Consider the following 288,358-nt stretch of genomic DNA (forward strand, 5'->3'; position numbering starts at 1 on the left):
TGGCATGAGCTGTATACTTGTCCTGGGCAGGAATAAACCAAAACAAAAAACTGGTGCTTTCCAACAGATAGTTTGAGAAACATTTGCTCTAAATCAGGAGTTGGCAGACTATGGCCTGTGAGTCAAATCCTACACGTCATCCACCTGTTTCTGTGTATAAAGTTTTATTGGAACAAGCCAGATCCATTCATTTTCTTAATATCTATGCTGCTTTCACCCTACAGAGGCAGAGTTGAGTAGTTGTAGCAGAGACCACGTGGTCTTCAAAGTGTAACAAATTTCCTATCTGACCCTTTAGAGTAAAGGTTTGCTAATCCTTGCTCTAAAAGCTATGTGTTTTTTTTAAAAAAACTTTGACTGTAATCAACAGTAAGAAATGCATTTCACTTTGCAAACATATATAGACATATATGTATCTATCTGAGATGAAAGTTTTACAAACAATATTTACTCATATTACATGTGATGCATTCTGATATTTCTGTTCTATTCTGCTTTGTTCAGTTTTATTAAAAAATAACATTGGATACAACATAATAGATTAATAATATAACTTTTTATAAATTTTTACCCATAGTTTAAAAATTACTGCTTGAAATCCCCTAGTACAGTGAATGGCACATAGGAAATATTTATTGAATAGTTTATTGGTATTTACTAATATCAGAGTTATTTTCCTTCCATGTCATATAGGGTTTACTGATATTCAGTATCATCTCCACCTTTGAAGCCTGGATACTATACTTTCTAGATTCCTTCATCATCAAGGTTCCAGTTAGATTTTGCTATGAGAGAAATTAAAGACGGAATGAAGGAAGAGGCAGTAAGCATAGGATTTTGCCACACACCTCTGGTCATCCACCTAAGAATTATTTTCTCCAGGGCTACAGTTAGCTGAGGTAATTGGTGACAGCTTCACTGTGATTCCTGTACTTCAACAAAAGGAATTTAAGGGGAAAATTACAGAAATGAAGCGTTATAGTCAGTGGTGTGCTGGTAAATGTTTAACAACCGGCTCTTTCATTCGTAGGATTCACCAATTTCCATGTGTAAATTTCAAGCTATTGATGTGGCATCAGTGAATGTGGAGTTAGGAAGAGATGCACAGGGTCAGCTCTGCAAGCTAGTGGGGGCTGGCCGCAACACACTATAGTATTATGAGTCCCGATTTTCACCTGTTGTCTAGGCATTCCATCTTTCTTTTTTATTATTATTTTTATTGAGGTATAGTTGATTTACAGTGTTAATTTCTGCTGTACAGCAGTGATTCAGATATATATATATATATATATATATATACACATTCTCTTTCATATTCTTTTCCATTATGGTTTATCCCAGGAGATTGAATATAGTTTCCTGTGCTATACAGTAGGACCTTGTTGTTTATCTATCCTATATACACTAGTTTGCATCTGCTAATCCCAAACTCCCAACCCATCCTTTCCCCACCCTCCACCCCCTTGGAAACAAGTCTGTTCTCTATAGGCATTCCATCTTCCACTTCCTAAAGTATTTTATTTAATACAGTTCTATTCTTGCTATTCATAGTAGTTACGTTCTATAAAGTCAGTGCAAACACTGAATTACCAAATATTGAACCGGTGCTCTCAGCGAAAATACAGGATTAGGTTCCTGCAAACTTCTAGTCATAGCATTTTCATAAATCTATCAATATACAACTTTGTTTTATCTGTGTTTCTGTTTCAAGATACCTGATTTCATATACACTGTTGGTTCATTAACATTAAACTGATGGCCCAAAGCATTATAATTCATGCCTGAATGAAGCTTACCTAACACAGGTGTTTTCTCCATGTAGCACATCACAGCCTTCATGTGCTTAGGAATGCTAGGCAGCACTCCAGTGCTACATGTTTGGGGGCCATTTTAAACAGAAAAACCACCAACAAAAAGCACAAAAGTTGGGAAAATGTGGCACTAAATAGACCACAGAAAGGACACTTGTTTACAGTATGAGAGCTGAAGCAAGAAGGCAGAGCATTGCCACGTTCAGCCTCAGGTGGGAACATGCACATGCATGAGTAACTCAAGTCTTTTTTTTACCACTCTGCACATGTATGTGTATGACAGCAAAAGCACCACGAGTATTGATTTTCGTGTTACAAATAAATTTTAGTGAGTAGGCAAATTCACAAATATGGTATCTGTGAACCATGACATCAACTGTATATTATGGTCACCCTAGTTACTAAGTGACAAAAATCATTAGGTCTTTTCATGGATAGAAAGAGTAGGAGCTCTGGAAGAATTAGTGGGAGAGGAAGGAAGATTTGGAGTTTTGACAAGACTTTGTTGAAGCAAATTAATGTGTAAAATCAACTTCAAGAAACTGCAAGCGGCCAGAGAGACTGGATTTGTTGCAGATTTTTTCTTTCTCTAGAGTCGCTGGAGCCCAAACCAAATCTTGAATCTCACTATGGATGTTTTAGTCTGCCAGCTGGCAAATGGGATGAACAAATAGGGTCACCGCAGCCTCCATCCTGAGGACTCTGTTGAAACATCAGCCTGCTTCTCATTGGTTTTCAACATCAGGGAGAAACTGAGAAATTCTGAATGCTGGGCGCATCCTTATGAAGTCTGGTCTTTTGTTCAGGTCTGTTAAAAGAATTAGACTGGTGCTGAAAGGATCTATTACTTGTGTGTCAGATATTCCCTATTTGTCTCCCCAGTTCTATCTCCACTCTTCTCTGTCCTGCTCTCTGCTCCAGGAGCTGACTTTTATAGACTCCATCAACAGACTTCTTTGTCCTCTGGCTCCTGGTTTTCCAATGATAGCCACCCATAGATCATAGGATGGGTAGAGAATAAAGTTGAGGTATATATCCCCGTGGTTGCTTCCCCGCTGAGTTGTCACAGGTTGGCAGTGGTTACGCTTCTTTAACAGAGGCCACAGATCCCATTGCGTGACCTTCTTTTAAAGCTACAGTTCTCTTTTAAGGTTATGGTAACTGCTCCTTCTCTTTCCCCCTTCAGGCCTAGAGTTAATGCCCCCGGCTCATGTGAGTCCTAGGGTGCTTCATCATTCCATGTTGGTTTTCCTTAACCATGTCCACACTTTGGTAAATAGTCTTTTAATTAAACTGTCCTAAATTATCTTATTTGGCTTATATGACAACAAGGTCATACTGTTTCCTTTTGTGGCTTGACTGATGACATGGGTTTCAGGTGTCGTCAGAGTGGTCCTTCCATTATAAAGGTCCCCATTGACATCCACCTAATGATTTTGACAACTAATGATGATTTCCGCTAGAAATGCTGTGCATCAACTATGTAGTTACCTGAAAATATACTTTGTACAAGAAACAATAAATATTGGATTCTTTCTCTTTAGTCAATTTTTAGAATAATGAATTGACGTTCTAGTAACTTCCAAAGAAGCTCACTTTTTTTCAAATATTGTAAAATCATGGATATTTATATATTTGGTGTGCTGCATTTTTCTTTTTGATGCTCAAATTGTCCCATCTTTCACCAGCAGGAACCTTTCTGTCATGACCCCAACAGACTTTGATAGCTTCCTTGTTTTCTAGAATAACATGATGTCTCAGATTTCTTTTATATACTCCCTGCTCCAACTTGGAACTAAACATTACTCTAAGGACTTCTGATTCCTTTTTTAGCAAATACTATTTAGAAACCATAATTGGGATGTTACGGTCCTCACTCTTACTGGGCTTTCATCGATTCTATAGTTTTTCAGTGAACAGAATTAGGAAATATGTATATTTTTATTGATTTTTTTATAAAAATATTTATTTATTTATTTAGGCTGCACCAGGTCTTAGTTGTGGCACACAGGACCTTCTTTGCCACGTGTGGGATCTTCATTGTGGCACGCAGGATCTTCTTTTTTTAATTTTTGTTTGCAACATGAGGGATCTTTTTTTTTTTACCTGCGGCACGCAGGATCTTCGTTGCCACATGGGGGATCTTTAGTTGCGGCATGCAGGATCTTTTAGTTGTGGCATGCGAGCTCTCAGTTGTGGCATGCGGGATCTATTTCCCTGACCAGGGATTGAATCCAGGCCCTGTGCAGTGGGAGCGTGGAGTCTTAAACACTGGACCACCCGGGAAGTCCCAGAAATATGTATATTTTTAGAAAGTACAAAAGAAATCATGCGTTTATACTGAGATTCCCAAGGCAAATTTAAGTTTATAGAGCTCTTAACTTACTTGACTTTATATTTGTATCCCTTTCCTCTTACAGTGAAAAAATTTATTATTATATTAACATAATTAATAATTTGATTTATCCTACTTCGCATACCATAGTCTCAAAAATAACAATATTATTATTAAGAATAAGACTATTAAGTTAGTCATTGAGTTCCAATAGCTCTGTAATGAGGGTGCCTGTTTCCCCACAGCCTCACCAATGGAGTATGTTGTTAAACCTTGAAAATTTTTGCCCCTCTGATAGGTGAGAAGTAGTATCTCAGTGTAGTTTTAATTTTCATTTCTCTTATCATAACCAAGGTAGAGCATCTGTGCATATGCTTAAGAGCCATTTGCATGTCTATTTGTATAAACCTCTGTCTTTATGAGACAGGAGGGATTTAGATGTTCTTCAAATTATGTAACATTGAGTGTCTTAGGTTAGGTTGCCCAGAGGCAGATCTTGAGACAAGGATTCATGTGAAAGTGAATTATTAGGAGGTAATTCTAGGAAAAAGCAGTAGGCAAAAGAAGAAATGGGACAAGAAAGAAAGGAGGCCAAGCCAGGGTGCGACAGAAAGCAAAGTTCCAAGGAATATTGCTTTGATTCAATCTCAAAGGGGAGTTATGGAGACAGTGGAAAACACATCTAAGAATTGTCCCCATCGGGGGGCAAGGGAGCTGGAATATTAATTCTCTTCACTGTCAATCACTGGTTAAGGGCTGCTCTCAGGGGATATAGACTCCCAAGCACTTCCAGCTTTCCATGTCTCTAGGCAAATCAGGCTCCAACTGCCTGAGGGTAGTCAGCGGACTAAGAGATGTAGGTGCTGGCTGTTGGGAATGAAAACCCACATAGAGCCAAGACGCATGGAAATGGTAAAGGGAAGGGGGGTGTGGTTTGGGGAAGAACACTGGCAGCATCGACTTCAATGAGTGACTATCCATCCCATACTCATGGGGGGTGAGTGGTAAGCACTGTACAAATGGGACGTTTATCAGGCATGATTTCAAAAGCAACACTGGTGTCTATGATAAATGAGAGAGCATCACTGGCATTTTATTTACTTGATTTGACTTCATAAATATTTTCTAATCACACATGGTAAAAGAAAATTACGGTGTATTCTGTACACCCAGTTTTCCCTAGTCACACTGTGTTGAGTCAGATGGCTCCTAGGAGACTGCCTTAGAACTTTCACAGGCGCCTAAGCTAATCCCTTTATGTGAAATCAACGCCTAGACCTGTGCTGGAATTAAACCAGGATCCCCTTGACACTAGCATGAGGAATAAACAGAGGGTTGTTTTCCCAATTAATGAGAGCAAACAGCTCTATCCCAGGTGGCTTTCCTTAGAGGTTTTGCAACTGTAGGATAATCACATGCAGGCCAGAGGTGCAGTTCAACAATCCTGAATGAGAAACCAGGAAAGGAATAGAAAATGCCTTGCTTGAGACTATCAAATGTATTAACCCTGTGGCAAGCAGTTTACAGACAAAGCAAAAAGATTTTACCTCTTAGACCTTTCACTCTGGACTCCATGTCTTGAGTCACAGGAGGACCTAAAGAGATGTAAGATTTCAACATCTCACAGAACAGAGAGCTGTTCCACATTTCATTTGTTTTCTTAATGCTTAAAATTAGTGAGTGGAAGCACAGACTATAAAAGAAGTGCTAACATTAACAGACATCTAACCAGAGTATAATTTCATCATACTCTTATTTTTTTTCTCTTCAATTCTAAAGTTGAAGTTTGGTCAATTTTAGAGTGACCAATTCATCTTGATTTGCCTGGGACTTTTTTGGCTTTAGCACTGAATGTCCTAAATCCAGGGTAATCTCTCGGTCCAGGGAAAATTTGGAGAGTTGGCCACCTTAGCAATATCTTGAATAATTCTAGCAACATTGATGGCTTAGGATAGGGCTTCTCAAACTAAAGTGCAGCCAAATTCCCTGACATCTTGTTAACATGTTAATTCTGATTCAAGAGGTCTGGGGTGGAACCTGCAAGTCTGCATTTCTAGTTCACAGGTGATACTGATGCTGCTGGTCTACCCATATAACACACTTTGAGGGTCAAGGGTCAAGGGCAGGCATAATACTGATGTCATAGTTTTACTGCAGATCTCCAACACTTGAAACTTAATTGTAGTTCATCTCTTCTTTTAACTTAAGGAAGGAAAAGTATTTGTTTAATAATATTATTCCTTTATGAGTGTTCATAATGAAGAGAAAGAGATTACTTGCCAATAGTTCAATTGTGTTTATGAAAAACAGTTTAAAGGAAGGGTGCTCAACTTACAACAGAGCAAATTTTTAAAAAAATATTTATTTATTTATTTGGTTGCACCAGGTCTTAGTTGCGACTCACTGGCTCCTTAGTTGTGGCACGTGGGCTCCTTAGTTGTGGCATGTGAACCCTTAGTTGCGGCATGCATGTGGGATCTAGTTCCCTGACCAGGGATCGAACTTGGGTCCCCTGCATTGGGAGCGTGGAGTCTTATCCACTGCACCACCAGGGAAGTTCCACAACAAAGCAAATTTTAATTGATACAAAAATTACAGATGATGGTTGTTGCTCTACTTTTTATACTGTACTATTCACCTTTTATTTAGCTTTGCTTTTTGGATTTTGAACAAATTTTAAACTTGATATTTTTAGATAATTTAAAAGTCATTAACATATCTGCATCGTCCATTCCTATCACAATCACATACAGGTACCATCTGTACCTACACATGGAGTTATGTGTTTTTTAGCCTGATTTCCTTATTCTTACTTTATAGGAACATATTTCTTTATAAATCTTGTATATTCCATATATAAGACATGAAAGTGCTGAATAAGGCTTCTTTGTAGATTTATTTCATCAATTCCTTATCTAAAGCTTCATTTATTTACTTTTCTTTGGGCACATTTCCCAACGGCAAACCTCCTTTGAACAACACGCTTCATCCATGCCATGAGACAGCTTTGATTTTAGGAAAGAAAATCTGATTTTGAGTATTACAAAATACCACAGCAAGGCTATTAATCTCCATTGCCACCATTAACATGATAAACAATATCTAAATCCACACCACACTTTTCCAATGGATTGTCTAGAATTATTTCTTGCCAACTTTCTCAACTACAGGGTGTCCACTATTAGTCATATTTGGTCAAGGTTCTATCTATTTTAGGAGAGGATTCATAGAAACAACAAACATTTCATTTATTAGTCCTAACACAGTTAAGGACTATCCTCTCAAATCCACCAACTTTATTGATTTCTAAATCTATTAATGGTTAGTAATTGTGTGCATGTGTGTTTGTGTATACTAGTAAGTGTATAAGTATAGTGAGGAGAAAACATACATTATTTTTGTCTATAATAAAAGAAACCCAAATACATTTATTTTATTTTAAAAAAAATTATATTCTACCTTGTACTAGAAAGGATTTCACATAACTTGCATGGGTGCATCTCAACATAAAAAAAATAGCAAGCATTAAAAATGGGGTGAAGAAATAAATCAGAGGATAAAGTGGAACTAGGAGAAAAAAATAGAAGTAGATACAACAATAATATTTATATCTAGAGTTTAAGCTTCTAGTATTCCATATAATGTCCAAGAGATAAAAGCATGTCAACTGATCTATATCTTGAACGGGACTAGTTCAATGTAATATTTCATCTTGTTCCACCAGCATCAGTGCCAAGAACAAACTGTTTGTCCTAAGAAAATGAAACTTTTAAAATAAACTAAATTGACATGTTGTTTACCTACACTAAAATTAATCTATTTTAAGTGTATATTTTGATGAGTTTTGATGAATTTATAAACCTGTGTAACCACCACCACCACAATCAAGATGCAAAACATTTCCAAAACCTCAAAATGTGCCCTTGAACATGGTTCTAGTCAATCCTCCCTACCTCCAGCCCCAGGCAACTGCTGATCTGCTTTCTGTTACTATAGATTAGATTTGTCTTTTCTGAAAGCCACAGAGTATATGATCTTTTGTGTCGGGCTCCTTTACTTGAATGTGATGTTGAGATTCAGCCATGTTTTTGTGTGTATCAAAAGTCCATCTCTTTTTATTACTGAATAATATTCCACTGTGTGGATATACCACAATTTGCCTCTCCATACACCAATTGATGGACAAATGGTTGTAAAAGAAGGAAATCTGAAACCAACAGAATTGTAGACCTGCCACTTTGACTTTATGAATAACAGAAGATATAAAGAGAGTGGGATTCTTGCAAAAATATTCTTTACCTCGACAACTAAATTTCTGCCTCCTTTTTTCTCTCTGGGCCTGTTGCTTTTAAAATAATTAGTAATAATTTTATTATACAAACCTAAAATACTTTAGATTTATGTAAATTGTCATTGGCAGAAATCAAAGCATGTCATATTTATCACCTTTGGCTCACATATCATTCCTGAGTGGCAGGCAGATGGCAGAATCAATTATCCTCCCTCAAATGTAAAGGAAACGTCTGGAAGTAAACTAATATCTTGAGCTGTAGCAGAAATCCGGGACTGAAATTGGGAACACAATATAGATTTCCCAAGCCCGAAGTTCCTCCTCTATTCTCTTGTTGCTCCCTTATCCTGAAAGGGTGGGGATGAGGGGTGTGGACTGAACAGGCAAACACAGGCCCTGTGCCCTCACCCTCACCCCAATCACCTCTCCTCATCTCAACCAAAGCAGCTGGTCTTTTGCTTGTTTTATCTATTGAATTTCCACATAAGATTTCATTTGCTAAAATTGTTCTGAGGTTAAAAAAGAAAATTGAAAACTCATTGAATCAAATCATCCCAGGAAAATGGGGATTCCCTCTGTTTTATTTATTTATTATTATTATTTTTTGGCTGCGTTGGGTCTTCATTGCTGCGCGCGGGCTTTTCTCTGGTTGCGGCGAGTGGGGGCTACTCTTCATTGCCGTGCGCGGGCTTCTCATTGCGGTGGCTTCTCTTGTTGCGGAGCGCGGGCTCTAGGTGTGCAGGCTTCAGTAGCTGTGGCACGCGGGCTCAGTAGTTGTGGCTCACGGGCTCTAGAGCGCAGGCTCAGTAGTTGTGGCGCACCGGCTTAGTTGCTCCACGGCATGTGGTATCTTCCCAGGCCAGGGCTGGAACCCATGTCCCCTGCATTGGCAGGAGGATTCTTAACCACTGCACCACCAGGGAAGCCCCCCCTCCCCGTTTTAAAATACAAACTTTCCGTGATAAAATAATGTCTTCCTCTTACAAGACACTTCTTTTGTTGTTGTTGTTGTTTTTTGTGGTATGCGGGCCTCTCACTGTTGCGGCCTCTCCCGTTGCGGAGCACAGGCTCCGGACGCGCAGGTTCAGCGGCCATGGCTCACAGGCCCAGCCGCTCTGCGGCATGTGGGATCTTCCCGGACCGGGGCACGAACCCGTGTCCCCTGCATCGGCAGGCGGACTCTCAACCACTGTGCCACCAGGGAAGCCCGACACTTCTTTATAGAGCTTTCATAGACATTTCATTTGGCCAGAAGAACAAACTTAATCAATAAAGGCAATTAATTAAGACTATGCGTTCACAAATGTGTTAAATTCAGTTAATATTTAATTATCCTTGTTAATGGGAAATGGACCCAGTATGTGTGTGCAAAATCCACACACAACTAAAAACTTAATTAGAACAAGTAGTTTCTAACTTCTTGTTCATTAAACTTTGGTGGAGGCCCTAAAAAGTATCCACAATGGGGGAAATAAATGCAATGTATGTGGGTTTCCTTTCGTGCCTCATCGTGCAAGAGAGTGGTGGTGAAGAAGTGATATAAGAATCTTGGGAAAGTAGACTTTTTTAACCGCCCCCCCAAAAAAATGACCTTCCAAAAACCAGTTGCCAAAATTTCACATGATAAAAGCACATTTTGAAAAAGTGACTTAAAAGTCTTCCAATGGGCAAATATTAACACATTAGCAACAGCATAGCTTAACTTTGGGCCATTACTGAGACCAAGAGGAGAGGCAGGCCACAGTTACAAGCAGAGTGGCAACTGGTCCCAGTTTGCCTGGACAGTTACAGTTAACAACTGTTGTCCTGGCATAATTGTGAATAGCTCCATCTTTCACTTTCACAAGTGTCCTGATTTCGATGATAAACTATATGGTTATCCTAGCTATAAGGAAACAGCATTAAAGCACAAATGACCAAAATGGGAAAATTTCCTACCTTTTTTTCCATTTTTCCTTCTCCCAAAGATGCTCAAACTGACATCTTGCAGAATCTAAACTGTACATATAATGAGACTTCCATTCTCTTCTATTCATTTCGACCAGTGCTTTGCAACCCTGTGTGCTCATTAGAATCCCTGAAAAGCCTAAAAATACTGATGCCTGAGAAACACTTTGGAACAATTAAATCAGTGTCTCGGGAAGTGGCGCCTAGTCATCAGTACTGTCTCAAAGCCTCTAGGGTAGTTCTAATGCGCAGTCAGGGTTGAGAATCACTGATTCTGACAGTAATCAAGTAATTATTTCTATTATAAGGCACCTGATATTCTGAGTGGTAAACGAAACTTAAAATCTCCTTGGGGAAGAATGATACCCCTGCCCCCTACCCTGAACCAAGGACCATGGCATTATCCCTTTTGCTCCATCCTCTGGGTGGTCAAAGGTCCTGCCCATTCTTGTTATCCTCTGTTCACACAAGGATAAATCATCCTACTCTTTCCTCTGAAAACTTCAATGCCTGCAGTGATAATATAACAAAGCTTGAACTATAATAGTCCAAATGAAGAGCTCCTTTGTCCTGGGATAAAGGCACTTGAAGTGATAAGTGATAAAGGCATTTGAAGGGAACTTCAAGTTGGCCGCTCATTATTTGATGGAAGCTCTGACATTCTGAAAGCTTAGCAACTGAAGCTAGGTGGCAGTCCTGCTTAGGCAATTAAAGGAGACACCAGAGAGACAATTCTAAAGAAGAACCACACAGAAGAAAACCAAAAAGACATTACCATTGATTTAACACCAGCATGGGATCAACAGGGCAAAACTAACTTGTTAATGTCATGCCTTTAAATACAGTCTTCCTTATCAAAGTTGGGGCATTTCTCTAAAATTATGGGCAACTTCTGAATTTTTGGATGCTTCTCAATATTTTCTATAGTTTCTTCACATTCCCGGCTTCTGGAGATTGCCCCTATTACCACCCTTCAGGAGTGTCTATAAATGGACACTGGCTAGTCATTTATCTTACTTCTATAAAATGAAAGAAGGTCAAGGGGTTATGGAGACTACTGAGAAGCATCTGAAATAGTAATGTGTGTTATAGTTACCCAAAACACTGACAATGTGATTCCTTCAAAAGGCAAGCATCTATATGTCTATAAGGTTGTTTACCAAAATATTAATAGCGTTTATCTCTAAGTCAGGGCATTTGTAGAGATTTTTATCTCTTCTGTTTTATTTAACTTGTTTTACAATAAGCATATGTCCTTTTATTTTAAAATTCCACTGTTTTTATGAGAGTCATAATGTCCTTCAATTCACTAATGTCCATTAGTGATTAGACAATTAGCAGATCATGCGTGTTTTCTGTCATGTTTATTCTCAGCCCAAGGCCTGCTTTACTTTAATTGATGGCTCCCCTAATTAGAGCTGTTAATGGATGATGCCAGTGTGTCTTCATCCCAGACAATCAATAGACTGTGCTTGTACATAGTCTAATTTGGAAAGCTAATCAGAAGTTGATGTTTTGGTTTGCTATTGTTTAGGGGAAAACCCAAGATGAGGCTAGGGTGTACTGAATTGTGTAAACTTCATGCATTCTGAAGTGTTTGACAAACTATTCCTTAGAGCAGATGCAATTTTAGAAATTACAAGTAAATTACTGTATCAAAACTAAGAGTGCAGAAAGATATTGTGATTCTTCTAAACACATATTCATTTAGTTATCTGAGTTAAACACAGTAAATTAAGAAGTACAGTTGGAAATACAACTGACAGTAACAGGTGAGTAGCCTAATGATTGATCAACCTTTGTCAACAATAATGCTTTGATGTACAACCAGATATTGAGTGGGTTTTTCTGTTACCCTGGAGTTACAGTAAGGCCCAAAGTTGATAACAAAAGACTAATTACTCTAAATCTAAGTTCATCAAGCATTTAGAGTTGGGGCTAGCCAACCCCCTGCAAGGAGTATGAAGTGGAGAGCAAAAAAACAGACACTACCACATCCACCCTATGCCATCCTTCTCCTAGTTAATACAGAGGGAGAACTAAGGGAGAGCCCACTGCCCTTTAGTATCTGTGAAGTGAGCAGTTTTAACCCGTCACCATTACCATACAACCTTTCTCTGATTGGGTTGAGGAAGGATGCTCCCCTTTTTCAAAGCCAAGATGGGGGTTTCAAGAGAATTACTCATAAAGTTATGGATGCCTACTAGAAAAGGTGACTGGAATTCCACTCTCTCATTGGCTGTCTCCTTAGCCAGAGACTTCCTGGACTGTCCCTGTACTACTGGAGGAGGAGAACAGAAATTGGGAACAGATGGCAAGGTGAGGGACTACCAACCAGAGACGGTTCCAGGAACAAACCCCAATTAAGTTCGTTTCCTGAGAGGGACAGAAGATGAATCCCACGTGAACAGAGAGAAGATGGAACTGGGAGTTCCAGTCCTGCTGCACCACTGCAGCATGGGAGGAAACAGGCTTAGCCATCAGAAGAATATGTTGTAGCAGCAACAGGCGGGAGACCTAAAGGAACTCCCTAGAATGTAGCCCAGAAACAGGAGATAAAAACTATAAAAGAAAGATGAAATGACATGGAGGAAAGGAACTATTTAAAGAGATCACAGATGAGATTTTTCCAGAATAGGTGACAGACACTAAATCTCATTATGAAGTCTTAATGAATCCCAGACAGGATAACTAAAAAGAAATCCACACCTTCATATATCCTAGTGAAACTGTGGATTAACAAAGAGAAAATATCAAAATTAGCCATAGAGAAAAGACTAATAGTCACTTACAAGGAACGGCTATTAGATGAATAGCCACAAGTGGAGCCAGAAAGCAGTGGAATAATATCTTTAATATTCTGAGATTCAATGACTGTGAGATTAGAATTCTGTACCCACAGAAACTACATTTCAAGCATGAAAATGAAATAAAAAACTTTTTCAGAAAAACAAAAATTAAAACAGCTGGATCAACAGATCCTCAGTAAAGTCAAGTCTAAAGGACTGTCATTCAAGTAGGAGAAAATAAACTCAGATGTAAGGTCTGAAATGCAAGAAGGAAAGATAATGGATAAAATCCAAATTGGGTATATAAAACAGTAAAACAAGTGAATATATAGAGAGTAATGTCTAATATTTAAAATGAAAAATAAGATAGAACTAAAGTACTGGATAGGGACTTCCCTGGTGGTACAGTGGTTAAGAATCTGCCTGCCAGAAGACCTAAATAGACATTTCTCCAAAGAAGATATCCAGATTGCCAACAAACACATGAAACGATGCTCAACATCACTAATCATTAGACAAATGCAAATCAAAACTACAATGAGGTCTCACCTCACACCGGTCAGAATGGCTATCATCAAAAAATCTACAAATAGTAAATGTTGGAGAGGGTGTGGAGAAAAGCGAACCCTCTTGCACTGCTGGTGGGAATATAAATTGATACAGCCACTATGGAGGACAGTATAGAGGTTCCTTAAAAAACTAAAAATAGGGCTTCCCTGGCGGCGCAGTGGTTGAGAGTCCGCCTGCCGATGTGCGGGACGCGGGTTCGTGCCCCGGTCCAGGGGGATCCCGCGAGCCGCGGAGTGGCTGGGCCCGTGAGCCGTGGCCGCTGAGCCTGCGCGTCCGGAGCCTGTGCTCCGCAATGGGAGAGGCCACAGCGGTGGGAGGCCCACGTACCGCAAAAAAAAAAAAAAAAAAAAAAGATAAAAACTAAAAACAGAACTACCCTATGACCCAGCAATCCCACTACAGGGCATATATCCTGAGAAAACCATAATTCAAAAAGAGTCATGTACCACAATGTTCATTGCAGCTCTATTTACAATAGCCAGGACATGGAAGCAACCTAAGTGTCCATCGACAGATGAATGGATAAAGAAGATGTGGCACACATATACAATGGAATATTACTCAGCCTTAAAAGGAAACGAAATTGAGTTATTTGTAGTGAGGTGGATGGACCCACAGTCTGTCATACAGAGTGAAGTAAGTCAGAAAGAGAAAAACAAATACCGTATGCTAACACATATATTAACACATATATATGGAATCTAAGAAAAAAAAAGTTCATGAAGAACCTAGGGGCAAGACGGGAATAAAGATGCAGACGTAGAGAATGGACTTGAGGACATGGGGAGGGGGAAGGGTAAGCTGTGATGAAGTGAGAGAGTAGCACTGACATATATACACTACCAAATGTAAAACAGATAGCTAGTGGGAAGCAGCCGCACGGCACAGGGAGGTCAGCTCGGTGCTTTATGTCCACCTAGAGGGGTGGGATAGGGAGGGTGGGAGGGAGACACAAGAGGGAGGAGATATGGGGATATATGTATACGTATAGCTGATTCACTTTGTTATAAAGCAGCAACTAACACACCATTGTAAAGCAATTATACTCCAATAAAGATGTTAAAAAAAAAAAAAGAATCCACCTGCCAATGCAGGGGACATGGGTTCAAGCCCTGGTCCAGGAAGATCCCACATGCCACAGAGCAACTAAGCCCATGTGCCACAACTACTGAGCCTGTGCTCTAGAGCCCGCAAGCCACAACTACTGAAGCCCACACACCTAGAGCCCGTGCTCCACGAGAAGCCACCGCAATGAGAAGCCTGCACACCGCAATGAAGAGTAGCCCTCCCTCGCCACAACTAGAGAAAGCCTGCGTACAGCAACAAAGACCCAACGCAGCCAAAAATAAATAAATAAATTTTAAAAATACTGGACAAATATGTAAGCATGAAGAGTGGCAATCAGAGATAATATTAAGGTCCTTGTGTTGTTCAGGAGGAGGGTATCATCAAGGTAGTATAAACCTTCTAAATTTATATGTGCCTAATATACGTAAGAATATGAAACAAGGTGAAATAAAGAAATCCACTACATTGATGGGGAAATTTTAACACATCTTTCTCAGGAATTGACAAATTAAGCAGAAAAATCAGTACTGATATGGAAGATTTTAATGTGACAATCAGGAAGCTTGGTCCAGTGGACATTCATGGAACACTGCAGGCCCAAACTGGAGAAAGCACATTTTTTTCATGCACATAGAGAACACTTATAAAAACTTATTATATGGTAGACCATAAGATAAGCAGAGCAAGAGGGGATGCGCCTCAACTCGTTTGATGAGGCTAGCACAACCTTGACTCCAAACACAAATCAAGGATAGTACAAGAAAGGAAAATTACAGGCTGTTCTCAATGAAGAATATAGACATAGGAACTCCAAACACTATATTAACAAACTGAATTTAGTAAGGTTTAAAAAGATGACCATGTTTAGTTTACTTCGTAAATGCAAGATTAATTTAATATTAGAAAATTAATCAATGTAATTCACCACATTGACAATTTAAAGGTGAAAAACCACATGGATACAGAAAATCGGTCTGAAAATAAAGTTAATACGTACTCATGATCATAACAGTCAGCAAATGAGAAATAAAAGGGACCTTCTCTTACCCGATAAAAGACATCTATCAATATTGATAGCAATTATTGCACTTAATGGTGACAAAATGAAAGGGTTACCATTAAGATCCGAAAAAAAAAAAAAGACAAAGGGGCCTTCTATCACCACGTCTATTCAATTGTACTGGACATCCTAGCCGGTGCAACCAAACAAGAAAAAAATTTTAATGTATAAGTATTGAAAAAAGGAAAAGCTGTCATTATAGCAGATGATGTGATTATGTAGAAAATCTGACAGAATTTATAATTTACAAGAGTTAAAAGTTTGGCAGGTTCCCTGAATTTAAAAAAATGTATAAAAGTCTACTGCATTTCTACAAACAGTTGGCAATTTGTTAGAAAATGTATCTCCTCTGCTTCTTGAGTTTCGTTAGTAAATTTTCGGCTTATTGTCATATTTTACATTTGTAGTTTACATATATATATATTTTTAACATGTTTATTGGAGTACAATTGCTTTACAATGGTGTGTTTCTGAGGGATATATTTAAGAGAAGTTAATGCCTGTTGCCAGTTCATTTGTCATAGACTCTCCATCTTTTGTTTGAGAAAATTCCTTATTTTAGTTTCATCAAGAATATTTTAAAGGAATATATTTCCTGAATTCTCACATGTCTGAAAATATTTATCTGTTGGCTCTACACTTGAACAACATTTTTGATGGTTATAATCTTCTTAGGGCTCTTTTTTCCCTTAGAAGCTTATAGGCATTGCTGTATTTACTATCTTCTAGGGTTCAATATTACTGAGCAGAAGTCAAAAGTCAACCTTGTTTTTTTTTCCCTTGTAGGTGGTTTTATGTTTTACTGCCCACAGGACACTTTGTTTTTGAAGTCTAGGAAATTTACTGGGATATGCTTTGTTCTTGCTCATTCTATCAGTCAGGGTACAGTCATTAAAACAGACATCATGCTAGGTATTTCAACAGAGGGTATTTAATATAGGGAACTTTGCATGGGTGTAAGAGGGCTGAAAGAACAAAAGGAGAACACTGAGGGAACCCAGAGGTTATACCTGTGGAAAATAGTGATCACTTCTAAGACTTGGAAAATAAAGGGAGGAGGTGATCAGAACGCAGAAGCTTGGAGGAGGGGACTCCAGTCCCCAAGAATGGGGTGCTGCCTGGCTGGTTGGCTGGTGTTGTTACTTCAGGAGCTTGAAGAGACCCTGCAGAGTTGAACCTCAGACCTCTGAAGAGTGTACACTTCTGGCTGCTGCTGTTATCTTAAAGGGGCAAGACCAGTCAGTAATGGAAATACCAAAAGAAGCTGGAGACAGGAACCAATAAAGTACCTTTGCTGGTTCTACGCTGATGGGGAGTATCATACAAAGAGAAGGAAGGATGCTCCCTCCTCCTGCCTTCCAATATTGGTAGAGCCTAACAAGAAACCATCGGGCAAATGAAAAATGTAATTTCCAGAGTGTCAGCCACAGCATCACCAAGTGGAATATAAAAGAAGGGTATATTTGGAGCTGAGAGATTAGTAACTAGCATGCTCATTCAGTATCCAATTTTCCTGGGATATATCATGCCATTCCCATCTGTATATTCAAAGGCTTTTTAATTTCAGCAATGTTTTCTCAATTTATGTGTGTGAATTTTTTTTCCTGTTGCATTGTTTGGTCCTTAGGTTATTTTCCTTATAGGCTACAGATTGGTGAAAAGAAACTACCTCACGCACATACGATATGACTAAATTAATTCCAAGTTTTTAACCATGGCACATATAAATTTAGCAGCAGGAAAGTGACTACACAGTGCAGCATGGCTCTGCACAGCTTTCAGAGGTCACTATCACCACCACCACTACTAATCCCTTAACAGGGGAAGACAGCTGCCACTGTCACTGTATGCACGAGGCAGAGCCTTGCTTCATCTTAGAAGCTTAATTTCATGTTTGTAATTCAGGATGATACTCTGGGAAAACTGTAATAATGTCACAGAGGCAGCTTTACTTTCTTCATTCCCAGGCTCACTTTAGAACCCCAAATCCCTTCTCCTAGTATCTGAGAAAAGAAACACAAACAACAACAACAAAAATATATTGAAGATCATATAGTGACTGCTTTTAAGATTCTTTTCAGTTTTGATTCTATTTAGAGCCTCTGACTAATAAACTTGTCCCCAGATCTTTACCTTTAGAATTATCTCGAGTGACTGGGCATATGAAGTTCAACTGAAGGATATTTTATCTGTGTGCTGGTGTAACCTTTAGTTAACACAGAAACCAAAAATTAGATGTGGAAATTGCATTTTGTTCTAGGGTAATTGCTCTCCTCCATAATGATGAGTGTGGTGGGTGGATCTGTGAGCTTTCAGTGCTAGTCACGCATCCGCTATTCCTCACCCTGCTATAGTCATCTTTTGCAAATTACTCTCTCAAATGGCAAACTTCATCTGAAATTAGACACTTTACTAGAGACACTACTTGAGTAAAAATTTGAAAGATTCGAAGTTTAAAGGGAATGAGATGGGGGCAGGGGATGACAACTACGTCAACCACAGGAAGCTGTAATGGGTTATTTACCTGACCAGCGCTGGCAAGGACAGCAAGAACACATATATTCTCTTGACCTCAGTCTCTTCTGGTGACACTTTAGATCTGGCTCCATCAATCTATATTTTAATTACTCCTGTTTTATTGTCCCTTCCCCTTGCTTACATTTTTAGGTTTATCCTGTATGAAAAATATTTACACCCTACCTCTCACAAGCTGCCAAACTCACTGCCATCAGACTCCTTGAAAACATTCTCATAACCTGCTCATTGCTTATCCCTTTGAAGTGTGGATTCCATTTTTGCTGCCCCACTGAAACCACTCACCAAATGTCATAGATGAACTGCTAATTGTCAATCCTACTGCTGTCTCCTTCTCCCTATTCCTCTCCGTCTCTCCATTTTTTTTTCATGTTGTTCTCTTTGAGGCCATCTCTTCTCCTGACTTTTTTTTTTTTTTGGTAGTATGCGGGCCTCTCACTGTTGTGGCCTCTCCCGTTGCGGAGCACAGGCTCCGGACGTGCAGGCTCAGCGGCCATGGCTCACGGGCCCAGCCGCTCCACGGCATGTGGAATCTTCCCGGACTGGGGCACGAACCCGCGTCCCTTGCATCGGCAGGAGGACTCTCAACCACTGCGCCACCAGCAAGCCCATCTTCTCCTGACTGTTACAACACTGAAGCCTCTTCACTCTACTTCTGCATATGCTCCTTCTCTGTGTTCTGCACTGATTTTCTTCCTCCTCTTGCTCCTACATGCTTCCCAAGACTGCCACTGGTCGTTATTTTTTTCTCACTTTTGAACCTTGAGCTCATCAATGTCCATGCTTTCATCTGCCAAACCTCTATCTCTTAATTCAATTATTTCCTCAAGCTCTATCCCTGTGTTCACAGCTTCCTGATGGACATTGCTCCCTGCATAATCCAACAACATCTCAAACTCAACAGGCCCCAAGATAAATTCATTATGTTCTCCCACAAATTATCTCCTTTCCCAAAGGCTGGAAGCCTGTTCTTTGTTCCTCACTTTATCCAATTGCCAAATCTGTAAGCTCTCTGCCTTTGTAACATCTGCGTCTGCCTCCCGTTTCCATTCTCACTACCCTACCCCCAATCCTCACAATCACTCATATTGCTTTTGTAATAAGCTTCTAATTTCTCTCTTCCTATCTTTCCTGTCTTACTCTAAGCCATCACATTCAGCAAAGTCAAATTAATTTCCTAAAGTAGAGCAATGATAGCTTCCTTGTTCAAAAACCTTGAATGGCTTCTCAGTTGAGTGCAAATTTATCATCCCCACATTCAAGCTTCTTTGTGATCTATCCCCAACCCGTCTATGCTTGGCTTTCCCCCCCTACTCCCCCTCTATACCCTACAAGAAAACTGAATTACTTGTTCCCTAAATCTGTTCCCATATTCCCTATCTCCATGCCTTTGTTCATACCACTACCCTCATCTCTGCTTGTTAAAATTTTGATCAATATTCAATATCATTTTGGATGCCTTCTCTATCTTCTCTTGTAAAAATCTGGCTGAAACTTCTGCCAAGACCCCATCTGAAACTTCAATTACAGCAATGATTACATTTTGCATCTAATTACAGTTTTCTGTAAACTTGTTTTATCCCCCTGCTCAGCTTGGAACCTCGTTTTTTAAATTGGGTAACATATTGGACAATATCAGCGCTCCACCCAGATCCCTTTTTGCCATTTTCCTATTCTGTGGCCTCCCTCCACCAATGTCGGCGTTCTTTGAATTGCCAGGCCAGCACCTGTGGCAGCTCTTCTTCAGAGAGCTGCCCTCAGGCTACCGGAGCTGCTTTGCCAGTAGAGAGTCAGAGGGCTAGTGCTGGGAGTTTTCATCCCCCCACTCTACCTTGGGGTGGGTGATTGTTGACCAGTTGTTGATATTGAGCATGGGAGTATGAAAGCCCAACTGCCTGACCTCAAGATGATACAACTCAGAGGGCAAACTCACACTGAGAGTTCCTCTGCAGGGTCAGGCTGAAGTTAACCCTTGCAGGATTTTTGCTGAGATATCACCCTGGCTTGACTTCCTCTTCTGCCCTGCTCCCTAACCCATCTGCCTGTCTCTCAGGGTGCTGCTAGGAAACCCTGGCTAAGACAAGGAGCATTTCTGAGTACCTACCGCATGCCAGGCACCATGCTAAACATGTACATAAGTAATTTCATTTAAATTGAACCCTCACAATCACTCCGAGAGCTAAGTACTGTTATTATTCTGAATTAACAGATGGGGAAACTGAAGCTTAGAGAGGTTAAGTAACTTTTTCAAGGCCATACAGCTAGGAGGTTGCAATGCCAGGGATCCAAACAAGGCTTCAGAGGCAGTTCAGTCAACCACTTTGCTATGCTGCTTCCAAAATTGCTAAATGGAAGCAACTACATCTAAGATGCCCCTCACCCCATGATCACTGTTTCTTAGTATTCACACCCGAATGTAATCCTCTCTCCTTGAGTGTGAACTGGACCTACTGACTTGCCTCTAACAAATAGAATATGGTGATGAGATGATACTTCCATGATAGTTCCAAGACTGTGAATTCCTTCTTGCTAGCAGACCCTCTTGCTGGCTTTGATGAAGCAGGCTGCCATGCTGGGGAGGCCGATGTGACAAGAAATTCCTGGTGGCCTCCAGTCAAGAGCCAGCAAACAATTGAGGCCCTCAGTCCAAACACTTGCAAGAAACTGAATCCTGCCAACAACCACCTGAGTGAGCTTGGAAGTGAATCCTTCCCCAGTGAGACTACAGCCACAGTCCACATCTTGACTGCAGCCTACGAGAGTTCCTGAGCCAGAGGGCTCAGTTAACCTGTGCCTGAATTCCTGACTCACAGAAACTGGGAGAAAATAAATGTGTGGTATTTTTAAAAAAAACCTAAACCCAACCTAACCCAAACCAAAACAACAACAAAAAAACAACTGCTACCTGGAAAGCAGAGGCAGGCTTGTTATTCTGTGTAACACTTAACTACTTCTGGCTCAGTGACTTACCAATAGAAATTCTAACCAATACCTATCACCTCTGGTGCTTTTATAGTCCAATAAACTTAGCTAGGATGGTGGCAATAAACCGCTAGAAAAGCATTAACTTTCCAGTGTGATTGGTACTTGGTGCCCTTAGAACCAAGTAAACAACAAATAAATTAGGAGTGAGGACTGGGTAAGGAATTTTTGTAATGCATCCGAAATAAGCTTTTGGCTTTCTGCTTGTTTCAATCAATTAATCAATAAGGGACAATGCAAATTGGGCACCAGCTGGCTTACTGCGCAGTGATAAGTAAAGTTATGTTCGGTGACTCCCAGTTAACATCATGTTTTCCAGTGTGTGCCTCTCCCTGCCCCTGCATCCCCACCCACATATAGCACAGTTGTCATGTAAATGGACATCAGCCAAGCATGCTTTCTCCAGCTCTCTAAGCCTCTTGTTGCCATGGGACGACAGATTAAAACTCAGAGAAGATAGAAGTAAAACTGAAAAACATGCAGCCCTTCAACTCCCACAGCAAGAAAAGGTAATGATGGAATGAACGACACTGAGCCACAGTCAGCCACTATAATGGTAGGAGTAGAAAAAGTCCAGAAGATAAAAGCAATTGCGTAATGAACCACGGGGAAAAGTGCACACCTTCTCCATCCTTTTCAAACAGCAGTTGGCAACAACTGTCCTGATTTGTCTGAGGTTCTTGTTTTAGCACTGAAAGTCCTGCATCCAGGGAAACAGCTCGGTCCCTGGCAAACCAGAATGGTTGGTCACCCCAGCAACAACCATTAATTCCCAAAGGCCTCTGCTCCCATTGATGTTTGCTTTTTAATTGGAGGGGTCAATAAAAAGCTACTTTCTTAAACTTTTGTTTTTGAAAGCTATAAACACCCTATTGGCAGAGTTTACTTTTCAAGGTAGTGCCATAAATTCTATTTCTTCCACTAAAAAGTGAGAATGACATTGGAAAGACTTTACTAATCTTACTCGGATGACATATTTAAGCTGAAAGGTAGGGGATGAAATAGGGGAGCAAGTTTGGAAGACACAAAGCTATCAAAAATACGGACTAAAAGTACATCTAAATTCATCAGTATATTATTGATTGGGGGAATCATTTGGCTGAATATAAAGGTACAAGTTAATTATGTTGGTAGTTACTTTTCACCCCTAGAGATCTGGGCCTTACAATTGGCAAATTTTATAGCTAGAAGATACCTTGGAGGTAATCTAATCCAAGCTCCTACTATTTACATAGCATTCAAGGAAGCTTGAGCTTGTGTTTTACTGCCTGTTACCACTGGTTTGGGGAGATCTTAATAAGTGTTATACGATAAAAGGGTTCCTTGGTAACATAAATTTTGGAAATATCAAGGTAAGTAATATCATACAAGTTTCTTGACTGCAGGAATTTTCTAGGTATTTTATATGCTCATAGTGACTCCCACTCAAAAATGTACATTCGAGTCACCTGGGGAACTTTAAAAAACTACAGATGACTGGGCCCCACCCAGATCTACGGAATAAGAGAAAAAAAATATCACTCTCTGGATAGTTCTGATAGTCACCTGATTAAGAATCACTGATTAATGTGCACTGTGAATCTATAAGAGTAAGAAAATATCTGAGGGGCTTTCCTGGTGGCACAGTGGTTGAGAGTCCGCCTGCCGATGTGGGGGACACGGGTTCGTGCCCCAGTCCGGGAAGATCCCACATGCCATGGAGCGGCTGGGCCCGTGAGCCATGGCCGCTGAGCCTGCGTGTCCGGAGCCTGTGCTCCACAACGGGAGAGGCCACAGCAGTGAGAGGCCCGCGTACCACAAAAAAAGAAAACATCTGAAATATATTCCAACCTTACTTGATCATATAAATGTTTTTTCTTCCCTCTCTCCCTCCCTCCCCCTCTTCATCCCTTCCTTCCTTCTTTACTCCTCCTTCCTTCCTTACCCTTCCTTCCTTTCCTTCCCTTTCTTTCCTTTTTGCTTCCTTTCCTTTCCTTTTGGTTTTGGGAAATACTGATTTATATGTTTCAGGTTTTGTTTGTCTGGTCAACCACTGTAAGAAGGGAAAATAGAAAATTATAATGATAACTGTAAATAGAATTTGATTTATTTAAAAACAGACTACTTACACTTTTTTATCTAACTATTTGATGTGAAAATGGTCATCTTGTTTCATCTATACCTTCAGCCACTTCTCCCCTCTCCCCACCGCTGGAGTTTTTTGAAGCAAAACCCAGACAATCATATTATTTTATTCATAAATATTTCAAAGTGTATTGCTAAAAGATAAGGATTCTTTTGCAATACCATTATCACATCCAAAAGTTGACAATAATTCTTCAATACTATTAAATATTCAGTTAGTATGTGAACTAAGAAATTAACCTAAGGTGAATTGACATCTTAGTGATATACATTTTCCTAACCAGAATATGGTACGTCTTTTTATTTGTTCCTGTGTATTTTTGTGTATTTCATAAGTGTGTTCTAGTTTTTCTCATATAGGTTTTGGAGTTTTTAAAAACAAGTTTCCAACTAGATATTATATTTTATTTATTTTGGTTTATTATCTGCTGTTTTAAATGGGGTCTTCTCTTCCATTATATTTTCTAACTTGTTATTGCTTCTATATATAAAGTGTATTAATTTTAATCAACTTTATGAAGGTATAATTTACATGTAACAACAAGCACAGATTTTATGTGTACAGTTCAATGAATTTTAATAAAAGTATATACCCACTTAACCACCATCCCCATTACTGATTTTTATATTTATATATTGATTTTATAAATAAATAAATGGAATTTAGTAAATTCCATTTTTATTACATACTTTCACAGTTCTTACCAGCACTTAGTTAGTCATTTGAAAAGGCATCACATTCCAATTTCTTGTTTTGGTCTTAGTTCTCACTCTATCTGACCATGCCAAAAAGATTTTCCAGTCAATGCTGTTATAGAAATAGATTCAATGTCAAAGTCTGACTGCTCCTAGAGATTTAAATTGTTGTTACGGGCATAAAGAAACATGAGCCTCTTTGCAACAGGTGTCATGCTAAATACAACTCTACTGATGCAAGCCGCTAATAATAATTGGAATGTGAGCTGACTCAAGAATAGACATCCAGCTCATTAATATTTGCTTCAGAGAAACAGGCTCAAATGTTCTTCTTGAGTCTCAGTGGGTCCATGACCTTGATGTTTAGATGAATAAATTTATTAGCTGATCCCAGTACTAAGGTTGTCATTACTCAGAGAATTCCGAACGACCACTGTCTGGAAAAATGTGTTTACCAAGCCCCAGCTGTTATACTTATGAATATTTAGGAAGCTACAGTGACTGGCAATGGTCTCAGTGCCCCCAAAATGTGACGATTTTATCTGAAAGTTGAAAGGTAGCCAAATCACTCGCCTAGCGGATACCAGAATAAAAGCAGCTTTGCATGGGAGTGGGAGCTTTTCAGGCTGACTCTCCCCAGGACCATCAACACGGTGAAGACAGACTGTTACCTACCTAGGGGCAAAGTCATGAGCAATGTATGGCACAAGGTTGTAGGGGCAGAAGGGTGAGGCACACTGTTTGGAGGATAAAGGGAGAACAGAATGGGTTCTTCCAGAATTTCCTAGAGTCAATAGAGACTGTAACACATAATTTATGACTTCATCTTTGCCTTAGGCTGGGGTTTTGAAAAAGTGGACCCTCAGCAAGGATTTGGGCACAAGCAGTTTATTGGGAGAGGAGGTATGATCTCCAGAAACATGCTGAAGGAGGGAAGGAAGGAAAACCGATAAAATGTGTATAAATGAAAGTGTTAACAGCTGTGGGAATCCCAGGGCTCCATCTCACTGGGCACTTTCTGAAACATTGTGTAAAACATGTCTCAGAATTGCCCTACCGAGAGCTGAGGACACTGAGATATTTATACACTAATTCCCACCCCTTACCAGTTCAAGGTCACTATGAGGAAAGGGCGAAAGTTAACATGGCACTTCTGAAATCTCCCACATGCAGACCAAGCAAGCTCCTCCGCCCAGAGAGTGCCCTCTGGCAAAGAGTTGTATGGGAACTATTTACAAGCAATTTCCAGGGTAGACAAAGAGGATGGGAGTGTTATAATTCTATATTGATTGTGTTACTCTCTGGTTGTTTTTTTATGTGTGAGTTTCATTTCACCAACAGGAATGTAAACTCGTTGAATGCATGGGCCACAGCTTATAGTATTTGTATTGCTTCCCCCCATAAATTCTGGAGATCTCCTTGCTACTGGGAGATTAAATCCACTAAGCCCACCATGACCTGGGCCTTCCCCAGACTCCCTCTCCAGACTTCTCTTTGCAGTCCACTCTCTCAATCCAAGCGTTCCAGTCACTCGATTTACCTCACGTGCCTCCTCCCTGTCTAGAATACCTCTTCTTCCCCTGTGCAATTGGTCAACACTGATCGTCTTTCGAGATCAGCTAAACAACTTTTCTTTCATATAAGTGCTTCATGTTCCACCCAAGTAGAGTAATCCTGCCCTTTTTGCAAACCACTACCTGGCTCTTACTTCCACCATACAATTTACATACTGTACTGAAGTTTATGTTTTTCTGTGTTAGTCTTGCCTACCAGAGTGTGAGCTCATTGAGAAAGTAAACTATGTCTTAAATATTTCTTTATCTGCAGCACTTAGCTCAGTGCCTGGTATAGAGTAAATGCTTAATAAATATTTTTGAATGAACAAATGAACATGACCAATAACTACTTCCTGATTAGATGAAACAAGAGGCTGAACGTACCTGCTTTGGGCACTTCTAATACAACTATCAAGTATTTGTAGATTGAATGGAGAATATTCCCCAGAACAGCATGTCCTTGCCCTTCAGTCAAAGACAACCAAGAACACACCCGTAGTTTAAAAAGTTGGAATTTTACTCACTGCAGACAAAGAACACACATCATGAGGGACTGTGGGGTGTCTCAGTAAGAGTATGGAGAAAGAAATTATTATAGGATTTGGGCTTCGGATAGATGATTTGGGAGAGGGACCAAGGAAGCAGAGATCTGCTCTAGATGAGATGCTGTCAGAAAGTGGGGGCAATCCTATGATTGGGCATTTTGTAAGAGGCACAGTGACTTTGATTTTGTCTGTACTTAGACAATATTATGAAGTAACCTTGTTTTGTTTCATTTTATTACGGTCTCAGAGTAACTTTATCTGAGTTTGGTATTCTGTGAGATTGTTTATGTCCAACAGAACAAAATGGCCTGGCTGTAAATGTCTGACCAGCTTGTAATAATACCGAGGTCTAGTTGTGAACATCAGGTACGTTTTGAACATCAGGGAATGCATTTTTTGACATGAGGAGCAAAGAGAAAGGCCCCAAAGAAAGGTTATAGTATGTATATGTGCTGATAGCGTTCACAAGTGTGGAATGAGAGCTGAAAAGAAGGGGAATAAAAGTGAAAATCCTGCTCTATAACCTTTTCAGGTTGACAGGAGTTTTAAATTCTGAAGCGCTGCATAGTATTAACGGCATATAATGGCTGAAAGAATTTTTTCACCAGAAAAGCAAGTAGCACAGATTCTTCTTTGAAGATATAAAACCATAAGGTCTGGAAAATTAGAATACTTAATCCAGCAGCAATATCACTTGCGTAGTGATAAAGTAATAGGATTTCCTTTTCCTTGCCTCCCTGTTTTGGCTACTCTCTTTTTGAAAAAAAAAAATTGTTGACATCCTTTATGGGGATGAGGGTTAGATAAGAAACCTGAAAGTATATAATTTATGTTCAGGGAGAAAAAAAGAATTTGGAATTTTCTGGTAGTTAAATTGGTTATGAAGTCCTGTGACTATAAAGCTAGGTCCACAGGGTCATTTGAAAGCCAATACGATATTCATTCAATAAATTATTTTTGAGCACTTAGTATAACTTAGGTACTATGTTAAATGTAGTAATTACAGGTCTAAATGATCTGGATTGACTTTTAGGGAAAACTTTTTATTTAGATATAAATTCAAACTTACAGGAAAGTTGCAGCAATAGTTTACCCTTCATACAGATTCACCAATTGTTTTTCCTAACCATTTTTGAATAAGTTAGAGAAATTGTGCTCAGCTATACCCCTAAATACTTTGGTGTATGTTTTCTGAAAGCAAGGACATTCTCCTACCGAACTATCATGAAATTATCCAAATCAGGAAATTTAACATTGATACTATTATCTAATCCATGGTCCATATTAAAATTTTCTACATTGTCTCAATGTCCTTTATAGATTTTTACCCCTACACAGGACCCATCCAAGATCATGAATTTAGTTGTCATGCTTTTTAGTCTTCTTTAACCTGGGACAATTCCTTAGTCTTTCTCTGCTTTTCTTTCTTTTTTTATTAAAGCATAGTTGATTTATAATGTTGTGTTAGTTTCAGGTGTACATCAAAGTGGTTCAGTTATATATATATATATATATATATATATATATATATATATATATATATATTCTTTTTCCAAATCTTTTCCATTATAGATTATTACAAGGTTATTACAAGATATTGAACATAGTTCCCTGTACTATACAGTAGGTCCTTGCTGTTTCTTATTATCTGTTTTATATACAGTAGTGTGTACCAGTTAATCCCAAACTCCTAATCTCTTGACCTTCACACTTTTGAGAATTATAGGCTAGATATTTTGTAGCATGTCATTCAATTTGGCTCTGATGTTTTCTCATTATTAGATTCAGGGTGTGAATTTTTAGCAGGGATATGTACTTGATTTTAAATCCCAGAATAGCTGCCTCTACCCACGTCTCCCACACTTTGACCTGATACCTCGTGCAGGAGAGGGCCCTTTGAGGTCTCCTGATGAAATCCAGACTTTTCTCTGCTTCCTCTTATGATCCCTAATTTAGCCATCAGAACTGATAAAATCTTGAAGAGTATATATGCTTCTTGGGGACTTTATACTCAGCTGAAAACTCATATTAATTCAAAACTGTTTCCTAATGTGTGTCTCCTCCCACTCCCATGAATTAGTGCCTGCTTCATTATTATTATGAAGAATAAATTATTCATCAAGGTGGATAAATGGCTTATGGGGATAAATAACATGACATAAATGTAGTAAAAATGTGGTCTTTTTCTAAATAAGTAGCATTTTTAACCTAACCCTTTAAGACTGTATATCTCTTTGGAGAGAGTCAACCACATAGTACTCCAAAAGTAAGAGCTTCAAACAGCCCCGACGGTAAGGAAGTTCAAGGCCTCAGTGACACCTGGAGTTTTGACTGTGCCTATTCAGTCCCTGCTCCCTCAAGCTAACATATCCAAGGCTACCACGAAGTGTTAAGGAGGAGGATGTGTGGGCAAAAAGAATGGGCAGAGAAGACTCCCAAGAATTGGAAACTATGCAAAGAGTAGCAGCCAGCAGCAGCTAATTAGTTTCTGAAATGACCCCTTTGTGTGGCTTGTCCTTCCTGAGAGAGAGGTTAAGATGCTGTCATGCCCGCTTTTAGCAGGATGGTAATTAAAACATTTAATCCCAGGTCCTATATAAGGTGGCTCCACTTATTTGGCTAAAGAGAGAGTGGTCCTTCTTCATTTTTATTTTCCCCTCCTGCATACTGAATGTCACATCCAAGAAATGAGCAAATTCCTACATTTCACTTCTACACATAGGGCCAGTTTAGAGGGAGGAATGATCATTAAGGAGGATTATACAATCTAAAGGTATCTATTTTCCTGAAACTGAGAAGCAAGCTTATTTTGAGATGTTACTATCATAGCTCTTTACTAAGCTCTACTGGGATATAAAATCAGCTGATAAAAAAAGCTAACAGGGTTTCCCTGGTGGCGCAGTGGTTGAGAGTCAGCCTGCCGATGCAGGGGATACGAATTCGTGCCCCGGTCCGGGAAGATCCCACATGCCGTGGAGCGGCTGGGCCCGTGAGCCATGGCCGCTGAGCCTGCGCGTCCGGAGCCTGTGTTCCGCAACGGGAGAGGCCACAACAGTGAAAGGCCCGCGTACCGCAAAAAAAAAAAAAAAAGTTAACAATTATTGTGCATTTAGCATGTGCTGGGCCATGACTTAGGTATCTTACATGGCTCATCCCATTTAATCCTCCCTAAAAGCTATGAGTTGTATAGTATCGCCTTTATTATGATCATGTCCACTTTTTCAGAGGAGGAAGCTGGGACCAAGAAAGGTGAAGAGACTAGACCAAATGAATTAGAGGCAGGATCTGAACACAAGCCCATTGCTCAACCACCATGCTTTCTGCCTTTCAGACTCCAACTAAGAGAAGGAGATGAATCCACGTCAGGTGACTGGTTTGGGTTGGTCAGGGAAGATTTCACAGAAGAAGGCTGATTGGAACTAGGCTGAAAAGTAGACTGAGTCTGATGTGGTGAAGAGGAGTATGAAGGGCTTTCCAGGCGAAGGGAACCCCGTGAAAATTGCTGGTACTGGGACAGCAAACTGAGCACTCTGGCTATGGCAGAGCTGCTGCAGTTGTCTGCAGGATTCCTAGGCCTCACACTTCTATAAAAGAGAGGAAACTTCCACTCTGGTCCCTAACAGGGGGTTACTGGAGTGAATGTGGAGAACTGTGAGAGCCTGATGGGTTTTTTTTTTGGTGCACACTAGCCACAGTACAGGGTCACTGTAATAACAAAGCAATGGGGCCTGCCATGCCCTCCCCACTTCCCTTGGGCCACCAGCATTGTTCTAGATTCCAGTCTCCATGGGGTTAGCAGAAAAGGCTAGCCAGTCCAGCCTGGCTTCTGCTCTGTTTCAACTTCTGTTCCTGAAACTGGGTGGTTGAGTTTAATTCAGAACGTGGCAATAGGAAGCCCTAACACATTCTCCAATTTGGTTTTACCACCAATAAAGCTATCTTCATTTCCATCTGGCTTCCTGTGTCCGTTCTAATTGATTTGAACTCTAATTGATTTGAACTTGGATGAAAGGAAAGCAATGGGTATTCCCCAAACTTCCAACAATAGGGAAGTAGTGGAAAATTCGATTTAAAAAGTAGATTAGACATGGCAGACCAAGGAGAGCCTTCAAGGCTGGTATAAGGAATTTAGTCATAGCCTAAAGGAATCAGTTATTATAATTCTGTGCGAGTGCACTAACACACACACACACACACACACACTCACATATATGTACAGTGGTTAGCAACAGAGAAAATCACTGTGGTATTTGTTTCCAAACTAATCTGTAGAAGTTTAATGTCATCAAATCCCCATTTTCCACAAATATATTTGCCAAGAAACTTAGTCATTTTTAAAAGCTAAACTAATATTTTATCCATATGTCTTTGAATCGTTTATTGTCTGCCCAGCCAGTTGCTTTTTTCAATAATTATTTGATTGCCAAAGAATATTTCAGCCTATTTGGGAGACTTTAATAAAGCTTTCTCCTACAGCCCCATTCTTGATATTAAAAGACACTCGTAAGTAAATATGAGTAACATTACTCATAAGTAAATATGGTCTGATAAATATGTCATTGTTTGGAAACAAATGTTTGTATCCTTCTTCCCAAATAATCTACCAAATATAGTCTTTCAATTAGTCTCATAGTTATTAGGTGGTTTTTTTTCTCATTCAGGTTTATGTGTCTATATGAGTGCTAATTTGAAAATAATTTTGGTTTTAAGTTTTAATCCAAAGCTGAAAATTGTTTACTGCTTCCTTATATCTCTTACTGCCAACTATCAGCAAATGCGCAAAAAAACTCTTTTCCATAGGAGTAATTTTTCCAGTATATTCTTTTTTATTATCAAAGGACTTTGCATGAAAACAGGAAGATAAGGTTTTCTCCTTAACTGAGCAAAACAGGTGTCGCAATCTCTGTAAAATACTCTTCTATGCCTCTGACCCTGGTAAGATAAAAGAAATGATAGTATGCCTTTGGTCTTCCTGCTCCAGGAAGGAAAGTTGCTGTAGGAAACGAATTGATTTTTTTCCACTTCTGTGGTTTGAGAACAAGTTATAACTCCAGCTTTTCCAAGTGCAAGAAAAATAATGCACAATTATTAGATTGCTATTTGTGAGACACAAATGCACGGATTTAGCAGGAAAACAACTCACCAGAAAAATGAAACACTTTTTTTTTAAGAGAATGCTATATTTTACTGCTGCTTCTCCTTCTCTTGGCTTCTGGAATGTAACCTCCATCTGACCTACCTCCATTCTAATCATTTTGGCTCTGTTAGTACTTCCTTAAAGTTATCTTCTCTTTTCTCTAAAATGAATACAGAGGCATTTTAAAATCTGCATTTTAAAAGTTTATGTATCTGTTTATACACAACCTTGTTCCAGAAGGGGTTTAAGGTGGCTTGAAAGAATCCGTAAATTACAATAAGCACTTAGAAGAACCAGGAATGAAGCGTATGCAAAATGCTTATACAATCTTACTCGTTTACTCTGGGTGGACCACAAATTTGGCTCTAAGCTTTTTAGCAGGCAGTCAAATAAGGAAACTTAATTAGTTACATCATTTACAGTGCCCATAAAACAAAAACAAACCAATGACCTAAGCGAAGCACCGTTATTCCTAATATTAAGACCAGAAAGAAATTGCTTTTGAGAGGCTTCATAAAGAGGTCAGTGTATGATGTTAATAAAGTGTTCTCAGTAGCAACCTAACGGGAGACACAAAGGTGAATTTCACTGGGCTCTCTCTTCAATACAGGCAGATGGCATCACGCCAATGTGAAAATCAGGAAAAGCAAGTTTATCACGAGTTTGGAGGGTTGAGGGGGGGACACAATGTGATACGGTCAAGATACTCAGCTCTCTGCTCTGCTCGGAGAAACCAAAGATACATTTTAGAACAACAGAGTTGAATCCAGTACCCAGAATGACTCCAGAGAAGTCATGAAACCCCTAAAATTCTACGCAACCTTTTCTGAACAGGTGTGTTTCTTTTCCTTGACAGAGAAAACATAATTTACCAGATACTCAACGTACCCAGGTGATACGCAAAAGTTAGGAACCGTTTCTTTATAAACAATCTAGAGAATTAAACAGACTACAAATCTTTCATGCTATTAAGATACTTTTATTTTTCTCACAACCTAGCTTTTTTTTCCCCCTCTACAAAGAGAGGGGAGTTTCTATCTGGTGCCTCGGCTCGGGTGAAGGTTTTACAGGTGGTTAAAGCGTTGCCTCCTGGTGGAAGAGGAGGCTGGGGCGGAGATCTCACTGGAGGAGGCAAAGGCGTCTCTCCGGGGCTGCCGCGAGGCTCCTAGTCGCGCTGGCAGAAGAGCCTTTCGAAGGGATGCCCTGCTCAGCCAGGGGCCCGGCCTGCGGCCCGGCCAGCTTGCGCAGGTTGGTCAGGTGGTCGCCCATCTTCTTGAGGATCTTCCTCTCCACCTCCAGGAAGTGGCTCTCCAGGAACTCGCAGAGCTGGGCGTCCGCGCTCGCAGAACCCAGGGCATGGAGATCCAAGAAGGCCTGGTTCAGGCTCTTCTCCAGGGCCATGGCAGCCTCCACGGCTTCCACTATGGTGCTCCACTCGTCCGGCGACAGCTTCTGCCCGTCCTGGGCCGGGGCGCGGCTGCCCCACTGCCGCTGCATCTTCCAGAGGAGCTGGGAGCCCTCGCGCTTCTCCTCAGCCAGCTCCCGGAAGAAGCGGCCCACGCCCCCCAGAGCCACCTTGTCGCCTTCGAAGTAATAGCTCAGGGAGAGGTAGGTGCACGAGGCCTGCAAGTTTAGGTTGATCAGGCGGCTGATGGCAGCCTCCGCCTCGGCGGAGGAACTCCGCTTGCTCTGGGCGCTCATGGCTAGTCAGCAGTGAGGAAGACTTCTCCAGAAAGTGTCCGTTAGGCGGGTCCCGGAAGTGGAGGATAAGCCTCAACGATTCTGCCGGAAGTTGCGACTAAAGTGGCGACGCTAGAGGGTGGTGAGCGGCATGAGGAGGGGGAGGGAGAGGGGGAGGCAAGGCCGGGGTGGGAGCACCCCGTTTGTTCCATCCAAAGGCTGGTGAAGCAAGAGAGAGAGCTGGGGGGCTGCTGGGCACACTCTCAGTCTAGCTTTTGGTAAGAGTCTCTTTCTTTCCTAATTATTGGAAGGGAGTCTTTATCATTTTGCCCTATTTCTTACCGTAATTCCAAGATGAGACAAGAATGTCCAAGGTGAGAAAGCCAGAAGTATTGATAGTGAACGTCCTCCAATCTTCAATTGTGACTTAACACCCCGTTGTTTCTTATTTTAGAGCCTGTATGAATAGATTTTTCCTCTGCCCCTGATCCCTTATGGAGAGGGTGACTATTGGTTCCACTTTGCCCAGAGCAGTCTTGTCCTGGTGCAATTATTAATAGTGTCCCCTAAATTAATTAATTAATTTAAAAAATAACACCCCCTTTCACACCCAAAAGGGTCCTCGTTTGGAATATACATTACATAGTCACCTTACTGATTGAGAAGGATAAAATCCACACTATGTAATGTGAAATGGTACAGTTTGCAAGACATTGAACTTGGGCTAATTCCTTTCTATTTTATTAATTAATCAGACCAGTAATAGTCCCATCATAAATTTTCTACTATTCAGCCTTCATTTTTTCATTTGTTGATGCATTTATTCCTTCTACTAAAAGTTCTCCTAAATACTGTTTATGTGCCAGGTGTTTTCTTAGGTACTGGTGGCTTCCCGTGATTACCCAGATATTCCACCATTAACTGAAACACGTCATGTGAATGGGCACTAAAGATGACAATGTACATTTATAAATCCTACCAAAATAGAAAAAACCCATACAGGATGAGCTAGTCATTCTCAGTTAGAAGATGAGGGCAGAACTAGATGTTCTCATAGGGGTTTTTCCAGCTTCGTGATTCCATGCTTAGCATTTTATTTTCCTAAATACCACTTGCCTGGGGCTGTTTCACAATTAGAATGCTTTCATGTGTTTTCTATCAAACAGGAAGGCATATTCTATCGGGGTAAACAATATTTGAACCCCAGAGAAGAGAATTTTGCTCTAAACTCTGGATCTAGTTCTAAATAAAGATAAAGACCCACTGTTTTGCAACCACTTTCAAATTTTACTTTCTGTGTTGTTGAAAAATAACACCTTAAAATTTCAAGAAGAGCTGCAGTCTCCCTTCACTGCTTAAGCTAAAATATGAACACATATCCTGTATCTAAATACAGGATATACTGTTCGTTTTTTTTTTTTTTTTCATTAAAGGCTGTTGTCCCAAAGTGTTCTCATATTGCATTTGAGGTTTGCAAAAACTGTTAGTATTCAGGAATAGCACCTTTTTCAGTCCTGGAGGGAATTAACTGGGTAAAACAGGAGTAGTTCTGCAGCCTTTCTGGCCTTGGTGCTAGGGCCAAAAAGAGGCTGGGAGTGGAGAGGAGGGGGAAAAACAAAAGTCCAAATCCAAGGACAATCCTAGTATTCCCCCAAATAGGAGAGAAATTATACCAGATGCAATACCCTCTAAATAACTGCAAAGAAAATAATAATTTTCTACCTTGTGCATACACCATTAATCATCATATTGACCTTGTAACAAGAAAATGCAAAGCTTAGAGAAAACCTCACCATATAACATACTCTCTGTATTGCAGCATGTCAGGCTCATTTAATATATTTCAATTTCCTATGCATTTACTTATTCTTGGAAAAGAAAACTGTCTATATAAACTTTCTCAGATGAGATAGTTTTCTGCCTTGTGCAAATGTTGATAAATCTTTCCATGATCACTTTAGAGAGAAGAGAGCCAGTGTGGGACCTGTACTCTGGTGGGTGGTTAAGCACATAGTTGTCTGAATCAGAATAACGTGGGCTCAAATCCCAGCTTTGCCATTTGTTACAAGTGTAACCCTTAGGCAAGGAGCATAACCTCTCTGAGCCTCAGCTTTCTTGCCTGTAAAATGGCAATGTTAATATCTCACAAGCAGACCACAAGGATTCAATGATATATAATACATGAGAAAACACTGCCAAACAAGTAGAAAGCACCCAAAAAAATAGTGCTGGGGCTTCCCTGGTGGCGCAGTGGTTGAGAGTCCGCCTGCCGATGCAGGGGACACGGGTTCGTGCCTGGGTCTGGGAGGATCCCACATGCCGCGGAGGGGCTGGGCCCATGAGCCATGGCCGCTGAGCCTGCGCGTCCGGAGCCTGTGCTCCACAACGGGAGAGGCCACAGCAGTGAGAGGCCCGCGTACCAAAAAAAAAAAAAAAAAAAAAAAAATAGTGCTGTATCATCAATCAGTTTTGCAATAAAATTGTAGAGACACTGTCAAACCCTATTAAGTATCAGAAGCATACCCCAATATATTTTTGATCCACGTTTCCTCACTGCAGACCTGTTTTGCTGAATCACTATCTTCTGTGGCAATGTCCTTTCAAGTACGAAAGCACCCAGATACAGCTTTGGGTGTCCAAGATCTAATTCATTTAGGGCTTCCCTGGTGGCGCAGTGGTTGAGAGTCCGCCTGCCGATGCAGGGGACACGGGTTTGTGCCCCGGTCCGGGAAGATCCCACGTGCCGCGGAGCGGCTGGGCCCGTGAGCCATGGCCACTGAGCCTGCGCGTCCGGAGTCTGTGCTCTGCAACGGGAGAGGCCACAGCAGTGAGAGGCCCGCACACCTCAAAAAAAAAAAAAAAAAAAAAAGATCTAATTCATTTAAAGCATGAGCAAAGCCAGCTTCTCTTACTTCCCTTGGCTAAGTGAGATTCATCAACACCTCCTAAGGTCCTCTGTGGCCCTGTCAGCTGCGGAGGGAGGGGAGCAGTGCATAGGTGGCAGAGGTCTGTTTCTTTTCTCAGTTCTCCAGCTTGAGATCATCACTACAGCAAGAAACATCTAATGAACGCCTACCTTATAGGAGAGGATAAGATTACAGAACGTCTCATGTGAATGGTAGAATTCACCTCCTCTCCCACTCAAATGTAGACTTTGGAATGCTTCTGTCTTGGGTCAGATTCCCCAGAAGCAGACCTTGAGATGAGGATTCCTATGCAAGTGATTTTTTGGGAAAGTGCTCCCAGAGAGACCAAAAGAGAGTGGTGAAAGCAGGACAGAGAAAGAAAGGAAGTCAAGAAGCAAGGTTGCAATTTTAGGAAGTCTCAGCTTCATAATCATCCCAGGGTGTAGCTTTGGAGTGTAAACTACACCTAAAGTTTACTTCAACACGAGGCAAGGGAACTGGACTTTTATATTCCTGTCCATTAGCTATGGGCGGCTCTGGGTGGATATAGATTCCCAGGGTCTGTGTACAGGTTAGGCAACTCGAGTAGCCCAAAGGAAAGCTGAAAAAGGTCACAGATGCTGGTCATTAAGAGAAGAGCACGCTAAAGCTTGGTGCGGAGCACATCCAATAGGATTTGGGCAGGGCACATACAGTCTCCACCATCAGCTTGCTTCCCTACTTGACCCTGGAAGGTACTGGAGTACAGTGGAAATGAGAAACCCCAATTAGTACCTTTAACCAGGAATCCAGTGGATAAAATGAAGACTTTATCATAGTTTTTAACCTATATTTATACCTCTTTGCTACTTCTGTTTACAGGGAATACAGGGGTTTTGGAACCTATATCTGCAATCTCCTTTTACCAGATCTGAAAATCTGTAACTCTCTTCAGGGATCTCCTTTGCACATATACCAGGCCAAATCAGACCCAAAGCTCCAACTATGAAAGCATTTGCATCTTTTTTTTTTCTTTTTTCTTTTATTTATTTTTGGCTGCGTTGGGTCTTCATTGCTGTGTAAAGGCTTTCTCTCGTTGCAGGGAGTGGGGGCTACTCTTCATTGCAGTGCACGGGCTTCTCATTGCAGCGGCTTCCCTTGTTGTGGAGCACAGGCTCTACGCACATGGGCTTCGGTAGTTGTGGCACGTGGGCTCAGTAGTTGTGGCTCGTGGGCTCTAGAGAGCAGGCTCAGTAGTTGTGGCGCACGAGCTTAGTTGCTCCGCGGCATGTGGGATCTTCCCGGACCAGGGCTTGAACCCGCGTCCCCTGCATTGGCAGGCGTATTCTTAACCACTGCGCCAGCAGGGAAGCCCCAGCATTTGCGTCTTTATCGAACCCTCTACTCTCACTGACATCATTCTCCATGTTGGAACCGCACATTGCTTGTTTTAATAGCTGCATAAAAGTACTTAAAAGTCAAAACATTCCTAGCAACCCAGACACTGCCAGGCTGTGAAATGGTTGCTTAAGGACCTGTCATCCAAACTGAACTCACCTGAAAACTGATGGTACACAAACAGCGAAATTGTCTCCGTGTGCTTGTCATTTTTCTAAAAGGAACTGTGAAGGGCTACAACTTAGTTCTGAGCTGTTCATCTACTTTGGACAAGGGACACCCGGCACCAGGCACAGTTATGAAACAGAAAGATTTAGTTCATCATTTTCCTCTTCCGAAAGACACACACACGCACGCACACACGCACCCACGCACGCACACACACACGCTCGCACTTGCACACACACACATCCTCTTCATCCCACCTGTACTGTCCACTAAGCTCCAGGGCTCACCAAGCAGCCTGTCCAACAGCGCAGCCCAACAGCTCTGCCTTGCACAGCCTCCCCTCCTTGTGCTTCCTGTGGGCACCTCAGACAAGCAGCGGTTCCCAACTGGACCTGAGTTGGTCCCCCAGATGACATTTGGCAATGTCTGGTGACATTTTTGGTTGTCATAGCTAGGGGGAGGACACTACCGGCATTTAGTGGGTGATGGCCAAGGATGCCGCTGAACACGCCACAGTGCACAGGAAGTGCCGCTCTTCTCCGCAACAAAGAATTTTCTAGCCCAAAATGTCAACAGTGCTGAGGCTGAGAAACCCCGTGCTAATGGGTAAAATAACATTGGTATCTTCGTTTGGGTTCCCTCAAAAGCAGGCCCTGAGATAAGGATTTGAGTACAACTAGTTCATTTGAGACGATTCCCGAAAGCACCAGTAAGCGAGAGGGTAAATGAGACAAGAAGGGGAAGCAAATCAATCAAGATGGCCGCTGAGCCTGCGCGTCCGGAGCCTGTTGCTCCGCAACGGGAGAGGCCACAGCAGTGAGAGGCTCGCGTACCAGAAAAAAAAAAAAAAAAAGAGTGTGTTAAAGAGCACGTCACTCCTATGGGCAACTAGGACTCAATCCTACTGGGGAACTCTGGGAGACTCTATGAAGCATACCTTGGAGTTATCTCAGACAAGGACAAGGAAACCAGAATATTTCTCTTCCAAATCCCATCTGTTATTAGCTGAAGACTACTCCCAAGGATGTTAACTTTCTGGCACTTCTGGCCTACCCTTAAAGAACCAAAAGAAAGCCCCCTCAGGTAGAGAGTTTTGGGTGCTTGTTGCATGGGTATGCATGGAAATGGTCAGTGCTGAGCAGAAATGGGTAGGGTACCAATCATGTGTGCTGGAGTTGGTCCTCCAAGCAAACATTCGTGGGACTATATCTTCAGGTACTTTCTCTGAGGATGATACCTTAGCCACAAAAAGTAATTCTAATCATGACCATAGTAGATGTCCTAGAAGACAAGCAACAGTGACACGTTTTAGTTAGAGAGACCTTGTTAGAACACGCAACTGGAAAGATTCTTAGAAACCACGTGCTCCAGGTCTGTACCAATGCATGAATCGCTTCTTAAGAATGGCTCTGACAAATGATCATCTAGTTTTTGCTTAAATCCACCCAGGTTACCAGGAACACATTAGCTCATGAGGGATACCCATTCCACTTTCAGAGAGTGTGATGTGGGAAAATAGAGCCCACTTCTTGGAGCCAAGCAGATATGAGTTTGAACCTGACTCACTTTGCAACTTTAGGCAAATATCTTAACCTTTCTGAGTCTTACTCTCTTTAGCTATAAAATACCAGAAGTAGTATTATCTACCTCTTAAGATTACTATGAAGATTAAATAAGCTAATACAAGGAATTCACCACAACTTCTGACAGATAGTAGGTGCTAAATTAATATCAACTGCCTTCACTCCTTTTTCTTTTCCATCTTCTCAAATCTCGTGTGTCAGCTCCCTGCCTCACAATAAGTTTGGTCCTCCCATTCTGATTCCAACTTCCAGAAGAATATAAAATAAGTGCAGCCCACCTTCCCACGGATCTAAGACTTCCCTTCTCCACCGAAACAGGCCTGGCTGGCTTCCTTCACCACTCCTCCCCCACAGGCCTGGCTCTGTGGGCCTCTATTCTCTAGTCACTCTCCAGAAGGGAGTCGAGTTCCCCCACGGAGACAGCTTCAACCACATCCTTACCTGGGACAAAATACAGTTGGAGATTACATCCTTTTAATTTTGATGCATGTAGATCAAAATGGGCTCTGTATGGAATACTGTTCTCTTTTAACATAAAGAAAAAAATCTGTGCAGTCAGGAAAGGAAGGCACAAAATGAATTTTTCTTTCCTTACCATGCTCCATTTTAACTCTTGCAAACTGGTTTCTTCCGACCTGCACTTGCCCCTTAGCCCTCCATGATGAAAAGTGCTTTCTGTTACTTTTTAAAGGGAAAAAATGTGATGCTTCTTAGAAAGAAACAAGATTCACGTTCTGAATAGAGGTGGCCTCACATTTCAGAAGGGCTGGCAAGTCAGCCCTTGGTGGTTGCCAAGAGGTGGGTTGGACAGACACAGCTTGAGCTGGAAGGAGCATCCAGCCTTGAAATCTGAAGTGGCAACTCTTGCAATGCCGCTCTCCCTTTCCCTGCTTGACGCCCCTGAATGTTCCTTCTGGTCATGCTGACGTCTGGCTGGAGAAGAGAATCACCCAGCAAGAGATTGTGCTTTTCATTATCTATAACATGATCCCATTTGTGTGTGTGTGTGTGTGTGTGTGAAGACATAAAGACATATCCCAAAATGTTAACAGTGGTTCTGTATCTGTCTGTGACCAACTTGTTACTTTCTACTTTTCTATATTATCTGAATTATTTTGGCAATGGGCATGTGTTTAAAATTGCTGCTGACATGAAAAGATGCTCAACATCACTAATTATTAGAGAAATGCAAATCAAAACTACAATGAGGTATCACCTCACACCAGTCAGAATGGCCATCATTTAAAAGTCTACAAATTACAGATGCTGGAGAGGGTGTGGAGAAAAGGGAACCTTCCTACACTGTTGGTGGGAATGTAAATTGGTGCAGCCACTATGGAAAACTGTATGGAGGTTCCTCAAAAAACTAAAAATAGAGTTCCATATGATCCTGCAATCCCACTCCTGGGCATATAACCAGACAAAACTATAATTCGAAAAGATACATGCACCGCTATGTTCATAGCAGCACTATTTACAATAGCCAAGACATGGAAAAGACCTAAAAGTCCATCAAGAGACGAATGGATAAAGAAGATGTGGTACACACACACACACACACACACACACTGGAATATTACTCAGCCATAAAAAAGAGTGAAATAATGCCATTTGCAGCAACATGGATGGACCTAGACATTATCATACTAAGTGAAGTAAGTCAGAAAAAGAAAGACAAATACCATGTGATATCACTTATACATGGAATCTAAAATACAAATCAACATATCTATGAAACAAAAACAGACTCACAGATATAGAGAACAGACTTGTGGTTGCCAAGGGGGAGGGGACGTAGGGAAGGGAAGGATTGGGAGTTTGGAATTAGCAGACGCAAACTATTATATACAGGATGGATAAACAACAAGGTCCTACTGTATAGTACAGGGAACTATATTCAATATCCTGTGATAAACCATAATGGAAAAGAATATGAAAAAGAATGTATATATACGTATAACTGAGTCACTTGGCTGTACAGAAAAAATTAATACAACATTGTAAATCAACCATACTTCAATAAAATTTTAAAAATTAAAAAAATTAAAAAGTAAACAAAATTACTTGCGAAAACTCAGGAAAAAAAGGCCTGCTTCTATTTTCAGAGAAACGGGGAAAACTTGCTCCTCCTCTTTCAAGTGGGTCATGTGATCCTGGTCCACAAAGCCATGAACAGGGCTCAGTATTTGTCTCCTGAAGCCTGAGCTGGCTTCCTCCAGCCTTGTGGGTACTGAGGTACCTTGCATTTGAGAAATTAAGCTCAGGATAATGAGGGAGGTCTCTCTCCATGCCCCCTCTCCTACTCCCTTGGGACTTCACTGGCAGTCCTTTACCCCCACTAGCCACCAATAACCTGAGGCTCAGTCTGGGGACTGGGAAGAAAGGGGAATCCCTCCTGGGACTGAGGTGACTTGTAGGGCAGGGGTGCTGCCTTATACTTCTTCCTTATTCCCTGCTGGGCTTGGCACTGTGATTGACACAAAGAGTCACAGATTCTCAAGGGTGATGAAAACTCAAACGTCGGCTGATCCCAGTCCCTTATCCCTATTGTCAGTGCTTAGTAATTACTTCATGAACAGCTTAAATGTGGCTCCTGGTCACTTTAGCTGCTCAAGAGGTTTGAGCCACAGCGTCAGATGCCCCAGTTCACCCAGACACCATCCCCAGCCAGTCCCTTTTGCCAATGTCCAGGAGTTCAAAGACGTGACTCAGCAGTTATGCCTCTATGACTGGAGGCAGAAGAAGAGGCCACTGACCCACGATGGGACCGCAGCACCAACAACAGGTCCCATTTACAGCTTTAGGGGCTGGGGATGACTGCATGCCTGGCATCAGTACCCCTCCCCTCCCACGGTCCCCCTGCCCCCTCCTCGGGGTGCCTGGGTGTGGCTGCAGGCCAAGGCGCAGCACTGTTCCCCAGTTCAAGCTAAGGAAATATCTGGGCCTGATGCTCTATATAAGCACCAGATGGTAATGATTAAAATTAAATTAAATTAATGTTTGACAGTCTGTGAAGGGCATAAATTGCATGGTGTTTGCTTGTCCAATCTGTCATCTTGTTTCCCTTGGCTCAGGTCAACAAACAACAGCCGAAAGCTCCCTCTCTGGATCAAACAGTAGCTTATTTCTCTGCTATGGAAATGGCTGTTCAGTTTACTCAGCTGAAGGCTCCTATGCTGCCCAAATCGTGATTAAGATGCCTTAAAAAGGCAGAGAATTCGATCTTCTTGCCACAATCTCCAGCAGCCATCTCCCCAACACACTATAACAGCAATTACTGGTTAGAATTCAGAAACTGGGCAATCTGAACCTGGTCCAGGAGCAAACCATTGCTAAAATCACAAAGCAATTTCCAGCTCTAATGACAGCCTTCCTCATTCACATGGTTTCTAGAGCATGTGGGCAGTGCTGATGTGTTATCAAGTTGCAAAAGGATCCATGGTATCCCATTTTTAATTCACCCATCTGCCAAGTACTCCCTTCCAGAGAACGTTCAGATTTAGACTTTTGCTCTTTCCCCCCGTGTTCAGAGATCAGTGTTCCAATATTTACATTGTCCTTCTAGCTACTTACATCCAAAGTAACATTTCAACCTTGGTACTTCTGCACAAGAACTTCGATGAAATTTTCACAATGTTTAGCGTGTATTTTTGGTGACAAAGATTCATTTTTCCAGGGGTCAGCCAAACAGTAGGACAAGCAGCTGAAGCACGAACAGGGTGATGGAAGCTGGGATGTGCCACCCAGATGGCCCTTAAGGAATGAGACACTTACTCCCCCTGCTGCTGGGCATGCTGCTGGAAGGCGGCCTTCAGCTGTCGGCCCGCTTTGGGGGTCACCTCCGCTGAAGACAACGGCTTTGCCCCAGATCTCATCTCCTTCTGAGGGCAGCCCAGCTCTCCCAACTCAGGACAGCTCCGAGGGGCCTGCTCTTCTCACTATTTTCTCTGCCTGGGCTTGCCTTCCAGATTACTGCCTGACTCCTTCCCTGACTCATCTGGGTCTCTGCTCAAATGTCACTTCGTCAGAAAGGCTTACCCTTTCCCCAGAGCCCCACCTCCATAGCTTCCCGTGTCTTATCCTGCTTTCATTTTCTTCATAACTCTTACCACTACCTGACACTATTTAGGTATTTGTCTATCATTTAGTTTATTACCTGTCTCCCCACTAGAATATGAGCTATATGATAGCTGGGACTTCAGCTGTTTTCTTCATTGCTTTATCTCCACTACCTAGAAAAATGCCTAGCACATATATAGAGGTACTCAGTAAATATCTGTGAATAAGTGAATGAATGATTAATTGCCTAATATCTTAGCTACTTCCTAGTACTTAGGCTGCCTTGGTCTCTCTCTCCATATCCTGAGAATCTGAGTCCTGCCAGGGTAGCATAATAGTCAAGAACATGGGCTTGGGAGTTAGGCTGACTTATTCACTTAGTTCACACACAATTACATAGCCCTTGTTGACGCATTTAATGCTCATAACAGCTGTAAGAGATAATTATTATTATTATTCCCATTTTAAAGATGAAGATACTGAGCAACAGAGAGGTTAAGTAATTTGCCCCAGGCCACATATCTAGTAGGAGCCAGAATTCGAACCTAGGCAATCTGTCTCCAGAATTTCTGCCACTTACCAGCCATGTAATTTTGAGTAAGTTCCTCTCTGAATTGGTTTCTTTGCCCATCAAAATGGAAATGGAGATAATAATGCTTACCGCACAGAGTTTTAAGCCGGAAGTGAGATGATGTGTGAAAGTGCTTAGCAGGGTCCCTGAGCCACAGAAGCACTTAATAAAGTAGTTGTTACCATTTCTGTCCCAGTGCCTTGCAGGCTAACAGGCTACATGGCCTTCCAAGTATTACTCCCACCTGACTTTTGTTTCATTTTGGATGTCCTATATTGACGGCTTGACCCTGACTGAAGGCCTTCGACGATATACCCACTCACCATTCTGATGCTCCATGGGCAGCCTCAGCATGTGTCACCTCCACCCTTGACTCCACTCTACCTTGCCTCACCCCTGTGACGGACCTAGGGCCAGGTCCAGAACCCTTCCCTTCTGCCCTTCCCTGTCAAATCTCAAAAGAAAAATCATTCTTAGAGGCAGAAGCAACAAAATTCAGGCAGCATGACTTGTCTTTGACAACCGGCCTTGCAGTTCTTTGGGGTTGCCATTACCTGGTATAATCACTCAGATAAGCCACAGCCCAGATTTGACTGGGTGTGGTGGCCACTTTCATGCACTGTCCAGTTCCTCCTTCAAAGAAATCCTTGTTGTCCTAGCTGCTAGGGGTCCTGATGGTGACAACCCTCAGCTCTCAGCCTCTTCAGGGACTGCCTCAGCTGCAGAGAGCCAACTTGACCCAAAGGTGGTTTCCCTGGTACTTTCTGAGGTTGTCCATATCCAATGCTCAAGGCGGAAATATAAACTCCCAGCCATTTTGGCCCAACTGAGGACAACTCTGAAGGACCATTCTAGCTCCCGAGCTCCTTGTGGGTCTGCCGAAGCTATTGTTGGGCCTGCCTCACAGCTCGGCTTCTCCTTCTGCTCATTCCTTCTTCCTTCCCCTCCTTTCCCCAAGAAGGGGATCTCAAGGGTACACCCTAATAAGCATCCTACCCTCTATGCTCTATCTCAGAGTCAGCGTCCCAGAAAGCCCAGCCTACAATACAACGTCTAGCCCAAGTCACCCACGCTCACTGTCACGATCTCTGGATTCCTCCAGAAACTATTAAACCCAAGAGACAAAATGGCCTTCCAGAATTACAGCTCCCCGGACAATTTCCCAACTCATCCCCAATCCGTTTTTACTTTTTCTCAGAGGCACGACTAGTGTAGCTTACCTGCTTACACAAGCACATAAATGAAGTCAGAAAAATGATCTTTCCTGATGCCTATTAATCAATTTCTTGCCTACTATACATTGCCTCAGCTCAGAGCTTCTCTTTCCTCAAGGAAGTCAGACAGATGATCACGGGTTGCCACACAACACTGGTTCTTTACTTTGACCTACTGAGTCCTAGGAGGATTTATCAGCAAACAAGAAGCTAGTCTGACTATACATCAGAAGCAGACAAAGAGTCAGTCATTAAAGGAATATAAACAACGAGGTGCTTCATCCGTTTTCTAAAGCTGATATATTTATAAACATGCCCTTGGGCAAGGGTCAGCCTCAACGGTACCTCCTTTGGGAATAACAGATCCCAAACTACTTATTTGTTATGACCATACATGACATTTTGATCTGAGTAATCATTAAAATATCTGTACTTTTAATGGTCCATAAAAATCTTAACGTGCTTCCTTACATGTCAGATTTTCTAAACTACAACTGGATAAACCTTCCATTTGGTCTTCAAGAATAGAAAAAGTAACTCCCCTATTTAAGGGTGTAGTACTGTGTGTCTGATAAGCTAATAAAATCATAAAGGATGAAAGTGCAGTAGAGTATCACTGCTTATTTTTTAAGATTTTCTGTGGGAAGATACTTTACCTTATTAAGCAGATCTTCCAAAGTAAATCCTTTGCTCTCACGGTGTGCGGCCTAATTCTTACAAAGGAATTAAAGGACTACTTGATAGTCTATTGGTTTCTCATATTAGCTTTTATTTTATTATGTCCCTTTGGAAATACTGTTTCATTTTTGATCTGAGAGTCTGTCTAGATATCCAAAATGGAGCTGATATTGTTAGGCAGGCTTAGGTACTGATCAATATTCTGTCCTTTGTGTGAAAAATGCTATGATTGATGCTGACCCGAATCTATAGGGACAATTACAACTGTAAAAACAGATGCTCCTCTCCCAGGCCCACCCCAGCCATATGTTTTTGATTCCTGGTGCTGGGCACTTGGCAGAGACGGGCATTTTGTGTCAGTCAGCCTCTGATACTCCTGGACTGTCTGAAGATTAATTTTTAAAGTTATGGTTCACCACTGATGAGGCTACTTGCCTTTATTGCCTTCGAGGATCCTGTAACTCCTACGGCTCATGCTCTGACATTTTGTTTTTGTGCCCCAGATACTTATAACCACTTTAGTTCAGGCTCCCATAAAGTGGTTACTTGGATCACTGGAACAGTGAGTGGAAAGGACTTTTAAAAAACATTCAGTATTAAAAAAAATATACGGTTGGTTGTGAACATCACTATAGGAAAAACGACTGAAGTTTAACATCTGCCCTTAGAAGCTTCAGATTTACTGGGGGAGACAAAATTAAGACAGTGATGTTTGCCATCATTGAAACAGGTTGGGTTGTACGATCACTCACGTGATCTCAAGGTGAGTCACGGAGTTCCTCGGTAAAATGTACTTCATGCAGACCTACTGAATACGAATCTCAGCACTGGTGCTGGAAGCTGCATCTTTAACGAGCTCCCCAAGTGATTCTGATGCACACTAACTGTTGACACCCACTGCCCTGGAGGCTGATTATTTCAGCCTGAGCACGGTTCCTCAACGCCACCACTAGTTAGGGGTCCTCGGTGTCCTGGAAGGAAATGGGGCATTTAGCGACTATCACCACTGAAACGTACGATTAATCACTGTAATGATGGTGCTGACGCCCCACCCAGAGCTCCTTTACCACTCTAGTGCACCCGCCCCCCAGCTCCTGACTCCACGTCACCCAGAACCAAGATCGGCTCTGTTTATTTTATATTTAGCAGCTGTGACTGTTGGCTGCTAACAGCTCACAGCTGTACTCTTCTCTGGAGAAGCGTTCTCTGCTGACAGAACCCACCTCACTCAGAGACGCCTAAGAGGTCATATACCCCTCAACATAGCCAATGACTGACTGGTATTAAGGAGCAAAAGACCAGCCCCTTTGCCTCAAGGGAGACAACTGTGTGGTACCATCTTTGCCCTAGAGTTCTCTGTGGAATCAAGGCTGATGGCTAGACCTCTGCTGAAACCACTTCTTTGCTTAGCTGCTTCTCCTGCTTCTTTCCTTTCCTTCCTTAGAGTTTTCTCCCAAGAACACTCCCTCAGTAAGAAGCCCTGTCTCCTTCTCTGCTTCTACATTACCTACGGCAAAATTGTTATTCAGCAGTTGAGGAGGATTTTCCAAAGAGAAAAAGTTGTAAAAATTACAAGAGAGATTCTGTGAATAAATAGAGACATATTTGTAGCAAGATATTAAAGAAAGAGGAGGTCCGATTTCAAGTAAAATGGGGTAACTATACCCTGTTTATCTCACTCAATGCAGCTATAAAACATGGACAGAGGGCTTCCCTGGTGGCGCACTGGTTGAGAGTCCACCTGCCGATGCGGGGCACACGGGTTCGTGTCCGGGAAGATTCCACATGCCGCGGAGCAGCTGGGCCCGTGAGCCATGGCTGCTGAGCCTGCGCGTCCGGAGCCTGTGCTCCGCAACGGGAGAGGCCACAGCAGTGAGAGGCCCGCGTACCGCAAAAAACAAACAAACAAAAAAAAAAACAAACAAACCTGGACAGAATGCATAGGGCAGCTATTTGAGGATTCTGAAAAGTAAACAACATGCAGATTGGGAAAGAAGACATACCTAAATCCAAAGTACGACCAAACTGGTGGTGAGTTTATCATTTACTTTTCCTCTGCTATCCCTGGCCTAGAATCAAGGCAGCCCCAAACCTAGAAGTAGATACTGGGCAGGGACAGAGAGAGAGCTCCAAGGGAAGCCCTCTAGTTCTGTCTGGAAGGGCAGGAAAGAGATCTCCTGATGCTCAAAGAGAATAGGGGAAATCTCCAGGGTTTTCCCCCCTTTTCTGTTTTCTTGCACTCCAGGAAATCCTGCAGTAGCAGCAGAGACAGCAAGCAGCAACGGGGGCCTATGGGTGCCTAGAACCAAAGAAGGGGAACCGTTATGTTTTGATCAGAAGAGCTGTGTCCCAAGAGGATGTGGTGAACCCCCATAGCTATTTTTCTCTCTCTTCCCTCCTGCTGCTTGGTCCCAGACATGGGTACAGCTGTGGGAAGTACACAGCACAGCACAATAGCTAAAGCCCCATCTTTCTGAGGTCAGAGACTAAAAGGTGAGCCCCGGGGAAGAACTGGTAATGGGGAAATTTGCGGAGAGAGTATAGCTTGGGAAAACCACCCCATAAGATTGTCTCTGAACTCCTTGGCTCACTCCCTAGCTGTACATATGTGGATCTGACCCTAAATAATATACCAAAGATTCCGAGAACTGAATTATGGGATAGAACGCTGTCCAGGTCCCAGACTGGCCACTGAGCGGCACACACATGAGACAGAGCTGAATAGCACTGCAGGGGCTTTAAAACTGAACTGAGCCTGGAGCCAAAACCCACAGAAGGCTGGCTGCAATGTGCAGCCTGAACCCAAACAAGTTGATGGCCCGTTAAAAATAGCTGCGTTCCCCACAGACTCTAAACAAGCCCCAGAATCTCATAACTCGGAGTCTCCCAAAACATCCAAGATAGAATCTAAAATTAATCAGCATACAGAGAACCAGGAAAAACCTTCAACTCACATCGGAAAAGACAACCAACAGACACCAATGCCATGATGACAGGTGCTGGGATTATCGAAGACTTTAAAGTAACTATTATTAAAATGTTCCAAGAAGTAAAGAACACTTTGGAAATGAAGGGAAAGATAGAAAGTCTCTGCAGAGAAACAGAATATATAAAGAGGAATCAAGTTGGAAATTTTGAACGGAAAAATGCAATAACCAAAGTAAAAAACACACAAGATGGGCTCAAAAGGAAAATGAAAATAATAAATAGTGAATTTATTGGTAGATCAATAGAAATTATTCAATCCAAACAAAAGGGTGAAAAAATACTGAAAAATTAATGAACACGGTCCTGGAAGCTGTAGGAAAATACTCAAGGTTTAACATTTGTGTCATTGGAGGCCCAGAAGGAGATGAGAAAGGGTATGCTGTAGAAAAGATATTTGAGGACATAATGGCAAAAAACATCACAAATTTGGCGAAAGACATAAACTTACAGGTTTAAGAAGCTCAATGGATCTCAAATAGTATAGTATAAACCCAAAGAAATCCATGCCTAGACACATCACAATCAAACTGCTAAAAACTAAATACAAAGAAAAAATCTTGCGAGTAGCCAGAGAAAATATCACATTACTTATAGGAAAATTACAATTTGAATGTCAGCAAATTCTCTTCAGAAACTGTGGAAGCTCCTATGTTATCTTCTAGGCCATTTACAGTTTTGTGTTTTACATGTAGGTCTGTGATCGACTGATTTCTGTGACGAGTGTAATATCTGTGTCTAGATTATTATTATCATTATTTTTGCAGGTGGATGTCCAGTTTTCCAGTACCATTTGTTAAACAGACTATCTTTGCTCCATTGTACTGCCTCTGTTCCTTTGTCAAAGATCAGTCGACTATATTTATGGGGTTCTATTTCTGAACTCCCTATTCTCTTCCATCGATCTATTTGCCTATTCTTTCACCAATACCACACTCTCTTGATTACTGTAGCTCTATAGCAAGTCTTGAAGTCAGATACCATGAGTCCTCCAACTTTGCTCTCCTTTAATATTATGTTGGCTATTCTGGGTCTTTTGCCTCTTCATATAAACTTTAGATTCATATTGTCAATATCCATGGAATATACTTGCTGGGATTTTGATTGGCATTGCATTGAATCTAGAGATCAAATTGGGAAGAACTGATATAGTGACAATTTTGAGTTTTCCTATCCATGAAGATGGACTAGCTGTCCATTTATTTAGTTTTCTTTGATTTTTGTTCATCAGAGTTTTGTAGTTTTCCTCATATAGATCTTATACATATTTTGTTAGATTTATACATACTTCATTTTGGGGATACTAATGTAAATGGTATTGTGTTTTTAATTTCAAATTCTACTTGTTCATTGCTGGTATATAGGAAAGTGACTGACTTTTTAAAATTAACCTTGTATCCTGCAACCTTGCTATGATTGCTTATTAGTTACAGGAGTTCTTTGGTTGATTCTTTTGGATTTTCTATATAGACAATCATGTCTTCTGTGAACAAAGACAGTTTTTTCTTTCTCAATCTGTATACCTTTTATTTCACTTTTTATTGCATTAGCTCAAACTTCCAGTATGATGTTGAAAACAAATGGTACAGTAGGGAGACATCCTTGCCTGGTACCTGATCTTAGTTGGAAAGCTTCAAGTTTCTCACCATTAAGTTTGATGTTAGCTGTAGAATTTTTTGTATATGGTCAATTACAATGCAGGTTTCTCTACCCTAGCACTGGTTTCCTGCAGTGGTTTCTGCTACTGAGTCTCTGCTCTGGTAAGCTACAAATCCCTTTATTTGCCTTTCTGTCTCTCCAGTATTGGGGGCAGTGGTTTGCCCTATGTTTTCTCTGTTATGGATCCAAGAAAAGTTGTTGATTTTTCAGTCTGCTCAGATTTTTACTTGTTAGGATGGAGTGGCAGCTTCCAGGCTCCTTATATGCAGAACTTGAAACTGAAAGTCCCTCACCAGCAAACCTTTTCTGAAAGAATCATTCAAAGAAGTGCTTCAAATAAAAGGGAAATGTTACCAGAAAGAAACCTGGAACATTAGGAACGTAAGAAGAGCAAAAAAATGGTAAACATCTGGGTAAATAGAACAACCTCTCTTGTTGAGTTCTTTAAAATATGTTTGATGATTAAAAGTAAATTTATTACATTTTCTGATGAAGCTTTTGATGTATGTAGATAGACTATATAAAAAGCAACTACAATATAAAGGAGGGAGGGTAAAGGGAACTATATGGTGGTAATATTTTTCCACTTAAAGTAGTAAAATATTGATTCTGAGTGGACTGTGAAAAATTGAATATGTATATTATAATCCCTAGAACCAACACTAAAAATACTATATAAAGAGACAGTAAAAAACATAAGAGAAAAATTTAAATGTAATATTAAAACATGTCTAAATAATCCAAAAAGAGGCAGAAAAAGGGAAACAGAGAAATGAAAAATAGAAGGAACAACTAATAAAACAAATAATGAAATAGTAGGCTTAAATAAAAATATCAATAATTAAATGTAAAAGTCAGAGACTGTCAGAATAAATTAAAAAGAAATAAGACCCAACTATATGTTCTTCACAAGAGACTCACTTCAAATATAATGATATAGGTATATTAAAAGTAAAAAGATATATCTTTAGGCAACTACTATCAATAATAAAAGGAGGACTTCCCTGGTGGCGTAGTGGTTAAGAATCTGCCTGCCCATGCAGGGGACACGGGTTCGAGCCCTGGTCTGGGAAGATCCCACATGCCACGGAGCAACTAAGCCCGTGCGCCACAACTACTGAGCCTGTGTTCTAGAGCCTGCGAACCACAACTACTGAGCCCGCGTGCCACAACTACTGAACCCCATGTGCCTGAGCCCGTGCTCCGCAACAAGAGAAGCCACCACAGTGAGAAGCCTGCACACCACAACAAAGAGTAGCCCCCGCTCGCCACAACTCGAGGAAGCCTGTGTGCAGCCAATGAAGACCCAACGCAGCCAAAAATTTAAAAATAAATAAAAATTTATGAAAAAATTAAAGAATAAAATGAAAGCTGGAGTGACTATAGTTTAAAAAAAGAGAAGAAGACACTATGGCAAAGTGGCACAGTGCTGAATCTAAGCTACTTGTCACCATTAATTCCTTAATAAACTATTTACATTCTTAGGAAAGTTTTACTGTCTTACCTTTCACGCATCCAGATACTAAAAAGCTGCTAGCACTAGCTGGACAGCTTTTGTGAATGTTCACGGGTTTGGAATTAGAACCTTACAGACTGCTGCACTCTAATGATTTACCGTAAGAACACAGGACATAACACCTTTATCCCTAACTTTCCCAGTTATTTTCATTTTACCCCCTCCGTAGTACAAAGCCTTATGCTTCAAAACTACAAGAAAACAAGGTGGCCATATAACTAACATCACTTGCCTTGAGTCTCATTTGTCTGTTAAGAAAGTTATGTGTAGCCACCACAAGTAAGGGGATACTACTCTGAACCCCTTCTTTATAAGAATAGTTCTTTAAGTACGGAGGTCCCTTAAAAAACTAAAAATAGAACTACCACATGAACCAGCGATCCTACTCCTGGGCATATATCCAGAGAAAACTACAATTTGAAAAGACACATGCACCCCAATGTTCATTGCAGCACTATTTACAATAGCCAGGACATGGAAGCAACCTAAATGTCCACTGAAATAGGAGTGGATAAAGAAGATGTGGTATATATATACAATGTAATACTATTCAGCCACTAAAAAGAATGAACTAATGCCATCTGCAGCAACATGGATGGACCTAGAGATTATCATACTGAGTGTTAAGTAAGTCAGACAAAGAGAAATATTGTATGATATCCCTTATACGCAGAATCTAAAAAGAAACGATACAAGTGAACTTATTTATAAAACAGAAGTAGACCCACAGACTTAGAGAACGAACTTACGGTTACCAGGGGGGAAGGATGGGAGGAAGGGATAGTCAGGGAGTTTGGGATCGACATGTACATACTGCTATATTTAAAATGGATAACCAACAAGGATCTACTGTATAACACAGGGAACTCTGCTCAATGTTGTGTGGCAGCCTGGATGGGAGGGGAGTTTGGGGGAGAATGGATACGTGTATATGTATGGCTGAGTTCCTTTGCTGTAACCTGAAACTATTACAACATTGTTAATCGGCTATACTCCAATACAAAAAAAAAGTTAAAGTTTAAAGTAAAAGCGAACATTATATACAGGGGTTTCCTCACACATAAAAAATATCAGTACAAAGCTACGTATTCTAACTTCCCATGGGAATGATAGGCAGAGAAATGATAGGGATTTGGGACCTGGTTTCCTAAATTTTGGAAAGTTACAGATCCTTTATGACTTCAGTTTTCCATTATATAATGGAGATAATAACACCTATGTGATACGATTGTTGTGAATATTAAGATACCTTATGAAGATGCAAATTAGTATATATAGGATGGATAAAAAACAAGGTCCTACTGTATAGCACAGGGAACTATATTCAATATCCTGTGACAAACCATATGGAAAAGAATATGAAAAAGAATATATATGTATAACGGAGTCACTTTGCTGTACAGCAGAAATTAACACAACATTGTAAATCAACTACACTTCAATTAAATTTTTAAAAAAGATTACCTTATGAGATGTCTTAGCATAATGCCTGGCACACAGTGGGTACTCAATGAACATAGTTTGCTTCTTCGTTTTCATTCCCTAGCGTTATTTTTGCTAAAGAAATTGAAAGTAAGGAGATATCATGTCAGCTTTGAAGTTCCAGAGTAGGCTTTATGGAGGGTATGTAATCATCTTGGCTTTGAGGGAAAGCTGAGATTTGATGGACAGTGAAAAAGAAGAAAGGCCTCCCAGGGCCTGGTAATAAGATGGGAAGAAGATAATCTTTGAAATCTCAGGCAGCCAAAGGTAGGATTAATGAATAAAGAACACTGGATAAGTAGGAGAGATATTGACTTGGAACCTAGCCTTAAGTAAACACAATGAGAAAGTCTTGTGTGGGTGTGAGAGTTGACTTAAGGTTAGCCCATGACTACATGGTGAAGTAGGCAGAATTTTCCTTTGGTGCTTTTCCAACATGACTTTTCTGCCTTTCCTTCCCTTTCAGCATCACTTCTTCCAAAGACTCCATTATACTACTTATGCTCAACTATCACCTATTTGGGAAGAAAGTGGGCTAAAAAAATATCCAATTCATACTAAAGGGGTTTTGACCTAATGGGTTAATCCTCCTAGGTCATCGGTATTTTAAAAGAGAATCTTGGATTGTCTTATGATTAATCAAGAGAAAAGCTCTCCAGTGACTGAATTTCCACCACTTCTCCTGAGTAGGGAAGACAGTTTTGATTATAGAGGCTACCCACTCAAATCATACCACAAAGATAACGTCCCACTCCATCTATGGGTGATAAGGACCTTAATTAATAGACCTGGGCATGCACAGTCTAGACATAATCATGCTTTAATGTCAACATTCTAAACGAGGCTCTAGAAGAATTTGTCTGAATTACCCCTATGTGAATGTCAGGGTTGAATAATATATTATTATATAGAGCCCTGGGGACAAAGAAATAGCTCTGGGGACAAAGAAATGGAGGAGAAAGCAAGGGAAAAAAGGCCAAGCCTCAAAGTAACAGTATTAAGTCCAAAGGGCCAGATGTATGATTGCCAATTATCCTCCAAGCTTTGGGAGTTAGGGAGGTGGGGTGCAAAACGGGAACTGGTCAGGAACAAACGTTAACTCCAAGGGGAATGTGGTGATCAGTCCATCCATAACATCCATGGCTCATGTTTCTTATTCAGTGGCTGCCAGCTGTGACTGCCCACTGGATTAGCTTAAAAGCTTCAAGGCAGGGTGAGTATAGAAGATGCAGCAACGGACTTGTGCGGAAATTTTAAATAAATATGAGAGAAGAATTGGTAGTTATTAAAATACAGAAGCTAAGAAGCTATCAGAATACAGAAGTTATGGCACACGCGTCCAGAGGAGGTAGTAAAATCACTATTTAAAGACTCATTAGACACCCATTTATTTTTAAGACAGGATTTAAGAAAAATAATGAGATCTATCTTCTGGTAGTGCTGAGATATGAGCTAAATGACCCACAAGAGGTCTCTTCAAACCCAAGAGATTCTGTTTAAGCGTTAGAATCCATCTGCCGGAATGGAAATTAACTCTGATAAGCATCCTTCTCGGAAAAACGTTGCTCTAGATGAGCAATGCTCTATTTGCTCTTCTCTTTCTTTCTTTTCATCCCTTCCAAATTAAAAACTGGCTCAAACCTATCTCAAAAGTAATTTTCTTGACGTTAACCCCTAAGAACAGGATTCATAACTTAATATACCAAGAATGGCAAACAGACTTCACCTTGATAGAAGTTTCCTGAACTTTGTGTCGAGAAATATTCTGATGCTGCATTCAGAGGGCTATGTCTGATGAGCAATGCCTGCCCCGTGCAGGAAGCAGGGATTAGAGCATGCTCACCGGGTGTTTGCTACTCCTGCTATATAACAACCCAAGGAATATTTATAATTAAAAGCAATAAAAAGGTACTCTAATATTTTAATATTCTGAGGCATATATGATCTCACAGGTATCAATGAGATTTGGTGCATGACATAATGGACTCCTTCCAAGTATATGGAAATAAGGGGCTAGTTACTGTTCAAAAGAAAAAGATCCGGCAGAAGAGGAAAAGACATAATACTGGTGCACTAAGAATAGGTAGGCTTTTTTCCCCCAAATCCACTGGCCTAAAGTTAGAACCCTAAGGAAAATATGTAGGTGTTATTTAAAGGAGAGAGGAAACAGAACTGATACTGTTAGGACCATATACCACGTGGATTGGCTTAATGAAGGCACAGATAACATTCTTCTAATATTGATTACAAAACCGATTTTACAAGCAGAGAGCTGAACTGCAACTGTCATCCACTTCCAGAGCCCTCTTGTTAACCACAAAGCTATACTGCCTAAATCTTAGCTGGAACTCTGATCCCTCGCTGTGCTTAGTAACTTTTATTTCTTTTGATAGCCAAACTACTCAGCTGCCTAACAGCCTTTAGGGTCCAGCTCTTTCAAGGGATTCAACCCAGAATTTCACGAGCCTTGGAGTCAATCCCCCCTCTACCATCTAAAGTCGTGGCGATCTGTCACATGGTCTGGTTGCTGGGGTGATGTCGAAGACCCTAGCACAGTGCATACATTCCTCCAGCCCCTATCAGCTTTCCCTGAGATGAGCCAAAGGGGTACATGGGTGGTAGTTGGGGGTGATGTGGCAGGGGGATTTGAGGGGATATTGCCTGATATACTGTTGGAACTCAAAGATTTAACAAATGAATAAATAGTTCAACGAATGTGTGGAATTCTGGGGACTACCTTAAACAGTGGGAGGAAAAGTATCTTCTGGCCTTGGAAAAACAAATATAGCAAGCCATAAATATAGAAGCAGGCCACTGTATATAAGGCTGTTGCTTTCCTATCCTGCTATCACCAAACATCCTCCTCCTAAGACAGGAAAGCTAGGATAGCTTTGCACAGAAGGCTTGTCTGTCAGTGGGAGAATCCCAAGACAGGAGGTTAAACTTCCAGTTAGCAGAGGGAAGTTTATGTAGGCATGTTGACATCTGGCAGCACTTCATCTGGGAGTTCTCTAGCATGTACGGTATGAAGTAAAAGGGTCATGCACAGGATCATTAAAGTGTACGGTTTGTTCTAATTTCAAATCTGGGCATGAACAAATAGACTTTTTCCTCTTTAACAATATACTGGTATGTTGGGAAATAAACAACGTCTACAACTCTGCAGCCTTTAAAAACTTTAATGGAGGAAACAGCTATGCTTAGTTTTAGTAACCAGAGATGAACTTGAAATAGTTTCTGAATAAAAAACTGATTTTTGTTTTCAATTTAATCTTTTCTGAATTGTTCATTTTGGATGTCAAGCTGTGCTGCTATCGTCACTTTTAAAGAGGGAGAGTTTCGTGATGTTTGATCATCAAAGAAAATTAGTGCATAAGGCTGTATGAAATTGGCTATGTTTGGACTTCATTTTAAAAGCACCTTTGCAGAGGATATACAGTCTTGGGAAACAGTGGTACCTAGAATCCAGTAGCAGAACAAGTTTTGCCTTGGCAAGAGCAAATTTTGCTTTACAGTAAATTACTTGGACAATGCTTCTGCCTTTTATGTTTCATCAATTTCAGTTATTTTATAAGCAAAATATTATTAATTATGGAATGAAATATGTAACTTAATCTCCATTTAGGTTTGGATATCATTCTAACTAAAATAACTATCTACTTGGTGAAGGTGTACAGGAGAAAAACACATTCTCAGCTCCAACTTACCATTATCATGGATTGCTGTCGACGCAGAAAACTACTTCATACCACCAGCTCTGCTCCACAGAGGCAACATATTTTGAACCTAATGCTCGTCTACATAATTTCAACTATATAGACTGCTTAATTCAATCCATTATTGGAACATAGGTAGAAACATTTAATTTATCCTGTGCTCTTGGGCTCAAAATAGAACTGAGTTTTCTCAGGAATATAGAAAACTAGGAATTTATAAAATTAGGGAAGTATGAAATTATGGCATTTGGAGTTGAGAATGAACTTTCACAGAATTCAGAATACCTAGATGTTCTGCAGGGCAGGCTATAAGTGCTGGGAAATGAAAGCCCTCCAGGACCAGCCCTTGCATACTGATAGCTGGGACTTGGTGGATAAGGATGCCAGGTCTCAAGCCTCTTGGATGGGATACCTCTGAGGTGCCCGTCTACATCATGGATAGCAAACCATTACTGTAAAGGGCCGGAGAGTAAAGTTTTAGACTTTGACACCACATGGTTTCTACTGCAACTATTCAACTCTGCTGTTGTAGAGTGAAAGCAGCCATAAACAATTCGTAAATGAATGAGCACGGCTATGTTCCACTAAAACTGTATTTATGGACACAGAAATTTGAATTTCACATCATTTTTATGTGTCACGAAATATTCGTCTTCTTTTGATGCTTGTAACCATTAAAAAAACCCTGTAAAAACCATTCGTAGCTCATGGGCTATATAAAACCAGGCTGGATTTGGCCCACATAGGCTGTGTGTGCTAATCTGTGTTCTAACATTATCTCTTGAAGTTTCCCTTGGGGATTCCACAGTGGTATCTTACTGGAAAATTCACCCTTTATTGCTTTCCTTATCTTCCCTGTCTCATTTCCCCATTCACTTAACAGTGTTCCCAGGAATCACCTCCAAATAAGCTACTTGCACTTGGATACTGGTCTTGAGGTCTGCTTCTGGGGGGGAAGCAAAACTAAGACAACCAGCTTGGCTGATTAATCACTGAATTGAACATTTGCTGCTTTGACATCATGAAGATCCTGTTGAAAGACTCCTGGGATCCTAAGAGTAGATTCAATGAAAGGTTCTTTTCATTATATTCTCAGACTGACAGTGCAGTAGGTTAGATGTGTAAACTTTACCATTCCAGTCTTTTGATTTGCACCCAAGGTAAAACTGAGAGTGTTAACACCGGCAATGAGCCCAAGGCAGCCACTCTGTCTCACATCCATCGCTCTCAAACCCTCATGCTGGTTGTATCCGCAGTGAGGACGTCAAGATGCTTTGCAGCAGTATGTGTGTGAGTCAGAGTCAACCGAGCCATGTAACAGCCCACAGGAACCCAGAGGCACTGGGTGTGATGATAACCACTGCAGCAATCTCTGTAGCCATGTGGATTTATGAAATGGGTTTCCTTCCCAAAGCTGCCTGACAATAACCAAAGGACTGAACAATTTCTAGATCAAGAATAGTCGGTGGGTAGATGGGGCGTTCATTTTTTTGGTCCCATCTTGTTCATTTTATGTAGTAATTTCTTTCTTTGCACATTGAAAAAGCTTTCCTCACCCTGTTCTATGCTGTTCCAGATGGCTGTACCCTCTCAACCTGGCAGGTGCCTGCCTATTGGCAGTAAGGCTGTGAACTTATTAAGTACAGCAATTTCTGATCTTAAGACACAAATGAAGCACAGTAGATTCTTTTATTAATGACAGGCTTTTCTAAAAAAAGGATAGGCCATGGCATGTGGACTACAAGGAAATTATGTAGCCGTATCTGGTTCTGAAGTGCTAGGGACTTGTGCATTGTCTAAAAGTTGATTAATAGACACTGGTTTCCCCTAGTCCTACTTGGTATGCAACATACAACAAAAGTATAATTATAAACTTAAAAGGAAAAAAAGCTGACATTCCAGAACTAGCTCTGGAGTGTTTACAAGTTCTAACAAAATCCTTCAAAAAATGTGTTTTAATTTGGTTTCTATTAGCAAGTCTAATCCATTGGGACTCCCTAATTACTAAGGTAAGTCTTAACTCACTTTCATCATTATTTTCTCTCTTTCAGTCCAAAATAGAAAGGAAGAAGTTCTCTTTATTAACATGTGAATTTTAAACTGAACTTGAGTCCAGCCATGTTAGCTATCACTGGTTCTTTCTGAGCCTAACCCTCTGGAGGGCTTCATTTTAAAACTCAAATACAGGGAGATTATTTATCACTGTGGTTTTGGCAGTGACATAATTGCCCCTTGAAGAAAACAAATTGGCAGGCTTGCAAAAGAGGAAGTGATTTTTATTTATTTATTTATTTTGTATGGGAATTAAGTTCTGCAAACAAATACCTCTGACTACTGGGGCTTTAAAACATGCTGTATGGTGTTCAAATGAAAAAGCAACATGAAGCCAGTAAATGCCGATGGTCATAGGGTGTGGGAAGTGTAGCCATACTAATAATAACCAAAGTGCCGGGGAGTAGTAAACCAATGCCTTGGACCTATAAGCCGGCTGAAATTTCTACCCTAGCCTCCACATTCCTGCTTGAAAAACACCTTCTTCTTCTTTTTTAAAAATCTTATCTCAAGTTTTAGGATTACATTAAAAGGACTCAAGTAATTATTCAGATATTTGAATATATCCAGACTTAGAAATATCCAAGAAGAATTAGCAGCATTTTTTCTGATATTCCTTACCGTGTAAACATGTCCCGAGAGGCGACCTTTACAGTAAATTAATGAAACAAATTAAAGGAGCGCAGATATTCAAGGCATTACAATTTTAAATGGTGGTAGTAGCTAGATTTTAATGATTACTTTAAAGGTTCCCCATCAGAAATCTATCCTAAAAGATTTCCATTAAAATAAATTAATGTATCTAAAACACTGAGCATCACACCTTCTTGATGGGACACATGAAGGCCTGTGTTTCTGTGGTGTAGCAGGATGTAGCCAGGGTAGAGTAGAGAGAGAATTGGCTTCTTCCTGCCCATAGCAGCCTCTGGGTACATATGCTGCAGGCTGAGGCGGAGGACAGAAAGGAGCTATTTCTTACCATCAACCAGCTTCCCAGCTCTGGCATTTTTTTCATCAATTTGCATAACCAGGAACAGCAGGTGTATTTCAGACACATATGGACCACTGTCCCACTTCCCCATCACACACATACCTTCTCCTAGGTCTCCCTCCAGGCCCACTCTATCATATACATTGCCATCTGCTTTTTAATGCTGAAAAGTTCACATCTAGGGATCTATTCCTTGCATGAATTCCTTGCATCTATTCCTTGCATGGTTTCTTAGTAATATGCACATAATCCTGGGATGTATAACACGTTTACCCCTTAGCTTTTGAATTTAAACAAACCCACAATGTTCAGTGAAATTAATTACTTTAAAATAATCACAAAATTCAAATGAATAAGGTCTATTACTCACTTACATGTTACTGAATACAGGTAGGGGGAGGATTAGGCAAAGAAGGATACAAAAAGGGGAGACTGTGTGATCTCCATAATGATCAGGTCAATGGAAATGAAAACTGCCATTATTCTATTCAACACAACCTCTCATTGCCATAAGGAAAGAAGATTCTACACAGGTGTTCATTTTTTATACTTTCTAAGGTATACCCTTTTCTATGAATGAAATATCAATATATAATAAAATACATTTAAAAAAATAGATTCAGCTTAAATACCCTGTTTGGGACCTAGAAATGAAATTCATCAGAAAACTCTTCATGATTTTATCCCATTTGGCCAGTAGAGATATCATTATATGGCATTTCTCCAAGTCCCCAAGCTTATTTATATCCCCAAGCTTATTTATATATTTATATATTTTGCTATCTTCATAACATCTGTGCTCTTAGGAGAGTAGGAATATACTTCATTGAATACTTTTCTGTGTAGCCGGAGAAGAAGCAATAAAAACGCGGAAACCTAAGAACTGTCATATTAATCAACTATGTTTCAATTAAAAAAATTAAATTAAAAAAAGAACTGTCGGGACTTCCCTGGTGGCGCAGTGGTTAAGAATCTGCCTGCCAATGCAGGGGACACGGGTTCGAGCCCTGGCCCGGGAAGATCCCACATGCCGCGGAGCAACTAAGCCTGTGCGCCACAACTACTGAGCCTGCGCTCTAGAGCCCACGCACTGCTACTGAGTCCACACGCTGCAACTACTGAAGCCCACACGCCTAGAGCCCGTGCTCTGCAACAAGAGAAGCCACTGCAATGAGAGGCCCATGCACCACAACAAAGAGTAGCCCCCGCTCGCCGCAAGTAGAGAAAGCCCGCGCACAGCAAAGAATACCCAACACAACCAAAAAAAAAAAAAGAACTGTCATATTGTGATCATGTAGGGAATGTGGAACGCTCATAAACAGTTGGTTAGAGCATAACCTGAAGGACAAATTTGACCATTCTGTCAAACTATCATGTGATATAAAGTAGTGGTATTTTTTCCAGAAAGTTATTGTATAGAAGCACCCTAACAAACAAGTGAACCAAGGTATAAAATATATGTGAGAATAAAAAATATTCACTGTAACATTGTAAATGGGGCAAATGCTGGAAACATCCTAAATTTTGTTAGTAGGTTAAATAAACTATGGCTTATTCACACAATGGAATATTATGCAGCCACTAAAAATTAAGTTTATATGTACTGATCGAGAAAGGTACCCAAGATATTTTATTAAGTAAACTGTATGTATACTATCACTTTATATATATATATATATACACACACACATATATATATACACACACATATATATACATATATATGTATATATGTGTGTGTGTGTGTATATATATATATATATATATATTACAAGGAGAAATGGACAGGCTTCCCTCTGAGGAGAAGGATGTTGGCAGGAGAAATTTTTACTTTACATTTCATAGTCTTCCGAACTGTTTGAATTTCCTTTTTGGAAGTGCCCATTCATTACTTCTCTAAAATAATAACAATAAAATAATGAAAAATAAAAAAGGGAAAAGTGAATTATCCTTCTGGAAGCATACCTAGGTGTCATTTGGGCCTACAGTCTGTCTTTGACAGTGGCTGTAGTACTGGGTTAAAAGAGGTCAGAAATGCCTTCCCGGATGTGGCCTGAGTATTAGTGTTCCTGCATAGGTTATAGATTTGTCACCGTGAAATAATATCTATCATATCTGAATCAGTATAACTTGCTCATAGCACTGCTTGGGGGTAACAAGTTTCATAAACTCATCACTCCCACTTCATATTCCTATCAGGGATGCAGAGGGGAGAGCCTCTAAATTTAGTTCTTTCAATCTTCAAGAGCTGCTTATACGGTTTGATGAATAATTTGGTGTTCATTGCTCCATGTCTTTCAGAAGTGTATAGTTTTTGACTCTATCTCCCACTCAAACTTGCCTTTCCAGGCAGAAGAATAAGAAATCTTTTCATCTGCCTTCAAATAGAGAGACCTCCTGTTTTTCCAGTCATTTTAGCTGCCCTTTTCTGGGTCCTTTCCAGCTCCAATATGAATTTTTGAGAGGTTTCAGAATCAGAATTGCAAATGGTTTCCTCAGCATGGCTGTGCAGGGATTCTATCCAGTGTTCCCTGTATTGTTCCCACTGCTTGGCCAGCCTTTTGGAACAAGCTATCCAACTCCCTTTAGCCATTCTTCTCCCTCTGCAAGACACCAGACCTCTAAGATGAAAATGGAAAACATTCAGATGTTTCTAAATCATGGAATCCCAGAGTAGAACTGAAACGGTCATTAGCTATAGTCTTGTCCAAACCTCCCATTCCATAAATGGGGGAAACTGAGGCCCAGAGAGGTTAAGCAAGGACTCCAACTTAAATCTCCCAACTTCCATGCCAGCCCCCTCTCCATTCCATCTGTGTGCAGGAGAAATATTAAAAAGATTTAATAGCTGTAAATACCTCAGGCACCAGACTGAAAACCCACCCAAGTGTTGGGGTACAGTCCTGAAGGCACCCTGCTGTGGTGGATGATAACTCTTTATTTGCTGGGTCAAGGAGTGGTGTGTGGGGTTCCAGGGGGTGGACAGAGGTGACAGGGGTGGCAGGCAGGGGGAGCTTGTGGAGCTCAGAGCGGCATCTCTTCACCAACCAATATGGCAGTGTTTTAACATGTTAACAACTGGGACAGTCATCCAAGTGTGTTCCACTTGTGTAGCACTGGCGTTTATATAGTTCTTTGGTCTAATTTAGACAAAACGTACGTATAGTTTCTTTCTTTATTGGAATGCTTTGATGTGTGAAGACTCAGAGTCGCTGGCAAAGTGATATGCTTTAAATCCTTTAAAATTTAGACATCATGAAATGACTTCCAGGTATTCTGAACATTACACATAATTAACCAAATTCTAGAGGTCTCACACCTCCAGTGGCATTACAGTACTGCAGCCTTTCCGTATCAGTCATAAAAATGAAATATTTAAATTGCAAAATAGATATATCTACACAGAAATGTGAGCTCTCTAAAAATGCATGAGCTGATGCTTGTCTGTCTTCAAGCAAAATGAGTCACAGTAATGTTTCCCTCTGTGCAACAGATTTTAAATTGTGATTTATGCAGTTTAAAAGCAGCTAAGTATACCTTGTCAGTAACACTCTCACGAGATTGTTTGATGGAGACCACTTTGTACAAATTACCTAATCAACTCAATTCCCCTTCCTCAGAGCAGAAGAGTAAGGAATACTCAAGCCCAGAAATGGGTGGGGTCTGTGTGTGTGTGTGAAGAGGCTCTTCTCTTATTCTGGTTTTCTCCCTCCAGCTCCTCAGGAGGTACTGCATGAGACACAGCATACGTGAAAACTAAACAATACGATGTACAGAAATGTTCCTCCCCCACCCCCTAACACCAAAACATCTCTCCCACAGCTTGAAATCCCAACATTCCATTTTGTCTTTCAGAGTCCCCAAGTAAACAAAATTATTCCTGATGAGCCATAAATACTTCTATCTCTGGTAACCTTTTCCCTCACAAACAAATGGGATCTGGGTTCTCACAAGAATTTATTTTCTCATCTATTTATTTAACAGGTCTTTCCAAATGTCAAAAGTCAAATTACACTTATTCATACTTTTAAAGAAATAATCTTTGTTGAATAGAAAAAGATGAGATGAATAGAGATATAGAAGAGGCTCAACAGAATATCTGTTGAATGTTGGATGAGCGAAAATTTAATCAATATGTTTGTCAATTACACCTCAATATACTGTTTAAAAGATCAATTCATAGGAACTTGCATATCTGAACTGGGAACTTCTGATGTCAAATCTGTATCACATAGGGTCCAACCAGAGAAGCAAAACCACTACACACATAAAAGGGATTTGTTACAGGCATCTGACCTTACACAATTGTGGAAGCTAGTTAAGCAGTCTCTGTAAGGTTGTTGTCTTTGCTTCTAATGCTGAAGTTTAAAGTCTGCAGAGCAGGCAGCGGGGGGGGGGGGGGGGCGGTGACGGAAGGGAAGATGGATATGAAATGAGGAAAAGCAAGAATGAGCTGGAACCCAGAAGCACCAGCTGAAGACCACAAGGACACTGAAACCCGTGTCAGTTCCTGTTGCCTCTGACCTTAGTAGAATGGTTGTCCTGTAGAAGCTGGGGACCCTTCCTCCCAGAGCTAAACCCACACATCTAGCCCAGGAGTAGAAGCAGCTGAAGGGGGAGCCGGGGGAAGGTGGGGCTGTGGAAAACCCAGCTGCTGTCTCACTCCCACGAGGTACGTGAGCAGATCAGTGACGATGTGTGTGAGCTACAAAATGGCTGCTGTTCTCTTCTCCCTCCAAATCTGAAATAAGAATCTCTCTTGTGGCCACCATAATCAGAGACATATAGGAAAGGGATTCCTGGAATATGTAGCTCAGCCTAGTCAAGTTGACACATTGCAAAGCCACCATACTAGTCACTATACTCAGGGAGAAATGAGAAATGTTAACAGATTTCTGAGTGTAAAAAAAATCGGACTGAAGGTCTTTGCCTAGTAGGGCAGAGAAGAGGGCAAGGGTGCTGCAAGGAGAGATAAGAAGGTATATATTTGGTTAGTTGCCCTCCTTCATTTCACTCATTAAAAACATGTGTTGAGCATTTACCGTGTGTCAGGCCCTGTGTTCAATTTTATTTTTCAAAGATGGCCACGCCAATATAATCCTTCCAGTATGTTCATCTTACACTGTGATCTTGAAACTCCTATATCAAGAGATGTGGTCTATGTTCACTCACTTTAATTCTGGGCAGGACTGTGACTATGGCTGAAGTGACACTGCACGACTTCTGAGGCTAGGTCACAAAGGTTATTGAATTTCTGGAGACGCTCATCACTGACTTAGTCCCCATGTTACAAAGAAGCTCAGCCCTCATGGAGAGGTCACGTGTAGGTGTTCCAGTCGACATTTCCAGCTAAGATCTCAGCATCAACCAGCTAGCATCAATCACTAAATATGTGAATGAGTTTTCCAATGATTCCTGCCCCCAGTCTTCAAGTATCACTCCCCCCAAATTGATGCCAAAATGGAGCAGAGAGATGAGTCTCACTCAAATTACAGATTTGAGAGCAAAATAAATGCTGTCATTATTTCAAGTCACCCAAGTCAGGGGGTAATTTGTTACACAGCCATAGTAACTGAAATAGGCTCTGTGCCAGACTGATAGGGGATATAATGATTGTTAAATGTTGTTATATCCTAAATCCTTCTGCTATTAATATTAGATCCATTGGCTTGAAGCTAAGTTTTAAATCAGTACTTTTGTATAAATAATGGTATGTTTTATAGTTTTTGTCCTGAAGTAACTGTAGATTTGCATGCAATTTAAAGAAATAATACAGAGAGATCACATATACTTTTCATCTAGTTTCTCCCCATGGTGTTAACATCTTGCCTAACTAGAGTACAATATCATAACTAGGAAAATGAGATTGATGCAACTGACTGATTTTATTCAGGTTTCACCAGTTATACGTAATCATTTGTGTGTGTATATATATTTAGTTCTATGCAATATTATCACATGTGTAGTTTCATGTGACAATGATTAGAGTCAAGATACAGAACAACTCCATCACAAGGATCTCTTATGCACCCTTTATAGCAACAGCCACCTCCCTCCCAATACCACCCCCCCCAATCCCTGGCAACCTTTAATCTGTTCTCCATTTCTATGATTTTGTCGTTTCAAGAATGTTATATAAATGAAATCATAGAGTATGTAAACTTTTGGGATTATCTTTTTTCACTCAGCATAATTCCCTGGAAATCCATCCAACTTGTTATGCATATCATTAGCTTGTTCCTTTTTGTAGCTGAGTTGTATTTCATGGTATGGATGTCACATAGTTCTTTAAGCATTCACTCATTAAGGAACAACTGGGTTGTTTCCTGTTTGGGGATATCATGAATAAAGCTCTATGAACATTCACATACAGTTTTTTTGTGTGAACATAAATTTTCATTTCTCTGGTATGAACGTACAAGAGTGAAACTGGTGGGTTGTATGGTAAGCATATGTTTAGTTTTGTAAGAGACTGTCATACTCCTTTCTAGAGTGGCTCTACCATACATTCCCATCGGCAATGTATGAGTGATCCAGTCTTTTGCATCCTCTCTAGAATTTGGTGTTATCACTATTTTGCATTTTACCCATTCTGATAGGTGTGATATAGTGATATAATAACATATTTTGTAATATGACTTGGCCACATGTCCATGAACCCTTGTCCTTTCTTGTTTACACCCATGTTGGATGGTGGGGGGAGGCTCTTTTTTTTTTCACTACCACTTCTTCCCTCTTGATCAACCTCTTTGAAATGGAGAATACAATTAGCTACTTGGGGTCTGTAGCTAATGGCTGGTTTCATTTTCTTCGAAATCATCCCTAATACATATGCAGAGGCAGAATTCATTGCTTTATTCCCCAAAAAAGATTTAAATAAATTTTCTACAACAAAACATTTTAAGTAAATGAGGAGTTAAAGAAAGATAACCTTGGGAAAAGATTAAATCTGGAATAAGGTTAAATATATAAAGTGCATAAGGCCTCTTGCAATTGAGTCACAGGTTTGTCTGTGCGTTTGTAGAGTTAAGAGGGAGATATAGGAAGTTATCTAGTTCATAACACTCATAAAGAACTAATAAACTGGTAACTCAGAAAAGGCCAGCCTGAGTCTGAGACCAGAATGAAAATGCCCCCATGTTTATAGAGGCCATGTAGGTAATGTACATGAGTGAAACAAACTGGGACTAACATGACAAGGGAGGATGGTGCTAGGTCTGTGCTAAACTGAAAAGCACAGGCACAGTCTAAGAGGGCAGCCACTACTCAGTTTTAGCTGATATTGCCAAGAGGGTAAAGTAGGCCCAATGTATCCAGCTTTTCCAGTTTCTTAAGAGAGGCTATAAAGTCAGATTTGCAGGGGTTATCTTCTGATAATATATTAACAACTATATCTGTTAAAATACTAGCTGAACAAACACTTCTGCGGCCTACCACTGCCAGTTGAAAACCTCTGGCCTTGATAAGTAGGCAGGAACGTCTAATGCAAGATAATCCTTATAAATATGACCTTTCTCTTTATCAAAGCTCAGCTTTGGGTAAATCGTGAATGTCACTGAGTCGGTGGTTATGCTCTCTGACATGCATACAGAAGGCAGATTGTCTGTGTGGTTGGTCAAGTATGGTGTCATAGATTTTCACAGTCAGCCAACAACAACAAAGTGAACAAAAGACTTGAATAGGCACTTCACAAAAGGTATCCAAATTGCCAACAAGCATATGAAAAGGTGCTCAACATCATTAATCACTGGGGAAATATGAACCAAAACCACAATGAGATAAAACTATACACCCACCAGAATGGAAAATATCAAATATACCAAGTGTGGGTGAAGATGTGGAACAACTGGAACTCTCAAACATTACTGACAGAATGTACAATTGTACGCCCTTGTTTCTAATAAAATTTAATATATTCCTTCCTCAGGACCCAGCCATTCCACTTCCAAATATATATTAAACATAAGAAAGGAATGCGTACAAAGTCCATAGAAAGACTTGTACAAGAATGTTCAGAGCAGCTTCATTCAGACTAGCCTTTAACGAAGTATCCCAACAGGAAAATGAATAAGCAAAAAACTTTGTGGTATATTCATACAATTAATGAGCAATAAAAGAACTAATTAGGATGGATCCAATAACATGGATTAATCTCAAAAACATTAGGTTGAGTGAAAGGAGCCTTAAACAAATAGCACAGATTCAAATTCTGGCTCCCCCAGATACTACCTCGGTGACCTTAAATTCTTTTACTGTTCTAAGCCTTTCATTTCACATCTATAAAATGGGCATAATAACAGCTTCTTGGAGGTGTTGTCATGGGGATTGTTTATAAGGGGCTTACCTAGCACAATGACACATACATAGCGCAGTATTCAATAAACGGTAGCATTTCACTCTATAGACTTACGGAAACCAAATGCCTGAACATCTACCCTTCAAGGCTTGTCTACTGCCTTCTCCCTAAAGATCCTTTCACCATTCTAAGATGACCAGGAGGAGTAACACACTAAGTCCTTAACACCTTAGTGCAAATTACCTTTAGCAAGAAATGTCTTCCTCAGAGACAAGCAGGATGGGCAGGTTATAGAGTAATTTACTTGGGGTAGATATAAGGAAAAGCACTGCTAAAGGAGGATGTGTCAGTTAGGGTCCTCTGCTGACAAGTAACCCAAACAAGCTCTGCTTAACTGAAGATAGAAGGTTGGAAAGTCAGGTTTGAGAGTCTGTAGAAACCAGGGTCACTCTATAGACCTACGCCACCCATTCCCTAGCCACCAACTCAAAGCAAAAAGTGACTAATTAGTGCATGACCTCCAATTGTTTTTGAGCATCATTTGCTCAAGATTCAGTCTTAAGAGACAGCATCATATTAGCCAAGCTCAGGTCAACTTCTCCATCCTGGCTCTTAAGGTAGGCAAGGCAAGGAAGGACTGAATGCCTTTGGCTTCCAAAGGGTGAGGCAGGAACCCAAAATTATGTTACACCAAGACCACCTTAATTAGGGAGAGATATTCTCCAAAAGAAAACTGGGGAACTCTTGGGAACTGGCAGTGGATGCTGGGCAGTTGAAAACAGCAAGTGTCTACCAGAGAGAGTTCACAGGGCAGAGTAGTAGAGGGCCAGAAGAGGCCCCCTTTTCCATTCTTGGCAGGTTCTTAATTGACTGTATTTGGAGCTTAATGACCTTTTCAGCGATCCTGTTGTTAAATTCATCTTAACAACAGCTCTGAGCAGCAGAAAAGGACCATTAATTTATCTTCTTATTAGTGACCTGTTCAGTATCTCACTGTATTTCTTAAGAGTCCAAGTGCTTTCTGTGGAGGTTAGCAAGAAGCCTAGAACAAAGGTTGAAGACTGTCATTTTGTGGTACATATCTTACACACGTGAAAGTTAAAAAATTAGGGTGACTTCTTGCACAAATCATAGGCAAGCAACTGTACAAGTAAGATACACATTGTAGTCATCAGGAGACAGAAATACAGAGAAATTTAATTTTCAGTTCATGTACATGTCGCCAGAATGAATATTTTACTTTCACGGAAATATCACTTTGGTGTTGCCCACTATGGCCTTCTAGGGAAGGAGGTCAAAATATAAATTTGAAAACTGTAATATATCTAAAGTTTATTTTAATTCAAAAAAAAGTCCCCGGCTTTCCTATATGAATTTTCCTCAGCTTGAGAGAAACCATGTACTGCCATGCTAAAATAATTTTGGTATCCAATATGAACTTGATTCCAATAGTTTTTTAGTTCAGTTAATGTGTGCCTGTATAGTCTTTGTGAATTTTGACAACTGACTTTTAAATATTGATTGTTATAATATCACAGCTTTTTAGACTCAGTTTTGTATCATTTGTGCATGTCAACCAATTCCAAGTATACTTCTGCTCCCTAGGCATCTTCACTTTGTAAAAACCTTTTTATCATGACACTGAGCTTCACATAGTATTGTTTTCATATTGTATCACAAAAGAGAACTGTATCTTCAATGCTGAACTTTTTAACTGAATTTTCAATTGAATTAGTAATAATGCCATACTTTTCCCTTTGACAGAATGAATTTCTAAAAACTTCACTTTGATTCCATGAATTGGGTAAAAATAAAATTAAACCATCATCGAGATTAACAGATTTTCCATTTGAAACTTCCAATACTACTGGTATAAAACTGACCTTACTTCTTTTTTGCAGTTCTTCGAGTTAACACAATAGCATCTATCACTTCATTTTTAATATGTGCACATGAAAACTTGGAATAAGAATGAATGGCATTAATTTAGTAAAGCGATTGTTTGATGTAAATGAAAAGTCATGCTTCACAGCGTGATATATAAATACACCTTCTGACGATGCACATGTTAAACTGTTGATCTCAGGCTCAGGCTTCTTAAATAAATTACCAAATTTCAAAATAGATGTTTATGTATTCCTCACAGATTTATGTCCCAGGATCTTATACAGTCAATTATATTATTTTGGCTCCCAGGGTGGATGGTAAATGTCTCCAAAAATTTTGTGCAATTTACATGCCATGATCAACTTTCTTGAGAAGTGGAAATTCAGTGGTTCATTTGTCATTAACAATCACATACTTCATTTTCTTAGCTCATCGGAAATGAAAGGGTTTATTGCAAAATAAAAAGCATTGCTAAACAATAAAATAGTTGTTGATCAGCATCATAAAATAAATGACAGAACAACTGTAGTAATAATGTTCAAGCTATTCCTCTATATCTGTGGACCAAATCCAGCCCATGACCTGTTTGTGAAATAAAGCTGTATTGGAACACAGACTTTCTTTTTCATTTATGAATATTGTCTATGGTTGAAACAGAGATTTTGTGGTCCACAAAGCCTAAAATATTTACTACCTGGCCCATTAAAGAAAACATTTGCCAATCTCTGCTCCATATGCAACACAGCAGGGCTGGTCAGTCTCTACTTCCTGCACATATTTTATGTATACCTAACCCAGAGTTTCTCAACCTTGGGACTATTGCTATTTGTGGCTGGATAATTCTTTGTTGGGGAAGTGGGGGTTGTCCTGTGCATTGTGGGATATTTAGCAGCATCCCTGATCTTTACTCCCTGGATGCCAGTAGCACCCTCCCATTTGCAGCAACCCAAAATGTCTACAGACATTGCCAAATATCCCCTAGTGGGCAAAATCACCTCCAAGTGAGAATCACTGACCTCGCCTATAATTTCCCACTGATCCCACCGATTGGGACCTGCCAGTTTCACGCATCTTGCAGGGTGCGGCTTAATACATACCACAACTGGCTGGTACTCCAAGTGGCCAGTGGGGGCAAAGCAGCGTCAAATACTTTTCCCACCACCTTCCAAGACCAGTGGGCAATAGCCGTCTAGTCACGGATGAAGCACACTTCTTCAGAGTGCCCTGCAGTCTGTTCTTGGAAAGGGTGTGCTAGTTACTTTGTGTCTGGAAAGGGTCAGAAAATGAGTGCTGGGTTATTGCTAATCATTTTTCAGATTTAACTGAATGTGAAACTGAGAATATGGTTCACTTCCTATGTATCTCACACACTACTAGAGGAGAATATGGCAGAAGTTCTAAGTATAAAGTACCAAACCATGTGAGCTGAATGAGTGAATAGGTAATATACAATGAATCCACTACAAAATTTCTACCTTCCTGTCTTTGGATTCCTTCATCTGTGTCATACTTAGAAACTTTTAGCATCTCAACTTCCTTTACTCTGGGCCCCCTTATTGAGTCCAACTGAACAAACCACTGGATTACCTTCCAGCATCTTAAGCTGGCACAATGAAATCAGAATTTCCTCATAAGTGCTTCCTAAATAATGAATTCAGTTTTATCTAGTGTTTTGTTCTGCTTTCCTTGGTATAGCACTCAGTGACGCTATTCTGATTTTTGCCAATACACATTAGTAAATTCGCAATTTGCCAACTGGAGCCTGCCATGACTTCATTCTAGTTTAGGTGTGGCAATAGTTAGAAGTGGTGGGCTAAGAAGTCAGAAGAAATTTTCTCTCCTTTTCAAGGTAACACTCTCGGCAAGGTTGTTACAGAGTCTTCAAGGAAGGAACAGCCTCATTAGCCAGGAGAGGAAGGAACGCTCTATGGGGTTTTGGGTACTAAGCCACGTGAGTCCTACATGTTTCCATTCCAATTCTTGGGATCCCATTCTCTCCCAATCCAAATATAACTTTTGTGTAGAATATCTGGGAAACCAATGTTTTTATACAACAGCCTAAGAATCAAAATTTGAGTTTTGTTTTAGCTATCTCAGCCCAGTGGCTGCAAGTGATAAGAGATTCTTTGAATAAAATCATAGAAATTCTATAAACTTCTGCTTTTGCTTTGATACAAGCGCTCATCTTTTTTTAAACTGTTAACTTCAGCTGGAAGCAACTAGCTTAAACAGCAAAAATGACATTTCTTAAGCTTTTCATATTATTCTATTACAACTGCCCCTACATACCTTAGAACCTTTCCCAAAATGAGTATGTTATTCCTAGTGAGCACAGGTAATAATTAAATTAGTTATTTGATTGATGCATGTCTTAGACTGATTCAGTGCCAGTCAGGTTTTCAGACACATCAGCAACAATTAAAAGAGATAATCAACCTGAGATTTCGCCCCACTTTCCTGAGGATCCATTGCCTGCAACCATTTCTGGTACCATTTTCTTGATCAAGTTGATTATTAAGCAGAAAAGTCACTCATTCATAGTTCTCACAACTGCACAGAGGGCTGCAGAACTGGGCTGGAAACTAAACTTCCAGGAACAGAACTTGAAATCATACCTCAAAACAGACTTGATAAACCACTGCCATTGATCACTAGAAGAAGCCCTCATTGCTGCTATCCTGATGCCAGATGTGGGGCAGGAACTCAATTTTGCAACTACCGAGAAACTACTGGCATTGCCACTGCTAGAGGATAGACACATCTCCAGAAGAAATGGAAGCATCACTGACTGCTCATTTCTAAACTAGTGTCTCACATGGGTGCATCTGACTGACAGGGTCTAGGTCCCATCTCTATACACTAGATGCAAAAAGGGCTGTAAATTTGAGTTTTTTGTTTTTAACGTTTTTATTGGAGTATAACTGCTTTACAAGGGTGTGTTAGTTTCTGCTGTATAACAAAGTGAATCAGTTATACATATACATATATCCCCACATCTCTTCCCTCTTGCGTCTTCCACCCTCCCACCCTCCCTACCCCACCCCTCTAGGTGGTCACAAAGCACGGAGCTGATCTCCCTGTGCTATGCGGCTGCTTCCCACTAGCTAGCTATTTTACATTTGGTACTGTATATATGTCCATACATACACTACAACTCTCTCACTTTGTCCCAGCTAACCCTTCCCGCTCCCCATGTCCTCAAGTCCATTCTCTAGTGGTCTGTGTCTTTATTCCTGTCTTGCCCCTAGGTTCCTCATGACCTTTTTTTTTTTTTTTTTAGACTCCATATATATGTGTTAGCATACGGCATTTGTTTTTCTCTTTCTGACTTACTTCACTCTGTATGACAGACTCCAGGTCCATCCACCTCACTACAAATAACTCAATTTCGTTTCTTTTCATGGCTGAGTTATATTCCATTGTATATATGTGCCACATCTTCTTTATCCATTCATCTGTCAATGGACATCTAGGTTGCTTCCATGTCCTAGCTATTGTAAACAGAGCTGCAATGAACATTGTGGTACACGACTCTTTTTGAATTATGGTTTTCTCAGGGTATATGTCCAGTAGTGGGATTGCTGGGTCGTATGGTAGTTCTATTTTTAGTTTTTTAAGGAACCTCCAAACTGTTTTCCATAGTGCCTGTATAAATTTCCATTCCCACCAACAGTGTAAGAGGGTTCCCTTTCCTCCACACCCTCTCCAGCATTTATTGTTTGTAGATTTTTTGATGATGGCCGTTCTGAATGGTGTGAGGTGGTACCTCATTGTAGTTTTAATTTGCATTTCTCTAATGATTAATGATGTTGAGCATCCTTTCATGTGTTTGCTGGCAATCTGTATATCTGCTTTGGAGAAATGTCTATTTAGGTCTTCTGCCCATTTTTGGATTGGGTTGTTTGTTTTTTTGATATTGAGCTGCATGAGCTGCTTGTATATTTTGGAGATTAATCCTTTGTCAGTTGCTTCATTTGCAAATATTTTCTCCCATTCTGAGGGTTGTCTTTTGGTATTGTTTATGTTTTCCTTTGCTGTGCAAAAGCTTTTAAGTTTCATTAGGTCCCATTTTTTTTTGTTTGTTTTTATTTCCATTTCTCTAGGAGGTGGGTCAAAAAGGATCTTGCTGTGATTTATGTCAGAGTGTTCTTCCTATGTTTTCCTCTAAGAGTTTGATAGTGCCTGGCCTTACATTTAGGTCTTTAATCCATTTTGAGTTTATTTTTGTGTATGGTGTTAGGGAGGGTTCTAATTTCATTCTTTCACATGTAGCTGTCCAGTTTTCCCAGCACCACTTATTAAAGAGACTGTCGTTTCTCCATTGTATATTCTTGCCTCCTTTATCAAAGATAAGGTGACCATGTATGCGTGGGTTTACCTCTGGGCTTTGTATCCTGTTCCATTGATCTATATTTCTGTTTTTGTGCCAGTACCTTACTGTCTCGATTACTGTAGCTTTGTAGTATAGTCTGAAGTCTGGGAGCCTGATTCCTCCAGCTCCGTTTTGCTTTCTCAAGATTGCTTTGGCTATTTGGAGTCTTTTGTGTTTCCATACAAATTGTGAAATTTTTTGTTCTAGTTCTGTGAAAAATGCCAGTGGTAGTTTGATAGGGATTGCATTGAATCTGTAGATTGCTTTGGGTAGTAGAGTCATTCTCACAACGTTGATCCTTCCAATCCAAGAACATGGTATATCTCTCCATCTATTTGTATCATCTTTAATTTCTTTCATCAGTGTCTTATAATTTTCTGCATACAAGTCTTTTGTCTCCTTAGGTAGGTTTATTCCTAGTTATTTTATTCTTTTTGTTGCAATGGTAAATGGGAGAGTTTTCTTAATTTCACTTTCAGATTTTTCATCATTAGTGTATAGGAATGCCAGAGATTTCTGTGCATTCATTTTGTATTCTGCTAGTTTACCAAATTCATTGATTAGCTCTAGTAGTTTTCTGGTAGCATCTTTAGGATTCTCTATGTATAGTATCATGTCATCTGCAAACACTGACAGCTTTACTTCTTCATTTCCAGTTTGGATTCCTTTTATTTCTTTTTCTTCTCTGAATGCTGTGGCTAAAACTTCCAGAACTATGTTGAATAATAGTGGTGAGAGTGGACATCCGTGTCTTGTTCCTGATCTTAGTGGAAATGGTTTCAGTTTTTCACCACTGAGGACGATGTTGGCTGTGGGTTTGTCATATATGCCCTTTATTATACTGAGGTAAGTTCCCTCTATGCCTACTTTCTGGAGGCTTTTTATCATAAATGGGTGTTGAATTTGGTCGAAAGATTTCTCTGCATCTATTGAGATGAACATATGGTTTTTCTCCTTCAATTTGTTAATATGGTGTATCACATTGAGTGATTTGCGTATACTGAAGAATCCTTGCATTCCTGGAATAAACCCCACTCGATCATGGTGTACGATCCTTTTAATGTGCTGTTGGATTCTGTTTGCTAGTATTTTGTTGAGCATTTTTGCATCTATGTTCATCAGTGATACTGGTCTGTAGTTTTCTTTTTTTGTGACATCTTTGTCTGGTTTTGGTATCAGGGTGATGGTGGCCTCTTAGAATGAGTTTGGGAGTGTTCCTCCCTCTGCTATATTTTGGAAGAGTTTGAGAAGGATAGGTGTTAGCTCTTCTCTAAATGTTTGATAGAATTCGCCTGTGATGCCATCTGGTCCTGGGCTTTTGTTTGTTGGAAGATTTTTAATCACAGTTTCAATTTCAGTGCTTGTGATTGGTCCGTTCATATTTTCTATTTCTTCCTGATTCAGTGTTGGCAGGTTCTGCATTTCTAAGAATTTGTCCATTTCTTCCAGGTTGTCCATTTTATTGGCATAGAGTTGCTTGTAGTAATTTCTCATGATCTTTTGTATTTCTGCAGTGTCAGTTGTTACCTCTTCTTTTTCATTTCTAATTCTATTGATTTGAGTCTTCTCCCTTTTCTTCTTGATGAGTCTGGCTAATGGTTTATCAATTTTGCTTAACTTCTCAAAGAACCAGCTTTTAGTTTTATTGGTCTTTGCTATCGTTTCCTTCATTTCTTTTTTATTTATTTCTGATCTGATCTTTATGATTTCTTTCCTTCTGCTAACTTTGGGGGTTTTTTGTTCTTCTTTCCCTAATTGCTTTAGGTGTAAGGTTAGGTTGTTTATTTGAGATGTTTCTTGTTTCTTAAGGTAGGATTGTACTGCTATAAACTTCCCTCTTAGAAGTGCTTTTGCTGCATCGCATAGGTTTTGGGTCGTCATGTTTTCATTGTCATTTGTTTCTCGGTATTTTTTGATTTCCTCTTTGATTTCTCCAGGGATCTCTCGGTTATTAAGTAGTATATTGTTTAGCGTCCATGTGTTTGTATTTTTTTTTTTACAGATTTTCACCTGTAATTGATATCTAGTCTCATAGCGTTGTGGTCACAAAATGTACTTGATATGATTTTAATTTTCTTACATTTACCAAGGCTTGACTTGTGACCCAAGATATGATCTATCCTGGAGAATGTTCCATGAGCACTTGAGAAGAAAGTGTATTCTGTTGCTTTTGGATGGAATGTCCTATAAATTTCAATTAAGTCCATCTTGTTTAATGTATCATTTAAAGCTTGTGTTTCCTAATTTATTTTCATTTTGGATGCTCTGTCCACTGGTGAAAGTGGGGTGTTAAAGTCCCCTACTATGATTGTGTTACTGTCACTTTCCCCTTTTATGGCTGTTAGTATTTGCCTTATATATTGAGGTGCTCCTCTGTTGGGTGCATAAATATTTACAATTGTTATATCTTCTTCTTGGATTGATCCCTTGATCATTATGTAGTGTCCTTCTTTGTCTCTTGTAATAGTCTTTATTTTAAAGTCTATTTTGTCTGATATGAGAATTGCTACTCCAGCTTTCTTTTGATTTCCATTTGCATGGAATATCTTTTTCCATCCCCTCACTTTCAGTCTGTATGTGTCCCTAGGTCTGAAGTGGGTCTCTTGTAGACAGCTTATATATGGGTCTTGTTTTTCTATCCATTCAGCCAATCTGTGTCTTTTGGTGGGAGCATTTAATCCGTTTACATTTAAGGTAATTATTGATATGTGTGTTCCTATTCCTATTTTCTCAATTGTTTTGGGTTTGTTATTGTAGGCCTTTTCCTTCTCTTGTGTTTCCTGTCTAGAGAAGTTCCTTTAGCATTTGTTGTAAAGCTGGTTTGGTGGTGCTGAATTCTCTGAGCTTTTGCTTGTCAGTAAAGGTTTTAATTTCACCATCAAATCTGAATGAGATCCTTGCTGGATGGAGTAATCTTGGTTATAGGTTTTTCCCTTTCATCACTTTAAATATGTCCTGCCACTCCCTTCTGGCTTGCAGAGCTTGTGCTGAAAGATCAACTGTTAACCTTATGGGGATTCCCTTGTATGTTATTTGTTGTTTTTCCCTTGCTGCTTTTAATATTTGTTCCTTGTATTTAATTTTTGATAGTTTGATTAAAGGACTCACCTATAAATTTCACCTATAAATTTTCAGATGGGTTTTAAAACCATCACATTCTCCGACTACAGAAAGACTATCCAACATGCACCCCCATGTTCACAGCACCACTATTTACAATAGCCAAGACATGGAAACAACCTAAATGTCCACTGACAGATGAATGGCTAAAGAAGATATGGTACATATATACAATGGAATACTACTCAGCCATAAAAAGAACAAAATATGGCTTCCCTGGTGGCGCAGTGGTTAAGAATTTGCCTGCCAATGCAGGGGACATGGTTTTGAGCCCTGGTCCGGTAAGATCCCACATGCCCCGGAGCAACTAAGCCTGTGCACCACAACTACTGAGCCCGCACTCTACAGCCCGAGAGCCACAACTACTGAGCCTGCGTGCCACAGCTACTGAAGCCTGCGCACCTAGAGCCCGTGCTCCACAACATGAGAAGCCACGCCCACGCACCGCAACCAACACCCAACACAGCCAAAAAAAACCATATAAATAAATACATTTATTTGAAAAAAAAGAATGAAATAATGCCATTTGCAGCAACATGGACTGACCTAGAGATTATCATACTAAGTGAAGTCAGAAAGAGAAAGACAAATACCATATGATATCACTTATACATGGAATCCAAAATATGACACAAAAGAACTCATCGACGACAGAAACAGACCCACAGACATAGAAAACAAACTTTTGGTTACCAAAGGGTAAGGGGGTGTGGGAGAGGGATGGAGTGGGAGTTTGGGGTTAGTAGATGCAAACTCTTAAATATAGAATGGATAAACAACAAGGTCCTACTGTATAGCACAGGGAACTATATTCAATATCCTCTGATAAACCATAATGGAAGATAATATGAAAAAGAATGTATATGTGTGTGTGTGTGTATATATGCATATATATATATGTGTATATATATATATATAACTAAATCACTTTGCCGTATAGCAGAAATTAACACATTGTAAATCAACTATATGTCAATTAAAAAAAAGAAAGACTATCCAAAAACTAATGGGCAATCATGAATAGGAGGACTATGATGGATGCCCTCTACAAACGGTATACACCCAAATATTGACAGTGTTTAGAGTAAGGTGTAGAATTATAGAAGGGTTTTTCTTGTATATAGTTTCTGAATTTTCTTCAATGAACACATATTCCTTAATTAAAAATAGATATGCAAACACATCCTCACATCTAAGTTTGATAATTAAGTAAGAAAAAAAATTCAGGATAAAATGTCAAACAGAATACCTTGTAAACCAAATTAAAAAAAACTTTTAACAGCTTTATTGAGATGTAATTTTATATCATAAAATTTAATTGTTTTAACTGTACAATTAAATACTTTTTAGTAACTTTATAGTTTGTAACCATCACCAAAATCCACTTTTAGGACATTTCTATCACCCCAAAAAGATTCCTCCTACCCACTTTTAGTCAATCTCGATTCTCACTTCCAGCTCCAGGCAACCACTATCTAATTTCCATGTTTATAGATTTGCTAGTTCTCATACAACATGTAGTCTGTGTCTGTTTTCTTTCCCTTAGCAAAGAGTTCTTGAGGTTCATCCATGGTGTGGTATGTATCAGTCCTTTGTTCCTTTTTATTGCTGAATAAAATTCCATTGTATAGATATGCCACAATTTGTTTATTTACTCTTAAGTTGATGGGTATTTGGATTGTTTCAGTTTTTGACTACTGTAAATAATGCTGCTATAAACATCCACATATAAGTCCTTTAGTGAACACTGCTTTCATTTTTCTTGGCTACATACCCAGGAGTAGAATTGCTGGGTCATGTGGTAAATGCATGTTTGCCTTTTCAAGAGACTGCCAAACTTTTTCCAAAGTTGCTGTACCATTTTACATATCTTCCAGTTCCCATTTCTCCATATCTTCCCTAACACTTTGCAGTGTCTGTCTGTCTTTCTTTCTTTTTCTTTTTTTTTTTTTTTGCGGTACGTGGGCCTCTCACTGCTGTGGCCTCTCCCGTTGCGGAGCACAGGCTCCGGACGCGCAGGCTCAGCGGCCATGGCTCACGGGCCCAGCCGCTCCGCGGCACGTGGGATCTTCATGGACCGGGGCACCAACCCGTGTCCCCTGCATCGGCAGACGGACTCCCAACCACTGCGCCACCAGGGAAGCCCGGGTGTCTGTCTTTCTGATTGTAGCCATTGTTGTGGATGTAAGGTGGCATTTCATTTTATTTTTTATTTGCATTTCCCTAATGACTAATGATATTGAGCATCTTTTCATGTACATCTTAGCCAGTTTTATGTCTTCTTTGGTGAAACATTTATTAAAATCTTTTCCTTGTTTTTAAGTTTATTATTTGCCTGGCTATTGAGCTGTAAGACTTCTTTATATATTCTGTATATAAGACTTTTATCAGATATATAATTTGCAAATATTTTTTCTAGTCTATAACCTTTCTCCCAGTCTGGAATCTAGATTTTATGCATTCAATAGTATAATTATCACCAATTGTATGATTTTGTCCATGGAATGCACCAAATTTGAAGCAAACTGAATCAATGAGAAGGTGTGCTTTGGTAGAGCTCTGTTTCTAAGGTTTGAAATTGAAAAGGCAATTGCGGTTGTCCAAGAGCTGGCAATAATTTAGTTACTTTAGAAACCCTGTAAATTAATCTTGACCACCAACTTGGACCAGGAGAAAAATTAAAGAAACAATATACAAAAGGACTAAATATATCCTGAAAAAACAAATCAGTACATTTAATACATGTCTCTACCACTGGTTTAAATTCCAGAAGCATTGAAAATCGTTTTGCCTCAATTATCTAGGGATTGGAAATCAAAGTATAAAACCATATTTTCCAAAATGATAAACTAAGGGTTTTCTGAGATAAGCATTTCTTATTTCAAAAGGAAAGCCACAGTTCTGGAGTTTAATTTCACAACTGAAATGTAAGTCATTTTATCTGCATCTGGATGATTTTATCAATGTAAAATAAAGCAGGTGGCTCAATTCAGCAAATATTTACTGAGCATCTGTTAAATGAGACCCTGTGCTAGGTGAGGCAGGGAATATTAGGACAAGAATAACTGTTCAATTGTGGTTTACTAAACAAGGTAACAGATAACCTAAGTGTTGAGATGTGCAGAATAATTTTATGAGCTGCTACTGATAAGCTCAATTCTGTATTCTGCTAGTGAAGAGTAAAACTGTATAAGAGGATATAAAAATGAAACTCTTTCTGCCTCAGTTTTGTCTGAGTCCCCAAAGGAGGAGAAAAACCAGTACATTACAAATACATTCATGTGCCTGAAGACTTGCAAAAGTAATGTTTTTCAATCTTCAGCACATCATCTTTTTTGAAGACATATAAATGGTTTCAAGGGGCCCACTCAGCTTCACACCTACCTCTGGGTTTGGGAGACTGATGCCTGACCCTCTCAGAGACAAGTTCAAATGCTGAGAACAATTTTTTTCAATTATTAGTACATTTTCTTATGCAGAGGGAAGGACTGAACATGTGCATTTTATTATTTTATCTCTACTTTTGAGAAAGTGGGTATTTTGTTTGCTTATCCAGTGTTTGAACATAAATATTAATATTTCCTCCCTTTTTACATAAAAGTTAGCTTATGCACTGTATTACATCTTGACATTTTTACTTAATATATTTTAGAGTTTGTAGCACATCAGCACAGAAAAAGCAGCCTCAATCTTTTCATAATTGCATAGCATTTTATTGTGTGGATGTATCATAATTTCTTAAACCAATCCTAAGTTGATGGACATTGGGTGGCCTCCAAATTTTTATCTATTATCAAAGTTTTAAAAAAAACTACAATGAACAACCTCGCATATAAATTTTCTTATATATGTGTGTGTACACATTTGGTAGATAAATGTTCATTTTGATGCCTGTAAAAGTTTTCCAAGTCTCCTTAGGTCTTCTTAGAGACCCTGTATTATCTATATAATCTATTCAGCTACAAAAGAAACACTTGACAGAATAAGTGACATGTACGTGCACACATGTACATGTCCAGAAGAATTCCCGGGTCCAAACTGCATGTGTAATTTTGATGAATACTGCCAAATTGCCTTTCATAAGAGATATATTTACTATTTTCCACCAGAAATGTACACGGGTGCTTGTTTCTTTACGGAGAAGGCCGTAGTTTTCAATGAACTCAGTTGTTTTTTAACTAAAAAAACAACAAACGAACAAAACTCCCAAAACCAAAAACTAGTTTTACAGACCCTCAGCCGGAATCAGGCTTTATTTTTTCCCTGTGTAGGCAAATTCATTCTTCTAATTTGCAGACAGGCAAACCCAAGTGCAAATAGGTTCTTTTCTAAATATAGGCCTCAAGTTATTACATTTTAAAACATCTTTTCTTCTGGTTTCTGCTAAAATTTCTATTTATATGATCCATTTAACTGTTTCTCCTTAAAATTTTGAAATATTTGATCCATCAGGACAGAGTTGTGGTAGCTCCACATGGAGACATAAGCTCATGTTAATACACACTGTTAAATCACTCCACTTCTTTAGTCAGAGAAGAAGTGTCCCTGGAAGCTAAACATTATCAAATTCTCCCTTACTGTCAGAAATATTACCAGAGATACAAAGAACTAAAACACCTCACATATTTACAGTTTATCTTTCGTATGCTTTTCCACATAACTAAAAATTACTTAAAATACAAAATCACTCATTTAGAAAAAGATTTTTCAGATAATTTTCCCATAAAGAAAAATTGATTTTTTTCCAGAGGAAAACAAGCTTGGTGATACTGTTAACATAGTTTGTTTTAAAATAATGACATGAGGTTGATCAAAAATTTATAATGCTTTGATATATAACCCTATAAGAATAAGCAGAATTTGGGGTCCTATTAATATGTAGTGTTATAACAATAACCATAATGACTCACATATTTACGGTGCTTTACAGTTTACAAAGCACTTCCATGTACATGATAATGATTGCAGCTGCCGTTGGTTATAAAAACCAGGTATTTTGATAAACTGTACACTATAAACTATTAGTCTCTTTTCATCCAAGATGAGGGGAATGAAAACGCATTGTTTGCTTAAGGACAGAAAGCCAGTGAGTGGTAAATCATAGAGACGGGAAGTAGAATGGTGGTTCCCAGGGGCTAGGGCGAGGGGGGATGGGGAATTATTGTTTAATGGGTATAGAGTTTTTAGTTTTGCAAGATGAAGAGTTATGTAGATGGATGGTGGTGATAGTTGCACAACAATATGAATGTGCCTAATACCACTGAATTGTACTTAAATGGTTAAGGTGGTACATTTTCTGTTATGTGTATTTTATCACAATAAAAAAAACTGGGGGGGGCGGGGAAAGCCAGTGAGTGGTGAAGCCTGAATTTGATTTCATTTTGATCCAACCTTTTCCTTCTACTCAGAGCAGTTATTATCCTCATGTTACAGATCAGGGGACTAAAGCCCAGAAGGACTGAATTGACTTTAGTCACACAATTATCAAGTGGCAGAGTTGAAGTTCAATCCAATGGAAGTGATTTTATAAGCAGAGGCTAAGCACAGGAAGTCAAAATAAAACCAAGGACTCATCAAACCACTAAGGGTTGGGTAATATTGCGTTAATCACTTTACCTGCCTGGGCTGCAGTTTACTAAGTTGTAAAATGAAGGAATGGATATAGATTAAACTATTTTTTTTAAAAATTCAACATTTTTAACCATGACTTACGATAAGAAATGTTTTATGTTGACCCAGTACACACACCATACACACCACCTTGCCCTAGGTTGGGTTTCCCAGAAGCAGACCTTGAGGTAAGGATTTGACTGCAAATGATTTATCAAGGATGTTTTCGGGAGAAAGTGGTATGGGAATAGAGGTGGCAGAGCAGGAAAGGTGCAGAAATCAACCAGGGATCAAATTTCAGGTGCAGTCTCAGCCTCAGCCTGATCCCGTGGGAAGCTCTGGAACATAAGATACACCAGAGACTGACTCGCTTTGAGACAAGAAAGCTGGGCTTTCATATTTCATCCCTAGTCAATCACTGGTTACAGGCCACCCCAGCAGGACGTAACCTCCCAGGCATTTAAGTTCATGGTACCTGTGGTAGCCAGTCCCCAAAGGTGGCCTCCAATGATCCCGGCCTTGTAGTATTCACACCTTCCTGCCTACGCTGTTCCATGGTTGGTCACTCTAACCAATGAAATACAGCAGAAGTAATGGTATGTCACTTCTGAGATTAAGATATGAAAGACTGTGGCTTCCATCTTGGATTCTCTCTTTCTTCACTGCCTCTGTGGGAAGCAAGGTCTCATTTTGTGAGCAGTCCTATAAAGAGGTCCATGACATGCACTCTCATAACAAGGACCTGAGGCCCCCAGCCAACAGCCAGCAAGGAACTGAGGCCTGCCAACAACCACAGGAGTGAGTCTGAAGGCAGATCCTCCAGCCCCAGTCAAACCTTGAGATGACTGCAGCCCCAGCTATTAGCTTTACTGAAATCTCATGATACTCTCTAAGCTAGAACCACCCAGCTAAGTTACTTCTGGATTCCTGACCCTCAGAAATTGTGTAAGATAATAAATGTTGTCATTTTAAGTCACTAGGTTGTTGAAAAATTTATTATGCGACAACAGATAAATAATACAAATACATTGGGCTACCATGTCTCCAGTAGCTGAAGGGAAGTTTTCTGAAAAACTACAGAGAAGATTCTTTAGGAATGAAGCACAAAGACACTGAGGGATGGGCAGAACCAGCAAAAGAGACCTGAGGTGATGTGAGCAGAGCATCAGTCATGTCTGCTATCTCTCCAAAACAATGTTTCATGAAACAACACTTACCCTTATTACATGCAATGCACTTTGATAATTTCTATTTGATTATACTCTTATTTGGTTTATTAAGTGCTGGGAGTGAGCCCTTAAATTGATTTCACAGTTCACTAACAAGTTGTGACCTGCAGTTGAAAAACAGTGAACTTAATCGTCTTTGAGGCTCCTTTTAGATCTAAGCTTTTGTAATTAGGAGTTGGCACAGTGCTATTACATTAACGACTAATATTTATCGAACACCCACTATGCCATAACTATTCCAAGCACTTCACATATATTGCTTCATGTGAAGACAATAAGGTAGTAACTACTGATATCCCCATGTTACAGATGTGAAGACTGGTAAGTGGCAGAGGCCAGGAGGAAACCCAGTCAGTCTGCCTTCAAAACCCATTGTCAAGAGTGCAGGCACCTACATGCGACTGTTTGGGTTCAAATCCTGATGCCAACAGTCGATCAATAAATGTTTCTAATTATGATCATGATATAACCCAATTATTGGCAGTCATCAGCTCACTGACGGGGATAGTTCTAACAAAAGGAAGTTTAGGATCAGGGTCATGCATATGGACTGAATTTAGAGGTTAACTCATTGATAATCAGCTCAATGTTCCACTCTGCTTCAGCATGCTGGCCCAGTCTTCACCTTAAATTTAGCCACTTATACATTTAAATAAGGGCTCTGGTCTCGGTTATTTAACATCTGCATGGTTGAATATCTAAAGTACATTTCACTGTAAATAGAAGGAATTTCAACATACTCATTTTTATGTATTGTTTTATTAAAGTACAAAGATACTTCTCTAATAAATGAATCTAACTAAAATACATTAGTCACTATTATGTAGAGCATATTCCTACTGAAGTCAGTGAACACTAATCAATCTTTCGGTTTGAAAAATAGGGTCAATAAACATTACGATATAAATGACTAAAATGGTTAAAAAACAGACTTCCCTGGTGGCACAGTGGTTAAGAACCCACCTGTCAATGCAGGGGACACGGGTTCAAGCCCTGGTCCGGGAAGATCCCACATGCCACGGAGCAACTAAACCCGTGTGCCACAACTACTGAGCCCGCGCTCTAGAGCCCATGAGCCACAACTACTGAGCTCGAGTGCCCTAGAGCCCGTGCTCCACAACAAGAGAAGCCACTGCAATGAGAAGTCAGCGCACCACAACATGTAGCCCCTGCTCGCTGCACCTAGAGAAAGCCCGTGCACAGCAAGGAAGACCCAACGCAGCCCCAAACAAACAAATTAATTAACTAATTAAAAAAAACTGCACAGAACCTGTATATCTGGAACTATTACCTTTTGGCTGAATGCTTCTGAGTCATGTTTCCATCAATTATATCTTTTATGTCACAGGATAAATACAGCATTTACACAGATAGTGAAGTCAGTATAAAAGCATAACATCCTTTTAATAGAAGATTATGAGTAATCAAAGATTTATACACCTGCTGAGTGAATTATCTAGAGTTGGACACATGTAGGGGATACATGTCAGGAAGATATTTCAGCAGCTTTGTTGTCAGGTGACTTGAAGGATTTAGAAAGTAGAAAGAAAAATGTGGTTTATGTCCCACTTCATATGCTACTGTGTGATTATGGATTACAGGGCAACAAGGGTGACTGCAACCTAGCTTGGGACACTGTTAGCAGATATAAGACACTGTTCCCCTGTCACCTATCTTTTTAAAAAAAAACACAAAAAACAAAACCCACTTGTTTTGTATACATTGCTAAAGAGGGAGTTACAGAAAGCATCATGGCTCCCCCAAACCAAATATCAATCTAGATATCCTGAAAAATTAACAATTTAAAATAAAATTTTTTTCTGGGCAGAAGACCTAAATAGATATGTTTCCAAAGAAGACATACAGATGGCCAACAGGCACATGAAAAGATGCTCAACATTGCTAATTATTAGAGAAATGCAAATCAAAACTACAATGAGGTAGCACCTCACACCAGTCAGAATGGCCATCATTTAAAAAAAATCTACAAATAACAAATGCTGGAGAGGGTATGGAGAAAAGAGAACCCTCCTACACTGTTGGTGGGAATGTAAATTGGTGCAGCCACTATGGAAAACAGTATGGAGGTTCCTCAGAAAACTAAAAGTAGAGTTGCCATATGATCTAGCAATCCCACTCCTGGGCATATATCCAGACAAAACTATAATTTGAAAAGATATATGCACCCTTATGTTCATAGCAGCACTATTCACAATAGTCAAGACATGGAAACAACCTAAATGTCCATCAACAGATGAATGGATAAAGATGTGGTACATATATACAATGGAATACTACTCAGCCATAAAAAAAGAATGAAATAATGCCATTTGCAGCAACATGGACTGACCTAGAGATTATCATACTAAATGAAGTGAAGTAAGTCAGAAAGAGAAGGACAAATACCATATGACATCACTTATATGTGGAATCTAAAACATGACACAAATGAACTTATCTACAAAACAGAAACAGACTCAGAGACATAGAGAACAGACTTGTGGTTGCCAAGGGGGAGAGGGGGTGGAGGAGGGATGGACTGGGATTTTGGGGTTAGCAGATGCAAACTATTATATACAGAGTGGATAAACAACAAGGGCCTACTGTACAGCACAGGTAACTATATTCAATATCCTGTGATGAACCATAATGGAAAAGAATATGAAAAAGAATGTGTGCATGTGTGTGTGTATATATATATATACATATTTAACTGAATCACTCTTCTGTACAGCAGAAATTAACACAACATTGTAAATCAACTATACCTGAATAAAATAAATTAAAATAAAATAAATAAAATTTTTTCTAATGATAAAGGAAATACATGCTTTCACAAAGCATTTAGTAAATGTAGAAAATGTAAAGAGTAAAGGAAAAAAATCACAAAGTGATCAGATATCAGATCATGAGGTAATAATTATCACTATTTATGTGTGTGTGTATATATATATAATCCAAATTGGCATCATACTACATGTACTTTTTATAATTTCATTTTTTCACTTAAAAACATACTATGGGAATTTCCCTATGTCAAAGTATTCTACTTGAACATTAATCTGATAGAATCCCATTCTATGGACATAGCATTTGTAACAGTCAGTATCCAGCAGGCAAACAGAAACCACCCTATACATTTAATGCAGGAACAGACTTAATGCTAGTAACTTGCTACAAAGTTATAAAACATGCTAAAAATAAAAGAGAGAAAGGTATATATTAGTTAGCTATCACTACGCAACAAACCACTTCAAACTGACTCGTGTAAAACGAGAATTTACTTAAGAAAAAATTCTGTGGTTAACAATTTAGGCTGGATTCATCTAGGTATTTCTCTGGTCTCAGTTGAGGGCCCTCATGCATCTAAAGTTGGTTGTGGGTTGGCTTTGCTGATCTTGGCTGGGCTCCTTTACATGTTTGGGGACCTCAGCTGGGACAAGAGGACTGGCTAGACTCAGACCCACATGGTTTCTCACTCTCTAGCAGGCCAGTGTGGGCTTATTCCATGGCAGTCACGTGGCTCCAAGAGAATGAGCAGAAGCCCGAGAGTCCTCTTGGGACCTAGGCTTGGGACTGTCACAGTGCCATTTTGTCTACCTTCTATTGTTCAAAGTAAGGAACAAGGTCAGCCCAGATTCCAAGAGTAGAGAAACAGATTCCACTTTTTATGTGAAAAACTGCAAAGTCACATTGCAAAGGGGTGTTGAAACAGGGAGAGAAAGAATTCTGGCCAGTTCTGCAAACAATTGATCACAGTGTGTCTTACCTAGAAACCTGAAAGCTGCCACCACTCCTGGGGCTGGAGCCCATATGTGGGCCATTGCACTTGTGACACTCGATACTGATCTGTGAGAGGTACTACTGCTGCCTCTACTACCACTGAGTAGAAACCCAGGAGTCCATAGCCTTACTAATCTGTTAAAACTGCCACAGATGTTTTGGGAACAAATAGTTGCCTGTAGTCATTGCTGCTGCCTCTATTGCTATTGGAAGGACCCCTAGAGACAGACAAAAAGGCTACTCTCTTTTCCACCTTATAGTCTCCCCACCAGTGCGTCCCAGTAGCAAACATCATGTGATGCAAGCTGAAAGGGAATATGGAAAATGTATTTTACTGGTTTCTAACCACCTGTGATACAGAGAAGAGCATCGAAAGTATAGCTGAGAGTCAATTGAAAAGTGACTGCACAATAACATCATTTATTTAACTAATCCCCTGTTGCTGGATATTTAGATTATTTCTCTGGAAATACAACATAAATGTAGAAAGCAAAGCCATCAATGGGACAGTTTCTGAACCCAATGGACAATGTTATTTAATTGCTAAGAAAGGCATTTAAAAAGGGATGCGTCCTTGAGCTCAGCAGTAAACAAATGATATGTAAAACAGAACAGCTCTAAATAGCTCTGCTCTGTCCCTCCAAAAGTAGATGTGTGTCATCATGACGGGAACAACACTGTTATATCCACGTGGAGCTTTAATGACATAGTTTACCTCAAAAATTATTTTCTTCACATTGCATTCCCACTTGGTTGAGGTCAAAAGGAATTATTCTGAAGTCATAATTATAATTTTTGTACCCCCATATATACAAAAGTTTTACCTGAATTTCCCTATGCTCAACAGCCACAGGATAAATATAAAATCCCAATAACAATTTTTCAAAAAGCATTTCTAGAGTTTAGCCTCTATAGTTTCTTTTTAATAACTTATTTTTATTATAAATGTAATACTGCTTGTAAAAAAAATCAAATGAGCATTTTCAGAGGTGAAATTCCATCATTCAAAGCTTGTCATGTATCTTTCATCCTGATGTTTTCCTAAGAATGATCTAATACATTTTATTATTACAGTCTCAGAAGAATATTATAATTCTATTCTGTAACTTGTTTTTATAAGTAAAAATTATATATATATATATATATCTTGATAGACCTTTTGTGTTAATTCAGTATAAATATACCTAACATATACATAACATATAAATATACCTAACATATAACATACAACATATACCTACATCATAGCATTCTATAGTATGGATACGCTAAAATTTATTTTATTGTTTGTCTTCCCCAGAAGAGTGCAAGCTCCCTGAGGATAGGGACCTGGTTTGGTTTGGTCACAGCTGTATCTCCAATGCTTAGACGAGCACCTGGTAAACAGCAGGTGTTCAAAAATTTTGTAGAATGAATGACTAAATGGCAAGACACTTTTGATGAATATTTGTATTGTTTCCATCTTTCACTATTCCAATAATGAATTTTGCAATTAGTAATCTTATAAATACATGTTGTACATTTATTTATTTTTGTAAGGAAAAGTCATAGAGGAGGAATTGCCAGGTCAAAAAAAAAAAAAACACCAAAATTGAAGAACTTCAATCCCTCTCAAATTCCTCCCAACATGTTCAGAAAGGCCCCAGTGGGAAGTGAGGTAGCACTTGTATTTAAAAATCTGGTCTTCCTAGCTATCGCTTAGACCTGCCACTATAGTCTCACAAGTGTAGTCCTGTCACAGAGTGGCATTGGCCTTTTCCTTCCTTTTAATTTGTGCTGTCTGGGGAAGCTGTCTGAGATGCTTATGTTTCTGCTCCATGTTCTGAGACATTCAGCTGTCATTCTGTTGAAATGAGAACAGTACCCTTTGTCCCTGAAATTTTTTGTCAAGCAGGCTATATTGGCTGTAAAACTTTATGCTCCCAATATCTCTATGAAATTTTTTTTCTAATCTAGCTTTCTTTTTAAACATCAGCTTTCCCCCAAGGCTCAGGGATAAATCCCTAATGAGGAAACACTGCATCATTCATTCCATGTATAATATATATCGAGCTGTCCTCAGAACAACCCTAATTCTCTGATACTTACACCAAGGCTCCTTAGACCAAATCTGCAAACCTTAGTTCTCTCGTTTCTTTGGTTGAGTGCTTTCCTGAGTGGCTTTTGCAAACATACCTTTAGCGGGTCTGGTCTCAGTCCTGTAGACATTTCTGAATCCCAGGGTAAAAGTCACTTGCAGTGTTCAGGTAGGGATCCCTGGAAACACACAGATATATTAATAAATACAGAAATTTAGATGAATGGACATATGCTCAAAGTTCACTTAAGCAAATTCTCAAAACAGTTCAAGATTTTCCCCCCTTAAGCCCTAAAAACTTGAATATTTTAATCTTTTGTGTAGAGGGCTTCCTTTATAAAATATCCTCTTTTATTATAAATGTTATATATGATCATTTAGAAATTTGGGAAAATAGAGTATATATAAAAAATGGGAAATAAAATCACCTATAACCCCAACCCCACCCCTGAGCTACCAGTGTGAACATTTTATACACATTTTCTTCCAATTTCTTTTCTATATGTTCTTACATAGTTCAGGTCATAGTGCATATAAAATTTTCTATTGTTTTATTTTTCCTTAATATTATAACAAAAATGTCCTTTTGTGACTAAAAAAGTTCTTCATATACATACCCGCTAATAACCGTAAACTAGTCCCTTGTTTAGATGTACCATATAGAGATTATGCATTTTAAAAGCTGTCCTCCAAGTTTACTCAGACTAGAAGTCAGTCATATTCAATTCCTCCTTTTCCTTCACTACCCAAATCCACTCAGTCCTGAAGGCTGTCTATTCTATTTCTGAACAGTTTCTTTTATCTGTCCCAGGGATTTCAATCCCAGCTAGAGCATATAGGGAGCTTTTAAAAATACTGATTGCTGGGGTCCCACCAGAGACCGAGTTAACCGGAATCTCTGGGGGATGGAGCCCAGGCATGCACGAGTCTAAATGCTCCCCAGCAGATTTTAATGCAGCCAGAGTTGAGATGCACTGCCTCGGCCCCTCCTCCAGCCCCACTTCCACTTCCCAAGGCCCAGCCCTCATCAACTCCCAATTAGGTTATTGCAGTTATCTCCTAACTCTTTTCCTGTTTCTAGTCTCTCTCTTCTGCAACCTCTAATCCTCCATACTGCTTCCCAAATTACTTTGGTAAAAACATGGGTCAGATCACATCACTCCCCTACTAAACAAGAGAGTCAAACTTGGCCTGAGTGAGGCCCTCCTCCAACCTACATTTCTGCATCCTTTCCTACTCTGGGTCTTCTAGTGCACCTCACCACTCATCTGAGTTAGCTTTCTGCCTTTGTTCATGCTGTTCTGTAGCCCATAATGATCTCCTTCTCCATTGCTCAAAGACCGCCGTTATCTTATACATATTTCAAAGTCCATTTCAAATACCACATCCTTCTTCAATCAGGCAACAATCATCTATTGAATGACTACTATGTACCATCCATCTGTTCAACATTTTTAAAAATTTATTTATTTATTTTATATTTATTTTTGGCTGTGTTGGGTCTTCGTTTCTGTGCGAGGGCTTTCTCCAGCTGCAGCGAGCGGGGGCCACTCTTCATCACGGTGCGCGGGCCTCTCACTGTCGCGGCCTCTCCTGTTGCGGAGCACAGGCTCCAGACGCGCAGGCTCAGTAGTTGTGGCTCACGGGCCTAGCCACTCCGCGGCATGCGGGATCCTCCCGGACCAGGGCACGAACCCATGCCCCCTGCATCACCCGTGTCCCCTGCATCGGCAGGCGGACTCCCAACCACTGTGCCACCAGGGAAGCCCTGTTCAACATTTTTTGAGTTGCTATTGTATCTAGGTACTGGGGATACAACAGTGAACAAGACAGACAAAACTACCTGCCTGTTTGGAGAGGAGGAGAACAAAACAAGCACACAAATAAGAAAATGTTAGATAAGTGTGATGCAGAGAATTAGAATATATAGTGACTGGGTGGCTATTTTCATCTGAAATGGCCTTTCCGAGGAGGTGACATCAATACTGAGATCTAAATGACAAGAAGTGAGGGACCAGCCATTCAGAGTTGAAGGGGCAAAGCATTCTAAAGATAGGACCAGCTAATATGAAGGCTTTCAGGCAAAATGAAGTCTGATTGAAGAGCTGAAAGAAGGCCAGAGCAGCGGAAGCACAGGGGTACAGGGGGAGTCATGGGAGAGGAAGTTGGAGTCAGCTCATGTATGCTTTCTAAGTCAGGGGAAAGAGTCGAAATCTGATTCTTTGGGCAATGATGGGAAGCCACTGGAGGGGTTTAAGTGAGAGGGTGACATGATATGGTTTGTGTTTGAACAAGATCACTCTGGTTGCTGTGGGAACAACAGATTGAGGGGGTGACAGGAGGAGCAGGGACTACGTAGGTGCTTTGGTGGCACTCTGGTTCTCCTCCCAGTACTTGCTCCATTTAAGACAAATAAAAATCAAAAGCTCCTTGTTTATAAGCAAAATATTAAAATTCTTATCATCATCTAACAGGACCTGGATGGGCTGACCTCTCTCTGGCCTCCTGCTATTGAGCCTTGCTGACCTTTTGTCAGCTCCTCAAATATATCATTCCTTCAGGCCACAGGGCCTTTGGACTTGCTGTGGTTATATGTTATTTGTGTATGTGATAAAATTTACTATTTTTAACCATTTAAAAGTGTACAATTCAGAGGCATTAAGTGCATTCACAATGTTGTACAACCATCATCACTCTCTAGCTGCAGAACTTTTTCATCAGCTCAACGGGAAACACTAGACCTATTAAGCAGTCACTTCCCATTCCCTCCTCCCCCAGCCCCAGGCGACCATTAATCTGCTTTCTGTCTCTGTGGATTTGCCTGTTCTGGATAGTTCACAAAAATGGAATAATACAATATGTGATATTTGTATGGCTTCTTTCACTCAGTATAAAGTTTCCAAGATTCATCCATATGGCTTCCCCAGTGGCGCAGTGGTTAAGAATCCGCCTGCCAATGCGGGGGACACGGGTTTGAGCCCTGTTCTGGGAAGATCCCACATGCCGCGGAGCAACTAAGCCCGTGTGCCACAACTATTGAGCCTGCGCTCCAGAGCCTGGGAGCCACAACTCCTGAAGCCCGGGCACCTAGAGCCCATGCTCTGCAACAAGAGAAGCCACAGCAATGAGAAGCCTGCACACTGCAACAAAGAGTAGCCCCCACTCACCGCGACTGGAAAAAGCCCACGCACAGCAACAAAGACCCAACGCAGCCAAAAATAAATTTAAAAAAAGAAAAAAAAGATTCATCCATATGGTAGCATGTGTTAGTACTTCATTCCTTTTTATGCCTGAATAATATTCCATTGTATGGATTTATCATAGTTTGTTTACCCATTCCTTAGTTGACAGACATTTGTTTAAGTTGTTTCCACCCTTCAGCTGTTGTGATTAGTGCTACTGTGAACACCCATGTACACATTTTTGTTACAACACCTGCTTTCAATTTTGTCACACCTAACAGTGCTAGGTGATATGGTAGCTGTGGTCATATTTTGAGGAACTGGAGATCAGTGAATCTTAGACATGTATTAGTTTCCTGTGGCTGCTGTAACAAAATACCCCCAAATGGGTGGCTTAAAATAACTTTGAAAATTTATTTTCTCGCAGTTCTGAAGGCCAGAAGTCTGAAATCAAATTGTCAGTAGGGCCATGCTTCCTCTGAGACTAAGTAGAATTCTTGCCTCTTCCTAACTTCTAGCGGTAACAGTCAATCCTTGGCGCTTCTGGCTTGCAGCTGCATCATTTCAATCAGTCACACGGCATTTACCCTGTTTGTCTTTGTGTCTTCACACGGCCCTCTTCCTGGGTCTCTTCTTCTTTCAAGGATACCAGTTATATTGGATTAAGGGCTTACCCTATTCCAGGATGACCTTCTCTTAATTTAAATAATTACATCTGCAACAACACTATTTCCAAATAAGGTCACATTCTGAGGCAATGGGGTTAGGACTTCAACATCTCATTTTGGAGGATACAATTCAATCCATGACCAACTGACAGACATTACTGTGCATCTGAATCCCCTGGGGACCTTGTTAACATGGGCTTGCGGTGAGGCCTGAGGTTCTGCATTTTCAGTAAACTCTCCCAGCTGATATCAGTGCTGCTAGTTCACTGATAGGGTGGCTGACTGGTTTTGCTTTTAGCAATAAAAATCCAGAGTTAAAGGAAACCCCTCAGTCCTGGGAAAACTGGCATGGTTTGTCACCCTATTATATCATAAACCACAATTTGAATAGCAAGGATCCAGCTATGAACTATGGTAATTTACCCATTAATTACATTGCTGACTATTCATATTTATCTTTACATTTAAATAACTTATTTTTGCTAGAACAGTCCAAGTTTTCAAGAATCTGGACCCCAAAAAGCTCCAAACTGTGAAATGGTGAGTTAGTTGAGCTGATGGGCACCATCTGTGAATATCATATATTAACTCATGAAATTATCTATGATGCTCAGCAGTGCCCCTGTTGGGTTGAAAATGGAGATTTCTGACCCCTTTACAGAGTAATTATGCATGGGCAAGAACTTTTTTTTGGCTAAGAGTACTCACTGGATTTGAAATCTTCAGTATCCTTCTTTTGTTGCTGCCCAGGGACTGTAAAAATGAAGGAGAAAGCTCCTTTCTGAAGTTGGGTTTGAGCTCACTGCAGTAGGGACAGCGTCCCTCCACTCTTGATTCCTATTAGGACCACCTGAAGAACTTTAAAAACTGCTGAGCCCTCACTCTGGACCAAATGACTCAGGCTACCTGGGATTGGGCACAGGCAGTCAGAGCTTTGTTCTTGTTGTTGTCATTGTTTTAAGTTCCCCAGGTGATGCAAATGAGCAACCAGAGTAGAGAATCATTGTGCAAGGTCTTCCTTTATAAGAGAAACCTTGCCAATCTGTTCCCTAATCCTTTTTTCACCTGCACCCATATTCTTCTCTACTCCTCTCTATGTCCACATACTTGTTTGTTATGGTTGATCATTACCTTAAGCAAGTTCTCCTCTTCCTCATATTTGTGTCCTGTTTATACAATGACCTCACTGACCTGGGACCGTGTACAACCCATTGGCGGTAATAATTACTCCTGCAACCGACCTTGGCAGGCTTTCCTCAAGCTTTATTGACTGTTTTTCACTCTTTCACAAAAGGTATCCTTAACATCATCCACAACTGAGTTAGCCTGTGACAGTGCTGCTGTTTTGACTGCAGACTCTCTCAGGAATCAAGCGAAATCTCCCAGAGAATCTGTACTGTGTGTTCCTCTACAAACCATCCACAGGAAATCTGGGTGGAGAGTACGTTACTTTTTTATTGGGATATAATTCACATGCCATAAAATTCACCCTTTTAAAGTGTCCAATTCAGTGGTTTTTAGTATATTCACAAAATTGTGCAACCGTCACCACAGTCTAATCCTAGAACACTGTTGTCACTCCCCAAAGAACCCCCCTACTCACTAACAGTCACTCCTCATTCCTGCCGCCCCCTGCAACCACTAATCTATTTCTGTCTCAATGGATCTATCCTGGACATTGCCTATAAATGGACAGTTCAACATGTGGTCTTTTGTGTCTGGCTTCTTTCATTTAGCGTATTTTCAAAGTTCATACATGTTAAAGCATGTACCAGTACTGCATTCCTTTTTGTGGCCAAATAATTTTCCATTGTATGGATGTACTATATTATGTTCATCCATTCATAATTGATGGTCATTGGGGTTGTTTCTGGCTATGGTAAATGGTGCTATGAACATTCATGGACAGGCTTTTGTGTGGACAAGTTGTCATTGCTTTTGGTTCTATACCTAGGAGTGGAATCGCTGGGTCATATGGTAACTTTATGTTTAGCTTTTTGAGCAACTTTTGAATTGTTGTTTAACTGTATTTTTTGACCCTGAAACAGTTCTCTTTTAGTGTGAGGTGGTCTGTACTTGTTGGGGTGGGAAAAATGAGTCTCAGGGACTTTAAACATTTTTTTTCTGTTATCTGTTATACATTTTATGTGCAGGAACAATGGTACCTTCATACAGAAACTTCTTGTCATTCGGCTTCATCATTTCAAAATGTGAGGAAATCTAAAACATGGAGCTCCCGCGTTGGCAAGGACTGGGGGTGTCTGTCTGAGTTCCCGGGTTCCTGACTATCCCTCCAGCTGTATCTCCGGCCACCTGCCACAGTCTGTTACTGGCAGAGACAAGGCCTGCTTGTTCCAAGGACATGACTACTGGGCCACTTCCATCTGAGGAGGCCTGGTGGGGCGTCCAAATGCAGAAACCTGACTGCTTTCCGGGGATAGCAATAAACCAGATGCAGACAACCCTGCAAATGTAAAGCCCCATTGTGTACAAAGCAGAAACTCACGTACCACGGCGGCCACGAAAAGGCCCTGACCTTCGACCCGGCCTCCATCCAGGCTCTCCTACTCCCTCCTGGCTGCCCTGCCCCGCTCCTCGGCTCGGGGTCTGAGACTGCGCGGGCTCGCGGAGGCGGGCGGCCTTCTCCGCATGCGCAGTCTCTGCCGGCCTGTTCCTTCAGCGGGGGCTCTGCCGAGTGCGCGCTCACGCACACGCAACGTCTCGTCTGCGCGCTCACGGGGCCTCTCGCGGCACGCGCCTCCGCCCCGCCCGGCCCCGCCCCGCCTCCTTCCCCCTCCCGCGCGCCGGCCCGCCGCACGCCGCTGCCGCCGCCGCCGCCGCCGCCGCTGCCGCCGCCGCCGCCGCTGCCGCCGGAGCTCTGTAGTATGGCATCGAGGAGAATGGAGACCAAACCTGTGATAACCTGTCTCAAAACCCTCCTCATCATCTACTCCTTCGTCTTCTGGGTGAGTGGCTACGCCTGACCGGCGGCTGGGCCGCCGTCCATCGGTCAGTGTAGGGATGCTCCGGGAAGGGAAGGGGGAGGAAAAAACCCAAAGCAAATATCAAATCTCGGTCCCCTCCTTCAGGAGACAGACGCAGGGCTGGGGCTGCAGGATGGCGGGGTGCAGGCTTGGGGCTGCTCAGACCCTGGACCCCGCCCGGTGCAGGGTGTAAGGGGCTGCGTGGTGGCGGTGACTGCAGGTTGCCGACCTTTCCAAAATATTTTAATGCATTGACTTATTTTTTTAACTCGCGGGTTAGGGTCAGCCTTTGGGGAAAGTTGCGGGTTTATTCGTCTGTTTTCCACTCTGGACACCCCTCCCCACCCTCCCTTAGCAGCCCGTTCGCGGTGTCTCTTGGAGCTAACCTGTGGCCGGCTGGGAGCAGGCGCGAGAGTGCAGGGTTTGATCCCAGATTCCCGGTTATTCCCGACCCCGCGGGGCTGCGAGAGGCAGGCGCTGGGAGCCCTGAGCTGCCTGGCTGGGCAAGGGCGACCAAAGGCCTCCAAACGCAGTGATGGGGGGCGGGCGCCGTTGCCGCGCGGAGACGCACAGAGGGGAGAGGGTCTTACATAACCCAGGGGCATCTTTGCGCTTTCTCGGCGACCCAGGAGATGGGTCTTAGGACCCTTTTCCCACGCCCTTGCACCCTTACACTTATCTTTCTGTCATTGCGTAAACCCAATCCGCAGAGCCCTGGGGAAGGACCCCAGCCACTTGGTGACGGCAGTAGCGCCTCAACTCTGCTCCCCATCTAACTGGTGCTGCTACCGGTCCTTGAAGCTCATTGCAGAAGGATGACGTCAGCCCCTCAGCCGAAGCCTTGGGGGGCTGCGTGGTGCGCTTCGCGGAGCTATGCGCGCTTTTGCGCGCAGGAGGAGGAGGAGCGGGGTGGGCGGTGGGGTGCGGGGGGTGCTCCAGGCTTGTGCCTTACCTCATCCTGTTTGGCAATTCGTGGAGTCAGTGCCGGGCTGACACTGCAGTGATTCATTTGAAGTAGGTGGTACCTAAAGATCATTCCCCATTATTTCTCTTTCCATGTTGACGACTCCCTTCTCCCCAAGTTCTCCTTTCCTACACCAAGCCACAGCCACCCTGCAGGAGAATGAATGTCTGTCATCACCCCCCCCAACACACACACACACACACACACACACACACACACACACACACACACACACACACACACAAAATCTGGGTCATTTCAGCGTTCAAGGCAGTCATTTTGAAACCTGAGGCTCTGCAGAAAAAGCCAGTCCTGCCTTTGGTTGTTTTTCTCTTTGCCAATTAGCCCTAATTGGTCCTAATTTTGGTTTGAAACTGGGGCACAGTACTTTATGAGGTACCCAGACTCGACTTGATGGTGAAACAAGCTGTTTGTAATGACCAAGACAGGAACTGAGATTTATTAAGGATTTTTTAAAAAATCCCTAATGTGCCCCCACCCCCGCGGACATTCCTTGTCACTGGCATTGGTGATTCTTCAGGTCGGGGAATTGTGGACTCTGGAGACCAGGCATACCAAGAACTCTGCAGTGAGATAAGATAGAATAACAGGTATATCACACAAGGCAACCACAGAAATGGACTTTATTTGGACTGAAAACAACACAGGTTGAAAAATTTCAGCAGTGGAATTGTGAGCTCTGCACAGATCCTATATTATGTTCTTCTTGGAAAAAGCAATAATGCATGCTGGTTGCTGAAACTTCCCAGTAGCCATTCCTTGGAACTGGCTTAGCTGTTTTTGTTTGTTTGTTTCATTAAATCTCTTTGTGTTTGGTCCTTTAGTATTTACTTGACTTCCTATTTGTTACTGGAGTAAATCATATGGGTGATTATTTTTAGCTTCCTGAAAAATCTTTCAGCATCCCTGCAGGCTGGTAAAGAAGGGAGTCTTCTAGACGAAGCCTTTTCACATGAGCTCTTTAACTCTTCTTGGCTTACCTTCCCCCACCTCATGAATCTAATTACTTAATGCACCCTGATACATCTTAAGCACAGAATTTTATGTCCTCTGAAGTTCCTTGATGCCTGCATTTTAATGTTTTCCTACTTCCAAGATTTCCATAGTCTTAAAGTGTTTACCTAAAGCATTTTCAGTAGTTTAAATAGCCTTCAATAATCATTTCATACTTCACAACCAAAGAATGAGATCTCTCCAGATGCAAGGGTATTTTAAGCAAGACATTTTCATTAATAAACCATGGTCCAAATGCTGTGTTCTCCATTGTACCTTAAATGCTGTTTTTCTTTTTAAACAGCTTTATTGAGAAGTAATTCACATAACATATAATTCACCCTTTTTAAAGTGTACAATTCAGTGGGTTTAGTATATTCACAGATTTGTGCAACCATCACCCCAGTCAATTTTAGAACATTTTTATTACCTGAAAAAGAAACCCCATGCACTTTAGCTGTCATTCCCCTTGTCCTCCCAATAAGCCCCACCACCCCAAGCAATCACTAATCTTTCTTCTTTTAAAAATATAAATGTATTTATTTATTTATTTTTGGCTGAGTTGGGTCTTTGTTGCTGCACGTGGGCATTCTCTAGTTGCGGCGAGCGGGGTCTACTCTTCGTTGCGGTGCGCGGGCTTCTCATTGCGGTGGCTTCTCGTTGCGGAGCACCGGCTCTAGGCGTGCGGGCTTCAGTAGTTGTGGCTCGCGGGCTCTAGAGCGCAGGCTCAGTAGTTGTGGCACACGGGCTTGGTTGCTCCATGGCATGTGGGATCTTCCCGGACCAGGGCTCGAACCTGTGTCCCATACATTGGCAGGCGGATTCTTAACCACTGTGCCACCAGGGAAGCCCTAATCTACTTTCTGTATCTATAGATTTCCCTTTTTTGGACATTTCATCTAAATGAAATCATACAGTATGTGGTCTTTTGTGAATGGCTACTTTTGCTTAGCGTAACGTTCTCAAAATTCATCCATGTTTATTCCTTTTTATGGCCAAATAATACTCCACTGTATGCCTGTATCACATTTTGTTCATTCATTTGTCCACTGCTAGACATTTGGGTTGTTTCTGTCTTTTGGCTATTATGAGTAACAGTGCTACAAACATTTATGTACAAGTTTTTGTGTGAACCTGTCTTCATTCCTCTTGAGTATATACCTAGGTGTGGAATTGCTGGGTCATATGGTAACTGTGATGAATCATTTGAAGAACTGCCAGACTGTTTTCCAAAGTGACTACCATTTTACAATCCTGCCAGCAGTGTATGAGTATGTTGATTTCTCCACATCCTTGCCAACATTTGTTATTATCTGACTTTTAAAATTCTAGCCATCCTAATGGGTATCTCATTGTGGTTTGGATTTGAATTTCCTTGATGAGTAATGATGTTGAGCATCTTTGTATGTGCTTATTGGTCATTTGTATATCTTCCTTGAAGAAATGTCTCTTCGTATCCTTTGATCAATTTTTATTTTGTTATTTTTTAATTATTGAGTTGTATATGTTCTTTATGTATTCTTGACTCAAGTCTCTTATCAGGTATATCATATGCAAATATTTTCTCCTATTCTGTGTGTTGGTTATTCACTTTCTTGGTGGTATCCTTTGAAATACAAATGTTTTTTATTTTGATAAAGTCCAGTCTACCTATTTTTCTTTTGTTGCTTGTGCTTTTGGTGTCATATTTAAGAATCCTTCACCAAATGCAAGACTATGAAGAAAACACTGTCTATAAGAGTGACAACAATTCAGTAAATGCAGTTGATAACTTTATCTTTCTCTGGCACCTAGAACTGTCTGGCACATAGTAGGTACTCAAATATTTGTCAAAACTTCTGGAGTTATGTTAGGTAATTAACAAAGAGGATGATCTTGGTGTTCTTTTAAGTGAAAGATGGAGGAAAGATTAGGCAGAATTTTTTTCCTTCCTGTTCTCAGTGAATCATTTTAATGGGACTGCTTCTCTTCCCTTAGCTCAGTTTAGATTTAGGACTAGAAGACATTTGAGCTTAAAATGGTGGTAGACGAGTAGCATCAAGAGATTGATGTACCTACAGTTATGAAAGAGAGATCTTTGTTTTATCTGGCCTCCTCTTCTATCTATAATCACTCTCCCTCTCTGAGATGTTCCTCTAAAGCAGTGGTTCTCAACAGGGGACAATTTTGCCTCCCCCCCCAATAGTTGGCAATGTCTGGAGACATTTTTTAGTTACTGCTGGGAGTGGGGTGCTACTGGCATCTAGTTGGTAGAGGCCACAGGTGCGGCTAAGCATACTACAAGGTACGGGACAGCCCCTCACAAGAAAGAGTTTTATGGCTCAAAATGTCAACAGTGCCTACAACCTCTGCACTAGTGAACTTTACATAGTATACTAGTAAGTCCTATGTAAAAAAAGAGAGTCTTATGCAAGACTCCCAATGTATACACCCGAGCATTCTCAACACAATCGCAAGTAAGAAGAAAAACATTCTCCATGGCGTACCATAGTTCTTTATTTGAAGACAAAGGTAGGTAGTTCTTTATATAATAGTGTTGAAATGGATGGGAGGATCTGTCCTCCGGTTAGATAGCATCACCTGAATGTTAGGTAAATGGCTCCTTTATTCTCTTTGATTTGTACGTTTCATTTTCAGGTTTATAGAAGAGGAAAAAAAAAACACACCTAGGAGTAAGTTATCTTGTGCTTTAAGACTAGCAAACAGTGCCTGACACATAACAGGTTTACTCTGGAAGTATTTACTTAATGAATGAATGAATAAATGAAATTTTATTGACTACTCTTGGGCTCATGTATTTATTTCAACTCATCTCAATTGGGAGGCTTTTTAAAATGATATTTCCTGTCTACCTGTGGTGGTTTAAATGTGTTCCTGACAGTGATGTGTGGAAAGGTGGAGTAGAGGACTGTATAAGACTTACTTATCCTAATGTTAGTTCAATTATTATATTTTTATGATCAGCTAGTTTGCCGGACATTTTAGTTACCTAAAATTTTAATTGGAATTGAATTTGCTATGTTTGAATTAAAAAGATACCTATCTTACACTAATACAAAAATATCTCTCCATGGCAAATACAGTTTTTTCAACAACAAACAGGAAAACTATCAATATGATGCTTACAAGGTAAATTCCATTTTTAAAAAAATTTTTGTTGGAGTATAGTTGCTTTACAATGTTGTGTTAGTTTCAGGTGTACGGCAAAGTGAATCAGTTATACGTATACATATATTCACTCTTTTTTAGATTTTATTCCCACATAGGCCATTATAGAGTATTGAGTAGAGTTCCCTGTGCTATACAGTAGATAAGGTAAATTCTGTTTTGATTTAGAAATTTTTTAATGTATTTTAAACACTCATCTGTGTTCTGAGCTTAGATTTAAATCCACTACAGCTACATCCACTAAATAATACTGTGAAGAGAAATATCCTTGCTTCATTCCAGTGTATATTGGATTTGGTTTCTTTGATTATCCAGGGAGGCAGTTAACTTTATCAATAGTGCTATCAAATTCTATTATAGTGAAATATTAGTGATTTTTTTAAAATTTGGGAAGCATCACTAATCTTTCTTGGGGGAAGATTGAAAGAAATAATAGTCAAAATGTTTCTTCTCTTTTGTCATCCAGAAAGTTTAGGTACTTGGGTTAAATAGAGGGGAAAAAGTCTTAAAGAACAGCCCCTAATGTTTTACAGTGTTTGAATTTGGGCACATGCCAAAGTTTATACGTATTCCTTTGCATATCAGTGAAATTCAACAAACATTCATTGAATGTCTTATATGCCAGGTATTTCAGTAGAATGTTTACCAACTTTTACTAGCTGCTGCTCTTAGCATGTTACCTTCATTTCTAAGTAATGTAGTTAATCTGCTGGACTTTTCAGTATTAGATGTTATATATTGTCTTCCTACTATGGAAGATCAAGATCTAGCTCTCCTACCACCTTCTCCCTCACTCCCATCTTTCCTAAATTGGGTAGACCCCAATATATCTTTTATCAGTTTATCATTATCATATATCATCTTGGTTAGAGCAGTAGTCAGTGATCACGTTAATGCAATTAGGAAGCCTATTCACAGCTGAACCATGTAGTGTGTCTATTATGATTGCTTGCCCATCTTTTTGTTTTCCCTTCAGTTAAAAATTGCCTTGTTTTATCCTTCGCTTGTTAATTTTCTTTATTTATCACTAAATTATCCCCGTATTCTCCCCAAGAACTGCATATCTTCACTTAGTGTATTGAAACACTTTGTGTATCCTATCAGTTTCCTATTCTTAGAGACATTTGTCCCAGAGCATTCTGACCTTCGATCTGGGCTAGTGTTCTCCAGGCCTTTGAAGCAGCTGACATCATTATAATCTCCGTTTACCATAATCCTGGGGAATTCTGTCTCCTTTTATGTTGTATCCTTGGTTTTCTAGATGTTCAGTCTTCCTCTTTCTTGGTCGTTCATCCATTTTGGTGGAGGAAATCTCCTAGTAACTTTCTGGAAAAGAGTGCATGGGAGGTTAATTTTTTGAGACCTTGCAGTTGTGCAGACCTTACTGTGCTCTTGCATTTAATTTGATAGTTTGGCTGAGTATAGAATTCTAGTTTGTAAATCATTTACCCTCAGAACTTTGCTGCCACTTCCTCTTTTCCCCAGGTCTCTTGGTATTGTTACTGTTGAGAAATCAAATGTTATTTTGATTCTTCTTAAATTCTGCTGTTCTTTGAAAGCTTCTGGAATCTCTTGTCTTGTTCCTAGTGCTCTGAAATTTCACAATACTACCCCTTGGCGTATGTTTATTTTTATCTCTTTCCTCTGCACCCTTTCAATCTGCAAACTCATATCCTTCCGTTTGGGGAAATTTTCTTGAATTGTTTTTTTGTTTTGTTTTATTTTAAATTTCCCTTCATTTTCTCTGTTCTCTCTGTTTCGATGCTGGACCTCTTAGATCCTCTGTCTCCCCTTCTGTTTTCTAATTCTCTTTGTCTTTTTGTTCTACTTTCTGGGAGATCCCTCCCAGCTTACCTTGCCTGTTATTGCATTTTTCATTTGTTTTATATGTTGATATCTAGGAGCTCTCTGTTGAGGCCTAAGCGTTTCTTTTTCTAGCATCCTGCTCTTGTTTCATAAATGTAATATTTTAAAATCCTTCTGACAATATTAATGATTTTTTTTTAAAGTTTGCTTTTCTTTGCTGTTTCCTCCAAGCTTCTCTGTTATCTGGCATACTACAGACTTACCTCAAATTTCTGGTACCCATTTTCTCTTTGTTGTTTAAGAGTGGAGCACTAAAAATGCTGATTGGAAGCTCTTAGTGGGAGTTGTTGATTATAAGTTGGGTGATTTGGCTGGGCAGTTGAGTTTTGGAACCAAGGTCAATCTCTTTAGGTCTTCTCCTTTGATCTAATCAGATTTCCTATAGAAGAATCTTCCAATCTTCTCTCTGGATGAAGAAGGTTAGGGATATGGATGTCCCCACATGCAGTATAAATGCAGCTTTGTTTAAGCTCCTGTTTCAAGTGTAGAAGCCAATGTTCACCATGCTTTGGTTCCCCAGTTCACTTCACTCTCCCTGGAAAATAAATCTCTGAAGCCATGCTGGAATGGGGGAGAAGGCAGAGACTGGAAGTTGGGGGGGATCTAAGTGCTTTTCAAAAAGCTTTCCCCAGATTCTCCTTATTTTAGCCCCCTTTCATCCCTACTTCCATGAGTGCATGGAGCTGCCTTCTGGGGGTGCTTGTGTGCAAATATTTTATTCTTGACTTTTCTCACAGCTGCCATAGGATATGGCTTTTTCTGAGCTCCCAAAATGTCATTGCGGTTGTCTCTTCTTCCATTCTCATTGTTACTGTGGGTTAAAAAAATCCTTTTAGTGTCATTTCAGTGGAGTTTTGGGAGATAGCCAAGGTAAATGGATGGGTTCAATTCATCATCTCTAACTGGAAGTCCTTTATATCTGTATCTCTACATTGCATGGTACTAATTAAATACGTAGTTGATTGCGAGTGATTAAATAGACTGTCTGAGATGGCAACAGGTGGGCTATTCTAATAGATATTGGTATCTACTTTACAGTTTTTAAAAAGCTTTTGGATGTCAAGGGGAATGTTCTAGGTTGGAACAGGCTTATGAAAGCACATCCTATTTAAGGTCATCTGGTCATCAGGGACTGGAGTTGGACAAATGGGAATGAAGCTCTGAAAGTTGCTGCTGTTTTTTCTGCTCATCGAATTTCTTCCCACCAGGTGGAGGCCCATGTGTCTTCTGACCTAATTCAGATCTTGGTGGATTAATTTAATGTGGAAGCAGCAGAGTTCAAAGTATGGTGGGGAGTGGGGTGCTTGATGTTAGACGAGTCATTGCTCTGCTGTTTTTCTGTTACTACAATTATAACCCTTTGTGTTTATTACAGACTTGTGCATTGTAATTTGACAAGTTTTTTTTGCTTATTTAAGCAACTTCCTGCATGCAACATGCAGTTAGGATATGGGTACTAACTTTTACAGCATTTGTGGAACATTCTTGCTTAGAAACTAGCTGACTTTTTATCCAGATAGATTGAAATACTTTTCTCAATTTTAATTATAGCTAAAGTTCTTGATTTGACCCTATCGTGAGCTACATTACTTCTGATTCATTGACTGTTCAGCATTATGTCCTGTTTTAAGTAAGCACTTCAGAAGGTGCTTTGAATGGAAAGTCATCTGTGACTGTGTTTCTCTGTTTAAACATGTTAAACCTTTGACATAGGTGACTAATGCACCACTAAACCAATTTGAAGTGCACTTTAGAAATATATTCTTATGTCTTTTTCTCCTTTGGACCCATTACAGCAGCTTCCAGTTTGGGTTATCTCTTCGTGACAGGCAGATTGTTGGATTACTGCTCTTAAATTTCCTTTTTTTTTGGCTGTTATCCCACTTGCCTTGACTGAATGCTTTTCATTCTTGGGTGAACATTTTTGTCCCCTTTTATATAGAGCCCCAATATTCAGCAAGGAAAGGACATAGAGGGGGAAAGATAGGAGAGGGCTTTTCTTGCTTTCCCTTTGGTTATTTGATCACTTGAACATGTAAGCATGTGAAATAGTTTGGTGATAGAATTAAGGATCACAATTCTACTGTGGAAGGTTCTCGTGCTTTCTGTAAGGTATGACAGGCTTTTTCATCATCGTCTGTTTTAGGAGAAATTGCAGTTGCCTTGTACTGAAAGATGGGCTGGGTCAGGTGCAGGTACTAGGTGAGCAATCTAGGTCTGTGGTTCTCAACCCTGTTTGCTCATCAGGATTGCCTAAGGAGCCCTAAAATACGATATGCTTAGACCTCACCCTAAGAGATTCTGATTCAATTGGCCTGGAGGAGGGTGCCAGCTTTCGTAATTTTAAAATGATCTTCCAGGTGATTCAGCTGTGCAAGTAGGATTGAGAACCATTGATTCAGAGAGAACTCTGTATAATAGCAGGCCTGGTTCATCTTGAGTCTCTTGGATCTGGAGATAGCTAGGGAATATCTAGCTATTGAATATCTAGCGTGGGCCTGATTTGGTCTGCTTTGCCCAGAAGTCTTAGGCTAGGTCTCCAGTCTCTCTTAGTAAACCAAAATGGCCTTGTCACTCTTAGGAGACCTTGCTAGTCATTCCTAACTAGAGGAGTGCTCATCAGAATCATTAAGAGGCTTTTAAAAGTCACAGCTGTTTGGTCCTATCTCATGAAGTTTCCATTTTAATTGATTTGGAGAGGGGCCTAGGTATGTATTTTTTTAAAAAAACATTCCCAAGGTGATTCTGATTCCTGGGATGTTACTCTGGTCTGTGATGCAGTTTGTCATAAATAAATTCGTACCGTATGAATGCTTTCCTGTGATGATCTGTAGTACCGTAAAGCTAGTTTGAGGAGAAGCAAGATGTAGCCAATCTAGTATTTTTCTCACCCACCGAACTGGTCTCTGGCAAGTGTTTGCAATTGAACTCTTGGAGTTGGGAGTAGTTTCCGTTCCTTAGGGGGAATGTATTTGTTTACAGTTGCACTGAGAAGTTAGGAAGAGACTTGGTTTTCCCTCTTTCAAAATATTAGACTGTCATCCAATATGTAAAACAAAAACCTGAATTCATTTCTTACTAAAGTAAGAGAGAGCAGTACTAGTCAAGCACCGTTTATGAGTGAAACAGCTTGCTGGTCTTTTTGGGAAGTGTGGTGGTGTTTGATGGTTGCTTTGGGTACAGAAGCAGATTGGTTGACCTTGGCCTTAGAACCATGGCTATTTGGGTGAGACTGTTGTTGATCGCCTCTGAGAAGCATAGTCACTGCAGTGCATCTGCTGCTGATTGGTTGCTCTTGAATTGTGTGAGGCTGTCACTGTAATTAGCTTCTAGAAGTATGTTCCCTGAAAGAAGTTGAGGTTTTTTTTTGTGTGTGTGTGTGTGTGTGAGGTATGCAGGCCTCTCACTGCTGTGGCCTCTCCCGTTGCGGAGCACAGGCTCCGGACGCGCAGGCTCAGCGGCCATGGCTCACGGGCCCAGCCGCTCCGCGGCATGTGGGATCTTCCCGGACCGGGGCACGAGCCCGTGTCCCCTGCATCGGCAGGCGGACTCTCAACCACTGCGCCACCAGGGAAGCCCCAGAAGTTGAGTTTTTATTGATAATTAGGCTAAGGTGAGTTGCCACTGCTCAAATAGGTTTAGAAGTGGGTGCTGGTAGTTACTAGTTACCATGCCTACTGAATAATCAATCTTCTTCCCCCCAGGAGTATAGAGACTTTTATTCTTGCCTCAGATTACCAATTCTCATTTCTCAGTGAAATGAGTTTGTCTCTGCACCTCAATTCCCATTCTCCAAACATCATCATGGTGATGTATAGAATTCTTTGGTGAGTTCATTGTTCTAATCATTCCACAAACGGTCATTAGGAGTTTATGATTTCCAGGGAGTATACTAGGACTTCTCTAGGGTAGACCCCTTTGGGTTGAAAAGGAACCCAGATCTTGATCATGAAGCTGGGTGGTAAATGTTCCTAAACATCCCTTCCACATCCACATCTCTATTTGTGTTCAATTTCTATTTCTGATGAAGCTTTTCAGGATTTTTCACCTCTTCCAATTTCTGTTTCATACTAAACTGTATCACTCTCTTGCTATTCTTTTAGCTATTGCCTTCTATTCCAGGCGATTTGAGATTAGTCCTATGTGAAGTCTTGGCTGAGACACTTGCTGTGTGACCTTAGGCAATTCACATGCTCTCTCTGAGCCTCGGTTTCCTCTTCAGAATTGAACATATCTGCCTCAGTCAAGTGGTGAAGGTTAAATCACATTCAAGTGCTTTGTAAAGTGTAACAGGTGTGTTTTTGGCAACATTATTTCTTATGGTGTAGAGTGTTGCTTTTTTCTTAATTTCTTGCACATGGGAGGTACTATGTCAATATTTGTTAAATGAATAAATTGATCAGAACACCCCCTACCCTGGAAATTAGGGATGATTAACTTTTCAGGCTTTATAGTTTGCTACCAAAGAGAGCTGGTATTCCAGGAGGGTTTGAATGGAAACCAAATACATAATGAGTTTAGGTCGCTGAGTTTAGCCCTGTCATTGGGATAAGGGTATTCCTATTTAGGATAAATAAATATAAACCTGCCATTTAAAATGTATAAAATAAATAAGCTACAAGGGTATATTGTACAACACAGGGAATATAGCCAATATTTTATAATAACTATAAACGGAGTATGACCTTTAAAAATTGTGAATCACTATGCTGTACAGCTGTAACATATAACATTAAGTATAACTAAATAAAAAAATCAAATGAGAAATTGATGGCTTATTCTTTTTTAAATTAAACTTTTTTTTTTTTTTTTTGCGGTACGCGGGCCTCTCACCATTGTGGCCTCTCCCGCCGCAGAGCACAGGCTCCGGACGCGCAGGCTCAGCGGCCATGGCTCACGGGCCCAGTCGCTCTGCGGCACGTGGGATCTTCCCGGACCGGGGCACGAACCCGTGTCCCCTGCATCGGCAGGCAGACTCTCAACCACTGCGCCACCAGGGAAGCCCTAAACTTTTAATTTTAGAACAGAAAAATTGTGGAGCTAGTACATAGAGTTCCCACACGCCACACAACCAGTTTTTCTTGTTACTAACATCCTACTTTAGTATGGTACATTAGTATGTTACAGTTAATGAACCAAGATTGATGCATTATTAACTAAAGTCCATACTTCATTCAGAATTTTTGGGTTTTTACCTAATATCTCATTAAGGCTACCACATTACATTTAGTAGTCATGTCTCCTTAGACTTCATTGGACTGTGACAGTTTCTCAGACTTTCCTTGTTTTTGATGACTTTGACAGTTTTGAAGAGTACAGGTCACGTACTTTGTACAATGTCCCTCAATTGGGATTTGTCTGATGTTTTTCTCATGATTACACTAGAGTTATGTGTTTTGGGGAGGAAGATCTAAGAGGTTAAGTGCCATTTTCATCACATCATGTGAAGAGTACATACTGTCAATATGACTTATCACTGTTGATACTGACCTTGATTACCTGGCTGAGATACTTTGTCAGATTTCTCATTATAAAGTTACTCTTTTTCCCCCTTTCCATACTCTACCGTTTGGAAGAAAGTCACTGTGCCTAGCTCACACTCAACGAGTGGGGAGTTTTGCTCTACCTCATTGAGGGTGGAGTATCTACCATTATTTCTTCTATTAGCAGAGATGATTTCTAGTCAGCAGTTGTTAAAACCAACTGTAGGGGTTTACCTGGTGGCACAGTGGTTAAGAATCCACTTGCCAATGCGGGGGACACGGGTTCAAGCCCTGGTCTGGGAAGATCCCACGTGCTACAGAGCAACTAAGCCCATGCGCCACAACTACTGAGCCTGTGCTCTAGAGCCCGTGAGTCACAACTACTGAAGCCCATGCGCCTAGAGCCTGTGCTCTGCAACAAGAGAAACCACCGCAATGAGAAGCCTGCGCACTGCAACAAAGAGTTGCAGCAAAGCCCGCTCACCACAACTAGAGGAAGCCCCTGCGCAGCAACGAAGACCCAATGCAGCCAAAAATAAATAAATTTATTTTAAAAAAACTGTAAATAGTTTTTCAAATAGTAAAATGCTAAAAACATTTGATTCAGTTGGGAACTAGACAGATTCTTGGTTACCAATATTATTTATGATTTTGGCTTATCTACAAATATAAAAAGACAAAGAATAACTCAATGTTGGAAAAAGCAGAGATAAAATTATCTCTTCACAGATGCAATTGTTGTATCCTGAGAAACCTAGTAGAGTCTAGTTTAAAGATAAACTAATACGAGAATTTGGTAAAGCGGTTAGATACAAGATAAAAATACAAAAATTAATTGCTTTTCATTGTTTTAGCATAAGCCTTAGAAAAGGAGAGGGAGGAAAAAATTTCAGTCTCAGTAGCAACAGAGATCATAACTATTTCAGAATAGTTAAGAACATGAAGGAAACTAAAATCTTACTGAGGGTCATAAGATCTGAAGAAATTAAAGGACATTGTGTTCTTGAGTGGGGAGATTTAATATTATAAAAGTCTATTTAAAAAATGCGCTTAATGTAATTCCAAATAAACTCCCAATGGGATTTTTTGAGGGGGATGGCACTCGATAAAATAATAATGTTTATATAGAAGAATAAATGCCTGAGAAGGCAGGAGAAATATGAGAAATATGGGGCGGGGGGAAAGAAGTATGTGCCTTAACAGTGTTATCAGAATATACTATTGTACATAAGATGGCCACCATGATCCCCATTTCTGGTATCATGTTCTTGTGTAATCTCCTTCACTCGGGTTCAGGCAGGACCTCTGACTTGTTTCTAACTAATAGAATACAACAAAGGTGTTTTGATGTGTGTGTGAATACATGTACATGATCATGTTAGGTAAGATTGTAATGTCTGTCTTCCTGAGAGACTCTGTCCCTGGCTGGCTTTGAAGAAGCCAGCTTCTATGTTGTGATCTACCCTATGGAGAGGACCACATGGCAAGGAACTGAGGGCAGTCTCCCACTGACAGTCAGAAACTGAGGCCCTCAGTTTGGCAGCCTGCAAGCAACAAAATGATGCCAACAATCAAGTGATCTTGGAAGCAGATCCTTCCCCATTTAGGCCTCAGATGAGACTGCAACCACCTGACACCTTGATTGAAGCTTTAGGAGATCCTGAAACAGAAGACAGAGTTAAGTTGTACCCAGACTCCTGACCCCACAGAAACTCTGAGATAATAACTGTGTGCTGTTTTAAGTCTCTACATTTATGGTAATATTGTTATGTAGCAATGCATAACTACTACAACGATAAAGTCACTAATTGATTCAATATGATGTTGACTTACAAAGAGATAAATAGGTCAGTGGAATAATAGAGAATCCAGAAATAAATTCTAGTGTATATGAGTTAATATATGAAAAGGAACATTCGTTTTAGAGACAGCTAGGTTTAAATGATTCTTGTACTACTGCATGTATGGAAAAACTAAAATTGGAGGCCTTACTTGAATTTTATTGAAACTTCTAGTTGTTTTAAATGCTTAGACATAAACACAAAACAAAATTCTGTAAAAGTATAGTGATCATGTGAACAATACAGGAATGAGAGAAACTTCTTTATCCAAGCTGGAGACTCAGAAGCAATTAAATTAAAAAATCAATATATTTGCCTATAAAATTTTTAAAAATTATATGGCATAACTACAATAAAGTCAATTAAACAGCTATGGTGAGATTCAGAGCCAGTACCAGATTGTTAACTAATATACTGCTTTCTTCATTAAGAAAATTTTGTTACAAAAAAAAAAATCTATTTACATTCTGATGGAAGCTCCTTCTTATTTTAGACTGATAATGGTTTGCTGACCAGCACTGGCCTACTGACCACACTTAGTGTATTACTGCTCTGGGAAAGGAGTCAGCAAACTGTTTCTGCAAAGGGCCAGATAGTGAATATTTTAGGCTTTGTGGGCCATATGGTCTCTGTTGCATCTACTCAACTCTGCCATTGTCCTGTGAAAGCAACACAGACAAATGAAAAATGAGTAAGCAAGGCTATATTAAAATAAAACTTTATTTACAAAAAAGAGGTGGCCAGCCAGATTTGACCCTTGGGCTGTAGTTTTTGCTCTAGGGGATACCAATATAAGGAAGGTATAATACTTAGCCTCAAAAACTAAAGTTTAGAAGACATCTAGATGGCTAACAGGCACATGAAAAGGTGCTCAACATCTCTAATTATTAGAGGAATGCAAATCAAAACTACGTTGAGGTATCACCTCGCACCAGTCAGAATGGTCATCATCAAAAAATCTACAAGTAATAAATGCTGGAGAAGGTGTGGTGAAAAGGGAACCCTCCTGCACTGTTGGTGGGAATGTGAGTTGGTGCAGCCACTGTGGAGAACAGCATGGAAGTTCCTTAACTATAATAGAGCTACCATATGATCCAGCAATCCCACTCCTGGGCATATATCCAGAAAAGATGAAAACTTTAATTTGAAAAGATACATGCACTCCAACGTTCATAACAGCACTATTTACAATAGCCAAGACATGGAAGCAACCCTAAGTTTCCATCTACAGATGAATGGATAAAGAAGATGTGGTGTGTGTGTTTTTATTTATATATATATATATATATATATATACACACACACATACATGCACAATGGAATACTACTCAGCCGTAAAAAAGAATGAAATAATGCCATTTGCAGCAACATGGATGACCTAGAGATTATCATACTAAATGAAGTAAGTCAGACAGAGAAAGACAAATATATCACTTATGTGTGGAATCTAAAAAAATGATACAAATGAACTTATTTACAAAACAAACACACTCATAGACCTAGAAAACAAACTTATGGTTACCAAAGGGGAAAGAGGAGGAGGGATAAATTAGAAGCTTGGGATTAAAAAGAAATTAAAATTTAAAGTTTTACATGGGCTTATAGGAGAGGGAATGAAGGAAGCCTTACCATTTTTAGCTTGAAAGAGTTGGTCATGCACTATCCAATAAGGCAGCCACTTGGTCACTTCAAATATGGAGTATACAAATTGAGATGTGTTCTAAGTGTAAAATGCATATCAGATTTTGAAGATTTAATATGCAAAAATGTAAAGTATCTCAATTTTTATACTGTTTACATTACTACATGAAATGGTAGTATTTTCGACATGAAGAGTTCAATAAAACATTATTAAAATGAATTTCACCTGTTTCTTTCCAATTTGAATATGACTACTAGGAAATTTAGATATGTAGCTTGTCAATATATCTCTGTTGGACAGCACTGAACTAGAAGTGCTAGATGTTTAAATTAAGTGCTATGGGACCAAGGGAGAGAACTCATGTAGCTGGGGAGTTTGGAAAGGTCATGCAGACAGAACTGACCTTGGAGAATGACAGGATTTTGGCAAGTGGTGCCCTGGGAGGATAATGAAGTCTATCAGATGGAGGAAGTGGCATAAACAGAGGTTTGGAGACAACAGAATGGTTTCTGTGTTGGGACAGGAGTGAGTTTAGCTGTAATAAGGGACAAAGCACGTGATGAGTCTAGGCAAGTAGGTATAGGCCTTATTGTGGGTTGTGTGCATGGGTTAGGGTTTGGACCTATTCTGGCTGGGAGTGGGGGAGGGGGGATAACTAGGCCATAGCTTTGAGCAGGGAGTGGTAACTTTGAAAGCTGTTTATACGTCTAATCTAGGAAAGAATAAGTTGATTGGGTTGGAATAAGAAAGGCAATAAACGGTGAAACCAGGTTAACTAGGAAAGACCGAAGGTCTAATATAGGGTGACAATGGGAATGGAGAATAGAAGACAGTGGAAAGCCACTTTATATTGTGGCAAGGGTATGTGTGAATGAGTGAGAACCCCAGTGTCGTGTGCTTGACGAACCTGGATAATGGTGGAAATGCAGACCTTAGAAGTTGGTTTGAGACTAATACGATGTGTTTAGTTTTAGACACCAGTAGATTTAAAAGACAGGCCAGCTCTCAGAAGCTTGCTCGCTTTAGTCTTTTGCTGGCAAAAGTGGCCCTGGGCAGTTCTTTACTTTTGGTTGTCTCTGTACTTCCTGACCCTGCCCACCAGCCACCATGGTCACAGTTAATTGATCAGAGGAAAGGATCTGACCCTTGGATATTTGCTTGTTGCCTGGTCAGTGGAACTTGATGATCAGGCTTGTAAGATCTGAATGGAGCAGTTCGTTTTTAGGCATTTGAACTTGAGATACAAGAGAGAGAGCTGGCATAGGGACAGGAGAAAGAAGCTCAGGGAGAAATCTCAGGGAAAGGGGAAAGCTAAGTCAGTGGGAGTGGTGGAGAGGTGAGTGGGACCAGTGAACTCCTGGCCACTAGACTATGTAGGTTCCTGGACAGATCTACAGCGGCCCGTGCTTTTCCCTTCTGGCTTGAAAGAGTGGCTTTTCTTGGCTCTGGTGAGGCATGATCAAGTGGCCATGATTCCTTTCCTCCTTATTCCGTCCTTTTTCCTAACAGTAAAGCTCCACGGCTAACCATGAAGGGTGATTAGGTGGATGTTCGAAGTTGTAAGAAAGGTAGGTTTGGAATTTAAAGAGGAGGTTGGTGTGGAGATGAAAAGTTGAGAAAAGCCCAATTTGTTCATGCAAGAGGCATGAGATTGTAAACAGTATTCTTTCCAGCTGCCCAGGAAGCCCAGCGTTCTAAATGCAGTTGATGCTAAATCGCTTGCTGATAATAGGTGTAATAGGTGTAGCAAAGCATTCAGCCGGCAGCACCTAATGGAAGCCTGAGTTTCCAGTAAGACTTGTTTATAGGATGAAGGTTCTGCTATAGGGTAGGAGCAAGTTATTCAAGCAAGTTACTTATTAATCTCCTTAACAGCAGCTTCTCTGTTTGTGAAGTAAGGTTGGCAGTTGTTTTAGTTTATATCCTTCAGGGATGTTTTAAGGACAAACAGGTAACAGCTTTGTATGTTGTAGTTTTCATTAGATAGTCCTGGTCTACAGAGGTGGTAGCTAGCCTGACAATTTAGAACAGCTTAGAACAGGCAGCTCTGAGTGGTGACTCAGTGAGGGCTTTGGGGGAGCTTCGATTTGGTCTCAATGCCACTTTGTTGGCAACTCGGATCAAAGTCTTTTAAGCTAAGATGTCAGGAGTGAACTCTGTGTATATAGCATGCAGATTATTTTGAGATAAAAATAAAGGAAAAGGGAGGTGCATAAATGAGTATTCAAATAAAACTGTTCAAATAAGCTGTCTACAAAACAATATGTACATGTGGTATACCATTTTTGTAAGCTAAAAAATGCACATAACAAATCGTAGAGAGTGACCCACATCAGAATGTTAATAGTTATGGTTGGGTGATAGGATAATTCATGGGTTACATTTTTATTTTTGTTTGTCTTTATTTTCCAAGGTTTTTCTTCTCTCCTTACACATAGCCATGAATTACTTTGTAATTAAGAAAACAGTGAATGCTGTTTTAAAAACAATTTTCTCTAGGCATTTTATAATACGTAGTTTTCTTTTGTTTCTCAAAGATCGAGTGCCTGTTTTTACCACCTCGTCTCATTTATAATATAGCAGTTCTTTAGCCCAGTCTATTTTAGCTATTAGATTAAATGAATGCAGAGCAAAAACATATTTAACTTGATTTTTAAGCCTTGTCTCCTCAAAATAAAGGGAAACGCATGTTTCTATTGAATACTTAAAAAGAAAATTTTGAGATGTGTTTCAAATATAATACTAAGACAGGGAATAATGTGATAATTATCTGTGTATCTACCACCCAGCTTTATTAGATCTTGGCATTATGCCTTATTTGCTTTGGGTTTGGATATTTGGATTTTAAAGAAATATAAACAAATTACAGTTGATTCTCCTGCATCTTCTGTCTGTCATGAATTCAGAGTTTATCACTTGAGCCTACTTTTATACACTTACTAATATGTACATATCCACAATTATTTTACAGTATTGCCTTCAGATTTTTAAACTTTGTGTTAATGAAGCATGCCGTGCATATTGTTTTGAAACTTGCATTTCTGGCTCAACATCGCTTGACATGTTTGCATGTTGGTGGATGTGGATCAAGTTCAGGGGTTAACAGACTATGACCTGTGGGCCAAATCTAGCCAGCCACCTCTTTTTGTAAATAAACTTTATGTATTTTCGATGGCCACTTTCACACCAGATAGCAGAGTTGAGTAGCTGTGACAGAGACTGTAGGGCCTGGAAAGCCTAAAATATTTACCATCTGCCTCTTTACAGAAAAAGTTTGCTGACCTCTGATCTAGTCCATTCTTTGTATGGATATATCATCATTTATCCATTTTCCTGTCCGTGGACACTTATTTCCTGATTACTTGTAAGAAATGGTGTTTTGGTGAACATTGGTATATATATCTCCTTACCAGAATTGAGAGGGTTTCTAGTGTAGCAAATGGATCATGAAACAACTAAGCTTTTAATATATTTTGGTGTGTTTTTCATACTTAGCAAAAAAAAAAAAATCTAAGGCAGACTTGGGCCCTGTTAGCTGATAGGTGTGTTATTTAGTAGTCTGAGATAGAGAAGATATTTTTATTCTTGATTTAAATAGTTTTTCTCAAAGTGAATTTTTATTGCTGGAAGAGAGAAAAGCGCTGAGTGGTCCACATGGAGCAAAGTAAGAGTTACATATGGTCCTTCCACCCATCACAGTAGAGTTGACCCGCTCCCATTTCACCCTCCCACCACCTCTCTTCCCCTCTGGTTTTCACTCATATGTGGAGTGTTAAAAAAATAAAACAAAATAAACAAACCAAACCAAACAAAATATACTGTTTTTAAAAGTGGTTGTAAGTTGGTGAGAAGAGGCAGCTGAGATGCAGAGCTTAGCCCAAGGTCATGTTTAAGTGAGGCTTCAGTTTGGACCTCTCCACCTGCTCTGGCCTGATATTCAATGTCCAGGAGCACAGTTCTAGGTGGTAGACCTTGGTAGATGGGTTAGAGAGTACTTTTTGAGACTCCTCACTGCCGTGAAGCAGAGTCCTCATTGTTTCCAGCCTTGGCTCCTATAAGCTGGTCACGGCTTCATACACAAAGGTTTTCCAGAAAGGTCAAAGTTTACAACTTCAGTGGGAGTAATTACCCCACATGGCACTTTTGTAGAAAACAGAAACCAGGGCCATCTTTTCACATTTTTTCCTGTCCTCCCACCTTAGAACTCCAGTTTCCCAAGCAAGAGTTTTACTGCTTCAAAGACAGTGGTTGCTCAAGACTGTCTAAGGGATCCTAATGTCAGGCTCAGAGTTGGTCCTGAACGCCTGGGCAGCTGCCCATTCACTTCCAAAGGTTTGAATCTGTAAGTGTCTTTTCTCCTTTTCAGTTTGTGGCTCGTGTGGGCAAGACATAAGAAATCCTGAGAGTCTTTCCACTCTCATTTAAAAAAATCATATGCCTGAAAGTCTCCAAATTACTGGCTCAAACTGCATGGGTATTATTTCTCCTGAAGCTGTTAAATGTGGTAAGGACATGAACTTGTCTCTTACAGCTATAAGCTCCCAACCACTTTGAACAAGATAGAAGCCAGGGCACTAAAAACTGTTGGAGACAAATGGGACCTAATGAAACTTAAAAGCTTTTGCACAGCAAAGGAAACCATAAACAAGATGAAAAGACAACCCTCAGAATGGGAGAAAATATCTGCAAATGAAGCAACTGACAAAGGATTAATCTGCAAGATTTACAAGCAGCTCATGCAGCTCAATATCAAAAAAACAAACAACCCAATCCAAAAATGGGCAGAAGACCTAAATAGACATTCCTCCAAAGAAGATATACAGATTGCCAAGAAACACATGAAAGAATGCTCAACATCATTAATCATTAGAGAAATGCAAATCAAAACTACAATGAGGTATCACCTCACACCAGTCAGAATGGCCATCATCAAAAAATCTACAAAAAATGTCATGAAGAACCTAGGGGTAAGGCAGGAATAAAGATGCAGACCGCCTATAGAACGGACTTGAGGTTATGGGGAGGGGGAAGGGTGAGCTGTGACAGGGCGAGAGAGAGTCATGGACATATACACACTAACAAACATAGTAAGGTAGATAGCTAGTGGGAAGCAGCCGCACGGCACAGGGAGATCGGCTCGGTGCTTTGGGACCGCCTGGAGGGGTGGGATAGGGAGGGTGGGAGGGAGGGAGACACAAGAGGGAAGAGATATGGGAACATATGTATATGTATAACTGATTCACTTTGTTATAAAGCAGAAACTAACACACCATTGTAAAGCAATTATATCCCAATAAAGGTGTTAAAAAAAAATCTACAAACAATAAATGCTGGAGAGGGTGTGGAGAAAAGGGAGCCCTCTTGCACTCTTGGTGGGAATGTAAATTGGTACAGCCACTATGGAGAACAGTATGGAGGTTCCTTAAAAAACTAAAAATAGAACTACCATACGACCCAGCAATCCCACTACTGGGCATATACCCTGAGAGAACCATAATTCAAAAAGAGTCATGTACCAAAATGTTCATTGCAGCTCTATTTATAATAGCCAGGACATGGAAGCAATCTAAGTGTCCATCGACAGATGACTGGATAAAGAAGATGTGGCATATATATACAATGGAATATTACTCAGCCATAAAAAGAAAGGAAATTGAGTTACTTGTAGTGAGGTGGATGGACCTAGAGTCTGTCATACAGAGTGAAGTCAGTCAGAAAGAGAAAAACAAATACCATACGCTAACACGTATATATGGAATCTAAAAAAAAAAATGGTTCTGATGAACCTAAGGGTAGGACAGGAATAAAGACACAGACATAGAGAATGGGCTTGAGGACACGAGGGGGGGGAAGGGTAAGCTGGGATGAAGTAAGAGAGTAGCATTGACATATATACATTACCAGATGTAAAATAGATAGCTAGTGGGAAGCAGCCACATGGCACAGGGAGATCAGCTTGGTGCTTTGTGACCACCTAGAGGGGTGGGATAAGGAGGGTGGGAGGGAGATGCAAGAGGGAGGGGATATGGGGATATACGTATGCTTATAGCTGATTCACTTTGTTATACAGCAGAAACTAACACAACACTGTAAAGCAATTATACTCCAATAAAGATGTTTAAAAAAAAAAAACTGTTGGAGATGCAGTTTTTTCTTTGCTTTAAAGAAACAAAGCTGAAAGCCGCGGGAATCATCAAGCATTTTCCTATGGAGCTGACACTAGCTTAAATACAGTTATCTAATCCACAAGTGGACACACAGATAAAGCTCACTGGCACAATTGCCAAGTAAAAGTTTGTCAGCTAGAGTGATCTTGCTTCCTCCCTGAACTTGCTTTCAGACAATAATCTGACCAGTCATTTATATTCCCTATGGATAACAAAAGGAATTCTTGTCTATATCAGGGTAATTAGCTATCTTAGCTCTGATGAAAAGAATTTTTTTATAGATTTTTTTTTCATTTTTATTTATTTGTTTGTTTTTGGCTGCGTTGTGTCTTCGTTGCTGTGCGCGGGCTTTCTCTAGTTGCGGTGCGCGGGCTTCTCATTGCAGTGGCTTCTCTTGTTGCAGAGCATGGGCTCTAGGCATGCGGGCTTCCTTAATTGTGGCCCATGGGCTCAATAGTTGTGGCTCGCGGCTCTAGAGCTCAGGCTCAGTAGTTTTGGTGCGTGGGCCTAGTAGCTCCGCGGCATGTGGGATCTTTCCAGACCAGGTATCGAATCCGTGTCCCCTGCAATGGTAGGCGGATTCTTAACCACTGCACCACCAGGGAAGTCCCTGATGAAAAGAATTTAAGACACTGGAGTGCATTGGAAAAGGTCTAGTTTTAAAATTGAAGTCCCTTCCAGGCTGCTAAAATCACATCCAATAGATGGGCCTCCTTTTCTTCTTGTACGATCAACCATACACAAACAATAATGATAATAATTCATCATACATTACAAAGATCACAAAGATCATTAACATAAATTATTCCTTAAACTATATTAGTTAATGCCCATGTTTCCTACTTCTACCAGCATCCAAACTGGGATACTGTTCTCCTGTCCCAGATCAATCAGGTGGCAGAAGGAAGTGATTTGAACCTTGCGGCCTGTTGACTTGGGGCATAGCTTCAAGGGACCTGTCTTAAATGTAGTGTTCCTGTGTATCCATGGCAACATTTTGTAACCCTGCTCTGGGGCCTCTGACTTCCCTCCACATCAGGTCCCTATAATTGTAAAGTTCATGAAAGATTTTAGAGAATTTTTAAAAATCTATTTGTAGATGAGGCCATTGGTCAGAGAGACAGAAAAAGTTGCATTCAGATCGAGTCCAGGTTGAGCAGAATGTGCAGTTATGTTGTCTTTTGTATGTGAGCCGCCAGCACCCCCCTGCCCCAGCAATGAATTAATGGAGTTAGTCTCTTTTTTTCCCCTTTCATTCCTGCTGCCCCCCACATCTCCTTTCCTCATATATGGATTTGTTATATCCAGTTTCCTAAGTTATAAATGCTGGAGTTTTGCTTGGCCTCACCTTCACTCTTATCCCATGAATCACCACGCTCTGTTGATTCTAATTCTCAGATAGCTTACACGTCACTTTCCTTTTCTCCGTCTCACTGCCACTGTCTTTTCTCTCACTTCTCTCACCATTACAGCATTTTCCTAACTGTTTTTCCTACCTCCTCATTTCATCCCATCTATTCCGTTGAAGCAATTGTTCTGAAACAAAGCAATCTGATAAAAACTGGGGGTTCTTTCATGTTACCTACAAAGCTAAGTTAGATTTGTGTGTCTGTGTGCTGATAGTACTCGTATGGTAATCATTTACCTGCTTACCTGTCAGCCTGCCCTATTTATTCGTTGCATTTGCTCAAGGAATTTTCTAGGAATACGAGTGCCTGTTCTATGTCAGTTTCTGGGATTTAACAGTGAAGAGAATGAACAAGATGCTCTGTTAGGAAGGGGGGAAAGTAGACAGTAAAAAGAAAACAAATATGACACTTTCCGTGATAAGTTCTGTGAAGAACAGAGTTCCTGGAACAGTGGCATGGGGCTTACCTGGTACAGTGATCGCAGAAAGCCTCCCTGAGCAGGTGACATTTGAGCTGAGACCCGAGGAAAAAGGAGAACCCAGGAGTTTGAATTTGAATGATGCAGAATTCAGTGTGCTATTTGCTGTTTGCTGACTATTGTTAATCTGATCATTCCAGTTATCTGTGCTGAAGTAGGTAACTTAGAAGCCAGTGGACAGCAGCACCAGATTTGCCTTCCTAATTATTCTTTTAGCATGAAAAAGCACAAACCTGATTTTTAAAATTTATTTTTTAAGGGAGGTATATAAACCGTGGAGTAGAAATGGAAAAGGACTGTCTTGGTTAATTTGCCTAGGGGTGATTAAGAGATGGCCATGATATAAAGCACTCTGGCGTTAAATATAATTGTGACTGGAATGAGCAAATGAAATTAGGGTGGGCCATTCTGCCATTTTCTGAAACTTGCCTGATCCTTTCTTTCTCTCTCATTTTCCTTACATCTAACCTTGAAAATTTCTCCACTCATTTCCTTTATCCAAGCTGATGTGGCTTCATGGCTTATTCACACATATAATCACTCTCTTTACTTTTATGATTATATCACCACTAATTAAAAAAATACAGCACCCTGCTTTGTAGTGACAATAAAAATTTTTTTTGCCATGAAATATAATTGTCAACCAAAAAATTTCCATTGTAGAATATCAGTTGTAGAATCAGCCAACATCTAGACTTGGGTACACAGTCCACCTTGTATGTTTGCCTTCTGAAAATGCCTGTTAAACGTCAATTCAGAGACTTGTGGTTATTCTAAACCCATTGTCAATTGGACCTCTTTTTGCATATTGATTTTTTTTGACACCACCAGCTCTAGATTTAATCTGTTGTGTGACATCAGTCAAATAGGTTTGAAATTATGAACCCAAGCACTCCTACCAGAAAAGCCCCAATGAGCATGACTTTATCTCATCACTTCCAACTAGCCTGTGGTCTCTGTTGTATCTTTATATCTATGCCAACGGTTCCCAACCTTTTTGGCACTGGGGACCAGTTTCATGGAAGACAGTTTTTCCACGAACGGTGGCGGGAGGATGATGGTTCAGGCGGTAATGTGAGCAATGGGGAGCAGCAGATGAAGCTTCGCTTGCTCACCCACCACTCACCTCCTGCTGTGCGGCCCGGGGGGGGGGGGCTAGGGGGTGTGGGGGACCCCTGATCTATGCAATTGTAATCATCTTAAACACACTGAGTCCACTTTTTCCAGTTAATGTTATTCAGATGTGGACTTGCATATGTCAAAATTGTTGTGTGTATTGCTTTGTGTTTGAAAACTAAAGCCTTTACATTGTGAGAGAAACATAAAGGACTATGAAAATACTTATGTACAGTTTAGAGTCATTAAAAAGCAGATACTCATTGTAGTTAACGTCCCAGGTTAAGAAACAGAACATTGTCAGTATCCCCAGAAGCCTCTTGAGGGACCCTCTTTATTATTGATATGTCTTCCTCTGTCCCCCTCACCTCTGTAGGGAAACTCTATACAGATGTATTTACCACCACCTTGCTTTTCTTTCTTTCTTCCTTCCTCCCTCCCTCCCTCCCTTCCTCCCTTCCTCCCTTCCTCCCTTCCTCCCTTCCTTCTTCTCTCTCTCTCTCTCTCTCTCTCTCTGTCTGTGCCAGGTCTTAGTTGCGGCACGCAGGATCTTAGTTGCTGCGTGCGGGCTCTTAGTTGTGGCATGAGGGATCTAGTTCACTGAGCAGGGATTGAACCCAGGCCCCCTGCATTGAGAGTGCAGAGTCTTAACCACTGGACCACCAGGGAAGTCCCCTCTTGCTTTTCTCAATAGCTTTACCACCTGTCTTCTCTTTCTTTTGTTTTTGCCTGTCTTTAAACATTATGTAAATTGAATAATACCCTGTATTCTGTGACTTCTTTCACTTAATGTTGTATGAGATCCATCCATGTTGCTGCTTTGGGGTTACGTTTGTTCTTTTTCATTGCTGTATAGTATTTCACTGTGTGACTATACCATATATACCACTGTATGACATTTGGGTGGTCCCACTTTGCTTTTATGAATAATGCTGCTATGAATACTCTGTTTCCTGTTAAACATTTGTGAAGATGTAGGTGCATCTTTAGCTTAAAAGATACTGCTAACTTTTAAAAAAATTGAAGTAACATTGGTTTATAATATTTTATATAATTTTATGTGTATAAATTTGTATTTCAACTTTGGTATATACTTCAGTGTACTCACCACTAAAAGCTTAGCTTCCAGCCATCACAGTAGAGTTGACCCGCTCGCATTTCACCCTCCCGCCACCCCTCTTCCCCTCTGGTTTTCACTCATATGTGGAGTGTAAAAAAATAAAATAAACCAAACCAAACAAAATAAACTGTTTTTAAAAGTGGTTGTAAGTTGGTGAGAATTCTAAGTATTTCGCCTCTTCTCCAGCACTTGATCTTATTAAACTTCTCAAAATTTTTCCAGTCTGCTGGTTATTTAATAATATCATGGTGCTTTAATTTGTGTTCCCTTGGTTAATAATGAGAAAGTGTATAGTTCAATATGTTTGTTGCACATTCTTATATCAATTCTGGGGCCGTATTTCATTTCCCCATAAAAAGGCATCTTATTTTTTTCCCTAACTTCTGTGATCTGAAAGATTTTTTGGCTAACAAATTATACTTTTAAGAATGTTTTTATAAATGTAATTGCTCGCATTTATATACAATATGTTTGTATGTAGTATTTGCATACAAATAATAATTTATACAATACAAAAATATGTAATGGTTAACCAGGTCATTTCTTCATCTGACTGTGCTTGTCTCTTTGTTTTTCTGAGCCTTGCAGCTTAGCAGCCCTACCTGGAGCCTTGGCCTAGGCACTTTTTAAAAAAAGTGCTGAAAATGCCCAGTGAGCCCTCTACCTTCAGGGCACTCCCCTCAGTGCTTTGGAGAGCAGGCATTGGACTAGAAACTCAGGTTTCTTTCAACCATCATCTATGTGTCTGATAAAGCATTATGTCTATTTCTTTGCCTTAGTTTGCAGCATTGGGAGTTGTGCAATAACTGATATCAGCAATGCTTTGAATACTTGTGATCTAACTTCTTTTGGGAGTTATTTCCTTCCAATATAATTCCAAATGTGGAATTATTAAACAGTTTATTTCTTTTAAGCTGTTATCTCATGTGTTAGGAGGTGAACAGATCAAACTAGCTATTTACTCACAGTCTGTCTCACATATGGCCATTTAATATGCATATGTGACTAAGTGTTGAATTTAAGGACTTGAGTTTTAAAACGTCAATTTATTAAAAGTCTGGGGCTTATTTGCATTCTGTCCTCAGAGTGTATAATCAGTTCTTTTAATTCCTTCATGTTCCACTAGAACAAATGACCAATTTATGAAGTTATTGAGAGAGTTGGTCTATGGTGATGATTTATGGCTATGAAACCTAACATGTAAGTTTAACAACAACTCCTGGAAAAATGTACTTGAGATGTTTCCAGATTTACCTGAGTTCATTAGCTGTGGAGGAAGGCATTGATTGTATTGATTTCCTGTATTTGAAAGTGTCCTGTATAACTCCTAAATCATCAACATTCTCCATTTTTTTTCTTTCTCTGGGGTTGTTACTTTTCACCACTGGCTTTAGCTGAATTTACATAATAGATCTTGTTATAAGGACCTAATGCAGAGGTTCTCAACCAGGGGGTGGTTTTGCTCCCAGGGGCATTTGGCAATGTCTGGAAACGTTTTCGGTTGTCACAATCAAAGGGGGAAGATGCAACTGGCATCCATTGGGTGGAGGCCAGTAATGATGTTAAACATCCTACAAAATGCCCGGGATTACTCCCCCATAACAAAGAAGCATCTGGCCCAAAATGTCAGTAGTGGTGAGGCTGAGAAATCCTGCTGTAGTATAAATAAGTTTTTTTCTCTCCCTCTGTTTCTTCCCCAGTCACTGTCATTTCCATGTTTTAGGAGTGAATTATCAGTTCACATTCATGTTCCATGGAGCTCTAATATGATTGATATTGTGATATTGTTGGAAAGATTATATATATATATGCAATAAAATTCGCCAATTTTAAGTGTAAGACTTGGTGAATTTTGACTAATGTGTACAGTTGTACAGTTGTGATTAATGTGTATAGTTGCAACTACCACTATAATTATGTTTAATATGTTTAAATTTTAATTCTGTAGCTTCAAATATACACTTATCAAATGATATTATGCTCCAGGGCAGAAGGAGACAAAGTAATTCAAGTACTAATGGGTAGCTTGTGACTGATAGGTAGAATGTATATGGTAATTCATGAAGGATAATGCCCGTGGGCTGAGTTCTGAATTTCACTCTATTTAATATGAATCTAGTGGATGCTTTATTTTTACTGGTGGCAGGGTGGGGGGCGGGTCACTTTTAGACATCTGAAAGACTGGCTTAGAGGATAGTTGCTGCGTCATAAAACAGAAAACCTGTGTTAGCCTCTATCATAAAGTACCGAGTTTTATTGTCTACAAATTTCTGGATTCCCTTTGCACTTTCTAGGGCATTTCTTTTGGTTCATGCAGGTTAAAATAAAACTGGGTATTTGAAAGCAGACACAGAATATGTACTTCTCTCCTAGAGGATAATTTCCAGGATGTTGGTTACTTTGGTGGTTGAATTTAACCTCGGTAAGCAGTAGCAGTTTTCTGTGGTCAAGTGAATGGAAAACCCTTGCTTATTTTGCTGAACCACATCCTTAGAGGGGGAGCTTTGCCTTGACCACTAATTGCTGTAATTGGAATTTGGGAAATGATTTGAGATGCGACTTGGAGTGATAAATGAGTGGGAGTGCTTGACTGGTGTTTTCTCTTTTCCCCTTTAGTTCCCTTTCTAGTAAAGGTGGTATTCATATTCCAGGTTTCATGGGGAGTTTATCAATGTGTCTTAAAGAGAAGCACGGAAAGTTAGGTGGAAAGGTGGTATGAGCAGTTACTCTTGATTTATGTTCATATTTTTGTGCTATACTGAGAATGTAACAATTCTTGTATAATAACAAAAAATGAGGTAAGGATTGGAGCATTGCAACATTTAACTATATTTAACTATATTTTAATACTGTAGACTATGGCTCAGAATGACCATAGGAATCTTGCTGGTTTTGTGTGTGGGTTTGTTTTAGGCAAACTATCAACAGTACTGAAATGATACTCTGTGAAAAGGAAAAAAAAATGTACCCACAAATTTAAAATGCTGTGTTTGCTGGTTTTCCTTTCTTGGTCTTATGCGCCAATCAAGAATTGCTGGAGAAAGAAGTCATGTTGAATAATTCTGCCAATTCCACCATGTAATCTTGGGATCATTTGTGTCATCTCTTATGGTAACCTTAGTATTTCAGAACGCTAGGGATGAAAACAGTCTTCCAACTTGAGAAAATCAGGACTCTTTGGGAACAACATTTCAAATGCTAAGAAAAGAAGATTTTTCTGTGGGGACGTTTGTCCTCAGTCCCTTCTTCCTTGGCCTCTTAGCCCAAGGTGCCATCTTATCCACTGGTAATTGAGTTCCAAGAGTGAGTGTCTTGTCCAAAAGAAGTGATATTTTGGAATGACCTTATCTTTGTTTGAAAGAAGGCATTAATAGAATGGTCCCAGATTATTCTTTTTTTTCCTTTTTAAAATAAATTTATTTATTTATTTGTTTTATTTTTGGCTGCGTTGGGTCTTCGTTGCTGCACGCGGACTTTCTTTTAGTTGTGGCAAGCAGGGGCTGCCCTTCATTGCAGTGCATGGGCTTCTCATTGCGGTGGCTTCTCTTACTGCAGAGCACGGGCTCTAGGCGCGCGGGCTTCAGTAGTTGTGGCTCGCGGGCTTAGTTACTGTGCGGCATTTGGGATCTTCCCGGACCAGGGATCAAACCTGTGTCCCCTGCATTGGCAGGCGGATTCTTAATCACTGCGCCACCAGGGAAGTCCCCCAGATTATTCTTTGTTGTTGTTGTTGTTGTTGTTTTGCGGTACGCGGGCCTCTCCCTGCTGTGGCCTCTCCCGCCGTGCAGCACAGGCTCCGGATGCGCAGGCTCATCGGCCATGGCTCACGGGATCCTCCCGGAACGGGGCACGAACCCGCGTCCCCTGCATCGGCAGGCGGACCCTCAACCACTGCGCCACCAGGGAAGCCCCCCCGCCCCCGTGAGATTCTTCTTCTTTTTTTTTTTTTTCTGTACGCGGGCCTCTCACGTTGCGGAGCACAGGCTCCGGACGCGCAGGCCCAGCGGCCATGGCTCACGGGCCCAGCCGCTCCACGGCATGTGGGATCCTCCCGGACCGGGGCACGAACCCGTGCCCCCTGCATCGGCAGGCGGATTCTCGACCACTGCGCCACCAGGGAAGCCCCCCAGATTATTCCTGATAATGGACTAGAGTATGGACAAAAACCTTGAGCATTTGAATTCCCCATTTGCCCCTACTTTTCTTCACTGCTTATTTACTCTTCTCTACCCTCAACGGATTTGTGGTTATTTAACCCCCAGGCTGACTCCAGGTTAGCATTAGAAGGATGGATTGGATTTTCTGAGTTCAGAAGTTTCGTTTGATGATGCTCAGGCCTTTAGTTGGTTAGCCATATGATTGGCAATGAGCCACTAAGAGATCACAATTTGGTGAAAATACTTAAAGAGCAGTGCCAAACTTTCAAAATCTGGAGGCGTGAGACAGATTTGGAGTCATGCTGTTCTAAACAGATTTGTGTCCTAATATTTTTCGTTCAATCAGAATTTTCCCATGTTTTAAAAAATCCTTTAAAAATAGCTTTAAATGGCCATGAATTTTTCCATCCTGAGGTTCGTTTATTTAGCAGTTCCCTGCTGTTGCATTTATAGGTTGTTTCTAGTTTTTCACTAATAGAAGATCGTGATTAGTAGCTTTGCATTTACATCCTTTGCTTTACATTCCATTACTTGCTTAAGCTAATTTACTTATGGTAGAATTAAGTATGAATGTGTTTAAATATTGAAAACTTTTGCTAGAAGAGCTTTCAGAAAGGGTGTTTGCCAATATCCCCCTGCTAAGTGTATAAGAAAATGTCAATTACAGCACACTCTTGCCATTGACAGAGATTTTTAAAAAGTTGGAATTCATAGATTTAAAAAATGGTAAATTATATATAGATTTAATTATAAGGTGGCACTTTAAAGATCTATTTGTATTTCATGAATTGTCCTTTTATCTGGCCTTTTTTCTGTTAGTGGTGTTTTATTGTTTTATAAGAGTGTTTATAGAGTAAAGCTATCCATCCATTTTGTTATTGTTGTTGCAGATTACCTAATTTGTCATTCCTTTCTAATTTATGAGGTAGGAGCCATATAAATTATGAATTTGATCAAATAAAAAGTAAATTCATATATGGCTATAATGCTATAGAGTATGTTGGCATAAATGTCCATTTACTTCTCTGTGCCCCAACTGGTCATAGTCCTAAGGCATTATGGCTGAGAACTTCTGGTCTGGTCTGGATTCTCCTTTTCTCCAGCACTTTCATGACCCCCTCACCCCTTTTTTCCTAATTGTCTCACACCTCCTGAGCTGGGTTAAAATGTTACTTTATTGTATTAAGGGCATCACTGTTAATTGCATAAAGTTGTTAGTCTTTGCTACTTGAGTCATTGATCAAAGTTTCCTAATAAATACTGTCTTTTAATTTCAAAGGAAATTTCTCCTTAGTTTTACAATGTCATGGGCATTGGGAATGGTTCGTGTCTGTTAGCCTGGACATGAATGTCTGACATACTCATTGCTCTTAAAGGAGTTTATATTCCATTGGTGGGTGGCATGAAATAAACATGGAAATAAAAAGTAGGATTTTGTTTGCTTGATTGTTTTTAACAGTTTTATTGAGATATAATTGACATATAGTAAACTGAACATATTTAAAGAGTACAATTTAAATATTGGCATATGCATAAAAAGGAACGAAATTGGGTCATTTGTAGTGACGTGGATGGACCTAGAGACTGTCATACAGAGTGAAGTAAGACAGAAAGAGAAAAACAAGTATCCTATATTAACACGTATATGCGGAATCTAGAAAAATGGTACAGATGAACCTGTTTGCAAAGCAGGAATAGAGACACAGACGTAGAGAACAAACGTATGGACACCAAGGGGGGTTGGGGGTGGGATGAATTGGGAGATAGGGATTGACATATATACACCAATATGTATAAAATAGGTAACTAATGAGAACCTGCTATATACCACAGGGAACTCTACTCAGTGCTCTGTGGTGACCTAAATGGGAAGGAAATCCAAAAAAGAGGGGATATATGTATATATATAGCTGATTCACTTGTCTGTACAGTAGAAGCTAACACAGCATTGTGAAACAACTATACCCCAATTAAAAAAATATAAAAATAAACAAATTTTGGCATATGTATATACCTGGGAAACTATAACTGCAATTAAGAAAGTGAGCATATTTATCATGCCACTTCCCATTCCCTATTCCCAGGCAACTACTCATCTGTTTTCCATTACTATAATTTGCATTTTCCAGAATTTTATATTCTTGGAACATACAGTATATATTTTTTTTGTCTGGCTTTTTTCACTCAGCAAAATTATTTTGAGATTTATCTATATTGTAATGTGCATTTATTTCCTTTCATTTCATTTCATATTTCATTTCAAATTTATTCATTTTTATTCCTGAGTAGTTTTTCGTTAAAAGGTTGTATCCCAGTTTGTTGACTCATTTGTTTGTTGATGGACAGATATTTGTGTTTTTTCCAATTTCTGGCAGTTAGCAGTAAAGCTGCTATGTATATTTATGTACAAGTGTTTCTGTGGACATATGCTTTCATTTCTCTAGGGTAAATACCTAGGAGTGGAATTGCTGGATCATATGGTAGGTATCTGTTTAACTTTTCTAGAAACTGCCAAACTGGTCTCCAAATTGGTTGTAGTGTTTTACATTCACACCTATAGTTCCAGTTTCTCCATATCCTCACCAACACTTGGCATGGTAAGTTTTAAAATTTGTGTATATTTTAATAGACGTGTAGTGGTATCTCATTGCAGTTTTAATTTGTATTTCCCTAGTGATTAATAATGTTGAGCATTTTTTCATGTGCTTATTTGCATCTACATATATTCTTTGGTGAAGTGTCTATTCAAATATTTTCCCCATTATTTTTTGAAGCGTTATTTTCTTAAAATTGAATGTTGCGAGCTCTTTATATTTTTTGGATACAAGTCCTTTATTAGATAATGTGAATTACAAATATTTTCTCCCAGTCTGTGGCTTATTTTTCATTCTCTTAACAGTGTCTTTGAAAGAGCTTAAGTTTTTGATCTTGATGAAGTCCTATTTATCAGTTTATTCCTCTGAGGATCATGTGTTTGGTTTCATATCTAAGAAATCTTTGCCTAACCCAAGGTCACAAAAGTTTTCTCCTGTGTTTTCTTCCAGATGATTTATACTTTCATGTTCTATATTCAGGTCTATAATCAACTTTGATTTTTTTGTATAATACAAAGTGTGGATCCAAGTTCATTTATATATATTTTTGCATATGGATATCCAACTGTTCCAACATCATTTATTGAAAAGACTCTTTTTTCTACTAAACTGACTTTGCACCCTTGTTGAAGATCAATTCTCTATATATGTATGGGTCTATGTCTATACTCTCTATTGTGATCCATCTGTTGGTCTATACTTACTCCAGCTGAAGCTTTATAATAATTCTTGAAATCCCATGGTATTAGTCCTCCTAGTTGTTCTTCCTTTTATTCCATTTTCTGTAAGTGATTGTACAGAATTGGTATTAATTCCTCCTTAAATATTTGATAGATTTCACCAGTGAGGCCATCTGGGCCTGGAGTTTTCTTTATGGGAAGGTTTTAAACTATAAATTCAATTTCTTTAAAAGATATAAATCTATTCAGGTTATGTAGTTTTTCTTGAGTGAGCTGTGATGGTTTGTATCTTTCAAGGAATTAGTCCATTTCATCTCGGTTATCTGATTTATTAGCATAAAGCTTTTAATAATATTCCCTGATTATGCTTTCAATATTTGTAGAATATGTAGTGATGTTTCCTTTTCCAGTCTTCATGTTGTAATTTGTATCTACTCTCTCTTTTTCCAGATCAGTCTGCTAGAGGTTTATCAACTTTATTGATCTTCTCAAGGGCAAGTTTTTTGTTTTATAGATTTTTCTCTGTTGCTTTTTAAATTTTTCTTATTTTATTGATTTTGGCTCTGATCTTATTTCTTGTCTTCTACTGGCTTTGGGTTCAATTTTTTCCCAGTTTCTTAAGGTAGAAGATGAAGTCATGGATTTGAGGTCTTTCTTCCTTTCTAATATGGGCATTGAATGCTATAACTTTTCCCCTAAATACTGTTTTAGCTGCATTCCCAAATTTTTAATATGTTCTTTTCATCTTCATTCAGTTCAAAATTCTTTCTAACTTCTCTTTTGATTTTTTTCTTTAACCTATGGGTGATTTAGAAGTGTGTTATTTTGTTTCCAAATAGTTGGAATTTTTCCAGAGATCTTTCTCTTATTGATTTCTAAATTAATTTCTTTGTGGGAAGAACATACTTGATATGACTTGAATCCATTTTAAATTTATTGAGAGTTGTTTATTATCCCAGAATGTGGTCTTGGCAAATGTTCCATGTGTGCTAGAAAATAATATGTATTTTTCTCTTGTGGGGAATGTTCTATGTACGTCAACATTGATAATGGTCAAATTTATCCTTAACTAGTTTTCTCAGTACTTGTTCTATCAATTGAAATATTCTTTTCGAAATCTCAATTCTGGATTTGTCTAATTCTTCTTGAAGGTCTATCAGTTTTGCTTCATGTATTTTGATGCTCTGTTCTTAAGTGTCCTCGTGATAAATTGAGCCCTTTTTCATTATGAGATGGACATTTTTTATCCCTAGTATTAGTCTTTGCTCTGAAATGTACTTTGTCTGATATTAATATAGCTACTCCAGTTCTCTCTTGACTAGTGTTTGTATGATATATATATTTCTCTTCTTTTAACCTATTTGTGCCTTTATATGTAAAGTGTGTATCTTGTATTCAGCATGTAGTTGGGTCTTGCTTTTTTATCCAAATGGACAATCTCTCCCTTTTTATTGGGGTGTTTAGACTACTTACATTTAGTATGATTATTCATATGATTAGGTTTAAATCTATTATATTGCAGGGTTTCCTATTTGTCCCACCTCTTCTTTATTCCCCCATTTTGCCTTACTTTTGATTATTTCTTATGATTCTGTCCTATCTCATCTGTTGGCTTATTAGCTGTAGTTCTTTGTTTTGTGATTTTATTGGCTGCTTTAGGGCTCATAGTATACATCTTTAACTTATCATGGTATACCTTCAAGTGATAGTTTACCACCTCACTTATAAGAACTTTGCAGTAGTATACAGTACTTCCATTTCTCCATTACTAGCCTTTCTTCTATTATTTTATACATTTTATTTTATGTATGTTTTAAACACCACACTACATTATTTTTGTTTAAACAATCATGTTTTAAAGAAATTTAAATAAGAAGAGAAATCTTATATTTACCCAAGTGTTTATTTCTGTTATGTTTCATTCCTTAACGTAGATCCATATTTCCTTCTGGTATCATTTTCTTTCTTCCTGAAGTACTTATTCCAGCATTTTTCATGGTACAGATTTGCCGGTGATGAATTGTTTCAGCTTTTGTATGTCTGAAAAATTACTTATTTAACCTTTGTGGGTTTTTGTTGTTGTTGTTGTTGTTTTTTGTTTTTGCGGTACGCGGGCCTCTCACCATTGCGGCCTCTCCCGCTGCGGAGCACAGGCTCCGGACGCTCAGGCCCAGCGGCCATGGCTCACGGGCCCAGCCGCTCCGTGGCATGTGGGATCTTCCCGGACCGGAGCACGAACCCGCGTCCCCTGCATCGGCAGGCGGACTCTCAACCACTGCGCCACCAGGGAAGCCCTAACCTTTGTTTTTGAAAGGTATCTTCACTGGTATAGAATTCTATGTTAATAGCTTTAAAATTTCTGTATTTTAAAGATGTTGCTCATCTGTTGTCCTGCTTGTATTATTTCTAATAAGAAATATGTCATTCTTATCTTTGTTCCTTTATATGTAATATTTCTGTTTTCTCTGGCAGTTTTTAAGATTTTTTTCTTTATTGTTTTGAGCAATTTGATTTGGTGTACTTTTCTTCATGTTTTGCTTGGGGTTTGTTGAGCGTCTTGAATATGCAGGCATATTGTTTGCACAACACTTGAAAAGTTCTGGCCAATACTTCTGTAAATCCTTTTTCTGTCCCCACCCTTTCTTGTTTCCTTTTATTGCAGAATGGTATTTAGAAGTTAGGGCCTGGGTCCTAGGTGTACTCCTATGGTACTGGAATGTTATTGCTTCTAAGCCCTGCCAGGGGTTAGGACATATATGTAAATATACTAACCATGCAAACACATGTGTCTGTGTCTGTCTCCTTTCATTCTTTTGTCTGTCCTCTCTCTCTCTCTATCTATCTATTATCAAATCATGAGCTCATACTCATACCTCTGATTCTAATCCATGGTTCATTCTAGCCTTCTTTCTCTGATGATGAGAAACCTGGCTCTCATTATCTATAATATATGTAAATATATTTACTGACTTCCTTAATCCTAGTATAAACAAAAGTAGTTTGAGAATTTCTAACCCAAACCCTTGTGGGAAACACATTTACTAGCTAGAGCATAATTCTAGGTACCGTTCTTTTTTGTCTTAATTTACAGTTTCAAGTGAAGATACTCTTTTCCAGTTACTAAGGCTAATTATTTTTTTCCTCTTCCTCTTCAGTGTGGTTACATTATTCACTTGTGATACAATTGGGTTCTATTGTTAGTGTTTGTATTCCATTTTGCTCTCTTCGCCTAAAACACACACATCCTGCTTGATTTTAATTATCTATTTATATTTTTGGTATGTTAAACATTACCATGGTTCTGAAAATCGGGGCTACACGAAAAGGGTGAACTCACAAGTGTTAGTCCGTCCTCATCCCTTCTCTCCCCTCCCATTGCCCCCTTTTCCATCCCTTCCCTTCCACCCCATTAGATAACCAATTTCTTTAATTTCTGGTTTACCCTTACTGCATTTCTTTTGCACAAATGAGAAGCTACACGAGTGTTTTCTTATATCCCTTTTTCTTACATGAAGGGTAGCATACCATAGATACATTTTTTTTTTTTGCATTTTGCCTTTTTGCTTAATAGTTTATCCTGAAAACCATTCCATATCAGTTCATAGAGATCTCCCTGTTTCTTTTCTGTGGTAGCATAGTACTCTGCTGCATGGCTGTATCATAGTTTATTTAACTCCTCACCAGTATATTGATATTTAGGTTGTTTCCAATATGTTATAATTGCAGCAATTTGCAGTGAGTAATCCTGTGCATAATTATTTTTGTATTGGAGATGTCTCCTTAGTGTAGATTCCTAGAAGTGGGATTCATGGGACAAATAGACCTTTTTGTCGCTCTGTTTGCTTGAAGAATTTCTGGTTAATATCAGAAAATAGTAGCCTTTCCTTGCATTTCCTTCCTACCATGGTTTTGAGTGAAGCAAAAATAAATTTGTATGGGAATATAGATGAGGACTTTTTCTAACATGTCTGGTATTTCAAATACACTCCTCGTAATATCTACATCCCTCGCGCATTAGATTCCTATAGTCATTACCCCTCTTTCTTTATTTTATTTTATTTTATTTTTGCGGTACGCGGGCCTCTCACTGTCGCGGCCTCTCCCGTTGCGGAGCACAGGCTCCGGACGCGCAGGCTCAGCGGCCATGGCTCACGGGCCCAGCCGCTCCGCGGCATGTGGGATCCTCCCGGACCGGGGCACAAGCCCGTGTCCCCTGCATCGGCAGGCGGACTCTCAACCACTGCGCCACCAGGGAAGCCCCCCAAGGGCATTTCTTACTCTCTGCCTTCCACAAATGTCTGCCCCTCTGAAGCACCAGTGAACACACTCTTCTTTTTATCTGCTTTGTTGTTATTTTTGCAGCTCTGCAAATCTTTGTGGGAGACAAATGTTCCTCTGAATTCTATCTTGGAAGCCAAATTTCCACTGGGGCTTTTGCATCAAACTGCTCTCCTCACAGGTTCTTTGGTGCCAGATTTCCTTCCACGATGACAGGTCACCGGATATGCACTTCTACTGCCCTTTATTTCACAAAGTCATCTTTGATTGATAGTGTGTATCTGGGGGTAAGAGCTCAAAGGCAAGGAGAAGCAAATGCCTTTATCTGCAGATAACAGCTTCCTAATAATCCTAGCCCTTATCTGCCTGTTAAAATGGTCGAGTGGTGCTTTGCCCACTTATGTCAGCTGACAGCAGATGAAGCATTCTGTACCTTTCAGATGATTGTTCCTTTACTTCCTTAATGCTGCTAATGGTCCATTGGCAGAAGAGAAAAATACTCCCAAATCTGAAGTCTTATTTGGAAAGCAATATTGAGATCGTAACATACTCTGTTTTAATTTCTCTACAACACTGATAGACTTAGGTAGGAAATTGAATGGCATTGTTTAGACCATTTTACATGTGGAACTGTTTATATTCTGAAAGCTTAGTTACTTTTTAGTATCTAATACATAATCTTAAACTGAAGTGCTTGTTTCTTCTTTTTAATCTAAGTAATAATCATCTATTGGAGGTAGGTCCATGTTGGGGCTGATGAATTTGAGTAGAAAGGAATTTTGCTGCTCAAAGTATGTGCAGCCTTGGCACAGTCTGGGAGTTGTTAGAAATGAAGAATTCAGACCTCCTGAATCAAATTTTACATTATCCACAAGAGTCCCAGGGGATTCATAAGCACAGTAAAGTTCAAGAAGCACTAACGTAGAAGACGAACAATTTGTTGAGGAATCAGGGCATCTAGAACTTATTCCTGGTTCTTCTCATTTTTCTTTTTCTGAAACAAGAACATCTTTCTTAATTCTCCAAAGCTTTGATTTTTCTCACGTTTAAAAACTGATTTATGGGCTTCCCTGGTGGCGCAGTGGTTAAGAATCCGCCTGCCAATGCAGGGGACACGGGTTCAAGCCCTGGTCTGGGAAGATCCCACATGCTGCGGAGCAGCTAAGCCCGTACGCCACAACTACTGAGCCTGTGCTCTAGAGCCCGTGTGCCACAGCTACTGAAGCCCATGTGCCTAGAGCCCGTGCTCCGCAACAAGAGAAGCCATCGCAATGAGAAGCCCGTGCACTGCAACGAAGAGTAGCCCCTGCTCACCGCAACTAGAGAAAGCCCGTGCACAGCAACAAAAGACCCAACACAGCCTAAATAAATAAATAAATAATAAAATAAATAAATTTATTTAAAAAAAAACTGATTTATAACTGGGGTTTTCCAGGCTCACAGGAGATGAACAAAGGGGTCCTTTTGATATGATGTCTAAAGAGACACTTTTGAACTCACTGGGGGAAAGCACATAACTAAAGATTTGGCATTATTACTGACTCCTTCTGCCTGCCTACTAAAGTACCTGTTGGTGCCTTAAGGCAGAGAATGATCTCTTGGAGATACAGTCAACCCTCATTTTTCATGGATTCTGTATTTTCGAATCTTTGCTAAAATCCATTTGTAACCCCAAAATCAGTACTCGCAGTGCCTTTACAGTCATTCACAGACATGCAGAGTTGCAAAAAGTTTGAGTCACCAGACACACATATTCCCATTGGAGACTGAAGGAACCAAAGCTCTGCCTTGTTTCAGCTCTCATAGTATAAACAAGTGTCCTGTCCACAGTCTACTAAGTGCCACTTTGTTCTCATTTCTGTGCTTTTTGTTGGTGACTTTGCTGTTTAAAAGTGGCCCCCAAGTGTAGTGCTGAAGTGCTGACTAGAGTTGCCGAAGTGTAAAAAGGCTGTGATGTGCCTTACAGAGAAAATATGTGTGTTAGATAAGCTTCCTTCAGGCATGAGCTGTAGTGATTTTGGCGATGAGTTAATGTTAGTGTACCAACAGTATATATTAAATAAGTGTCTTTGAATAGAAATACACATAAAACGAGGTTATGTGTTGATTGGTTATTAAAATTGTTATGACCCAAAGTTCTCAGGAACTGAACTCTGTATTTCCACTAGGAGCAGTAGGTCAGTATTTGTTAAATTCAGTGTTTGTGGAGACTTAACAGAACATAACTGCTGAAAATGACGAGCATCAACTGTATGTTGAAAAATCAGGCTAGGCTTCCAACTGGGCATCATTTTCTCTTTTATGGATGGTGGCAAGACTTACGTGTTATAAGAAATTTTCAGTTGTGTTCTGTGAGCATAACTTCAAATAAAGATACCTGGTAATTTACAAAAACCCACTTCACCAATATTTGGAGGCTTTCTTGGGACTGAAGCAATATGATAAGGAGGTTTTTAATGTCTTCCTGTGAGTGTGGTTGCATTCTTTTAGGCATGGCATGTGAAACAGTTGTACTACAGTTGCTTTTGGACCACTAATTTGTATGTTAAGCTCATTTTCTTTTGTGTCTGTGTTTTTGTTTTTCTTTTCAAAATCCATGTCTTCCCTTCCTGCATCCATGATCTATGTGGCTGCCTCAGTCCAGATCCACATCATTTATTGCCTGGATCCTAGACTAATTTCCAAATGCGTTTACCTACAGCCCAGTCTCCAATGCAGCCTCCTTTCTGCTATAGTAAATCTGATCCTCTCCCTCCTCTGCGTGAAATCTCTCAGTGGCTCCCAGTTACCTTGGGATAAGGCTCAAGATTCTCTGAGATTTGACCTCTGACTTCCTTGCCACTGTGCTTAAAGGTCCCTGATCACGTGATACTCTCCCACCTCTGTGCCTTTGCGTGATGTGTCCCTCTACTTCCCTTTCTTCTTCATCTACCAGGAAGTCGCCTCTGGGTCTAAGATGCTGAAAAGTACTTCTTGTATTGGGATTGTAGAATTAAAAGAAAATTTCCCCCCTCTGTTAGAGCCTTGATGGAAAGGAATGTTCAGCTTGGTGTCACTCTTCCTTTTATAGGAGTATCTGGCCGTGAGGTCTCTCGAAGTATTGAATAAATGAGAATTTAGGAGTGAGTCTGATCTGATTAGTATCATAATAGACTAGTTTTGTATCAACAGCCCTGATCTGAACCAGTTCTCATATCACTAATCTTCAAGGAAACCCAGTGTAGAATAAATACACCATGAGCATTCAATCCTGGAAGATACAAAAAAAAAAAGAAAAAGAAAAAGAAACGAGGGTGAAGAGATTAGCTATGAAGCACAATTAAAACAGTAGCAACTTGTTCTACATGGTCAGTTGTTTTAAAACATCTGATGCTTAGAGTAGCATTTGTTCAAGGAGTAGAGAACATAGAGTCAATTAATGCAACAGAGCATCGATACTCTAGATTTAATTCCTTCTCTCCCTGATTCACACAATGAGTAACATATAGCAGTCAAAATGAATGAACTACTGCAATATAGAACACTGTGGATGAATCTTATAAATATAATAAATGAAAGTAAGTCCCTGAAGATTACATGATAGAAATATATCAACGTTCAACATGAGATTGCAGATAGTGGTTACCTTGCGGGGAGGGAGGCGCGGGGAGGGGGCAGGGATGGCCACGTAGAAAGATATGTTATGGTCCATGTTCTAGTTTCCGTGTTAAGTAGTGGGTTTGTGTGCGTGTGTGTGTGTGCACGCGCGCACGTGCATGTTAATATAATAAATACAAATAAACAAGAAGGCCATGATGAGTGGTCAGGAACCGAGGATTTTGATTAATGACTTACCCAATTCTCTTTACCTGAGCTCTACACTGAAAAAAAATCCCTGTTTGGAAATGTTAGGGGAGCCTCCACCTTTTTACCCTCTCTTGGAGGTGAATCAAGCACATATATAAGAATTTTAAGTATTCCATATGGGGAAGAAGGTGAATAAAGTGACCACATATAAAATGGAATATTAATGGTGAATTCAATGACAGTAAGCATTATGAAAATGAGTAAGTAATGGGAACAAGGCACAGATAGCCTGTCTCGTTTGAGTCAATCAAGTACTGGAGATGTGGAGATGAATTGCAATCAGCTTTAATGGTGTCCCTCATTTTGTGGTGCTCGTTATTAGCTTGTCCTACATTTTCTTGGAAGCAGGAAGCAAGCAAAGGGCACTCTTCAAAGAAAAGCAACTGCGTGCGGCTTGTAAGAAAAACATGCATCGTATCTTTTCCACGTTGCATACCACAGAAAAAGAGCTTTGTCTTCCAATTTTCTGAGAAATACCCTTCATTTGAAAATGATTTGGTTTTACATTTCTGCCACCAGCGCTCGCTCTCACGCTCCATGTCTCATCAGTCCTACATTCCCTTTTCTGCTAGGATCCTTGAAATCTCTTTCTAGTAGCAGTTGGTGCAAGACAATGTGCATTTATTTTGGTGGCAGCCTTCTCTAGTTTTCATGCCAGAATGTCTGCCTTCACAACGAGCTCGTTTTAAGGCACTTTAGATTTTCAGCCGATTCCCAGTATCAGATGCGAACAGGCAAGTTTCTCTCTGAATTCTCTCTCTCTTTAGGCAAGAGCTTTCATTACCCTCTTGGCAGCGTCCAGAGAGAGGAACTGAGCGTTGCTTGGCTTCCAAAATCATTTTAAAAACTATATCATGAGTGTCTTCCTGTCTCCTTGGTGACATGTGACCATTTTCCTCCTGGAAGAGCTATTCCATGTATTTTTAGTAACAGCAGGAGAGGATAGATATTTGGGTGAGCTGTGTACCCAGCTGGGAAGCCTAAGCGGACAAAGGGTCTTAAGTTTCCCTTGATCTTGTTTTTCTCCCCAACCCCCTACCTTCTCTTTTTGTAAAGCACAGAAATGGAAGGCCCACTTGTGAAAAGCACCTCACTTAAGGCTTACTGGCTTCCCTTCTCTTCTTTGGCCCTTTGTTCTGTTTCTTCTCTCTTGTAAGGGAAGCTCTTAAGGTCTGCCAGCTGTTTGTCACTTCCGGAGATATTATGCTCTTTCTGTCATGTCTGTCCAGCCCGGCTAAGAGTGGAGTCTTACTTTTTGCCGACCTATAAATAGGAAGCTCAAGAAAGTATAATTTAGCGATGTTTTTGTGTTTCCCAAACCTCATTTCTCCTGTCTGTGCAGCCAGCGTCATAGATTTATTGCCTGATTGAATTTGGCTAATTTCTAACTAAAAGGGATGTTCTTTTTTTCTAATTAGCACGAAAGCTGCTGTGTTCTTTCTAATAACAATAGGCATTATCTCCATATTCTCTCCCATCCTCCAGGAGGTCAGCCCAAGCTTTTTCATATCTTAGCCGTAGAGTTCCCAGCAATAACGCACCTGCACTCTTCACACCTCGATCTACATAACGTTTGCCAGAGTCGCACTAACCACAGCAAATCACATCGCCAAGCCCAGGGGCATTGTGGGAGGAGGGGACCCTACACAAGGGAGGTGTGACTTGTTGGGGGTATGAGTGTAATCGTCTCCCACAGTAGAGTTTTGAAAGCATTTTGAGCCGAATGCTTTCAGTGAAATGAAAGCAGATCTTCTGGTTGCTGGGATGAAGGATGAGAGCTGAGGAGAGAGGAAAACCAAGTTTCTTGAGTGGTTGGTGTGATGAACATGCTTCCTGAATGAGAAATGATAGGAGGGTCTGGCAAAGGGATTTATATGAAAAGTAGCTGAAATATAAAACCTAATCACTTTTGCTTATTCTTGAGAAATAAGGCACCAAAAGCAATGAATAAATGTAAAGACTAGTAGACTGCCTACATAAAAATGAAGAACTCTTATATGGCAAACGCTGTGAATAAATAAGGAAAATACAGCTGGGAAAATTATAGACAGTAGACAAAGGGGTAATATTCCTAAAAATGAACAAGAAAGACAAATCTGTCCATAGAAAAATCAGCAAAAGTCATGAAGAGGATGTTTACAAAAGAAGAAATATACATATGGCTGGCAGTAAACGTTTACGAAAACATTCGTGTTAACCAGTAATCAAAGAAAGGCAAACAAATACAAGGTTCTGACAAACAAATATCAATTCCTGATCTATTTTCATAGCACTTATATAAAGGAGGGGTAAGGAAATAGAGAGGGAGGTGGGGGAGTGGCAATTTGGGGAAGGCCTCTCTGAGGTGGTCCCTTGGAGCAGAGGACTGAATGAAGTGAGGGCCCAGGCCATGTGTTCTAGACGCATTTCAGGCTGAAGTGAGAGCATGGTAAGGTCCTGAGTTGAGACCAAGCAATGGGAAAGCCGGCTGCACTACTTGAGCTGGGGAGTAGTAGAGAATACAATGATATATGTATCTAATGGTGCAATCAGACACAGTGTGATAAGTCAAAAAGCAGGTTGTCATAGCCCACAGAATGGGAGAAATATTTGCAAATCATCTATCTGAAAAGGGACTTGTACCAAGTATATATGAATAACTCTTACAAGTTAATAACAAAAAAGGCAAATAATACAATTTAAAAATGGGCAAGGCTCCCAAGCAGATATCGAAAAGGCCAATAAGTACATGGAAAGGGCTTGAGATCACTAATCATTAGGAAAATTCAAATCAAAATTACACTAAGATACCACTTCACACCCGCTAGAATGTCTATAATTAAAAAAGCAGAAATACGAAGTGTTGGCAAGTATGTGGAAAAATTGGAACCCTCATACATTGCTGGTGGGAATGTAAAATGGTGCAGTCGCTTTGGAAACCAGTCTGGCAGTTCCTTAAACACTAAACATAGAGTTACCGTGTGATCAGGCAATTCCACTCATATACGTATACCCAGGAGAAAGGAAAACGTACTTCCACACAAAAACTTGTACACAGGCGTTCATAGCAGCATTATTCATAATAGCCAAATAGTAGAAACAACCTAAATGTCCATCAACTGATGAACGGATAAATAAAATATTACACACACACACGGGAATATTATTTGGCAGTTAAAAGGAATCCAGTACCGATTCAAGCTACAACATGGACAAACCTTGAAAACATTATGCTAAGTGAAAGAAAAGCCAGTAATCAAAGACCATGCATTGTATTATTCTATAAAATGTCCAGAATCGGCAAATCTATAAAGACAGAAAATAGATTCGTATTTGCTTAGAGTTGAGGGGGAACTTGGGGACTTGGGAGCAACAGCTAAGGGGTATGGGGTTTTGATAATGTTGCTTAAAAATATCAGTATCTTATTATGTGTTTAAACTTTTTAAAAAGGAACTATAGGAATGTTTTAGAAAAATCAGTAATAAATGGAGAATTAATTACAAAGAAGCAACACCTAGCCCAACTGAGGAGCAGAAGGGGTAGCAGGAAAATGGGCAAGATAAAGCATCATTTGACTTTGCTCCTGGTACCTACAAGAGCCAGAGCTACAACCTTCTTCAAGGTATTCATTCAAAGTTTTCAAGTGTAGTAGCTGATGTGTTAAAGTGAGGTCTTTGGGCCCTGGGATTCTGAATCAGAAGGTCATAATATTGGCAGTCCGCAACCTGGAGGTGATGAATGCAACAAAAGATATCTGCCCCCAACCTTTGTGCCACACCAGAAGCTACTGCTGTGACTCCACACTCAGGGGAGGCACTGTCACTAGAGAAGCTCCCTTTGTGAAGATGCACCTAAATTGGAGCTTGAAACTTTTTTTTTTTTTGCTTTGTGGAAGCATTTTTAAATGATTAGCGTTTCTATAGTATCATTTTTATTGTAAATCTATTGTACTTAGACATCTAAGACCATTTATAACATTGTTTGTATGAGGAAATGTGTCCAGGTTTCAAATGACTTAGAAATGATCTTTTGGGAACCCAGCTTTTTTCGTGAGATAGAACCGCCTACCGTTCAGAACTCCTCTCTGAGTCTTGGTGTGGATACAGAGTAGGACAGCCTGAGAAAATAAGATAAGGAGATGCAGTTCTTCTCATAGATTTATGCACAGTCAAATTCCTATTCTACTGTTTGCTGCTCCGATGTTCTGGGAGCTAATGTAGAAGTCGGCTCTCTAGCTTGTTAAATGTGATTTGCATGCAGTCGACATCCCTGAACTCCTGCGTATGATGAATTTCATTAATGCAGTGATTTGTAAAAAGGGTTTGAATTAAATGCTTCTTCATGCTCCAGAGACTGCATTGGGCTGCTCTGTCTTGGTTGCTGCAGTTTCTCGAAGTATAGTGATGGAAAAAGGAAAAGATCGCTAGGAGTGAAAGATAATCCAGAGACCTGTGGGTACAATATTTGTAGATCTTGAAACGGGAAAATAATGTAGCTTTATTTGGACGTCTCACTTAGAACAACTGCCTTTCCCTCTCTAGTTTTGCGAAGAGAAACAATTATACCCTCACTGTGCTTCGGTTTCTTACTCTGTAATAATAGTTTTCCCCTAGGTTAGCCTTAAGAACATGGAGAGCTTGTAAGCGTGCAGATGCCCGGACTCCCACCCCAAAGCTTCTGGTTCAGAAGGTCCATAGTGGGGCCCAAGAATTTGTACCCAAGCAATGCTGCTGAGGTATCACACTTTCAGTAACATTTACCCGTAAAACTGAGAAGGCCACATTCAACTCTCCAATTCTGTAAGTTCATGTTCCGACACATGAGGCATGAACACTGATCATTGAACTGCTCAACAGTCTTTAGGGTTCGCTTGCTGACCCTGCAGAAGCCAAACCATGACCCTGCTTAGTGTCTACAGACAGACTGGTTTCCGGTCTAATTTTAGCCTTGAGAGAAAAAGAGAAAGAGGAGAAGGAAAATCTGAATTGGAATTAAGATTACCATGTGACTCTTGAATGGCTTCAAAGCTCTATCTTTTTGCTTCCCCGGCACCCCAAATTCTGGCATTACCTGAATCTTCCCTGACTTAGCCTCCTGGTCCCTGGTGAGGAAGGATCCCAGCCTGTAGGAAAATATGGGAGAACTGGAGAAATAAAGCAAAGGGGAAGAAGATGGAGAGGACAGAGAGTTGTAAGAAACAAGTCAAAGTGCGGGGGGGACAAATTGGGAGATTGGGACTGACATATACACGCTACTATGTATATAAAATAGATACCTAATAAGAACCTACCGAATAGCACAGGGAACTCTACTCAGTACTCTGGAATGGCCTATATGGGAAAAGAATCTAAAAAAGAGTGGATACGTGTATATGTGTAACTGAATCACTTTACTGTACACCTGAATCTAACACAACACTGTAAATCAACTAGACTCCAATAAAAATGAAAAAAAAAAAGAAATATGTCAAAGTAAGTTGAGGACACTAAGCTTTTAGTTCCGTTAAACATGTTTCTTTTTTTTACATCTTTATTGGAGTATAATTGCTTTACAGTGGTGTGTTAGTTTCTGCTTTATAACGAAGTGATCAGTTATACATATACATATGTTCCCATATCTCTTCCCTCTTGCATCTCCCTCCCACCCTCCCTATCCCCCCGCCAGGAGAGTTCTTGAGATGCCATTTAAAGAGAACAAAGCGAGGGTAACTGAATTGTTAGCATTTATCACAGTTAGGGTCTTGAGAACCTAACATTCCGGAAAAACTTGACTGCTGAGCACCCCAACAGCAGAATCCAGTGTGAGGGCCCAGGCCATGTGTTCTAGAAGCATTTCAGGCTGAGGTAAGAGCACGGTAAGGTCCTGAGTTGAGACCAAGCAGTGGGAAAGCCAGCTGCACTTCTTGAGCTGGGGAGTAGTAGAGAATACAATGATATATGTATCTAATGATGCAATCAGACACAGTGTGATAAGTCAAAAAGCAGGTTGTCATAGCCCACAGAATGGGAGAAATATTTGCAAATCATATATCTGAAAAGGGACTTGTTTCAAGTATATAATGTTAGAAGATAGTATTTGGTTTGAAATGTTCAGTCCAGCTGCCTTTCTTTTCTGGCCATTTCGTAGTGGATAAGAGCCATGTGATATTTTCCTTTCCTAGGTATTTTTCCTCAGGCTTGTCATATAGAGCTCTTGTGAAATGGGGGAAAAGTGGTCTGCTCTCTTCTCTATTATATGTATTTTATTTAATATGTCTCTATTACATTTTATTTTTATTTCTTCATAATCTATTCATTTATTTAATTGTAAAGCCATACATAATGAAATGATTAGAAATTACTCCCCCAAAGAAAAATTCCCACAATCCCATTAATCAGAGATAACTTCCTTCAACATTTTGGTGTGCAGCCTTTCATACTGTTTTTTTTTGAACTTGCAGAGAATTGCTTTTTTTTTTAAATTTTACTGAAGTATAGTTGATTTACAATGTTGTATTAATTTCTGCTGTACAGCAAAGGGACTCAGTTGTTATACATATATATATTCTTTTTCATATTCTTTTCCATTATGGTTTATCCCAGGATATTGAATATAGTTCCCTGTGCTGTACAGTAGGACCTTGTTGTTTATCCGTCCTGTATATGCTAGTTTGCATCTGCTAACCCCAAACTCCCAATCCTTCCCTCCCCCACCCACCTTATCCCTTGGCAACCACAAGTCTGTTCTCTATGTGTGTGAGTCTGTTTCTATTTCATAGGTAAGTTCATTTGTGTCATATTTTAGATTCCACATATAAGTGATATCATATGGTATTTGTCTTTCATTCTGACTTACTTCGCTTAGTATGATAATCTCTAGGTACATCCATGTTTTTTCCTATGATTTGTTTATTTTCTACAAAAATGCAGTCCTGCTACTCAAATAATTTAACCACCTCCTTTTGCTAACTTTATTGCAGATATTTTTCCGTTTAGCTCAATACATTTCTGTGCCCCAAGACTCCATTGTATGAGTAAACCATTCTGTAGATAACCAGTGCTCTATGATACTTTTGCACGCTTTTTTGCTATTGAGCAATGTGATAACCTTCCTTGCAAGTGCATTTTTACATGTGTGTCCAGTTAATTCCCAAGGATAAATCCTTAGAAGCTGAATCCTGGGTCAGAGGATATACAGTCTGTCAATGCTTTTGATTCCCAGTGCCAAATTGCCCTGTAGAAATGTTGGTCCTGTTTACGCACACTCTCAGCAGTGTCTGGTTAATAATCTGCATGTTTCAAAATGAGTTTTTATTATTTTTAAGAAGCTGCTTCATGGCATTAGAGAATTTAAGTATTGGTTCTTGAATGAAAGCATTAGCGAATGTGTTTGAAGTGTTGCTGGTGAATATCATTTCGAGCTTCCTCTTCACACAACCTTTCTGCAGCATTTTTGCACTGCCTCGATGAACCAGTTTTATTATTAGTGGAAGACAGTGGGCGAGACTCAAATGTTTACCATCGGGCTTCCTCTGTATTTAGGAGCTGCATGTATGAAAATATCTTTCCTCAAATACTATTTCGTATTTATTTGTGTAGTTGAAAAGCTGGTGCAGCCCAGTATCTGTTCACACATACATTTGAAGACTGTATTCAGTCTTAATCTCCTGTTTTAAATATCTTTTAGAAGTAATGGATTTCTGTTCATGGTGCTTGGCATACAGCTTAAAAAAAAATTAAAGTTAGCAGAATTCAGGGACCTCTGTTTCCTACAACAGTGCAGAGGACCCTTTGAAAAAATACTCCGTTATCTTCTGAGCGAGGCAGGGACGTATTCCTTTTGAAAAGAAAAACTTGGAATTCTAAAGCCGTTCTTGCCAGTTCCTGCAAGTACAGTGCTCAGATTTCACACCAGTTTATTAACAAAGACATGGATGTCTGAAATGATGAAGAGAAGGGTGGACACGGCAAGAAAGAATGTTGCCATGTTATGTGAAAGTTCCCTCTCGGACCTCAAAAATGCCCCTTTTGCCAGAGCTGCATAAAGTTCCATTATAAAAAAGTAAGAGGTAGTACAGAAAACTTGAGGAATTTTTGTCCCCTAAATGTGCAATTGGCATCCCGAGGAAAGTTTTATCTGATTCCAAATTATTTCAGTTAACAGACAGTTTCTATTTTAGTTTCTCTTGGGGCCTTTTTTTTTTAATTTTAAAATTTTTATTTATTTTTTTATACAGCAGGTTCTTATTAGTTATCTATTTTATACATATTAGTGTATATATGTCAATCCCAATCTCCCAATTCATCCCACCACCACCCCTACCCCACCACTTCCCCCCTTGGTGTCCATGCGTTTGTTCTCTACATCTGTGTCTCTGTTTCTGTCCTGCAAACTGGTTCATCTGTACCATTTTTCTAGGTTCCACATATGTGCATTAATATACGATATTTGTTTTTCTCTTTCTGACTTACTTCACTCTCTTGGGGCCTTGACCGAAACTGGCTGGATGTTTTATTTAACCAACATTTCTAAGGCATGTTCTGTGTCACAACTAGCATTGTAAGCATTCTGTAAACATCAACTAATTTAATACCCACCATCATGTGAGGTCTGGGTACTAATATCAGCCCATTTCACAAATGAGGAAACTGAGGCCCAGGGCAGTTATATAAATTGCCCAAGAATACTCAGCCAGTAAGTGACACAGCCAGTAGTCAAACCCAGGTAGCCTGACGCCCGGTCCCTTAGCTGTGCTACCTGGCAGGTAAAAGCATCCACACTTTGTTACAGCAGTGATGGGTTTTAGGAAATGTTAGCTTCTGTTTTTGACGGGAAGAAATCGGTCACCATTATATTCTCTAACAGACCCGTAGTTCTCACCCTTGACTGCACGTTACAATCACCTGTGGAGCTTTTAGAACTCAAGGCGCCCAGGCCACACCCCTGACCCAGTACATCAGTGGGACTCCAGGCCCAGTAGTTTTAAAGTTCCAGGTGATTCCAATGTGCAGCCACGGTTGGGAAGCTGGGTCTAGGAGAAGGCACATTACGGATGGCCATGACTTTATCTGAAACAGCTGATGAAAAGGAACACTGCCGGCCACATCTCGATTCACTCTGGAGGTGAGCTTATTCACAAAGGAGCAATCTTGTTTCAAGCGGAGGCGGTCTGAGCGTGGGAAAGGATGATTCCTTCTGAAGATTCTGGTTCTGACAATCTTTGAGACAAGTCGGAGGTGTGAATCCGTTTGTGGTCGTATAATTTAGCCAGCTGTTTCGCTTTATTACCTGGGAGAGTGGAATCGATGCCCTTACTTGAATCAGAGCCCGGTTGGTTTTGATCTTCTCCATCTGTACCTCCAGGTGAATCTCACAAGAAGGAACAAAATCAGTGGCAGTCGGGAAGGAAGGCCATGTCTCAGACAGATGGCTGAAACAGCGAGAGGCTTGGGCTGCGGCCTCTTTTGTCCTCTGTGAAAGCTGGAGTACTCTGTTTCTTTCTTTGACTGGACAGAGAAGGGAAGGTGAGAATTTGGAAAGAGTTTTTCTGTTGGAGTAGCATTGTGAAATTGAATAGCCAAATGCCTTTCTAGAATAATGACTTCTAGTCATGGCGGGGTGAGCAGGGCATCTGTAGCGTTTAAGGAAATCTACCAAACCTGGGTCAGTAGCTAATGGTAAACCTCCCGGCCGTTTCATCTGAATCATGCCGGGAAAGTGAACCTGTTGGTGGGGGCATTTATTTTGGAATTGGCAGCCTGTTCAAACAAGACTGAAACGTGTCGGGGAAACGGGGAGCACAGTCGCTTCTGTTAGGCACTTGAGTTTGTCTCAGAAGCCCGTCGGGCGCGCGGGGATCCCACTGGTGTAGGAGCACTAGGGCATTTCTCATTACGGCTGTACATGAAAGCTAATTACAGAGGGTCCTGTTTCTGTTTGTTCCTGTTGGCAGAGTGTCTTCTAGAATTGCATTTCTGTGACTGCTGTCTCGGGGCACATGAAAGGGATGGTGATGACTGGAATAGACTCTGTCTACCGCTGTTTAGGGGGACAGCAGAGACAAATGGTACAGATTCAGTGGGATTTGTAATATAATCTGTGACCCAAATCATTTTTTAAATGGCAAGATGTATGCTAAATACAGAAGAAGGTTTAGTAGCTGGAATAGAGTACAGAGAATAATAACCGCCCACATGCCCAGCCCCCAGTTTAAGAAATGGGACAATAGCAGCTCCGTAGGGACCTCTCCCCTCCGCCCTCCCCCAGCTGCCTGGTACTCCTTCCCTCTAGAGATAACCACCGCCCTGCCTGTGTTGCTCGTTTTCCTACTTTTTGTTTGGTTTTGAAAACCAAGCAGCAAGCACAAAGTGGGCTGACGGCAGCCCTGCTCTGCCGCCTACATCAGCAGAGGACTCATTTCACTCCCCGGCAGCATTCTGCTTTGACCTATTCCTGCGCACTGGGGACAGGCCCCAGTGAGCTGAAAAGAAGGAAATGCAGAGGTGCCTGTGCCCCCCCCTCCAACTTTCCCGCTGGGCACCTAGTACGTGGCTGTACACCACAGCACCATCAGAGGTCCCGAGGGGGAGGACCCCCATTTCTCCTTGGATTCACTCGTGGCCTTGCCCATCGACTTCCCCAGAAAAACCTCATGGAACCTAAAGCCAGACTTCTCCTGGAGACGTGGCTCAACTTACCTTCCCTCGGGACCTTCATTGACTAGAAGTGCTGTCTCCCTTTCGTTACACAGCTACGTTTGTGCTTCCTACTTGGTTTTCAAAACCAAACAATACAGTGTATAGGGACACATACATACATGAGGATACTAAAAAGTAGGAAAACAAGCAACACAAGGCAGGGCGGTGGTTATCTCGAGAGGGAAGGAGTACCACGCAGCTGGGGGAGGGTGGAAGGGAGAGGTCTCTACAGAGCCGTCAGCCCGTGGTCAGGAAAAGCAACACAGGAAGGATCTGGGCCCTGCTGACCCGGTCACTCTGTCCTCAGGTTTAATGGCAGCAAGTGTCTATTGATGACAGCCCTCAGTGTGCCCCTCTCCGGAGTCACCTTGCTCCCGTCTGGACTGGTTGCCCTCTTCTTTCGGTGCCCAGCTATCCTCCTGGACTCATCCTTCACTCTCATCCCGGGTTCCCTTGACCTCTCCTGGGTTAGAGTTGCTTTTCCTTCCCTCTTGTCTTCCTCTTATTTTGGTGATGCACAACCTCCAGTAACTTTGTGAGGAAAGGTACGTGGGAAGTAAATTTTTTGGAAGCCTGGCTTGCCTAAAAATGTCTATTCTACCATCACACTTGATTGGCAGTTTGGGAATAGCATTCCAAGTTAGAAACCCAAGTTCCGAAGGGAAATGAACACATTGTTCCTTTGTCTTCTTTTTCTACCGTTGCTCTTACGAAGTGGGAAGCCATTCTGATTCCTGATAGGCTACTGGTGACCTGATTTTTTTTCCTCTGGAAGCTTATAATGTCCTTTTGTCCCCAAGGATCTGAAATGTCACACTGATGGGCCAAGGCATGGGTTTCTTTTCATCCACTGTGCTAGATGGGCTGTGACATACTATGTGCCATTTCATTCGGACACCTCAGTTCCTTCAGTTTTGGAAATTTTTCTTGAATATTCTTTTTTTTTTAAATTGAAGTATAGTTGATTTACAATGCTGTGTTGAATATTCTTTTTGTTCTCCATTTTTCTCTTCTCATCCTGCAGGTAAGCATCCAGGTGCTGGACTCTCTGTAGCTGTTATTTGATTTTTCATTTTCTCCTATTTTTTTTTGTATTCGAATTTTTGGAAGATATCGTCTAACACTTCTATTTTTAAATTTCTCATAATATTTTTAAATTCTGAGAAGCTCTTGACTTCTTAATTATCTGCGTTTTGTTGTTTATCATCTTTTTATTTCATGGATACACGATCTTATCTCTCCAAGGATATCATTGATATACATTTGCTGCAAGCTCAGTCGTCTCTGTTCCCTCCAGCTTGCTCTGTCCCGTTTGCTTGTTTTGATCTCTGTCATCTTTGTAGGGGCTTTTCACAGGTGTCTGGTAATCCGTGGTTGCTTGGGACTAGAAAACTGTTGTGGAGTTCTACTCAGTTGGGTGGACCTTGTCAAATTTGTCTCCCCATAGGGTGATCCAGGGGTAATTGATGGAAAACCCCAATGTTGGTATCTTTAGGTCTTTCCCTTTGGGTTACATAGATGTCCTAGAGAAGCCTTCCAGTCTCCCACTGGGAGGGGTCGATCTGGAGTTCAGCCTGGCAGCTCCTGGGGGAAGAGGCCTGGGGTGGGGGCTGTCTCTGTATTCAGGGTTCAGTGTGCCATCTGTCTGGTCACTTAACGCCCCTGTTTTCACCAGAGTACCCATGGCCCAGTGATGCCTCCCAGGCCAGATGCCCTGTATTTTATCCTCTTCAGGAAATAAACATCTCTGGATGTTTGCCTGGGTGGGGAAGGGGCAGTCACTCAGTGGAATGGAACAAGAAGCTAGAAATAACAGCTTCTAAAACAGCTTTTTTTCCAGCCTTTTGCACTTTTGCTATCCTTTGTATCCCCAGTTCCAAAGGAGCCTGGCGCCCATTTTCAGCTTTTCTCCCTGATGGCTTGAGCTCATTTTCTCCCCTCGCCTCCTGAATTGGTTACCCCTCATCTCTGCTTTTCACATTCCAAAACTTTGTTGCTGTTTACCCCTCTTTTCTCCTAGGCTTGTATTTTAAAAAACCAGTTCCTTTATGTGGTCTTAATGGGGTTACAAGAGAGTGAAATTAGATGCGTGTGTTTACCAACTTAACCTGGAGGCTGGAACTTCTTGTCTTTTTCTTTACATCATTGGATCTAGTACACATCTTACTATTTGAAGCCAAACGCCAAGTCCATTAACAAGGTTTCTGACCATTCATCCAACACCTTTGTGTCAGGTGCTGTCCAGCCCTTGGCATGTGTAGACATGCAAGTAGGAATGGATGTCATCCTTAGTTTACAAAAGACAAAATTGATACTCAGCTTCAGCCGTGCATCCAAGATCACTGCTAAAAAGTGGCAGTGTTGGGATCTGAATCCAGTCCAAGATCTGCGTTTTGAAACCCTGTGAAAGTTTTTAACAAGCCCAGTGCTTTCCTTATCCCAGGAGCTGATTTGAACGGATGCCTGTGAATTCTATGAGGATCTCTGAGTTAATTGGACTTTGAAGGAGCAAAAGATTCTGACATGTATGGGGTTGAGTAAGCTTGCCTGGGCTTTTGAAAAGTGAATGGGGTACCCACAAAGCGTGAGAAGCACCTGCCTTCCACAGCTGCAGCGCCCCGCGCCTCCCGGCTAGCTTGGTGTGTGACTGAAGGTCATTCGTCGGCACTGTTGTGCCGTCTGTCTGTAGAACAAAGCACGCATGGTTTTCTGGCCCACCCAGTAGAATGTGTGTCCTACTGGTGAGACTGTGCTGTGATGAAGGGCTTATTTGCTGTCTGGCCACAAGGCTGGGTAACTCATTGCCCATTCACTGTCCCGAGCACCAGCATCTCATTTCCCTATTGACAGTTTTGCTTCTGCTCTGCAACAGTTTGAAGGCATTGATTTGCAAAAGAAATGCAGCCAGAAATGGGAGCTTTAGAGTCTTTACAGATTTAATTATTTATTATGGTTTTTTGCAACCAAAATTTTCAGACCAAATTATGTGTCCCCAAAAAGTGCATTTCAGAGCTAAAATGTTGCCTTAGCTTTAAGAAGAGACTAGATAGGTTTGAATATTAGAGTATTAGAAATATTGGTAAACACCGAGACCTTTTTTTCCAAATGTTGAGAACGTTATTGTTCTTATAACAGGTTTCAGCTTCCGTGAGCTTTCTAAACATGGCTGCTTGCTTGTTAAGAATAAGATTCGGTTTGTATTCTTTCCCGTAACTATAGCTAGTCCTTTGCCTAGAAGAATGTAATATAAAACACTTAAAATAGTTGGAAATAGGTTTTCGAAAAAATACAAAGTACTATTAACCTGCCTCTGCCTATGAACCCTTGAAATTAGCCGGGGTTCCATTTGAATACAGCATTTCAAGCCAAATTATTTTTAGTCTCTGTGGAGAGAACCTTTTTCATTTAAAGGGATTAAAAGAGTGCTGGACCAATTTCAGCTGCTTTAAAATGCACATTTGGGGCCTTTTTATGTTCCCGCAAGTTCTAAAGAAAAGAACATTTAGGACACTTTGTAAACTGCTTCACAGTATTGGCTTTCAAATTTAAGTAGATCTTTACCTAGGAGAGAAATGATAGATAACATAGGCCTTGAGTATTTTCTTTGGGAGTAATAAAGTGTTTTACCTTTATATCTTAACTTATTTTTTAACATTTTTCATCATGAGGATATCATCTCCTCTGTTCTTATTACCCAAAGGAAAATATCTAGGTGTCTCATATCAGAAAAATCTGCCATACCAAAGCCAAATTTTGAATCAGAAGAGAAATGTAGAAGACCTTGTCAACACAGACCTGCAATCCTGAGGTCACTGTCCCTCCCTTTAGACCTTGCATGAGGGGACTTATACTGGAAAAAACCTGGACTTTGGAATTGGATGTAGGTTTCAGTTCTGCCCACACCTTGCATTCTGGGAAATGTCATCTGACCTCTCTGGGCTTGTTTCTGCAGCAGTAAAGTACTTCGCAACTTTCATGGTTATTGCACGGTTTAGAGAGAATGCACGTGGGGGGTCCACTTATAGCAGCTGGTGTGTAATTGGGGGCTCTAATTATAACAGCAGTAATTGACAGCGTTTACTGCCTATTAGCCTCTGTTCTAAGGGTTTTATGTGTAACTCATTGAAGCCTCGTGAGACTTTACAGTAGGTACTATATTAATATCCCCATTTTACAGATGAGAAAACCAAGGCACAGAGAGTTTAGTGTGCTCTGGGTTATACAGCTAGTAAGTGGTAGAGCCAGACTTTAAACCCAGTCAGTCTGACTCCAGAGATTTCATCTTAACCCCTATATGTCTTAACTGCTCCACAGTAGTGGCTGATGATGCCGTGTTGGGTTGTGGTCATCTGTAGGGCAGAGTTCCTGCTTTTCGCCTGCACAGCACATAGTGCATGCTGTTCCCAGTAGCAGATGCTCCATAAGTGCTTGCTGAATGAGTATGTGAAGGAATTTCCATAACTTACCGAGATGGGAAGTTTTTGTGGAGGCCCACTCTTCCTCCACAAACTGTGTTTTCCTTCAGAGCCCCCCTAACTCAATTTCCCTGAGCCCCTATGCACCTCCTTTCACCTTAGAGCGCTGGTGCCAGACCCTGCGTCAGTATTTCTACTGAGCTTTGTGTAGCATGGCTGATCCCCGTAGCTGACCTGGCTCTAATTGCATCAAAGGGACTCTGAAAGATTCGCTTGGTAAATACGATCTTTGAAAGCTATTCCCCTAGAGCGGGAGTTGGCACAGCATTTCTATAAAGGGCCAGACAGTAAAGGTTTTAGACTTTGCAGACGATAGGGTCTCTGTCACAACTTCCCTATTGTAGCTTGAAAGCAGCCATAGACAATAAATAGATGGATGGGTGCGGATGTGTTCCAAGAAGACTTTATTTACAGAAAGACGCTGGCTGGCCATGTTTGGCGGGAGAGCTGTCTTTTGTCAACCCTGCCACACAGCGCTGCTTCTCCCACTTTGCAGTGCTGAAGAATCATCTAGGGCATACCTTCTTACATAGAGATGCCTGGGTGCTACCCCTGTTAAAGACTGATGTTCAGAAAAAGTAAAATTATTCCTTTCACGCAGATATAAAAATGAGCACGGGTTAACGATTCTATTTTACTCGGATTAGGGAACCTAGCGGATGCTATAAGCAGTTCAAAGGGAAAAAGTCAAAAAGCATACATTTATATTGAGTGAAGGGGTTGAATTGCATATGGCGGCACAACTAATTTTTTGCCTGCAGAGGGGGCGGGAGGTCAATCACAAGTGGACAATGGCCATTGTAATGTCTACCAGTCACCTATAATTTAAAGAGTTGCAGAAGAGCTCAAGGGCAGTGAAAGCTTGGAACCTGATGACCTGGAGGGATGTGCCGTATGCAGACAATGCAGAACTTTCCTTTGAAACACGTATTTCATACACCCCCGAGGGACTGGTTCTGTAGGTCTGATGTTATGCTCAGAAATCTGCATTTGGAACAGATCTCCAAAGCTTTGGTCCAGCGGGAAGGCTTCATACCACGCTTTGAGGAACATCATATGAAGGTTAATTATTTGTCTGCCCTTCTTTTTCCTCCTTTCTGCTCCGCGCTCCTCTCCCCTGATTTAGGGAAATCAACCCCATCTTGTGAGGTTCACGCGTACATTTGACCAGACAGGTCACACATAGTTTCTTCGTTGTCGGGTGCAGTGGGGACAGGGGAAGTTTGGATATTGGGCAACACTCGTCCTCATCTTCTCTCTTTACTATTTGTTTGCTCATGTCAGGGAGAAGGACCAAAAGGATGGAGGGGAGACTTAACCCGAATTAATGATAAAAATAGTTTAGAGGAACTAAGGAAAGGATGCTTGCAACAGAGGATGCGTGAACCTTGAAAGCTCTCGGTGCAGTTGTAGGAAGGTGGAGGGAGACTGGGAGAATTAGGCCAGTGCTGGGAGGGGCTGTAGGGTGGGCACAGACCGGGAAAGCAGGAAGCATGAATTTTAATCAGGAGTACAAAGACTTCAATAAACACAATAGGGAACTCAGAACTCATTAAGTTGGCAATCCATTATACATTTACCTTCCTGCACATCTTTAACTGCCAGCCCATGTCCTGGTCCATCAGACGCTGTTCCTCTTTGGACAGAACAGCAAACCTGTCTTGTGCGTTTCCAGAGGATGGGGAAGTTCAGAAAAACCCCAGACTGTCAGCAAGCTGACTTCCTTTTTGCTAAGTTTTCTCTCTGTCTGAAAAAGCAAAGGGATGGATGGGTGTGTGTCCTTGATACAGAGTATCTGGAAATTATCTTCAAGTCAGGGTGGCTGAGATGGAATTTCCCTCTGATTTGCTTTCCAGTGGGAGCAGTCCTTTGTATCTGAGACTGAGGGTGGGAGAGTGAAGAGAGTTCATTCCTCCATAAGTCTTTCATCCAAATAGTTCCAGCTTCTCAGACTGGACCCCTACTCGCAGAGCTACCTTGAAAATGGTACCATTTCATGCTAGCGGGAGAGCCTTCATGTGAATTCCCTAGCGCAGTGAGTTCAGCATTTAAAGGGCAGACGTGTTTCCATCACCTAATTCTCTGAAAGATGCTATGCAGGGGCTTTCAGGGAAAATGGATGCAGGGACACCAGGGGAAACAAGGGAAGATGACTGTGTGGAAATGGGAGTGGGTGGTGGGAGGTGGGAGGTATGCCTGATGGCAGAGACTGTGGACAAGAAATTGGTGATACTGAAAGCTGGATGGCTTTGCTTCCTGGCAGCGAAATGTTGGCTTTGAGCACCTTGTGCTCCTTGGACACCTGCATCTTACTAAGGATTCCATCCTTATCTTGTCTTTTCCTTGAGAGTATATCTCAGAACCTGCCTGTTTTGCTGCCAATGTCAGGTTACCACTCATTCTGAAGTCTTAGGCAGAAATGCTAGTGTCAAGAGCCTAAGTGATGAGAATGCACCGGCAGTAGGCACTGCTGCCCCTGGGCTATCCCAGGCCTCCTGCTTGAGCAGGAGGCAGAGGTGGCAGCAGCCGCGGCAGCCGTTTGGGCCCCACTTTCACTAGAAATGTAGCGCCAGTGCCTGCCCTGCTGGGATCGGGGATGCCCATGTGTGCACCTCAGGCTGCTGCCCAGCCCCTGCTTTGTTCACTCTGCTCTGAGTATTTGGTGCCTCCTGAAAGAACCCAGCAAGTGTGCTGTTCTCTTTTTGCAGGAGGTATTCTTCCTACCCTCACCTTGTTTATACTCCAGAGGGCCCCTGGGATGGGGAAGGTGATCAGTGTTAATCAGCTAAGTAAGGCATGCCCTCAGCCTTGAGTCCCTCTCGGGAAGCTACCCAAAAGGTCTTTGGGTTGTTTCTGAAATGATCCTTTGCTGCTTAATTTTCGAGTTAACCACAAAAGCCTTGAGGGGGCTGATAGCTGTGTGAAAGGCAGGAGCCTGTTTCCAGGCAGGACAGGTTGTCCTTTGAGACTCATAACCCTTAGTTCCCAGTTTGGACTGGAAATCCGAGCAGCTCTGTAACTTCTGCCATGTTGACCTTGTCTGTTTTGTGTTCAGGGATTGCCAGCTCAGCATACTGACACGCAACTGCAAAGTGTATACGGTTGAAGAATGGAGTTTTAGGATTGTTTGGGGTTCTCCTGCGTTATGTACGTCATCTTTTTATTGCACGGTTGTAGATATCAATAGATACAGAGGCTTAAAAAAACCTACAGTGGGAGACGTAACGAAAAAGAAAAAGAACTAGAGCAGTGAGCCACCCAAACCCAAAATGAAGCTAGTCAGATTTTCCTAATTTAAAGATAGTGTATCTTCCCGTCCTTTCCTCTAAGACAGTGGTATCTTCTGTGTGAGGGAAATGAGTGTGATGTATTTATTGTTATGCAGACCCACTTGGAGGTTTCTGGGGGACGTGGTAAGGGTAGGCGAACTTGTCTGCCTGCGTGCAAAGCAGAGGCTGTGTTTTAGGACAGAAATGATGAGACGTGGAGGAGAAGCACGTAGGGGAGCCGTGAGAGGGGTAGGCTCACTTCTGCAAAAACACAATTCTGACATTCTCCTTGCCTTTCAGTTGCAGCTGTAACCCATCAGTGATGACAGGCCACCCGAAAATCCCCTTCCTGGGTTTCAGTACCCTGACCACCACCAAGTAAAGAATTCCCCTTCTTATGGAAGCAGATGGGACGGCAGACCTAACTCCTGTCTCTCGTTGTCAAGCAAGGCCCTGCCTTGGCCTTTGCCTCCTTTCCTGGGTGACAGGCCCTGAATCTGCCACACAGGAGAACACTTGGCATTTGAAAGCCCCTCTCTTAGAGTCCTTGGTTTGGAAATCGCTTGCCTTTTCTGTTTGCGATCGACAGCCAGATTTTTAAAAATTCTGTGTCCCAGTTGAAGCAAGGACATTGTCACCATGGACCTACAGTGTCTGTCTAGAGAAAAGTTATGAAAGCAGTCAGAGGCCTCCCTGCCCAGCTCTGGCAGCGGCCTGTCCTGTGGGGACTTGGCTGTGAGGTGCAGACAGTTCCTCTTGCTGTTCACCGTCAGCCTTCCAGGGGACAAACCCAGCTCGGAAATCCACAATCTCTCAGGGCAGTGAAGAGACCTACCATCAGGCAGTGCGCTGGACCTAGGGCAGGTGTGGGCTGAGTATGTCTTGGCATGCCATTTGGTAAGGAATAAAGAGTGTGGGAAAACTTGTGACTGGCCTCTGCCCCTCGGTGTCCTGAAATTGCTGACTCATGGAGGGGGACAAGACCTAGGTTTTTATTGCTCTATTCCTGACATTTAGCAGGACGCCTGGCACCCAGAAGCCCAGTCGATGTGTACTCAGAGCCTGCCGTTATGAGGGATGCTTTCTCTTCTGGATAGATTGGGACAGCCTATGGGATCCGGGAGGCATGACATGGACAACTAAGGGTGTTGAACTCTGTGGCAGTGAAGTACCCAAAAGTTACTGCCTATATTCCAAGAAACAGGTCTGATGTGAGAAGGGTTAAGATTAGGAGGACTGGATATCAGCAAGGATAGCTTCGGTTGAGAAAGACATTTAGACATTTTAATTTACCCTTAGAACAGACTACTTTGCTGGTTTTAAAGCAAGATCAGCCCATCATATAGAATTTTATTTTTTTTTCAAGACAATAATTTTTTTAACCTTCATTTCTGTCATTAGTAGTCTTTTTAACTTTTAGGAAATAATCCTAGTAAACCACACCAGAGCCTCTGAATAGGATATTGTCTGCCATTGTAGCTATAGGAGAGGAGTTGGTAGGACCTAGCTTTTCACGGTGTTTTTTTGAAGAGCTTTCATCTCTTAAATGAACAACACAACAAGACCCCAGCCAGCCAAAGGACAAAGGCTAAAGTAATAAGGTCTAAACTATAAGGAGAAGAGTGGGAGATCAGAGGAATTTTCATCAAGATATTTTATACAGGGCTTCCCTGGTGGCTCAGTGGTTGAGAGTCCGCCTGCCGATGCAGGGGACGCAGGTTCGTGCCCCGGTCTGGGAGGATCCCACATGCCGCGGAGCGGCTGGGCCCGTGGGCCATGGCTGCTGGGCCTGCGCGTTCGGAGCCTGCGCTCCGCGGCGGGAGAGGCCACAACAGTGAGAGGCCCATGTACCGCAAAAAAAAAAAAAAAAAAAAAAGATATTTTATACAGTCCCCTGAACACACAACTGGTGGCTGGCTCCAGGAAAGGGAACTGGGAGGTTAGGGTTTCTGGGTGGAAGGCAGATCCTCTTCACCATCCAATTCCTTTGTGTCTTTTAAATTTTGTATTACATTCATTTATGGTCTTTCAGAAATTAATTAGTTAAAAACGAAACCACAGCTTCCTGATGGGACAGAGGGAATAATTGTTTTGTCACTCATCTCTCAGGCACGTAGCATCCAAACCCTGATGGTGATTGTTTTGACCCATACTGCTTGGTTTTGCTGATGTAATTTCCAACAAGGCTTATTTCACAAACAAATGCGGATGCAGAATTTTAATGCAGGGTATGCTGTATAGATAAGTAACTTCTGCATTTACAATCAACCACTTGGCTTTTTATAGGCAATAGTCCATAAACATCTCATCTTTATAAAGCCAAAAAGAACCGATTTAATGTAGTACTCTGCTTCTGGATCCCTGAAGCAAGTCCAAAAATTTTCAGGCTGCCGGCCTTGACCAGACCACAGTATATTGATTATCGGTCTTGAAATTAGTTCTTTAAAAAGAATTTGAAATTTTTCATGCTTAGTTCTAGGATCTAAGCTTTCTTTGATTTGCCTGGGATTGAAAGGCTCCAAGTAACTGAATTTCCTTGGCACTAAATAAAAAGCTATAACTTCGGTTCAGACTCTGACTGGTACGTGCTATCTTGCATTAGATCAGGATTAAGTTCTACTTGGAAATACAGAGGAATTGATTAATCATGTTGGCAGTTCACCTTCAGTAGAGTGTAATGGAAGACGGTGGTGAGGCGAAGAAAAAGATGCCTATTTCTTACGCCTGTGTTTAATCTTGGCTTCAATAACTCATTTAGTTCAAACTTGATTCTTTTCTTTCCCTTGTGATGAGCATGTGATAGCATGATATTAGTTGTGCACTTATTTCTCTGTGTTTGGGAGAGCCTTGCCAACTGAGGATTAGAAGAAGCTCGTTTTTTCCGCATTTACATAACAAGCAATGTGGTGTCAGAGACAGAATCAAAGATCTGAGGTCAGAAGAGCCAAATTCTCATCTAGCTTTTCTACAACCTTAGATGGCTGGCTTTGAAGGAGTCTCAACTGAGCTGAAACTTGTTTTTTTAAATTTCAATCTGCACATTTGGGGACCACCCCTCCTCACGTCACAGGGAGGTTGTGGAGTTCTATGGAGAGCCCGTGTGAGGCAATGCTTTCGTGAACGCTGAAGTGTGATCGTGGTCAGTTTTGATTTGGTTTGGTTTTTTGATTTTACTTTTTGAAATTAATTTTCAGTTGCAGTATGGTACAAGTTTCAGGTGTCCAACACAGCGTTTCACAATCTCTCAAGGTTATATTCCATTTATCATCATTATAAAATATTGGCGAAATTCCCTGTGTTGTACAAAATCATGGTCAGTTTTATTTATTCCCCTTCATAAGTGTGACTGGCAGACCCTATGATTTCTGAGAAGCTTGGCTTTCGTTGGAACGACGAGATAAGCTACTGAAGCTAAGGCCATGTGGTAAGATCAAAGGGCTCCCTGGAGCTCAGCTTCCATTCCTCCAATTAAGCAAGAAGAGGATTGAACTTGAATCGCTGAGAATTTTAAAGCTCACCATACATTCTAAGAATTTCTCTTGACTTGGCTTCCAAAGCACCCCGTTCTCTTGGTTTTCCTGATAACTCACTGGTTTGCTCTGCTTCCTTTACTAGGTCTTCTCCTCAATCTCTTAATATAGGCGGGCCCCAGGTCTCAGTCTGTGCCTCTTTTCTCCAAAGTACCTCGCTCGGTGACCTCATTCCATCTCACGACCTTTTAAATACCAACTAAATCCTGAAAACTCCCAGACTTTCTCCTGAAATCCAAACTCATATCCCGCTGCCTTCTCTACTTTGATATCTCCAACTCAACGTGTCCCCAATCTGAATTGATCCTCTCCTTTAAAAAAAAAAAAAAAAAATCGGGCTTCCCTGGTGGCGCAGTGGTTGACAGTCCGCCTGCCAATGCAGGGGACACGGGTTCGTGCCCCGGTCCGGGAAGATCCCACATGCCGCGGAGCGGCTGGGCCCGTGCGCCATGGCCAATGGTCCTGCACGTCCGGAGCCTGTGGTCCGCAACGGGAGAGGCCGCAGCAGTGAGAGGCCCGTGTACCGCAAAAAAAAAAAAAAAAAAAAAAAAAAAAAAATCCCACCAAGAAACAGTTCCACCTGAAGCTGTACCCTTCCTTAAGCTCCCACTTCTTTCTCTCCCAAATTATGTTCTAGGTATTTCTCCAGGCTCTTCCCCCTCCTCACCAAGTGCCCATGGTAGGGTCCCATGAAGGAGAAATAAGTATCCCAGTGTTAGAACTGAAACACGTTGTCATCCACTTATTTGAAGGCTGAGGCCACAGGTCCATGGCCTCCCAGCCAGGTGTCATGGATTCGCGTTTTCTTGGCAAACAGCTGTGTGAACTTTCGGGTGGTACTTTTCAGAGCCATCCCGGTGGAATCATTTATAAAGTCGGAATAGCCCAGGCTGGCTCCAGGCAAGAGGTGCAACCAAATAATATATGAGCCATACTTTTGCATTCAGCGTTTCCATTTTCTACCCAGTCAGCCACAATCCGCAGCCCTCAAGAGTGCTGTTATTTAAACCTGGGAATCATACAGCTGTATCAAGCCTACCAGCTAGAGGAAATGTTGCTGCCGGATTGTTTCTGACCGCGCACATCTCTTGAGACCCTTCAAACGAGATGCATGATGAAAGGTGCTTTGGAAATGCAAATTATTGTGTTTATTTTCAGGCTATTAAATTATTTATGTATGCTAGCAGTGGAGGAACTTCTCTGCCTTTCGACTAATAAATATTGACTGCTCTTCGTAGGGTCTTAAATAGGGCTGAGTCAGCTCACAGGCCCTTAGAAATAGGTTTCAGTATTAATGGCCTCTAAACTAAGAAACATCACCTAGAAATATTTTCTAGAGCCTAAAAGATTAAGGCGGGAAGAAACAAACGATCAAGGCAGAATCTGGCCTGATTATAAGTAGTATATTTAATCTTTCTGTAGCTTGCTCACTGGAATTTAAAAGTAGAAAAAATATAATATTGAGCATCCGGTCATCGAAGGTGCTGGTTCTCAACCTTGGCTGCACACTGGCGTCACCTGGGTGCCTAAGGAACCCTGCTGCCCAGGTTCCACCCCACAGAGAGTCTAATTTACTTGGTTTTAGGTGGGGCCCGGGCGTCAGGAATTTTGAAAGCTCCCCCATGTGATTCTAATGTGCAACAAAGGGTCGAGGATTCTCATAACAGGGACTTGAAAATACTTCGCAGGCTTCTGTCCTAATTTTTTGTTTTCTGGAAGAGACCTTGGAATTTTCCATATCTTTTACTTATTTGTGGGAGATATGAAAATGAAAACCAGTTCCCCTTCGCCTTTAAACATTATACTTTTGTAGTATCTGGAGCGCTAGGCTACATGTACAGAGCCAGTTCCCAGGGAACGGAGCAGATACACTTCACGCCCTGTTCAATGTAGGAGATTCTTACTAGCGTCTCCCTTAAAGCGTGTAAGCCCCGAGACTAGCTCAACATCGCGTAGCCAGTAAGTTGCAGGACTGACATTTGAACCCGGATCCCAGATCATCTTCCATTCTTTTCCCATCTGCTGGCTACAAGGGAGGACCGTCTTTGGATGGCTACCTGCCAAATACCCACAGTATAATTCTCCAAGAACGAGAAAAATAATGTTAAAGGGAGATTTGGGGGAGTGGGTTAACTGAGCAGCTAGGCCTACATGAAGATAACTGCTGTGCGTGAATGACTCAGTGGAGGGTGAAAGGCTGAAGATTAAGTGGAGAGGGGGAAAGAATGGAGTAGAGATCCTGGGACGGGAGATCCAGAGCACAGGTGGAAGTGTTAGTCTTGAACGGGTAGAAGGACACATCTTTGGGAGGGAGGAAGGAGCAGTGTGGATACAGGTACATTGGGAGGTCTGGCAGGAAGTTAAGGTGAGCTTTTTTCCCGATGGCTTCCATTTTCTTTGTGATGTATTAAGAAATAAGTCAGCTGTGGGAACTTCATGAGGCAGGGTAGGTGGTCTGAGGGGATAATGTTTGAAAAAGCCCTTGTGGAGAGTGGGAAAGAGATACCAGGGAGATAATAGCACTCAGTGTCAAGAATTCATGAAGGATGGGAATCATGTGAATTTGTCACTGCAAAGACTATGTTTCTTGTTCGTTGCCTTTTTTTTTTTCAGTGCTCAGCATTGTGCCTGAGACACGGCAGGTTTTGAAGAAATGGTTGACTTATCGAAGAATAAATATAGTAACACTAAGGAAGTGAGCGCTGGAAAAATGGAAGGGAATGGGCACAGAGCGGGATATATATATATTTTTTGGCGAAGCCATTGCAAGATCATAGTTCCCCAACCGGGGATTGAACCGGGCCCTGGCAGTGAAGGCGCCAAGTCCTAACCACTGGACTGCCAGGGACTTCTCCACAGAGTGGGATTTTAATTTACTATTCTGGAGGTAGAGTGTTAGGTGCTGACAAATTTTGGGTTGTGGCCCTGGGAGTAGATGGCAGCAGTGGAATGGAGGTGAAGACCATTGCCATTGGGGAATACCTCAGGACTGTGATGCTAAAGACAAGAGGTCACCATGGATGATAGAACATGGAGTAGAGGATAAAACTATCAACCACCTGTCAATCTTTAAAAACGTAAATGGATTGGTACTTTAGTAGGAAGAAGTAGAGTGTGGTATATGCTATAGCCAGATGGTCTGAGCATCAGGGGAGAAGGGATAGCTGTTTAAGAGTGGAAGGACAATGACCTGGAAGTGGCATTGGGTCATAAGAAAAATTCTAGCATGCTTCGTGGCCCTGAGTGTGTTGGGCATAGGAAAAAAGGCCACAGAAGACATGGTATCCTCAGAGGAGAGCTGGGTTCTGCAGAGGGCCAGGAGTTGAAAGGGACATTCCAAGGAGAGGAGCTTATTCCTCAACAAAGGAACTGAGTTTCAATGGGAAGACTTTGGAGGGAGTTTGCAGTGTGTTTCAGTTATCTCTGCCACATTAATGCTGCTTAACAATCAACCACAAAACCTCAGGGGGCATACAACGGTACGTATTTATTGCACATGTTTCTAGACTCAGATGGGAATCACCTCGGTGGCTGTCATGATCTTGGTTGGGTTTATGTCTGGGGGTTAGCTAGCTGTCAGCTGATCTAGACTGGAGTAACTTGGCTCTGTTCCGTGTAACTCTCATCTTCCTCCTGGGACCAGTAGATTAGCCTGGGCATAGCCTTATCATAGTGATAACAGTGGCTAAGAACGCAAGCAAGCACAATTGCTCACGTGCTTTCCAAGTCTCTGCTTGGGTCATATTTGCTAACATCCTATTGGTCCAAACAAGTACATAGCTAAGCTCAGAATAAGTCATAAAAGCGTATGGCAAGGGGTATGGATGTAAGGAGGGATTAAAAATTGGAGCCAGTTTTGTAATCTGCCACACTTTGGGAAAATGGATAAGGAGAGGGATTGAAGAGGCTGTGACTGGAAGGGTGTACATCTAGGGGTGAGCAAGGATGACCTGTAGGTAAAGCACATATGGTATGTGGCTGGTAGAAGCATTAGTTCCAGCAGACCTCTGATGGATTGGGGGTGAGCAATAGCCCTCTCAGGAAAAGTATGACCCACTTACCCTCTTGGCCTTAGTTTCCCCAACTATAAATGTGAATATTAACATTTTTCAGATTGTTAAAATCACAATGAGGTAATACGGTTGAAGACAATCTTGTGAATGATGAACTTACGACGTGGGGATAGGGACACGTAGGTCAGCTGACAGCCAGCTAACCCCTTGCATGTGAGTAAACCCAGCCATGATCATCAGAGCCTTATCGAGGAATGTCAGGGCCAGATTATCATGTAAAGCCTGTACAGACATCTCAAACCCCTACCAGTGCTTCAGTGACTCCAACTGCAGGTCTCCTGGGGAAAAAAAGTATTCTTCCTTTGTCATTAGGAGAATATCAAACTGAGTAACTTTTGCTCCTGGTGGATGGCAAGGATGACTCTCCAATATCAGATAGCACAGAGGAATACAGACCCTGAATCAGGAATAATGCATGGCTCCTCTAGAGGGCAGTGTCCTCTACCCGGGCCCTGCTAAGTCCTGTGGTGGCCGCAGTAGGACTTCATAGCTCTTTGACAGAACCTGCTCAGAGCCCTCCGCACTGGAATCCGGGAAACAAACTTGCTTGACTCCAAGAGTGGCTTCCTCTGACCTCCCTTTGACTAAAGGTTAACTTCCCTACTGATTAGGGGAGGCTTCTCAGATGCAGGGGTCTAGACCCTGTTGCCCCCTCCTGGGCTGTGTCCAGAAAGAGGGGTCTGTTGGCATTAATCCCAAGGACTCTTCCCATGCCCTGCCTCAGTGCCCACCATGGGGCAAGGGGGCCTGTATTGGTAAATGGACTCTCAAGAGTGACCTGTGGGTCCCAAGCCAGGTATGCAAATGACTCCTGGAGTGATTCTGATCACATCTATGAGGACCCGTTTGTGACTCTGAGCATGGCTTCAGAGGGATCGCACCAAACATGGCCTTTTCATCCTCGGGGCACTTGCAGTGGAAATTCTGTTTTGTTTGTTTGTTTCTAATCTGCAGTCCTCTTTTACTGAACAAGGGAACAGCCCTTATCTGTATGTGGTGTGGCCGGGTGCATAGTGCCTGTCCGTGGAGGCGTCCAAAGATGGACGTCACGAATCTTAAGTTGCACAGGAAAAATCTCTGCGTGCAACGTTTCATAATCGGTCTTATTCCTCTTTGCTTTATCTCAAGTCAGTATTAGAGCTGAATGTCAAAGCTTCTTGTTTTATATTCAGCTGTCAGCTAACTGTTCTCATCGTTTTTAACACCTCTGCTCTCTTGACCATTCCTTGGTGAATTTGGAAAGCTGGGCTCTTCTAAGCACTTACATTTATCCATTTATTGACTTGATTCTCATCTCACATGTAATGAATATTTGTTTTTTCTTTTGTTTCTGTATTTGATGGCATCATCATCAAAAGTGACTCCTTCACAAGGGTATATTTAGGTTCGTTTTCTAAAACTGACACAGGGGATATGTCTAAAAACTGAGATCGGTATTGAGAAATTACTGCCCATTTATTTTAGGAATCATTGATGGAGCCTTGGATTGGCCCAGCGTTGACAGCGTGGATTCCTACTATGAGGTTTTAAATCTTGCCCGGAGGCCAACTTGTTTACAAATTTACTTGAACACAGATATATTACAGAAACTTGGCACACAGTTGCAGAAGCTCAAAAATTATAACCGGCTTGTTCTCTGCCCACTTAAGGAAAATGCCTCTGCCGCCAAGCACTGGTGCCTGGTGCAGGATTTATCAGAATCCAGGCGAGGACTGTCATTTTAGTGCTCTGAGGGGTTGCGAACAATGATCACAGCTCTGGGGAGACACTGAAACCTTGTCCCCGGCTCCTCTGGTTGGGGCTTTTATAGCTCAGAATAGGGAGTCAGTCCTCTTGTCTCCTGCCACTATCCTCTGCTGAGATTGATAACTCTGACCTAGCTTGACTTGGACCCAGGGTGGTTTCTTCTCCTAAATTCTGCACCCATTGCTTGCCCCTGCCTGCTTTTCTAGACCACCTGCCTAAGGGGCTTTCTTGGGAGGCCGGGCTTGCAGCAGGGAGAGGGGAGTTATAATAGTCATAAAGAGAGAGATCCAGAGCACCTGTTGCATGTTGCCTAATAAAAATGAGAACCTCTGATGTTTTGCATTTTTATAGCTATTTTTAATGGCCATTACGTTTTAGGAATTAGATAATCTTTGGCTCGGGCTAAGTAGCACAAATATAGACAAGAACTATCCCGTGTATTTCAAATGCTTTTTCTCCTTTAATATTCTTGTCTTAGTAAAGTTTACAACAGTTTTGTTCAATAGAAATATAACGTGAAAATAGATAACCAACAAGGGCCTACTGTATAGCCCATGGAACTATACTCAATATTTTCTAATAACCTATAAGGGAAAAGGATCTGGAAAAGATAAAGATAGATAGATAGATACAGATATATCTGAATCACTGTGCTGTATACCTGAAACTAACACAACATCGTAAATCAACTATACTTCAATTTTAAAGAAGTCAAAAAAAAAAAGGAATATAGCGTGAGCCTCACATGTAAGTTAAAATTTTCTGGTGCCCACATTGAAAAGTAAAAAGAAAGAGGTAAAATGCATGAAGTATTTTCCATTCTTATTTTGCAGGCTAAGTCTTTGAAATTCAGTGTGTAGCTTACACTTGTGACACATCTCAGTTTGCACTAGCTACGTTTCAATGGCCACTGTGGCTGGTGGTTCCTATGATGGATCGCACAGACCTGACAGCGTTAAGAGGGTTGGTGTGATGTGGTGTGGAGAACTTTTCGCCACAATTCTCACATTTTGTTGTTGTTGTTAGCTGCATCATTTTGATTAAATTTGGGGCGATACATTTGCAGGGTCTAAATTGCATCCATAATCATCACACTGTTCACTTGATTACCCTTCAGCACCTTGTTGCTTTTTGAATAGGCCTGGGGGAGACCTTGTGGAGAACCACTGCTGTTTCTGAGAGAGCCTGGGGATTGGCAAAGCTAAGCAGAAATAATTCAGCCTGACTGTGATGCAAGACCCAGTTCATGTGGGCGCGTATACATGATTAAAGACTCAAGGCTGGGCTTCCCTGGTGGCGCAGTGGTTGAGAGTCCGCCTGTGATGCAGGGGACGCGGGTTCGTGCCCTGGTCTGGGAGGATCCCACATGCCGCGGAGCGGCTGGGTCCATAAGCCATGGCCGCTGAGCCTGCGCGTCCGGAGCCCGTGCTCCGCAACGGGAGAGGCCACAACAGTGAGAGGCCCGCGTACTGCAAAAAAAAAAAAAAAAAAGACTCAAGGCTACAGTCACTCCTCTTAGGAAACTGGATGGGAGGTGTGATACTCAGCATGAAAATATCTAAGAGCGTTAGAGCTTGTTGCAGCTTAATGCCGCTCTGACCTGAGGGCCTGCGATGCCCTGAAGCTAGCACTGCATGTGCAGGTAGGGCTTTCAGAAATCTGGCCCTTCTCATGATCATTTTTTCCCCAGACTTGTTTCATCCTTTGGTCTCTGCTCAATTTAGTATTTGTTGTTCTACAATGATTGAGTGCCTTTATAGCTGGAAACCAGGTCATTCTCATCTAAATGGCATTGGCGGGGAATAAATTAGGAGTTTGGGATTAACATATACACACTATTACATATAAAATAAACAACAGAGACCTGTTGGATAGCACAGGGAACTATAAACAAAAAATAAATGGCATGGGCTTTTTTTTTTTTGCACAGGAAGCGGGGGCGGAGGGACTCAAGAATTGGCCTAATCATATAGTTATGGCCAAATGAGTCTGGCTTCCAGCTTTTACAATACTGTACTGTGGTAGGTTTAGGATTCCTGTGGTGGTGCTTGAGAAGGAGAATGCGGCATTTTCAAACTTTGGAATGTTACAAAGGAGAAAAGAACAAAACATCATTTTAATTTAGTTATTTTATGCTTAGTTACAATCCAAAGTGTCCAAGTCAATTTAGAAAATGGTCGTCCTTCATGTAGTTTAAGAAGTGTTGCCATGCCTTGTTACATTTATGATTTTGATTTATTGCCAAACGTGTACTTGTTTCTATGAGAAAATGGGTAACGGATATACCTCTCTGGTCTACAGCTGTCTTTATATTAATGATTTTTGAAAATCAATAAGCCTTGGGTTTAAAGGGTGGTAAATGCACAGGCCTCCCCTAACAAATATTATAATAAATGGGTTTGGATCTTTTAATTTTTTTAGTTTATGTTTCCATTACCCACAGTGGGACTGGATTTGCTCCATTTAGACTCAAAGTTGGGCCCAATGATGAGAATTATGCCACAGTGGTATGCCCACGTAAAGACTGTTTCTGGATATAGCAATATCCTTAATATAACATGATTTAAAATCCAAACATGTCTACAAATGGTGGCCCAATATCTGTAGGGCAGTTTTTGTGCATAGCTCCACTATTCTGATTTAATGATTATCTTATGTTTATCATATACCTTTAGACCATTTAGGGGGCCAGCATTTCTTCCTTAATTGATTCATTCATCCCCTTTATTTTTTCTTCTACTTTTACAGCTTTCTTTTTGGTGTTGTCTAGGATAGATGCAGATGATCTCTTTTCATTCCCGAGTCATCTGGAGAAGACCCCTACGGTACAGCACCACAGTTGTGCAGAAATGCCCCATCTGTGACAAGTGAGCACTGCTCCTGTCCACATCTGCACAGTGCAAGAGCAGGAGAACCGAGAACCGGATACATCTTTAATACTAGCCTTTTAGCCTGTGCTGCGGCCCATTTACACGTTTCTTTGGAGCAAAGTAGGATGGGTAGATCCCCCCTTTTTTTTTGCTTCTGAATCTTAAGATTTTTTTCCATTTAAATTAGACAATAAGTGATCAGTTTGCTGGAATTCTTCATTATTCATAGGTGTAAGAACTTTTTGAACATGAACTGCTTTAAATTGTCTTATTTTTTAATCTACCGACCTTGAAAGTAACTATCTTCCATCGGAATCTTTAAACATTATTTATGAGTTTATTTTTTATTCTGGCCTCCTAATGGTGGTGGTCTCAGTGCATTTTATGGCAGGAAGTTTGGGGACAACTTAAAGGAGAACTGGTGAGGATCAGCAGGGATGTGTCTTTATCAGTCCTTTTGGGAATTTCAGTTCCCCACCTATTTGCATAGAGACCGTTTGAATACGCATTGTCTCACTCTTTGTATTGAAGCTTCTCCAGAATCCCAAGTTTGAAATGGAGAAATTGCTATAGTTTCAAGATATCTCCTCTATTGCTCCCCTAACTTGGGAGGTGTGGATTGAAGAAAGAACAGTTACTTCTTGGCTGTGTGATCTACTATACCTTGGTGTAAAGTTGAATGTACTTACCTAAGCTCTCAGCTTTCAATGGTGTTGTGACATTACTTCTCCAGGACAACGCTTTCAACAAGCGTTAAGCTTCCACAGGTTTATTCAGCTCTGGTAAATCTTTGCTATACCTTAAGCAATGATATCTGTAGGTCTTAGGACTGTAGAGAAGACACATCATTTAGAGAAGATTCTCTAGTAAATTGGTTCTAAGATTACACCTGCCTTAATTGGAGTAAACTGCTTGCCTTCTAATTGTGCTAATGCCGTTAAGGTTTCAACAGTCTGGCATTGTGAAGTCACCCCAGACAATTGATCTTCATTTTGTACCTGTAGCAATGATGATGCTAATTGGTAAAATTCCACTGCACAGAGTTGTAGGATTCCAGGTTAGTATTTCTTTGGTCGGTTTGTGTAAAACTTTCCTTTTGCACCCAACTGCTCCCAAATCAGTGGCTATTAACCCTTTATAGATCATTTTATTTCTGAGCAACCCTGTTATAAGATAATCTAAAGAGTAGAATCATTAAAATATTAAGTTTGAGATGGGGGCAAAGGAAATTGTGTTAACGAGCAGAGCCAAAGTTAATTTCAGCTACTAATTCTGTTGAGCTACTGTAGTTTGAAGAGTTCACTTCCATTTGCCCGCTGGCAGCCAGAAGGAAGGTTTGAAATGGTTGGCCTTCTGGCATGTAACTAATCTTGGAAAAGGTTGAAGTCTAGTTTGATTTCATGACTTAATGCCATAATATTCATTGCCTGTCATTTGTCAGCATTACACTGTCAGGAAGGTATCTCTACCAAGTGTGACACGTGAATATCTACAAAATGGTTCTTATCAGAGAGGGAACACTTTAAAAACTTGAATATTGAGTGATGATTTCATTATTGTTATCACTAGTAATAAGAAAAAAATTTGCTCTACTATTCAAGAATATAAACCAGATCATTAACTGATAAAGAGGAAGAAAGATAATCTGTAGGAGGGCAAACCTTAGGGGGATATGCAGCCTCATAGGGAAAGAAGACTAGAGGTCACTGGGTCTAGATTTTCTTTTAACTGCAGAAGTCTCTTCCGCTGTTTCCTGGATCAAAGAACATCCAACCTCCAGAGATCGGGCACACACAACCCCACCAAACAGTCTAAGGCAATGTGGTTTATGTATATACGGTTTATGTACAAAAACATTTTCTTTTTTTTTAAATTTTATTGAAGTATATAGTTGATTTACAGTGTTGTGTTAATTTCTGCTGTGTGGCAAAGTGATTCAGTTATACACATATATATTCTTTTTTTAATTTTTTAACTTTTTAAAATTAATTTTGTTGATTTATTTATTTATTGGGCTGCGTTGGGTTTTCGTTGTACGCAGGCTTTCTCTAGTTGCGGTGGCGAGCAGGGGCTACTCTTTGTTGCGGTGCGCAGGCTTCTCATTGCAGTGGCTTCTCTTGTTGCAGAGCATGGGCTCTAGGCATGCGGGCTTCCAGTAGTTATGGCATGTGGGCTCAGTAGTTGTGGCCATGGGCTCAGTAGTTGTGGCTCATAGGCTCTAGAGTGCAGGCTCAGTAGTTGTGGTGCACGGGCTTAGTTGCTCCACGGCATGTGGGATCTTCCCGGACCAGGGCTCGAACCCATGTCCCCTGCATTGGCAGGCGGATTCTTAACCACTGTGCCACCAGGGAAGTCCTATATATTCTTTTTCATATTCTTTTCCATTATGGATTATCATAGGATATTGTATATAGTTCCCTGTGCTATACAGTAGGACCTTGTTTTTTATCCATCCTATATATAATAGCTTGCATCTGCTAATCCCAAACTCCCAATCCTTCCTCCCCCATCTCCTTGGCAACCGCAAGTCTGTTCTCTGTATCTGTGAGTCTGTTTCTGTTTCATAGATATGTTCATTTGTGTCGTATTTTAGATTCTACATATAAGTGATATCATATGGTATTTGTCTTTCTCTTTCTGACTTAGTATAATAACCTCTAGGTCCATCCATGTTGTTGCAAATGGCATCATTTCATTCTTCTTTATGGCTGAGTAATATTCCATTGTATATATGTATCACATCTTCTATATCCATTCCTCTGTTGATGGACATTTAGGTTGTTTCCATGTCTTGGCTATTGTAAATAGTGCTGCTATGAACATAGGGGTGCGTGTATCTTTTCGAATTAGAGTTTTGCAAAGACTTTTTTAAAATATGCCTTTTTTTTTTTTTTTTTTTTTTTTTGCGGTACGCCGGCCTCTCACTGTTGTGGCCTCTCCCGTTGTGGAGCACAGGCTCTGGACGCACAGGCTCAGCGGCCATGGCTCACGGGCCCAGCCGCTCTGCGGCATGTGGGCTCTTCCCGGACCGGGGCAGGAACCCGTGTCCCCTGCATCAGCAGGTGGACTCTCAACCACTGCGCCACCAGGGAAGCCCTAAATATGCCTTCTTGAAACATTTATCCTTTTGGTCTTGGTTTTGCTTTGGGGAGCAAAGCAGAATAAGTCCACTTGTACTTGCAGGTGATAAACCTTAAATTTTAAAAATAGATCCTTAATGCTTTCCTGATGCTAAAGCCAACTCAGTTTAAACTGTTTGTCAGGGAGAAGATTTACTTTAGTTTTTCTAAGAAGCCAGTCATCCTCATTCATTCAACCATCAGATCGTTATTGAGTACATACTTTGTAGGCCTTACTACGCAGTTAGGTAACGCCTGAATTTGGCCTTAAGGGCAGTAGTGCAATAATAGAAGCTGTGTGTGCAAATGATAGTTACAAAGTTGACCAGCACTACTTATAGATGGTAATAAATTTAAATTTTAAACGTACTTCTAATTTTTTTCAGCAAAATAATTGTTACATCAGAAAACTTTTTTTTTGTTAACTGGTTAGTATAGAATTTACAGTGTTGGCTGAGGTAGAGATATAGCTACTTCTCCAGGTAAATCTAGCTGGTCAATTTCATCATGAGAAATTTCTTCAACATATGCATTCACGAAGAAAGTACTTTCTCTGACTTTTAAAAAAATTTTTCTCTTTTTATCCATTTGTTATGGGATTTGAAGTTTTGATATTTTGTTCATGTCAGTGTGAACTAATTATTGGGTCATATAGCTAACTGAGCATTTCTTATTTATGGGTTAGTGCCATTTGGTTTCTTAGTTTTCAATTTCCTTTTACATTTCCAGATCCTTTCTCAATTTGCATAAAGTAGACCATAGAAAGCCTAATATTTGTAATACCTATAGATTGTATTGCTGTTTTGTTTTTAAAATGCTTATCATTTTTTTTTTTTTTTTTTTTTTTTTTTTGCGGTAACTGGGCCTCTCACTGTTGTGGCCTCTCCCGTTGCGGAGCACAGGGTCCGGGTGCACAGGCTCAGCGGCCATGGCTCACGGGCCTAGCTGCTCCGTGGCATGTGGGATCTTCCCGGACCGGGGCACGAACCCGTGTCCCCTGCATCGGCAGGCAGACTCTTAACCACTGCGCCACCAGGGAAGCCCTAAAATGCTTATCATTTTAATGATCTTTTATACTGGGTTTTTAGATGATATCCACCACTTTGCTAATTTACTTTTCTTTAAAATTTCGTTACCTAACTCCTGCCCTCAAATTTTGTTTTATTTGAGATGACTTCTAGATGCCTATGTCAGAACTAGTTCATTCATATTAGGAAAAGATTGATGTCAGAGAGAACTATTATCCTAGTTCATGGTGGTTAATACTTGAAAGTATGCAAATCAAAATGTTTAGAAGCAGTCATTCTCACTTTTAATTAAAATTGATTTGCATATTAAATATGTATGCAGATGTTCTTCATGCAAAGAAGTAACTGGCAGAAAGGTCCTTGAATTGAGTAGCTGATAGCAAAGGCTACTGGGGTATCCAAAGATTTGGGAGTGAGGAAAAGGCAAATTGGCACACACTCTTAGCACCTAAAAGCTCAGCAAGACCTGTGTAAGCCTTTATAAAATAAACACCATTCAGCACTCCTCTGTCATTCCACAACTCGTGTCCATACGTGAATAATTGTAGGATCTGGTAAAAGGTTTGTCCATATCATTTTAAAGATGATTTAAAACAGAACCAGTGTTTCTGGGACTTGGTGTTCGCCTTGTTCCGACGTTTGGGCTGTGACTCTCCTAGTCTGTGTTTTACCCGGCAAGTTTCCATCCAGTGAATCTGATCTAGCCCCTGGCTCTATCCCATCTCTCTCTCAGATTGGCTGTGTTATAGAAGTGGGCAGGAGAGAGTCGCCATGGTAGCAGCATTCCTGATTCTTCCGTCTACTTAGGGACTTTATTCTCAGCATCCAGACTTCTTTCCTTCTTGCCCCCTTCCCTTCGTGAGAGGACTCACATATATTGACACAGCTCTTTGCCGCACCCAGAGGGTCCTCGTAAAATTTCTTTCCAGGCTCTTGGTGCCTTGTGAAATAGGCCAGGAACATGACAAAATTGAGACCCAGAGCTTTAAGAACTAGCGCTTGAACCTGAGCTGCCTGATACTGCTAAACCTCGGCTGCCTGTGTGCACAGGCTGATAAGAAGCCATGGTCAGGAGGGGTCTGGGAAGTTAGCCCTTCCGCCGTGAACAAATGTGAGGACACTTATCTAGGACAAAGGCCACAAGAGAAGCAGGATGTGGCCCAACAGGCAGGGCTGTAGCCCTGGTTCTGACTCCACCGTGAACTTCCAGGCAGTGAACCCTGCCTGGTCCTGGAACTTCGCTATCTGCTGACTAGACTCCATGCAGACTTTATTACTGCCCTCTCAGATTCTCCTTGTTTGATAGCAGCCTTCCACAGACGTCTATTTGGGGTACTTCTATGATTTATGACTTCCACCGCAAAAATAAATGACAAAATCTTTACCCTGAACTCTGAAGGTTGGAATAGAAAAGAGCTAATTAGTCGAGTCAATGAAATCACTTAAATTAATTTTAAAGGAAGCGTGCCCCAAGACCTAGTTTGAATTTTGTACTTTACCTTGGGTGGGGTTTTCTAGCAGAGGCTGAGATGCCTTTGAAGGAAGAAAACTGTTATGGAATGTCTCTTCTGTTACATTTTGGCAAAACTTTTGGGGGCAGAGGCAATGTCATAAAAGGATCTTGCTTCTGAACTATTTCCGTTTCCTGAGGGAGATGGTGTAGGTCTCTGGTTAAATCACTTATGAAATAGACACTATTTCCCATCCTTTGTTGACGAGGATTAATGATATTTCACTTTTAGAAATGTCCTTGCCAGAAAGAGAAGAAAAATAAAGCAAGCTTTGGAAAAATCGAAAAAAGTGATGCTGATACTTAATGTTTGTTGAACACTTACTATATACTCCACACTGTGTTACCTCATTTAGTCCTTAGTAAAACCTTGTGCTGTATTGCCTTTTTAGGTAGTAATATTGTCTTCATTTAACAGATAAGGAAACTGAGGGAGAGAGTAAGTAACTTGCCCAAAGTCCCACAGCAGTAAATTGTAGAGTGAGACTCTAACCTATTTTCCAAAACACTGTTAGCACTACCTGTGTGATCCCTTCCAGGTGAGTGGGGCTGTGGGTCTGTGTGGCTACCCCACTGCAAACTCCAGACGAGGGCCATGCAGGCCTTAGATGGTGACTAGTACCCCACAAAGTTCACAGCAAGCTTCCTATTTCTGGCAAAGGATTCAATTACTCATTTCCAGACAAAACTTTTAAAATTCCTTACTGGCAGCCCCACTAGTTTATATCTACTTGCTAATTAGGGAGGTTCTTTTGCAAAACTTACATGGGTTGTATTCCAGCCTCAGACCACATTTGAGCCAAATAGTGCAAAAACGCCTCTTGCTGTTGATGATTAGAATAGCTAAGAATATCTGCCGTCTCCACTCTTGAATAAGTCAAACCACTTAGCCGTAAGACAGAAGCTCTCGTCTTTTATTATTTTCCTTTCCTCTTGCTCAAATCGTTTCATAACCATTACTCTGACTTTGAGTGAATAACTATTATTCACCCTTTCCTTGTAGAGAAATGTTTAAAATTGCAGATTACACTCTGTTCCAAAGAGTTGTCGCCGTTCACAATCAAATGTCTTAACGCTCAGGATCAGTGAGGCCACCAAGCAAATCTCCAAGGTAATTCTTGGATGAGAATTAACACAAAGAGTAGAACATCATGGAAAAGTTGGAACTCTAGCCCCAAGGCCATTGTGTCGAGCAGAAGTGAAAGATGATACCAACAGTAAATACGGCGCTGAGGCACCTGCTGGGATGGGCCAGGCTGGGGAACCGTAGGCCTGTGCTCCTTGTGACTAACAGGATGAGGGCCAGGCAGGGGATTTTTCCCCCGTGCCTTCTCTCGTAAGACTACTGTCTTATTGAAGAAACATCACAGGGCAAATTGCCAAGCTGTCACAAAGCATGTGGCTGTAAGAAATTACCCCTTTATAATTCAGGTTCATTGTTGCCTCCTGACTTTCCGAGAGGTTTTTCCTTAGCTGGCCACACTGGAAGTTCCTGTGTCCTGGTTAGGATCTCAGCTTACTGCTGCTTTTGGTATCTGGCAAATTGGCCTTTGGGTATTCTAACGGGCAGAATTCCTTCCTGTCAAATTCCAAAAGTGCTTATAAGTCTATTATACTTCAACTAAAAAAAAATATCAAAAGTGCAGTTTTCAATTCCTATGACCCACGAGTTCCCATGAAAACTGTTCTTCTGATGTTGCTTTAACCTTGTACACTACGGCACATATTTGCTTCCTCTAAGACTTCCCCAGTTGGCTTCCGTTTTACATGCCCAAGGCCATGTCTGTATCTAAGAGATATGTAACCTTGCGTCCTTGGTCCTAGACTTAGAAGTGTCATGGCGGTCATTGCTTTGGTTCCCTACCGGGTCCCTAGGGTGGTCCAGTTCAGTAGAGCTTGTTTTCCTTCCCGCACTGCTTAGTTATGGTTGGGGAGGCTGAACTCAGTTTTTCCTTCCCGGTTGACTCTTGAAACACAGCCATCTTTCCCCGCAGGAGAGCAAGCCCCTGCTGACAGGAAATCTCTCCGTGTGCACACGGCAGTTTGCCAGCATGGATGGCTGCCAATGGTTTGCTCTAGTTGCAAGGAGTTGATTTTCCATGGACGGCGGCACAGTAGGCTCTTCGTTGATAGAAGCTTCTTTGTGGAGAAGCGCCTCTGGTGTGCTTGGGGTTCCCACAGATATTTGTGACAGTTGCGTGATGAAAAAAAAAAGTTTTCACATTGCTATGATTTGGGGCTTATTGAGAGGCAGAGGACATGTCAAGATTAGGGTATGCTGCAGGCCCCTCAAGAGGCAATGGGTTGCCCCAGCCCCAGGTGGGCCAGCTGGCTGTTACATCAGACCTGGAGCCCCTCAGGAAACCCCCTCACTCTCTGTTGGCCTGTTGAAGGAAAGTATTAAGGATTCCCCACTATGTGACCCGACTTGGTAGGACATGGCATAGGGCCCTGGCTAATAACTTTGTGAAGAAAGGCCAGCTCCCTGGAACTGCACCTTCGGGAGATGGACCTCCCTCCCACCTAACTCCCCAATTCTGGCAAAATGCTGCAGCCTCTGATCTTCTGTTTTTTAAATTGAAATCGTATTGACTTATCGCCTTAACTCTATGTGGCACTTTCTCCAAAAACACAGGGCAGGAGGCCCTCTAGGGTACAATCTGAGGGCTACCTATAAAAAGGTTTTTCAGTAGGGTAGAAAACACTAGAATGCATGCTCGGAGTGAGGGTAAGTATTGCTTCAAGAAACCCTCATTTAAATTCTGTATACGAGGCTTCAGTATAAATCTTATTTCTTACGTAGATTGATGGTGGTCAAGTCTGAAGCCCTTGACTTTGAGGCTAGTCTCAAATTGTGTCCCACTCCCATCAACATGCTTTTCCAATTGGCCCAGCTTCTGCCCTGCAAAACCTCCGTTGTGCGGAACCATCCTTAAGTATATGGACCTGGGGCACTGCTAGGTCTTAAGTCATCAAAGACAGATTAAATTATGGCCACACTGCACTCTCTGAGGCAAAGGATATACTCATGGACTTAAGACTTTTTTTATGAGTTAAAACAAATCGCTTTTCTATTAATTCTCAGTTAATAAGAAAACTCACTGAGCCCCAGCACGACACTGTAAGCACTTTGGTTAATTGGCGCTTCTCCCTTGAATCCAGGAGGAGGGTAAAGCGGACAGCAGGCAGGGACCTTTTCTGGGGAAAGAGCAGGCTTTGGTGCCTTTTTTTTTTTTTAAACATCTTTATTGGAGTATAATTGCTTTACAATGATGTGTTAGTTTCTGCTTTATAACAAAGTGAATCAGTTACACATATACATATGTTCCCATATCTCTTCCCTCTTGCGTCTCCCTCCCTTCCACCCTCCCTATCCCACCCCTCCAGGCGGTCCCAAAGCACCGAGCTGATCTCCCTGTGCTATGCGGCTGCTTCCCACTAGCTATCTACCTTACGTTTGGTAGTGTATATATGTCCATGCCTCTCTCTCGCTTTGTCACAGCTTACCCTTCCCTCTCCCCATATCCTCAAGTCCATTCTCTAGTAGGTCTGTGTCTTTATTCCTGTCTTACCCCTAGGTTCTTCATGACATTTTTTTTTCTTAAATTCCATATATATGTGTTAGCATATGGTATTTGTCTTTCTCTTTCTGACTTCACTCTGTATGACAGACTCTAGGTCTATCCACCTCATTACAAATAACTCAATTTCGTTTCTTTTTACGGCTGAGTAATATTGCATTGTATATATGGGCCACATCTTCTTTATCCATTCCCCTGTCGATGGGCACTTAGGTTGCTTCCATGTCCTGGCTATTGTAAATAGAGCTGCAATGAACATTTTGGTACATGACTCTTTTGAATTATGGTTTTCTCAGGGTATATGCCCAGGTGCCTTTGTTTTTCATGCTGTAATAGGTGGGCCTGACTAGTGGGTGTGGAGAATGCATTTAGCTATCTGTACAGTACACTTGGCCTCTGACCCACAGCATGGGTAAGGAATTGTTCTAGCAAGCTCCTCCGAGCCACGCCTAGAAAGTATCCTCTAAGATGTATTTATTTAGTCTTTAGAAGGAGAATGAAATGAGAACAGTGGCAGCTGCAGTTGATTGGGCATTGATTGATAGGCATGGGCCTAAGTGATTTCGTTTACATCATCTTATCTGATCCGCTTAACAATCCTCCCAGGTGGCTATCATCATCCCCATTTGAGGAAAAAGAAAACTGGGTCTTATGGAAATTAAGTCATTTATCCAAGGTTGCCCGTCTGAGTGGCAGAGAAGGGATACCTGTGAGCCCAGCACTCACATGCCATGGGGGGTGGGGGGTGGCCTCTTTACACTGATTGTCTAGTCCCTCCTGCCTGGAATGTTCTCTCCTGCCCATCCCCAGCCATCAGAATCTATTACATTTGGCAGGGCCCTAGTCTGAATGTTAAGCGTCATGAAATGATTTCCTGTCCTCTGTACCCACATGGCACGTGGTGTCCCTCTTGTGGCATGTCACATTCTGCTGTGTATTGGTTTATAGTTGTCAGATGTGAGTATTACCCGCTCTTAGGGTGCAGTTCTCAGTGGATGGTTCTATTGCTTCTTCTTTGGTTTCAGTAAGGAAGTACCCACTGTCTTCATCAGTGGGGTCTGCTTTGGCAGTTTCAAGTTCAGGCTCCACCTTTCCTTCTTCTGTGCACAGTGATTCTTGTTCTTGAGGGATGAGAATATTTCCCTTCACAGGAATCACGATGAAGTAATTTTACATGACAGTCATTGATTTTCTGATTGTGACTGCATTTGTCAGAGCGATTCTTTTAGGAACTTCAGCCATAATGGGATAGGCTTTTTGAAAATATATACACAAGCAAAAATGGACAGCTTTTATTCTACAACAGATCTGTTCCATTTTTTGCTGTTACACACCTTCATGAGTCTTGAAAGGGGATGGGGAGGAAGCCAGGAAAAACAGAAGTAGGTTTAAAATATGCCAGCATCTTCAAAAGCTGGAGAAAACCAAAATTTCCATTAACAGATGAATGGATGAACAAATTGTGGTATGTCCATACAATGGAATTCTATTCAGCAGTAAATAATAACAAACTAAAATAAAATATGCTAGTATCAAAATTGGATTTTCTTTGCATTTCGAAAGTCTGAAGGTAATTGAAACTCCATTTATGAGGATTGGATGTCTAGAGAGCTTTCCGTGTAGGGGAAGGAAAACTATCATTTCTTGAGCCCCTGCTCTGCGCTGGGCTCCACATTCAACGTGTTTCTGCTCCCCCTGGCTTCCTCCCTGCTCCCTTTGAAAACTCATAAGTAGCATAACAGCACAACATGGGAACAAATGGGCAATTCCCAAGATTGCATCTTATCACTGTCTTTTTTTTAGAGATGGAAGCAGGCCCAGTGGGGTGGTGCTCAAGGATACAACAGTCCTGATCTGATAAAGCCGGAATTGACCCCAGGCCCAGCTTACCCCAAAGCTTTTTGTCCACAGCATTTACTGTTCAAGGAGAAGCCCTGGAATTTTTGCCGTGCCATAAGAGAGAGACTCTTTCAGGGAGTGTCTCCTGAACGAGTTCTCCCCACCCCCTTGCCAAGGCCGACTTGATCAAATCACTTACACTTTGAGATGAATTGCTATTTTATTGCCTGTTAAGGGTAGTTTTTTTCTCTGTTAATGCCAAAATTTAACTATGAAATATGCGTTTTAAAGTGACATTTCAGGGACTCTGACATTTATATGGGAAGGAAAGACTAGAGCAAGATCCCACCTCATGCTTCTCAAATGGGAGACGTTTGCCCAGGAGTCGAGGCTGACTCTGCTTTGGAGGTTAAGTCACGACAGCGAGCAATACATTTCTTGAGCACTTTCTAGGTTTTAGGCAGGGTCCTAAGCATGTGAGCTGTATTTCACATAATCCTCACTATCCCTCCATGAGGGAAGTCTGTGATCCCCATTTGACACATGAGAGAAAGGGGGCTTTGCCCAAGGCCACACATTAGGGAGTCACAGGAGCTGGGCTTTATGTCTGGTCAGATGCAAGGCAAAGCCCGTACTCAGTCTTCATGTTCCAGGATTTGTGTGTCAGTTCTCGGCCCTGGAGACTAGTGCACAGGCTCCCAGGGAGAGGGCCCAGACTTGTTGGCAGCACAGTTGCTACTCAGAGCACAGCCCCCGTCTGTGAGCACTTTCTCTGCCTGCAGTTCTGAAGACAGGCTTCGAACTTTCTCAGGTGAAGGTTTGTTCCTTCCAGACGTTTGTTTGGAGTTGAAGAACAAAGAAAATTGGAAGAACCTAGTGAGGCAAGTGCCCTTGTGAAGGCCTGTACTTCATTGTTAACTTGCTTTATCCAGGTTCTGGCTTATTTTTACCTTCAGGGTGACATTGACAGAGTTAACTATGAGGAAAGGAGTCCAAAAACCCTCTCTGAAGGAGGCAGCAGCCCTCTGGCCAGCTCAACCCAACAGCAGAGCTCTCTCTGTGATGCCATCTCCTTGGTGGACTTTTCCATTTTGTTTCAGAGCGTTTCCCCATGGGGCAGATATTATCTCCATTTTATAGACCCCAAATGGCAGAGATAGGATGTGAAAGGAGAGGTTAAAAAGGGAATGGAAAAGCAAAGAAGAAATGCCTTTCCCCTGGATCCTCTCCTGTAGACTTTGGGAAAGTCCTCTTACCATTTTATCTTGGGATTTGTGAGGTCCATCTCCATGAGCTGCCCCTCATGGGCTACTGCCCCTTAATTTTCATTACAAAGTATAAGATACTGATTTCCACTGGGTATGAAGAGTCCTCCTCCTATTACGGTAGAGATTTGTCCTATTTTGTTTCCTGAAAGCCATTAGCAGTTTCTTTTGTTCTCTCTCTGGCGTGCTCTGGTGTGTGCATTTGTTTTGCAAGAGTGAATTTGTAACTTGTCTTCAACCGTGTCTGCAGTGATGCCTGGGGATTAAAGGGAACACATCTCAAGGTTGTATAGGACCATTAAATTGGGCAGCTGTGGCAAGGACAGCCCAAGACTAGACTTAGGATTCATGGCAACCGATTAAAGAAGTCGGCAGAATGATGTTGAGTAAGAGCAAGTGGACAATCCCATCATGGGGGGGAAAGCCACCCAGTCTCTCTCTGAATATTTACAGGACAATCAAGCTTTGCTCATCACTGTGCTGAGTACTGTGGTGGGAGGTTGTCTGTATTTTCTAGCTATCATCTATTTGGAGAGCTAAGACCTAAAACACAAAACAGATGAAGAAAGAAGGATCATCTCACTGTAAGTGCAACCAGCGTGGTCTTTGTGATCTAGGGTGTTGGCTTCAGTGCAGCAAACATTGAGAGTATAAAAGGTTCAATAAGATACCACCTCTAAGCTAAGGAAGCCTTCCTCTACTGAGAAAGTGTACCTGTAAATGATTAAGTTGTAGTGTAATCTTGTAATGGAAACAGATACAAGAGTAGGCAGCTGGAGGGAAGCCATGAAAGCTTAAACTGGAATGATGCTGCTTGGGCTCAAATCTTGACTCTGCCACTTACTGATCAGGCGATCTTGGGAAGCGTATTTAACCTCGCTGTGCCTCCATTTCCTCATCTGTAACACGAGTAGTAGTAATAGTATCTACCTCATGGGAGGTGGGATTGTTATCAGGATTAACCAGGCTGATACACACACACACACACAAATAAGAGTTCCTGGTACATGGCAATGCTATGTGAGTGACGCTGAAGAGCAGTACAGAAGGGGAAGAGAACCTCTTCTAGAAAAGGGTAGAGTGCAGGTCGGGGAAAGTTGTACGATGTGGTCCTTACCACAGGGTCTTTAAAATGTCCAGGGGATGTCTAGACAGAAAATGAGCAAAGACGCAAAATGGCATGATGGTTTGTAGGGAGCTGCAGTTGGTTGGGTATTTTTTGAAAGGTCAGATTTTTTTTTTTTTTTGGTACGCGGGCCTCTCACTGTTGTGGCCTCTCCCGTTGCAGAGCACAGGCTCCGGACGCGCAGGCTCAGCGGCCATGGCTCACGGGCCCAGCCGCTCCGCGGCATGTGGGATCTTCCCGGACCGGGGCACGAACCCCTGTCCCCTGCATCGGCAGGTGGACTCTCAACCACTGCGCCACCAGGGAAGCCCGAAAGGTCAGATTTAAATGTAGGGGATTTAAATCCTAGGAGAAAACATGACCCAAGTTGGGCTTCAAAGGATGGGTAGAATATTGATAGGTGGGAAGGAGTGCTTTTCAGGTTGGAGAGAATGTACGAGCAAAGGTATAGAGTTGAGGCTGTTTGCTCAAACAATTACAAAAGAACATGCAAAAAAGATCACGGGGGGGGGGCATTTTCAGCAATGTGGTTGATTGCTAAGACTCAGGAGAAAGGACTTCATACTAAAATGTGGGGTTGAGATTTAGCCCATACTAAACTAGCGTTTTCCCGGTTTTACTAAGGAAAGAAAATTGTCAGGATGGAAGCCGTGTGTGAGAGGAAAGACAAGGGGACAAAGCATAGGTTAAGGAGGGAAAATTGGGAATTTAAACCAGCTTTGCTTTTGTGGTAATGAATGAAAGAGTAGAAGTAAGGGCAGAAAGGCTGGTATCTTTGCTGTAAGAGACCAGTGAGGTAACTCGCCAGAGTTCGTAGCACCCCAGGAATGCTCTGTGCTTCTCTCGCTCCAGTGGTATGAGTTTTGCTCTCAGTGTAGGATGTATGGCTCCAGTGAGTGTGCTGACCTCAGTAAGCTATGCACAGGAGAGAGATTTTGATTCAGTAGGGTGATGTATAGGTTAAAATTATTCTGAGTCACCTGTTTGGGGGATCATTTTGCTGAGAAGTGCTAATGCTTCTGACCTTGAGTTTAAGAAACAGCGGCACTGTTATTCTGGTGGTGTTCTGTGATGTATAATCTCTTTTTGCAACCTTCTGTGACTGCTCGACAGTGATTGGGAATGGGGAAAAGTCACACTAACATCGAAAGAAATCTTCATACGGTATGCCGTAGCTTGGTTTTTCAGTAATTTGACAAGTGGCCTTTTAAATTATGTCTTTTGCAATTTCTTAATGATTTTTGAGTTTCAGAGTAAATTAATTATTATCACTAGAAACAGTCCATGTTCTCCAGAAACTCTTTTACGCCTCCCCACCCCCTGTAAAGGAAATTGTTTAGAGGCTATTAAAGGGGTCACTTTGAAGGTGTCCATGGATGAATGAATGACTTGCATTCTAGTCCTGGCTCTGTCTCTCAACTAGCTGTATGATCTTGGGCAAATATTTTGCTTCTCTGGGCCTCATTCTCGTCTGTAAAATTGTGGGAGTTGCAGTAGGTGATGATGTTGATGAAGATAATGGCTAACATCGATTGAATACTTCTGATGCCCCAGGTAGTATGCCAAGTGCTTTACACATCTTAACTCACTTAATCCTCCCATCAGCCCTGCCAAGGAGGTACTGTCATCGCTGATCCCACAGGTAACTTGCCACCCACTTGGGTAACTTGCGAAAGATCTCTCAGATGGTAAGTGGTGTAGACACGATTATTCTAACCTGGGAAGGCTGCCCCTGAGCCTGTTCTCGTGGCCACTGCTTCCTCCTGCCTCTCACTCTTTCCCTGCTGACAGTAGGTGACTTCTTTTTTTTTTTTTTTAATATTTATTTATTTGGCCGCTTTGTGTCTTAGCTGCGGCACGCGGGATCTTTAGTTGTAGCATGTGGGATCTAGTTCCCCGACCAGGGCTCGAACCTGGGCCCCCTGCATTGGGGAGCATGGAGTCTTACCCACTGGACCGCCAGGGAAGTCACAGTAGGTGACTTCTAATGTGGTACCCAGTGGGGGTTTAGGAAACGTCACGACCTCAGTACTGTGTAGTGAACTCACCCCACTCATCTGCACTCATCCTCTGACAGTCCCAGGTTGAACCCAGTCAGGCAGCTCATTGCTCCTGTGATGTGTGGAATCTCCTGAGGTGGCTGGGGGTGAGGAGGAGACAACCTTGGAGCCCTTGCTGGTTCCCAGGAGCTTTTAGTCCTGCTGCCCTAGAAGCCCCGGGCCGCCTGGCTGGGCCTCACCCCCTTGACCAGGGTCCCCACAGACGAATCCCAAGGCAGACCTGCAGGTGAAGGAGCTGCCAGGCTTCATGCCTCTTCCAAGAGTGCAGGTTAGAACAACTTGTTAGCACAGACTTGAAAATGAATGAAAACAAGCCTTTTGCACAGAAATGGCTGTGCAGAAAGTGAGAAGATGGGTATTCTCCAGCTGCAAAACCATATGGTTTATTTTTCCTAAAAGCCAGAGCAGGCTTCTGGGTTCATAACTGTCTAGATGCTTAACAGAATGAAAGACTCTTCCAAGAGGCAATTCAGAACATAAAAGGATTCTAGGCAGTACAGGTTCTCGGTAGCGTTCATGGCTGCAGAAATATTTGGAAGAGCTTAATAATATCAATATTAATAATAGAATAACAATGGGATAACCATGATTTTTGTCTAACATTTCCTGCTTATCAGGCCTGAATGGCTGCTGAGTACATTGGACATATTATCTATTTCAACCACTCATCAACCTTACAAAATAGTAGAGTAGAACCATTGTACACATGAAGAACTTGTAAGCATAGGATTGTATTTTTTGGTGTCTGCCCAATTTTTGTTCAAGTTAGAGTACTGTGTGTCAGTCACCTGGCAGCGAGTTGCTGGCCTGACAAGTTCCAGACTTTTATTGGTCAGACAGACTTAAAGCTATGGTCTTTTTAAAAAATTCTGTTTTATTTTAACTTTTTATTTTATACCAGAGTATAGTTGATTAACAATGTTGTATTAGTCTCAGGTGTACGGTAAAGTGATTCAGTTATACATATACATGTATCTATTCTTTTTCAAATTCTTTTCTCATTTAGGTTGTTACATAACATTGAGCAGAGTTCCCTGTGCTGTGGAGTAGGTCCTTGTTGGTTATCTATTTTAAATGTAGCAGTGTGTACATGTCAATCCCAAACTCCCTAACTATCCCTTCCTGCCATCCTTCCCCCTCCCTGTAACCATAAGTTCCTTGTCTAAGTCTGTGAGTCTGTTTCTGTTTTGTAAATAAGTTCATTTGATTATTTATTTTAGATTCCACATATAAGCGATATCATACGATATTTCTCTTTGTCTGTCTGACTTCACTCAGTATGACAATCTCTAGGTCCAGCCATGCTGGTGCACATGGCAGTATTTCCTTCTTTTTTATGGCTGAGTAATATTCCAGTGTGTACATGTACCACATGTTGGCAGAACAGTCTCTGACATAAATCGCAGAAATATCTTTTATGATCGCCTCCCAGAGCAATGGAAATAAAACCAAAAATAAACAAATGGGACATAATTAAACTCAAAAGTTTTTGCACAGCAAAGGATACCATAAACAAAACAAAATGACAGCCCACAGAATAGGAAAAAGTATTTGCAAATGATGTGACCAACAAGGGATTAGTCTCCAAAATTTACAAACAGCTCACGCGGCTTAAAACTATGATCTTTAATCTAGCCATAGATGGTGCATTTCGAATGAGGCCTGTAAGGGTATTAAAACTTTGGGAAAAGTCTTCTGGCAAAAAATATAGATACAGAACCGCAGAGCTGTTGCTATAATATCATTTGGATTGCATGTTCGCTGAGCAAAGGAGAAGTTGCAGGATTTGCGGCCAGTGGGATGTGGCTCTGGATTTCACTAGTAAATTGTTTGGCATTTGTTTTTACTCTTTCCCCGAGGTGGCAGTGGATTAGAGTGGAAGGTTTGGGAGGGATAGGTGTGTGAAAAATGGGAGTCCTCAACAGGAGATGTCCGAAACCAGATGAGAGAGACGGGTGGAGCTGGAGCAAAGGAGTTCACACTTAACCATTGCTTGGAAGAGTTTTTGAAATTCCAGATCGTCTTAAAGGAGGGCATGAGCTTTTCTGTGCCTGCCAAAAGGAGTATAAGTTTAAAAGGTAAGAAGCTCCAGTGGCTTCACAGTTCGAGCTCATAATGATGTGATTTATATGCTGTAATTGTATACATTTCTGTGGAGTGAAATGTCCCTAAATTTTAAAAATTGCATGGAAGCGATTTGGGGTGTTACTTGATTTTTAAAATTCCACCTTTCAGAGAGAGAGCAGGCACACACATTGCTTTCATCTTTACGTCTGGGATATTTGTATCTTCAGGTTGCTAGAGATGGGTACCCATGGGAGAGCAGGTTGTCGCAGCTTAGAGTCCTTCACTGAGGTCACTGACATTCCCCTGCGCCCCAGTTAGAAAGAACAGCACTGATGTGTATCTTAAAAATAACTCAGCCTGAGAGCCATCTGACCTTCGGAGAGAGTTAAGGGTGCTCCAGGGGAGAAGATAGGCATCGAAGTTTGGAAAGGGCTGTCCTGACTAGAGATTTTCTTCTAATGACACTCAGTTGGAAATGCAAACATTTGAAAAATTATCCTCACTGCTGTTCTTAACATAAGAGTTTCGACAGGTTGGTTTTGCTAGCTAGGGACCTTTGGTTACGCTATATAAATTATTCCCCCACTTGGATGAAAGGGATAGAACACATGCAGTCAATCCACAAACCATCATAGTAAATTTGTCCTGAGTTTTACTGAAGTACATTTCTGTGATACAGAATTTTGCGTCACAGGATTCTGTTTTTAACACTATTAAATCCCAGAAGGTACCAAATCTACTGAGAAAACAAGCATTGCTTCAATGGGTGCTGTAAGTAGGGCACCATACTGGGGGCTACTGGAAATGTAAAACACAGTGGTTCAGTTCCTGACCTCCACTGCTTTCACGCTATTAAGATGACAAGACGTTGGGATTGACATATACACACTACTATATATAAAATAGATAACCGACAGGGACCTACTGTGTAGCACAGGGAACTCTACTCGATATTTTGTAATGACCTACAAGGGAAAAGAATCTGAAAAGGAATATATATATATATATATATATATATATATATATAAAATATATATACATACATACACACGTATAACTGAATCACTGTACTGTACACCTGAAACTAACATGATATTGTAGATGGACTACACTTCAATATAAAAAAAGGAGAAAAAAAATTATGAGGAATGACGAAAAATGACAAGGTAGACACATAACGTTTCAAGGCAGATCAAAACCACAGTCTGTGAAGTGACATAACTGTAGCAGTGTTCACTGAATAGGTTTTCTTTTAACCCTTTAATTTGGGGTCTTTATTCTCAGGGTTTGATTACTGAAGAGCCCTAGACACTGGATTTCAGGCTCAGATGGAGTCCTGAGGTTTGGGGCAGATTGTCAACCTTGATTCCTGTACGTTTGGGTGATGTTAATAAACTCACTTTTCAGGGGCGCTTAAAGTTTGGAGAAGCGGGTCAGGCACAAGTCAGATACACAAAATAAAATGAATTAAACTAAGTATCAGGCAAGCTAGTTTGTCAAAGTTCCTAACGTGGTATAATCCAAAGGACTCGGCCCGTGAGCCAGGGCATTAGCTTTTAGTTCTGTCTTGGTCACTTACAGAACGCGGGCCTTCGGTTAACATTTAATATTCTCTGAACCTGCTTCTTCATCTTGCAAACGCGCATGTGGATTGTGTGGACTTCACGGGGTTATTGTGAGTATTAAATGGAATTTTCTGATTGAAAATACTTTATAAACTATAAAGCACATTACAGATGTGAGATGATATTTTAATGTTACTTGTTATATAAAATCCAAGAGCCATTTTCTTCCTCTTGCTGTCTCTAATGATTATATAATAACATTTCTTCACTCATTCTTTTTCTGCTTGTTTTCCGGTTCTCTCTCAAAACACACCTCAATCCAGATAAAGATCATCTCCATCACCCCCTTGTGCCTCCTCCTGTCAGCCTGTCATCCATTATCCCCTCCGCGGGTAATCACTCTTATGATAACTATCACTGTAGGTTATTTTAGGCTCCTGAAATTTTTTTTTTTGTCCTCATCATTGTCATTTTTTTTAACATCTTTATTGGAGTATAATTGCTTTACAATGGTGTGTTAGTTTTTGCTTTACAACAAAATGAATCAGTTATATATATACATATGTTCCCATATCTCTTCCCTCTTGCGTCTCCCTCCCTCCCACCCTCCCTATCCCACCCCTCCAGGCGGTCCTAAAGCACCGAGCTGATCTCCCTGTGCTATGTGGCTCCTTCCCGCTAGCTATCTACCTTACGTTTGGTAGTGTATATATGTCCATGCCTCTCTCTCACTTCATGCCAGCTTACACTTCCCCCTCCCCATATCCTCAAGTCCATGCTCTAGTAGGTCTGTGTCTTTATTCCTGTTTTACCCCTAGGTTCTTCATGACATTTTTTTTTCTTAAATTCCATATATATGGGATAGCATACGGTACTTGTCTCTCTCTTTCTGACTTACTTCACTCTGTATGACAGACTCTAGGTCTATCCACCTCATTACAAATAGCTCAATTTCGTTTCTTTTTATGGCTGAGTAATATTCCATTGTATATATGTGCCACATCTTCTTTATCCATTCATCCGATGATGGACACTTAGGTTGTTTCCATCTCCGGGCTATTGTAAATAGAGCTGCAATGAACATTGTGGTACATGACTCTTTTTGAATTATGGTTTGCTCAGGGTATATGCCCAGTAGTGGGATTGCTGGGTCATATGGTAGTTCTATTTGTAGTTTTTTAAGGAACCTCCATACTGTTCTCCACAGTGGCTGTACCAATTCACATTCCCACCAACAGTGCAAGAGGGTTCCCTTTTCTCCACACCCTCTCCAGCATTTATTGTTTCTACATTTTTTGATGATGGCCATTCTGACTGGTGTGAGATGATATCTCATTGTAGTTTTGATTTGCATTTCTCTAATGATTAATGATGTTGAGCATTCTTTCATGTGTTTGTTGGCAGTCTGTATATCTTCTTTGGAGAAATGTCTATTTAGGTCTTCTGCCCATTTTTGGATTGGGTTGTTTGTTTTTTTGTTATTGAGCTGCATGAGCTGCTTGTAAATCTTGGAGATTAATCCTTTGTCAGTTGCTTCATTTGCAAATATTTTCTCCCATTCTGAGGGTTGTCTTTTCGTCTTGTTTATGGTTTCCTTTGCTGTGCAAAAGCTTTGAAGTTTCATTAGGTCCCATTTGTTTATTTTTGTTTTTATTTCCATTTCTCTAGGAGGTGGGTCAAAAAGGATCTTGCTGTGCTTTAGGTCATAGAGTGTTCTGCCTATGTTTTCCTCTAAGAGTTTGATAGTGTCTGGCCTTACGTGTAGGTCTTTAATCCATTTTGTAGGCTCCTGAAATTTAAATGACTGAAGAACCAACAGATGCCAATATTATGTTATCCCTGTGGTGTAACAAGGGCCCCTGGTGCAATCCCAGACCTGTTTGCCTTTTTTTTTTTTAAACTATATTATCCCCCCCTTCTTAGACCCCTGGAGCAGCGGAAGCCAACCCTTCCAGAACAGCGCCCAGACTGCATCACGGGCAGAACCCAGGGGCTCCCTGAGTCCTTGCCCTGACCCTCCCGGGACACTCAGGCAGCAGCCACAGAGGGCACGAGACCCCTGTCCCTGTGGGCTCTTGTGGCCTACACCCCCGTCACCCCCAAAATGGCCACAAGGGCCGGAATAAACAAGTGCCGAACTACCTATAAAGGAAGAAAGAGACTATATCATTAAATTTTAAAAAATTAATACCCTCTAGCATTTTGGAAGGTGTTTGTTTCATATGTACGTGGTCCTCAGGCTCTTGCCCCTCCACAAATGGTTAACAGATTATGACACAGTGGGACACCTCTTCCTGTACTGTCTTGTCCATAGTTTACCCATTTCTCTCCCAAGCCCTCATCCTCGTGTCGGTGGCATCCCTGCTGCGGTAGTAGAAGCCACTGTCCGCTGAGCTGGCAAGTCAGAAGAGGGCTGGTGTTTAACCCGATGTGGCCAAAGGCACAGTGTGGAGCGTGTTCATTTATTTGAGGTTGCTTGGTGCAGGGCCTCAGATGTGTTCAAGGGCCTGAGCCGCATTTTGGGGGAGGAGCTGAGGGAAGGATCTGACCTCCTGGGAGTTGCCAGTGCCTCACCCTGCCCCCCAGGCGCCCCAGTTAGGGGGCCAGGACTTCCGCTCCTGTAAGCTGGGTCTGGCCGCCCACCTGGGGTTCCCCCAGGGCCTCTTCTGGACAGAGGCTTGTATTGGTGACAGTGCTCTCAAGAGGCAGGGACTTGGTCTTCCCGCAGAATGTTCTGGTGCTGCACAGACTGTAGAGTGGTTAAAGTGAGGCTGAGCAGGTAGCCCGCTTCACAGCCCCTCTCCTTTGTTCCAGGAGGAAAGGGAGGGCCGAGCCGATCAGCGCGTGGTCCTGCTTACAGCTTTTTCTGAGCTGTTCTCCTAGCTCTTGTGGATAAGATGAGGCATAGGGACTTGGTACTTCCCCCATCACAGCCGATTGTATCAGAGAGGTCACCTGACCTGACATGGGCCCCCCTCGGATCCTCTCCTCCGCGAATTTGAAGTCAGCGTCCAAGGCTGTCCGTCAGCCTCTGTTGGATGTTTGAATTGGCAGGTGCTCTCATGGGGGGCTTTTGTCACTGTGTAGAGAGATCCAGACTGCGGCAAGTGTGCAAGGGAGGCACATCCCAGAGCCCTTGCTTCTAGGGGAGGGAAAGGGTGCCCCCCCGACACCTGTCCCTGGAGCTGCCAGCTACTTGTGCTGCCCCCTGCCAGGTGCCCATGACCCTCAGGAAACCCCCCTTTGGCTCCAGGTGGCTGATACGGCTCTTCCCTGCAGCCACGCAGTCCAGGGTCGCAATACTTTCTGGTTGAACAACCGAAGACCAAATGAGCTGGAAGAAGAGTTTAGCGAGAATAACGATAGCCGTTGATTTCAGAGATCAGAGTGTACCCGTGGTGCCTGCTGGGTCCACCCTGGCAGCAAGTCAGTCACTCACAGTGTGTGCCAGGACTTCGATGGCTCTTGCCGTGGAGTGCCAACATATGAGAAGGTCTGGCGGCTTCCCCCGTGCCCAGGAAAGCATGTTCTTGGTCATTAGCTTGTGTGGAATACAGGGGGGCTCAGCTCGTCTGGCCCCTTCACGTTCCTTGCAGTCACTTTCCGCCAATGCTGTCGTCAGTGGGGAAGAATTTCTGCTTTTTGCTGGGAAGACTATTTTTAAAAATAAGTAGATGGTGACTGTCAGGGAAGGAGGGGACTTACATTAGTGGCCCCTGAGTTGGAGGTGCCTGGTGACCAAGTTGTACTTTTCTGAACTTCTAATTTGCCAGAGCCCACAGCAGTCATATTTGTTTCTAAGCACAACGTGGAAGCAATGCAACAGCCTTTAATGCAGGTGCCACACCTGATTGTTGGTGTGTCTCCAGTCTGTCAAGCTCCCCCACCCATGTCGCCCATCCCAGGCCCGCTCAGCAACCTCAGGGGCCAAGGTCGGGTGCCTGTTGATGTGTCCTCCATGAGGCGCATGCTATCAAAGCACTCTCTCTCTGATCGTGTTTAGTCATCAAAAGCAAGCGCTAGATGCCATGGGATTCATATAGCTAATAACAGAGTCCCATGAGGGACTCATCTATGGTTGGGCTAGAAACGGGGCTCCCTCAAGAGCCAGTGGCTCGGTCGCCAGCAGAATAGCCGGTGCTGCACAGTCCATAGTGTTTACAGTGAGGCTGACCAGCTGGCCTGCTTACAGCCCCTCCCCTTCAGCGGGGGGGGGGGGTCCCCGGGGATGCAGTAAGGTGTTCACAAGGCTTAGGGTGCGAGTTAAAATGCCATTCATAAGACATAGGTGGCAAATCCTAAGCACGTTAAGGAAATGATTACTGTCTTGGAGCGCCAGGGAAGGCCTCTTGGTGGAAAGGGCAATTCAGTTGTGTTTGAAGGGCACGTAGGACCTGGCTGGACAGCAATGGGGAAGGGGGGCCGAGCAGATAGAAGCAGCGTGCGCCATGCAGGGGCGAGCTCAGCTGTGACAGCTGTGTCACCCTGGGGGTAAAAAGTGGAGCTGTATTTGTCTCCATAACCAAGTCCTAATCGCACAGTTCTTCTGAGGAGCTATGTACTTGTTTTAGAACTGATTTCTGGTGTAGTATACCGTTACTAATAGCACCTTATTAGACTCTTTTTTTAGTTTCAATGTATGTCAGGTTTTCAAAAGAATCTTTGTCTCTATGTGAAGAATATGAAGGTTGCCTCTGTAGCTTTTATACATTTATCTTTTTTACAGTTTTTTTTTTAAGATTCTTTTTTCTTTTTTTTTTTTTTTTTTTTGTGGTACGCGGGCCTCTCACTGTTGTGGCCTCTCCCGTTGCGGAGCACAGGCTCCGGACGCGCAGGCTCAGCGGCCATGGCTCATGGGCCCAGCCGCTCCGCGGCATGTGGGATCCTCCCGGACCGGGGCCCGAACCAATGTCCCCTGCATCGGCAGGCAGACTCTCAACCACTGCACCACCAGGGAAGCCCCTTTTAAGCATTTTTTAAAAATTAATTAATTTACTTCTTTTGGCTGCATTGGGTCTTCGTTGTTGCACGCGGGCTTTCTCTAGTTGCGGCGAGCGGGGGCTACTCTTTGTTGCGGTGCACGGGCTTCTCATTGCAGTGGCTTCTCTTGTTGCGGAGCACGGGCTCTAGGCGCACGGGCTTCAGTAGTTGTGGCACGTGGGCTCAGTAGTTGTGGCTCGCGGGCTCTAGAGCGCAGGCTCAGTAGTTGTGGCGCACGGGCTTCGTTGCTCCGCGGCATGTGGAATCTTCCCAGACCAGGGCTCGAACCTGTGTCCCCTGCATTGGCAGGCGGATTCTTAACCACTGCGCCACCAGGGAAGCCTTGTACGTTTATCTTTAACCACGTTCACTGATGCTGAAAGCCAGCCAGCCTGTCTGAGTCTAGCTGAGAAATGGTGGAGAGTGTACGCATTTGTCTGGGGAAAATGGAGGGATTAGAATAATAGAGCAAACATTCCTTCAAGTGCCATTTCCTCCTTTTAAAGAACACAGCTCGGGCTTCCCTGGTGGCGCAGTGGTTGAGAGTCCGCCTGCCGATGCAGGGGACGTTGGTTCGGGCCCCGGTCCGGGAGGATCCCACATGCCGCGGAGCGGCTGGGCCCGTGAGCCATGGCCGCTGGGCCTGTGTGTCCGGAGCCTGTGCTCCGCAACGGGAGAGGCCACAACAGTGAGAGGCCCGCGTACCGCAAAAAAAAAAGAACACAGCTCATTTTAATTGTGACGTCATTTCACTGAGCAAGTATTTCTCTTGCTCTTCGTGTGACAAAATTATGTGACCTAGCATTTCCTTTTGGAGATCAAAGGAAATGTTGCTTGGAGTCTGGGAAAATGGTTGCCCTGGTTTCTGCATTGCTGAAGGTCCTGTTCATTCATGTATGAAAATCCAGGGAGATAATTGGCCGGGAAAAGCACGTGGCTTCCAGGGTACTAGTCAGGCTCAGAATGACTTTTCAGGCAATTCTGCCTTTCCTGCTGGCTTTCCATCCGTAGGACTCCTGCCTCATGCTTGCCTCCAGAGACCCTGCGGGAATGCCCAGAAAGCTGCTTACCCTCTGTTGTCACACGTTCATTTTAGGCAACGCCTACTATTAGAAAGTTCTTCCTTGTATCGAGACAACAGTCTGTTTCCCTATAACTTTCCCCATCACTGGCTTAAATATAGACCTTTGAGGACTGACCTAGAAACACAGGCACCACGTCTAACACTGTTTCCAAAAGAAAATGCATTCTGAGTTCCACACCAGTGGTGTATCAATAATCTTCTGGAGTGCGACCCCATTCACCCACTGGAGCGTGCCCAGTAGGGGACACGGGGGAGAGGGGGTAGGGCCAGGGACTGCGTAATATTGGGCAAAGAAGACCCCAGCTCCAAGAGCTGCCCCACTTTACTCACAGTGCCACAGGAAGCAGAGATCATGATGGTGGGGAAACGGCCTTGGGGTAGGACAGAGATGAATTCATCTCCGGGCTGTACCATTTATTAGCTTTGTGGCTTTGAGCACGTTGCTGAACCTTTCAAAGCCTCAGTTTGCAAAGCCTGTTTTTCATCTGCAAAACAGATGAAGAATAAATGTGACAAAGCATATAGAGAGCCCAGTACTGCTCAGCAAATGCCGTTTATCACAGGCCCGTACGCACACAGTTAACTGTGTTTCCGGACTGTGCCCTTAGTTGGCGAAGGACTGATCGCATCCCCCTTCTGAGCTGTGGGGCAGGCAGATACGATGCCACTGCCTCAGCTGGTGACTCAGCCCCTTGCTTTGGGTCAGACCTACTTTAAAAGTCAGATGACTCCACAGCTTCAGAGTGGGTTCTCCTCATATATATCAGCCATGGCCTCTCATCCCTCTTCTCAGGGCCAAACCCAGAGTTCCTTAGTTGCCTAAACTTTCCCCAGAACATGCTACAGTTTTCTGTTTGCACGTCAGGCTTTACTGATTCTTCAGATGGGTCCTCTTGTAGACTTGTGTCGGACGTTCGTGATAGTTAACACTTCTGGCCCATCCCAATATATACATCGGAATATTTATTCTCATTCCTGGTTCTTAAAGTATCAAGCTGTTGCCTGGAGCAGAACATGTGTCCATTTCTATAGATTTTCCTGCTGGAATCGGGAGAAATAATGGATAGCATTTTTAGATAAATAAATTAGAGACCATGCCTGCAGATTTTAGTTTTTAATTGTGGCAGCCCGCTTCTCAGGGTTGAGAAATCCAGCTTGCGTCCGTGCCAGAAACCAAGGCGGTGGTTGAGGGCTAGGGCCTTGAGTACCTCTTCTGCCGCTTAGTGGTGATGACCTCAGGCAAGTTTCGTAGGCTGATTAGGAGGATAGAGCTAGACAAAGCATTAAAGCACTTAGCATCGTGCCTAGCACATAGCAAGTGCCCCCTGCCCCCGCCCCCTGCCGTAGTACATTTTTTAAAAGAGAGAAAAATCTTGCTGGTATAAGCACTGCTCATTCTCTCAACTCCTAACCATCAATTATAGACCTCATGGAGTTACAGGATGTTAGAGCTTCGAATTACGTTTCCATTAGCGGTGATGGATTAGACGGAACTATTCCATCCTTTCGCATTTAGTCCCCCTTGTGGTCAGAAGCAGACACTTTATGAAGCAATGTGCTGGATAAGAAGCGAATTGGCCAAAGACTAGGTTTTTATCTCCGTGCAACTGCCTGGGCCTTGCAAGAGTCAGGTCCACCATTTGGCTTCCTTAGTGCAGCGCTGGTGCTGATGGATCTCATGGCCTCTGAAGCTCACCCTTGCTCACCTGCCTGTCATCTGGTCCTCAGTCACTTAACGACTATTTACTGAGCATCTACTATGAGTGGGCATTTGTCTTGGCTCTGGGGCTACATCAGTAAAACAGGCCAAATTCTCCACCTCGCAGAGTTCACATTCATTTTGGGGAGACAGACTAAGAAAGTAAATTAAGGGACTTCCCTGGAGGTCCAACAGTTAAGACTCCATGCTTCCACTACAGGGGGACATGGGTTTGATCCCTGGTCAGGGAACTAAGATCCCGCATGCCACGTGTTGCAGCCAAAAAAAAGGAAAGTAAATTAAATAGTGTTCGAAGGTGATAAGTGCAGTGGAGGAAAATAAAGCAGGGAAGGGAGGGAGTAAGGAATGCTGCAGGGGCAGGGTTCAAGTTTTAAAGAGGGTCGTCAGGGAAGGGCCCATGGAGGAGCAGAGACTTGAAGAAATGAGAGATCTTTGAAGTCCGGGCAGAGGGAAGAGCAAGTGCAAAGTCCCTGAGGCAGAAACCAGGCCAAGAGTGGTTGCGGGGCTGCAAAGAGGCCTGTGAAGCTGGAGCCTGGTAAGCATGAGGGGAGCCAGTGGAGGGCCCATGAGAGGAACTAGCAAGGGATGCAGGTCAAGTAGGGCCTTGCAGGCCAGTGCGAGAACATTGGCTTTGGTCTGAAAGAGGGAATGTGTGGAAGAGTTTTGAGCAAAGGAGTACTATTATTGGACATATGTTTGAACAGATCGCCCTGACTGCTGGGTTGAGAAGAGAGCATGGGGTCAAAGGTGGAGGCAGAGAGAGATGACAAAGATGGCGGCTTAGCCTGAGTAATAGTGGTAGAGATGGCAAAGTGTCTTCTTTGTGCTTTTCTGAAATGACTTTTGTTTTTGTTTATTTGGCCAAGAACATGTGTTACCTAAAGTTAATGTTTCCCCCACAATACCCTGCCAATATTAGACTTCCGAAGTTTCCCTGTGTTTCTTATTTGGTGGCAGTATCACATATGTGTGCAGTGTAGATATTTGAATGTTGAAAGTTAATTGAATCGCTAATAGAAGTGGGCTTTCCCCCCCCATAAATCGTCTCAGGAGAAAGTTAGGACCACTGAAAGGACAACACCATCTCACTGTTCATGTAAGAATCTTGTTATCAAATACTGCATGCACGTTTCTTCCACAGATTATTGTTTTACTCATTTAATAATAGGTCCTCTGGCATGATGTCTTATCAGCTCCAGTTTCACCTGCAAAGAGGCATGAGTCCCTCCAAACACCCCACCCCCTCATCCCCCATCAACACGCAGCCAGACAGAGCACCGGCTTTCAGGGATTTCTTCACCGTCTGAGTTCCAGCTTCTGTTTCCTTTACACACGTATGTATAAGGTATATGTATATATGTAGGTGTTTTGAAGATGATCCCATACAGAAATTATGCAAAGAACGTTTTCCCTTTTGAAAATAATGGAACTCCCAGAGCTAAATCTGTTCAACAACATAATCCTGAGAGACATGTGCTGCTCTGTCAGATTGGCATTCCAGGTCATGTTTATGGAGTCATTGTTAGGACTGGTTCATCCAGGTTCATTCCCATGCAGTAACTCCCAAGGCCACGGCCACTGTAAGGGAGCTGGCTTTAAAGAAGCGATCACCACTCAGGTCCATCGTGCGTCTACTGAGCTCCCACTGTGTGCTCACCCTAGGCACAGTGACTGGCCTTCAAATTAAAAATTGGGGCTCATAGTCAGACAAGCGCTGATTCTACTTAAATAGGCGTCAGGACAGAATGTCTGAATGACATTTTGCCTGGGAAAATCAGGCACAGGATGTGGGTGAGGCTTTGGTGGAGACAAAGGAAGTAAAGGACCTTATTTCCTCCCACAAGACCCTTCAAATCTTGATGGACACACAGTTAACAATACAGGGCAAGATAAACGCGTGGTCAGCACAGACTGTCTGTCAACACGCATCAGTAATAGAGTTGTACCTCTTGTTTATAAGCTTACCCTGACTTGAACTTCTCTTAAAATATCTTTTCTTATTAACGTGGAATTATTTATTTATTTATTTATTTATTTGTGTTACGCGGGCCTCTCACTGCTGTGGCCTCTCCCGTTGTGGAGCACAGGCTCCGGACGCGCAGGCTCAGCGGCCATGGCTCACGGGTCCAGCCACTCCGTGGCATGTGGCATCTTCCCGGACCGGGGCACGAACCCGTGTCCCCTGCATCTGCAGGCGGACTCTCAACCACTACGCCACCAGGGAAGCCCATTAGCGTGGAATTTGATCCATCTTTTCAGAGCGCTGATCCAGTCTCAGGTCATCTGACGAATGGAAGTAAGGGAAGTGGTTTCTCCCCACAGCTCTTCCTTCAGTTAGTCAGCCCCTGTTAGGGAGGCTAAGGCTTGGGGCTCCGGCCACTCATCCGCCTTTGTGTGTGTGAACTGGTCCAGTGCTTTTAAATATGAGTGAGCTCAACTTGGGGGTTCCACGGAAGAGGCGTGCCATAGAGGGAATCCCCCAAACATTGAGCTTCTCTCACTTTAGCCACTACAGCCGATCCTGATTTCTAAGTACATAAATCTCCTTGTAAGTGGCTTTGCTGGCCCCAGTTCCTAATAGGCGTTCACCTTTATGCCGTCTATTTAAATATCTGGGTCATCAGTGAAACCAGAGGTGTGAACTACATCCAGACAGTCTTAACCTCTGCTTTGCTCACTTCTTCGTTTTACACATTCCTGGAGACCAGGAGTCAGAGTAAGACGCTTTCTACCAGTGTAAATCAAAACCTAAGTCCCGTTCCAAACATTTTCAAGGAGAACTCAACAATACTTACAAATGAAAAGCAATGCCAAGAGGCGCAGGAAAAGCTGCCCTTAAAATTTCTCCCTGATATAATACAGAATGTTCTCAATGTGCTAATAAACATGGTGGGATTTTTTTTTTTTTAATTCTGGGGCCTTTCTTTAGGGATTTGTTTAAGAGGGAGGAGACCTAAAGTCCAGAATCTTTTAGAATAATATCCAGGAAATGTGAAACGAATTCAGGGCTGCCCATTCTCTCTCATTTCCTAGTGGGATAGTCAGAGGCCCTGATAACATGTTTGGAAATTTCCTGTGACCCTTTGTTGAATAATGGAATTAAGTATAAGGTGGAGCCGCTTAGGCTGCATTTGAAGGGGTTGCGTTTTTCAAGTGGTCTGTCACTTTGATAAAGTGGTCTGTATTATGATTTTAGCAGCTGCGCAGCCCTGATTTTCTGTGATAGGCCTATTTCAGATGTCTCTACAGTGTTCAGACCCAGTTTTTAATTCAGAAAGTACTGTCACCATATTGATCCATTTCCATCACTTCCTGGGCCTCTAGGACGTTAGAGGTGATTTGGTCTCCAGCCAGCCACCTGCACGAGCCACTCCCCAGCTCGACTCCCCCAGGCTGAGCACAAAGCCCAGCCAGCACTGGCCCCTGGTAAAAGCTATTGACCAGTGTGGTCTGCACCCTAGCTAACAGCTGGGCTTGATCTTGGCCCCTCTGAGGACCTCTGGGCAGCTCAAAGAAACATGTAAAACTTTAGCTGGGAAGGACTCCTGCAGACATCACTGGGGTCAGTCCAGTCATTTCACAGATGAAGAACTAAGGCAACATGACTGGTTTAAGATGGTAGAGGCATATTTAAGACATCTGGGAGAAGGAAGCATTGTTTGCTGGACTGACAACATTCCTGCAGCCATTTCCTATGAAATGATCAGCTGCTTCACTACACAAGTGAAGGAAGAACCTTTGATGAGTCCACAGCCAGAGCTGGAATTCCTGACTTTTCATGTTGCTGTTCAAATCCCTTTTCATATTTCACAAGCATCTCTGATCTGTAAGACAATCTGCACTTCAGACCCTGGCTATATGGTCACTGATAAAATCCAAATAGAACCTAGCATTTGTGACACATCACTCCAGACTCATGACCTAGCTCCTGGAACTTGAATTCTATGAATTGGCTATAGGATGAAATGACATTTAAACACAAAATCTCAGCAGGCTTTACTGGGTACATAACTAAAGAGTGCCATGTCTGCTCATGGGCGCACCTGGGGTCAGGGAACTGTGCTGGTGTTTTGTTTCCCTTTGTTTTCTCTTTAGAGGAGAAAAAAGTATCTTTCTTCCATGTCTTCCACCTCTTCTATTAGCTGCTACCTTCACAGATGTGTCCACTCTGTTCTGTGTCTCCTCACTGTTCCCGTCTTCCAGCATTGTCCTCCCGCATTGTAGTGCCCACCTGCCTCAAGCTATAGCCCTCATCCTTCCCACTGTTCTCTGCTTCCGCTTCCTGAGACCCGGTCCTCCCTTGCTGTCACTTCTGGCCTCAGCCCTCGCCTGCAGCTCAGACTTGCTCCCGAACTCCAGTCCCACATCCACAACTGCCTTCTGAACCTGTTACCTCTCTGGCTTTTTCTTGCCTCAAACACAACAGAAAACAGAACCTGGACCAGATGGTCTTTGGGTTTCCCGTTGGTTCTCAAACTCAGTTTTAAGAAGTCAGCATTTAAGAGCATCTCAATACTCTCTCTTCCTCTTCTCAACTTCCCTAAATCTTTTTAATACCACTAACCTCCCCACCATGGAATGTGTGTCCTCTTCTGCACATATACACATGCACCCACGCACATACAGACATAAAAATGACAGAGCAAAGGGGTTGAATTGGCTAACATACTTGCCTAGAAAGAAACAGCGCAAAGCATATGTCTTACTGCTCTTAAGATGACAGTGTCATCTTCATATAAAAAGTAAAGCTTGTTGATATGCCAGTGAACTTACGTATTTTTAGATGTCTGGGTACAAGTACAATGCATGACCCCCTTTCTCCTTCCCAGCAAGCACTTGTCACCTTGGAAAGCTGGCAGAACAGTGGTCTCGAGTCCAGAAATGAGCTGACTTTCCTATTCCCACTGCTGACAGTTTGTCAGTCACAGGGAGGACCTAATAAACTTCCCGGTGCTTATTTGCCCAATGGCACATGTATAAATATATTTCAGAGGGAATAAGCATGTCAAGTTTGAAATTCAGATTTGTTCTATCAGAATGTCATTGCTGGAGGAAGCACTGGAAATCAGGTTTTTCCACCTCTTGATCTTACTGAAGCCCAGAAAGGTTAGGTGATCTGCCCAAAGTCACACAGCTTATTAATGACAAAACTACAACTGAAACGCTGGTATTCTAGCCCCCAGCCCAGAGCTCTTCCATTCACCTGCCTTTTAAATATGCTGAGTCCCTTTCTGCCACTCATCTGGAGTGAGTTCTCAAGCCCACTGAAAAACCCCAATAAATCCTGGTTCTTAGTCTATTTTAAAACATTAAGCGTTTACACAAACAATTCATAATAAAATCGTAAGTTGTAACTATGACAGATTCACACTGTTACTTCTTCAAGTTTAAAGAGAAGACCATGAGATTATGGAAGCTGCTGATTTCTCTACCTTCTGGTTGCTTTATCCATCTCTCTAAAATCAGGTCAGAACACTGCAAAGACTGGCTCTCCCCTGCCGTCACCTCAGCACACACGCTCCTGTAAGAACGAGCTGAAAGCATAGTCTGTCAGCTACTTTTCCTCTTAAAATCTAACTTCCAAGGGCCTGTATTTTAATTATTGATGATGTGTATAGAGTTTCTGTGTCAGGCATTTTTTTCCTGAGTTATAGAATCATCTGGAATGGGGGAAGAACATTTCTCAATATCTCGGTGTAGTTGCCGAGAGTGAATTAACCTGTAAACCTCTAGGATAATTGGATTGTAGCTTTCACCTAAAATGGCTATCTAGCTGAGATTCCTGCCTACAGTTTTTTCTGCATGTTCCTTTCAGCTGGTTTTAGATCCTGTGTTTTCTATCCCATATAACTTCTTAGGGAAGAGTGCCTCTTCTAGATAGCTTGTGCTTCTATAATTCGATTTTCTGTAATCTTTGTTTTCCCTTAGTTTCACAATACATGGCTCATGAGCCCCACTTTCTACATGAACGTCTGCATATTATCCTAATGATGCCACAGATTCCTATTCAGTATATTATGTAGTTAAAGAAAAAAATATATGTGGGCTTTATTCTGTCAGACCCAAACCTGGCACAGCATTTCATGGGCACAAGAGGAGCGGCTACAGTTTAATCAGAAGGTCTGTGGTCTGAGTGCAGAAGGTCTGTGGTCTGAGTGCACTCCCACATTTTCTTGTGGGCTCAAGAAAATGCCTCTGGGGAATGGATAAAGAAGATGTGGTACATATATACAATGGAATATTACTGAGCTATAAAAAGGAATGAAATAATGCCATTTGCAGCAACATGGATGGACCTAGAGATTGTCATACTGAGTGAAGTCAGAGAGAGAAAGACAAATATTATATGATATCACTTACATGTGGAATCTTAAAAAAGGCTACAGAGTCAGTGGTTTATCCTACAATCAGATAAGCTGCTGTCTATTAACACATTTTCAAGTCTTTGGACTAAGAGATTGGTTCAAGATGGAGTAGAAGGACGTGGTCTCACTGCCTCTTGCGAGAGCACCGGAACCACAACCAACTGCTGAACAGTCATCGAAAGGAAGACACTGGAACTCACCAAAAAAGATACCCCACATCCAAAAACAAAGGAGAAGCCACAATGAGATGGTAGGAGGGGCGCAATCACAATAACATCAAATCCCAAATAAGTGACTGGAGAACACTTATACCACAGAAGTGCACCCACTGGAGTGAAGGTTCTGAGACTCCCATCAGGCTTCCCAACCTGGGGGTCTGGCAATGGGAGGAGGAATTCCCAGAGAATCAGACTTTGAAGGCTAGCGGGATTTGATGCAGGACTTCGACAGGACTTGGGGAAACAGAGACTCCACTCTTGGAGGGCACACACAAAGTAGTGTGTGCATCAGGACCCAGGGGAAGGAGCAGTGACCCCATATATTTCGAGCTGTGTTGCAAGCATGCAGAAAATGTCAAGCCACCATGAGATGCTGGGAGTTAACAGAGACCAAGAGACTTAGCCTGGCTGCTGCTGGTGGGCGCCAGGCCTGCCCTCCTGGCTTGTGGCTGAGGCGGGAGCCTGTAAGGTGGCAGGGCCTTCACCAGGCCGCTTGCGTGGTTTACCTACGGGCTCTGATCTGTCCCTTCCTTGGCCACACTATTGGCTGCTTGCTAATTGGTTCTTCTGAGAAGGAAGCAAAACTTCCCTGAGAAAGCCAAAATCGGTGACACACTGCTTGATTTCGGAATTTGAGGTCTCTGAAGATCTGAGACGCAAAATTGCTTTGGCGAGCTCTGAACCCACTCATTCATTGCACCCCAGAGCAGAAGAGAGAGGTGAAGAGAACCTGTCCTTTACTTTGCACTCTGTGGGTACTCATCGAGGCCTGTGTAGGGGTGAGTGTTGCTGTGTGTGTTAACAGGAACCAAGAAAAAAAATCCTGCAGACCACAATGAATTTGTCTTTGGCTTGTCTTTGTATGTTTCTTATCCTTGGTAAGAAGCATTATTATAGTGGGAAAATGTGAATAAGTACTTGTTTATTGCGTTTTGTGGCTCTTCAGCCCTTTGCTTGTAGTTTTTTTCCTCCAACTGCCTGGCAATTTCTTCCAAGACTCACCCCGAGTCCACCACCAGTACCACCACAAAATATGGCTTTCCTCACTTCAGGGTGCACTGCGGCCCAACCTCTTCCTCCATTGTCTGTTTATTTTCTTCTCCTTTCTCCTTAGCACTGTTATTTCCCCCAGATTATGATGCCTGCTCAGATGGGCATTCTACCATTTCCTCAGAGATGTCCAGAGGGTATATAGCAGGTGGATGGCTAACATGAAACTTCTCCCCCTTTAACTCTACAATCAGATGCTGGTTCATTCATGCGGCAGACATGTACTGGGCATTGACTGTACACAGAGCCCAGAGCTCCTGCTTTTGAGGGGCTCACAGTCCTGGACGTGCATGGGAGGGGGATGGGTTACAGCATGATGATGGCATATTTCCAAGTAAGTTCTGTTTAAGGAGGCTGGGAGGAGGGCGTCCAGGGTACCCTAAGAGTTTAGGATGCAGACAGGTAGTGATAGGAAGGGTAAGTGTTCTAGGTCAGAGGATCATCACGAGCAAAGGTTGAGAAGCAGTCAAGTACAGGAAGCGCACAGAGGACGACTCCGTTTTCCTGGAAGTACATAGAGTTGACAAAGACTAGTGAGGAAGATGAGGCTAAAGACGTGGGTCTGGGCTGTGCAGGAGGACTTGCCTCTGGAGTTCAGGCTTCCAAACACAGAGCTGGCCCATCAGGAATGTTTGAGTAGAAGAAGAGCAACACTGGAGAAGGACTTTCCTCTCTGGCTGGTTTTTAGATTCCTGGCACACAGGTGCTAGAAGAGGCTGGTCTATCCCAGTCTCTACCTCATTCAGAGGAGGAGTTCCTTAGAGGATGTCTGAGTTGGTCAAGGTCAAAACATTGGGTGGCTTTTTCCCCAAGCAGTATGGTGCCCACAATGTTATGTTTGTTTGCACCCACTGGCAATCTTTAAGAGGCACCCTTGGAGGTCTGCAAAAGTAGTCTTTTTGCAAAAAAAAAAAAAAAAAAAAAAAGAATATTTGTGTAATTTACATTATATGAACGTTCCAACAAGTTGATATCATAGGCTTTGTACTTTCCATGAGGAGAGGTTTTATACACAAAGCAATGACTGCATTTGCAGAAATTACTTTTTGAAAGAAAAGGAATAAAAACGTTAATATTGTTTGCCTTAAAAGCAGGATTTGTGTTAACTTTGACATACTGCCTATAATCTTTGTTAGGGTAGTAAGCGAACTTCATGAAATCACTGGTGACAGAAATATAATATCGGACTCTTATACTTGGTGAGTAATAGACACTTTCATTAAAGCCATTGTGTTCCCAGGGAGATCAGCTCGGTGCTTTGTAACCACCTAGAGGGGTGGGATAGGGAGGGTGGGAGGGAGGGAGACGCAAGAGGGAAGAGATATGGGAACATATGTATATATATAACTGATTCACTTTGTTATAAAGCAGAAACTAACACACCATTGTAAAGCAATTATACTCCAATAAAGATGTAAAAAAAAAAAGCCATTGTGTTCCAATAATGACTGACACTAATATAGAATGCAGCTACTCAGTGTATGTCTGAAAGGTTACTGAATCTTTGGGGGCAATCATATGAAATTGCAAGTGTCTGGATGAGACATATTCGGCCTAAACAATGAGTAGTTTAACTGAATTTTTTGGTTTTGTTCAGTACACTGACATTGTAATATTTACACCTTTAGGCAGTTAATGCCAGAGAGGGAAGTAGGGGAGAAAGATTCTCTTTGGTTTCATGTTAAGTTACCTCTCAGTATTTACCTGATGGAGAAGTTTTGTAAGTATCTGGCATGTGAAAGACCCTGTTTTATAAAATAGAGGTCTAAGACCCAGAGGAATGAAATGTATTTGTCAATGAATATTAAGCCTTTACTCTGTGCCCGGCACTGTGCTAAGCGTTGAGTAATAAAAGATAGCTCAAGCGCTGTCCTTTCCACCTAATGTTCACTGCATTCTTACCCCTAATGAGTAGAGAGTTGAATCTTAAATTTTGATTTTAGTGGAGGAAAAGCATTTTGATTCCATTTGGAGGAGTATGGCAGAGGTGTTCAAGGAAGGTACTTTCTTTAGCAACCACCAGGTGTCAGTACAGGACTTGGAACTCTTGGCAACAAATGCATTCTTGGTTTTCCTAACTCGCTAAGGCCGTGCCCATTTTGACTTTTCAAAGGCGGTAGACCGCCACTGGGCCACTTTCTCCCAAATATTAGTGTCAAACACTTTCTCCTCAAGACTGCATCACATTCCTTCCCCTTTGCCTTATAAAAGTAGCACAAGTTCCTCGACCTTTTTCTACTTTAAAGCTTTTAATTCTGTCTTTCATGGTGATGGTTCTACAAAGTAGGGAGGCTATCGGGATGGGGGTAGGGGAGTTTCACGAAGCTCTTGTTGCTTCCACTGATCCCATCCCCCAAACCGGTGGAGCCCACGCTCGGCTGATACGGGGAAAGGTGGAGGGTCTGTTCTTTTTCCTGCACAGAGAAACAATCTGATGGTGGAGCCTGATGGCTCCAAACTGCAGAAGGAAGTGTACAGAGAGAAGCTCCTAGGCATCTCCACTGGCCCAGCCATTTGCTTCCTCTTGCAGTGGTATGTGTTCACGTACGGACATTAAGGAACAGTGTGTTTGTTGACTGACAGGGGAAACCTTGGAGAGGCGGGTATTGATTTGTGTCATACAGGTTTTCACCAGTTTCTCATCCTGCCTCCTCACTTTTTTTTTGTTTACATATATATAAATAATCATTTTCTTACATTCTCTTCCATTATTGGTTATTACAAGATAATTGAATATAGTTCCCTGTGTTATACAGTAGGTCCTTGTTGTTTATTTTATATATAGTGGTATGTATCTGTTAATCCCAAACTCCTAATTTATCCCCCATTTTCCCCTTTGGTATCATAAGTTTGCTTTCTATATCTGTCAGTCTGTTTCTGTTTTGTAAATAAGTTCATTTGTATCATCTTTAGACTCCACATATAAGTGATATCATATGATATTTGTCTTCCTCTGTCTGACTTACTTCACTCAGTATGATCATCTCTAGGTCCATCCATGTGGCTGCAAATGGCATTATTTCATTCGTTTTATGGCTGAGTAATATTCCATTGTGTACATATAACCACATCTTTATCCTTTCTTCTGTCAGTCTTTTTTATTTGCCTCCTCACTTGAATGGGCAGGCTGCACAGGGAGCTGAGGCATTTGGTGTGGGGCATCGGGGGATAGGGTGGGAGAAACTGGGGAAGGGCTTCCTTGGACATCCAAGCGTTTTTCGAGCCTCATAAGATGTCAGAAGTGGTGGCAGCTGGAGGGATGTCAGTTCGAATGAGCTGCTCAGCTGTTGGTAAACTGAGGGAGAGACGGGCTGGGGAGCTAGAGACACAAAGTCAGCCACTGGCTTCAGCAGCTAAGGCTCCTGGGGTGTGTGGCCTGCAGGGGATGGAGAGTCAGGCATGGCACGCAGTCCCAAGTCTATGCCCTGAAGTAAGGGCCCGAGTGATGCAAGGCTCTATGGGGCAGACACACTGTGGGGATTTCCTTCGGGCCAATCAGCGCGACTTGACAAATGGTAGTACAGCTAATTCCAGGCACTATTCAGATTCTGTTGTTTTATAGTGAATAAAATATTGTAAATAAGGCAGCACATCAATAGGGATTCAAAAATAGTTTCAGTATTTTGCTTTTGTAGAGACTTTCGTCATGATAGTTACAGAAGATCACCTTTTTCTTGAAAACATCACGTAGGATGTCTTTAAAATATTCCATATACACACATTACATTGAAGAGGGCGGCTGACATTCTTACTGGAGTCATGCCCAGCTCTGCGTTGAGCAGCAGTTCCCAGACCAGATCTGGGAAGGCTCTCAGACCTGTATTAGGATTGAATGATTGATTGATTAATTGAATTTATTTATTTATTTATTTATGGCTGTGTTGGGTCTTTGTTGCTGCATGCAGGCTTTCTCTAGTTGCCGCAAGCAGGGGATAATCTTCGTTGCGGTGCGCGGGCTTCTCATTGCTGTGGCTTCTCTTGTTGTGGCGCACGGGCTCTAGGCGCGCGGGCTTCAGTAGTTGTGGCACTCAGGCTCAGTAGTTGTGGCGCACGGGCTTAGTTGCTTCGCGGCATGTGGGATCTTCCCGGACCAGGGCTCGAACCCGTGTCCCCTGCATTGGTAGGAGGATTCTTAACCACTGCACCACCAGGGAAGTCCCTAGGATGTACTTTTTAAGCAGCTTTTTTTTTTTTTTAGAAGTTATTTAGTGTTGGCTTGACTTACAGTTGATATGGTCCCTGCATATGGGATTGTGTAAGGGACAGATCTAGTTGTCCAAAATCAAAGTGTCTTTACTGTGTGGTGGCTTTAGTTCATGGGCTCTGGCCTCTCCCACTGCTTCAGGAAATCCTACAGCAAGTGCCTGCTTGCTCCCGGAAACTGGAGTCGTCAGATTCCAGCCACATTGCTGTGTGTTAATTCTCACCTCTCAGCAGCAGTCTCACACTTCCCGCTCCTGCTTTTTTTCAGATCACTGGGGTGATCCTGCTGGCCGTTGGAGTCTGGGGCAAACTCACTCTGGGCACCTATATTTCCCTGATTGCCGAGAACTCCACAAATGCTCCCTATGTGCTCATCGGAACTGGCACCACTATTGTCGTGTTTGGCCTGTTTGGATGCTTTGCCACATGCCGTGGTAGCCCATGGATGCTGAAACTGGTGAGTAGGTCACAATATAATACTGCTTTCTGATTCTGTTTTGTAAAAATATAAATCACGCGAAAGCAAAGTGGCCCTTCTTGAAGCCACAGACGAGTCCTTAATAGTCATTGACTCTAATTTTAGTGCAGGCTTTTACCTAACCCACCCTTTAATCCCCTAGAGGGAGAAACAACCCCAGATACAGCGTGACACACAAAAAAATCCCGTCCTGGTCCCTCAAGGTAGATGATGACAAAGCAGTGGCTGGCGGTTCTAATAAGCCATTTATAGCCTCGTGGCAAGATGCCCTGTTCCAGTTTTGAATTCTGTCTTAGAAATCTCTTCAAGCGTGTGATGTGCAGCCGTGGTGGGTGAGGCAGCACCCCGAACATGAGCAGCCTTTCATTTCCAAGTTCCCAGTGGAGAAATACTTTTCTGCCTCCTTGAGCTGGGCTGTGCTGGGATGTGCGGGCACGCTCTCCTCTACGCCTGCACAGCCTGGCTCTGTGCAGTGGGAGTTGAGCTAAGCCAGAGCTTCCCCACTCAGCAGACACAGCAGTGATGTTTCCCAAAGGGTAAGGATAGGCTGTTGAAAGGCTGCTGCTGCAAATCTTAACTTTCTGGTAGACCAGTTGCCTAATTCTCTAGTCTCTTGCCCATGCTTTTCATTAATAAGAGTTTATGCGGAAGGCTTTCCCAGATAAAAGGCAGCAAGAGCCTCTCCTCAAAAGAAAATTTTGTTTAAAAGGATTTCTTTCTCTGAAAGGGGAGAGTAGAGATTCCCTCGGTGCTGGGTGGCCCGTCCTGTCTTGTTTAGCCCTAGATTGCAGTAACCCATGACACCGTCTAGTGACAGATACGGGTGTGAGGGTGATTCACTCCGAAGGAAGCACCTTCCAAATGGGCACTGGTCAGTCTCTTTGTTGGCAACCTGATGGAGGTCGTGCTTGATTTGGCCATTTTCTGTCCTGAAGACGGTGTGGGAAGCTGATAGCCTGGCCACAGCTAAGCCTTCCAGGTTGGTGGAAAAGCCGTAGTGAGACCATATAGAGGCTCTTCTGCTGCTGTCACCTCCATTAGCACTGAGTCTACCTTCCAGTACCTCTTATAGGCGCTAGTGTTTCCTTTTGGTCTAGTGTTGTAGTTTTCAACTTTGATCTGTGCCTGAGTCACCTGGGCTTTTTAAAAACACCTGTGCCAGAGGCCAACCCCCAGCCAGTGGAACCAGACGCTGTGACGGTCAGGATCTGGCTCCACATTTTCTGAAAGCTCTCCAGGGGTGCTATTGCACAGCCGGTGCTGAGACCCTCTTCTTCAGTACAGTGAGTAGCAAGGGAAGAATTAACTCCAGAGGCATGGAAAACAAACTGCTAAAAAGCCATCTGTCCAAACAAGAAGGGAGGAGACCTGGAGACCTGACTGACCCTGATGCTAAGTGGCTTAAGTCTTGAGGGGCAAGGATGTAACCTCTTTGGGCCTTTGTCCCCATTTATGAAAGAACAGTATTGGATTAACCCACCAAGGTTTCTTCCGGCCCAAAGACTATGACTGAAGCAGGCAGAAGTGGGCATGCAACAATGGAGCAGTCATCTCTGGCTTCTTCTGAGTTTCATACCATGCTGCCATTTTCTCCTGACGCTTGTGAGCTTACTAGCAAGTGACCCTTTTGGCGAGTAGAGAAGTTTGGGGGGCTTGGTGTTGGTTTTGGTCTTCTAAAAGCTATCATTTAGTTCCTTTCACCCGCTCGATGTTGTCCTGTGTGCATACTCCCATTTTATTTATTCCTCACCACCGCCATAAAGTTCAGGTTGTGTTTTCATGTTACGCGGTAGACTTGGAGGTGAAATACCTTGTCCAAGTTCACACAACTAATGTGCAGAGAGCTGGGACGGGAAACCAGATAGGTGTCTTTCGAAAGCCAGGACTATTTCTACTCCAGTATTTTCATTTGGAGAAAACTCGAGCCCTGCCACCTGGACTTAATACAGGCTCTCCCCAGCAGGCCTTCTGAAGGAGCAGCAGCTCTCCTCTGGAAGCTTCCAGAAGCAGAGAACCTCCTAGGGATGTGAAACTGCTGATCTAGCTGAACAGAGCAGAAGTCACTCGGTTAGCTGTCCATCTAAAGTTTTACAGTCCTCATTTAACCTCATTAATTGCAAAACAATTGAAAAGAACTCTTTTCACTTTATGGAGGCCCAGAACCGCGACCCCTTTCCTAAGAGCTACACCGCAGAGTCAAAAGTTCTTTCTCCCACCTGCGTCCTGATGATGACTTTCTCACAGGACTTTCTGGTGGAGTCTAGGCCTGGGGTGAGAGTCTCCCTAGAGTACGTTGTGCTTCTAATTGCATTTTGTACCAAGCTGAGAGAGAGAAGTCGTGTACACGGAGCCTTCTATTCAGAACCGTGTGTTTGATACTTTAGTGTCTGTGCTTTCAGTGTGCGGAGAGACTTTTATTAATATTTTGAACGAAACCAGCATTTTAAGGCAGTATTTCCTCCTTTGAATATATGTGCCCCTGGCTGAGAAAAATAATTTATGATCCCATGCACACATATATACTTTCCAAGTAAGCAGTATGGCCATGTGCAGTGTACTCAAATTCTAGGGCATCACCAAAGGCCGTTCCCAACATTCAGGAGCGTTGTATTTCATTTTGAGATGAGAAGAAGCAGATTCTAAGACATATGCCTCGTAGGAGAGGAATCAATTCTCTTTCCTTTTATCTGCTTTTCAGTCACAAAAATGGAAACCCTTCATGTCTCAGAAGTACCATATAACATCCCTGAACTTAGGCACTTGCACGCACGTGCACACACACCCACACACTTGGAAAGTACAGGAAGCATGAGATGTGTAAGAAGCACTGGGGGTTTTAGATGCTTGCGAACATTGTGGGTCAGCAGCGGAGCTGATTTGCTTTTCAAAAGGCTATCAACTCCGCAGGCAGAACAAGAGAGGTAAGCGACCCACTGCTGCGGGTGCCGCATTCAGGCCGTAGTGAGGAAGGGTATCACGTGGGCCTGTGCACATCTGGGCCGCTCTGTCAGAATGGGAGGGATACAACTCCAAAGGAAGGGGGTTTGAAGCCACTTCATAGGAGATGTGCTTAAGGAAACAGGAGGGCTTGCCCGAACTGAGAGAAGCAGCCGGTCCCTCCATGGCTGTATTCACACAGACGAAGGGCCGTGGCATGGAAGAGAGGTCACACTGGTTCTGGCGTCTCCTGAAAGCAGATGCAACACCAGTAAGTGGAATTTACAAGTAGGCAGACTGTGGCCAAGCGGAAGGAGCCTTTCTGGCAATCAGAACAGTTTAAAATGTGAATGAGCTGCAAGGGATGGGCGGGAGGGAGTGGTCTCAGCTTGCAGACGCCAGGTGACCCTGGTGAGGAAAGTGGTCTAAAGGACTCACAGAAAGGGTGGAACTGTGTCCTGTGCCCTCCAGAGTACTTTCTACCTCGAGGAGCCTAACATTAAGAATAGTGGATACTCAGTTGTAAAAAGCCCTTCCAGATTTCTCTTGGTTGAGCTGACAGGCATGATGCCGGTCCCTGGACGTGCTGTCCTCAGCCCGTGTGCCCCCAAATGCTTATGCACGTTAAACAGACACATGCTTATAATGGAGGCTCGCATGGGAACATCTGGAGAAGAGGCTTTTTCTGCTTTGCCTTCTAGGGAATATGACAACTTGTGTAATTCCCCCTGACAAGAAGGGACCTAGCCCAAAGCAGCACTGTTCTCCCCCCGCCATATCTGACTGTGTCCTTGTCCACTTGCTTTGCAGTATGCCATGTTTCTGTCTCTGGTGTTCCTGGCTGAACTCGTGGCTGGCATTTCTGGGTTTGTGTTTCGTCACGAGGTGAGTATACACCAAGTGGAGAACTCGGTTCAAGGGTCTTTGGGAGGAGGATTTTTGAAACATCTTGGAATGTGTAAAGGATGCAGAGAAGCTAGCTGGCATCTCCAGTGGTATTTGCTAGTTTCCAAATGCCATGCACTATGAACTGAAATGCCCAGAAAATTCCACAGGTGGGGATTTCGCCAAACTTGAAACCTTAGTTGTTGACCCTCACTCTATTTCTTTATATAGCTGTCGCATGAAAGGATTCTCCGTTGTTGGATTTTTTTTTAATTAATTTATTTTTGGCTGCGTTGGGTCTTCATTGCTACGCACGGGCTTTCTCTAGTTGCGGCAAGCGGGGGCTACTCTTTGTTGCGGTGCGCAGGCTTCTCACAGCGGTGGCTTCTCTTGTTGCGGAGCATGGGCTCTAGGCGTGCGGGATTCAGTAGTTGTGGCACGTGGGCTCAGTAGTTGTGGCTCACGGGCTCTAGAGCGCAGGCTCAGTAGCTGTGGCGCACGCGCTTAGTTGCTCCGCGGCATGTGGGATCTTCCCGGACCAGGGTTTGAACCTGTGTCCCCTGCATTGGCAGGCAGATTCTTAACCACTGTGCCACCAGGGAAGTCCTTCCTCCTTCTTTTAAAAAAGTGACCTTCCATATAGATTAAATACTTTAAAAGTAGCCACTTCAGCAAGGCACAAGTGTATATCCGTATATCAAGATTTCTCAGAGGCCAGAGGCAAGCCAAACAAGTCGTTGGCCAAAGGCGAAGTGCTACATTTCCCCTAAGCAGCCTGTGCTCTACTGTCTGCTCCCTAGAGCCCCTGTGGGGCGCCCCCTGCCGCCCGGGGGTAAAATCCACACCCCAGTGGCGAGGAGCCCTGTGGCTTCGCTTGGTGGTGTGGGAAAAGGAGAGAAGACAGCCACGATCAAAAACCCCTACAAAGCTGTGCTTTGTTTTTTATTTACATGTAAAATTTGAGATTTCTACAGCTGGGGAGAATGATTTTGAATCCGGTTTTGCGATCAAAACTGCTAGTTTCAAGGACACTCCCAGCTGTCCTTTGTCACATGTGGCCATCCTTCCATGTCCTGTCACTGAGGCTGCTCTATTTGGACAACGTATAGATGCTAATGCAGGGACGAGCTGCTCTCACGCTGTCTGTAGGTGCCGTGGTATCACTTTTCAGATGTGTATACTGATGAAAGGTCAGAAAGTGTATAGGCTACGATACAGTTCTGGTTCTAACTCCCCACTCCCCAAATTCATTATTGTTCCCTGTAAATAACAGTAAAGATAGAAGCAGCTACACATGTGTTAGAATGGAAAGAAATAGCAAGACGGAGGTAGGAAGGTCAGTGAGGTCGAGTGTGGTAACTGTGGGTCTTGAAGTCTGGCATCACCTGTTCCCAGGCCCTGCCTTTGTGCTTGGCCAGGTCAAGTTCCCAGTGAGCCTGCCTTAGGCGCTTTCTCCCCACTCTTCCCCTTTACCAGATGTGGCCTCTCAGATGCCAAGACGGACTTCTAGAACCATTTCATGTGGGCACTGCATCCAGAGCTAGATCCCCCATTCTTATTCTCAGCTGAGGTAAAACCTGATACCTAGGACCTGAACATCCTCACCTGCCTAACCGCTTTTCACTGAAAAACCATTTAGGGAAGTGGTGGCTGGGGGTTGCAGTGCCACTCTTTGGCCGCCAGGAGTGGTCTTGAGTTTGGCTAAAGAGTCAAACACACATGATGAGAATAGGTCACAACCTAGCAGCATTGACTGAGAAGGATACAGTAAAGGAAACATAGCTTGCAGGCAGGGCAGCAGTGGGCTTGTTTCTTCAGTGGGAGTCCTCAAAGTGGTCCAGGCTCTAGTCTGTGTAGACCTGCCCATGCCTAAGAGACGATGCACGTGCAATGAAACGAGGGGACACGGCTGGGTGTGGCAACCACCTTGGCTTAGAAGGTCCATGTAAATAATGTCTCTTTATCTCTTGTAACTGTCCAATGGGCATAGCGTCCAGTATCTCAGCAAGGAACGCGCCTAGTTAGAAGAGTCACCATATTTAGCCCTAAGCTTCCCACCAGGTAATTATTCTCATTTGCCGAAGTCCAAGGCCAGAGCCATTTCACCAATCGGGGCACCTTTTACCATAAGCGGGGTTGCCTGGTAACACACCTGATGCTCCGCCTTCAGTAGGTTTCCAGGAAAACAGAACTTGAAAGATAACCCAAGGTCAAATGTGTTCAGAGAGAAGGAGAAAGGGTTTTGCTAACCATTTATTAACAAGTGAAGTCCATGTCCTTTAGCCTCTTTTTCTCATCGCAATGAAGACAGGTAAGTGAAAGCTGGTTTTGCCCCACTCCTGTATGGTACACTAGGGATCTGATTCTGGTCAAAACATCGGTCTTCCTGCCCGCCCCACACACAATGGCCTGTCCTTTGTCATTCTTCTGAGTAAGGGCAGAAAAAGTTATAGAAAGCAAGGCAGTAACCAATTCCAAGAAAATAACTAGAAAACCATCACAGCCCTTTCCGAATCTGACTAGCCACCTGAGTGGCTCATTGAACTAGGCAGGGTTCCTCCGGATTGGGGGTAAGGGAACATTTTTTTTTTTAACTCCTGAGCTAACAACCCCCTTGGCCGATCTTCTGAGCTCTTTTGTCTCAGAAAATAGGGCATCCCCTCCCTGGCCTACATTTATTCGGAGACTTTCAGAAGAGGCTATTTTGGGGGGGAAGTTGGTACGAATCTGTGTCCATCTGGGCTGCACTGGACCAGAAGCACATCGCCCCTTGTCTTCCCTAGATCAAGGACACCTTCCTGAGGACTTACACTGATGCCATGCAGAATTACAATGGCAACGACGAGAGGAGCCGGGCAGTGGATCACGTGCAGCGCAGCGTAAGTTCCAGGAAGGAGATGGGGCTGGCAATGGCCTGCGAGGTCGGGCCGTGGACTTGTGGGCTGCCGGTGACGCTGGACTGGCAGTGTTTGCTCTTGAGCCCCACTCTCTGCCTCTTGGCCCAGTTCCCTTTCCAACAGTGGACATCCAGTACTTTTTCAGGGTCCAGGGATCCAGGTAATTGGTGCCAAGAAGGACCACTCCCTCCGGTTTGCTTTTCATCCCTAAGGATGTGAGCATCCCAAGGAGAGCTAGTTTGCCCTTAAAATCTGAAGCCTTGGAACAGTGAGTGTAGGACAGCCTGACTTCGAGTTGGCTCCCTAAGACCAGCCTTCTGGAAATGGTGTCTTGAGGCTGGGCGGTGAGCTCAGGTGAGCTGTGTTCACCGGCTTGGGCGGTGCAGTGGGGTTGGAGAGCCGATCTCAGAGCAACTGAGGATCCTGCAGGCGTGTGAATGGCCTAGGCTGCCTGGTGTTTCTCAGAGGATATGAGGAAAGTAGTTTCCTGCCTGGAGGTGCTCAAGCCTGACTGCCCATCAGGATCAGCTGGAGAGGTTATTTTGTTTTTTGTTTTCACGGTACACAGGCCTCTCACTATTGTGGCCTCTCCCGTTGCGGAGCACAGGCTCCGGACGCGCAGGCCCAGCGGCCATGGCTCACGGGCCCAGCCACTCCGCGGCATGTGGGATCTTCCCGGACCGGGGCACGAACCCGCGTCCCCGGCATCGGCAGGCGGACTCTCAACCACTGCGCCACCAGGGAAGCCCCTGGAGAGGTTTTTGATTGAGGGGTGTCTTTTATTGTTGTGTTGTTTTGTTTTGACTTTAGAAGCAGTATTTTTATGTTTTTGGTAATTTATTTTGGTAGAATCTCAAAGTTACCCAGAAAAGCTGCAGGAATAGTACAAGGAGCTGTACCCCTTTTACCCAGATTCACCAATTAATGACATATTTTGCCCCGTCTGCTTCAATATCCTCTGTGTCAGCAGTTGGCACATCTTTGCTGTAAAGGGTCAAGTAGTAACTATTTGAGGCTTTGAAGGCCATGCAGTCTCTGTCACAACTACTCTACTCTGCCTTTGTAGCACAAAATCTGCCCTAGACAACACGTAACAGAGGCACAGCTGTGTCCCAGTAAAACTTGATTTACAAAACCAGGTAGCTGGTGGGCTGTAGTTTACCAGCACCAACTCTCTCTTCCTCAATGTGCATCTTTTTTCCCCCCTAAACTATTTATGTACGTATTAGTACAGATCTTGGGGAGAGCTTTCTAAAACCATTTTGGCCTGAGCTCCCCATCGACGGTCCTGATTCAGTAGATCTCTACATCTGTCTCTTTAGCAGCACCTAATCACGCAGGTGATTTTGATGCTTAGCCAGGCCAGAGAGCAGCTGCTTGGCTTTGGGAGGTGGAAACCAACGCAATGTGGCGTCTAGGACTCACTTCGTCCGCTGAGTTCGCGTGGGTATGCCAGTGAGTAGAATTGCTAGTGGAGCTTCAGCTCATCTTGGCTCACCAAAGCTGTGCCTGTCAACTTAGGGCCTGGGCCCATGTTTTTCTTTTAAAAGCTGCAAAGCACTGGGTGCAGAGACCACAGTGCCTTTGATCTGCCACACTTAATTCCTTTCCTCTTCCCGTTAACAGCTGAGCTGCTGTGGGGTGCAGAACTACACCAACTGGAGCACCAGCCCCTACTTTCTGGAGCATGGCATCCCCCCAAGTTGCTGCATGAATGACACCGATTGTAATCCCCAGGATCTGCACAACCTGACCGTGGCCGCCACTAAAGTGAACCAGAAGGTACTCACTCCCTCTTGGTCCTGATGGGACTCAGTGGTGAATGTTTGGGGAGGGCTTTTTCGTCTCTGTGAAATTATGACAAATAGGTTAGAAATGATAGTCTTGGAGAGAGTCAGGAATCTTCCTTTGTGGTTCTTTCTGGCCAGGGAGAGGCACTGGGCTGCCCACTTCTGAAGGAGAAAGCCTTGCCTCAGCGAGACTCTACGAGGCATAGTTAGGAAGGGTTAGCAAGTGGTTCCTGTTAACCCTGATGCTGATGTCAGGGAATGTGGCCTTCTTTCTGGGTGCCTGTCTTCTGCTTAATGTACCTTCGAAACATGAAATTATTCCCAGCTGGGTGCCGGTCCTCAGCAGAAAGAGGGAGTTGAGTTGACAGACAGCATCTGCTTCTGCGAGGAGGGTGGCCTTGATTTTAGGGACTTCACTGCATTGGGAAAAGAAATCAACAACTTCAACTCACTCTCAACATCCTGACTCCCAAAGAAATTAGAGGAAAAAAAAAACTGGCCAAGAGAAATTTGTTCTTAAACATTTAGGGAAATGCCAGATAGAAACTATGTCTTGCTGAAACAAAAGGGAGGGAAAAAACCCTACTGTTGAGTTTACCTGTGGTTATGCTGCCATCAGGTAAATTTTCTTTTCTTACTAAGGTAAAGTTTTTTTTTTTTTTTTTGGCCACGCTGCACGGTAATGTGGGATCTTAGTTCCCTGACCAGGGATCGAACCCGTGTCCCCTGCAGTGGAAGCTTGGAGTCTTAACTATTGGACTTCCCTGGAGTCTTAACCAGGGAAATCCCAAAGTTCTAGTTTTCTAAGGTCTTCAAAATTCTATGGGATCCGGGCCACCTACTGAATAATTCACAGAAGAAAGCCATCCTTTCAAGCTAAGAATGTTAAGAGATGGTTTCTATACTTTACCCATGTAATGTTGGTATTTGTAGCAGAACTGCTGCAAGGCATTGTTGCCATATTCTGGAAGCTCCTTTTGTCATTCTGGGTTTATTACTTGGCTGTTGGTGTGGTGAGATAAGATGTTCAGTACAGACAGCTTCTTGTGTGAGCTAAGAGAACATCTGTTCCAACTGGAATTTTTTATGAACCCCACGTTTGAGGCCTCCTTCGCCTCTCATCAGCAAGGTGACTTCCGGTTTCTTCATGGACACCTCCATTGAGCATCCGTATATGTCATTATGCTGCCATTGTATGAAGTGCTGAGCAGACCTGGCACTCAGTGGACACTCCGATGTATAGAAGGCAAGACGTGCTTTATGGAGTGAGAGATTGGCACAGCAGAGCCTCAGGAGGTCCTTTGTAGAGGCGGCAATCATCAACCTTGATAAAAGCCTTCTTTCTGAAAAAAAATTTCACCCAAACCACTTCTCCTGTGAAAGTTGAGGGCTTCGAAGTCAGGACCACAGGGTCTGGAGTCAGACTGCAGTTTAAATCCTGGCTCAGCCACTTGCTGGTTGTGTGATCTTGATCAAGTGACTTAACCTTTCTCAGCCTTGTTTTTCTCATCTGTAAAATAGAGAGGATAACAGTTCTTGCCCCTTAGGATTGACAGGAGAATTGAATGAGATAAAACATCTAAAGCACAGTGCATGGCAGAGAGCAAAGGACAAGATGAACGTTAACTGTAATGTTAAATGGTAGCTGTGGTGTAAGTTTGTCTTCCACCCTACCACACTGTGCCTTTTATTAGAAATGATGCAGCAGGTCCTTGTAGGGAGGGTCCTTTGTTTGTATTCAAAAGCAGGCTGAGGCAGATCCTATAGTGCACCTCTAGAATCCTTACAATGATTTCCAGAAAGATAGGGGAGCATTTTTTCACTTCACTGATAACCTACAAATTGGCCTCGCTCCCAGCCTCCCCCCCCACCCCCGACAATCCTACTTTACATTTTCCTGGGTGCCTCAAATACCTGGAAGAGATACTTCTCTCTCACTTCCCTTTTACCCTCCAACCTGGCTCCCTCTGTGGAGAGAAAGTGAATGAAAACTGAAACTTGCCTAGGAAGCTTCATTAGATATTCTCATTTAATGCCCACCTGAACTTCTCAGACCAATTACTTCCCAGGCCTGAGTCTGTGACACCTCATCTATAAAAGGTAAGCAGTGCGGACGGGGTGGAGATGTGGAGTGATAGTCGATGCTCATAAAGGTTAGCCTCCCCAAACTGACTCCCTCCCCCAGGAAGATTAACTCCCACCATGTCCTAGTTCTGTGGAATCCTGTTATAAAATACATGTATTCTCAATCCCCATAGATCTTTCAGTGTCTTGAACCCTGTGCCCTGATAGCACAGAAAGGTGGCTCTGGGCTCTTACCTGGCAGCCTGAGAAACCTACCTTGTACAAATCACTGGCAGAGAGCAGGAAGGTGAGAGCGGTTAAGCAGGAAATTTATCGTTTTGTTTTGAGGACAGCTTTGATTTTGGTTTTGCTAAGCATGATGATCAAACGTCCACAGGTTCAGTTAGCTAACAGCATTGACCGACCCCTACCCCCTAGGAATTCCTTGCCTTTTTTTAAAGAGCCAGGGCAAGAGGAAGAGAGTTATTCTGGTTGGCAGCTCCAGAGGTACCTCCTCCCAGTACCTGCCTGGAAGCAGCCGTGCTACTCCTGCTACTGAAAAGCCTGCCACTTGCAGGTGTTTCCCATCAGAGGCCCTGTTGATTTAGACTTGCTGAGAGGGTGAGCAAATTACCTGTTCTGTTTCTGGGTGTTTCCTAGGACATTTAGCAGGTCTCTGTAGATTGTTCTCACACCTGACAATCAGGCTTTCATTTTCAGAAATTAAGAGAGATCGTCGTGGGTAGATAAGAGAATTTTCGGGGAGAACTTGAGGTGGAAGGCAAACGTGCACTGGGGTTGTAGGATCGAAGCAGTTCGGGCAGTCTGCAGACCTAGGCCGAGACCTGGAAAATGGGCTTGTGAGTCCATAGAGTGAACAACAGAGGAAAAGCTGGAGAAGGAAAGCATTTATTGCAACCTGGGTCTTGTATCGTTTAAACAACAATGAAGAAGCTAAATCACTTTCATCTTTTCACCTTAAGTAACTCTCTTATTGCTATAATTTATTAATTTGCTCTTTGTTTAGAGTGAAAAAGGGTGGAGGAACTTTATTTAGCGAAGAGTGCTTCTCAAACTTTAATGGGCACGTGAAACATCTGGAGATATTAACATTCATTAAAACTCATTAAAAATGAGTAACCCCGGGATCTGGCAGATTCTGGTTCAGTTGGTCTGGAGTGAGGTCTCAGATTCTGCATTTCTAACAACATCCCCAGTAATGCTGCTTCTGCTGCTTGTAGCAACACCCCGGTGCGAGGAGCAAGGTTTAGAGAGAACGATTTTGCCACAGTGGTACTAATGCCAGGCCCTTACTTCATTTTTCTGTTTTCTCTTACTGGTTGGAGTGGGCTTTTCAAAAATAATGTGACTGACTCTGATTTCTACTCCATTGTAGGAGATTTCATACTTTAGAAAACATATTCACCTTATGTGTAGAATTAAAGTTCACAGCAAAAAAAAAAAAAAAAAAATAGAAAAAATAACCCTATTCCCCCCCCAAAAAAAACCCAAAAACACCTATCCCAAACTATTTTGCAGAGTAAGAAAATAGCTCACCTCACTTCTCTCTGGTTTTTATTACTGGGTTTGTGTTTCCATATTTTGAGCTGATGTAACACTGGCGGTGGTCTGAACTTCATTCCCTGGCCCAAGCATCGCTGTGGGGAGGAGATACAGCAATGAACAATGACCAGCACAGAAAAACTCTATCTTAGCTGCTGCCATTTGGGAAAGTGCTAGAATATCCACCTCTCTTCTGGCTTTGACTTCTTCCTAACCCGAACTTTCTTTCCACTACCTTTTGGAAAATAGTATGATATATAGTTTCACTAGTAGAAATGAAATCAGTGAGCAAGCTTCTCCTATAAACAGAGAAGCAAATTGAAAAACTTTCCATGAGCAATAATGTATTTCCTTTCCCACCCCTGCCTTCAAATTTGCATCAGGTAACTAAGGAGCATAGTTTGTCCATTGCATTGAAAACGTGTCAAAGCACTGCTGCTAAATTAATGCATCTTTGTCTTTGCAAACAGACTGTGAATGCATAAAATATCATTTATTAGAAGATACAGCATTGGCAGACTTTTCACAAGCTCTATGAGAAATGTTAAATCATTAAACTTTGAATTTAAAAATGGGAGACATGTTTTTGGTTGTTCTTGTTCCTCAGATGTTATTACAATTTAGTGGGCCTTTCTTGATTAACAATAATCCTCTTTACCCTGTTTATGAAATTGTCTTGATTTTTCACAGACTTCATACATTCAAGTTGAGGCCCTTTTTCAGAAAACTGGAAAATCACCATGTCTTCCAAAGCTGAACACGTCAGTTCAGAAGTCTAGGTTGATTTGGCCCAGTTCCAAACTACAGAAATACACTCACACACTGACACACATATATGTTCGCTAATTCCTGCTGTTTGAGCTGTCAGGCGTTTTAACAGGAAGAGTCAGCTTTTGCCTTTGCCTTACGAGTGATGCACAAAATTTGGTGTCCTACCTGGACTGGGTTGATAAAATGTAATCCAGAATAACAACAAAACTAGTTTAGCAACATTGTCGAACTCCAACCAGACCATTTCTTTTAAAGAAATTAAACTTTATCAATATTAAACTAACATTGAAATTGGTAAAATTGGTGTTGGTTTTAACCACAACATGTGGAGATTTCACAGGATGTTAAAGGGAAACTCCATTTTATGAATGAGGTTACTGACATCATAATAGAGAGAGGGGAAGTGACTTCTTCAAGGTCCCATAGTAAATCTGTGGAAAATATGACTCTAGAACATGGGGTTTTCCCTACTAAAAAAAAACTTAATGGTCTCCGTAGGAAGATCCCTAAAATGCCATAAAGTTGGCAGGTATTCAAACACCTCCTTCTAACCAGAGGATTTCACTTTATTTATCTAAGATTCTGTCATTTGTTGTCAAAATGCTAGTAACTCTGTTTATGATGCTGAGTTTTCCTGATCAGGGACGCAGAATGCCTTTGCACGTGTTTAAGTCTGCTTCTGTATCCACAGCATTCGCCTCATGGATCTTACAGACTTCTTGCTAAATTTCATCATACAACAGAAACGTTTGTGGATGAAAGTGTATATCTGGGATTTACTTTAAAATAATCCAGCCAGGGGATGCGTGTTGAAGAAATTTAAATGAAACAAGATCGGCCATATGTTCACTGTGATTTTAGAGGAAGGGTCACTTGGGGGTTCTGTACCGTTTGTATGTTTGAGATTTTTCGTTCTGTTTGCGGAATGAAGGTTGGGGTGTATGTGGGAGTGTCGCGAGGTAACCCAGCCGGTCTGGCCTGGGTGAAACATGTCTCTGAGACCGTGTCTCTGTGTTTTCAGGGTTGTTATGATCTGGTGACCAGTTTCATGGAGACCAACATGGGAATCATCGCTGGAGTGGCTTTTGGGATCGCATTCTCCCAGGTAATCTTGCGGTCGGACCTAGCCTTTCCTCTGTCTCCTGCTCTCCTTTCCCTCCCTGGTCTCCAGATTCTGTGGCGGCCTCCCCGTGCCTGGGGAAAGGCTGATGGATGGGGTCAGAACTCCTTGCTCATTAGTCCTCAGGTCATCTGTTTATTGATTTTCCTTTTTCAACTTAAATGAAGTTTTGCCATCAAGGGAATATTGGTTACAGTTCAACTAATGACTAGCTCCAGAAAAACAACTCCCTTCTTCTGTAGGTCAAATGGAGGTTAGCTGAACAAGGTGCCGCCTTAATTGGAGCCTAAACAACTCCAAACATCAAATGGCTGATTTGGATTCGGGGAGGAGGGTAGGGCTCTTTTCCTGGTTGACCTGTCCCTTTTTGGTTCTTAGTTCCCGGGGATTGTGCATGAGATCGCTCGCTCCCTTTTAAAGAAAGCCGAAATGTAGCAAATTTCATCCTGTCATCATTATTGGATCTCAAGGTTTGATTATTGTTTCTTAAGAGGAAACTGAATTTGTGTATATGAAATGTTATATGCCTTTATCTCCACCCAGCCTCTAAAAAAGCATGGGAGAAGCCATTATGCAAACTAAGCCACACATACTGAAGGATGGAACATGATTAAGCTAAATCTAAAATTTTGCCTACCTGCACCAGGCGGTGTGTTGCCCCACAGGCTTCTGATCTCCCGGCCAGTTGCTATAATGTTGCTGTGGGTGGAAGGATCAGCATATATACCTAACAACCAAAAAAAAATTGATTTATCTTTAACACAGAATTTTTTTCAGACCAACAGATCATTTTTCCAACAAAGCCCAATTAGTGTTACCTCAGTAATGTTGCCATGGCTCTGGTTTTATCTGCCTGAATTCTATATCAGGTCTCCCAGACTATAATTACCCCTCCCTCCACGGCCCCTATACCACTTCCCTTCTTGCTGAGCAATGCAGATGCACTTTAATCTTATTTAAGTTTGTTCCTAAAACATCTTTATTGAAATATGGCCTATAAAGAGAAGCGCACACATTGTAAGTATACAGCTTAATAAGTTATCAAAAAATGAGATTACCTGTGTACTGACCACCACTTAGATCAAGGCATAGCATGTTAGCCTGGTAGTTTTTGCACATGGAGGGCTTGGCCTCAATTAAGTCTAATAAGCTTTTCTTCCCAAGAAGTTACCAAACCGTGTGTGACATTTCCTCTCACAAGGGCATGTGGGCCCAGCCAGCACGAGTGTGTATTTCTTGTGGCAGTTTTAAAAATCTTTTACCACGTTTTGTTTTTTTTGCGGCTCGGGAAGGGCTTAAACCCTCAACACGCCAACACACACAGACCAGATTGGTGCCACAGACAGTACTGATTAACTCGGTCTCGAAAGACACATCAAAAGAAGTTGAAGCCCTGAACTTTCTTCTGGTTGCTATCCTGTTTCAGTAATAACACTTCAGTGACATATCAGTAATGGCCAGGGGACATTTTAGAGGATTCTGGACCATGTGTCCGATGCAGTGTGCAGGAGGCATCTAGCAGGTGCACATATGGTCTGCTTTACACATGTACGTGCAGTGTTGGGTTAAGCACCTACAGGACAGGCTTGTGCTTGCGTTTGAGGAGGACCGTCCCCTTGGAGGAAGGAATATGGCTGCAGTCGGCCCTCATGGCTACCCTAGACTCATGAAGGGACACGAAGCCGGTACTCTCCCTGGGGAACAGAGAGCCTCAGAGAGCCAGGACTCTCGTGGATGAAACATCTTTTCATCCAAGAACCTTTCCATGTGGCCACGAGGGGTTGGGAAAACAGTCCTACTTTCATGAGTGAGGTGAACCAGGTCATAAAGAATCTGATTAATACCTCTCGCACTTCTCACATCCCCGTGGAGGGATTTAGGGTGTAGACCAGTGGTTATCTGGCCCGATGAGCACTCATCTCTGTGTGCTACGTGGAAGAAACCCCTGCCGTGGGGCTCGCTGAGTTTGCTCTGTGGCCCTCTGGGGCAACGAGAAAGGGGCTTTGGCGCCAAGGAAGCCCCAGACAGACTCTCATCACAGAGTTTAGGTTTCTTCAAGGTACTACAGGGTTGTTGGGATAAGAAAACAAAACCCAAAGCCCAGGAGCATCGCAGAGGCAGTACCATTCACCCACGTGGCCGGTCAACCACAGTGGGACAGAGACTTGAGATCTGCTGTGCTCAGCTTGGGGCAGGGAAAGGGATGGCCACGGCCAGCTGTTATTAGCCGGACGCACTAGGAACTGCAGCTTTTAACGGTGCCAGCAGCCTCAGGGTACCTGGAAGCTGAAGCTGGCTTCCAGTCGTCAGTAGATCCAGGGCCTCTCTGGGACCACGGTGGCCACTTACCAGATGCCCATTCAAGAACCAGCCTTACTCACCTGCCACCAAAGCTTTAGCCACAGGTGTTCAAAAATTCTAGAACAAGCGTTATAGTAAAACTTAGCAGATGTTGGCTGATACCGATAGATCAGTCACAGTGGCCTATGTGGTGGCCTGCGTATAAGAAAGCAAGCTCTGCTGAGTAGAGGCCAAAGTGGGTAGGAAAGAAGAGAGCACCTGCCCCACTCCTTACCTGCTCTCCACCTTCTCCTTGCCCTCTTCCTCACCTGCTCTCATGACGTCCACGCTATCCTGTTGGAACAAACCGGCCTTGCACATCTGTTGTCTTAGAAATCAAAGGTAGTATAAAGTACAAGGGAAACTAAGCCGAGTCTAGCCTTTTAATAGACCGTGCGAGAACTCTGTCCTGTTACCTAACTTAGCTAGCTTAAAGCTCTTGAGTGCTGTTTTTGGGTAGCAGGGTTTGGCCAGGTGTTTAATATTTGGATAGCAGGGTTTGGGCAGGTGTTTAATATTTCTCTGCACAAAGTCCCAGTGCCTTTGCCCTCGCAAGGAAAAGGCCATTTGTCTGGACTTGATGGGCAGGTCCTGCTGCCCTGAATCTATAGCAGATGGCTGAGTGTGTTTTTATAGGGTACCTCCTCCCTGCATCTTCGGCAGCTACTCTCTTATTCGAGGGGTCTTGGGAACACACACACAGAGAAATAGCCTCACCTCCCTCGTCCCTAACATGACCTGGAAACCAAGCGTCCGAGTCTGGACACTTGTATTGCTCAGCTTGTGACACTGCTTCCCGCCCTGGTTGGCCTTCTGCTATGGGTCTCTGGATTTAGCACTTCTGTATCCAACGTAAATAGCTTCGCTAGACTTGGAGACTATTAGGCTGGATTAATCCCCCAAAGCACAGAATGTTACAGTCCTGAGTAAGGACGGTGGAGCTGTTTTCCAGAAGGGAGAGTTGAGGGCTTTGCTTGAGGTTGGGTGGCTACTGGAGATCCAGGATTACAATTCTGAGGGTCTCATCTGGTCTGCTGTATTCAACATTCAGGCCAGAGACAACCCTTGTTCTTGCTTCCCGTAGCACCTAAATGGAGCTCAGTTTGTGCCTTTATAATGAAAGGATTTGAGTTCGTGGAATTGCAAAGACAAAGATACTCATTAAAAAAATACAGATCCTGGCTTCCCAGGTGGCGCAGTGGTTAAGAATCCGCCTGCCAATGCAGGGGGACACGGGTTCGAGCCCTGGTCCGGGAAGATCCCACATGCCGCAGAGCAACTAAGCCCGTGTGCCATAACTACTGAGCCTGTGCTCTAGAGCTCGCAAGCCACAACTACTGAGCCCGTGAGCCACAGCTACTGAAGCCCGGGCCCCTAGAGCCCGTGCTCCGCAGCAATAGAAACCACTGCAATGAGAAGCCCACGCACCGCAATGAAGAGTAGCCCCGCTCACCGCAACTAGAGAAAGCCCGCACGCAGCAACAAAGACCGAACACAGCCAAAAACACATTAAAAAAATACAGATCCTCTTCCTACCTATCCATCCCCTGACCCTCACCCCTGCAGGGCCTCCTCCGGGGCCCACAGGCTACTGAGCTGATTCCTTACGGACCAAGGATTCTTTTCTGGGACTTGTTTACCTTTTCTGTATAGAGGGCAGGGAACAAAGCTGTCAATAGCCTTGATGAGACATGGCTGAATAAGGCTAACGGAAGTTTTTACTTATTCCCCTAGTGTTTTCAGGCCCTGAAACGGTCCCTAAAAGCATTTATACAGTTTTATTTCAAACCAGATACCTTGGCACTTACCCAGTTCAGTCATGAACATAAAATCTCCACAGACATTCTAAGGATCGAAATTTTCGACCTATTGCTTTTGCCACTTTCTTGTTAAGAAAGTTGCCTTTTACACTTTGTTTGCTGGCCTCTCTCTGCCCCTCAGGAATCGGGGACCGGGCCACGTTTACCTCCCATGGTGATCGCAGGGGAAGACAGCCTTGCCCTGTCGCCTTTGCTGACCTGGACCCCACCCCTCTCTCAGCCCCTCTGCCGCCTCTTGGAGTCCATCCTGTTCCTGGTAATTAGCAGAGCCCCAGCGACGTGATCGCTGTTACTGGCGCTCTCTTTGTGGGAATGCTTCGAGAAGGTTAGAGTAGACCTCTTATAAGTCTGTCCTTCCCTCTCTGGCTTCAGTTCTCAAAGGGGCTCCCGGAGGTTTTCATGACCCAAAAGAAAGCAGAATATATAGTACAGACAATGCCGAGAGCGGTAAAAAGAAAATGTTACTTCCAACGATTAGATGAAGGCTAATTACAAAGTCTTAGACGACAATATAAATAATCTGACCTCAGACTCCCTAGGCTGTACGGCACTTGACACTTCGCCAGTCACGGGGAGAGGGAGAGGTGACTCTGGGGTCTCCGTCCTGAGGGCTGTTTAGCGTAAGAGGCAAGCTCTCCTTTTCCTGTCTTCCTCCGGGGTTTAAAGCAGAAGTTTGTTCCGGTGCCCACAGTCTCCAGCCTTAAGACACATCAGCAGTGTGCTTCTGAGGGGCAGCCTGGAATCCCACAGAGCATACCTCTGTTCTTTGAGGCGCTATTTACATATATTTAACCTAAAACAAAATAAAGATGGATTTTTCTGTGTACAGATTAATCGGGTCTAGTGGCAAGCGAGCGTTTGGTCCTGACTCTGAGAAAGAGGCTATGTCTTTACCAGGCTTTCAGTTATGTACCTAGAAATAATCTGGTAGTAAATGGTATTAAGTATAGGATGTTTCCCCCCCTCCCCGCTTTCCCTTAACTTGGTGCTTAGGGAAATGAGAGATCAAAGTTTTCTCTCAAATATGATGAGACACTGTAGCAAATTTGACGTCAGTAATCCTGCAAACAATTCAAAACACCCACCATATCCCAAATCCTAGTTTTTCTTGCACTAGAATTAACTAAAATAAAAGCCAATATATGTAAACTGCTGTATTCACAAAGCTTGTGTGTGCCTCAGCTCAGGACTTTTTTTCGGAACAATTTCTGAGTAGATGTTAACATTATTGCCCAGGGGATTTTTGCAGAAACTAACACCTGTGGCCAGCGATTTGTTCTGTAAGTGAATATTGAAACACCCGCGTCTGAGTAAATATCAACAACTTTTTTTTGCACTTAACGTATTTACCTGAAACTTTGTTCACGTCTTACTAAAGCATTCTGATATTTCATTAGAACAGGATAGGCGGTATAGCAGGCACCTCTGTGCAGGGGAACAGAACATCTATTACAAATATGCCATGTTTCACTGTGCTTTCCCTTGGAAGAGCAGACTCTATACTTTCTGGCGGCATTTTTTATTTTAGTCCTGTGGGTATCATTTCCTCTAGAAGATGTTCGTTTATTTTACCTGGTGGTCGACAAGGTGGGTCTTTGCAGGGGGCTCTTTCAGAAACGCCACAAGAAGGACCAGGTGCGGGACTACCACTACGTTCACCAGGATGGTCAGTTAACCATTCTCTAGCTACTGCTAACAAAAATTGCTTGTAAGACTTTTTATTCTGTGCACTAAGCCTACAATAAATTTTTTTTTTTTTTGGCGGTACGCGGGCCTCTCACTGTTGTGGCCTCTCCCGTTGCAGAGCACAGGCTCCGGACGCGCAGGCTCAGCGGCCATGGCTCATGGGCCCAGCGGCTCTGCGGCATGTGGGATCCTCCCGGACCGGGGCACAAACCCATGTCCCCTGCATCGGCAGGAGGACTCTCAACCACTGCACCACCAGGGAAGCCCTGGCTACAATAAATTTTAAACGCATTGAATACACCACAATTAATCAAATAGAAACCCACTTTCTTATACCATTTTCGAGTTTTCCAGAGGATATTGAGGTTTGCCAGATATTGATCAGATCGATCAGCTCCTTTCATATATTTGTCGTACTCTAATATACAAGTGGGCTTAGTTATCTGATGTCCAGTCCTCCTAACTTTCCTGTAGATGCTGTGGAGGAGTCATGAATAATGTCGCCATGCGGACTAACCTCTTGTCTTTCCATATAAGAAGAATCACTTCTCCCTTCTGTAAGAATGTCATTTCTCCCCTCTGTAGATTTTTAGCTTTCTCCTTTAATTGGTTTGGTAGACCACGACTCTCTCTTATAGTCCCACAAACTCTGGTTTTATTTTTCAACAATATTTCAGATGTGGACACACTGTTGTAATGATTGTCTTGGTAAATATGGTGCCATGAACCAAGATAAGGTTGTAGGACCGATAATATTGTTTCTTGCAGTTTCTTTCCTTCACCCATGTAAATCTCAAGGTTGCGTATATATCCGGTTTCACTCATATCTTGTAAGTTTTCCGGGATTATAGGTTTTGAATCTGAGTCGTCCTCTCCCCTTTATCTTTGCCTCCTCAAGTGATAGCTCTTGTTTAGGTATATAGATCAGTTGAAATTTGGGTAGAAAATAATCCAGAAGAGGTTTAACTTTTGAAATTCTGTCTGCAGGAAGTGGAGTTTCTGAGTTATCGTTAAAGTGAAGAAATGTCATTATTTGTTTGAACCTTCTTCTCGTCATAATCTTTGGAAAGATAGGTGTTTCAAGTAAGGGATCAGTTGACCAGTATTCTTTCCAGTGTGACTTTATTTGTCCCATCAAAATTATTAATCCAAGAAACTTCTTCATGTCACTATTGGTTACATCAGTTCATTTTAAAGCCTTATACTTTTTATACGATTTTTCATTCTGTTGGTGATACAGGTTCGTTTGAGAAGCGATCAACTCGAAAAAGTCGTTACCAAAGATTGTTATTTCACTAACACTTTGTGTGTTATTAGTCAATAGTTACACCTGACACTCCTATAAAGTCTAATCTCCATGAAATGTTGTCTTCAAATCCACTCTTCTGTAGAAGTAAAGAAGCATTCTCCAGCACCATGAGTTTCACTTTCCATATCAGAATCAATCACTAAGGTTTTTTTTGTCTTTTTGTTGGTCTAATATTCACATCGTCTGAATCAGAACTATATTCTGAAGAACTGTCATCTTCTTAGACACTAGTATATATATATCGCTTGGACAATCAAATTATCTGCCTAAAATTCACCGAAAAATTCTTCTTCAAACTTTCATGATGTGTCATTTTTTAAAATTTTACGGTAATAAATTGTGTTCATAGCATACATAAGGTTGGAACAAAAACCTAACGGATCAAAATGTGAGTGATAACGACAATCATAAGTTGTATAATGAACGCTTGATCGATTTTAAGCTCTAACAACTTCACACAGTGATGTTAAAAAATAATTTAAAAAAAGTCTTCTCCCATGGCAAACAGAAGGTATATTGTTGCCCTAGAAATACAAAATGTAGTTAGTTTGAAAGCAAATAGCTTTTATTTTTACTTCTATTTTTAAAAGTTATTATTTCTGTGAGAAAGTTTGTCTGGTGCCCTTAAGGGTGATGCTGTTTCTGTTTGAGGAAAAAAAAGATGGAGGGACATGCTATATTTCCTTGAAAGCAGACATCTCAGATGCAAGAAATATTGAAGTGTACTGCAGAATTTTCTGGCTGTGTGGCTCGTGAATTGCCATGGGGGCCAGGAGCATTGCAAACTGTGAAATGGAATGCTGGCTACTGTTAAGTGCTAAAATACACATGAGGTCAAGGAGAAAAACCTAAAGCGCTAAGCTTTACAAAGAAAGGAGGGTCTAGGAACTTGAGATCAAATAAAGAGATGCCCACCGACAGTCCTCTCCCTGAAGTCTGCAGTGTAAGGCAGGAAGGAACCCTTGGTGGCGTGAGGCAAAGGAGTTATTCTGGAGAGGAAAGGGGTCTAGGCCCCAGGGTGGGAAAAGGGGCTATCCTTGGCTAGAGGAGGCTGGAGCCTTCAACTCTGTGTGGGTTACCTGTATGGTTTGGGGGAGATTCTTTAACCTCTCCTGAACCCATTTTCTTCTGTGGACAGTTGGGATGGTAATACTGCCCAGGCATGTAGTAAGGATTAAATAACTCGATATTCCTGATTGTGCTATGTGCCTCTAATACTCGGGTTTTGGCTGGCATCTGAATTTTGAGCGTATCAAGTGTGATCTGGTGTATGTTAGTTCTAAAAAATGGTAGTTCTAATGAAAAGAGACAAGCTGTAAGGTTCAAAGTCCTTGCACTCACGGAGGGGATTCTAGTTTCTCATTTGGCACAGTATTCTGGAGGTGACAGCCATGGTTCCTCTGGCCACTTGGTGGTACGTGCACGATACTACGTATTTTGTGGCACAAAATGATGGTGGCCAGAGCCTTGGTAGGAGACAGGGTAAGTCCAGTCGGGTGATTTTCCTTACCTGATAGAAGTTATAGTTTGCAGATTTCACAGCACGATTTCCATTTGAAAAAGGAAGATAAGACTCTGGTATTTCACCAAGAAAGGGAGGCCGGTTGGAACCTGCAGGATTGAGCGGAGAGCTAGAACAGAGTTGAGGTGTTGCCTTGACCAACGGTGGGACCCAGCGTGTCACCTGTAAGATAAGGGTGAGCAGATGGACTGGATGAGTGGTTCTCTCACCTGGAAGGCTTGTTAAAACACCAATTGCTGGACCCCATCCCCAAGAGAGTCTGATTCAGCAGGTTTGGGGTGGGGCCTGAGAATGTTTCTAACAAGGTCCCAGATGATGCCGATTCTGCTGGTCCCGGGGCCACATTTGACACTGTACTAGATTATCTCTAAAGGTCATTGCCACCTCTGAACCAATTAAGCATGGCCAATTGCTTAAGGAGAAGGGACCCCACATGGCCAAGAGAAGCTGCAGCCCTCTACACTCCAGTGCACAATCAGGGTCCTGTCCAAAGAGTGATCCTCCAGCAGGAATGGGAACTTTCATTTCCTATGAGCAGATCCTTAAGCATCTGCACTTAAGGATGTCTTGCTAGTGTTACAACAGCTTTTTATCAGATCCACCTGTGTTACAGGTTAAGTCAAGGCACAAAGTGGGCAGAAGACTGAGTTCTTCTGAGGAGGTGGAGGTACCCAGATATTGGTTGTGCCGGGGCCCCTGAAAAACCAAGGGGTACACCTTGGGTGTAGATGGGCCCATTTGGGCCTAAAATATCTACATGGTGTAGAGACAAAGAGAAATTAAAGCCCCCGCTCCGCCCCACTTCTCACAAGCCATGACTGACTTCACTGGCAAACTCACCCAGTCAAGGATTAGCGTCCCATTGTCTCAAGGAAAAGAACTATTATCCTGTCAGCCGGGTATGGCTGGGGTGTCATCCTATGAGATAGCTTCCCAATGCATGCGCTCATGGTTTTGAATTCTGGCATTTTGTGGTACTTAATTTTTTTCATTACTCTCAGAACACATGAACACATTTTACTACTACTTACGTGTCAAAAGTTGTTTTTAACGGCCAGAGCGAGCTAGACTTGGAACCTTATGTTCAGTTGGAGAACCTCCAGCTGACCTCCACTAGCACTGAGACTCCTTAAGTCTTAGTTAGATTCCACTACTGAAATCGGGTTTGATCGTTTTCCCTAGTGCCCTTGCCCCATTCATGTACAAAAGCCCTCAGTTGTGAAACATTACATCGGAGGGGGGTGTGTTAGAAATGTGTTAGCTCAGTGACTTCACAGCCTCGTTCTCTCTTTCCTTCTGCCAACAGCTGATTGGCATGCTGCTGGCCTGCTGTCTGTCTCGGTTCATCACGGCCAACCAGTATGAGATGGTGTAAGAAGGTGAGTGACGGTGGGGGGAGGTTACATCTAGGATTCTCCCTTTGGGGCACATACTCCCCTTCGAAGGGACAAGAGTGCCGCCTGGCCACTTCACTCTTTGATCTCGGTGGCACTTGGCCACATGCCGAAGCCTCATTTCTGTGGTGCTGGGGAGGAGATGTGAGCACTGCTCTGGAAAACGTCGAAATGCTCTCTTCACCTTGCTACCTTATTTTAAGGCCTTATTAATGGTGAGTCACTCACATGTTTTAATTTCTCTTAGTCTTTCAAGAATGATGGAAGAAGAGACCCGTTTTCGAAAGGAACTGCAGCAATCTTCGAAAGACTTCCAAAGAATGTTAGAGCACAGTACATAATACACCTGTCCTAACACCCTCACCCCGTGCAACTGACACTCCCACACAGTCTCTGCTCCACCTTTGAGCCTGCATCATGCGTAGCATCCCATCTTGTGAAGCCCTGTTGTGCCGGAGTGTAGCCAGGTTCCCTGCATCTAGTCCTAGGGGACCCCACCCAAGGCTCTGTGTGTGCCACCTCCTCCATCTGTACTTGGTCCAACTGCAGCTCATTGTAGGTGACTGGTTCTCCATACCATCACTGGCCCTGCAGGGCCCTGCATGTAGTGTGGGAGGCTCCTGTTAGCCCTTGATCATGATTGATAAATGCCGCACCCCCCTAGATGTAGATAAGCAGATAGCTACCTGTTCTTTTGGCTTAATCTCCTTTGGTTGGGTTTTCCCTTTTACTAAGGCTCTTGCCTGCCTTCTTCAGGCTGCCTAGGACATGTAAAGAGATGCATTGGTAATTGTCCATGAGGAGAAAAAGGCACGTGTCATGCACGAAGGAAATTGTCGAGCTTTGGGTGGCATCCTTGCTCCTTACTGTTACATGCCTGGGAACTTATAGACAGTTTAGTGCACCTGTATAATCCTTTTACAAAGCTGTATTGTTGCTTCCTGTGAAGGAAATAATATTACTTCTGTTTTTCCCCAATTAACTGCTATTGTTACTTTACTTCTTTCTATATTTTTTCTTTGCATTGACATTACAGACATTGAGGACCTCATCAAATGAATTTAAAAATGAGTGTGAAGGGGGAACAATAGTCAAAATATTTTTAAAAGATCCTAAAAAACAATTCCTCTGTCTCGCATGCCAACAAGAATGCATTGATATTGTGAACATTTGTGATACATGTGTTAATAAATAGTCATTACAAATTGCTGTGCTCTGGTTTTGTTCTTTGGTTAAGTTTTTAAACACATTTCTATATTCCATCTTGTTCCACAGGGGATTGGAGGTGGACCACCTTACACAATGACACATCCCCCCATACAAGCTCCCACTCCACTGAAATAGCATGGGGCAGTGTAAAAATTGAAGGGTTAGATTTTTTTTAATGGACATTCCAGGAACTTGAATCACTTATCATAAACAGGATGTACTGTTGGATTCAAACACAGACCCTTCATATTTCAGGCTAGAGGAAGATTTCAGAGGGTTTTTTTTTTAAGTCTGGATGTCATTTTAAAAAAAGGAAATGAGCATGTATTCTTCCTTTTATTGTTCCTAACAAGCATGTATTCTACCCTTTCTTCCTTCTTCTCTGGATTGAATAAACTGTCTAGAGAAGAGATGACATCATACCATTCAGTTGTCCCAATGCCCTGGCTTGTACTAAAGTATGAAATCCTTACGCTTGATTTAAAGAGCATTTTAGCAATAGGTGCAGTATATATTATCTGCAATCTATTTTTTCCTTCTTAATGAACCATCCTTAAAAACTAGTAAAAGCATTTATTGATCTGTCCCCAAATAAGTGGATTAAAAAGCTCCCTCTTCTCTGTAATTAGGATGGAGATGGTGTTTTAACTATATGCATTTATTAGCCTGAACTCTGCCTGAGGTAAACCCTAAAAGGCTTATGAAGGCTACTGACCCACACCTTCAGATACTGCCTCGTCAAAAGGTCAGCATTTTTAGAGAGTTAAGTAGATCTCTTCTATGGAAACATATGTAGCCCAAAACTTTTCAAAGTTTCATTTAAATTTCTATTCTATAATAAAATGAGGCTTTTCTGTAATATCCTACATAGAGTCCCACCCAGGGTTCACCTTTTTGCAAACTATGTAGTAGTTTGTAGTAGTTTGCAGTAGTATACTGATACAAATATTGTACAAATATTGTAGTAGTTTGCAGTAGTATACTGATACAAATATTGTTATACTTTACCTGGTAAACAAGAAATCTATACACTTTCTAAATTGAATTCAGATCTCACCATTATATAATTTCAATGTGAAACATTTTGACTAAGGTTGATTTGACTTTAAAACTATAAAATATTGATATTTCTGACCTTGCTCAGAAATAAGGTATATTTAGCTTTAGATGGTACTGCTGAACATTATTCCAAAGTCGTATACTAATTCATACTCCCACCACAGTGTAGAGAAGTTCTAGTTGTTCCACATCCTCACCAACACTTGTTATTCTCAGACTTACGTTTTAGCCATTTGGTGTGCATGGTGGTATCTCAGTTTGCCTTCACATTACGATTAGTGATACCGAACACTCAGTCTGTCGTTGACCACCTTGATGTCCTCCTCCATTTTTTTGTTTTGGCTGCACCACGAGGAATGGGGGATCTTAGTTCCCCGACCCGCTGGATCAAACCTGTGCCCCCTGCAATGGAAGCATGGAGTCTTAACTATTGGACTGCCAGGGAAGTCCCAATAGCCTCTTTTATGAGGTGTTCAAGTCTTGTGTGTTTTTAAAAATTCAGTTATCTTAATTGATTTGTAAGAATTCTTTATGTATTTGTGATGCAAATCCTTACTTGGATGTATTTATTACAAATATTTTCTCTCAGCCTGTCATTTGACTTTTCACATACAGTCAATTCTTTTTTTCCAGCTTTACCAAGATGTATTTGATATAATATTGTGTAGGCTTGAGGTGTACAAGGTGATGACTTGATCCACTGCAAAATGATTACCATAGTAGGATTAGTTAACACCTCCATCACCTCACTCAATTACCATTTCTTTTTTGTGGCAAGAACATTTAAGATCTACTCTCTTAGCAACTTTCAAGTATATAATACAGTATTGTTAACTATAGTCATCATGCTGAACTATAGTTCTGATCCCCAGAACTTGTGCATCTCCTAACTGGATGTTGGTAACCCTTTGATATCTCCCCATCTCACCCACCTCCCGGCCACTGGTAACCACCATTCTACTCTGTTTCTCTGAGTTTGTTTTTTTTTATATTCTACATATATGTGGGATCATACAGTATATCTTTCTCTGACTTATTTTACATAGCATAGTGCACTCAGGTCTATCCATGTTGTTACAAATGGCAGGATTTCTTTTTTCTCATGGGTGAATAATATTCCATTGTATATATGGATCACATCTTCTTTAATCATTCATCTGTTGATGGACACTTAGGTTGCTTCCATACCTTAGCAATTAAGTAACGCTGCTATGAACATTGGGGTGCATGTATCTTTTTGAATTAGTGTTTATGTTTCCTTCAGATATATACCGAGGAGTGGGATTGCTGGATCATATGGTAACTCTATTTTTATTTTTTGAGGAACCTTCATACTGTTTTCCATACTGGCTGCACCAATTTACATTCCCACCAACAGTGCACAAGGGTTCCCTCTTCTCCACATCCTTGTGTGTGTTCTCTCGTTTCTTTGATAATAGCTGTTCTAACAGGTGTGAGGTGATATGCATTTCCCTGATAACTAGTGATGGTGGGCACTCTCTCAAGTACCTGTTGGCCATTTGTACGTCTTTGGAAAAATGCCTATTCAGATCCTCTGCCCATTTTTTAATTGGATTTTATTTGCTATAGAGTTGTAGGAGTTCCTTATATATCAATATTTTGGACATTAATGCCTTATATGTAGTTTGCAAATATTTTCTCCCACTCTGTAGGTTGCCTTCTCATTTTGGTGACTGTATCTGTTGCTGTGCAGAAGCTTTTTACCTTAATGTGTAGTCCCACTTGTTTATTTTTGCTTTTTTGTGTGCTTTTGGTTTCATATCCAAACATTCGTTGCTAAGACCAATGTAAAGGATCTTTTTCTTTATGTTTTTTCTGGACTCTATTTTTTAAATTCCCATATGTTACATTCTCCATGGTTCCCAAGTTGCTTTAACAGAACAAGTGGAGCTGAGTTAGCTGAAGGTGTGTGTGAAGTTCTACTTCCTTGCTCAAGAAGTAGGCTACCACTGAGCTTTTGGTTACAGGACAAGCATGCCTGCTCATAATAACGAGCAAGAAATCTAAGCCAGTACGTTGAGAGAGTAGGGATTGTTTTCACTTAATAGATGAAGGTACTAAGACTTCTAAGAGTCGTGATCTTCCAAACCCAGTGTCCACGACAGCTGAAATACCAGAATGTGCTTACATTGCAAAGCTAGAATTTCTACTCCATACATGAGTACCATTTCACACAAATTAATCATGGAAATACCCATTGCTTGTCTACCAGTGCACACGTGATCAACGGGTAAACGTAGAGTAGCCAATCCACTTGGAGATAATTACAAGGGATTCTATAACTACCCACTTCCTTTAACATCATAGCATTTCATTTCAAAAGATTATATAAATAGTAAAATTTCAAGCTGCCTTAAATTTTTTTTTACACTTTACTGTATGTATTTTAAATCTCAATAGAACTTATGAAATAAAAGGTGAAAAGAAAACATATCATGAGAACTTCTAGTTCCCAAATTAAATTCCTGTGAAATATTCCAAACTCATTTTTCACCAGTTACTACTTGGTGAAAGTAGTTTTCTAGACTACTCTACCTTGGTATCAGGAAGTGCCTCATTCTTCTACTTTCAGACTGGACATACCCATCCCAGTCCCTGAAGTTTAAATTGCTAATAAGCAAGAAGTAGGGTGACATTAAGAAGTAGGGTAAATGAGAGAAATGCAAATCAGAACTACAACGAGGTATCACCTCACACCAGTCAGAATGGCCACCATCAAAATATCTATAAACAATAAATGCTGGAGAGTGTGTAGAGAAAAGGGAACCCTCCTACACTGTTAGTGGGAATGTAAATTGGTACAGACACTCTGGAGAACAGTATGGAGGTTCCTTATACTAAAAATAGAACTACCATATAACCCAGCAGTCCTACTCCTGGGCATATATCCAGAGAAAACCATACTTCAAAAAGATACATGCACCCCAGCATTCATTGCAGCAGTACTTACAATAGCTAAGACATGGAAGCAACCTAAATGTCCTTCAATGGATGAATGGATAAAGAAGATATGGTACATACATACAATGGAATATTACTCAGCCATAAAAAAGAACGAAATAATGCCATTTGCAGCAACATGGATGACCTAGAGATTGCCATACTGAGTGAAGTAAGTCAGACAAATATATGATATTGCTTATATGTGGAATCTAAAAAAAATGGTACAAATGAACTTATTTACAAAATAGAGATGTAGAAAACAAACTTATGGTTACCAAAGGGGAAGGGGGGAGGAGGGATAAATTGGGAGATTGGGATTGACATACACACACTACAATGTATAAAATAGATAACTAATAAGGACCTACTGTATAGCACAGGGAACTCTTCTCAATACTCTGTGATGACCTATATGGGAAAAGAATCTAAAAGAAAAACAAACTGTCATGAAGAACCTAGAGGTAAGATGGGAATAAAGACACAGACCTACTAGAGAATGGACTTGAGGATATGGGGAGGGGGAAGGGTAAGCTGTGACAAAGTGAGGGAGTGGCATGGACATATATACACTACCAAACGTAAAATAGATAGCTAGTGGGAAGCAGCTGCATAGCACAGGGAGATCAGCTCGGTGCTCTGTGACCACCTAGAGGGGTGGGATAGGGAGGGTGGGAGGGAGGGAGACTCAAGAGGGAAGAGATATGGGAACATATGTATAACTGATTCACTTTGTTATAAAGCAGAAACACACCATTGTAAAGCAATTATACTCCAATAAAGATGTTTAAAAACAAACAAAAACACTTGCCCAAATGAATGAAGTTCTCCACTGTCAACCCTAGCAGGTGCATGGAATTAAACAATTACAGTGGATATATGTGTATGTGTAACTGATTCACTTTGCTGTACAGCAGAAACTAACAACATTGTAAATCAACTGTAGTCCAATAAAAATTAATTTTAAAAAAAGTAGGGTAAATTAAGTGCCAGTCAACAATAACGGTGTCTCAGAAAAGGCCTGATAAATGCTAATATCACCACTGCACTAACGTGGACATATTTAGTGAGAAGAGCCATGTGGAAGCATTGCCAGGATGGGAGTCCAGAGACTAAGTCTCAGCTTAGACCTCAGAATTTCCTAGGAGACTTGTGTAAGCCTCTTAAATGCTTAACAATTCTTTTCCCTCATCTACAAAATGATAAGGATGGCAAGATGTTTCAAAGACTCTCAAAATTACTTGGCTATCTTATAGCTCAATGATTGGTCAGTCCAATGACCACCCTAGTACTTTGAGGTTTCGTTGGAACTAAGACGGTTCGGAGTCAAGTCAGACCTCACCAAGCAGAGGGCGATCCCACCAACATCCACACAGCGTCTATGGGATGCCACACATACACACCATTGTCGGCAAAATTTATGGAAGATCACATTTCTAAGTGAACGTCATGTCTTAGATTTAAGTATTTTTACCTTTTTACATGAGTTACTGCCTGAGGAAGAAATTCACACAATTTTGAAAGCATGAACCAAAATGCACGAATTATAAATTTGTAGAATTAGGAATAATGGAAACGATAAATAAAATACAACAAAGTAATATTGAAACATGTCCTCTACCAGGGAAGGATTAACAGGGAAGAAATTATTTAACAGGTACAGAAAATGAACTATCAATTTTAGCAAAACTGGAGTACAATGGGCCAGATTTACCCTCCTGCCTAAAATAACCAAACACCAGGCAAAATACATGAAGCAACAGTTTTGAAGACACTGAAATCAGACACAGAAGAATAGTAATCCCTGAGAGACAGGAAACAAAGAAGGCGAGCACTGTGGTTCCCTCAGCTTACCGACTTGAGAGCATTTCCACGTTGTGATATAGGGAGAGGAAACATCCTGAGGCAGAATCCCTGAGCTGAGGAGACAAACCTCAGTGTCCAGGGAGACCAAAGCAGCTAGAGTTTACAGGACAGAGTACTGGAGAGGAGAGCTGCACAGAGAACTCCAGAGATCACAGAGGAACTCCCTTAAATATTCAGTAGAATAGGGATTGGTGCATGTAGGTGGGAAAGCTACCAGAGACTGGTGGAAGAGACACCCTAAATGTTACAGTGAAACAGTACTTGGGGCTCAGATAGGTACAGGGATAGTGCCTATACACATCAGCAAGTCTAGAGAAACTCACAATTTCACAGGGCATTGGGCAGAGTACTCAAAAGGGTCTGAGACATAGTTCAGTTACTTCAAAACCATTTAATAACCTTAAGTCTTTTATTTAAGATTTGTCGGGGGGATCAGAGCCTTGTTTATCCTAAGGCTAATTATTCCCCACTACTGAGGCAAGTACTGGATATTTTTGTATTCCTGTAAGTACACAATTGCCCAAGTTGGTTGAAAACTATAAACTGACAGATCCAAGAAGCTTAACAAACCCCAAGTACAAAAAACATGAAGAAAACTACGTTAAGGAACATATCATAAGCAAATTGTATAAAATCAGTGATAAAAAGAAAAATTTTTAATTCACCAGAGGAAAAAGAGGTGATGCACAGAAAACAAAGATAAGGATGACTTCTGTTTGGAAAGAAAAACGTAAAGTAAGAAGACAGCTGCAAGTGACCAAATGTTTATGTCCCTCCAAAATTCTTATGTTGAAATCCTACCCCCAAGGTGATGGTATTAGGAGGTGATTAGGTCATAAGGGTGAAGCCCTCATGAATGGGACTGTGCCCTTATAAAAGAAGCCTCAGAGAGCTCCCTAGCCCTTTCAACCATGTGAGGTTGCAGTGAAAACATGGCTGTCCATGAAGCAGAAAGTGGGCCAGATACTCACCAGACAATGAATCAGCTGGTACCTTTATCTTGGACATCCCAGCCTCCAGAACTGTGAGAAATAAGTGTTTGTATTTAAGCCACACAGTGTATGGTATTTTTGTTATAGCAGCTGGAGCAGACTAAGCCAACAATGGAACAGTAGCTTTAAAGTACTGAAAGGAAAAAAACAAACAAATAACCCAGAAATCTTTACTCAGCAAAAATATCTTTCAAGGCACAGGGAAATAAAGACATTTTCAGATATAAAAAAATCTGAAAGAATTCACCACCAGTAGACCCACACTGTAAGAAATGTTAAGGGAGGTCCTTTAGGCAAAAGAAAAATGATACTAGATGGAAATATGTATCTATTCAAAATAATAAAGAGCACCAGAAGTGATAACTACCTGGGTAAATATAAGACTTTTTCTGGGACTTCATCGATGGTCCAGTGGTTAAGACCCCACACTTCCACTTCACGGGGCACGGGTTCGATCCCTGGTGGGGGAAGTTCCACATGCTGTGTGGTGTGGCCAAAAAGAACCAAACAAACAAAAATCCAAACTGAATAGAGACTATTTAAATATAAACAATAGAGAGAATGCTAGATATCAAAACTTATATGATATGACCCAGTTGTAGTCAAATAAAAATTAACATCATTACAAAACGTTGTAAATCAACTATACTTCAATAAAAAATAAAATAAATATCATTAAATATAAAAAAAGACTTATTTAATAAATTTAAAAGATAATTGACTATTTAAACAAAAATAATAGCAATGTAGCATGGGTTGTATAATATATGTAAAACAAAACGTATAACAATAGCAAAAAGATTAGGAGAGGAAATATGGAAGAACACTATAGTAAGGCTCCTTCAATATATGTGAAGTGGCACAATGTAGGTTAGACTGTGATTAATTAAAGATATATATTGTAACTCCAAAAGCAACCAATAAAATTTTAAAGGTTATAATTAGTAAGTCATTAGGTGGGATAAAATAGGATTTTAAAAGTATTCAATTTAGAGACGAGGGGAAGATGGTGGAAGGTAAGACGCGGAGATCACCTTCCTCCCCACAGATACACCAGAAATACATCTACACGTGGAACAACTGCTACAGAACACCTACTGAACGCTGGCAGAAGACCTCAGACGTCCCAAAAGGCAAGAAACTCCCCACGTACCTGGGTAGGGCAAAAGAAAAAGAAAAAAAAAAGAAAGAAAAAACAGAGACAAAAGAATAGGAACGGCACCTGCACCAGTGGGAGGGAGCTGTGGAGGAAAAGTTTCCACACACTAGGAAGCCCCTTCGTGGGCGGAGACTGCGGGAGGCGGAGGGGGGAAGCTTCGGAGCCGCGGAGGAGAGCACAGCAACAGGGGTGCGTAGGGCAAAGCGGAGAGGTTCCCACACAGAGGATCGGTGCCGACCGGCACTCACCAGCCCGAGAGGCTTGTCTGCTCACCCGCCGGGGTGGGCGGGGCTGGGAGCTGAGGCTCGGGCTTCAGTCAGAGCACAGGGAGAGGTCTGGGGTTGGCGGCGTGAACACAGCCTGCAGGGGGTTAGTGCGCCACGGCTAGCCGGGAGGGAGTCCGGGGAAAAGTCTGGACCTGCCGAAGAGGCAAGAGACTTTTTCTTCCCTCTTTCTTATCTGGTGCGTGAGGAGAGGGGATTAAGAGCACTGCTTAAAGGAGCTCCAGAGACGGGCGCGAGCCGCGGCTAAAAGCACGGACCCCAGAGACGGGCAGGAGACGCTAAGGCTGCTGCCGCCGCCGCAAAGAAGCCTGTGTGCCAGCACAGCTCACTCTCCACACTTCCTTTCTGGGGAGCCTGTGCAGCCCGTCACTGCCGGGTTCCCGGGATCCAGGGACAACTTCCCCGGGAGAACGCACGGCGCGCCTCAGGCTGGTGCAACATTATGCTGGCCTCTGCCGCCGCAGGCTCACCCCCCACTCCGTGCCCCTCCCTCCCCCCACCCTGGCCTGAGTGAGCCAGAGCCCCGAATCAGCCGCTCCTTTAACCCCGTCCTGTCTGAGCGAAGAACAGACGCCCTCCGGCGACCTACACACAGAGGCGGGGCCAAATCCAAAGCTGAGCCCCTGGGAGCTGTGAGAACAAAGAAGAAAAAGGGAAATCTCTCCCAGCAGCCTCAGAAGCAGCGGATTAAAGCTCCACAATCAACTTGATGTGCCCTGCATGTGTGGAATACATGAATAGACGACGAATCATCCCAAATTAAGGAGGTGGACTTCGAGAGCAAGATTTATTATTTTTTCCCCTTTTCCTCTTTTTGTAAGTGTGTATGTGTATGCTCCTGTGTGAGATTTTGTCTGTATAGCTTTGCTTCCACCATTTGTCCTAGGGTTCTATTTGTCAGTTTTTTTTCTTAATAATTATTTTTTAATTTAATAACTTTATTATATTTTACTCTATTTTATTTTACTTTATCTTCTTTCTTTTTTCCTTCCTCCCACCGTCCCTCCCTCCTTCCTTTCTTTCTTTCCTTATTTCCTTCCTTTCTTCTTTCTTCCTTCCTTCCTTCCTTTCTTACTACTTCTACTAATTCTTCCTCTCTACTTTTTCTCCCTTTTATTCTGAGGCGTGTGGATGAAAGGCTCTTGGTACTACAGCCAGGAGTCAGTGCTGTGCCTCTCAGGTGGGACAGCCAACTTCAGGACACTGGTCCACAAGAGACCTCCCAGCTCCACATAATATCAAAAGGCAAAAATCTCCCAGAGATCTCCATCTCAACACCAGCACCCAGCTTCACTCAACGACCAGCAAGCTACAGTGTTGGACACCCTATGCCAAACAACCAGCAAAACAGGAACACAACCCCACCCATTAGCAGAGAGGCTGTCTAAAATCATAATAAGTCCACAGACACCCCAAAACACACCACCATACGTGGACCTGCCCACCAGAGAGACAAGATCCAGCCTCATCCACCAGAACACAGGCACTAGTCCCCTCCACGAGGAAGCCTACACAGCCCACTGAACCAACCTTAGCCACTGGGGACAGACACCAAAAACAAGGGGAACTACAAACCTGCAGCCTGCAAAAAGGAGACCCCAAACACAGTAAGATAAACAAAATGAGAAGACAGAAAAACACACCGCAGATGAAGGAGCAAGATAAAAACCCACCAGACCTAACAAATGAAGAGGAAATAGGCAGTCTACCTGAAAAAGAATTCAGAATAATGATAGTAAAGATGATCCCAAATCTTGGAAATAGAATAGACAAAATGCAAGAAACATTTAACAAGGACCTAGAAGAACTCAAGATGAAACAAACAATGATGAACAACACAATAAATGAAATGAAAAACACTCCAGATGGGATAAATACCAGAATAACTGAGGCAGAAGAATGGATAAGTGACCTGGAAGGTAAAATAGTGGAAATAACTACTTCAGAGCAGAATAAAGAAAAAAAATGAAAAGAACTGAGGACAGTCTCAGAGACCTCTGGGACAACATTAAACACACCAACATTCGAATTATAGGGGTGCCAAAAGAAGAAGAGGAAAAGGGACTGAGAAAATATTTGAAGAGATTATAGTTGAAAATTTCCCTAATATGGGAAAGGAAATAGTTAATCAAGTCCAGGAAGCACAGAAAGTCCCATACAGGATAAATCCAAGGAGAAACACGCCAAGACACATATTAATCAAACTGTCAAAAATTAAATACAAAGAAAGCATATTAAAAGCAGCAAGGGAAAAACAACAAACAACACAGAAGGGAATCCCCATAAGGTTAACAGCTGATCTTTCAGCAGAAACTTTGCAAGCTAGGAGGGAGTGGCAGGACATATTTAAAGTGATGAAGGAGAAAAACCTGCAACCAAGATTACTCTACCCAGCAAGGATCTCATTCAGAGTTGATGGAGAAATTAAAACCTTTACAGACAAGCAAAAGCTGAGAGAATTCAGCACCACCAAACCAGCTTTACAACAAATGCTAAGGGAACTTCTCTAGGCAAGAAACACAAGAGAAGGAAAAGACCTACAATAACTAACCCAAAACAATTTAGAAAATGGGAATAGGAACATACATATCGATAATTACCTTAAATGTAAATGGACTAAATGCTCCCACCAAAAGACACAGATTGGCTGAATGGATACAAAAACAAGACCCATATATATGCTGTCTACGAGAGACCCACTTCAGACCTAGAGACACATACAGACTGAAAGTAAGGGGATGGAAAAAGATATTCCATGCAAATGGAAACCAAAAGAAAGCTGGAGTAGCAATTCTCATATCAGACAAAATAGACTTTAAAATAAAGACTATTACAAGAGACAAAGAAGGACACTACATAATGATCAAGGGATCGATCCAAGAAGAAGATATAACAATTGTAAATATTTATGCACCCAACATAGGAGCACCTCAATACATAAGGCAAATACTAACAGCCATAAAAGGAGAAATTGACAGTAACACATTCATAATAGGGGACTTTAACACCCCACTTTCACCAATGGACAGATCATCCAAAATGAAAATAAATAAGGAAACACAAGCTTTAAATGATACATTAAACAAGATGGACTTAACTGATATTTATAGGACACTCCATCCAAAAACAAAAGAATAGACATTCTTCTCAAGTGCTCATGGAACATTCTCCAGGATATATCATATCTTCGGTCACAAATCAAGTCTCGGTAAATTTAAGAAAACTGAAATTGTATCAAGTATCTTTTCCGACCACAACGCTATGAGACTAGGTATCAATTACAGGAAAAGATCTGTAAGAAATACAAAAACATGGAAGCTAAAAAATACAGTACTTAATAACGAAGTGAGCACTGAAGAAATCAAAGAGGAAATCAAAAAATACCCAGAAACAAATGAAAATGGAGACACGACGACCCAAAACCTATGGGATGCAGCAAAAGCAGATCTAAGAGGGAAGTTTATAGCAATACAAGCCCACCTTAAGAAAGAGGAAACACCTGAAATAAACAACCTAACCTTGCACTTAAAGCAATTAGAGAAAGAAGAACAAAAAAACCCAAACTTAGCAGAAGGAAAGAAATCATAAATATCAGATCAGAAATAAATGAAAAAGAAATGAAGGAAACGATAGCAAAGATCAATAAAACCAAAAGCTGGTTCTTTGATAAGATAAACAAAATAGATAAACCATTAGCCAGACTCATCAAGAAAAAGAGAGAAGACTCAAATCAATAGAATTAGAAATGAAAAAGGAGAAGTAACAACTGACACTGCAGAAATACAAAAGATCATGAGAGATTACTACAAGCAACTCTATGCCAATAAAATGGACAATGGGGAAGAAATGGACAAATTCTTAGAAATACACAAACTGCCAAGACTGAATCAGGAAGAAATAGAAAATATGAACAGACCAATCACAAGCACTGAAATTGAAACTGTGATTCAAAATCTTCCAACAAACAAAAGACCAGGACCAGATGTCTTCACAGGAGAATTCCATCAAACGTTTAGAGAAGACCTAACACCTATCCTTCTCAAACTCTACCAAAATATAGCAGAGGGAGGAACACTCCCAAATTCATTCTACGAGGCCACCATCACCTTGATACCAAAACCAAACAAGGATGTCACAATGAAAGAAACCTACAGGCCAATATCACAGATGAACATAGATGCAAAAATCCTCAACAAAATACTATCAAACAGAATCCAACAGCACATTAAAAGGATCATACACCACGACCAAGTGGGGTTTACTCCAGGAATGCAAGGATACTACAATATACGCAAATCAATGTGATAAACCATATTAACAAATTGAAGGAGAAAAACAATATGATCATCTCAATAGATGCAGAGAAATCTTTTGACAAAATTCAACACCCATTTTTGATAAAAAACCCTGCTGAAAGTAGGCACAGAGGGAACGTTCCTCAATATAATAAAAACCATATATAACAAACCCACAGCCAACATCATCCTCAATGGTTAAAAACTGAAAGCATTTCAACTAAGATAAGGAACAAGACAAGGTTGCCCACTCTCACCACTCTTATTCAAAATAGTTTTGGAAGTTTTAGCCACAGCAATCAGAGAAGGAAAGGAAATAAAAGGAATCCAAATCGGAAAAGAAGAAGTAAAGCTGTCACTGTTTGCAGATGACATGATACTATACACAGAGAATCCTAAAGATGCTACCAGAAAACTACTAGAGCTAATCAATGAATTTGGTAAATATGCAGGATGAAAAATTAATGCACAGAAATCGCTGGCATTCCTATACACTAATGACGAAAAATCTGGAAGTAAAATCAAGAAAACACTCCCATTTACCATTGCAAGAAAAAGAATAAAATATCTAGGAATAATCCTACCTAAGGATACAAAAGACCTGTATGCAGAAAATCATACGACAATGATGAAAGAAATTAAAAATGATACAAAAAGATGGAGAGATATACCGTGTTCTTGGATTGCAAGAATCAACATTGTGAAAATCACTCTACTACCCAAAGCAATCTACAGACTCAATGCAGTCCCTATCAAAGTACCACAGGCATTTTTCACAGAACTTGAACAAAAAAGTTCACAATTTGTATGGAAACACAAAAGACCCCGAATAGCCAAAGCAATCTTGAGAACGAAAAACGGAGCTGGAGGAATCAGGCTCCCTGACTTCAGACTATACTACAAAGCTACAGTAATCAAGACAGTATGGTACTGGCACAAAAACAGAAAGATAGATCAATGCAACAGGATACAAAGCCCAGAGATAAACCCACGAACGTATGGTCCCCTTATCTTTGATAAAGGAGGCAGGAATGTACAGTGGAGAAAGGACAGCGTCTTCAGTAAATGGTGCTGCGAAAACTGGACAGGTACATGAAAAAGTATGAGATTAGATCACTCCCTAACACCATACACAAAAGTAAGCTGAAAATGGATTAAAGACCTAAACGTAAGGGCAGAAACTATCAAACTCTTAGAGGAAAACATAGGCAGAACACTCCATGACATAAATCACAGCAAGATCCTTTTGGACCCACCTCCTAGAGAAATGGAAATAAAACCAAAAATAAACAAATGGGGCCTAATGAAACTTCAAAGCTTTTGCACAGCAAAGGAGACCATAAACAAGACCAAAGGACAACCCTCAGAATGAGAGAAAATATTTGCAAATGAAGCAACTGACAAAGGATTAATTTCCAAAATTTACAAGCAGCTCATGCAGCTCAATAACAAAAAACAAAGAACCCAGTCCAAAAATGGGCAGAAGACCTAAATAGACATTTCTCCAAAGAAGATATACAGACTGCCAACAAACACGTAAAAGAATGCTCGACATCATTAGTCATTAGAGAAATGCAAATCAAAAGGAGAATGACATATCATCTCACACCAGTCAGAATGGCCATCACCAAAAAATCTAGAAACAATAAATGCTGGAGAGGGTGTGGAGAAAAGGGAACACTCTTGCACTGTTGGTGGGAATGTGAATTGGTTCAGCCACTATGGAGAACAGTATGGAGGTTCCTTAAAAAACTACAAATAGAACTACCATATGACCCAGCAATCCCACTACTGGGCACATACCCTGAGAGAACCGTAATTCAAAAACAGTCATGTACCAAGATGTTCACTGCAGCTCTATTTACAATAGCCCGGAGACGGAAACAACCTAAGTGCCCATCGTCGGATGAATGGACAAAGGAGATGTGGCACATATATACAGTGGAATATTACTCAACCGTAACAAGAACCGAAATTGAGCTATTTGTAATGAGGCGGAGAGACCTAGAGTCTGTCATACAGAGTGAAGTAAGTCAGAAAGAGAAAGACACATACCATATGCTAACACATATATATGGAACTAAGGGAAAAAATGTCATGAAGAACCTAGGGGTGAGACAGGAATAAAGACACAGACCTACTGGAGAACGGACTTGAGGATATGGGGAAGGGGAAGGGTGAGCTGTGACAGGGCGAGAGAGAGGCATGGACATATATACACTACCAAACGTAAGGTAGATAGCTAGTGGGAAGCAGCCGCACAGCACAGGGAGATCAGCTCGGTGCTTTGGGACTGCCTGGAGGGGTGGGATAGGGAGGGTGGGAGGGAGGGAGACGCAAGAGGGAAGAGATATGGGAACATGTGTATATGTATAACTGACTCACTTTGTTATAAAGCAGAAACTAACACACCCCTGTAAAGCAATTATACTCCAATAAATGTAAAAAAAAAAAAAAGGAAAACAAAGTATTCAATTTAAAAGCAAATAGAAAAAAGCAAAAAAAGAACAAATCACAGATATGACAAAAATAAAATATGTAGCAAGATGAAATTTTTAAACCTTACTATATCAATAATCACGTTAAATTTTAATGGTTTACATGCTCCAGTTAGAAGGTAGAGATTTTCAGATTGTATTAACCAACCAAGACCCAACTATATGGTCCCTAGAAGAACACACTTTAACTATAAATGCACAAATAAAAGTAAAAGGATGGAAAAAGATATACTATGCTAACACTGACAAAAAGCTGGAGTGATTATACCACTATTAGGCAAATTAGATTGCAGAGTAAAGAATATTTCCAGTGTTAAGGGATGTAATTTCATAATAATAAAGGGATCATCAGGAAGAATAACAATCTTGAAAGTTTATGCACCTAATAAATCATGCAAACATGATAGAACTACAGCAAGAAATAAACAAATCTAATCTACAATTAGTAGTTGGAGATTTCTATGTCCCTCTCTGAACAATCGATTTTTTGAAGAGAAAAAAAAATCAGCAAGGATATAGTAGACTTGAAGCACAAAATCAACTAACTTTACCAAGACAGAACATATGGGCCGTAAAGTAAGTCTCAATAAATTTAAAAAGATTCAAACCTATACAAAGTATACTCTGACCATAGTGGAATTTAAGTAGGGATCAATAACAGTAAGACTTATGGAAATTCCTCAAATATTTCAAAACTAAACATACTTCTAAATAACCTGTGGCTCAAAGAAGAAATAAAAAAGAGTATTATAGGGCTTCCCTGGTGGCGCAGTGGTTGAGAGTCCAGCTGCCGATGCAGGGGACACGGGTTTGTGCCCCGGTCTGGGAAGATCCCACATGCCGCGGAGCGTCTGGGCCTGTGAGCCATGGAAGCTAAGCCTGTGCATCCGGATCCTGTGCTCCGCAACAGGACAGGCCACAACAGTGAGAGGCCCACGTACCACAAAAAAAAAAAAAAATTTATGAGATATTGCAAAAGCAATACTTAGGAGTACATTTAAAGCACTAAATGCCTACATTAAAAAATAATCAAATTTCAACATCATCTTCAATGTAAATGGACTAAAGGCTCCAACCAAAAGAAACAGGCTGAATGGATACAAAAACAGGACCTGTATATTTGCTGCCTACAAGAGATTCACTTCAGATCTAGACACATACAGACTGAAAGTGAAAGGATGGAAAAACGTATTCCATGCAAATGGAAATCAAAAGAAAGCTGTAGTGGCAATACTCGTATCTGACAAAATTGACTTTAAAATAAAGACTGTTACAGGAGACAAAGAAGGACACTACATAGTGATCAAAGGATCAATCCAGTAAGATATAACAATTGTAAATATATATGCACCTAACGTAGGAGCACCTCAATATATAATGCAAATGTTGACAGACAGAAAAGGAGAAATTGACAGTAACAGAATAATGGGGGACTTTAGCCCACGACTTACGTCAATGGACAGATCATCCAGATGGAAAATCAATAAGGAACACAGGCTTCAAACGACACCTTAGACTAGATGGACTTAACTGATATTTATAGAGCATTCCATCCAAAGGCAGCAGAATACACATTCTTTTCAAGTGCACATGGAACATTCTCCAGGATAGATCCCGTGCTGGGTCACAAAGCAAGTTTCAGTACATTTAAGAAAACTGAAATCATATCAAGCATCTTTTCCAACCACAATGCTGTGAGGCTAGAAATCAACTGCAAGAAAAAAAACTCCAAAAAACACAAACATGTGGAGGCTAAACAATATGCTACTAAACAACTAATAGATCACTGAAGAAATCAAAAAATACCTAGAGACAAAAACGAAAGCACAATGATCCAAAATTTATGTGATGCAGCAAAGCTGTTCTAAGAGGGAAGTTTATAGCGATACAAGCTTACCTCAGGAAACAAAAAAAATCTCAAATAACCTAAGCTTATGCCTAACGTAACTAGAGAAAGAAAAACAAAACCCAAAGTTAGTAGAAGGAAAGAAATAGTAAAGATCAGAGCAGAAATAAATGAAACAGAGATTTAAAAAAAAACAGAAAAGATCGATGAAACTAAAAGCTGGTTCTTTGAAAAGATAAACAAAATTGATAAACCTTTAGCCAAACTCATCAAGAAAAAAATGGAGAGGGCCCAAACTGATAAAATCAGAAATGAAAAAGGAGAAGTTACCACCAACACCACAGAAATACAAAGGATCTTAAGATTACTACTAACAACTATATACCAATAAAATGGACAACCTGGAAGAAATGGACAAATTCTTAGAAAGGTACACTCTCCCAAGACTGAACCAGGAAGAAATAGAAAATATGAACAGACCAATTACCAGTACTGAAATTGAAAATTTGATTAAAAAACTCCCAACCAACAAAAGTCCAGGACCAGATGGCTTCACAGGCAAATTCTACCAAACATTTAGAGAAGAGTTAACACCTATCCTTCTGAAACTATTCCAAAACACTGCAGAGGAAGGAATACTCCCAAACTCATTTTATGAGGACACCATCACCATGATACCAAAACCAGACAAAGATACCACAAATCAAGAAAACTACAGGCCAATATCACTGATGAACAGAGATGCAAAATTCCTCAACAAAAGACTAGCAAACCGAATCCAATAATACATTAAAAGGATCATTCACTGTGATCAAGTGGGATTTATCCCAGTGATGCAAGGATTTTTCAATATCTGCAAATCAATCAGTGTGATACATCACATCAACAAATTGAAGAATAAAAACCATATGATCATCTCAATAGATGCAGAAAAAGCTTTTGACAAAATTCAACACCCATTTATGATACAAATGCTCCAGAAAGTGGGCATAGAGGGAACATACCTCAACATTATAAAGGCCATATATGGCAAACCTACAGCCAACATCATACTCAACGGTGAAAAGCTGAAAGCATTTCCTCGAAGATCAAGAACTAGACAAGGATGTCCACTCTCACCACTTTTATTCAACATAGTTTTGGAAGTCCTAGGCACAGCAATCAGAGAAGAAAAAGAAAGAAAAGGAATCCAAATTGGAAAAGAAGAAAAACTGTCACTGTTTGCAGATGATATGATACTATACATAGAAAATCCTAAAGATGCTACCAGAAAACTACAAGAGCTCATCAATGAATTCAGTAAAGTTACAAGATACAAAATTAATACACAGAAGTCTGTTGCATTTCTATACAGTAACAATGAAATATCAGAAAGAGAAATTTAAAGCAATAATCCCATTTACCATAGCATCAAGAAGAATAAAATATCTAGGAATAAACCTACCTAAGGAGGCAAAAGACCTGTGCTCTGAAAACTATAAGATGCTGATGAAAGAAACTGAAGATGACACAAACAGATGGAAAGATGTACCATGTTCTTGGATTGGAAGAAATAATATTGTCAAAATTACTATACTAACCAAGACCGCGACGAAGATCCCATATGCCACAACTAAGACCCGGCACAGCCAAAATAAATAAAGTAACAAATAAATAAATAAATATTAAACGAACACAACAGAAACAGTCTCACAAACTTAGAGAACGAACTTATGGTTACCAGGGGGGACAGGGAAGGTGGGAGGGGCAAGACAGGGGCAGGGGATTAAGAGGTACAAACTACTATGTATAAAATACATAAGCTACAAGGATATATTGTACAACACAGGGAATATATCCAATATTTTATAATAACTATAAATGAAGTATAACCTTTAAAACTCTGAATCACTATGTTGTGTACTTGAACCTTATATAATATTGTACAACAGCTATGCCTCAATAAAGTATATACTATATCCATATTATATATATATATATATACACACACACAAACACACGTGTGCAGAAGCTACAGTAATCAAAATAGTGTGGAACTGACATAAAAAAATACACACACAGACGAATGGAACAGAATAGAGAGGCAATAAATAAACTCACACACTTACGGTTAACTAATATTTGACAAAGGTGCCAAGTATATACAATGGGGAAAGGATAGTCTCTTCAATAAATGGTGTTGAGCAAACTGGATATCCACATGCAAAAGAATGAAATTGGACTCTTATAGTTTACTCAAAGTCACATTTTAAAAATGGGTTAAAGACTTACATAAAAGACCTGAAACAGTAAAACTCCTAGAAGAAAACACAGGGAAAAAAGCTTCTTGACATTGGCTTTGGCAATAATTTCTTGGATATGATACCAATAGCACAGGCAACAAAAGCGAAAATAGACAAGTGAGATTACATCAAAACAATCAACAAAATGAAAAGGCCATCTAAGAAATGGGAGAAAATGTCTGCAAAACATAAATCTGATAAAGGGTTAATATCCAAAATATATAAGGAACACCTACAGCTCAGTAGCAAAAAAAAAAACAATGTGATTTAAAAATTGACAGAGGAACTGAATAGACATTTTTCCAATGAAGACATACTCATAGCCAACAGGTATATGAGAAGGTGCTCAATATCACTGATCACCAGAGAAATGCAAATCTAAACTACAATCAGATATCATCTCATAGCTGTTAGGATGGCTAGTATTTTTTTAAAAGTAATTTTTGCCAGGGGTGTGGAGAAAAACGAACCGTTGCACACTATTGGTAGCAATGCAGCCACTATGGAAAAAAGTACAAACGTTCCTAAAAAATTTAAAAATAGAACTACCATGACCCAGCAGTCCTACTTCTAGGTATAGCAAAAAGAATTGAAATCAGGATCTCCGAGAGATACCTGCACTCGCATGTTCATTGCAGCTTTACTCACCATAGCCAATTCATGGAAACAGCCTAAATGTCTACCATTGGATGACTGGATTTAAAAGCGTAGTATACACAAACAGTGTAATATTATTTAGCTTTAGAACAGAAGGAAATCCTGCCATTTGCAACAACATGGGTGAACCTGGAGAACACTATGTTAAGTGACATAAGCCAGACACAGAAGGACGAAGGCTACATGCTACCGCTGACATTATGAATTTAAAATAGTCAAACTCATAGAAGTAGAATAGAATGGTGTTTGCCAGGAGCTGGGGGTGGGGTGGGGGGGTGGGGAGGAAACAGGGAGGGATTAGTCAAAGGATTAAAAGTTTCAGTTATAAGAGATGAACAACTCCTAGAATAACAGCATAGAGCCTACAGTTGACAATACTGCATTGCCTACTTAAAAATTTGCTAAGGGTAGATCTTACATTAAATGTTCTTATCACAAGAATTAAGTAAGTAGGTAAACAAGTCAGTAAGTATCAATCAATCAATCAATCAATATAGGGCAGGAGGGAGAAAGTATCTTCCCACAAAGAAAACTCCAGGTCTGGATGGCTTTACTGGTGAATTTTACCAAACTTTTAAGAAAGAGATAATACCAGTTCTACACAAAGTATTCCAGAAAACTGAGGAAAAAAAAAAAAAGGTGAGGGAGGCATAATTCCCAAATCATTCTGCCAGGAGAGCATTACTCTTATACCAAAACCTAAAAAAGATATTAAAGAAAACTGCAGACCAATATCCCAATGAACATGTATAGAAAAATTCTAAACAAAATTGTAGCACATTGAATCCCACAATATATAAAAACGATAATATGTTCTAATTTGTAGGGTTTATCCCAGGAATTAGCATTTCTCTTCTACCTTGTACTGAAAGTTCTAGCCAGATCACACCAGAAGAGAGAAAATGCGTCTACAACATGGCTGAATTTGATGATCGCTAAGCTACGTAAAACAAACCAGTCAGAAATGATCATATATTGTATGATTCTCTTTATATGAATAGAAATAGGCATATTTATAGAGACACAACGTAGATGAGTGGTTGCCTATGGGTGGATGGGCGGGGGGCGTGGATGTTGGGGAGAAATGGAGAGTGTTAAAGGATACAGGGTTTCTTTCTGAGGTGATGAAAATGTTTTACAATTGATTGTGGCAATGGTTGCACAACTCTGAATATGCTAAAATCACTGAATTGTACACTTTAAATGGGCAAATTTTACAGTAAGTGCGTTATATCTCGATGAAGTTGTTACAAAAATATTTATGTCAATTATTATTTTTTAAAAGGTATATTTTGTGTCACTTAGTTCTTCTGGGTCTTCCCCTAAGTATGGTTGATTGTAAAAGTAAATAAAATCCTTGTGCAGGTTAGCAAGAATTCTTTCGCCATTGCCTGTGTCACATTTTTTAAGTCAAGTTTCTTCAGGTTGTAACATTATACAAAGATTGTTTCAATTCCTTGAATTCTTAGGTCACTTGCTTGCCAGATAGTCATTTCTATTGGACAGAATAGTCATTTCTGTATATGTTAATATTTTTAAAATCTGTTTCCATAAGCAATTGTGTGCTTTACCTGGCTATGAGATTGCAAGCTCAAGTCACTGAAGGGAGTATCCTCATTTTTAAACTTTTCATTGAAGTGTAAGAGGCGAACAGAAAGTGCTCGTATCACAAACGTGTTTTTGAAGATTTTTCACGAAGTAAACACATTCATTTCACTAGCACCAAGATCAAGATATAGAACATTCCCAGCTTCTCGGAAACTCATGTTCAGAAGAGAATGCTTTTTATTAACTGTGGTAGAAAACCACATAAACACGAATATTATCATCTTAACTATTAAGCACACATTTCAGTAGTACTAAGTACATTCACATTGTACTGCAACCAATCTGCAGAAATTTTTATCTTGCAAATTTGAAACGCTATGCCCGTTAAACATCTCTGCATTTTTTTCTTCCCCCACCATTCTACTTTCTGTTTCTATAAATTTGATCATTTTAGATATTTTGTAAGGGGAATCATACAGTATTTGTCTTTTTGTGACTGGCCTACTTCACTTAGCATCATGTCCTCGAGGTTCATCCGTCTTGTAGCATGTGACGGGATTTCCTTCCTTTTTAAGGATGAATAGTATTCTACTGTATGGATAGACCACATTTTGTTTATCCATTCATCCAGTGATGGACATTTGGGTTGTGTCCACCTCCTGGCTATCGTGAATAGTGCTGCAATGAACGTGGGAGTGCAGATAGGAGAAAGTCTTTTAGTACCAGAAGTATCTAACGTTGACTGATGACAGTCATGTCAGGAACGTTCTAAAGGCTTTATCCCATTTAATCTTCACGGTGATAATATGAATTAGGAAGCATTCTCATTATCCCCATTTCACAGATTAATAAACTGAGCAACAAGGAAGTTAAGCAACTTTCCCAAGGTCACACCAGTGGAGTTGGGACTCGCAATGAATCAGTCTGGCACCAGTACCACACACTTAACCACCATGTTATATTGCCTCTTCTTTATTGTCTGTAATGATGCTATGAAGTATCTCCTATGGAGTTTTGCTCATATGTGTGCTCGTAAAATGTTCTGGTCTCCCACCTACACGCCCCTTTAATTAAAAAGATGAGGATTCCCTCTTGGAGCCCCAAATTTCTTTCAATTTGATTCATTTACAAACTGCAATATCATAAAGCATATTTATTAAGCACTCGACCTTCTAAAGCTTCTTTTCTTGTTCTGGGCAAGCATTTCAGATATGGTGTATGTTGAAAAGAAATAATCAAAATTAGCTTCATGTACTCAATTCTATTAAAAGTTATTAGCAATTAATATAGAATTAAGGGGGAGGGGAGTAATTAGCCCTCTTGCCCTGAAAATTAATAGGTCCTTTTCATTATACTCCTAAGGGGTATTTTACCCAATAACATTCCATTTCAGACTAACGTAAAATGAAAACTACGTTGTTTGAGAATGCTGGCTACAAAACGATCACAAACCACAAATCTCACAAAGATTAACGGGGAAGGAAGATCAAGCGGAACAACAAACTATTAATAATTCTAGACAGGATGAAGGTAATCAAATCAATGTGTCAATCATTCTACCAGAATCAAGACACAGTGTTTTTTGAGGGCATGGCCAGACTTTTGTAAAGTAAGAGTTGATATTTGTTTTTGGTTTTGGCGGTACGTGGGCCTCTCACCATTGTGGCCTCTCCCGTTGCGGAGCACAGGCTCCGGGACGCGCAGGCTCAGCGGCCATGGCTCACGGGCCCAGCCGCTCCGTGGCATGTAGGATCTTCCCGGACCGGGGCACGAACCAACGTCCCCTGCATCGGCAGTCGGACTCTCAACCACCGAGCCACCAGGGAAGCCCTGATATTGTTTTCTATAGGTTAAACTAGGCTTTCAGGAGTGGGTGATTTCTGGATAGTTACAAAAGAAATGAAATATGCTCCATAAATCCTAAGTTTAAAAATGTAAGAGCCTATATACAAAGATACTCTCTTCTTCATTTCTAGGCAAAACTGTCTTCCTGCACAAGGGGCCCAAAACCGCTCAAGGTTAAGAGTGTCAACAACTCCAAATGAACCACTAGGGGGCAGAAGCAGACAGAAGCTGACCAACAGGTTCCTCTCAGACCCCATTCACACTTGGAGTGACTTGAAAGACTACTGATAATTGCCTCCAATATATAAGTCGAATTTGAAAATTCATGTTTTCTTACTAAGAACCAGAAACCAAGATAAAATTGCCTAATTCCCTCTTTTCTGTTCTGATGCTTGAGTTACCATTTGGTAAGAAATACTGACCCAGGAGCCGTGAGAGCAGCCACATGAATACAAGGCACTACTGTTTTGTTTTCTGCTCCTCTTCCACTCCAGTTTTACAGTCCTTTTTATCCTGACAGCCACTTGGTTTACTCTGGCTTATGCGTGTGGTTACCCCTCAATACTTGGCAACCTGTGCTCTCATCCCAGAAGCAACATCCAGACAAGTCTGATTATATAAGCAGCCCATTACCATACACGTTTAACCTATACCATAGTCATTTCCTAACAGGCATAGAGTCCATGCCTCCCACTCCCACTGTCACCATGTGTTGAAATTTAGCCAGGAAAAGTTGCAAAGGAACAAATAAATAAGTACCCAACATATGTAGTAAAACATGGCATTGATGCCAATTCTGAAAACTTCACCCCACATAAACCCACAGAAATATGTTTTATAAGGCAGCAGAAGCTGGATTACAAAGCACCCTGAACTGCACCCACATATCACTGTAATTGTCTATACGCTGAGGAGAAGTAAACACTGTTGATTTTCCGTTCGGCAAACTGGGCCCTTAAAATGTGTTAGACTAAAGATACATAAAATATGAACCCTGTCCTCACAGAGCTCAGTCGAGTTGGAAGACAGATACAGAAGAGGAAAGATAGCATAAATAGAATATTGCATTCTACGTGAAATCCCAGTGATTTGGATGGGGTATAGCTTAGCTAGGAGTGGGGGACTGAAATGCGAGCGATCTGATATAAGTAAACGCTTTGCTTCCTGGGGAAGGACACCCAGAGTCCAGTGCTAAAGGATGAATAGAGCTGGCCAGGTCAAGAGGAAGTGGAAGAGTGTTGGAGCCAAGGCAGGCGTTTGGAGCAAGAGACGAGGTAAGAATAGGATGGGTGTGGTAGTCCGTGGGAGGGCAGGTACCATCATCAGTTCTGTGCTCACTGGGAGTTGGGGACACAGCAGGAAGAGTACCCAGGAACAGAGCTCTCTGGGCCCATAACAACAGGTTGAGAACTGGGGGTTTCACCGTGTAGGCAACAAAGCCCTGGGGAACTGTTTTGAACGGGGGAAACTGATCATTCTGGAAGAAATCTGAGAAGCACGAGGTTAAGGTCAGAGAGACTAGTTAAGAGGAGGCTACAATTATCCAGAGATGATGCCAACCTTAGGTAAGGCGCTGAGAGTTGGGGTGGAAAGGGGTCACATTGGGGGGTTCAAATAGATAGGTTTTGATATTTGAGGAGGACTCAAGGATACTCTTGGATTTCTAGCCTGGATGACTAAGAGGGCAGCGGGACCACCAGCGGAAATGGGAAACAGGAACAGGGTTGGGGGACAGCAAGGGGTCTAGTTTTAGATAGGCTGTTTGAGGTGCCTCAGGGCTGTCCATGTGCAGATGTCTGACAGACACATGACTATCAGCCAGGTGAGTCTGAGTTGAGCTGCAGAGGTTGGTTAGGCCTCGTCACTGGTGGCAGAAAAGATGGAGTGGATGAGATTTTGCCATAGGATGAGTAGAGCCGAAGGGCAAGGACTGAACGGTCAGAGAACCCCAAGGTTGACGGGATAGGCGGAGGACGTGGGTCATCAGGCTGGCGTAGAGAAGGAACGGTCAGAAGCAAGCACCTTGTGGAAGAAAGTGCCGACAAGGACCTCAGATTACAGGTTAGGAGCACCCAAGGTCCTACCCATAATATTCAGTTAGTAATTACCTGAATGCTCAGCAGTGTGATAGGTCCCACACAGGAGGGGGCCACTAAGAAATCTACCACAGGACTCTTGACCTCAAGAGCCTTATAATCTAGGTGGGAAAACAAAACTCACTTCACATAAGAGGTTAAATGAAAGCCTAAGGAAGAGCCAAACAGATGGGGAGGGCCAAGGTCCAGAAGACCTTGTGGGAGTGAGGGAACCAAGACTTCCACGAGAAGCAGGACTTGGCTGACCTTGGGGGCCAGATGGGCCAGAGGTGGAGATCCTCCTAAGAATGACAACTTGACAACAGAGGCCAAGAAGAGCACAATGTAATGTCTACTGTAGACGGAGCAGCCACTTCACAGTTGACAACAGAGACAGGTGCTACTGCAAACGTCGCTCAAAGCTAGGACTGAAAGGGCCTGAATGCCCACCTGGGCGGTGCAGATTGTGTTTAAGGGGAGATGCAAAGTTCAGTGCAGGAAAAGGATTGCCTTCGTTAACAACAGCTGCGAAGTATGCCTTCGCCAGAGGGAGTAAGAAGAACTCTTTCTGACCTTCAGAGACAAATGAAAACAGTGTTTTTAAGAAATTAATACAATGCTGGTGTCTCTTATTTTCTACTTTTGAAATAGTCTGACAAATCAAATTTTTATTTTCAGAAAGCATAATTCCTGTGCTATTTTTAGTTGTCAAGTTTCCTGGTTACTGTTATTTTCTGCCTAACTCTCAAACTTGAGGAAAAATAAAATTGTACTTCAGTGAGCTTTAGCCTGTCAGATTCTATACACTTCATACTTTTATAGTAGTTTCTCCTCCTTCAGAGAGCCTCAGAGAAATCTATGCCCAGAATCTTCAGAAATCACTAAATATGGGTACTTTAGTCAAGTGAATGATAAACTGTGATATCAATGTGGTGCTGTATAGCAAAAGAACTTTCTAAAATATGATTGTATTTCACCCTTATTTAAAATCCTTAAGTTTTACAATTCAATAAAAGAAAGGCTAACAAGTTAATGGAAAAGTGGGTGAGGGGCATGAAAAGGCAGGTCAAAGAAAACAATTGCAAATAGCCATAAGCACATGAAAAATGCTTCTCATTCACTCTTATACTTCACTAACATTTAAAGACACGCATATAAAAACAGACGAATCACCGCTTTCACATCTGAAAGTATTTGCTATCATCCTCCACAGGTGAGGGTGTAGGGACTCCTGTCCGATGTTAATGGCAGAGTGTAAAACTGGTGCATCTTCTGGGAAGGACAATTTGACATTAGCTTTCACATTGTAAATCTGTGCACTCCTTGACCCAGCAATTCTACTCCCAAATGTCTCCCACTGATATTGTTGCTCAAGGGTTTCAAGATGTGTGTAAAAGAATCTCTCCCCTGCAGCATTTCTGGTGAGTTTTTTTTCCTTTTTTTTCAAAATAAAATCTCGGTCATCTAGTAAGAGGGGGGTGGTTAGACTGACTGTGGTATCTGCAGACACTGTTGTGGCCTTGGCCGTCGTCTACACCCTTTCAGACCCACTACATCCTCCCTCATAGACTCCCATTTGTTCCTGAAAGCCTGGCCACTAAGTGAAGAGCTGTTTCATGAAAGAACACCTACATGAATCTTACTGGGTAAATTGTGTTGGGCTCTAAATCCAACTTCAAATACCCCAAAACATTTCGCAGATAGAATGAGAAATGACTTGAACTATGCAAACAAGTTTGTGTAAGTAATACGCACCAGTTTGCGAGCGTGAACATAATCGTTTCATTATTCTTACCCACAGTGGATGGTGGGTGGTGGGGTGGGAGCAAGGGAGCTGTTCCTTTAAGAATTCTGCTTTCTGTGCCATCTTCTCCACTTTTCTGTGGCTCACAGTTACCTTGCCCTGAGACTGTTCTTAAAGATAAAGTCATAGCACAGAAAAACATTAGGGAGGAGAGGTGAAGGCTACAACGAAGGGTGTTTGGATCCCGTGGAAGCAGCACACCTGAACTCCAGGCTGAAGATGTGTGGGAGGTGCCACTGCTTCACCCCTCTTCCTGGGTCTCCATATACAAAACCAGACGCTTTGGGCTTCCAACACGGTGCAGTTTAAATTAGTTCTATTCGATAACCTCTGACTAGAAACCATTGTTACTTGAGCAAATTGGGGAGTGTGACTTTGTCTGAAACCGTAATATCAAAATTCTCATAGTGCATTTATTTAGGATGTTTTGTGGAGGAAAAGTCATTATACCAATTGGAAGAAGGTACTGTCCCCCAAAATGGTGCGACTTTAACAGCACTTATAGAAAAGATCAGTAATTAAGTGAAGAAGAAGAAAAAGCAAGTTGCAGGACAACATAGTACAATCTCCTTTTTAAAAGGACTTAAATCCATAATACATGTTTCTGGAGAGAAAACTGAAAATATGTACAAGGAACTGTAGCAGTGGTCTTTTTGGAGGAGAGGAGTAGGGACAAGAAAGACTTAGGTGCACTATTTTTAGTATGTGAAAGTACAATTTTTTTTTTTTTTTTTACAGTAAAAACTGAGCAAAATAAAGAATCCTCCAGTGATTTCCCACATACTGGAGAAAGGAGTTAGAGTTAGGGTTCAGGCACTGAACGCAGAGGACCCTGCAGGGTCTATCTGGCCACACAGGTCTCACACGTGCCCCTGTGTGCCTCATTAGAGCCCCACCAAACCACTTGCCGCTCCCAGAATGCACTATGCAGCCCTGAATTTCTGTGCTATTTGTTTCCTCTCTCTCAGGAATGCCCTTTCCAAACTCATCTGTCAGAAAACTTCCTCTTTTCCTTCAAGATCTAGTTCAAATGCACCTTCCTATTGGATGTCTTTCTTGACCGCCCCAAACCCCAATCCCTGCCCAGGCAGGTATGCGCTCAGAAGTGCTTTCCCTGGGATGTGAATGCTTGCGATTCAGCTGATGTGCTAAGAAGGGCTCCTCCCGGGTCTGCCAGCTGCTTGGGTCACCATTTTCCAAATGGAAGAAGGAATGGCTTAAAGTAGGGTATGGGATGCATGTGACAACTGCCCCAATCTGGGTGCAGTGTTCACTCACATATGTCAAGGCATCTCTCCCAGCTTTCACTCAGAGCCAGACAACTGCTACCTGAACCCTTTCCCTTAAGGCTGTTAGACCTGCAGCCAGGGGCTTACGTCTTATTGGCTTAGCCCGTCCTAGGGCCAGGGAAGATTGGGCTCTGACTACCATGGGTTCACCTATTTTATTTTACTTGGTGAGGTAAGTTCATTCTTCAGAGCAAGCTTCCATTGGGTTATGTTGGCCAATGCAAACTTAACCTTGGATTCACAAGAAAACTCTCCATCAAAACATTCCGCCTCATTTTTTAACAAGGAGAGAAAAATAATCTATAGAAAAGTTCCTATGATGTATGCAGAACTCTGCTTCATCCTTCATGTCCTCACACCCAAGGTTAAACAATAACAAAACTATAAGAAACACTCACTACAAAAAAAGCAAGAGTAGCCAGTGGAATTCTGAAAGAGAAAGACAATACAGGGACACTGACCCTACCGGACATTAAAATATACTGGGATGTCTTAGCAATTGAGAAAGTGCTTGAATAAAGAAAGAGACCAATGGAAGAGAATTAGGAAGTCCAGAAATTAAATGAGGTACATGACGTTAGCATATGATAAAGATGTCATCTCCAGTTGGTAGACTCATAAGGACTTTATACTACTGGGTTGTGAGCTAAAAAAGAAAATACAAAGTTGTTTCTATACCTCAAACTGTACAAGTGTACACTGGAACAAGTTCCAAGTGAATTGGAGATTTAAATGTAAAAGAAACAAGAAATCCATAAAAGCATTCCAAGAAACATGGGTAAACAGAATATACAGTTAACACACACCAAAAAAACCCCAACATAAATGGCCCCTAAAACAGGTAAAAATATACCCAACCTCAGTCATTGTTAGAGAAATGCAAATTAAAATTACACTGAGGTATTATTTTTCACCTCTCAGATTGGCAGAAGTCTAAACGCTCGACAACACATCCTACTGGTAAAGTTGTGGGGCAGCAGGTATGCTCACACATTACATGTGGAAATGCAAATGTCATAGCCCATATCGAGGGCAAATGGACACTATCACAATTACAAATGTGTTTCTTTTGAACCTATTGCACAGATGCACTTGCCCATGTAAGAAATGACATATGTTCATGATTATTCATTGCAGCACTGTTTGTAATTGCAAAAGATTGGACACAACCCAATTGCCCATTAATAGGGTATTGGTTAAATAAACTTTGCCACATCCATACAATGGAATACTATGCAGTTGTTCAAATCGAATGAAAGTTATTATTCTCTATGTACCAATATGGAAAAAAATCTCTAGGTTATAGTGTGAAAAAAAGAGGCAGACCAACATATATAGTATGCTTCCTTTTGTATAAGAAATGAAGACTAAGAATAATTACTCATATTTGCTTGTGATTGCATAAGGAGGCACTGGGACACAATTAAGTAGGATGACTGATTGCCTAAAAGGGACAGGAGAGAAAGGAGTAGATGGAGACAGCAGAAGGGATATGCTTTAATATATGCCTTTCCATATTTAACTTTTGACTACTGTGAATGCATTTCCTTTTCAAAAACTAGAAATAACATTTAAAAGCATACTCTGGGGCTTCCCCAGTGGTGCAGTGGTTGAGAATCTGCCTGCCGATGCAGGGGACACGGGTTCAAGCCCTGGTCTGGGAAGATCCCACATGCCACGGAGCAACTAAGCCCATGAGCCACAACTACTGAGCCTGCGGTCTAGAGCCCGTGAGCCACAACTACTGAGCCCACGTGCCACAACTACTGAAGCCTGCGTGCCTAGAGCCCATGCTCCACAACAAGAGAAGACACTGCAATGAGAAGCCCACGCACCGCAACGAAGAGTAGTCCCTGCTCGCCGCAACTACAGAAAGCCCGTGCATAGCAACGAAGACCCAATGCAGCCAAAAATAAATTTTAAAAAAATACATACTCTGCAGAAAACTTTTGCCAAAGTCAGAGCTAAACAACACAAGAGTGGAGTTGATTTATTCTAAAGCGTAAGCTCCAAGTTAAATGTGTTTTATTGTATTATTAACTTTGCCTCCTTATTAGAATCTACTGTGATCCTTTGCTTGGTGTGATGGCTCTGTCATATGTAAAACTAGGATGCCAATATTGGCTGGATAAGTCTGGAGAATACTATAATACATTCTTAAGTCCACAGATTAGACAAAGCTATCCATAAAAAGTATAACATATTTCCATCAATTATTCATTGAGAATCCATATGGTAGAGGATAGTTGAGTACTCTGGGTAAATAAAAATGTGATTCATGGGGCTTCCCTGGTGGCGCAGTGGTTGAGAGTCCGCCTGCTGATGCAGGGGACACGGGTTCGTGCCCTGGTCCGGGAGGATTCCACATGCTGCGGAGCAGCTGGGCCCGTGAGCTATGGCCGCTGAGCCTGCGCGTCAGGAGCCTGTGCTCCGCAGTGGGAGAGGCCACAACAGTGAGAGGCCCGCGTACCGCAAAAAAAAAAAAAGTGATTCTTGGCTTCAAGAAAGTGACATTTGATGGCCAAGAAGTGATTAATCATTTCCAGGTGCGAACTTACAACCAAGATTTCCTAAGATTAAGCCATCAAACATCATGATTGCTGGGGAAACATACCTTGAAATCTTGTTCAGGCTATGTGGCCTTGAGGCTGATTTTATCCTCCACCGTACCAGGTTTCTCAATGGCGTTCTGGATCAGAGGAGTATCATAGTTCAAGCTTCCCTTTACCACGTCTCTATTAACATCTTTTTCTTCATCTTAAGCATTGGGGCTTTGCTCCGTCCTCACTCTTTTTGCCAGCGTGTCTCTCTCTCTCTCCCATCTCTTTGATGCTGTTCGGTCACCTAGAAACATGCGCAGTGGCATTCACAGGCAATGATTGGCATCAGATTTCCCTCATTCTTCTGCCATAGAGTCAGCATTGAAATCAATGGGAAACCAAGTGCAATCACATAAAAATTGATTGCCATTTGGATCCTATTGATTATCCTGCCAAATCTATGACAAGAAGAATAGCTTTGCTGGATGGCAAAAAGGCAGTGACTACACATGCTTCAGCTGCCATTTGAGGTTGGCTGAAATAGCATCTGCCCATTGATCTAGATCAGAAAGTAAGAAAGAGATGCCCTTACAGAAAAGCAGACCAGCAGAGGGAAAACATTTATTCTTGTCCACTAATGATGACTTCTTAAACTTACCTTCAAGGACAGTCATTCAACAATACTCCGTTTTTTAACCGCAAAATTTGAGGACTGGGCTTCCCTGGTGGCGCAGTGGTTGACAGTCCGCCTACTGATGCAGGGGACACGGGTTCGTGCCCCGGTCCGAGAGGATCCCACATGCTGCGGAATGGCTGGGCCCGTGAGTCATGGCCGCTGAGCGTGCGCGTCCAGAGCCTGTGCTCTGCAACGGGAGAGGCCACAACAGTAAGAGGCCCACGTACTGCAAAAAAAAAAAAAAAAAAAAAAAAAAATTGAGGATTGAGGACCTCTGGGACCATCTTGGACTGAGTTACTATAGATAACCCCCTTACTACAAACACATAGAGATGCTGGATAGAATAAATTAACAATAATGTGTAAATATATAGCTTAGTTCAAAATAAAGGAAAGCAAATCCTTACAAGTACAAAACTAAAAGGGAATCAAAAGCAAGGCTCCATGGGTTTGGAGTGGGGATAGGGTGCAGCATCAGATTCCAGCTATAGGTCCTCGTGGTCAAGTATTGGGATTTAATGGTCATATCGGGACAGAAGATATGGCCTTGGGTCAATGCAAGACAATGAGTTGGAATGTATTTGTTTTGTAAAACCGGATTTCCAAAAGAGCTGTCCCCTCATTGAAGATAGATTAGAAGAACTCTGGCTCAAGGATTTAACAAGGAGGTGGTCTCCACCCACAACTTTAGATGGATTTAAAGTTTCTAAGAATATAAAGCCACAGGTTTATGCTACAAGAAGATGTGTAGTATGAATTTTTACTACCTATATGATATGAGAATCCCTAAGCTGAGAAATCAATATAAAAACTGGTTCCAGACCAATAAAATGTGAGCCACCTGGCTGAGAAATGGAAACACCCTGTAGGGACCCTTCTGCAATCCCAGACACACAGAACTTCAGAAATGTGGTGGTTTTAAAATGTCCAAAATATTCTTGATATTCCACTGCTATTTCACTTAATTCCAGGCAGGCTTGTGACTGCTTTGACCAGAGTACAGCTGAAGTGATGCTACATGGTTTCTGAGGCTAGACTTTAAGAGGACTTGAACCTAGAGATCTTGAACCTATCACCTTGTTCGCTGAATCATTCATGTTGGAGCCCTAAACCTCCATGTAAAGAAGTATTACCACTCTGAGGCTGCCATGCTGGAAAGTTCACATGTAGTTGTTTCCACCTACAACTACATGAGCTAAGCTGTTGGCTGATAGCCAGAATCGACTACATGAGCTAAGCTGTTGGCTGATAGCCAGAATCAACGACCAGCCCCGTATGTGAGCCATCATGGATGTCTAACCCAGTAAAGCCTTCAGATGATTCTAGGCCCAGTTGGCATCTGACTGCAAAAACCATGAGAGAACTCAATCAAGAACTACCCAGTCAGGCCCTTCCTGAATTTCTGACCTACAAAATCGTGAGCAACATAAAACAGTCATTTTAAACCAATACGCTTTGGAGTAATTTGTTTGTAGCAACAGACAACCAGAAAAGGGGGGGAGAAAATCTCTGGGGAAGAGATGCTCACCAACACAAATTATGAAAATGAGAAGAAAGGATCCTCAATGAGGGAGAAGTCCAAGGACATTATGCAGGAAGATACCAAGAACTAGAGACAATGTAATAATCTGAAAGAGACTATATGAGGTATGTTAACCATGATTAAAGACAAGATCAGGCACTATCAGGGTGGTAAAGAATCGATATATGTATAACTGAATCACTTCGCTGTGCACCTCAAACTAACAACATTGTAAATCAACTATACTCTAATATAAAATAGAATTTTTTTTAAAATGATTAAAGAAATTTCACACATACTCTGTTAGTGATATTGTGGAGAATCATGCACTTTCACAATTGTTGGTGGGGCACAAAATGTTCTAACTGCTATGAAGAACGATTGGGTTATATCTATCAAAATTACAAGTATAGTTACCCTTTCACCCAGCAATCCCACTCTGTGACTCTATCCCATATAGTCGAGTGCTTGTAAAATGATATATTCACTACAGTATTATCTTTAAGAGTAAAAAACTGGAAACAACCCAAGTGTAGGATACTGGTTAAACTAACCATGATATACTATGGAATGGAATGCTATGTAATGGCAAAAAGGAATGAGGTCCTGTTTTTATGTGCAAAAAGTAAAACAGGCCACTGTTAATATAGTATATGGTGCTGCCGTATGGTAAACAAGGGAGAAAAAAATCAGAATATATATTCAAAAATCCTTATATTTGTATAAAGAAACATTGGGAGAATACATAGGAAACTATTAAATGAAGTTACTTATTGAGGGAGGAATGTGTTGTTTTGAATCCTAAGCTATACAAATAAAACGAGGCTTTGAGACATTTTAAAATAGGAGTTAAAGAAAAAGACATAAGGACTTCCCTGGTGGCGCAGTGGTTAAGAATCCGCCTGCCAATGCAGGGGACACAGGTTCGATCCCTGGGTGCGGAAGATCCCACATGCCGCAGAGCAACTAAGCCCATGTGCCACAACTACTGAAGCCCGTGAGCCTAGAGCCCGTGCTCCGCAATAAGAGAAGCCACCGCAGTGAGAAGCCCACGCTCCGCAAAAAGAGTAGCCCCTACTCGCCACAACTAGAGAAAGCCTGCATGCAGCAACAAAGACCCAACACAGCCAAAAATAAATAAAAACAAACCATTAAAAAAAATGAAAAGTATTTAAAGGAAAATGAAAAATAGTTATTAGAATTAAAATCCAATGTCTATGTTAGACACAGCTGAAAACCTGTGAAAATTACTTATAATTCAGCAAAGGGAAATGAAGAGGTGGAAAATATAGCCAAAAATCTAAGAAACATAGAAGCAAGAATGTGCAACATATATCTAATAAGAGTTCCAGAAGGAAAGATTAGAGAGAATGGGGTAGAGAGAGTATGGGGTAGAGATCGACATAGTGAAACTGCAAAATACCAAAAAATTGTAAAGTAATCAGGGAAAAGACCAAAGAACAAAAATTAGACTGGGACTTAACAACAATGTCAGAAGATAATTGAATACTATCTTCAATTGTTAACCTCAATTCTATTCTCAGCTAGATTGTTTTGACTCGATCTTGAAGGAACTCAAAGACATTTTTAGAAAAACAAAGAGAGAGTTGACATGCATAGAACGTTGCTGGAAAAACTCTAAAGGATATACTTCAATAAGAAGGAAACAATCCAGAATGAAGAAGTGGGGTGTGAGAGGCAATGTGAGTTGTCACTGCTCAACACGGAGTTCAAAATCTAAATAAATATTAACCATAAAAACAGTGACAATGAAAATGAGTGATGGGAGGTTAAAAACAAGGAGCGACTAAATATTAGACAAGAAAAACATGGAAGATGGGAGGACGATGCTTGGAGTTTGTGTTCCCAGGTCTTCTCTTGTTCAGGTGGAGGGTAAAGATAGTAACTTTTTAGGTCAAGTATGTATGTTAAGCAATTAAGGGTTCCCACTAAAAGGACAGAAATAGAATGATAATTTCCAAGTGAGAAAATGAAAACAGAGGAAAAAAATTAAGTAGAAACCGTGAGAAGGTACGGTACAAAGAAAACGCAAAAGTAGATATATTAGTAACCACAAAAACATGGAGGAATTCAACTCACCTATAGTTTCTCACCTCAGATTTTTTAATCCAGAAAAATTCCTTAAATATGATGACAGAAAGGAGGCAAAGAACAGAGAAATCAGACAAAGCAATACGTATGTCAAATGGGATAATCTTCAAGTCAAAAAGGCATTATTTCAGATTAAGTAACTCATTACATTTACACAGTAATGAAAGGAAAAATATAACAGGAATATAAAACAGTCATGATTTGGAATGCATCCAACAGATCTTCCAAATATACAAAGCCAAAAAACCCAAAAAACAATACTGCACAGAGAATTTTAAAACTATTCAATTAGTGAGGAATTTTAACACATCTCATGGAGAGATACAGATCAAGAGGAAAACTTAAGTGTACAGAAGAGCCAAACAACACAATTAACAAGCTTGAGCTAATGGAATGTGTAGAACTGAATCCAACAACTTGCGAATAGATACTTTTCTCAAACACTGGAGAACGCTTACAAAAATTGACTATGTACTTTATTATAAAAATGTCTCTAAAATTTTAAATAGTATCTCACTACCAGGCACAAATTTTCATAGAGAAATTACACTACCTTACATCATCTACCATTTGACTTATTTAGTGTTTGCTCACACGTGCATGTGTATGCACACCAAACGCACATATCTTCGGAGAACAGAGAGTGAAAGTTTTCTAAGAAATAAAGGGTTTTTTCCTGTTTGCTCGAGATACCGTCTCATATGATTCACTGCCCGTGTGTTGCTATTTTCATTGTGTTTTTGAGCTGTTCATCAGAAGGGTGGTGTTGGCAACATTTGTTATTCATTATCTGTGAATGAAATTTGTGAGCTCTCAGTTGGACCTCAACTGAAAGCTTTGGTAGCAAGGATGAAATGGAGGACAGTAGACAAAAATATGAGTTCTTAAAAATATTTTTTCTTTCTTTTCAACATATTTAAACAGTCTCTTTAGCTCCGTAGTCTGAGAAAAAAATAGCTGGAATAGAGAAACTCATTGCTTTACTAAACACTCCCCTGATCTTACTGTTAACCTGACAGCCTAAGAGAACCTGTATTGGCAGAATGACGACAAACAAATAATGAATTGAGTCTGATCTCTTTCTCCATCGAAGGATGAGTTGCCGTATTGATATGGTAAAAGATATTTTTGTTCCTTTTTACATCAAACTCAGTACAAAATTCTATAGTTCTGAAGCCTATAATTACTGTCTTGCATATATGACAAGTTTAAGAATTAGGACTGTCTTTTTAAAAAGGTTCAGATGTTACAATTTCCAAACAATATTCTAATGGTACATGACTGGGGCTTGGGGTGAAAGATCTTGTCTATGTGACAGGAAGCTAAAGACCTATTCTCTAAATCTGTCCCATAACTATAGAAACTTTGGGGGCACTGACACAATTTTAGAACATCAATGCAAAGCTTATAGTATCAATTGATACATAATGTTGAGACTCGTAAACCTATTATATTGGGCTGAGCTGAGAGTATATGAAGAATGCAGACCTGTAATTGTACACAAAATACACAAAGACGTGAGGCAGATTGGGTGATGCTCGTTAATTTCTCCAAGGCCACCTAGCTGGTGAACGACATCTCAGCACTTGACTCTAGGTGTCCCTTCTTCCAAGGCTTATGTTCTTCCCACCACACGATTTTGCCATATGCTCCACAAGCTGCATATTTTGAGCTAAGAATTTAATTCACTTGAAGGTACATTTTCTATCAGTACCAGAATCCTTATTTACCTTGCACAAGAATGGGCCAATATGGCTGTATCATTTAAGTCTCAGAAGCAGCTCCATTCTCCTACATTTGGAAATATGTATGACCAATTTAATCAAATTTCATGTAGCAAACCAAACAAATCTTATTTTTTAGTTTGCAGCAATTGACCTCTATAACTTCGTTTACTTATTTGTTCCCTTTTTAAACAAGCATTTATTACATGTCTATTGTGTGCCCAGTGTCACATTCAACGTTAGAGAGAAGTTGTATCTTCAGTTGCCTTTTCTCATGGAAATGCTTATAATTCAGCTGGAGTAAAAGCAATATACAAATAGACACTTAAAAAACAAAACAACTAGGCTTCCCTGGTGGCGCAGTGGTTAAGAATCCGCCTGCCAATGCAGGAGACACGGGTTTGAGCCCTGGTCCAGGGAAGATCCCACATGCTGTGGAGCAACTAAACCCGTGCGCCTCAAGTACTAAGCCCGTGTGCCACAACTACTGAAGCCCACGCACCCTAGACCCCATGCTCTGCAACGAGACGCCACTACAATGAGAAGCCTGCACATGGCAACGAAGAGTAGCCCCCACTCACCGCAACTAGAGAAAACCTGTGCACAGCAACCAAGACCCAACGCAGCCAAAAAAAAAAAAAAAAAAAAAAAAGACTGTAGACTGGTTCTACAATCATATATAGACAAATGAAAGGGTGTGTTAAGGACTTTAGAATTCAAAGAAAGGGCAATGTCACTATAAAATGGCATTGAAGAGGTAACGCTTAACTGATAAGTAGAATCATTAAGACTTGAAGAAGAGTGTGATTTAGTTCAGCTTGGAGGGCAGCTTGGCTTTAGAAAATAGGAGGAGCCAAAGTCAGAGTGTGGACCCGAGCCCTCTCTGACCTCCTAAACTAACACAGGTTTCCCTCTTTTGGTCCCTGCCTGAGCATCCATCACATTTCCTGAGAACTTACCAGGCTGCCTGCCTAGTTTCTAATAAGAAGGGACTCTGTCTTCTCATCTAAGTATCTCTGGCACATGGTACATTTCACATTTATCTAGTGAATGAATGGCAGGTGAATTTTGGTTTAAAAAGGACTTCATTGTGATATCATATATTATGATTTTAAATACTTTTGACAGGTACCTATTCCACAATCCTATTCTGCCAAAATACTGTTGCATATACTGAGCGAAAATTATATATTACTGCATTTTATTTGTGATATAAATGATTTTTTAAAAACAATGGTGTGTCCTCCTGGGCATATATCTGGAGAAAACCATAATTCAAAAAGATATATGCACCCCAATGTTCACTGCAGCACTATTTACAATAGCCAAGACATGGAAGCAACCTAAATGTCCATTGACAGACGAATGCATAAAGAAGATGTGGTGTATATATATGCACACATATATGTATACATACACACACACAATGGAATATTACTCAGCCATTAAAAAGAATGAAACAATGCCATTTGCAGCAACATGGATGGACCTAGAGATTATCATACTAAGTCAAATAAGCCAGACAGAAAAGACAAACATATGATATAGCTTATACGTGGAATCTAAAAGACAAATGAATTTATTTCCAAAACAAAAAGAGACTCACAGACACAGAAAACAAACTTACAGTTACCAAGGGGGATGGGGGGTGGGGAGGGGGATAAATTAGGAGGCTGGGATTAACATATACACACTACTATGATAGCCAATAAGGACCCACAGTATAGCACAGGGAACTATACTCAATATTATATAATAACCTAGAAAGGAAAAGAATCTGAAAGTATGTATATACACACACACACATATATAACTGAATCACTGTGCTCTATACCTGAAACTTACATGATACTGTAAATCAACTATACTTCAATAAAAAAAATTAAAACACTGGTGTCTTTTTCTAGGTATTGATTGGGTACCTCTCAGATGCTTTCGTTATCCCAGGGTTTACTACTTTGCCAGATTTGGAGAACGTAATGGACGTATTTATGTTCTCAGCTAACAAGACGTAAATAGAAGTTTTTATGAAGGTTTTTACTTTTTAAACCAAATTTAAAATTTGTAATGTTCAGTACTTAAATGAGAGCACATGTGCCCTACCAATTATATCTACACTACTTCTTTTCCTATTGTATACTTCAGCCTCTTAGATAATATATACCTGGATGAAGATGGTTATAGAAAGCAGTCTTTGGAAATTTGGTGTAGTACTTGTCTAACGGTTAATAATTCTATAATAAATACATCAAACCTGAACATTCTAATAATAGCTTCTAGTTGGGGGCAAGATCATGATGGCAATGTAGTTTTTTTAATCTCTCCAAATCGCCTCAAAACAACTAGGATAGCAAAATAAACAGTCCACAGGCACCATCTTCAACCAAAGCAAGTGACTGTACACCCATGAGCTCCAGAACGCAGGTGAGTGGATCCAAACCCTGACATCAGCAGGACCCCTATGGGTTTAATAGCTGTGGGAGGTTAATAGAGGGGGGATAAAGCGGCGTTCTGACCATCTTAGGAGACCCAGGACACAGAAATTGCCAGATACTTCCAAAAGAAGTATTCTATTTTGAGTGGAACGTTCAGTAGGCAAGTCTGAGAACCTAACAGACATCTTCATAGCTTCCATTTGCATGTAAGTCTAGAGAGGACCACGAGAACCCACTAAGGGGCTGTCACGGGGTACTAAGGTGAATTAAGCCCATAACAACTTCACAAATACACAACACCTGCCATCCCGAGGAACTAGAGCGCCTCCCTGAAAGAGTCTTGTTGGGAGTGGAATCTGAATCGAGCAAGCCAGAAACACTGGTGGGAGACAGAAGTTTCACCCTGGCCAAGAGAGTTCCAAACTGAGTAGGTGGCTACAGAGAAGCTGTGTTTTTTAGTACTCCCCAGCAGAACCAGTTACATAACTCGCAGAGCACAGCGTAAAGTGAAAATCCAGAGCTCCTTGTTCACAAACGATTAAAAATTTCAAGACGGTAACAGGAGAGCATGAAACCCGGAGGTGGACCCTGTGTGGCTATACAGGCCACATGCCCATGAAGCCAGCCCTGCTTCTGAGCCAAAGCAGAAAGGGAACCCCTAAACAGGGAAGCCAGGAAAGCAGCTCTGGTTTGCTCTCTCCCTATTCAGGATCCTCCTAAAAGCACAGAAAAAAACCGCATCACTTAAACATGAGCAATAAGAAACAGAGGGCGATCAAGCCCTTTACAATGATGTTATAAGGCAAAAGAGGAATAAATCAACATACCAACAGGTCACGAAGGCGCAGCAAAAAACTGTAATACAAAACCTATTATGCAATAGTACAAAATAAGGTTAAAAGAAACTATGAAAATTATAAAACTATGAAAAAGTGTTTCCGAATGCAAGTTCTTGTGCCGGACGCGCAGCGAGGCCAATCAAACCAAAACGCCAGAGTTTGGAACAGAGGGAGATTGATTGTAGAGCAGAGCAAGAAGACTGAGCACCTAGCGCTCAAAAAACCTCGACCTTCCCGAAGGGTTTCGGCAGAACATTTTTAAAGGCTAGGTGAGGGAGGGGCGTCCCAAGGTACGTGATCAGCCCGTGCACAATTCTCTGATTGGTTGATGGTGATCATTTAGGCGCCAGAAGGTGCGTGGGGGGGCGGGGCACGGGCTCAGGATCATCAACTAGTTAATTTCTTCCATTTGGTGGTGGTTTTAGCATCTGACAAACTCAGGGAATATGCATCAGGTACTATTATCCAGGTACTTCAGAGAGGAGCTAAAGCAGAGGATATGGGGGATGGGTTTGTCCCGCGAAGGCCCCGTAGGGTCCTGCTCGGTTACAATTCCCCCCTTTTCTTTGGTACCTCTCAATCTTGAAAACAGGTGTTGGACAAGAAAGGGAATAATGTTTTGGATAGAGGTTCATCATAAACTCGGCAGAGGAACTCGGTTTCAATCTCCAATCCCGTTTCATCCTTCCCCAAATCTTTCAGGGAATGGGGTGACAACACCTGGCTACTTCCTGCTCAAATGGGGCATAGTCCTGCCTCAATTTGGGTAATGGATGGAACCGAGCAGGACCCTATGGGGCCTTCCCAGGGCAGACCCCTCCCCCATATCCTCTGCTTTAGCTCCTCTCTGAAGTACCTGGATAATAGTACCTGATGCATATTCCCTGAGTTTGTCAGACGCTAAAACCACCACCAAATGGAAGAAATTAACTGCTTGACGATCTGAGCAGTGGCACCCAGACCTTCTGGCACCTAAGGAATGATCACCATCGACTAATCAGAGAATTGAGAATGAGCTGATCCCATACCCTGGGACACCCCTCCTCACCTGGCCTTTAAAAATGTTTTGCTGAAACCCTTCATGGAGTTCGGGAGTTCAGAGCACCAGCCATCCGTCCTCCTAGTATTGAAACCTTTACAATAAAAGCTGCATTTTCCTTCACCACAACCCGGTGTCAACAGATTGGCTTCACTGCATGCAGGTGTGCAGACCCAAGTTTGGTTCGGTAACATGGACACAGAATTAGAAATATTCCCGAGTTTCAAGTCCCAATCCGAGTCTTGTATGATCTCAGTCCCTTAGTCCACCCTTTTGGTGCCAGCCGACCCAATTAGAAGTAGTTGGAGGAGTGACAACTGGAAGTTTAACGGACAAGTATTGGGCTGCGTCCCGCAGGCCTACAAGGCCTGTGCTTGCTGTTTTAAGACCTAAGAAAGAGCCTGGAGTCAGCAACAGAGACATCAATGGTCTAGTAGATGGGGGAGCTTACACATCTGAAGCAAGGTCCTGGAGTGACACCCCACCATGTGCAGCAGGTGGTGGGCAGGACATGGTGGCAGGCTTTGCTCCTAGGGGGAAGGGGAGATTACCAGTTACAGGGGAATTGACATCAGGTGGACTCATTGGTTACCAGGGAAACCAGTAGAGGGGCACGCCCCTCACTACTCCTTTGGTAAGAACAATCACTAGCTGGGCCCTGGGGCAAGTAGGTAGGAAGGTCAGTTCTGTGAGCAGGGTGTAGGTGAAGCAGGCACTGGTCGAGCAGGGGAGGTACAGAGAGCAAGAGAGCAGCCATTTTGAGTGGCCTGATCATATACCAAGAGACATGTCATTTCCTGAGGAATTCAGAGAATAAGTCTGAAAACCAGTCTGGACCTGCCAGTTTGGGGGAGACTTGTAGGCAGGTAGCCAGTTGTCTATTATTATCTAAGCCAATTTTAACTTCTGACGTGGTATTAACATATACATAACAGGAGCTATTGGCCACTACACATGTCTCCTTTTTTCTGCTAACATCTGATCTAAAGCAATTTTATTGTCTAAAAATCTAATAGTTACAAGAGGAGACCTTGAGGTTATAAGGTTGCAGCTGCCATCTGCCAGCAGACACTGCTTTGAGAATAGCTGGTGGCGTCCTGAGTATGACACAGCTCAGAAAATTCGAGTTCCCAACAATACAGGGACATGCCTGAAATCACGTCCACAATGGCAACCTAGTTTTACCTTGGATGTCTGAACCACAGCTACTCCATTTTGATATTCAAAAGCATTCCCCTCCCCAAGGCCAAAGCAGATGTACAATGCATGTTCAAAAGGTCATAAAACAGGCTGCTTTGGTCAGTAAAGTATAAGTTAAATCAGGTATAAGCCAGAAGGACTTCCCCATACCTCAAAAATGTGGAGATTTTTCCATTATTTCCCCTTTTGATTGCAAATCCCTGAAGGGTTTCAGCAAAACATTTTTAAAGGCAAGGTGCTCATGATCATCAAGTAGTTAATTCCTTCCATTTGGTGGTGGTTTTAGCATCTGAAAAACTCAGGGAATATGCATCAGATGCTATTATCTGGGTACTTCAGAGAGGAGCTACAGCAGAGGATATGGGGGAGGGGTCTGTCCTGGGAAGGCCCCGTAGGGTCCTGCTCATTTACAAAAGCAGCGATCAGAAACAGGCAAAAAAAAAAAAAATATCTGAAAAAAGCTGTCATGACTTAGGAGCGAATTAGCAAATAAAGAAAAAAACCATTTCGGAAACAGAGACTCAGAGTAACACAAGAGTGAAGAGACTCCATGTTGAAGTACAATAAGAAATAAGGGATAGGAAAAGGAAATGAAACCAACAGAAATAAAATCTTCTGTGAAAAGCAAATTTCATAATCTCTAACCACTTGAATCCTACTTGACAAAAAACACTGTTTATTTTTCTCCTTTATTTGTTGAAGTTTGGTTAATCTTACCTAAAGAGGTTATAGTTAATTAATTTTTTAAAAATCCAGTTTCAAGGAGATATTCTGGCAACCAATTCTGCATCCGTATTCTTCACAATTCATTTGATAATTTGAAACATTAACAAAAACATTTTTAATCTGCTTTTCAAAGGGAACATCTGTGTGTTATTGTTCGTGACAGTAGCTTTGTTATAGCAAGTGAAACATCTGGAGAGACTTGATTACTTGTTGACAGAAACTCCAATGCAAAACACAGGTGAACAGCAATGTATTCTCCCTGGGCTCAAATAAATAAGCCCAGCCAATGGGGTTGGCCTAAGCTAATAAATTGTAGTACTTGGGATCCTTATTTCTGAGCCATTCCTTGTAGTGGGTCTAGATCTGTGGCCAATTTTGGTTCTTCCCCAACTTAAAAGAACTAGAATTAAGAACTTTTAGCTTGTGACTTTTACTCTGGATGTTACGAGTGGCCTGTTCAGTCTCCTTAGGTTAACTCCCTGCTAGAAACAAAGAAAATCCAAGTCTCAACAATCCAGATTGTTTGAACCCACGTTGATGGAATTTTTCAGTCTTTCTAATACTGATTTTCAGTTCACTTGGTTATTAGAATCAGTTGGGTAGTATTCTTATTTGCCAATGAACAGCTCAGGGCTTCAGAGATAACTAGATGAACAAGTGGTTTCTAAGACCCCAACAGGTAATTTACTGACCATCCTAACTTTCTTACAGCTTAATTAGGGAAATAATGTAATGCAGGTGAAGGTGCCTAACAGCGTGCTAAGCCCGTGCTACGCACTCAATGAAAATGAATCTAAGTGTAGAAGGCACTGCTGATTATAAGCACGAAGGCCATCTCCTCCTCCTTTCTTGATGGCAGAGAACCTCCCAACCCAGAGACTGAAAATGCCAGCTTCTCACTTTCCAGCCTCCTTTGTAGCTAAGGCACAGACGTGTGACCCAATTCTGGCCAATGATAAGTGAGGAAGGGGATTTCTGGGGAGGACTTCCTCCCTAATAAGAAATACTTCATGAGTAGAAACATCTTTTCTTCAGTTGGACATTGCTGTGTTTGCACTCAATGCTTGGGACCATGACAGCCACTTTGCAACCCTGAGGGGATGAGCCTAGGTACCTAGCTAACACCCCAAGGAAGGCAGAGCAGAAGCTGGAGGGAGTCAGGGTCCTTGGTGCCATTGTGGAGCCACTGAACTGACCCTGATCCCACCCACCTCTGGATTTTTTTTTTGTATATTAAATAAGAAGCATCCTTGTGTTGAAGCAATGTTAGTTGCAGCCAAAAGCATAACTAATACATTGAAGGAGCTCTCTCCTTTTCAAATACCTCAATAGAACCTAAACCCAGTTTTCCTTTAATGTGCCGGACAAAATGTGCGTGTTGCCACTGAGGGGAACAGGTCCTTCCCAAACCCCCATCCGTTTCCACATTCAGTACTGTGTGTCCTCAAGTCTTCTTCATCCACAAAATGGAGATGGTTCCTGTTTCTCAACTCATTAAGTGTTTATGATGACTGGTAACCTAATTGATTTGTGGCCCCCAAATTAAAGGCACTAGAAAAGATTTTTTTTTAAATGGTAGTTTGCCATCTGAGCTCTGCCCAGGCTGTGCTGTAATTTATGGATGTGCTAACAGGCGAAAGGACAAAGTGACCTGTAATTCACTGACAGAGCCCTGAGAGGCTGCATAATGTCCGTTCCTCCCCATCATCACACGAGTAATAACCATCAAGCACACTGGTGGGTACTGAGGGACTCCCTTGTTTCTGAGCTTGTATCCTGCATTGGATCCAAGCCCCATGCCCAACAGCCTGTGGTGATGACATCCCGAAGAAATCAGCACAGTGCCTCACAGAATCCAGCCCAGATTGAAAAGTAATAAACAATTCCAGGGTACCAAATTAATACTGAACGAAGGTGTAAATGATTAGAGTCAATACTGAATTGCTTGGTGAATCTATTCCAGCAAGAGAAAGCAGCAGTGGTCGGTAGAGGCGGGGAGCTGGCTTTCTTACGAGCCATTGTTCTTTGTAACTTCTCACCGGCTCTAGACGAGGCCTTGGTTCAGATTCCCCCAACAGCTGACGGTTGCAGCTAGAGTGAAATCAATCTTATAATCCTTCTAGCCATTGTATTCCTAATTTCCCTGTTTGTCCACCCTTTCTGTTCAGACCGTGCACTCTGAAACAAATTCCACATAGGGTTTCTGACATTAGACTTGCCTATTGCCAACACTCTGTCCCTCTGTCGGCTGGGTGTGTGCACCACTGAGAGGGGCATGATGAGTCCAAGGCAATTCCTCACCTCTGCGGAGTGGGGAGAGTGGCCGAGCTCACTGTGTCAGAAGAACCTGCCAATTCCTCAGTCAGAGCTGCAGGGTGGGTCTGAAGGTGCTGGCCCATGAAACTACACGGGAGAAAGGGGAAAGCCTCCAGAAGCAGGGGAGAGCGAATCCTGGGCTGCAGGGTGTGATGGAGAATAACAGCTGGTTGTGTAGGACACTGAGCCCCTGAGAGGCCAAAAGATGCCAGGGGCTGCATCTGTTGCTCTCTTTACTCTTGGGCTCCCACCCAGAAGAGGCAGTAACGGTGCTAGGGGCTGGAAGCAAAAAGAATTTCCCAGGAAAATAGTTCCCCAGCCAAGATCCCCTGCTCTTGAACAAGCTAGGGATTGAAAGACGAGGAAGCAAGCCCAAAGGTTTCTTTTCTGTTTTCCCAGGTCGGTCTAGGAAAGAGCGGATCCTTTGTCCACCAGGGGTAGAGGAAACAGCACCTTTGCTGTGCCCCAGCCCGCCAGCAGTCTGTAGAGACTGCTTCACCACGCTGCGGGCTGAACTCCATCCCCAGAGCAGCCAGAACATGACGTAAGCAGGATGGAGCCCTCAGTGAAGCCGTCCGAGCCCCAGAGAGGTGGGCTCAGCCCTCTATGATCACAATCGTGTCCACAGCCCTTAGACCTCCCCTTGCCCTGCTGTAGCCTCAGGGAGACCCTGCAAAGGGGAATCCCCAGGATGGCCGCTGCCACTGGGGAATACACACTCTGGCTCACACACCCTCCCTCCGTACCCGAGAATGCTCACTGTGGACTGGAATGGTGAGAAGGGCTGCTCTGCCACTCTGTCATCTTACAGAGCTGTTGCTGTGCTATCTGGTAGCTCAGCGGGTGGCTTTCTGTCTTAACCTATTTTATTCATGAAGACTGATTCCAGGACCTACAGGACTCTCCGTCCCACACTAATTTCTTTCTCTAAGACTTGTGAAGGCTCGACTGAGCCTACACGTCATAGGAGATGAAATGTTTTCCCCTGCAATGCTAGAAACCACCCTAGGTATTTCAAACAGAGGGGGGTTAATACCAGCAGCTGGTTACATGGGTCAGAGAAGAGTGAGAAGCCAAAGAGGGGTCCATAAGGCAACACAGAGATCAGCCACAGCAGAAAGGTGCTAGTACCCTGAGGACGGGGGGCACATGGGAAGAGCTGTTGTCCTCAGAGACGAGAAGCTAGGGTCACATGTCAGGAACTAGAGACATGCTGAAGGCTGCCAGGAAAGAGGGGCTACCAGGTGGGGGCTTGTATTTGTCTACTGGTGTGTAATAAATGATCCCCAACTTAGCAGCTGTAAACAATAAATTTATTACCTTACAGTTGCTGCACGTCAGGAACCACCAGCTGAGCTGGGTCGTTCCGGTTCAGGTCTCTCACAAGGCTATGATCAAGGTGTCAGCTGTGGCTGCCGTTAGCTCAAGGCTCAACTGGGAAGGGTCTGTTTCCCATATGGATGTTGACGGGCCTCAGGTCTTCACTAGTTGGTTGAAGACATCAGTTCTTAGTCATGTGGGCCTCTCCCTAGGGCTAATCACAAGATGGTGGCTTTCTTCCTACAAAGCAAGGGCTCTGGGCTTCCCTGGTGGCGCAGTGGTTGGGAGTCCGCCTGCTGATGCAGGGGACATGGGTTCGTGCCCCAGTCCGGGAAGATCCCACATGCCGCGGAGCGGCTGGGCCTGTGAGCCGTGGCCGCTGAGCCTGCACGTCCGGAGCCTGTGCTCCGCAACGGGAGAGGCCACAACAGTGAGAAGCCCGCGTACCGCAAAAAAAAAAAAAAAAAAAGCAAGGGCTCTGAGAGAGCATGTGAAAAAGGGAGAGCAAGATGGAAGTCACAGTCTTCTTGTGACCCAATCTTGGAAGTGACTTCCCAACACTTTAGTCATATTCTCTTTGTTAGAACAGAGTCATTAGGTACAGACCACACTCAAGAAGAAGGGATCACAAAGGGCATGAATAGCAAGAAGCAAGATCTTAGAGGCTGCCTGCCACAGGACTGTAGCCACCTGCAGAGGCAGAAGCAACTCTTAGTCTGGGGGCCCAAAGCTTATGCAATCTGGGGAGCCCTTTTAAGACAAAGCATGTAAAATTACAAATATAAAAATCACAGTCAGGTCCAGTAACTGGTGAAAGTATAAGCAAAATGGGGAATAGCCATACAACGGAATACTATTTGGCAATGAAAAGGAATGAAGTATTGATTCATGCTACACCATGGATGAATCTCAAAAACATGCTGCTCGGGGAAAGAAACCAGCCACCAAAGACCACATACTATTTGATTCCATTTACATGAAAATGTCCAGAAGAGGCAAATCCGTAGAGACAAGAAGCAGATTAGTGGTTATCAGGGCCTGGGCTTGGGAGCCAGGATTGACTGAAAAGACACGAGGGAAATTTGGGGTGATGGAAATTTTATAAAACTGGATTGTAGTGATGGTTGTACAACTCAATAAATTTACTAAAAACCAACGAACCATACACTTACAATGGGTGATTTTCATGGTTTGTAAATGATATTTCAATAAAGCTGTTAAAAAAATTATACACACAGGACATTGGAAGGGACCCGTGAAAGTGAGAGGCCCTGGAGCTTAGGCTTCATTGACTTTTCAGAAAATTTGTCTCCGTGGAAAAGATAGAGCTATTGCAGAGACACTGCCTGAGGCGGTGAGGGGAGAAGGCAATCACCAGGCTTCTCCTCCCCCTTCTCCGTCCAGTCTTCTGCCTGGGCCTCCAATTGCCCTAACCTGCCCGGAAGCCAGGGACATGGAGTGCTTTGTGATACAGGGTGGAGATACGAAGGTCTGGGAGGAGATATGAGAACAAAGAGGCAAATGACAGGCTCATGGGCCCCAGCCTGCAGGGCTACCTCCACACCCTAATGCCAAGGCAACTTGGACCAGCTCTACCTTTTGGCATTGAGAGATGTCTTGAGAGGAAATCCATGGAAGGCCCACGTTTCCAAATGAAGACCTAAGCTATGGATTATTTATCATCAAACAGTATAGAACACTGGACTGGTTGGTTCGCTTGAGCTGAACGTTCAAAATCATTTATTCATGCATATATATGTATGGGAGGATGGAGAGCAGGCTTTGGGTGGGTAGGAGGAAGGGAACAAGGAGATAACTCATGGAAGAAAAACACTGGATGTGTTAAATATTCAATATCGGATGTATTGTCCTGGCAGCTTTCCTCATTTAACTCTTGCAGGCAAGGAGTACCAAGGGCAGGGCCGCGGGAGCAGTCAGCCCCAGGTGCAGGCAGGAAAAGGATGCATTGTTTGTGGAGAACTTAAAAACTATAATAAAACCTACTAAAAGTCGGTATCTTTTATTATCAACATGTCCAAATAATTCTAAACAATGTCAGTGATAATACTGCTCCCCTCAAACTCCAAATATCATATTGGTTTAAGTTCTAAAACTGCCAAGTTTACAGCTGAGTTTTAAATAATATATATGTAAGCTTCAAATGAGCACATTTTCATTACTTACCCTGTAAGAAACACTGTTTTCTGCACGGGAGGTGATACAAAGAACCCCAGTTATACAGTAGACCACACACACAGTGGACTCAGCTACACACATTCCATTCTAGAGTAAGTTCATGTTGGTTCAGAATCATTTGGGCTCACCTTGGCTGAAGTTTGCGTCTCCAGTCCTGGCGGTACTACAGATTCCTGCATTCAAGTGGTAGATTCGGAAACACAGCGATGGCACAGTGATCGTGAAAACAAAGAAACAGAACTTGAGGTCCTTCGATCTGTCATTCTAGGTGCAGTGACTTTGAACCATGAGGTGCTCACTCTATTGGACATGTTTTTTTCATGTGGTTCCCCCTCCTTCAAAAATATATTAACATATGATAACCTATATGAGAAAAGAATCTGAAAAAGAATGAATATATGTATACGTATAACTGAATCACTTTGCTGTACACCTGAAACTAACACAATGTTGTAGATCAACTACACTACAATAAAATTTTAAAAAATACATTAACATAAATGAAACTATTAATCCAATTTCTTTTTCCTTTTTGGCACTATTTTTATTTTATTTTATATTTATTTTTACTTTATTTATATATTTATTTGTTTATTTTAAGTATTTATTTTTTATTTGTACTTGATTTTCTATTTCTACTAGAAGGAAGGTTCAACAAAAGAAAGATTTTCACTCTCTGTGTTTCTTAGTTGGCCGTTATAATCATTTGTTTTATTTCATAATTATTACTGAAAAAGATTTTGTCATATAGAGGAAGGGAGCTTTACAAATAATCTGCTCTGGGTGTCAAATATTAATAGATAAGCTACTACATATAAGCAAAAAGTATCATCTCCATAAATAAGGAAACTGAGGCTCAAAGAGGTGAAGAAATTTGCTGAAATTCACAAAAGTAGCAAGTCAGAGACCAAGGATTCAAACAATATTGTACGGTCAGCAGAAAACATGTATCCTTTACATTTATGAACTCATTTGATACTAACCACAACCAGTATCATTGTCCCCACTTGACAGATGAGGGTCAAATGACTTCCCCAAAGCTCCATAGCTAGTATATGGCAGAACAAGGATTTGAACCCTGGTAGCACTGCATGGAAGCAACCTGAGTAGACCTTTACTCTGGGCTTCCTCGTCAACTGAGATTCACTTCCAAAGCCATGCTCAGCTCCCATGGCTGCCGCAGCTGAGTAACTTAGACCCGCTTCCATTTGTGCTGTCCTCTCCACCATCCACCGCCACCAAGAAGGAAATCTGGCAGACGCACGTGGGTGATTTCTAAGGACACAACTGCAATCTGGTCTGAAGTTAGCTCAGCCTGCTTGTTTACCTGGTTTACTTTGAGAAAGTAAGGATGAGAAAGAAGACTGACTTTCTGGAGGTCGGAATCCTTGGGGGTTCTAACATATATTTACCCCCCACCCCGCCGCAGACTCAGACTTCTTGGCGAGCTTTCATAAAGGCTGAAGAAAACTGCATGGTGCTTCCTTCACAGGTAATACTGACCTGCAACACTAGATGGCAAAATGGTGCTATGTTACTGTGTGGTTATCTGAAAAAGCCTGGTATAAAAGTCTTCCCCCCAAATCCAAATCTGCTGAACTGTCCTTTTTTTAAAAAAATGTTTATTTTTGGAAAATAAAGTTCTATGTGGAGTTAATATCTTAACTTTTAAAAATCATTGTTTAGAAATGAACTATTTTGGATGGTCTCAGTCTCCTAGGCTCTATCAAGTAGGTAAATATATGTCTCTGCCTAATGGCCAGCTGGTCAAAAGCTACCTCCTAATTGATCAGATAAAAACGGGAGGATAACAGAAGATAATGGAGATAGTATGAAATGTACTTTCAAAAGCTGCATGTTAACAGAAATGTGACATAAACGTGACAAATGTATACGGCACAGATGTCATCTGTCATGGCCTCTTTTGTTTAAATAAACATAGAAGCCAATAACAAATTGGACACACTGCTTTTGCTCATTTCATTCATTCAAGAATAAGCACCTCTTATGTACAGGGCAGTTGTAGGCAGCACAGAATACAAAGAGAATTCTATTCTGGCCTTTAAGAAATCGGTGTTCTAGAGGGGGACAAAAGACAAATGTGGCACTACTGTCAACCATCAGCCCCTGAATCATTCTTTCTCCGGAGCCTCACAGTTAAAGCTGCTGGTCCCCCCTTCCTCCCCCACCCCCTGCAAGCCTTGGGACCACCCAGGGTCCTGACCCGGGCAGGCAGCACATCAGCGTATCAAGAGCAGGCCCCATCCAGGGGCTCAGGGCTGAGTTTGCATTGCTCTCTGATTTGCCTGCCCAAATCAAATTTAGCAGAGTCCCTGCCTTATCAGAAGTGCAGAATAACTATTAGCAGGAGAGAGGGACGCATCATGGTGTACAGACATTGAGGAGAATTGATCCAGGAAGTTTTCTAGAACACTGCCATGAGCAATGAAGAGAAGGTGGAATTACAGGCCCAGAATATTATCCACACCGAGGCAGAGAACTCTGTCTGGGTCAGGGGAGCCTGCAGGGTTGCTTTGTGACCACCTAGAGGGGTGGGATAGGGAGAGTGGGAGGGAGACGCAGGAGGGAGGAGATGTGGGGATATATGTATATGTATAGCTGATTCACTTTGTCATACAGCAGAAACTAACACACCAATGTAAAGCAATTATACTCCAATAAAGATGTTAAAAAAAAAAGTGTGGTCTGGCCAGCAGCCTTAGCATCCCTAGGAAATTGTTAGAAATGTAAATTCTCAGGCTCCACCCCAGATCTACTGACTGAGAAACTTTGGGGCTGGGGCCTAGCCATCTGTGTGTTAACAAGTCCCCCACGTGATTCTAATGCACACTTAAGGTCCAGAACCACAGGGTTAGAGTATGGCCCCTGCCAGGGAGGGTTGATAGACAAGGGAAGCTACACAGGGGTTAGACCTTGAAGGGCTTTGTGCTGAGGAGATCGGTGTTTTTCTGTTTGTTTTACCTTGTAGGCAATATGGGAGCCACTGAGGGTTTCTAAGGAAGGAAGTGGTCAGAACAAATCTGTGCTTCCAATCCATCACTCTCAGGACGGTGTGGAGGAGGATGTGGAAGGAGGGGAGACACCCCCTCTTCGGAGCATCTCTAGCTTCTCTTCTGCCTTCACCACAAAGCTCCCCCCCGAACCCCGCCCCAGCTCTCTTTGCTTGTTCTATAGCCTTGTCTCCTGGTGATCTCACCTACTTTCCTGGTTTCAGCCACCCCCTTGGCAGGTGACTACCAAACCTACCTCTTTAGTCTGTATCTTGCACCCGGCAAACCGGCTTGACTTCCTGGATGTCCAGCTGCCATCTCACACTCAGTACAGCTGAATCTGAACTCACCATCCACAGCTACAGCTTCCTCTCCTGCCTTCTCGACTTCTGTTAATGGCAAAACTGTCTATACAGCCGTTTAGGCAACAGCTGCCCTGGGGGTCATCCCCTAAGCTTTTTCAACCCCAGACTTACTTAATCACAGCCTATTCAGTGTTCCAGGAGTCCTCGGCACATACTTTTATTCCAACACATTGACGTGAGTGTCGGGGTCTGAGGGTGAGCATCTTAAGGGAAAAACAAGCTCATTTGCATATGTATCAAGCTGGCACAGAAGCAGAGAAGCTGGATAGGGTAGACCTAGGATTTTTACTGAACAAAGGAGTGAATTCCACCCCTTAAAGCTGAGGGTCGAGACAGACCAGAGAACGGCAGAGAGATGCAAGTAATGCCAATTGGTATGGGGAGTGCAAACCCATAGAGGGTCCTTGGTAAGCCCTGGAGGCATGTGCAGCTGTGGGGTATGAGGGAAAGATCGGTTATGAGGAAATGGGATGAAGTTATAAGAAATTACAGAGGGAGTGGGTATGGAAGCAGAGGCAGCAGGTATAGATGAAGCTTTCTAGAAGTCTAGGGAAGAAAGAAAGGGAGATGGGCTAGCATTTCATAGGAGAAGGAAGGAAAAGGGAAGGGTGTTTGGGGGGTCTTGTTTTAAAAGGTAGGGGAAAACTTTGAATATGCAATTCAAGAAAAAGCAAAAAAGAAGAAATCGGTGGAATAGGAAAGACTTAAGACATCAGAGAGGGTTGAGGGAGCGCTCAAAAATCACAAAGACGGGGTAGGTGACATCATGGACACAGAGGAAGGGGCTGGTCTAGGAGCAGAGGATTCATCTCCATGGTGTCGGCAGGTGGGCTGAATTGACGCTTTCGGAGCATGTCATCTCTGAGGTTGGTGAGAAGGTGGAGAAAGATCCAGAGATGTTGAAGTGGCGAGAAAGAAAAGTCAGCAAGCTCACAGAGATGTCTGTGATGTTGAGGAGAGGAAAATGGAGGCAGGAAGAGGTTGGTGGTCTTTGGGAGAATGGAAAATGTTTGGAACATGAAGAATTTGATTGGCAGTCAGCAAGAGGCCCCAAACACAAGCTTCCCAGCATCGTCCACACTGGGCCCACTGCCTATATTACCTCAGCTTCTCCCCTGCCTGTTGGAAGCCTTCTCCTCTTCAAGCCCCAGGACCAAAGCCACTGTCTCTCTGAAATCTTTCTTGGGAGCCCGTCCCAGGCACAGCTGTTCTCATTAATAATAACGTTTATGTAGTGCTTTACAGCTTAAAAGCAATCACGCATACCTTTTCTTACATACGTTATCTTAATTAACTACTCTCTCCTCTGTAGTTATATAGCACTCTGTTCCTTACAGGAATGTAACACTTTATCAGTTCATATGCCCCCAAAACTAGATGTTCATTCTGTCTACTAGACTGTGAGTTTATTAAAAGGCAGCGTTGCACCTGACTCACCTTTGTAACCCTGTCTAACATAGCACCTGGCCCCAATTAGCAGCACAAAGGCATAGGTTGAAGCAAATGAATGAATCTCTGTTGAAAGTATATGCTTAAAACAATCCTACTGATCCTTCAAGACCCAGTTCCACGGCAATTT

At 41.7% G+C, this 288,358-nt stretch overlaps 2 protein-coding genes across 3 annotated transcripts; one reads left to right on the top strand and one right to left on the bottom strand.

Annotated features, from left to right (window-relative positions):
* Positions 1–32,565: 32,565 nt before the first annotated feature.
* Positions 32,566–33,147, bottom strand: LOC309839516 (ferritin light chain-like; the record flags this gene model as incomplete). The annotated part of the gene is made up of 1 exon (XM_082681281.1): positions 32,566–33,147. One exon carries the CDS (start codon positions 33,145–33,147, stop codon positions 32,566–32,568), a length of 582 nt encoding a protein of 193 aa, XP_082537407.1.
* Positions 33,148–97,139: 63,992 nt separating this feature from the next.
* On the top strand, positions 97,140–234,282 carry TSPAN7 (tetraspanin 7). Of its 2 annotated transcripts, XM_082681557.1 has the most exons (8): positions 97,140–97,273; positions 208,782–208,970; positions 212,739–212,813; positions 215,597–215,692; positions 217,337–217,492; positions 222,920–223,003; positions 233,002–233,074; positions 233,337–234,282. In XM_082681557.1, the coding sequence occupies exons 1-7, from the start codon at positions 97,193–97,195 to the stop codon at positions 233,068–233,070; spliced, it is 750 nt and encodes a 249-aa protein (XP_082537683.1). In that variant the 5' UTR covers positions 97,140–97,192; the 3' UTR covers positions 233,071–233,074; positions 233,337–234,282. The 2 variants fall into 2 exon arrangements, with proteins under 2 accessions (XP_082537683.1, XP_082537684.1); XM_082681558.1 differs by lacking the exon at positions 215,597–215,692.
* The last annotated feature ends 54,076 nt before the right edge of the window (positions 234,283–288,358 follow it).

Source organism: Grampus griseus (genome assembly GCF_964374135.1).
Source record: "Grampus griseus genome assembly, chromosome: X".
Classification (NCBI taxonomy): domain Eukaryota; kingdom Metazoa; phylum Chordata; class Mammalia; order Artiodactyla; family Delphinidae; genus Grampus; species Grampus griseus.

What these genes read in the sequence shown, in the direction of transcription:
- TSPAN7 (XM_082681557.1), top strand. Translation starts at nt 97,193, where the DNA reads ATGGCATCGAGGAGAATGGAGACCAAACCTGTGATAACCTGTCTCAAA. An exon ending in TCTACTCCTTCGTCTTCTGG is followed by an intron (nt 97,274 to 208,781) that starts GTGAGTGGCTAC and finishes GCTTTTTTTCAG; the next exon opens with ATCACTGGGGTGATCCTGCT. An exon ending in GCCCATGGATGCTGAAACTG is followed by an intron (nt 208,971 to 212,738) that starts GTGAGTAGGTCA and finishes CTTGCTTTGCAG; the next exon opens with TATGCCATGTTTCTGTCTCT.